General features: G+C 43.3%; 6 protein-coding genes, 1 non-coding gene and 1 pseudogene across 17 annotated transcripts; 5 read left to right on the top strand and 3 right to left on the bottom strand.

Moving 5' to 3' along the window:
• Positions 1-11,111: 11,111 nt before the first annotated feature.
• Positions 11,112-12,134, bottom strand: LOC114208692 (neuroguidin pseudogene; annotated as a pseudogene).
• Positions 12,135-34,975: 22,841 nt separating this feature from the next.
• ZNF346 (zinc finger protein 346) lies at positions 34,976-65,566 on the top strand. Of its 4 annotated transcripts, none has more exons than XM_028102774.1 (7): positions 34,976-35,177; positions 48,160-48,263; positions 48,862-48,954; positions 50,722-50,866; positions 54,963-55,148; positions 61,613-61,706; positions 64,130-65,566. In XM_028102774.1, exons 1-7 carry the CDS (start codon positions 35,003-35,005, stop codon positions 64,215-64,217), a joined length of 885 nt encoding a protein of 294 aa, XP_027958575.1. In that variant the 5' UTR covers positions 34,976-35,002; the 3' UTR covers positions 64,218-65,566. The 4 variants fall into 4 exon arrangements, with proteins under 4 accessions (XP_027958575.1, XP_027958574.1, XP_027958577.1 ...); XM_028102773.1 differs by having other exon boundaries at positions 54,915-55,148; XM_028102776.2 differs by lacking the exon at positions 64,130-65,566 and adding an exon at positions 60,505-60,595 and having other exon boundaries at positions 54,915-55,148; positions 61,613-61,656.
• A 13,285-nt stretch (positions 65,567-78,851) lies between these two features.
• FGFR4 (fibroblast growth factor receptor 4) lies at positions 78,852-89,770 on the top strand. Its single transcript, XM_088023667.1, has 18 exons — positions 78,852-78,919; positions 82,431-82,576; positions 83,250-83,513; positions 83,605-83,685; positions 83,809-83,975; positions 84,517-84,640; positions 85,177-85,367; positions 85,487-85,625; positions 85,956-86,149; positions 86,259-86,404; positions 86,492-86,613; positions 87,804-87,914; positions 88,000-88,190; positions 88,581-88,703; positions 88,794-88,864; positions 89,074-89,211; positions 89,422-89,527; positions 89,624-89,770. Exons 1-18 carry the CDS (start codon positions 78,852-78,854, stop codon positions 89,768-89,770), a joined length of 2,529 nt encoding a protein of 842 aa, XP_087879793.1.
• A 25,869-nt stretch (positions 89,771-115,639) lies between these two features.
• Positions 115,640-262,147, top strand: NSD1 (nuclear receptor binding SET domain protein 1). 4 transcript variants are annotated; one of them, XM_028102646.2, is made up of 23 exons: positions 115,640-115,719; positions 117,649-118,592; positions 177,047-177,182; positions 189,711-189,883; positions 192,077-194,648; positions 208,245-208,369; positions 211,302-211,572; positions 212,774-212,883; positions 214,909-214,984; positions 218,216-218,334; positions 219,246-219,389; positions 222,116-222,239; positions 227,391-227,591; positions 228,802-228,981; positions 236,131-236,287; positions 237,751-237,956; positions 240,987-241,099; positions 245,989-246,258; positions 247,937-248,053; positions 249,115-249,256; positions 251,604-251,710; positions 253,726-253,930; positions 255,731-262,147. In XM_028102646.2, exons 2-23 carry the CDS (start codon positions 117,666-117,668, stop codon positions 257,359-257,361), a joined length of 8,106 nt encoding a protein of 2,701 aa, XP_027958447.1. In that variant the 5' UTR covers positions 115,640-115,719; positions 117,649-117,665; the 3' UTR covers positions 257,362-262,147. The 4 variants fall into 4 exon arrangements, with proteins under 4 accessions (XP_027958447.1, XP_027958446.1, XP_087879589.1 ...); XM_028102645.2 differs by lacking the exon at positions 115,640-115,719 and adding an exon at positions 116,330-116,516; XM_088023463.1 differs by lacking the exon at positions 115,640-115,719 and having other exon boundaries at positions 117,651-117,762; positions 118,503-118,592.
• On the top strand, positions 215,309-215,381 carry TRNAN-GUU (transfer RNA asparagine (anticodon GUU)). Its single transcript has one exon. It is a non-coding gene; the product is annotated as a tRNA-Asn (tRNA).
• Positions 260,549-265,599, bottom strand: RAB24 (RAB24, member RAS oncogene family). 4 transcript variants are annotated; one of them, XR_003609072.2, is made up of 9 exons: positions 265,113-265,599; positions 264,961-265,029; positions 264,670-264,748; positions 264,492-264,559; positions 264,316-264,415; positions 264,046-264,096; positions 263,844-263,906; positions 260,882-261,069; positions 260,549-260,730 (listed from the first exon to the last, which is right to left on the bottom strand). XR_003609072.2 is itself a non-coding variant. In XM_028102655.2 (8 exons), exons 1-8 carry the CDS (start codon positions 265,227-265,229, stop codon positions 260,678-260,680), a joined length of 600 nt encoding a protein of 199 aa, XP_027958456.1. In that variant the 5' UTR covers positions 265,230-265,599; the 3' UTR covers positions 260,549-260,677. The 4 variants fall into 4 exon arrangements, 3 of the variants coding, with proteins under 3 accessions (XP_027958456.1, XP_027958455.1, XP_027958457.1); XM_028102655.2 differs by lacking the exon at positions 260,882-261,069; XM_028102654.2 differs by lacking the exons at positions 260,549-260,730; positions 260,882-261,069 and adding an exon at positions 263,362-263,724.
• A 91-nt stretch (positions 265,600-265,690) lies between these two features.
• On the bottom strand, positions 265,691-273,753 carry MXD3 (MAX dimerization protein 3). 2 transcript variants are annotated; one of them, XM_028102652.2, is made up of 7 exons: positions 273,299-273,753; positions 272,910-273,015; positions 272,247-272,276; positions 272,004-272,118; positions 269,866-270,073; positions 269,561-269,790; positions 265,691-267,845 (listed from the first exon to the last, which is right to left on the bottom strand). In XM_028102652.2, exons 1-6 carry the CDS (start codon positions 273,366-273,368, stop codon positions 269,675-269,677), a joined length of 645 nt encoding a protein of 214 aa, XP_027958453.1. In that variant the 5' UTR covers positions 273,369-273,753; the 3' UTR covers positions 265,691-267,845; positions 269,561-269,674. The 2 variants fall into 2 exon arrangements, with proteins under 2 accessions (XP_027958453.1, XP_027958454.1); XM_028102653.2 differs by having other exon boundaries at positions 269,866-270,031; positions 273,299-273,749.
• On the top strand, positions 265,694-269,046 carry PRELID1 (PRELI domain containing 1). Its single transcript, XM_028102650.2, has 5 exons — positions 265,694-265,967; positions 266,546-266,771; positions 268,000-268,113; positions 268,228-268,306; positions 268,542-269,046. Exons 1-5 carry the CDS (start codon positions 265,876-265,878, stop codon positions 268,688-268,690), a joined length of 660 nt encoding a protein of 219 aa, XP_027958451.1. The 5' UTR covers positions 265,694-265,875; the 3' UTR covers positions 268,691-269,046.
• Positions 273,754-278,716: the final 4,963 nt, after the last annotated feature.

The raw sequence follows: 278,716 nt of genomic DNA, 5'->3' as shown, positions 1-278,716 counted from the left end.
TGTGAGAACGTGGTCCCTCTGGGAGGTAACTAACCAGTAGAGGTGGGAAAGGCTCACCTCACACCATGCAGACCTTGGTCAAACAGGCGGTCCCTAACCAGGGACTAGTAAGAGTGATGGAGATACAATCCTCACACAGTGTAGGCTAATAGCTGGAAGTCTGATAGCCACAGGAAAACTTTGTGGGGTTTTTTTCCTCTTTCTCCTCTCATTCCCTGGTTCCAAGTTGTCTGAATAGAAACCGGTAAGGGATGGGTTGAAAAAACTGACTCCCTTGGCCTGATCACCCCAATGGGCAGTGGACAGAGTGCCTCCCTCCACTGCCCCCTGCTTGATTTCTTTTCCTCTTTTTTCTCCCTCTCCTCTTCCAGCTTCCCCCACTCTGCCCCCTGCCCGCTTTCAACGTGGAGACTCCCTGTTTTGTTACCCTCTTTAAAACTTCTTGGTACTTCTTCCCTCTGTCCCTGTCTGTGGAGGGGATGTGTGGGCTTCTTTATCACTGTGCCAGTTGAATTTGTCACTGGCAGATGGTTAGATCTCATTGTCTTCTGTGAAGATTGCCCACTATACTAACAGACCTGGAGTCTGCAGAGAAAAGGGCATTGCTTGCCATGCATTTTATTATCCAATCTGCTTTAGACATTAGGAGAAAATTACAAAAGTTAGAGGCCAGCCCTCAGACTCCACTGTCAACCTTGGTGGAAGAGGCCTTCAAGGTCTATAATAACGTGGACAAGGCAGAGGAAGCTAATAGAGCTAGGAAATTGGCCAAAAAGATGCAGCTTTTGGCTCCCCTGCTTCATCCACCCACCAGTTCCAGGTGACCTTAAGAGGTCCAGAAGACCAGACAACTGATAGGGAATCGTCAACTTGGGATGAAACCAAGGCAGTTATTGCCAGGAGGGACACTGGAAAAGGGAATGCCCTGAGTGCCCCTGCTATGGGACACCCAAGGGCAGTCCTGGCCAACCCCTGCTTCTTGCTCATCTCTGGAATGAGAACGCACATACCAGTTGAGGAGACCCAAGTCCAAGGTTGCTGTCTCTCAACCCCAGCACAATGCTCCTGCTTGCTTCCTTGGCTGCTGGGACATTTGATCACCCATGGTATACTGGAGTTACTTGCTGTATGTATCTATCTCTTTCATAAGACTCGTGAGCTTTCTGAAGACATGATCCATGTAACCCCAACAAGCAGCAAGGAGCCTGGACAAAAGCGAACATTCAATACGTGTTGACTGAATTGAATTGGGAAGGGGAGATCAAAAATGTCTCAATGCAAGGCCAGAATTCTTACTTCAGAGAAGAATGCTGATTCAGTTGTTGTTGGCAGCCATCTTGTAACCAGCCATTGATAAGCATCTTCTAAAATGGCCCTCAATCATCCCACCTCCTGGCATTCACACTCTTGAGGGTGGGCTGTACTTACTTTTTAAAAAATATAATGAGGCAGAAATGATGGGATGCATTTCCAAGACTAGGTTATAAAAAGACTGTGGTTCCCTGGTTTCCTTCCTGGGCATTCTCACCCTCTACATTTGCTCACTTTGGGGGACTCCAAATGCCATGTGAGGAGGCAGTCATGTGGAGAGACCCATATGTGGGAGAGAATTCCACGTCCACCCCCACCCCCACAAGGTGCCAGTTTAACTACAACCTCATAAGAGACTTTAAGTCAAAGGCAACACCTGGGGGCGCCTGGGTGGCTCAGTCATTAAGCATCTGCCTTCAACTCAGGTCATGGTCCCAGGGTCCTGGGATCAAGCACTGCATCAGGCTCCCTTCTCAGCAGGGAGCCTGCTTCTCCCTCTCCTACTCCCCCTGCTTGTGTTCCCTCTCTCACTGTCTCTCTCTCTCTCTGTCAAATAAATAAATAAATAAATAATCTTTTAAAAATTTTTTAAAAAAAAGGCAACACCTGGCTAAGCCATACCCAAATTCCTGACCCACAAAAATTATGTTTATTATTTAAGATTTGGGATAATTTGTTATATAACAACAGATAACTAACACACCGCTTTCAAGAGGAAAATACAGAAAATAACAGGGTGAGAGCCCTGATCATATAGACCTGGAAACCATTCAACTTCTGGACTTTCTGGGGCACCTGGGTGGCTCAGTTGGTTATGTGTCTAACTTTGGCTCAGGGTCCTGGGATTGAGCTCCATGTTGGGCTCTGCGATCAGCAGGGAGTCAGCTTGTCCCTCTGGCCTTCTCCCTGCTCGTGCTTTCCCTCTCTCTGTCTCAAATAAATAAAATCGTTAAAAATAAAAAAATTTTAAAAAACAACTTCTGGATTTTCTATAATGTGAAATAATAAATGCCCTTAATATTTACATCGGTAATGTTTTGTTACCTGCAGTAAACAACATCCTAATTGGTATAAATCTGAATGTCCATCAGTAAGGGAATGATATATTAAATAGTATTGTATATTCATAGAATAATATAGAACAATTAAAATAAATGAACTAAATCTACATGTGCCATCATGGATACATCTCAAAACATGATATTAACTTTAAAAGGCAAGTTGCAGGATGATGCAAGCTCCATGAGAATATTATTCTCTACATTGCTGTATCCCCAGTACTTAGAAGAATGACTAGCACATAGTAGAGAAGAATGAATGACATGCTCAGCATGATTCTACTTATGTGAACACAAACTCTTATACAAATAATATCACATCTTTTAAAGTAACAGATACATGTAGAAGTATTTTCATAGGCCTGGGTGGATACATGGATACATAATAAGCAGAAAATATAGGATACTTCTGAAAAGGGAGCTAGAGGTCTAAAATTGGGATGAAAGAGAACCTTACTATATTCTTAATGTCCTGATTTTATTTTTAGAACTAGTGTAATTAAAAATGAATTAACTATATATTTTAAAGCAAACAAAGTAATCACCAGAGAACTTTTAGTGATTGCTACATCCAAGTTACCTAATGTTTCTATGCTGATCTCTCTCTCTAAAACTTCTCTTGCCATTTCTGCATAGAATTTCTTGTCATTTTTAAAGTGGGCCATTTATTGGGGCACCTAGGTGGCTCAGTCGTTAAGCATCTGCCTTCAGCTTGGGTTATGATCCCAGAGTCCTGGGATCCAGCCCCGCATCGGGCTCCCTGCTCCGCGGGAAGCCTGCTTCTCCCTTTCTCACTCCCCCTGCTTGTGTTCCCTCTTTCGCTGTGTCTCTGTCAAATAAATAAAATCTTTAAAACATAAATAATAATAAAGTGGGCCATTTACTAATATTGGGAAAATCATTTATTTACAACTCCTCATGTTCCACGTGGAAGCACTAGTGTAATAATCCTGGCCCCTCTTCTCCTCCTCACTTATTCCTCCCAGAACAGGGCTGACTTTTATGTGCGATAGGCTTCAGAGAAGGAACTGCACATTCTCACTCAGCCCTTCCCTCAGTACCTCCCAGATCTGCCCACCTGCATGAAGCACGAAGCACACATTTTCTGCTCTTCTCTACCATAATTTTGGTGGCACTTCACATCACCCCTCACCTCACCCATCTCCTCCAAGAAAAGCCAAGACTAGGAAGCCTGGGTAGCTCAGTTAAGTGTCTGACTCTTGATTTTGGTTCAGGTCATGATCTCAGGGTTGTGAAATTGAAACTTGCATAGGGCTCCTCACTGGGCATAGAGCCTGCTTTAAGAGTCTCTCTCTCCCTTTCCCTCTGCCCCCTCCCTCCTAGAAAAAAAAGCCAAGACTATTTAGATGTGCCTATTATGAGGGAAGTCCATCCAGTTCAGGGTTGAAGTGTAAGCAAGCTTACTTGGCTAACACACTAATCTCTTAACTGGTTCCAATCTTGGGCAGGGGACAGAAGTATTATTTATAAACCTCCTCAAACCACAGTAACTAGGAAGCTTTTTTCACTTTTTTTAAAATGTAGGGCTATATATGTCTACTCATGTAGAACTGTAAAAAAAGAACAGTGCCACAGCACATGTGCACAGCAACCAAGAAAATGCTAGGTGAGTTTCAGGTATATTATCTACATTACTTATGTTAGTCATGGTGTGAGTTTTTTTGTTTGGTTTTGGGGTTTGGTTTTTTTGTTTGTCTTAGCATTTATTATAGGTTTTTTGTGCTTTTTAATCTATATTTGCAAGGAATATACACCATGAGATAGTGGGTCTTGATTCCATTTTGAAATAAAAATTTCCTTCTCTTTTTTAAAAGCTTCAGAATCAGTTTCATTGAACAGCTTGAGACTGCAAGCAACCTATTTTAACCCTGTGATAATTGGGGCACCTGGGTGGCTCAGTTGGTTAACCAGCTGACTCTTCATTTCAGCTCATTCTCTCTTTCTCTCTCTCTCTCTCTCTCTCTCAAAAATAAAATCTTTTTAAAAACTGATAATTAACAAATACTCATCTCTGAATCTGGATTTTTCTAGGTATTATGAATCGAATTAAGAGAGAGATATTCCTTCAATAATACAAAAATATACATACATAAGTTTATTCATTGGTAGGATGCCTGAGTGGCTCAGTCAGTTAAGCATCTGCCTTCAGCTCAGGTCATGATCCCAGGGTCCTAGGATTGAGCCCTGCGTCAGGCTCCCTACTGAGCCTGCTTCTCCCTCTCCCTCTCCAGCTACCCTTGCTTGTGCTCTCTTGCTCACTCTCTCTGTCAAATAAATAAATAAAATAGTAAAAAAAAAAGAAGATTATTCATTGGTGATTTTTTAAAAGTATTTATTTATTTGATAGAGAGATAGCAAGCACAAGCAGAGGGAGAGGGAGTGGGAGAAGCAACCTCCCCACTGAGCAGAGAGCCCAATGTGGGGCTCAGTCCCAGGACCCCAGGATCATGACCTGGGCTGAAGGCAGACACTTAACCAACTGAGCCACCCAGGCACCCCTCATTGGTGATTTAAAAATACTGGAAATAGGGGTGCCTGGCTGGCTCAGTCAGTAGAGTGTGCAACTCTTGATCTCACGGTCATGAGTTCAAGCCCCACATTGGGTGTGGAGCATACTTAAATTTTTTTTTAATTTTTTAATAAATAATAAAATAAAAATACTGGAAATAACCAGATATCCATTCATAGGAAAACAGAACATCCAATTAATGGAATATTATGCAGAGGTGATATGCAGCAGCAAAACAAACAAAAACCACATATACACACACAAGGGGCAACTTTGAAACTATCAACTGGTTATCTACTGGGAGTGGACAGACTCAAAGTGGAAAGAATGATGGACAAGTAGCCATTGGAATGGGATAGAAATGTGAGAAGGGGAGATATCTATGTGTGAAAATAAATAAAGGAAACCTCATCTAAAATGAAGTTGAGAGGCCCTGAGGGGAGAGCTCTCACCCAGGTAACACCATAAGAAGCATACCTTGCATTCCTCAACTGGAAGAAGCTTTCTTTGCATATCCCAGCAGGAAGCAGGCAGAATTTCTCCTTGCCAGCAATAGCCTAACCAATGAGAACTCAGCAAAACACCACTTCCAGCTTCCTCTTTTCTCCTATACAGGCAAGCTCTCTCCTCTGTTCTTACGGCTTGCCTACCGCTCACCATGGTTTGCTTGTGCTGAATTATAATTCCTCTGCTATTCCCAAGTAAACTCATTTTGCTGGTAAAATAACTGGCTCTTCTGTTTTTTTAAGGTCAATATAAGTTAAAGCCTTTATTGTAGTTCTAGTTTTAGAACCTTGTTAACATTTCCTAAAAAAATAAAATCAATAAGGATGGGGGAAAACTCTAAATGGAATAAAAATAGAAATAAATAAACCAAACTGTATTGCAATTGAATAACCTCACCACACTGAAGGGGGGGGGGGGATTCACACTGAAAAAGAGAAAAAAAAACACAAATGCATACAAATGCGTAATACACATCCACACACAGATGTGTGTATGTGTTTATACATATCCTAAGTCTATATACTAAGAGAACCTAGAAGCAATGACACCACAATAGGAATGAGAACATCTAGACCCCAGATCTTGGTTTTTAAAACCATTCCCTCCTATACAAAACTAGGATTCCTCAGAAAAATGGCTGACTCTGGGGAAAGAACAAGAGGAGCCTGGATCATCTGATTGTGAAAGAAAGTAAAAATATGCGCAAAGAGGAATGCCTGCGTGGCTCAGTTAAGCGTCTGCCTTTGGCTCAGGTCATGATCCCAGAGTCCTGGGATCAAGTCCCACATCGGGCTCCTTGCTCCCTGGGGAGCCTGCTTCTCCCTCTGCCAGCCCCTCCTACTGTTTTTGCATGCGCGCGCTCTCTCTCTCTTTCTCTCTCTCTGACAAATAAAATCTTTAAAAAAAAGATATGCTCAAAGAAAACTGAGAACGTGTCAAACATATGGAGCCAATTCGGAGGGGATATATGGGACAATATAAAAATCAAAATAAATAATGATAGTCATGGACTGTAACTCATTAAATAAAATAACTCTTGAATATATATTGATATAAGTACATAAATAACGGAGAAGGGACAGCTCTTCCATTAGGTGGAATGTCAATAAATGTAGAAAGAATGATGAAATTAGAAAACCACCATTTGGCAAGCAACAAGAGTAATAAGAAAGTGTCATCAATGAATACTAAAACTAGTGGATATGAGGTCGATAACTAACGAGATAATTATATACTCTCAATTTCCTTATAAAATCATTATTAATTACAAAGGGAAAAATAGTAACTTTACAGTAGAGAAAACTGGCAGGTACCACCTTGATCAAGTGATCAGAGTTACCATCACTAGTAACGAGACACATCACTATCATGTACAAACTGATATGATGCCTGTGGTTTGCTGCCAAAATGCATAAACTTTAATCATAGAGAAAGAGAAACAAACCCAAACTGAGGGACAATGGCATGAAAGACAAAAACTGAGGAATTCATCCAGATTAAAGGAAACTAAAGAGACATGAAAACTGAATGGAACATATGATCTAGAATTCTCTTTTGCTTTTACAAAAGAAATTATTGGGATCATTAGTGACATCTGAACAAGATATATAGATTAAATAACACCATTGTGTCAATGTGATTTTTTTATATTGATAACTGTACTGTGATTATATATGAAAATGTCCTTGTTTTTAAGAAATGTATATTAAGGGGCACCTGGGTGTCTCAGTCAGTTAAGTGTCTGCCTTGGCTTGGTCAGGATTCCAGGGTCCTGGAATCAAGCCCCACCCATGTCTGGCTCCCTGCTAGGTGGGGAGTCTGCTTCTCCCTCTCCTTCTGACCCTCCCCCTTGCTCATGCTCTCTCGCACTCACTGTCTCTCTCTCAAATAAATAAATAATTTTTTAAAGATTTTATTTATTTATTAGAGAGAGCACAAGTAGGCAGAGCGGTAGACAGAGGGAGAGGGAGAAGCAGGCTCCCCACTGAGCAGAGAGCCCAAAGCAGGGTTTGATCCCAGGACCCTGGGAACATGATCTAAGCCAAAGGCAGACACTTAACCAACTGAGCCCCAATAAAATCTTTAAATTAAAAAAAAAAGAAATGTACAATGAAGTAAAATGGAAAAGTGGCATCATGTCTACAAATGGACCTCAGGTCATTCAAAAAAATATTATCTATAAAGCAAGTGCAGAGAGAATGATGGCATTAAAGTAGTAAATTTTAACATTTGGGAAATCCAGATGAAGGTTATATGGGAATTCTTTGTACTATTCCTTTAACTTTTCTGTAAGTCTGAAATTATGCCAAAATAGAAAGTTAAAAGAACAGGAGTAAATTACATGATGGCTCTGATACAAAGACTTCAATTGCCACCTATAATACGCAAATGCAAAATTTTATCTTTATCTGGACTGCCTCATTGTTCAAATTAATTGATTTTAGAAATAACGTATTTTTAACTTACAAAATAACTATATTAATAAGCTACCACTTTTAATCTCTTCCAAACATTAGGAATCTACATAGAATCATGTTTGGAAAAAAGAGTTATTTTACTAAACAAAGTAAACACTGTTTTAGTTCAGTTTCTAATCCACAGTTTGAGAAACTGAATCACATTGAGGAAAAGTGGCTAATGATTTGCCCAAAGTCACACAGTTATAAACAAAGTTGGGATTGTCAAACACACAGAGTTAACCCACAAGAAAATGTCAGCAATAAACAAGCACTAGAACAAAGGTAGGGGGGGCACCTGGGTGGCTCAGTCGGTTGAACCACTGACTCTTGATTTGAGCTCAAGTCATGATCTCAGGGTTGTGAAATGGAGCCCCTCATCAGGCTCTGTGCTCAGCGGGGAGTCTGCTTGAGGTTCTGTCTGTCCCTTTGCCCCTCCCCCTGCTTGTGCCCTCTCTCTCACTCTCTAAAATAAATAAATCTTTTTTTTAAAGATTTTATTTATTTGACAGAGAGAGAGAGTGAGAGAGGGAACACAAGCAGGGGGAGTGGGAGAGGAGAAGCAGGCTTCCCGCGGAGCAGGGAGCCTGATGCGGGGCTCCATCCCAGAACCTGGGATCATGACTTGAGCCGAAGACAGATGCCCAACCAACTGAGCCACCCAGGTGCCCCAATAAATAAATCTTTAAAAAAAAAAAAAAAAACAGGTGTAGAGCATCATGAACCATTAAAGAAATACAAAATAAAAGTCCCACAGCACGTTTGTTAAATTAGCAAAAACAAAACAGACAAAACTCAATGGTAACAGGACTGTGAGAAAATAAGTATATTTCTTCATTGTGAATGCACTATAAACAAGTGTAATCTTTCCAGAGAGAAATTTGGCAATAGCTGTCAAGAATTATAAAAATGATCATACTCCCAACCTGAGTAATACCACATTGGGGAATACATCTCATGGAGATGATTCAAAAGAGAGAAGAACAGACTTGAACAAAGATGACTGTAACAAAACAGTATATTTGCTAAAAACTAGAAACAATCCAAATGCTCACCCATGGGAGAGAGGCTAACTTGAAACAGGCCATGGTAGAACAATACAATAACAGTCATTACATTACCACAGGGAATATCAACAAGAGGACCTTGTAGGAATGTGGTAAGAACCCTATCAAATAAGGATAAGCTAAAGACAGAATCCCAAGAGACCCATACACAATGCTGACAGCTAACAGATGATGTGTATGTAGGTGTCAAAGAAGAATTTGCAATAAGTAGGTAATCTGAAGTTGGAATCTTTAAAAAAAAAATATGGCTTTTGGGGCATCTGGGTATCTCAGTTGTTGAGTGTCTGCCTTCGGCTCAGGTCATGGTCCCAGGGTCCTGAGATCGAGCCCCACATCAGGCTCCCCGCTCAACGGGGAGCCTGCTTCTCCCTCTCCCAGTCCCCCTGCTTGTGTTCCTTCTCTCGCTGTGTCTTTCTCTGTCAAATAAATAAATAAAATCTTTAAAAAATAAATGACTTTTATTATTTAATGAAATCCATGTAAAAGAGAAATAAATGGGAGGGGTGACCATGGCCAGAAGCCAGGGACTACAACCCCTCAATCCTGAAACACAATGTGACAGCTTCTCTCTCTTTTTTAAAATAACTTCATTGATACCCTACAACCCAGCAACTGTACTAGTAGGTATTTACCCAAAGGATACAAACGTAGTGATCCGAAGGGGCACCTGCACCCCAATGTTTATAGCAGCAATGTCCACAACAGCCAAACTATGGAAAGAGCCCAGATGTCCATTGACAGATGAATGGATAAAGAAGATGTGATAGATAGATCTATAAAATGGAATATATATATAATGGAATATTATTCAGCCATCAAAAAGGATGAAATCTTACATTTGCAATGACATGGATGGAACTGGAGAGTATTACGCTAAGGGAAATAATCAGAGAAAGACAATTACCATATGGTTTCACTCATATGTGGAATTTAAGACACAAGACAGGATCATAGGGGAAGGAGGGAAAAATAAGACAAAATCAGAGAGGGAGACAAACCATAAGAGACTCTTAACTTAGGAAACAAACCGAGGGTTGCTGGAGGTGGTGGGTGGGGGGGTCGGGGTAACTGGGTGATGGCCATTAAGGAGGGCACATGATGTGATAAGCACTGAGTGTTACAAGCAACTGATGAATAACTGAACTCTACATCTGAAACTAATGATACACTATATGTTAATTGAATTTAAATAAGATTAAAAATAAATAACTTCATTGAGATGTAATTAACATACCATAAAATTTACCTACTTAGAGAATCCATTTATAGCATGACAGCATAACTGACCTGTGCCCTCAGTGAAACTGGTGAAAATTATTTTAAAAACAACCATTTCGAGGCTCCTGGGTGGCTTAGTCAGTTAAGCGTCTGACTCTTGATTTCGGTTCAGGTCGTGATCTCAGGGTCCTGGGATAGAGCCCCGAGTCAGGCTGGGCACTCAGCACGGAGTCTTCTTGTCTCCCTCTCCCTTTGCCCCTCCCCCACTCACTGGCACATGTGCGCACGCATTCTCTCCTTCTTGCAATAAATAAATCTCAAAAAAAATTTTTTTTCAAGCCTCTGAAAATAGTCCTAAGAACAAACAGTAAATAAATATCTGCTAAAAACAGAACAAAACACAGAAAAAAACACAAACTATTAAAACTTCAGTGAGAAAAGTGAGACTCTGCAATATCTGAACCAAGACTGCTCCCTCCCCTCCACCTCCCAGCTCAGTGAGGTAGAGATTCCTCTCCAGACCGCTGTAGCCAAGAATACAGGGCGCACTTACCCCCCAGCTCATAGTCACAGGTTTCCTTCCAAGGAAGAGCAGGATATCAGTGTTTCTCATTCTGTCTCCAGTTACCTGTTGCTGAGGCTAAGTCCCAGGCAAACACTACTGAAAAGCTGAGAATCCCTTCACACAGCCCCTGATCATGGAGTGGAGACTCTAAATTAGGTAGGGCACGCTGAGAATACTAGGGCCATGATCATCCTTGCCTGAGCTCAAGAAACACAGTAGTTCTGAAGCCACTGCCTCGGGCCCCTCTGGCCAATTTAGTAGTCTTTAAGTTTTGAGGGTTTTTTTGTTTTGTTTTCATAAGTAAAATCAATTTTATTAATTGATTAGTTAATTTTATTAATAAAGATCTTTCCAAATATCCAGAGCAAAAAATGAATTTCAAAGAAAAAAAAACCTACATACAGTGAAATTAGAAGTATCCCAGGATGACAACAAATATACATATAAATATGTACACCCATAATCACCATCGCCTCCGAAAACCTTTTTTCTTCCGACCTTTCTTCGGTATCTTCTTCCGCTTCTTAACAGTATTTTGATCCTCATCAAGATGAGGGGTTCCTCCTGTCAAAGCACTGATGTCACTGAAGTGTGTGAGGGAATGGAGCTGTGAGCTCATGACATTGGCCCGTTTTCGCCATCCTTTCTCGCGTTTACTGACACTTAACCGCACCATCATGCTCTCCTCATAATTAATCCTGTGTTGATCCTCCTGACTTTGGCGAGTAACATGAGGATGCCAAGCATCACGGATTTCCTCTGGAGCATCTGAGTACTGCTCCTTCGGTTCACGAATGACAGAGCTGCTCAATGCCCGTTTTTTTGCCCATTCTAGGCACTTCTTCTCCCACTCAGCTTCTGTTTCATCATAATGTACCAGAACCAAACATGGTGGAACATATTTCTTAACTGTTCCTTTTGCAGATTTCTTCCCTGAAGCTTCAGACTGGCCTTCTTCTGCTTCATCTTCCTCATCCTCAGAGCTCAATATGATGAGCACATCATATTGCAGGGATGAGGCTTAAAACGGAGTGGGTCGTTCTCACTGAGGCTGCCTGTCGCTGCAGTCTTGACTAGTTTGTCAACTTGATACTTCAGTTTTTGGTCCAAGGGACGAAGCTTTTCCAAAACCGTGCGAATCTCCACCAGTCTCAAAACTGCAGCATGTCCCTGAAGAGACCCTCCTGAGGCTTTGTCCAGGATGAGATGGGTCAAATCCATAAGGTACATGAGCAGTAGCTGGTCTTTTACCTCCAAGAGGCTGAGACCCTTCTCTGTAGGATAGGCTCTAGCTTGAACTTTTTTTGTCAGAGCTTGTATTTGTGCAGTGACAGCCATCACCTGCTCCTGAAGGTTTTTCAAAAGTGTGACGGCACTTGTCAGGTCCGATTCCAGCATCTCAGAACTCCCCGGCGCCGCCATCTTCACAAAGCCCCCTAGTCTTTAAGTTTTAGCAAGCACCTTTTAACCCTGTGTGATTGATTAAGCATTTCTTTTATATCTATAGATCATGCATTGTTTCCTAGAAAGATTCAGAAACAAACCTGCTTGCACAACTTCTAGCACCACAATAACTTCTGTAGCTAGCACCACTGAGTCTGCAAGCAATCAATAAGTGTTACATACTACCATGCTCCCCCTTTACTGATTAAAGTTCCTTAAAAAATCTTTGGGCCAGGCAGAAATTTGGATTTGGTTTTTGGATGAGAGTCCACCTTCATCCCAGGTGGCTGGCCTCCTGAATAAAACTCATATTCCTTTCCAATCAAAACTCATCTCTTCTCAAGGAATCGATCCCATTTACAAATGCACCAAAAATAATAAGATACCTAGGAATAAACCTAACCAAAGAGGTCAAAGATCTGTATTCTGAAAACTATAGAACATGTATGAAAGAAATTGAAGAAGACACAAAGAAATGGAAAAACATTCCATGCTCATGGATTGGAAGAACAAACATTGTTAAAATGTCTATACTACCCAAAGCAATCTACACATTTATCATGCAATCCCTATCAAAGTACCACCAACATTTTTCATAGAACTAGAACAAACAATCCCAAAATTTGTATGGAACCACAAAAGACCCTGAATAGCCAAAGCAATCCTGAAAATGAAAAGCAAAGCTGGGGGTGCCTGGGTGGCTCAGTCATTGGGCGTCTGCCTTCGGCTCAGGTCATGATCCCAGGGTCCTGGGATCAAGCCCCACGTCCGGCTCCCTGCTCTGCCTGCTTCTCCCTCTCCCACTCCCCCTGCTTGTGTTCCCTCTTTTGCTGTGTCTCTCTCTCTAATAAATAGAATCTTCAAAAAAAAAAAAGAAAGAAAGAAAGAAAAGCTGTAGGTATCATAATTCCGGACTTCGAGCTATATTACAAAGCTGTAGTCATCAAGACAGTATCGTACTGGCACAAAAACAAAACACATAGATCAATGGAACAGAAATAGAAAACCCAGAAATGGACCCACAACTATATGGTCAACTAATCTTCGACAAAGCAGGAAAGAACATACAATGGAAAAAAGACAGTCTCTTCAACAAATGTTGAGAAAACTGGACAGCCACATGCAGAAGAATGAAACTGGACCACTTTCTTATACCATACACGAAAATAAACTCAAAATGGGTGAAAGAACTAAATGTGGAACAGGAAACCATCAAAATCCTAGAGAATATAGGCAGCAACGTCTTTGACCTCAGCTACAGCAACTTCCTACTAGACACATTGCCAAAGGCAAGGAAAACGAAAGCAAAAATTAACTATTGATCGGAGCGCCTGGGTGGCTCAGTTGGTTGACTGTCAAGACTCTTGGTTTCTGCTCAGGTCCTGATCTCAGGGTCATGGTATCAAGCTCCGTGTCAGGCTCCATGCCCCGCATGAAGTCTGCTTGTCCCTCTCCCTCTCCTCCTCCAATTGCTCACTCTCTCTCTTTCTCTCAAATAAATAAAAAGAAAGAAAAGAAAAAAGAAAAAACGAACTATTGGGGAAAAAACTTTTTTAATTTTAAAAATGAACTATTTGGACTTCATCAAGATAAAAAATTTCTGCACAGCAAAGGAAACAATCAACAAAACTAAAAGGCAGCCTACAGAATGGGAGAAGATATTTGCAAATGACATATCCGATTAAGGGCTAGTATCCAAAATCTACACAAAGAACTTACCAAATTCAACACCCAAAAACCAAATAATCCAGTTAAGAATGGGCAGAAGGCATGAATAGACATTTTCCAAAGTAAACATCTAGATGGCTAACAGACACATGAAAAGATGCTCAACATCACTCATCATCAGGGAAATACAAATCAAAACCACAATGAGATACCACCTCACACCTATCAGAACGGCTAATATTAACAACACAGGAAACAACAGATGTTGGCAAGGATGCAAACTGGTGGGAATGCAAACTGGTGCAGCCCCTCTGGAAAACAGTATGGAGGTTCCTTAAAAAAGTTAAAAATAGAACTACCCTACGATCCAGCAATTGCACTACTAGGTATTTACCCAAGGGATAGAAAAATACAAATTTGAGGGGGTACGTGCACCCCAGTGTTTACAGCAGCATTATCAACAACAGCCAAACTATGGAGAGAGCCCAAATGTGCATCAACTGATGAAAGATTAGATAGATAGATAGACAGATAGATAGATAGATAGATATTGCAGTATTACTCAGCCATCAAAAAGAATGGAATCTTGCCATTTGCAATGATGTGGTTGGAGCTAGAGCATATTATGCTAAGTGAAATAAGTCAGTCAGATGAAGACAAATACTGTATGCTTTCACTCATATGTGGAATTTAAGAAACAAAACAGGTGAACATAGGGGAAAGGGGAAAAAAAGAGAGAGGGAAGCAAACCGTAAGAGACTCTTAACAAGAGAGAACAATCTGAAAGGTGATGGAGGGAAGTGAGTGGGGGATGGGCTAAATGGGTGATGGGTATGAAGGAGGGCAATTATGATGAGCACTGGGTGTTATATGTAAGTGATGAATCACTAAATTCTATTCCTGAAAACAGTATTACATTATATGTTAACTAACTAGAATTTAAATAAAAACTTGAAAAGGGGGGGGAAACCCTCATTTCTTGAGTATTGGCTTTTTAAGCTACAGGCAGCAGAACTTGGGTTTTTCAGTAACAGTTCCACAGAGGGATAGACAGGCTAACAGGTCCTCAGGTCCCAAAACCAAGTCCTCAGATCCTAGAGTAGGAGGATCACTCAGAGAGAAGCTTGTCATTGGTCCCATTTTCTGCAGCTCCAGAGCCCTGGCTTAGATTTTGCTCCCAGGGAAAAGCAGGAAGGGTGGAGGGAGGGAGGAGGAGAGAACAGGTAGCTCCTAATCTCTTCCCAAAGTAACTGACTTCATTTACAACAAAGCTTGGAGAAGTTCAAGCCTAAGGGTTTTCACAAGAAAAGCAGTGGGTGGGGCGCCTAGGTGGCTCAGTTGGTTAAGCGACTGCCTTCGGCTCAGGTCATGATCCTGGAGTCCCGGGATCGAGTCCCACATCGGGCTCCCTACTCAGCGGGGAGTCTGCTTCTCCCTCTGACCCTCTTCCCTCTCGTGCTCTCTATCTCTCATTCTCTCTCTCTCAAATAAATAAATAAAATCTTTTAAAAAAAAAAAGAAAAGCAGTGGGTGTAGTAAAAGTTAATTGGGAGAAGAATCAAGGTGCAGGATAAATTACAGGCCAGTTGGTCTACAGGAAAAAGCTAGAGAATAATACAGCTGGGAGGAGTACTACTGGAGTCAGAATAAATAAATGCTGACCTCAGAAATGATTATTTCAAAGGACCCAAATTTGATTGTATATATTTACAGAGCAATTTATGCCCCAGGGCATTGTTGAAAACATACAGCAATCAGCTGGCAATTAGAAAAGTTTAACACCTGGGTAGGATCAAGAAAAGAGATGAATAGAGCCCTACCAAAATCACTGTCATCCTAGGGTTACTGTGGACATATCAAAAGCTATGTCACCCTGAGGAACAACATCAGAGGCTTAACACTAATGTGGGGGACTGGAAAACAGATTTCATTAAAATAATCCAGCCAATCACTAAACAAATAAACAAGCAAATAACAGTAAGTCCTGGCGGGTTGAAGGGACCAGTACTCGGAGTTCCTGTATTAGTCAAGATTCTCCAGAGACATAGAACCAATAGGAGATGAAAGAGAGAGAGAGAGTTTTTTTTTTTTAAGATTTTATTTATTTATCTGATAGAGAGAGACACAGCAAGAGAGGGAACACAAGCAGGGAAAGTGGGAGAGGCAGAAGCAGGCTTCCTGCAGAGCAGGGAGCCCGATGTGGGGCTCAGTCCCAGGACCCTGGGATCATGACCCGAGCCGAAGGCAGACGCTTAACGACTGAGCCACCCAGGAGCCCCGAGAGAGAGATTTTAAGGAATTTGTCTGCAAAATTAAGAAGACAGACAACTCCCAAGATCCTAAGGGTGAATTAGCAACCTAGAGACCTAGGAAAGCTAATGGCCTTAGTTCCATTTCAAGACCAAAGGCCTGAGAATGAGGAGAGCCAATGGTGTAGTTCTCATCCAAAGGACAGCAGACTTGAGATCCAGGAAGAGTCAATGTTTCGGTTCAAGTCTGAAGGCAGGGTAAAAGCCAATGTCCCAGTTTGAAGGCAGTCCAGTTGCAAGAATTCTCTCTTACAGAAGAATGGTCAGCCTTTTTGTTCTCTCCAGACCTTCAATTGATTGGATTAATTCAAACCACATTAGGGAGAGCAATCTGCTTTACTCAGTCTACTGCTATAAATGTTAATCTCAAATAAAAAATAAAAAACAGAGGCGCCTGGGTGACTCAGTCGTTAAGCGTCTGCCTTCAGCTCAGGTCATGATTTCAGGTCCTGGGATCGAGCCCCGCATCGGGCTCCCTGCTCCGTGGGAGGCCTGCTTCTCCCTCTCCCACTCTCCCAGCTTGTGTTCCCTCTCTCGCTGTGTCTCTCTCTGTCAAATAAAGAAATAAAATCTTTAAAAAAAAAAAAAACAAATAAATAAAATAAAATAAAATAAAAAAAACAGGGGCACCTGGGTGGCTCAGTCTTTAAGCATCTGCCTTCAGCTCAGGTCATGGTCCCAGGGTCCTGGGATCGAGCCCCGCATCGGGCTCCCTGCTCAACGGGAAGCCTGCTTCTCCCTCTCCCACTCCCCCTGCTTGTGTTCCCTCTCTCACTGTGTCTCTCTCTGTCAAATAAATAAAATCTTTAAAAATAAATAAATAGATAGATAGATAAATAAATAAATAAATGTAAATAAAAGTAAAAAACATAATAAGCCAAAATAATGTTTGACCAAATATCTGGATACCCATAGCCCAGTGAAGTTGACATATAAAATTAACCATAACAGTTGCTATAATAAATTATATTAAAAAATGAAACAAAACTCAGAAGCAGCCTGGTGGCTCAGCTAGTTAAGTGTCTGACTCTTGGTTTTGGCTCAGGTCATGATTTCAGGGTCCTGGGACTAAGCCCCGCACCAGGTTCCCTGCTCAGTGGGAAGTCTGCTTCTCCCTCTCACTCTCCCTCTGTGCTCTCTCTCTCTCTCTCTCTTGCTCTCAAATAAATAAATAAAATCTTTGAAAATAAATAAGTGGAAAATAACAAGTGTTGCCCAGATGTAGAGAAATTGGAAACCTATTACATTGCTGCTGGGAATGTAAAATGGTGTAGCCACTGTGGGAAACAGTTTGGTAATCCCTCCAAAAGAAACACAAAATTAGGGGCGCCTGGGTGGCTCAGATGGTTGGGCGTCTGCCTTCGGCTCAGGTCATGGTCCCGGGGTCCTGGGATCGAGCCCCGCATCAGGCTCCCTGCTCAGCAGGGATTCTGCTTCTCCCTCTGCCTCTGCCTCTCTCCCTCTCCCTGACTCTCATGAATAAATAAATAAAACATTTAAAAAAAAAAAAGAAACACAAAATTACCAGATAATCCAGCAATTCCACTCCTTGGTATATACCCAAAAGAACTGAAAGCATAGACTCATAATATCCAAAGTATATAAGAACTCAATAAAAAATAAATAAATAAAAGCTGGGGCACCTGGGTGGCTCAGTCAGTTAAACGTCCAATTCTTGATTTCGGCTCAGGTCATGATGTCAGGGTTGTGAGATGGAGCCCCACATCAGGCTCCACATTGGGCATGGAGCCTGCTTAAGATTCTCTCTCCCTCTTCCTCTGACCCTCACCCCTCTCTCTTCCTCTCTTAAAGAAAAAAGCATATAATCCTTTTTAAAAATGAGAATATCTGGGGCACCTGGGTGGCTTAGTTTGTTGGGTGTCTGCCTTCGGCTCAGGTCATAGTCTCAGGGTCCTGGGATTGAGCCCCATGTTAGGCTCCCTGCTAAGCCTCTCCTCCCTGCTTGTGCTCTCTCTCACTATCTCTATCTCTCTCTCTCAAATAAAGTTTTAAAAAAATAAAAATAAGAATATCTGAATAGACATTTTTTCCAAAGAAGACATACAAATAGCCAACAGGTTCACAAAAAGATACTCAAAATTACTAATCATCAGGGAAATGCAAATCAAAACCACACTGAGTGTGCCTAGGTGGCTCAGTCGGTTAAATGTCTGGCTTCGGCTCAGGTCATGATCCCAGGGTCCTGGGATTGAGCCCTGTGTTGGGCTCCCTGCTCAGCATGGAGTATGCTTCTCCCTCTATCCCTCCCCCCTGCTGATGCTCTCTCTCTCTCTTGCTCTTGCTCTCAAATGAATAAATAAATATCTAAAAAAAAAAAAAACAACACACTGAGATATCACCTCACACCCCTTAGAAAAGCTATTATCAAAAAGACAAGAAATAACAAGTATTGGCAAGGATGTAGAGAAAATGGAACACTTGTGCATTGTTGGTAAAAATATAAAATGGTATAGCCATTTCAGAAAACATTTTGGAGGTTTCTCAAAAAACTAAAAATAGAATTACCACATGACCCAGCAATTCCACTTTTGGATATACACTCAACTGAAAGCAGAATCTCAAAGAAATATTTGTAAACCCATGTTCATAGCAGCATTACTCACAACAGCTAAAACATGGAAGGAACCCAAGCATTCACTGATGATGGATAAACATAATGTGGTATATACATACAGTGGAATATTACTCAGCCTTAAAAAAGAAGGAAATTCTGCAATATGCTACAACATGGATGATCCTAGGACACTGCTAAATGAAATAAGCCAGGGACACCTGGGTGGCTCAGTCGGTTAAGTGTCAACCTTCAACTCAGGTCATGATGCCAGAGTCCTGGGATCATGTCCTGCATCACGCTCCTTGCTCACCGAGGAGCCTGCTTCTCCCTCTGCCTGCTGCTCCCCCTGCTTGTACACGTTCTCTCTCTCTGACAAATGAATGAATGAAATCTTTAAATAAACAAACAAACAAACAAACAAATAAATAAATAAAATAAGCCAGTATAGAGACAGAAAGTACAATCGTGGTTGCCAGGGGTTAGAGGAAGGGGGGGGAATGGGGAGTTATTGTTTAATGGCTATAGAGTTCCAATTTTACAAGATGAAGAAAGTTCTGGAGATGATGGTTGCACAACAGTATGAATGTACTCAATATCACTGAGCTGGACACTTAAAAATGGTTAAGATAGTAAATTTTATGTTATGTGTATTTTACCACAATAAAAAGAGTACTAGCCATAAAAAAAATAAGTGGACTATATTAAAATTAAGAACTTCTGTTCATCAAAATATGTAATAGATGAGTGAAAAGCAAACCAGAAGACTGGGAACAGGGACACCTGGGTGGCTCAGTTGGTTGAGAGGCTGCCTTCAGCTGAAGTCATGATCCCAGGGTCCCGGGATCGAGTCCTACATTGGGCTCCTTGTTCAGCAGGGAGCATACTTTTCCCTCTCCCATTCCCCCTACTTGTGCTCTCTCTCTCTCTCTGACAAGTAAATAAAATCTTTTTTTTTAAGATTTTATTTATTTATTTGAGAGAGAGAGAGTGAGAGACAGCACGAGAGGGAAGAGGGTCAGAGGGAGAAGCAGACTCCCCGCTGAGCAGGGAGCCCGATGTGGGACTCGATCCCGGGACTCCAGGATCATGACCTGAGCCAAAGGCAGTCGCTTAACCAACTGAGCCACCCAGGTGCCCCCAAATAAATAAAATCTTAAAAAAAAAAAGACTGGAAAAGGATATTTTAGTATATACATATATATACATATATCCACAAAGGATTTGTATCCAGTGTGTTTTTGCTTGGAAGAAGAAGGCAGATAATCCAATAGAAAAATAGACAAAAGAATTAAACATGCACTGCACAAAAGAGGATACCAAATGGCAAATAAATCTATGAAAGGTAGCCAGCTGCATTAGTTATTATGTATGCAATACTCAACCACAGGCAATTTCATTACATCCCCACAACCAATGCTAAATGAAAAAGACAGACAATATCAAGTGTAGGTGAGGATGTAGAATAACTGCTGTGTAATTGGTAGAACTACTTTGAGAAATTGTTTGGTAGTTTCTACTGAAGCTGAACATATGCATACCATATGAGCCAGTGATTCCACTCCTAGGTGAATATGCATCTGAAATGAGTACTAAAGTTCATCAAAAGACATACAAGACGGACACCTGGGTGGCTCAGTCGGTTAAGCGTCTGCCTTCAGCTCAGGTCGTGATCCTGGGGTCCTGGGATCGAGTCCCATATCTGGCTCCCCATTCAGGGGGGGAGCCTGCTTCTCCCTCTGCCTGCCACTCCCCCTGCTTGTGCTCTCTCTCTCTCTCTGGCAAATAAAATCTTTAAAAAAGAAAAGACACATACAAGAATTTTTTTTTTAAGATTTATTTATTTATTTTGAGAGAGTGAGAATGAGAGAGAGAGTACATGAGAGTGGGGAGGGTTAGAGGGAAAAGCAGGCCCCTCGCCGAGCAGGGAGCCCAATGCGGGACTCGATCCTGGGACTCCAGGATCATGATCTGAGCCGAAGGCAGTTGCTTAACCAACTGAGCCACTCAGTCGCCCCCCATACAAGAATATTGATAGCAACAGTTTATATAAAAGCCAAAGGCTAGAAACAAATCAAATATCCATCTGTGGTACAATAGGTAACTTATTTGTGTAATATTACACAATAGAATACTATGTAGTAATAAGAGTGAACAAACTACAACTACATGCAATAATTTTGATTAGTCTCACAAATATTAGGAAAGAAAAAGCACACACACACACAAACATATGGTTCCATTTACATAAAGTTCAAAAACAGGAAAATTTAATTTATGATGTTAGAAGTCAGGATAGTCACTATCCCAGGGTAGATGGTCGTGGTAGTCATGGGAAGGTGGCACAAGAAAGACTATTTTGGTGCTGGTAATGTTCTGATTCTTGATCTTGGTTCCGGTTACACCAGAGCATTCATGGTATGAAAATTAACCAACTCATATATTTATCACTTGTGCACTTTTCTATATGTATATCATACTTCAATAAAAATTGGGATGCCTGGGTGGCTCAGTTGGTTAAGTGCCTGCCTTCCGCTCAGGTCATGATCCCAGGGTCCTGGGATCGAGTCCCGTATCGGGCTCCTTGCTCAGTGGGGAGCCTGCTTCTCCCTCTGCCTGCTGTTCTCCTTGTTTGTGCACTCTCTCTGTCTCTCTGATAAATAAATAAATAGATCTTTTTTTAAAATGTAGTTAAAGAGTAAAAGAGGTTTACATTTTTTTTTAAACTAAGGAAGATCTCTAGAGATATGTATAGGGGTCTCCCATTATATACTGTTAAGTAAAAAAGACCAAATACAAATCAAAAGGGACACAAAATAGATTAGTGGTTACCTAGACCTGGGAATGGGAATGGGAATGGAAATGATGCAAAAGTGCATAAGGTTTCTTTTTTTTTTAAGATTTTTTTTAAAGATTTTATTTATTTATTTGACAGAGAGAGACACAGCGAGAGAGGGAACACAAGCAGGGGGAGTGGGAGAGGGAGAGGCAGGCTTCCCGCGGAGCAGGGAGCCCGATGTGGGGCTCGATGTGGGGCTCAATCCCAGGACCCTGGGATCATGACCTGAGCCTAAGGCAGACGCTTAACGACTGAGCCACCCAGGCGCCCCAGTGCATAAGGTTTCTTTCTGGGGTGATGACAATGTTCCAAATACACTGTGGGTATGGTCATACAACCCTGTAAATAGACTAATAATCACTGAAGTGTACACTTTAAATGCATAAATTTTATGGTATGTAAATTAGGCCTTAATAAAGCTTTTTTAAAAAAAGATAAAATGTATATAGTATATTTTATATATAAGAAACAGTAGGAGGGGGGCACCTGGGTGGCTCAGTCGTTAAGCGTCTGCCTTCAGCTCAGGTCATGATCCCAGGGTCCTGGGATGGAGTCCCGCACCAGGCTCCTTGCTCAGTGGGAAGCCTGCTTCTCCCTCTCCCACTCCCCCTGCTTGTGTTCCCTCTCTCGTCTCTCTCTCTCTGTCAAATAAAATCTTTAAAAAAAAAAAAGAAACAGTAGGAGGGAATTAAGATATATATATATTTGCTTGTATTTGAAAAAAGAAATGATGAAAGGATAAATAAACAAAAATGATTACTTTTACAGAATAAAGGACAAAGGAGTTGGAAGAAGGCAGGAATGGGTAAAAGGCAATTTTGACCTCTGGATTGTGTATATGTTTCACCTAGCCAAAAAAAAAAAAAAATCAAAAAACAAAACCCTAATTTTTAAAAATTCCTTAAGTTGAAAATAAATAGAAATTAGTCAACTAAAGTGAGTATCAAATTGGTAACCACATAAAGAAAAGATTTACTTCAAGGACTTTAGAAAACAGTATTTTGACTGCACATCCTAAGTGGGACACAATCCAAGAACAAAAAGATATATAAAGAAATTTTAAACTTTACCTAGCACTTAAATTATTTGTAGTAATTTCAGATTTAACATTTTAGACTTTGTTTTATATTTTAGGTTAAAGCAAAGAAATAATTATGTTAATGATATTAGGTATCAAACTTTTCTTTTTTTTTAAGATTTTATTTATTTATTTCTCAGAGAGAGGGAAATAGCACAAGCAGGGGGAGCGGCAGGGAGAGAGAGAAGCAGACTCCCCGCTGAGTAAGGAGCATGAGGGACTCGATTCCAGGACCCTGGGATCATGACCTGAGCCAAAGGCAGACGCTTAACCAACTGAGCCACCCAGGCATCCCAGGAATCAAGATTTTCAAAGAAAGACATTTATGTGTATAATTTTGAAATCAAGAAAATGAAATGAAATGAAAATACCCTAATGTTAAACCTGAAAGGAAAATACCAATATGAACTAATTATTTTAATGTGTATCTTTAAATGCTATCCACCAAAATGGACTAGAAGCTATGTCTCCCCATTAACAAAGGGTTTTCAATCATCCACGTTGTAATGTCTAATATTCCCCACTAAAAACGAACAAGCAAACAACACTGGGCTCCTTAGAGGAATGGTTGAATCAAGGTCTGGCACATGGAAAGTACAAGATGAGCCTAGACTATCTCATTTGTGCCAGAAAGCAAATAAGCTTCCAAAGATTTATAGGGTGATATCAAAAGGACCAAAATTAAAAAAAAAAAAAACTATCGGAATGAAAGATCAATCCATAGCCAGAGTCATAAAAAACTGAGGTTCAACTAGAATAATAATTCCTTTCCCCTTCGCCCTCTTCCATTCCCTCCACTTCTTTCCCCCTCTTTTCCTGAACAATTAAGTTCTAAAGCAATAAGGTGGTGTAAAAAAGAAAGGCATTTGTCCCTGGGATGGGAAGAGCTACAGTGGCCCAGAGCATAATGAAGCCCCAGGCGTAAGGAGAACATTCACATGGGAGAGTTGCCAAGAGTGGGGAGTAGAACCCGAGTAGGATAAAAAGAACATCCTGCAGAGCAGCCACCTAGCAAGAGTATCAGAGCCTGGGCAGTGTAAGGAGCTTGTCCACATAGGGGGCCAGCCCAGCTTAAGAAGTGAGAGCCTGAATGGAGTAAGGAAGCTTTCTCCATGGAGGGGTAGCCCTTTTTGGGGTGTCAGAGTCTGAACAGGGTAAGAAAAGGTGATCCAGAATGGGATGCCATAGCTGTGTCTACTGAGAGGGCCAGAGAGCACCACCCCAGTGACAATGAGCACACCTAGAGCCTAGTCTATGGCTTCCAAATACTGTTCTCCACTAAAACGATCCAGGACTCTTTGGGAAAATGACTGATTCTGTTCCATTATATGGCTGGGGTAGGTAAAGTATGAGATGAGCCTGGAGCATCTTGTTCTGCCAGAAAGCAAAGTATATAAGGAATGGTGAGGGGGCACCTGGGTGGTTCAGTTGGTTAAGCATCCAACTCTTGATTTCAGCTCAGATCGTGATCTCAGGGTTATGGGATTGAGCCTGCATTGGGCCTACACTCAGTGGGGAGTCTGCCCCTCTCTCTCTCCCTCTCCCTACCCCCACTCTTGTGCGCGCACATGGGCACACACTCGCACACGTGCTCTCTCTCTCTCTCTCAAACAAATAAATAAATCTTAAAAAAAAAAAAGAAAAGAAATGGTGAGGAACCTGAGAAAAGGAAATGGAAAATAACAAGTGTTGGCAAAGATGTGGAAAAAATGGAACCTTCATGTGTTGCTGGTGGGCATGTAAAATGGTATAGCTGCTATAAAATATAAAACAGTATGGGGCGCCTGAGTGGCTCAGTCGGTTAAGCAGCTGCCTTCGTCTTAGGTCATGATCCCAGGGTCCTAGAATCAAATCCCGAGTTGGGCTCCCTGCTCAGTGGGAAGCCTGCTTCTCCCTGTGCTGCTGCTCTGCCTACCTGTGCTCTCTCTCTATCTCTCTGTCAAATAAATAAGTAAAATCTTAAAAAAAAAAAAACAATTCCTCAAAGAGTTAAACATAGAATTTACATATGATTCAGCAATTCCACTTCTAGGTATATATCCAGGAGTGAAAGCAAGGATTCAAACAGATATTCGAACACCAATGTTCATAACAGCATTATTCACAAAAGCCAAAAGGTGGAAGCAACCAGTATCCACTGAATGATGAATGAATGGGTACACAAAATGTGGTATATATATGTATATGTACGTATATGTATATGTGTGTGTGTATATATATATATACAGACAATGGAATTTTATTCAGAATTAAGAAGGAAGGAAATTCTGATACATAATACACCATGGATGAACCTTAAAAAACATATGCTAAGTTCAATAAGCCAAACACAGAAGGACGAATATGATATGATTCCACTTACATTAAGTACCTAGAATAATCAAATTCATAAAGACAGAAAGTAGAAGAGTAGTTACCAAGGGCTAAGGGGAGTGGGGAATGGAGAGTTACCATTAAATGGGTACAGAGTTTCAATTTGGGATGATGAAAAAGTTCTGGAGATGGATGGTAGTGGTGGTTGCACAATAATGTGAATTACTGAATGCCACTGAACTGTACACTTAAAAATGGTGAAATTGGTAAATTTTATGCTATGTATATCTTACCAGCATTTTATTTTTTTAACAATTTTCTTTATTTGAGAGAGAGAGAGAGAGAGAGAGAGAGCGAGTGCACATGCGCTCGCGCAAGTCGGGGAGGGAGTAGGGAGGGAGGAGCAGAGGGAGAGGGACAAGCAGACTCCCCCTCTGAGCAGGGAGCTCTGACGCTGGGCTGGATCCCTGGACCCTGGGATCATGACCTGAGCAGAAGACAGATGCTTAACGGAATGAGCCACCCTGGTGCCCCACCAGCATTTTTTTTTTTTTAAGATTTTATTTATTTATTTGACAGACACAGCGAGAGCAGGAACACAAGCAGAGGGAGTGGGAGAGGGAGAAGCAGGCTTCCCGCTGAGCAGGGAGCCCGATGCGGGGCTCGATCCACCAGCATTTTAAAAAATATTTTAATGAAGGCAAGTCAGAACATTTTCTGACAACCAAAAGCTGAGAGAATTCACCAGGAGCAGACCAGCACTACAAGATATACTAAATGGAATCTTAAGTGAAGGAAAATGAGCTAGATGGAGACATGGGACTGCAAAACAGAATGAAGAGGGGCGCCTGGGTGGCTCAGTCCTTAAGCGTCTGCCTCAGGTCATGATCCCAGGGTCCTGGGATGGAGCCCCGCATTGGACTCCCTGCTCCGCGGGAAGCCTGCTTCTCCTCTCCCACTCTCCCTGTTTGTATTCCCTCTCTCACTGTGTCTCTGTCAAATAAATAAATAAAATCTTTAAAAAAAAAAAACAGAATGAAGAATACCCAAAATGGTGACTAAGTTGGTAAATATAAATGAATACTGACAATTTAAAGCAGCAAAAATAATGTCTTGTGGAATTTAAAACAATACATTGAAATAAAATATATGACAACAATAACACAGGAAGCAGAAAGTATTAAGAGTTAAACAATTTTAAAGTGCTAGCATTATTCAGGAGGTGTGGAAAATAAGAATTTAGTGTAGACTAAATTCTTATTTCTGTAGTGATGTGGTAAGGATGCATATTATAATCTCTAGAGCAACCACTAAAAGAATAATCAAATAATGATCAAATATCTGAATAGTTAAATAACAATAAAAAATAAAGTATAAAAAACAGGATGAGAAAATATTGTTCAATCCAAGAGAACGCCAAAAAAAAAAAAACCAAGAGAATAAAGGAACAAAGAACAGATGGAGTGAACAGAAAACAGCAAAATGGTAAAAATAAACTCACTATATCAGTAATTAAATTAAATGGAAAGGGGCCAAACATTCTTATAAAAGTAAAAGAAAAAGACCATCAGACTGGATTTTAAAAATTCAACTATATGCTATTTACAGAAATGTATTTTAAATATAACGTCATCAAGGTTAAAAGAACACAAAACAATGGGATGTAAAAATATGTACTATGTAAATACAAAAAAGAACTAGCTCATAAAAAAAATTTAAAAAAAACTAGCTCAGCTAAATTAATATCAGATAAAGTAGACTTTAGATAATACGTATTACTAGAGATAAGGAGGGGCACTTCACACTGATAAAAGTGTCTAACTGAAAAATATGACTTTCCTATTATATATTCAGAAATAAAATGGATGAAGCAAAAAAACAACAGAACCAAAAATTGAAGTAGACAAATCCAGTCACAGTTGGAGATTTGAAGACACACACCCCCACCTCAGTAATCAATAGAACTAAAGAAACATCAGTAAGAATACAGAAGATCTGGATACACTATCAACCACATTGACATAATTGAATATTTATATGATACTATACCCAACAACTGCAAAACACACATTCTTTTCAAATACAAATGGAACGTTCTCCAAATAGACCATATGCTGGGCTATAAAACAAATTCCAAGATTTCAAAAGACTGAAGTCTTACCGAATATGTTCTTTGATCACAATGGATTAAATTAGAAATTAACAATAAGAAATCTAGAAAAGCCCCAAATATTTGGAAATTAGCAACTCATTTATACAATGTTCAAGATTAGACAAAACTAATCTGTAACAATAGTATTCAGGATGATTCCTTTTGGCTGAGAAGCAGCACAGTGAGCATTCTGGGACTTGAAATGTTCTATATCTTAATATAGGTAGTGACTATACAGCTGTATTTATATATAAAAATTTATTCAAGATTTGTACTTGTATACTTTATTCCATGTAAGTTATACCTCAATAAAAAAGTAAATCAGAAAAAAAAGAGACACATTAAATTCTCTTACCTAACAAAATATCTAGTTCATGGAGGATGCTTAATAAATGTTTGATGAATTAAAAAACGAAAGAGATAAAGAATAGAATGAAAAGGCCTACCACACATCTAATACCATTTACACCTGCTAGATTGGCAAAAGATAAAGAAGTCTGACAGTACCAAGTGCTGGAGAGAATGAAAATCAATAGGAACTCTTACACTTTGCTGATGAGAATATAAATTGATACAACCACCTGAGAAAACAATTTGGCATTAGCTTGTAAAGTACAACATTCACATACCCTACCGACTGAGACTCAATTCCTAGGTGTATATCCTAAGAAACTCCTGTCCAAGTGCACCAGGAGTTAAGTATAAGAATGTTGCGGTACCTGGCTGGCTCAGTCAGTAGAGCATGCGACTCTTGATCTCAGGGTTGTGAGTTCGAGCCCCATATTGGGTGCAGAGGTCACTTTAAAAAACTAAAAATATTAATAAAAAAAAACAATGTTAATAGTAACCCTGTTCGGGGCGCCTGGGTGGCTCAGTTGGTTAAGCAACTGCCTTCGGCTCAGGTCATGATCCTGGAGTCCCGGGATCGAGTCCCACATCGGGCTCCCTGCTCGGCGGCGAGTCTGCTTCTCCCTCTGACCCTCTTCCCTCTCATGCTCTCTATCTCTCATTCTCTCTCTCTCAAATAAATAAATAAAATCTTTAAAAAAAAAAATAGTAACCCTGTTCATAATAGCAAAAACTGAAACATCTCAAATGTCCCTCAACACTAGAACAGATAAATCAATTATGGTACATTCACATAACAGAATATTATCACACAGTGAAAGATGAATGAACTAGGGGTGCTGGGTTGGCTCAGTAGGTAGAGCAAATAACTTGATCTCAGGGTTGTGAGTTCAAGCCCTACATTGGGCATGGAACCTACTTAAAAAAAATGAATGAACTATAGTCACTTGCAAGAACATGGATATTAGACACTTAATGCTGAGGGTTGCCTGGGTGGCTCAGTTGATTAAGCATCTGCCTTTGGCTTGGGTTGTGACCCCCCTGGGATCGAGTCCCACCTCAGGCACCCTGCTCAAGTCTGCTTCTCCATCTCCCACTCCCCTTCCCCACTACTCATGCTCTCTCTCTCTCAAATAATTTTTTTTTTTTAAATGTCGAGTGAGGGCACCTGGGTGGCTCAGTTGGTTAAGTGACTGCCTTCGGCTCAGGCCATGATCCCGGAGTCCCGGGATCGAGTCCCGCATTGGGCTCCCTGCTCAGCAGGGAGTCTGCTTCTCCTTCTGACCCTCTTCCCTCTCATGCTGTCCAGCTCTCATTCTCTCTCTCTCAAATAAATAAAATCTTTAAAAAAAAATGTCGAGTGAAAAAGGGGTCACAGAAAAAATACAGACAGTATGATACCATGTTTATGAAGCTCAAATGCAAGCAAAATTAATATGTTGTTTAAGCATATACATAATTTTTTTAAAGATTTTATTTATTTATTCGACAGAGAAAGACACAGCGAGAGCAGGAACACAAGCAGGGGGAGTGGGAGAGGGAGAAGCTGGCTTCCCGCGGAGCAGAGAGCCCAATGCAGGGCTCGATCCCAGAACCTGGGATCATGACCTGAGCCGAAGGCAGACGCCTAATGACTGAGCCACCCAGGCACCCTGATATACATAATTTTTTAAAGCAAGGAAATTAAAAACACAAAATTCAGAATAATGGTTAAGAATAGGTGGGGTGAGGGCCACGCCTGGGGGGCTCAGTTCATTGAGCATCCAACTCTTGATTTCAGCTCAGGTCATGATCTCAGGGTCCTGGGATGGAGCCCCACATTGGGCTCCACACTCAGTGGAGAGTATGCTTGAAGATTCTCTCCCTCTGCCTCTACACTTCCCCCGACTCATGCACACTAAAATAAACAAATCTTTTGAAAAAAGCGGCGGATGGGGGAGGCACCTGGGTGGCTCAGTTGGTCAGGTGTCTGACTCTGTTTCAGCTCAGGTCATGATCTCATGGGTCATGAGATCAAGCTCTCATCAGGCTCTGCACTTGGCGGGGAGTCAGCTTGAACATTCTCTCCCTCTGCCCCACCCCCCTCACTCTCTCACTCTCAAATAAATAAATAAATAAATAAATCTTAGGGGGAAAAAAGAATAGGTGGGGTGATATGGGGCACCTGGGTGGTACAGTTGGTTAAGTGTCCAACTCTCAGTTTTGGCGCAGGTCATGATCTCAGGGTTCCCCCATCCCCTGCTCATGCTCAAGCACACACACTCTTGCTCTCTCTCTCTCTCATATAAGTAAATAAACCTTAAAAAAAAAAGAATAGGTGGGGTAATAATGTTCTAGTTCAGATTGGATGATGAATTCATCGGTACTCATTATATTATTACTCTTTATATAAATATGTAATATTTTATATGCATTAAATGATAAATTAACATTTTTTTAAAGAAGGAAAAGGTGGTAGAAAGTTATAGAAGCATGGAGAAAGGAATTGTTTACTTCTTCCTAGAGGAAGAGGAGAAGTTAAGGAGAATTTCATTTAGTAGATATGTCAGGGGTCCCATGAGCACCCAGGTTCGATGACTGACTCAAGGACTCAGGATTCAGTATACAGTTGCATTCATGGCTATGATGCATTACAGCCAAAGAATACAAAGCAAAATCAACAAAGTACATCAAATGGACAAGACAAGATAGTAGAAGGGCATTAAAGGCAATGGGAACAGTACATGCAAAGGCAAAGAGCTATGAAAGGATGCCCCAGCCAGGAAACAAACCACACTGCTGAAAAGTCCTTTCAGTATGGCCGAGCACAAGGTGCCTGGGAGAGTATCAGAAGGAGGGAATGGAAGGGGCACCTGAGTGGCTCAGTCAATTACTGCCTTCAACTCAGATCATGATCTCAGTGGGGAGTCTGCTTCCCGTCTGTCCCTCCCCCTCTGTCCCTCATCCTCTGTCCCTCCCTCTCTGCCCCCTCTACTCCTCCTCTGCCCCTCCCCCCTCCTGTTGCTCACACTCCCTCTCACTCTCTCTCAAATAAATAAATAAAATCTTTTAAAAAGAAGAAGGGAGTGGAGAGGGAAGGAGAAAGACTTTATAATGGGCCTCTTATACCACAGTAGGACATTTTAACTTTTTAACTTTCTCCTATGAGCAACAGGAAGCCATTAAATATTGTCGGTCAGGGAGTATAGTACAGTGCCTGGCTATAATAGACAGCTTTTTTCCTCCAAAAATTAAGATGTTGAAATCCTAACCCCCAATGTGATACTATTAGGAAGTGGGGCCTTTGGGAACTGATTAGGTGATAAGGGTAGAGCCCTTATGAATCAGATGAGTGCCCTTATGAAAGAGACCCTAGAGAACTCTCTCACCCCTTCTGCCTTGTGAGGACAGAGAGAGAAAAGATGGCTGTCTATAAACCAGGAGGACAGCTTCCACCAGAGACCAGATACCAGATCTGCCAGTACTTTGATCTTGGACCTTCCAGCCTCCAGAACTGTGTGAAATAAACTTGTTGTTTAAGCCATTTGGTCTATGGTATTTTGTTACAGTAGCCCAAATGGACAAAGATACTGACATATAATGTAGTAGGCCCAAAATAAAGCCTGTTGATTCAATGTGATTCAAGTTATTATACCAGTTCAAGATCTATACCGATTTCTTGGCAATCCTTCAGTGAAGATGACAGAGCTTCACTGGATCACTCTAGGGGTGCCTGGGTGGCTCAGTTGGTTAAGCATTTGCCTTTGGCTCAGGATCCCAGGACCCTGGGCTTGAGTCCCACGTCAGGCTCCTTTCTCAGCAAGGAACCTGCTTCTCCCTCTCCCTCTGCCTGCTGTCCCCCTGCTTGTGCTCTCTCTCTCCGTCAAATAAATAAAATCTTTTTTTAAAAAAAGCCACTCTTATTTCCTTGGATACATTAAACTAAACTAAGTCACTTTGATCCATAAGCAAATGCACAATTAATTGAAACTGGTTCTAGAAATTATGGGATCTAAAACTCTAGATCTAGAAAAGTGGGGTTTAGCTTCACCAAGATGGAGACTAGAACCTAATATCAGCTTGTGAAATTATCAGAAAAATATAGCTTTCAGAATAAACTGGTAACAACTACCATTTACTTTGTGCCAGGCAATTTGGTAAGTAGTTTATGGAAATTATTTTGGTTAATCTTCATTTAAAGCAGGCATCATTTACTCATTTTACAGATGAAGAAGCAGACTTACAAATTTTAAATAATTTACCTAATATTGCATAGGTCATGACTGCAGAATGGAGCAGTTGACATCAAGCTGAGTATCTCATGACTTTAACTGACCGCCTGTTTATGTCTGAGATTATTGGAGTTAATCCCAATCCTGCTCGGCTCAGACACTGTTGGGGTGTAAGACATCATGGCCATCCATTGCACTTCACAGGGCTCTGAACATCCAGCCCTCCTGCCCCAAGTGTGGCTCAGTAGGGCCTGGAATAGTTGGGAGTCCCTGGACCACCACTGGGGTGATGAGAAGCTGCCTTATCTGTTTAGTCTAACTTGCCATACTGATATGCTCATTTTTTAAGTGGGCTGTGACATGGAAAAAGTTGGAAAGCTCTACCTGAATCTAATTCTCCTTTGCCTCCTCAAAACCCTCTAGAAATCCCAATCCAGTGATCAGCAAACTCCCCTACACCCTCAACCTGTCCTTGGAAAGTCACTGATTTAAAACCTGGCATGTCCTGAAGACAGTGCTTCCCTGCAGCCCTGAAGACACTTTATAAAATGACCCATCTTGAGCAGTGGACTAGGACTGCAACAAAGATGTGCGGGTGTATGTGTGTGTGTGTGTGTGTGTGTGTGATCATCATCCCTGCCCCCTCTCCCTCGCCAACATAGCTTTGTCACAGTTTTCCTCAAGAGGAAACCCTGCTGTTTTGGACCAATCTCAGATTCTGAGTCAAATAATGCTTGTACAAATCCTATTAGTAAAACCTGATTTACGGTTACTTCTAACAACTAGAGATGTGTTCACAGAGCTGAGAAGTAGAAAATCTCATGATAGCATTCACTGGAGAATAATCTAAATTGTTTTGAGCATCTAATCAGATTGGGAGTGAGTGAAAGAGGACTGTTTTTTGCTTCACTGTGTCAAATATATATGTTTGAATTCTGGGACTTTGACAAAGATGTCCTCTATAACTTTGGATTTCCAGCTGAATAACTCATGCTATGGAAATCTGGGCAACTAGAAACTTTCTTTAAGATAAATAAATAATGTATAGTCATTGGTTTTTAGGCTGGTCATCTGGTATTGGCAAAAGGACATGGATTTACAGTCTGAGGTCTCGTGTTCAAGCATGGGCTCTGACACTGACTAGCTGTGGATCCTGATAAAACCTTCACCTCTCCCAGTTTGTTTCTTTATTGTCAAATAAGAAAGAATCCTTCATAGGAGAACCAACCTAAGGATTAAATGTTGTAATGTATGCTAAAGGTGCTTCATAAACTATAAAACACTGCACAAACATCAATCATCTATTGCATTGTAATAGATGAGTCAGGCATGAGGCCTGACAGAGCTGATGCACAATATTTATAATATTTATACTATAGTATAAATATTTATACTATAGTATAAATATAATATTTATGATATATACTATATGTTATTATACATAATTATATATATAATTTGTATAAATAAGTAAATTCTGCTGGTGAGCTGTGTCATCTCAGGCAAGAAACATCTCTGTCTCTACCTCTCTTTTGCCTCCTCTGATACCACTTCTCGCTATTCACCGGGCTCCAACCATACTGTCCTTTTTCCTGTTCTTCCAACACAGCAAGTTCACTCCTGCTGCAGGGACTTTGGACATGCTGGTCCCTCTTCCTGGAACATTCCTCCCCAGCTCTTTGCATGGTTTTCCACTTCTCATCAATCAGGTCTTAGGTAAAATGTCATTTCTTCAGAGGCTTTCTCTAACCACCCTGACTAATATTCCTTCCACATCATTCACCCAATACCTATTCTTGTTTTATTTTCTCCTTAGCACTTCTTACTATCTGTTAACTTATTATACTCTCCTCCACTAGAATAAAAAACACTATGCTAGAGTTTCCCCGTCTTGTTCACAACTGTATTCCAATGCCCAAAATAACATCTAACTCATAGTAAACTCTCAATACGCATTTGAATAAATGAAGTTGAAATAAAGTATATCAAAAGTTTCATTCATTCAACAAATATTTTATATGTACCTATGAGAGCCCAGGCTCCATTTCAAGGTGCTGGGGATTCAACTGAGAACAAAACAAAAACCTCTGCTTTCTTGGGGCATGCCTACTAGTGGGAAAACAAACAAAAAACAAGGTAAAAAGTAAAAACATACTATATCTGATGATGTTAAGTGTTAAAGAGGGAAAAAAATAAAGCAGGAAAAGAGGACATGAAATGTGTGTGGAGGTGTGAAATTTTAGATAGGGTAGCCAGAGAATGAAATGAGAGGCTAAGCCATGAGGATATATGGGGGAAATGCATTCCAGGAGGTCAGGGTAACTGGGACAGTAATGAAGGTGTTGGAGGCTAACACAATAGGAGATGAGATCAGGGAGGTTAAGGGAAGTCAAACTGTAAAGGGCCCTTTGGCTAAACTAAGGACTTTGGCTTTTATCAAGAGTGAGATGGGAAACCGTTGGGAGAGTAGGAGCATCAGGGTATCATGATATGGTTTGTTATAAGAGGACTGCTGGGGCTGCTGTGCTGAAAATACCTGAAGGGCAAGGAAAAGGACCAGGGAAGCTACAATAACCTTAGCAAGAGATGGTGGCTCAGAAAGACTGGGGGAGGAGCTGTGGGGATGGAGGATGAAATTTCAGATTTGACAGTTTAAGGGGGAGGTCTGGGCTGGGAATTAGAACTTGAAACTCAAATGGTATTTATTATCAGAAGTAACCGAGGGGCGCCTGGGTGGCTCAGTCATTAAGCATCTGCCTTCGGCTCAGGTCATGATCCCAGGGTCCTGAGATCGAGCCCCGCATCGGACTCCTTGCTCAGCAGGAAGCCTGCTTCTCCCTCTACCACTCCCACTCCCACTGCTTGTGTTCCTGCTCTATCTCTCTGTCAAACAAATAAATAAAATCTTTAAAAGAAGAAGAAGAAGTAACCGAATCATGGAGATGGAGTCCTGGCTCTACCACATTCTGGTCGCAAACTGTTGAGTAAACTATTTTAGGTTCTGGGCCTCAATTTCCCTAACAGTAAAATATAGAAAATATTCCCACATAACAGGGCCTTCAAGAGAACGAAATGAGAAGTGTCGAAGGCTGACGGTGAGCAAGGTGAGAACCTTGCACGAACCTGTACCGAAGGGAGGGGGCTGCTGTAAAGCCAGCGACTGACATAATTCCATAGTACTTATTCCGAGGTCCCCCAGCAGCGATCAAAAAGAAGCGCCTGGGCCCGCACCGCAACGCGGTCTGCGGCGCCCAAACCTCGCGAGATTTGTTGGCCGGGCAAAGTCACCCGCCCACCCACATCTCGCGAGACTAAGGTTTATGAGAGGCTATCTGCCGGTTAGGGCTTGCAGGAAAGATGGAGTATCCCGCGTTGGGCACCGTGGAGGCAGCGGACAGTGGAGGGGCCCGGCCATACAACAGCTCCGAGGAGCGAGAAGGACGGGAACCGGACGGGCTGCGCTTCGACCGCGAGAGAGCGCGCCGCCTGTGGGAAGCAGTGTCCGGGGCCCAACCAGTGGGGAGGGAGGAAGGTGAGTCCCGGGACCTCAGAAGCAGCGAGTCTTTCACCCGCCCGCTCGTCTCACAGGGAGTGGCGGAAGCGCGGGGCGGGAACGCGGACCAGCCCCCGGGTCTCCGGTCACACCCCCTGGCGCCCGGCCCGCCCCCTTGCGTGACGCGCCCCGGGACTTCTTGACTCGTGCACCCCGGCCGGGCCTGGCTACCGTGGGCCAGCTCCCTTGAAAATTGAAGCCGCCGCACCACATGAATGAGGTCTCCGCGCTCAAATGGCCAGGGGCCTTCTCATACTCAGGACGCGGGGTTTTTTCCCCTTCCATTCTCACCCACCAGAGCACAGCTGTTCCTAAACTCCTATCCGTGCCTTCTCGGAGACCCACAGAGCCTTCCCCGCCAGACTCCTAGCCCTTGACCATTTCTCCCTGACTCTGCATCGTCCCTGTCTCCAGGTTCTTCCACCCCTTGTGTCGCTTGCCTGCCTTCTCTCATGCCCCACACTGCCAAGGACTCCAAAAGGCCTTCTTACCCTGTTCCTCCTGGCCTTGGTATCTTCAACCTGATTTACCCCTGTTTCTAGGTGTCTGGTCTCTACTACCTGGGTCTCTTTTATGAGGTCAGGGCCAGGAACCTGAGAAACTGGCTAGGGTATATTTTGGCTCCAGCTTCTTTGCATCCCACGCTTGTACAGAAGTTGAGAACAGGGTACACCGGGGGTCACTTCAGGGCTGAAGCTTCCCAGCTTGCTCTGCATTTGACCTGGCACTGGGTAAGATGGAGATAGAGGAGGATAGAAAGCGCTGGCCTGACCTGGTTGTGTGACCCCCTTTGTAGTCCTTAGGAGAGCTAGCTGCTTAACGCTAACCCAGAAGTACAAGAACTGTCTGGCCTTCTTTGCTAATCCTGTCAAGTAATCTGCAGTAAAATCAGATGGTTTGTTTGCTTGGTGAGCAGACTAATCTTGGAAAGTTTAATATGTTGCTTGTGAACTGATTGCCCTGGGATAAAACGGAATTTTAACCATACCCAAGGAAGATATATTTAAATTTGGGGTGGTACACAGCCCTATACCCTTGTGTATACTTCTCCAGTTTTAAAACTAGTCTAGTCTGACTCCTAAATTAATATGGGCTCTCTGTCTGCCTCATAATTTTGAACTTGTTTGGTACAAATCCCCCCAAACGTATCCCAATTTCCTTTCACTAATTTGACAAACAGTCATTGATACCTGCTCAGTTCCCAGGACTGGCTGGGCATCAGAGCTACAGAGATGAGGAAGATACTGTCCTTGCCCTGGAGGGGTTTATAGTCTAGTCCAGGAAGCAGACACCAAAACAGTTTCAGTATAATATAATGGGTGCGGTGAAGAGGAATGTATAAGAGTTGGTTGTGCACAAAGAGGGAGTGACCTTTGTCCTTGAGGGACAGGGAGGGCATCCCCTAGACCTTGAAGCAGAGAACACAGCTGTGCTCTAAAAAGTGAATTGCTTATGTGTGTATGAATGTACAGTGTCACTTAGGACCCAGTTCATTTTCCTACTCTCCTTACCTTCCAATATTTGTATGAGGTTTAGGTAGATACTTGTAACACCAAGTTCTGCTCACCTTGGTTTTCGTTTTGTTTTGTTTTTCTCTTAGCACTTTCATTGAGTTAAAATTTATATACCGTAAAATTCACCCATTGTAACTGTACAGTGCAATGATTTTTTAGTAAAAGTACAGAGTTGTGTTTTAGAATATTTCTATAGCTCCAGTTAGTTCCTTTGTGCTTGTTTACATTAAATCTCCACTCTTACCTCTTGCCCTAGGCAACCACTGTCCTCTATAAATTTACCTTTTCTGAACATTTCGTATAAACAAAATCATACAATAGGTAGTCTTTTGCATTTGGCTTCTTTTGGCATGTTTTTGAGGTCCAGCCAAGTTGTACTGTGTACTAGTACTTCATAACTTTTTGTTGCAAAATAGAATCTCATTGTATAGATCTTGATTTTTTATCCTTTGACAGTCTCTGCCTTTTGAGTGGGCTGTTTAGACGTTCACATTTAATTTCATTATTCGTATGGCTAGATTTACATTTTCCACTTTGCTATTTATCTCCTTTACATTTTGTTCTTTCCTTTCCCCTTTACTGACTTCTTTTGTATTAAGTATTTTTTAGTGGGCCATTTTAATTTCTCTGTTCATATTTTTTATACTTTTTTTTTTACTTTTTTATTTTATTAGTGCCCAAGGGACTACAAGATGCATCTTAACTCATCACAGTCTACTTCAAATTAATACTACCAACTTAATTCTGGTAAAATATAAAAACATTCCTCCCCCTCCTTTGTAGTATTATTGTCATGTATATTATTGTCATATATATTACATCGATTTATGTTATAAACCTAATTATTCAGTGTTGTAATTATTGATTCATACAATATGTCTTTCTTTTAAGATTTATTCAGTGGCTCAGTCGTTAAGCATCTACCTTCGGCTCAGATCATGATCTCAGGGTTCTGGGATCGAGCCCCGCATCGGGATCCCTGCTTGGCGGGAAGCCTGCTTTTCCCTTTCACACTCCCCCTGCTTGTGTTCCCTCTCTCACTGTGTCTCTCTCTCTCAAATAAACTTAAAAAAATCTTTAAAAAAAAAAAAATTTATTGGGCGCCTGGGTGGCTGAGTTGGTTGAGCGACTGCCTTTGGCTCAGGTCATGATCCTGGAGTCCCGGGATCGAGTCCCACATCGGGCTCCCTGCTCAGAAGGGAGTCTGCTTCTCCCTCTGACCCTCTTCCCTCTCATGCTCTCTGTCTCTCATTCTCTCTCTCTCAAATAAATAAATAAAATCTAAAATAAATAAAAATGTTAAAAAAAAAGATTTTTTTTTTTTAAGATTTTATTTATTTATTCATGAGAGACAGAGAGAGAGAGAGAGAGGCAGAGGGAGAAGCAGGCTCCCAAGGAGCAGGGAGCCCGATGTGGGACTCGATCCCAAGACCCTGGGATCATGACCTGAGCTGAAGGCAGACGCTTAACCATCTGAGCCAGCCAGGCGCCCAAGATTTATTTATTTTAGAGAGAGAGAGAGAGGGCGGCACAATGGGGAAGGGCAGAGGGAGAGGAAGAAAGAATCTCAAGCAGACTCTGCTGCTGAGTGCACAGTCAGATGCAGGGCTCCATCTCACAACCTGGAGATCACAACCTAAGCTGAAACCAAGAGTCAGGCGCCCAACTGACTCTGCCACCCAGGCACCCGTATACAATATGTCTTTTATTTATTTTTTTTATAAAGATTTTATTTATTTATTGGACAAAGAGAGAGGGAACAGAAGCAGCGGGAGAAGGAGAGGGAGAAGCAGGCTTCCCGCTGAGCAGGGAGCCCAATGTGGGGCTCGATCCCAGGACCCTGAGATCATGACCTGAGCCGAAGGCAGACGCTTAACGACTGAGCCACCCAGGCGCCCCTACAATATGTCTTTTAAAGAAATTAAGAGAAGAAATTAGGGGAAAAAAATATTTATAATGTCTTTTATATTAACCCACATATTTACCATTTCTGGTGTTCTTTTTTTCTTCCTCTGGATTCAAGTTACCACTTGGTACCACTTCTTTTCGGCTAGAAGGGCTTCCTTTAGTATTTCTTTTTTTTTTTAAGATTTTATTTTTTTATTTGTCAGAGAGAGAGAGAGAGAGAGCACAAGCAGGAGTGGCAGGCAGAGGGAGAAGCAGGCTCCCTGCTGAGCGGGGAGCCCAGTATGGGACTCGATCCCAGGACCCTGGGATCATGACCTGAGCTGAAGGCAGCTGCTTAACCAACTGAGCCACCCAGGCATCCCTCCTTTAGTATTTCTTGCAAAGCAAACCTGCTAGCAGTGAATTCTCTCAGTCTTTATCTGGGAATGTCTTTATTTTGCTTTCAGTCTTAAAGAATAATTTTTTAAAATAACATCTTTATTGGGGCGCCTGCGTGGCTCAGTCGGTTAAGCGACTGCCTTCGGCTCAGGTCATGATCCTGGAGTCCCGGGATCGAGTCCCACATTGGGCTCCCTGCTCAACAGGGAGTCTGCTTCTCCCTCTGACCCTCTTCCCTCTCGTGCTCTCTATCTCTCATTCTCTCTCTCTCAAATAAATAAATAAAATCTTTTAATAAAATAAAATAAAATAAGATCTTTATTGATACATAATTCATATGCCATAAAATTCACCCTTGTAAAATATACAGTTCAGTGGTTTAGTATATTCACAGAATTGTGCAACCATCACCAGTAATTCCAGAACATTTTCATCACCCCAGAAAGAAACCCTGTACCCATTAGCAGTCACCTCTGGCAACTACTCATTCCCTTTCTGTTTCTATAGACTTGCCTATTCTGGATGCTTCATATAAATTGAATTGTATAATATGTAGCCTTTTGTGACTGGCTTCTGTCAGTTAGCATAATGTTTGAAGGATAGTTTTGCTGGACATGGAGTTATTGGTTGACAGTTTTGATCTTCTCACTACTGTTATGTCACTGCCCTCTGGCTTTCATTGTTACAGATGAGAAGTTAATCAAATTATTCCACTATACATTATGAGTCATTTTTCTCTTGCTAATTTAAAGAGTTCCTGTCTTTATCTTTCTTTTTAAAAATTTATTTATGTATTTATTTATTTATTTTAGAGAGAGAGAGAGCACAAGCAGGTGAAGGAGCAGAGGGAGCGAATCCTCAAGCAGACTCCTCACTGAGTGCAGAGCCCAACAAGGGGCTTGATCTCAAGACCCATGAAATCACGACCTGAGCCAAAACCAGGAGTCAGACACTTAACTGACTGAGCCACCCAAGCACCCCATCTTTATCTTTCAGTAGTTTGACTATGATGTATCTGGGTGTAGATCTCTTGGTATTTATCCTGTTTTGAGAGACTTGAGGCTTTTTTTTTTTAAGATTTTATTTATTTATTTGACAGAGCACACAAGCAGGGGGAGCGACAGGCAGAGGGAGAAGGAGAGGCAGGCTTCCCACTGAGCAGGGATCCTGATGCGGGGCTCGATCCCAGGACTCTGGGATCATGACTTGAGCTGAAGGCAGATGGTTAGCTGCTTAAGCCTCCCAGGTGCCGCAAGAGACTTGAGACTTGACTGTATGGATTAATGTTTTTCTTTAATCAGATACGGGGAGTTTTCAAACATTGTTTCTTCAAGTATTTTTTTTCTACTCCTTTCTCTCCTGAGATTTCCCATATATATTTGTTTGGTATGCTTTATGTATCCCACAAGTCTCTGAGGCTCTATTCATTATTCTTCCATTTTTTTTTCCTCTTCAGATTGAATGTTTCTATTGATCTATCTGCAAGTTCACTGATTCTGTCTTCTACTTTGATGTTGATTTTCTCTCGTGGATTTCTCATTTTATTTATTGTACTTTCAGCTCAACTCTGCTTTTTTGTTTTTTTTTGTTTTTTTGTTTTTGAGAGAGAGAGCAGGAAGCAGAGGGGGAGAGGGAAAGAGAGAATCTCAAGCAGGCTCCATGCCCAGCATGGAGCCCAATGAGGGGCTCAATCCCATGACCCTGAGATCACAGCGAGAGCCGAAATCAAGAGTCAGACGCTTAACCTACTGAGCCACCTGGGTGCCCTTCAACTCTGCTTTATACGTGTTCTAAGTAGAATAATTTTAACACCACATCTCGGTACCATTACATTTGCTTTCTTCATGCCTTTTTTCTATGATAAAATTTGAGCTTTTTCAGACCATCAACAGTATGGATTCCCAAAATAGAAGTACTGAGGCTAAGTAATCTTAGTGGGGCTAACTGTTCAATTCATTCTTGTAGACCACCCTGCCCATTAGACTACATTGCCTAACACTTCTGACCCACTGGTAGATGATATCCAGCTTGCTTTTACTAGGATCTTTTGTTGTATGCTGCTTTCTAACTGTAGCTGTACCTAGAAATCCACTACCCCCCAAAAAGCCATAATAAGCAGGCTACTAAATCATTTACATCTCTGAGGACCATCTTCACACAGAAATTGATGAATTTCTGTGGAGCTGAGTTGAAGAGTCTAAGGCCACATATGGGGCCAAGGCAAGTCATTATAGATTAGCAGTGTTCACCATTAATTGGAATATAGGAGGTCATTTAGTCACGCAGTGACCAGCTATTCTGGCCCTAAGTATCCTAAGGCAACTTTAAGCACATTAAGTCACCTGAAGACAGTTGTAACTTATATTGAGGTATCATGATCATTTGTCTCCCAAATACTACTTCTCCTACATTCCTTAAGTTTATGAATTATCTTGCTTCTCTACACTAGTTCTCTCTGTCCATACTTCACTGACCCTGTGAAAATCAGCCCTGTGCTAGATCTCTCAGTCTCTGTCCTGTACATCTTCTGATTGGCTACAATATGGATACAAATCCAATCCTGCCAGTATCATAGGTTTGGAAGACAGAAATGCGGTGAAGATCATATTCCTATGACTTTTGGCTATTGTTACTATCAAGAAAGGTCATGGAACTATGAGATCATCCTCCATCAGTATTCCAGAATCCATTATCAAGCTTCAGAGGCTGAGATGTAGGTTCATTGACAATGGAAGCTTCTTACTTTCAGGAAGGTTGCAATGGAGGCCTCAAACTATAGCTTTCTGTGGAACAGTCATATACTGTTCCTAGAGACATTTATGAAGGCCCAACCAAGTACCTTCAGTGCCTTTCCAATGGTTTTCTAAGCATCTAATTTCTTATATCAAACCTGTCCCATTCTGGGGAGGTAGTTGGTAGTTGGATTAAAGTTGTAGATGGAGGGATTCCTGGGTGGCTCAGTCAGTTAAACGCCTGCCTTCGGCTCAAGTCATAATCCCAGGGTCCTGGGATTGAGTCCCGCATCAGGCTCCTTGCTCGGTGGAGAGCCTGCTTCTCCCTCTGTCTGCCACTCCCCCTGCTTGTGCTCACTTTCCCTCTCTCTGTCACAAATAAATAAAATCTTTTTAAAAATAAATAAATGAATAAAGTTATATGTGCATATCAGGGCAATAGAGACACACATTCAGGCCACCTTCTCAGAATTCTGATAATTTATGGAAGCTCTTTTTCCCAATGTGGACCTTAGCTTTCTCCAAACTTGTAAAACTCTCATGGTTCTTGTGAGTCAGGAATTTAGGAAGGGCTTGGCTGGACAGTTCTGTCTCAGGGCTTGGAGGGCTCCAAGACTCAGTCCCAGGACCTCTTTCCTTTTCCATCTACACTAGGCATTCTCTTCCAGTCCATAGCCTAAAGTATGATTGATATACTTAACGATTCTCAATTTATAATCTCCAGCTCTGACCTCTCCCTTGAGGTCCAGACTTGAATCTCCAACTGACTACTTGATATCTCTACCCATATATCTGATAGACCACTCATGTTTAACATAGCCAAAGAAAAGTCTTAAATTCTCCAAGGCTGTCATCCAGTTTTCATCTCATCTGTTCAGTTGCTCAAGCTCAAAACCTAGGAGCTATTCTTGACTCCTTCCTTCACTCCCCCACATCCAATCTAAGAAATTGCATATCAGATCTACTTCTGGAATGTAATTCCAAAGCCATACACTTTTCTCTATCTCCATTGCCAGCTTTCATTGGCATCCCCATACAGTCTGCTGACACAGTGATCAGAGTGATCTTTTTGAAATATAAGCCAGATCTTTTTGCCTCTCATGGCACTAAAAACAAAATCCATAGTTCAAATCATGGCTTTTGAGGCCATATATTCATTCAGCATGATCTGATAGGCCTCCCACTGCCTCTCCAACTTTTATTTCCTACCACTTTTGTCTCATTCACCGTACTATAGCCACACTGACCTCCTCTCCATTCCTTGAATATGCCAAACTCATCCCTGCCTCAGAGACCTGGTGCTGTCTCAGGCTGGAACACTATTTCCCCCAGACCTCCTTTTTTTTTTTTCTCTTTTAAAGATTTTATTTATTTATTTGACAGAGATAGAGAGAGAGCACAAGTAGGCAGAGAGGCAGGCAGAGGGAGAGGGAGAAGCAGGCTCTCCACCGAGCAGGGAGCCCGATGTGGGACTCGATCCTGGGACTCCAGGATCATGACCTGAGCCGAAGGCAGTCGCTTAACCAACTGAGCCACCCAGGCACCCTCCCCCAGACCTCCTTATGGCTGATGCCTTATAAGATGGTCTTCACTGACTATACTGCCCCTATCATTCTCTACCACTTACTTTGTTGTTGTTGTTTAAAGATTTTTTATTTATTTATTTGGCAGAGAGACAGAGAGAGCACAAGCAGACAGAGCAGCGGGCAGAGGGAGAGGGAGAAGCAGGCTCCCCGCCGAGCAGGGAGCCAGATGCAGGGTTCGATCCCAGGACCCCAGGATCATGACCTGAGCCGAAGGCCGACACTTAACCGACTGAGCCACCCCGGCGCCCCCTCTTTTTTTTTTTTTTTAAGATTATTTATTTATTTATTTTACAGAGAGAGCTACTTACTTTGTTTTCATAGCATTTCTCCCTCTGTCACTATTTTGCTTTTTATTTACTTTGTATTCTGTCTTGCTTGTTGATATGGCCTCAGTGCTGGCACATAGAAAGCATTCCAGGGGCGCCTGGGTGGCTCAGTCGTTAGGCGTCTGCCTTCGGCTCAGGTCATGATCCCAGGATCCTGGGGTCGAGCCCCACATGGGGCTCCCTGCTCCGCAGGAAGCCTGCTTCTCCCTTTCCCACTCCCCCTGCTTGTGTTCCCTCTCTCGCTGTGTCTCTCTCTGTCAAATAAATAAAATCTTAAAAAAAAAAAAAAAGCATTCCAGATACATATTTGTGGACTGTGTGGATATACTCCCTGAGGCTAGAGAGGTGCATTTCATTCATTCAGCAGATACTCACCAAGGCCCTGCTATGGGTCGGGTACTGTACTAGATACTGGTATACAAAGTCATACATGGTCCCTGCCCTGTTTAGCCTTTGAGAGTCAGATTCTGAACATCTTTGAAAAAGAACCTCATCTTCTTTAATTAAAAAAAAGAAAATATCCAACATCTCCAGGTCAGGGGAGGATGACTGGAGTGTGACTCTTAACGGGCTTTGCATTCTGAGGATCTTCTCATCCTCCCTTTAGAATAAAAGCTCTGAGGGCGCCTGGGTGGCTGAGTTGGTTAAAATAAAAGCTCTGGCCCAGATGTGTTCACAGACCCACTTCCCTTGGTTTCTCTGAACCCAGCTGAGGCCAGCAAGGTCTTTCACAAAAATTTACCAAGCACCATAGGAGAAAAATGGGGAAATAAACAGTGACTCTGAGGGGCAGAAATACAGCCAGACAGCAGCCTTTCTGCCCAAAAGGGCTGGCACAGATAAGCTTTAGATCTTGTAAAGTAGGGAAAGTCACCTTAAAAACTTTCCTACCAAAAGGGGCACCTGGGTGGCTCAGTTGGTTAAGCATCAGACTCATGGTTTCAGCTCAGGTGATGATCTCATGGGTAATGGGATCAAGCCCCACATTGCCGCGCCCTGCTCAGCTGGGAGTCTTGCTTGAAGATTCTCTCTCTCTGCCCCTCCCTCTCAAATAAATAAATAAGTCTTTAAAAAAAAAAAAAAGTTTCCTACCAAGAACCTCCCTCCCGGGCATCTTGACCTCGTTTTGGTTCAGAGTGGAAGATAAAAAACATGAGCTTGCTGTCCCCTCAGAGTTTTCTGGACTCTGTCCCTGCCTCAGATTATTGGTGTCATGATAGAACTCATGCCTTGAGTGAAATTTTACTTCCTCCCCAAAGGTAAGGCTTAGTTCCCCACCCAACAATTAAGAATAGTTAATGTCATGGTTTCCTACAGTGTAGAACTTGTATAATATGTTAGGTGAATTGAGTGTTTCAAAGTCTGATCAAGAAAAATTTTAACACTTACCAAGTTCTAGAATAAGAAATATCTTAGGGCACCTGGCTGACTTAGACCATGGAGCATACAACTGTTGATCTTGGGGTTGTGAGTTCAAGCCCCACGTTGGGTATAGAGATTACTTAAAATCTTTAAAATATATATATATATTCACAGGTACAATCTAGAAAATAATTAGTTTTCTCAGAAGCACAGGACCCAAAAAAGAATTTGACATATAACATTCGCCGTTGACAACGAACGTGTACTAACTAAGCCAGGCACGGCACCAAGTGCTTTGTATGGAAAACCACAAGGATAATACATTCTATGAGATACATGTTTCCAGTACAGTAGTCCCCTTTATTCATGGGGAATATATTCTAAGATCCCTGCTGTGAATGCCTAAAACCACAGATGGTATTGAACCCTATATATATTATATTTTTTCCTATACATACATATCTGTGATAAAGTTTTATTTAGAAATTAAGCACAGGGGCGCCTGGGTGGCTCAGTTGTTGGGCATCTACCTTCGGCTCAGGTAATGATCCCCAGGTCTAGGGATCAAGCCCCGCGTCAGGCTCCCTGCTCCGCGGGGAGCCTGCTTCTCCCTCTCCCACTCCCCCTGCTTGTGTTCCCTCTCTTGCTGTGTCTCTCTCTGTCAAATAAATTAATTAATTAATTAATTAATTAAGTACAGTAAGAGATTGACAATAACAACTATTAATAAAACAACAATTATAATAATTTACTGTAGTAAAAGTTATGTGAATGTGGTATCTCTGTTTCTCAAAATATCTTACTGTACTTACCCTTGTGGTAATGTGAAATGATAAAATGTCTACATGATGAGATAAAGTGAAATGAATGATGTAGGCATTGTGACATAACATTAGGCTACTACTGACCTGAAGATGTGTGAGAGGGAAGATCATCTGCCTCCAGAATATGGTTGACCGTAGGTAACTGAAATCACAGAAAGTGAAACTGCCAGATAAGGGAGGGCTTCTGTACTCCCATTATAAACAGAGGAAAACCACAGGATGGAGATTAATTTCTTTTTTTTTAAGATTTTATTAATTTACTTGAGAGAGAGCATGTGCCCGAGAGAGCAAGAGCAGGGGGAGAGGCAGAGAGAGAGGGAGAAGCAGGCTCCCCGCTGAGCAGGGAGCCCAACTTAGGGCTCCATCCCAGGATGGTGGGATCATGACCTGAGCTGAAGACAGACACTTAACAACTGAGGCACCCAGGCGCCCTCAGATTAAGTAATTTCTATAAAATCACAGTCACAGAAACAGCAGCAGGATTTGAACCCAAGTCAGCATGCCTGGGGAGCCCAAGTTCCTAACCAAGATTTGTACCACACACATTTAACTGGTATTAGATAATAGTTTGTGTTTACTATATAATAACAGGATTAATTTACCTTTTCTCATGAAGGTAAAAGATCATCCAGCAGCATCTTCTAATTGATATTTATCCTCCAAAATTGCTTTTCAAATCTTCTGATTTATTCGAAAGAAACCAATTTTTAATGTTTCCTTAATAAACAAACTCACGTTCTTTCCATACAAAAAGAATATTCTAGGGCGCCTGGGTGGCTCAGTCATTAAGCGTCTGCCTTCGGCTCAGGTCGTGACCCCAGAGTCCTAGGATCAAGCCCCGCATCAGGCTCCTTGCTCCGCAGGAAACCTGCTTCTCCCTCTCCCACTCTCCCTGCTTGTGTTTCCTCTCTTGCTGTGTCTTTCTCTGTCAAATAAATAAATAAAATCTTAAAAAAAAAGAATATTCTAGTCTTTCAATAACTAAACCCCAATACAATTTTCTAACCAAAACGCTGTGTACAGTTATACCAATGTAAATTTTTAAAATCAGAAAATGCAGGACACCTGGCTGGCTCTGTCAGTAGAGCGTGCAACTCTTGATCTCAGGGTTATGAGTTTGAGCCCCACAGTGGGTGAAGAGATTACATAAAAATAAAATCTTTTTAAAAATAAAATAAATAATAAAATCAGAAAATGCTATTGATCTTTTAGTGGAATAAATGTTGGTGTTGCTTTATTTTTAATTCCACAGAAAATGTTCACAAATAATAAAAAAGATACAGAATTTATTATTACAGTTTTAAAAAAGTGATAAAAATGATTCTCTTTTCAAGTCTTTCAATCTTTCTGATTCTATCTGGGAAAAATGTCTTAACACCTTTCTTCACAGTTGCTGCTCTCATAGTCTTTATAAGGCGAGCTCCAAGCCTCTGGTACCAGTGTCGGTCTAGAATTACTTCATTTTTATTGGTATCTTTCTTTTTTAATTTTTTATTTTTATGTTAATCACCATACATTACATCATTAGTTTTTGATGTAGTGTTCCATGATTCATTGTGCATAACATCCAGTGCTCCATGCAGAACGTGCCCTCTTTAATACCCATCACCAGGCTAACCCATCCCCCCTACCCCCCTCCCCTCTAGAACCCTCAGTTTGTTTTTCAGAGTCCATCGTCTCTCATGGTTCGTCTCCCCCTCCGATTTCCCCCCCTTCATTCTTCCCCCCCTGCTATCTTCTTTTTTTTTTCTTAACATATATTGCATTATTTGTTTCAGAGGTACAGATCTATGATTCAACAGTCTTGCACAATTCACAGCGCTCAATTGGTACCTATTTAAATTTATGATCTAAAGATTTCTTTTTAAAAGAATTTATATCATGGTGATTATAGTTAATAATGCTGTATTGTATATTTGAAAGTTGCTAAGAGAGTAAATCTGGAAAGTTTTCATCACCAGACAAAGATTTGTAACTATATATGATGACAGATGTTAACTAGATTTATCATGGTGACCATTTTGCAATATATATAAATATCAAATCATTATATTGTACACCTGAAACTGATATAATGTTGTATATCAATTATAACTCAAAAAAATTTACTTAGTAAAGAAAATTGGCTTACACAAAATTGTAAAGTTATTATATAGGTGATATGAGAATATAGCATGAGTCATGAAAGCATAGGGAAGGAGTGACTAAGGTGTGTCGAGATATAACGATATGGCATTCCATTACTCAGTGCCTACATTTGAGACCGGGTTCAAAGACAGTGCTGTTGAGGTAGGTTTTTAACTCAAAGATTTTTTATTTTCCTCTCTGTAGTGGAGCACATGATCCAGAAGAACCAGTGTCTCTTTACCAATACCCAGTGTAAGGTTTGCTGCGCCTTGCTCATTTCTGAGTCCCAGAAGCTGGCACACTACCAGGTATGCCATTGTACCTTTAGAAATACTTTACTTTCCAAAAATAAAAAAAAAAGAAATACTTTATTTTCCACAGTCAGTGCCAAGCCTTCACTTCTCCCTGGCTTGCACAATGAAGTGTATGTGATTCCTTCCTAGCCACCCAGACATTGCCTCCATGCATGTTGACTGTGATTTGAAGGTTGACTTAATTTTTCTTTGTCTCATTTCTCCCATCCAAATCAGGATCATCATACTTATATCTTCCCTCTCAGTGTGGTATAGTAGAAAGTATGCACTTTGGCTTTAAATAGACCTGAGTTAGAATCACAACTCTGCTGCTCATCTTGGGCAAGACACCTCACCATCTTCAGTCTTAGTTTCCTTATCTGTAAGATAGAGATGATGGTAATTTTCTCATAGATTGCTGTGAAGGTTAGACTTGATAGCATGTAAAGTGCCTTGAACAGAGTAGGAGCTCAATAAACTAGGTTTCTTCCCCTACCTTCTCCTCCTCAAAAGTTTTTGTGAGGATGGATCAGATGGAAATCTAGTATTTTTGAGTGCCTTAGATATGAAATGGCATTTGGCTATTTTTGATCTTTTTCCTGGGTTCTTGCAGAGCAAAAAACATGCCAACAAAGTGAAGAGATACCTAGCAATCCATGGAATGGAGACATTAAAAGGGGAAACGAAGAAGCTAGACTCAGATCAGGTAATCCAGCTGCCATGTTGAGACTGCTCACTTTCTGATGAAGCCAACAGGCAGGTTGGTGTGGTGGAAAGAAGGTGGGCTTTGAGTCAGACTGAATTGGCTTCAAATCCTGGCCATGTTGTGTGACTTGGAAAAGTCTTGTTACTTCTCTAAGCCTTGATATTGTCCTCCCTAAAAATGAGAATGCTAATATCAACTATATTTTAGGATTTTTCCAAACTAAAATGAGGGAAGGTTTATAAAAAGCAGCAAACACAGAGCCTGGCACATAGTAGGACTCAGTAAATCAAGCCATTATTATGCATTACCACCCAGTGGTTTATTGGAGCAGGACAAGAAGCTTCCCCTTCACTACTCAAGGAGAAAAAAGGGAAAGAAACCAGGCTGCTTGCTTTCTTGAAATGGGAGGGAAAGAGCTGAGTTCAGCACTTGAATGTTTTGAATAAACAAGTGGAAAAAACACCTTTCCAAATGCCTGTTCTGATTGAGGTGTAAATGCACTTGCTTTTTAGCTTAGAAATACTGTGAGAATTATGCTGAAACAATCCTAGTCCCTCAGGGGTACCATTATTTTTGTTCCATGGGAGGTTGTTCAAATGTCATGGGATGAGAAGTCCACTGATGAGGGCCCAATACCAGCTCTGCAACTTACTGGTTTGGTGACTTTGGGCAAATCACTTCACCTCTCTACTTTACCCATAAAATGGAGATAATAATTCCTACCTTTTAAGGGTATTGTGAGGTATAATTCCAATTCCTAGTGGATGTTCAGTGACTGAAAATTTACAGATTGCTTCCTATTATATATAGAGGTCACAGGTTTGGAAGGGCCTTACTCATCCTTCTCCAAAGTCACTGGACCCATCCCCTAGTGGCCCTTCTGCTTATGATTTAGAATTCAGAAAGACAAGACCAACTGTATGACTCTGGACACGTCACTTCACCTCTTTGTATCTTGATTATTTCAACCCTCGGGGTGGTCCAGTAGTTCAAATGAAGTGACATTCCCCTTCCTCTATAACAAAGAATTATCTAGTCCAAAATGTCAATAGTGCCAAAATTGTAAAATGCTCTTGTAACAAATACTATTCACAGATCAGACCTCAGAGAGCTGGGAACTCTTAACATAGGCTTGAAATACATTGTTTTCTGGCCTAATCACAATCAACAAATAAAACCCAAATATCTGCTTGTTCAGCAAACCCTGAATATCTGCTGTGTGCCAGACTCCAGCAGGGTGCTAAGGATGGGAAACAGATGAGTCCAGTGGTCCATGCCCAAAGTCCTCCTAAGCTGTGACACTGTCAGTTTGGATGACAAGTGGTATGATAAAGGTCTGTTTAATGTACTCTGGGCATGCAGAGATGGAAGACGATTAACTTTTTCTGAATACCCACACAAAGCAGCTCAATAATTGTGTACTGAATGGTTTTCTTGCGTAATAATCTCCCAGAAGTGACATATGTGTGTGTGTATATATATATGGGCCTTGAAGGCTAAGCAGATACACGCCAGGCAGGAAAAGAGGAAGATCATTCTAGGTAGCAGGAATGGCCCAAGCAAAGCAAGGAAGCAACAGAGAATAAAGTGGGGAATGGTGAGTAGAGCCTGAAATGAAGTAGCTGGAGAAAGATCCAGAAAGGTAGGTTGGGGTTAGTATGTGAAGGGGGCCTTGAATTCCCATTCTTCTATGGGCAATGGGGAACCATTGAAGATTTTCTGGCTGGGCAGTGGCGTGATCAGACCTGTGTTCTTTCTCCCAACCAGAAGAGCAGCAGAAGCAAAGACAAGAACCAGTGCTGCCCCATCTGTAACATGACCTTTTCCTCCCCTGTCGTGGCCCAGTCGCACTACCTGGGGAAGACCCACGCAAAGAACTTAAAGCTGAAGCAGCAATCCACTAAGGTGGAAGGTACTGGTTTTCCTGAGTAGTGCTATATCGGTACCCCTCCCATCCTCAGGGCACCAATGCCAGGTGCTACCAGAAATGCTCACTGGGGCCACAGACTTGGAGAGGTTGAACTACTTTTGAGAACCCTTAAAAATATCAAAGTAGACCCAGCTTCAGTGAAATGCAGCCTCAGAGTTGTGCTCACCTACCTTCCCTTTCTTTGGTTACATCAGTTTTTCTCTGTAGAAGCATCTTAGCCCTGAGCTTTTGTCCTGACAAATAATTATAATTAGGGGTGCCAAAGTCCTCCAGGCCGAGCATACCATGAGAGCATTCTATCTCCTACCTCTCCCACTTAGGTTTTTCTCTCCCAGCCTCCACCTGCCCTTATTACCATGTGTTCCAAGTTGAAAGCTAAATCCTTGTCTTTTTCGTGTGCTCAGGTTATGCCCTGCTCACTTTAATCCTCAAAGCTGCCTGTTCTCCTCAAGACAGGGACTTGCTTTTCAAAGCGGGATACTCTAGTGCTGCCACTGGTGCCCAGCAAGCCATGTTTGCAACTGTCATGAATTCATTTCCAGTGCAGTGACTTCTAAAATAGTCCCCTTTATCTTGTCACCACTGGTACTCAACCCCCACTCTCATCTCATTAACTCCTGACTTTCTGGGAATTTTTAACCTGTGCTAACTGCAGTCAGCCAAGAATGAAAGTTCTTTGATTTTTATTTCATTTTTTTCTTGGTAATTTTTGCTTCTTTATTTATTTTGGACCAAGAAGTAAACTGGCTGTACTATTTATAACACTTATTATTCTTTTTTATAATACTGTATTATGGAAACAAGACAACAGTGTTTTGGAAGACTTTGAAGATAAGGTGAAAAATCACTCATAATTATACCCTCTTAAACACACCCAAATCTAGTTCATGCTATGAAACAACAGAATATGGACTTTGAGGTCACAGACATGCAGGTTTAAATCCTGATGCTGCTATTTACCATCTATATGACTTAACTTCTTTGAACCTGAGTTTCCTCACCTATAAAATGTTAATAATACTATCTACTTTATGGGTTATGAGGATGAAATAATGTATATAAGGAACCTAGGACTTAATAGATGCTCAGTAAATGACAGCTGCTGCTGTTAGTATTATCACCATCATTGAGATAGCCAGCATAAGTGGAATCCCCTTATGAAATGTAGTATTTGCTCAGGCATCCACCACCTGGAGCATGTCATTGGCCTCGCTTATGGTTCGTTCATCATTAAGTTATACTAGTACTAATGGCTTTTGTTTAAACTTGGTGTTGGGGGTGCCTGGCTGGCTCAGTCAGTGCAGCATGTGACTCTTGATCTTGGGGTCGTGCGTTCAAGCCCCACGTTATATGTAGAGATTGCTAAAAAAAAAAAAATACGTAAACTTAAAAAAAAATAAAGTCGGTGTTGGAACCATGAATGGTACCAAAGAGATTAAAACATTAGGCCAAGGGAAACTATCTTAAGAACAGAACTTTATTTATAAGGTCATTTATCTTTATATGGATTGATCTTTTCCATAAATGGGAAAATTTCCTGGAATATGCCAGGTCTCAAAGATTCCATACAAAGAGATTATTTTCCATATTCATTTTTAGGCTTTGCCACATACAGATAAGTTTTGATATAGTTGTAATCAAAGTGCATCTACCATTTGTATCCTGCTTTTACTTTTCACAGAATTTTGTAGTTTAAGCACATTTCCATGTTATTATGTGAGTGTAGAACTCTATTTCTGAAATTAAACATTTTTCTAATGTAAAAGTAATAGAAGCATGTTGTAGAAAATATGGAAAATATAGGTATATGAAAAGAAAACGTACCTATAATTTTACCACTCAGAGATAACCACTGTTAACATTTTGTAGAGTACTGTTTCTTCTATAATCTTCTGTTATGTGTATGTGTGTGTATCTGTGTGTATAGTTGTTTTATGTATATCCAGATTAAATCCATATATATATGTCCATATAAACATAGAATACTTTAGCCTTATCGTGTTTATAAAAATGATACTATGCATACTCGCTATGAGTAATTCTAGCACAAATGATGCAAAAAGTACAAAGAAGAAAGTAAAATATCCCCCAAATCCTACCACCAAAAGAGAAACACTATTAAAATATTGGTGACATTTTCAGAATACCAGTAACACATAAAGACTGTGCATATATCTTTTAACAATGATAAGATCATATTGTGTGTAAAATTTTATACGCTTTCTGTTTAATGTAACATTTGTATATCCCCATGTTATTAAAAACTTCTTTATAAACATTTTAATGACTATATAATAGCCCATCATACCATATTTAACCATTCCTTTAATGTTGAACATTTCCCCCTTCCCCCTTTTTGATATTTATAAATAACAGTACAGCAAACACCCCTGTAGAATACTCTTTACGTACTTCCAGCTGTTTCCTGAGAGAAGACCCCCATAGTTGTTACTTTTTGGATGTCCATAAAGCGGTTCCTCCAACTTTACTTAACCATTTACCTCTGATGTTTCTCTTCAGTATCTTTTAAAGAATGACCTTTTTATGTCTTAACAACCATTATTGTCTCTCCTTTCTGATGTGAAAAATCTATATTCATTGTAGAAAAGTTGGAAAATACTGAAACGCACCCTTTTACTCTATGCCTTTGGCCTTTTTTCCATGCATCACCGGTATGTTTTTTCATTTGTTTATTTTACAAAATTGAGGACATAAATAGATTGCTGTATAACCTGCTTTTTCTTTAACATAACACCACATACTGAATAGTTTCTCATATATTAAGTATTCTACAACATGTGCATTACTTTTCAAGTGACTTGCTGAAACAATGGACAGGGAAAGTTAGTGGTCAGGGAAATTGAGATTCCTAGGCTGGAAAATCATTGTGAGAAAAGCCAGCAAGTTTCCTCTGGCTTGCTAAAAATCCTCGAAACTTCCCCCATTGAAGTGGTCCAGGTATGAACAAGCATCTGAGCCATCGATCTGAGTGCTGCTGAGCCCCACTTCTCTTCCACCATTGGTGGGGGTTCTAGGCCACATTTTTAAAGCAGTGGTTACTAGGTTGACACCATTCTAGCCACGTGGACTCATTAGTGAGTCTTGGCATCCACTTCATAAAGCAGCAGTCTGGCCTGCCATCAGTATCAGGATATATGTTGACCCACAGGAGGCTTATGCATATGCCTATAACAGATTCTGACTAACTGAATTCATTGACCAAAGCCAGGGATGTTTTCTGAAGGTGAAAGCATGATCTGTAGCCCTCAGGTTACCCTACCACATTCTGGCAGCCTGGCATAGCAAAGACAGCATAGTCTTTAGGGTCACACAGGTTCACTCGCTAGCAGGGTGATCTTGGATAAGTCACTTTACCCATCTGAACCTTGTTTTTTCTCTATAATGTGGCAAAATGATATCTATCTCATGGGATAGTTCTGAGGACCAAAGGAGGAAATAATATATACAAAGCATGTAACTAAATGTCAGTGTCATCCCCTCTCTCCCCTACTCAGCCTAGAAGGCAGTGTAACCCAAAAGGCCTCCCTAGTGTGGTTGCCTTTTCTAAATGACCCTCCAGGTCCTCAGGCCCTCAGTTGCTACATCTGTGCATTGGCTCCCAGCTCTGTAACTAGGGCACTTTGAGGGTGGGACTAAAACATCCAAATTTCTTGTCCCACTTGCTATGAAGTTCTCAGGAATTCTGAGGGATAAAAAGACTACAAACATGTACGTTTCTAGTCTGTTGTAACTGGGCAACTTGATAGCAGAAGCCTCCTCAGAATATGAGATAATCAGGATTCATGTACCTGAAGTAGTGAAAGCTGCTGATCAAGTAGCTGGTCTTTGAGCTCCCCCAAATCTTCCCAATTTTCCCAATTAGAGAAGGCTTTCCCTGTGTGAGTCATACAGGCAGTGCCACATCTGCAAGTGTGATTAGTGACCCAGCCTTTCTTTCCATTCAGCAGACTAGAAAGCTTGGCACCTTCTGGGTCTTTTCATTGTTTCTGTTTGAACTCTCTCACCGCAGCTCTGTCGAAACGCCTTACAAACCCTTTCCTTGTGGCCTCCACCTTAGCCTTGCACCAGAATAGAGAGATGATAGACCCAGACAAGTTCTGCAGCCTCTGCCATGCGACTTTCAACGACCCTGTCATGGCTCAACAACATTATGTGGGCAAGAAACACAGGAAACAGGAAACCAAGCTCAAACTCATGGCACACTATGGGCGGCTGGCAGACCCTGCTGTCACTGACTCATCAGGTAAGAGGGCCCAGCTCACACCCAGAGCTGGATCAGGGCCTGACCACTGGAGTTCCCCCGACTACCAAAGCTATGCCTTTTCTTCCTTACATCTCCTAAAGCAGGCGTTGCAAACTCAAATGCTTGCAGAAACCAGACAGGAAATTTAAATAAGTGAAAGAGCCAAGAGGGGATTTGATCAGCTGAAGAATATATGCCTCTCCTAGGCAGCTCCAGCTAGTTACTACCATATCTTCCGTTTTTCAAAAGACTCTAGAAAGTCAGATTTCTTTAAGAATTCCCCTCATTTTTAGGGGCACCAGGCTGGCTCAGTCAGTAGACCATACGACTCTTGGTCTTGGGGTTCTGAGTTCAAGCCCCATGTTAGGTGTAGAAATTACTTAAAGATAAAATCTTAAAAAAAAAAAAACCCTCAGTTTTAAATGTACTACCAAATTTTAAAAATGTTAAACCCTGTGTGAGTCAAGCCTGTCTGCAAGCCAGATTTGGGCCAAGGGCCACCAGTTTGCAACCTCTGATTTAAGCTCCCTCTCATCCACATTCCTATGTGAGGACCTCAGTAGCCTCTGTCAGATTTTAGAGTATCCTCAGGGCCCCTCATCTCTCAGCAGCTCAGGCCTGCCTATATCCTTGGGATAGTGTGAAGGACACCACTCTGACTCAGAGAACATTAGTTTTTCCCTGACTTCAAGATGCCAGTCAGCATCACAGGAGTAAGCATTCATGAAGAGTTAAGAGCCCTTCCCAGGGGCGCCTGGGTGGCCCAGTCGTTGGGCGTCTGCCTTCGGCTCGGGTCATGGTCCCAGGGTCCTGGGATCGAGCCCCGCATCGGGCTCCCTGCTCGGCGGGAAGCCTGCTTCTCCCTCTCCCGCTCCCCCTGTTTGTGTTCCCTCTCTCGCTGTGTCTCTCTCTGTCAAATACATAGATAAAATCTTTGAAAAAAAAAAAAAGAGCCCTTCCCAATCACAGTAACTATTTAGGGCTTATAATAAGAGTAGGGGAGGGGAAGATTGTTATTGTCTCTTTCATTCAGTCAGTAAATGTTTATTGAGCACCTACTGTGTTCCCTCATTGAGGGAACAGTCCCTGTCTCCTGGAGCCTACATGAGCATGCAGTGGGTCCTCAGGGTTTCCACCCAGGCCATGGAGATGCAGCACCAGACAGTCAACCCTTGAGGCCCCCATGGCATCCAAGTACAAACAACTTGGCCTCAGGGAACCTGTTGGTCAGAGTCATCTGTGCCTGCCACAGTCCTGGAAAGGTGAACACCCAGATGTTGTAGATGTTCCAAACCACAGATGAACAAGGGGAGAGATCATGCGTCTCTAATAACCCCCAAACCCAAAGCAGCCATAAAACACAGGTCGTCACTGAGCAGTACTGACAAGATGAGATGGGCATGAAACAGTGGCTTCAGCAGGGTGCTAAGGAGTGTTCTTCCAGTGCCACTGAAGGACCTTGCTTTATAAACCTCTTCAAAATTGGGTATTTACAGGGCGCCAGGTGGCTCAGTTGGTTAAGCGTCTGCCTTCGGCTTAGGTCATGATCCCAGGGTCCTGGGATCGAGTCCCACATCAGAAGAGAAGGCGACTTCTCCCTCTGCCTGCCACTCCCCCTGCTTGTGTGCTCGCTCTTTCTCTCTCTCTGTCAAATAAATAAATAAAATCTTTAAAAAAGAAAAAACAGAAAATTGGATATTTACGTAGTGTTCCCACATACAAGTAGTGCCTTCCCCTTTAACAGGATCAGCCCCATATGCTGAGGAATCTGGAAACTTCAGAACCAAGCTCCTCAGAACCCTTCTTCTATGACACCCTCCTATTTTGGCCTGAGACTGATAGAGACAACATAGCATCCAGCCGGCATGACCCAGGGTTCTCTTGCAGCTGACACTTCTTTGCTCCAGCTCCTGGCCCTCCTTTATTTGGCCCTGCCCTGGTCATTTTCTCATTATCTCTGTCCACTGCCGGGACTTAGACACTGCCATATTTTAGGCTGCTTATCTTAACTTGTATCCATTCTATTATCTTAAGCCAAAGTCTCCTTCCTATATCTACTCCTCCATTTGTCTAAGACTAATTACCATACTTAATCCTAGAACTGTATCCTAGGTCCTTTCTTCTTGCTTAAGGCATCTGACTGCTTTACAGACCAGCCAAAATTTTTCATGAAAACCTAGGCAGGGGCAGGGGTATCACACCCCCTTAGATATTAACATATATATTATAATTTAATTCCCTCAGCATTCCTAAAAATAGGTACGATTTTTTCCATTTCACAGATAAAGAAGTTGAGACTCAGAGTGACTTGCCTAAGGTCAAACAGCTGATAGGACCTGATGTTGTTAAGTGACAGTATTAGTATGTGTCTCTGGCTCTGTCTGGCTCCAAAACTTACACTCCTTCCTCCTGCCTCCAGCTCTGAGTATAATTGACAGGAGGCTTTCCAACTACAGGACATCAGTAGAGGCACTGAATGCACTCTGACCCCCTTCTCACCCACAGAGTAGGATGCTGATCTAGGATATGCAAAGCAGTGACTTGAGCTGATAGGGACTCCGCCTTAGTAAAGGTTTTAGGTTTGTTAGCAGCTTGACTTTTCCCTGCTGGCCTCTGCCAAAACTTGTTTGTTCCTTCTATCAGTCAGTCATCCTATACTTACCTGCGGCGGCTGCAGTCCAGGCTTAAGCTAGATGCTCTCACATGTAATTACCTGATTTAATCCTCACAGCAGCTCTGTTGTGCAAGTTTGATTGTCCCCATTTTACAAATGAGGTCATTAGGATCAGAAAGATGAGGTGATTTGTCCTGAGTCCCACACTAGGCAGCAGCAGGCAGAGCCAGCATTGAAACTCAGGTCAAGTTCTATATTGGGTCCAGAGAATAGTTTCCATGGGGCTCTTGTCAAAGTGTCTCCTGACAAGTATGGATCAAATGTGAGATGACCCAGAGTGTCCAGATCTCTCCCCCAAGCAGAAGTTGCAGCATCCACCAAGCAGAGCAAAGACTTGGAGTTTGCTTTGTAATTAAGGCTCATATGTCTCTTGTTCATCCAAGAATACCATAACTAAAGCCTGCATTTCAGGCAGTCAAATCCTTCCAAATGCCAGAGCATTCAACATCCCGAGGTTACCGGGATCCTCCTCTGCTTTACCCCATCACTTTCTCTTCCTACGTAGGGCCTTTCCTCCTACATAGAACAGGTCTGCTTTCTCTGCCCCATACTGATCCCTCTGGTTTCTTCAACTACTACATAAGACAGGTTTTCAGGTCTTGTTAAATTCATATATAGCCAAGAAATATTTGTTAGGTTCTTTCCTAATTTATGCCAGGCATTGTATATATGGTAGTGAACAGGACAGGTATTGCCCATGTTCTTATAGAGCTTAGAGGTTAGCAGAGAAGGTAGGCATTGAGCAAATAACTAAACAAATGGGGCACCTGGCTGGCTTAGTCAGGAGAGTGTGCAACTCTTTTTTTTTTTTTTAAGATTTTATTTATTTATTTGTCAGAGAGAGAGAACACAAGCAGGGGGAGCAGCAGGCAGAGGGAGAAGCAGGCTCCCCTCCGAGCAGGGAGCTCGATGCGGGACTCAGTCCCAGGACACTGGGATCATGACCCGAGCCAAAGGCAGACACTTAACTGACAGCCACCCAGGCATCCCGAGTGTACAGCTATTGATCTCAGGGTTGTAAGTTTGAGCCCCAAGTTGGGTATAGAGATTACTTAAAAATAAAATATTAAAGAGAAAGAAAATGGGGCACCTGGGTGGAGCAGTCGGTTAAGCGTCTGACTCTTGGTTTCGGCTAAGGTCATGATCTCAGGGTTGTGAGATCGAGCCCAGCACTGGGCTCTGCACTCGGCTTGGATTCTGCTTAAGATTCTCTCTACCCCTCCCCCCTGCTCTTGCTCTCTCTCTTTCTCTCAAATAAATAAATAAATCTTTTAAAAAGTAGGGGGGCACCTAGGTAGCTCAATTGGTTGAGCACCCAGCTCTTGATTTTGGCTCAGGTCATGATCTCAGAGTCCTGGGATCGAGCCCCACATCTGGCTCCATGGGGAATCTGCTTGGGATTCTCTCCCTCTGCCCCCCCCCGCCCCCCCGCACATGTGTGCGCTCTCTTTCTTCAAAAAAAAAAAAGGAAACAAAATGGGATAACTTAAGATGGGGGAGCAGGGATCAAGGAAGGCTTCCCAGAGCGTAAGGAGAAAATAGTGTTGGGCAAAACGATCCTGGGAAGATGAGCAAGCATCCAGTCATGGTGGTGGTGATCATGTTAAGGCTTTGGGCCTTTATCCTAAGAGCATTGGGAAGCCACTGACAGTTTAAGCATTATTAGATCATTCTGCTTACAAAGTGGAGAATGTTTTGGAACAGGGAGGAAGGGGAGTATGGAGACCCCAGCAGTGAGGATGTTGTAGTAATTCATACTGAAGAAGATGGGAGCTTGGACTAAGGTGGCAGTGGAGAAGGTAGACAGAAGTAGATGGATTCAAGAGCTATTTGGAAGTAAAACTGCCAGGATTTGGCCGTCAAATGTGGGAGGCAAGGGGCACCTGGCTGGCTCAGTCAGTAGGGCATGCAGTTCTTGATCTTGGAGTTGTGAGTTCAAGCCCCATGTTGGGTGTAAGAGATTACATAAAAATAAAATCTTTACCAAAAAAAATGTGGGAGGCGAAGGAAAGGGAATAGTCAAGAATGGTGACCAGGTTTAGTGTTAAGCTATTAGGTGGATAGCCAGGTTTCATCAGCTTAAGTTTAAGATGCCCATGAGATATCCAAGTAGACAGTTGGATATACAGCTCTAAACCTCAAAGGAAAGGTCTGGGTTAGAGATACTGCCATTTGGTAGGTCAGTAGCTGTTAAATATTGGTAGTTTCATATGTTTTAGGTGGTAATTAAAGTCAGGGGAATGAATCAGACCCCCTAGAGAGTTTAGAGAGAGAAGAGCTGAGGGTTTGAAATAAAGGCTTCTGGAAATTCTGTCCATTAATGTCTAAAAAGGACCTGAATTCTGATTGCAATAATTTTCCCCTTAAATTCTTTTAAGGGATGTGTCTTCCAGGAAATACCTGAAGATACAAAGGAAACAAATGTAGCTGGGAACATTGGCTAGTTTATTGGAGTAGAGGCGATCGTTGGTGTTCACAGTAGCTACAGCTGCCATAGGAAAAGGCTGGTTAAAAGATACGCTCCACCTCTTTACCAGACTGACACGCTGAACCCATAAGAGTAAAATAATACTAGTGATGAAAGCTCACATTTGTTGAGCACTTACTGTGTGTCAAATGCTTTTACTTAAACCATTACAATAACCTTATGAGGTTGATACTAATATTAACCTCATTTTATAGGTAAGGAACCTGAGTCTCAGAGAAGCCCCACTTTTACAAATGAGGAAACCAAATCTCAGAGAGGTTAAGTAACTGGCCTGTGGTCCTACAGGTAAGAAATGATAGAGCTGGGATTTGAGCCTAGGTGATCTCACTCCGGAGTTGTGAAACTTTAGGATGACAGATGATTGGAAAAGCGTCAGAACCAGAGGGCTCTTGAAGTTATGCGTACAGCTAATATCTGGCATGCTAGAATAAGTACAACCTTTGTGGCCAGCCAAGCCTGAGTTTGCCACTTCCTAACTCTGTGTTCTTAGACATGTGACTGTGCCTTATTTTCCTCACTTATAAAATAATGGTAATGATTTTCACAGGATCGTTATGAGGGCCAGACAAAATTATTTAGTGTGCATGGCCTATATCAGGTACTTGGTTAAATGCTGCTTTTTATTTTAAGTATTATGGTTATAAGTTATGGTGTAATTGGCTTATAGTTGAGAAAAGCTGAGGATCAGAAAGTGGAAGGGATTTAGCCAAGATCACATGAAGGCAGAGCCAGGAGTCCAGCTCCGTATCTTGGCTCCTGACCCATGCTCTCTACTGGACCATGTGGACAAAGACCACTTTGTCATTGGATCAACCATGGTAGTGAGACTGGGTGTCTGTGGGCCCCAAGGTAGAAAGACAGATTAATTTTCATAGCAGGCATTCTCATTAATTACTATTATTGCAAGCCCAAGGAGAGTGACAGTTTCCCAGAGATCTCTCAGTGAAGGGCATTATTAATGAGGCCACTTAGCACAGTTAGAAGGTAGAAAAGACAGTTAGACCAAATGTCACCGCTTTGTTCTGTCCGTCTTTTATTTACTCAGCAGACAGCTACTCTGGACCAGGTTCAATGCTGGGGATGCTGCAGGGCATGAGGAGGTTCCCAATCCCAGGAAGTACACAGGCACATAGCCTCTGTCACCATGAGCAATGAGGCCCTCTGGGATTCTCATCAGGACCAACCACCTAACCTCACCCCACCATCTGACATCCTCAGAAGGGCATTTACTGTCAAAAGCAGCAGTCCCCGGGTCCCGTTTTATTGGATAACTAAGCATCTTGATTTTTATGTGTGTTTCAGCTGGGAAGGGCTACCCCTGCAAGACGTGTAAGATAGTACTGAACTCCATAGAACAGTATCAAGCTCATGTCAGCGGCTTCAAACACAAGAACCAGTGAGTAATCGTCCTTTGAAATTCAAGGGTCTGCAACAAGAATTCAGGGCTTCTAAATAAAAACAAAGCCAAGTATTCCTTTGCTAAAATGGAATCCTGGCAGCCTTTTCTCAGTCAACAGAAAATCAATCAGTTAGCAGAAAGAAGTGTCTCCTCTTTAAGCTTTTCTCCCGTCAGCTTCTCTGCAGCCTTTGGACCTGCTGGGCTGAAGGTTTTAGTAGAGAAACATGGTTTCCTTGGTGGTCTCCTAAAAGTACTTAGATTTTCTACCCTTTAACAGTCTGACTAAGCAAGCTTTTTTTGGTCCCCACCACCGGCCTAAAGAATTCTTGTCATCAATTCTATGGCAAGAGCTCCCTCTACAGGTTATTACCAAATATGACCAGGTTTGTTCATTCCTTGACCAAATATTTATTGAACACCCTCTGAGTGGTGGCCAGAGACCCATGCCCTGCTCTCGTGACCTTACATTCTGATGGGAGGAGACAAACAATAAACAAGTAAACAACCAATAATTACAAATTGTGATAAGTGCTTTGAAGGAAAGAGGTAAACAGAATCAGTCATCTGTTCATATAAACCTTGAACATGACTAACATTCTTTGAGCCGCTCTTCTGTTACAGGGCATATGCCAAGCAAATTCTCTCAGGTAATCCTCACAACAGCCCTAGGAAGAAGGAATTATTACAGACAGAGGCAGCCACCATTCCAAGTGATAGTATGAGGCAGAGCCTATAATTCAAACTAAAGCTTGTCTGGCTCACAGCACACCCCTCCAAGGCTTCATGCTTATAAGGGGGTTGTGGCACCGTGCGATATGAGGAGGCTAGGGCCTGGCCAGGGGAGGGCTCATGTGGTTCTGTCCCTTCCTCTCAGAAGGGAACTGGGTAGTGTGGACAGTGTGCCATTATGTAACTTTCTGAGATGGGAATATCCCCATTTTATAGATGAGGGAACTGAGTTTCAGGCAAGCAAGTCTACTAAAATGATTTCTTTGACTTTGGTGGTAGGTTCTGTATTGCTCACAGAGCTGAATGAATTAAAGGTGGTGGAAACACAGAATATTAGAGTCAAAATGTCCTTGGTCCTCTCTGCCTGAAGTTTCCCTTCCCACATTGCAGCAGATCTTCTTATTTATTTGTATATATATCTTAAATTGGGAGGACTCTTGAGGCTTCTGTTAGATATGACCTTGACACAAGCCCCCACAATCCAGCAGGAGAGGCTCACTCCCATTTCAGCATACCCTCCTTGCAGCTTGACTGGTGGCAGTTTCAGTAGACCACCTGGAACCAGCCAGAGCCCTACCCTGGGGCTACCCCGTCTTGAAAATGCTAGCGCTTACTGTTTTCTTCCTACACTTTCAGCTATGGGACTTTGGGTGAGTCAGTAAACCTCTCTGAACCTCCACTTCCTTTTCTGTGAGATTATAGATACAATTTGTTGAACACCTAATTTAGTCTCATTTAATTCGCAATAGCAGCTCTGAATTAAAGACACACAAACCCCCCCTTTTCCAACCCAAGGAAACCTTATATCAGGTAGGTTAAGTGACTTGCCCAAGATTGCACAGTTACTTGGAGTTAGACCCAGAATTCAAATCTTTTGATTCCAAAGTACATTCATTGTGCTCTGCCATTCCAAGTGGAGTTTGACATGAAAGTTAGAGATAATGTATGTGTAGTGCTAGTACCAAAAAGGGGAGCTATTAGAGGTAAGCTTTCATTCATTCAACAAATATTTATTGAATACCTATTATGTGCCAGGCCCTGTTTGGGGCACTAGCGCTACAGTAGGAACCAAGACCAGTAGTGTTCCCTGATCTTTTGGATCCCTATCTAGTGGTAGAAGCAGATCCTAAACAAATCCATAAACAAATAAGACAATATCAGGTGTTGCTAGATGCTCAGAGAGTGGGATGGAGAGTGACAAGAGAGCCACTTTTGACTCAGTGTGCGAGGGAGAATGATCAGTCTGTACTATCCAGGTCATACAGGGTCATATAGGGCCCTGTAGGCAGAATAAATGGCTTGGTATAGTGGAGAGACATGGGCTGCCATCCTGAATCAACCACACTTTCAAAAAGCTTACACGGGGAGGGGGGGATTTTTTAGAATAATGAGAAACAACAATAAAAAGCTTACTGGGGGCAGGTGACTTAAACTTTTCTGAACTTTAGTTTCCTCATATATAAAATGGGGGTACTATCTCCTTCCCCTTGTAGAATTGCCATGAGGATGAAATAGGATGCTGGAAGCAAAGCATTGTGCATAGCATGCAGTGGCCCTCAGTAAAGGAGAGCTGCCCTCCTTATTACTCCAGGGCCCTGGAAGAGCTGTACTATCCTTAGAATAAACTACCTGGAGCACCATCACAACCGCCACAAACTAACCCTGTGCATTTATTCCTTCTCAAATTACAGGTCACCAAAAACAATGGCATCACCCCTGGGCCAGATTCCAGTGCAAAGGCAGCCGATTCAGAAAGACTCAGCCACCTTGGAAGACTAGAGATATTTCTGTCTGGCATCCCAGGGTGAACCAGCCATGAGCCAGCTTCCCATGACCATGGTCAGCCCTTGGCTCCCTCTTCCTCGTTTCTTATACCTGGAGAACACATAGGCCTAAGGCAGGAGTGGGCCACAGGTAGCCTCTGATTGGTCCAAGGAAATTCACCCCTGCTTTTCCCCTTTGGAATGGGCCCTGTAGGTCGGGACAAGGGAAGGGGGTGAATCCTGAGAGGACCTGGGGCCTCGCGGGGTAGCAGTTTGGAGGATGGCCTTTCCCCTTCCCCAGCCTCTTTGGGCCATATGTCATGAGCCCCAGGCCTGTCTTTCCTCTGCAGGTCAGTTCTGAACCAGTGTCTGCAGCTAAAGAACCGAGCTCTCCCTGGGCTCTAGGCAGCTCCAGTGAAACCTGGAGCTTTCACACCGGACCTTGGCCTAGGTGGGAAAGGGTAGATGGAACTGGCTGCTCCACGGAAGCTTGGAGCTAATATGACACTCCCCTTTTCCTCAAAAAGTACAGGCTTTCCTGAGCCTGCGACCAGACGCTGGCCAGTTAGACAGCTTTCTGCCCACTGCGAGGTTTCCTCCTGGAGCAATGACACAGTCCCGGCAGAGCAGTGCTGTCCTTCCTGCCCCTGCTCCACGGTTCCTGAATGGTGCTAAGGATCTGCAGCAGCTGGGGAAAAGCTAGAGCTGGAGGAGGCCTCAGTACCCTATGGCATCATGGAAAGCTCCAAGGGGGGTCTTTCTCCTCCTCTGTCAGAGAGGTGCTCTGACCCAGGGGCATGTGGGCAAGTCCCCATATGCAAATTCCTCTGATGGTTCTGTGCCATTAAAGGCAAACCACCTCATGCCAGCCAGCTCTGAGGTTCATCGCTGCTCCTTGGCCCTCTAGCCCTCTCCTTCTCCTTATGCAGCAGACCACCTGCCCAGGTTGCTGTGGTGCTAGCCCTCTCCCATCATCCACCAGGAGATTCCTGGGTACCAGGGAACAGGATACGACCCCCAGGGAAAGAAAAGAGAGCTGGTACAGGTTTCTGCAATGAGGAAAAAGATGTTTCCCAGGCCCCAAGCTTCGATTTCTCCAACTCTGCTGTGTTTTATAGCTGAGGACTTCAATGGGAGTGGATTTTTCCTTGTAGCTTTCAAGCAGGAATTCCAAGGAGTGTCACCATCATAGGCCCCTCTTCATTGAGTCAGAGAAGCTCCTAGCTGCTCTCATGGCCTTGTCCCCCGATTGCCTGTCCCTTTGCCTGTGAAACGCCTTGCTGTATTGTGTATGGGTGTGTGTGCGTGCGCATATGCTCTGTCTCTTGGTCACTGAAGCATCGAAATAAAGAATTTCTCCCATGAGCCAGACTGCAACTTAACAGACCTGGGATTTGGTGCCAGATTGCCGTTGGATCTAATATGTGTGTCTTGACCGCTTACCCTCGCCCCTCTCAGACTCCCAGAGCTCCAAATACTGATCTTAAGAGGTGGGACAGAGATAAACATCTAAATTGCTTGGCAACCTTGTTGAAGCCTTCCCAGGCGCCCTAAACTTAATACCACCTCGTCCACTCTACTTCCCCCTGTCACTGAGGGCTTTATGGAGGTCTTTAGGGGGGTTAAGCTGAGAATCTACTTTGTTTGAGAGGATCATTCTGGCTGTTCGGTGGAGAAGAGATGCAGGGGAGCAGGGCAGGAGACAGACGGGGAAGCCAAAATGGAGGCTGTGTCCAATACGGCTCTCTCCAGGCTAATCCCTTCAGGGCTGAGACCTAGCCTCTTTCATCTCTACTTCTCTAATGTGGAGTGGTGTGTCATGAAGTGTTTGTTGAATGAATGAATGTATGAATGAATGAGGGTGTATAAGGAAAGATGGCCTTTCCCAACACAGCTCTTACTAGCACTAGGTTTGTTCCATCAACTTATAGGCCTAGAGATTCTTGCAGGAAGCTTTTCTATGACCCAGAAATGAGCTACGGAAGGAGTGAGTGTGATGGCCTCAGGAGCCCTTTGTCCAATGTTTGTCTCAGACAGCCAGATCTGAGGAGGGTACCCAGGCAGCCTCAGCCCCCATTCTTCACTCAGCAAACTGTTCTTGGCACCTGCTGTTGACAAGCTGGGAAGGGCCCTATGCAGCCCCCATGGTGGATTCTCAGCTCTCAGCATTCAAAGCCCAGGACTGTCCCAGCAGTTTCCCTGGAGTCCTTACCTTATCCAGAGTGTCAGAATCAGCCTCATCTATCAGGCAAGGGAATGAAGGGCCGAAGGGTGGGTGGGCTGTCAGATCATGAGCCCTTGGCCCATAAGACCTCTTAGTCTGGATTCAGGAGTCTCTGCTAGCCGTGTGCCCAGCCCTGTTGGCAAGAGGGCACAGGGATGAACATTTTCTTGCCATTGGGGAGCTCACACACTATAAAGATCATTATGGCGATGGTCAGAGGATCATAAAGGGTGCAATGAGAATGCCCAGATGCGGGCACTAACTCACCTAAGGGTATGAAAAAGCTGGAGAAGTTGGGAAACTTGCATTTGATCTACATAACAGCCTTTTGAGCTAGGTAATGATATTCCATTTTATAGAAAGGTATAGTATCTTGCCCAAGGTCCTGCCACTAAGAAGCAACAAAATGGAGAGTGGAATCCAGTTCTCTAGATTGCTAGTCTGGAACCCTTTTCAAACAAGGACCAGAATCCTTCCCACAGGACCCCTGGGTCTGTGCCACCCACCTTCTGGCAGGGCTATGGTCTCACAGAGCAAGCAACCATAAAATAGATTGGACAAGGCTCAGTGGTTATTTTATATTCCAAGCCCCCGCATACTTCTCATAATTTTACCCAAGACTTCCAGTGTATTAGACTCTAGTTATTACTGTAATAAACTGAAGTCAAAATGATTAGCTAAAAAGGAAAATTTATTGATTCACCAAATGAAAAATTTCAGTACAGGAATGGCTAGATCCAGGTTCTGACACACTGTCTTCAGGAAGAATTTAATCTCACTCTGCTTTCCTCTATGTGGCCTCTTTCTCAGGCAGACTCTCCAGAAGGTAGCAAGATGGCCAGTGGCAGCTCCAGGCTTGTATCCTGATAGATAGGCAACTACAGTACAGAAAAAACATCTTTTCTTACTAGTTCCAAGAAAAAATTCTGGATTGATTCATTAGCCAACTTGGCCCTGTTCCGATTCCTAAACCAGTCACTGCAACTAGGGGAAATGGTGCCCTGATTTGGGGCCTGGGAAAGAATGAGCTCCACCTAAAACACATTGACTGGAAGAGAAAAGAAGAAAGTGTGGGGCTCCTTCCAGACTAAGGGAGAAGAGTGGTTGGGGGTGGGCAAAAATAACTGCTTTAAGCCATACCCAGAAATTGTCTTTATTTGAAATACCACTTTTTCCCTAGCTTTCTGAGCTACATTTTGTAATGTGCTCTAATTTTTTAAGTACAATTTGATAATGCTTACATATGTGTGCACATCTGGGCAGTCACCCTCCAGACCAAGATACAGAACACTGCCAGCTCCCCCGAAGTTTCCCTTGTTCCCCTTCCTAGTTATTATCTCCCAGAAGTAAACACTGTATTGACCTCTATCACCATAGATTAGTTTTGCTTGCTCTTGAATTTTATAAAAATGGAATCACATCCTCTTTTGCTTAATATTATGTCTGAGATTCATCCATGTTTTTGTGTGTGTGAGAAGTTCATTTTTTTCATGCTGTGTAGTCGTAGTCCATTATATGAATACACCACAGTTTAGCCATTCTGTTGATGGACGATTGGGTTATTTCCATTTTGAACTATTATAAATAAAGCTCTTATGAAAAATTTTGTATGTGTCATTTGGTGTACATGCACACACATAAACCCAGGAATAGAATTGCTGCATGATAGGATAGGTGTGTGCTTAGCTCGTCTAGATACTACCATATGGTTTTCCACTGTGGTTCTACCAACTTAACAACTTGATAGCACTTGGTATTGTCAGTCTTTCTAATATTGGACATTGTTGTGGCACATGACTTCACATCAGGGCCCCTCTTACTCTGAGCATCCCTGGGATCAGATTTGAATTTCCCTAGCCTGGAATGGTCTCTCATGTCAGTGCCCAGGACCCACAATACCCAATCCAAAAGGCAAACATCAGAGGGAGCTCATGCCCGTGACTCTGGTGGCTAAGAAAGGTCTCATGGAGGGAGAGGTGTCAGCCCTGAAGAGGCGGTCTAGTGTAGCAGCAAAAACTCAAGCTGGAGTCAGGCAGCCGGGGTTCAGGGGTTCATATCATAGCTCTTCAGGGCTGTGTGATCTTGGCAAACTGCCCTGTACCTACTCCTGAAACATTACTATCTACCTTAGAGGGTTGTTTGGGGAATTAAAAGAATAGATGCATATGAAACAATTACAGTACCTGACATGTGATAGATACTATGTAAATGAGGACTATGTAAATGTTCCTTATATTATTGGCCTGAAGTAAGCCCTGGGTCTCCCTGGGGATGTGAGGCCAGAAGGAGATGGCATCTGGCACAGAGTCCTGTATTAAGTGTCAATGATTTATGAAATGCCAGAAACCTAATTCAATCTGATTGGGGGGTGGGGGGGACATGCTGGCCAGAGGTGGCTCTTCCCAGGGCTCCAGCCAGAAGTCACCTTTCACTGCTAAGGACCCTCAGCTTAGCCCAGGCATCTCAGGGGCACCTCAGTTTCCGCAGCCAATGACATCTGAGGAGAACACAATGGAATCATGCATGTAAAGCTCTTAACCCAGAGCTGGATGAAAAGCAAGTTGGGAAAGGGGCGCCTGGGTGGCTCAGTTGGTTAAGCGACTGCCTTCAGCTCAGGTCATGGTCCTGGAGTCCCGGGATCGAGTCCTGCATTGGGCTCCCTGCTCAGCAGTGAGTCTGCTTCTCCCTCGGACCCTCCCCCCTCTCATGCTCTCTCTATCTCATTCTCTCTCTCAAATAAATAAATAAAATCTTAAAAAAAAAAAAAAAGAAAAGCAAGTTGGGATGTAATAACCACTCAGTGCAGACCCGCAGCTATGTATGTGGCCATATAGCAGCCATGAAGCATGTCATGGAGGACACTGGTCTGGGATTCAGTGTCCCTGGGTGTTGGTCTGAGCCCTGCCACCAACTTCATGTGACCTGAAGCCTTGCTATCTTCTGTCAGGTCGAAGTTGTAAGAAGTCACAGTTTGAGCCTGAGTCCTGAAGAGGTGGTGATGGTTGGGCAGTTAGGGGTTCTCCCAAGGAGGTAACAAAGAAAGCCCTTCCCTCACAGCAGCCCCTACCAGATGAGCTGTTCCCATCCCTAACCAGATCTTCCTTCTGTTCAGCTGTGTCAAATAGAGCAGGAAAAAACAATTTCTCCCTCTGGCCGTCTCTCCACCTAAAAACCTCACCTACTCTGCCCTGTGCCAAGCCCACGTTACAGAGAGGGCAGGCATGTCCCTGTTCTGGCACTCCGAGGCTCGCTGTCCACAAATCCTGCTTCATCTGTCCAGGGCCTCCAAAACTCAGAAGAAACCTAGGACGGTTCTGTCAGTGCGTCAACGATACAGCGCAATGACCCTGGTGGCCACTAGGGGGAGAACTTGCCTTTTTTTTTTTTTTTTTTTTTTTTTTGGCTGGACAAAGCAGATCAGTCCCAGGGCCTATTTGAAGACTGAAGAGAATAAGATGAATTTTCCTGAGCCCCTGATTTGATATTTCATTTAGCCCTCAAGAACTTGAAAAGGCTCGATTTTACAGTGGAAACTCAGAGGCAAAATCTTGGAGAGTTTACACAACCAAGAAGTAGACATGGAGGGATCTGACTGCCATGTTTCCAAGTTGTTGTTAGCACACATGCTATTTCTACTTCCAAACGCCCCCTTGCCCTTCCCTTAGGACACTTCCTTCCAGAGGACACTGTTTGAAGGCTGTAATTTAGTCACCTGCCTGGGAGAACACCTGATGGCCGCCCTACTCATTAGCTTTTCTTATACTCTTTTCCCTTGGGTAATATCTCTCCCATTCTTCCACCTGTAGTCCTGTAGTTCTGAGAGACTGACCCCACTCCCTGGCAATCAGAATAAGTCTGGGGCTGTTAGTAGCCATCTTTGCCAACACATAAAGACCATCTGCATGAAAATTAAATCATCACAGAGGAAAACAGCTGAGAGTTGAGAAGTGACTGATTTCTGATGAGCACCTGGATCCAATCAAGCCTGAAACCAATACTCTCAGGACTTTTTAGTTATAAGTCAATACTCTTTATCCCTGAAGGCAATTTAAGGTGGGTTTCTATCACGACCAGGAGTACTGTCTAATACAAGTTCCAGCTTCCCTATCAACCCAGCGATCCTAAGAGGATCATCAACCCCCAAGGCTGAGTTGGCTGTCCTTCTGTGCTCTCTGATGATGCCCTGTGCCCCCTCTAGCATTGCCCTTAATATACTATGTCAATTCCCTGTCTCCTCATTTAAGACTAGAAACTCTTTGAGGACAGTAACTGGATCTTATCATAGTGGGTCTCTGGTGCCCAGCAGAGGACGGTGATTGCTTTAATAACTGCTTAGCGATTGAGTCAATTCATGGATAAGGTAAAAGTCGGTATGAGCTGGTAGGGACTATTTTTTTTTAAGATTTTATTTATTTGACAGAGAGAGAGACAGTGAGAGAGGGAACACAAGCAGGGGGATTGGGAGAGGGAGAGGCAGGCTTCCCGCTGAGCAGGGAGCCCGATGCAGGGCTCAATGCGGGGCTCAATGCGGGGCCCGATCCCAGGACCCTGGGATCACAACCCGAGCCAAAGGCAGACGCTTAATGACTGAGCCACCCAGGCGCCCCGGGCTGGTAGGGACTATTGCTAGGATTTCACAGAAAGACTTCTTGAAGGAGCTGAGCTTCTGGTGGTTATCAAAGTCAAAGGACCCAGGTTGGGAGGAGAGTAAGTGCAAGGACCTAGAAGAGAGGGGCTGTGGAGTACAGTTGATTGTTTCGGTAATGGCCTCTCATGAGGCCATTTGCCTCCCTGCATCTGTGTGCTTTTTGTGACGTGGCTTTGTCACTCAGGCCACCGAGATGGGGAACCTGAGCTGGCCTCGAGACTTGCTCTGATTGGAGGATGCAGTGAGGTGACACTGTGCAACTTCCAAGGCTAGAACGTAAACCTTGCAGCTTCCACTCCTGCCACTATAAAAGGAATCCTGGGCTAGACCAAGTGGACATGTGAGCCCATGTGGAGAGAGGCCAGCAGCCAGCTCCAGGCATGTAAAGGAGGCTATCCTAGACCATCCAGCACAGCACATTCTGCATAAGCAACCTCAGAAGAGACCAGCAGGAGAACTGCCAAGCTGAGCCCACCTAATCCACAGAATTGTTTTATTTATTTATTTTTTAGATTTTATTTATTTATTTGACAGAGAGAGACACAGCAAGAGAGGGAACACAAGCAGGGGGAGAGGGAGAGGGAGAAGCAGGCTTCCCACCGAGCCGGCAGCCCGATGTGGGGCTCGATCCCAGGACCCTGGGATCATGACCTGAGCTGAAGGCAGACGCCTAACCGCTGAGCCACCCAAGCGCCCCAACACAGAATTGTTTTAAATCACCATGTGCAGGAATGGTTTATTGTGCAGAAAGACTTCCAGAATCACCAAGTATAGTAACCATACCTTGTTGGGGCCTCCTGGTATTTATTTACCTTTCTTCTTCTTTGAGGAACCCCACGCTCAGCTGATGTGATCTGGGTGGAGATAACCTCCACCCTCCTGGCTTCTGCTAGAACAGTTGGGAAGGAGTTGCTAAATGGGAAGGTTTTGAGCCCAGAGCCGTTGGTAGCCTTCTTTGTCATCTCTTGGGGAGCACCTGCCAGAGAATGGAACCATAGGGAAGAAAGCAAAAGAGAGAATGAGTCTTGGTCAGGCTGTTCCTGAAGGCTGATCCACCCCTGGACTTTAAAATTACATAAGCCAATACATTCACTATTTTGCTTAAGCCCTTTTGAGTTGGGATATCTGTTCACTTGCACCTGAATGAAAATATTGAGAGTCGGGAAGTCTGATGGAAGCTGAGCAGTGTGTGTCTGAGGGCTGTTAGGGTAAAGACAGAGGTCCCTAGAGAGTGTGGGAAGAGGAATTTATTTTTCCTCAGCCCCTACTATATGCCAGAACCCTGGAATGAGACACAATTTCATGTCCTAGAAGCCCTCATTCAGTTGTGATAAAATACTAAAAGGAAAATGCCAGTGTAGCCAGAGCTTATAATAGGAGGACTGAGCCTAGGCGTGGGGTGGCAGGGGGAGGCAGAGCAGGGAAGGTCTCTCTGAGGAAGTGACACGCAAGCTGAGACTTGAAGGGTGAATAGGAATTAGCCCGTGGGTAAGCAGGAAGAGGTGGGGAGAGGATGTTCCAGGTAGAGGGAAAAGCATGTGCCAAGGTCCTGAGGCAAGATGATGCTTATCACCTTGAAACAGGGAAAGTCTGTCACCAGATAAGGAAAGAGACTGGCAGGACCCAGGTCCCTCAGGGTGTATCAAGATTTTCAGCTGAAAGCGAAAGAAACAAACTCCAGCTAGTTTAAGTTCAGCCACCCAGGCGTCCCTGAGCCACCCAGGCATCCCCAAATGTTTGTTATTTAAAGCCATTAAGTTTGGGGGTAATTTGCTACGTAGTAGTAGGTAACTAATACAGGTCTTTATTCTAAAAGCAGCAGGAAGGGGCGCCTGGGTGGCTCAGTTGTTAAGCGTCTGCCTTCGGCTCAGGTCATGATCCCAGGGTCCTGGGATTGAGTCCCGCATCGGGCTCCCTGCTCAGTGGGGAGCCTTCTTCTCCCTCTGCCTGCCACCCCCCCTGCTTGTGCTCTGCCTCTCTCTCAAATAAATGAATAAAATCTTTAAAAATAAAAAATAAAAGCAACAGGAAGCTGTTGAAAGGTTTTAAAGAAATAGGGCAATGACATGATGAATTCACTGACATGTAAACAGGTGAATACTATGGCCTGAGAGCCAACAGAGGATAGTGGAGACACAAAGGAAGGAGGAGTCATTTCTACTGGGAGGACCTTTATTAGGGGCCTTTTATTTATAAAGAGTTAAAAAAAAAAAGACAAATTAGCTTAAGAAAAAAAATTTGGCTCACATTAATGAAATGTTCAAAGTAGTAATTTCTGCCTTGAGGCATGGCTGAATCCAGGCAGGCTTGGTCTCCTGGCCCTCTTGTTTCCTGTGTTGGCCTCATTCATAAGCAGGCTCTCTCAAGCAGTGCTAGGCTTCCATATTCATGCCTCAGTAACCTCTGAGAGTGTTAGTTTCCCATTAGTTCTAATGAAAGACCCAGACTGGCTCTCATTAGCCCTGCTTGGGTCACATGCTCATCCCTGACCCAATAATAATAGCCTGGGGGATGGAATATTCTCATCAGCCAAGTCCTGGGGCACATGCCCACCACAGCAACCAGGGAGAAGTTGGCTCCCCCCAAATCCCACTGGGCTGGGAGTAGGGGAAGGCCAGGACCTCAAAGAAAATGGAAGAGCTGTTTTCAGAGAGAGGAAACGTGTTCAGATGTCCAGTTCAAGGTGGTCAGGAAGGTTCTCAGAGAAGAGGGAACACTTAAGAGGAGTCCAGAAAGCTGAATGGCAGTCGTCTGGTGTGATGGCTGGAGGGAAGGGAAGAGGAGAGGCAGGACCAAGGAAGGACACACCCAGCAGTAAGAACAGCAAGTATAAAGGCACTAAGGCACGTTCAGGAGGGCTCGCTGGGAGCTTGGGGCAGCGGGCACACAAAGCAGCGGGGACGTGGGGCAGGACAGCGCGGCAGAGACCAGTCTCCAAGGGCCCCCAGTGCCAGGCTGAGGAGCTGGGCATGCCAGCGGGAGGGAGGGAGGGAGGGAAAGGGTAGTTAAAGCTGAGGAGTGAGTTGGTTAAATCTGTGTTTTATTTTTATTTTATTTATTTATTTATTTTAATATTTTATATATTTATTTGAGAGAGAGAGAGAGAGAGAGACAGGTAGCGAGAGAGAGCATGAGTAGGGAGGAGAGGGAGAAGCAGGCTCTCTGCTGATCAGGGAGCCCGAGGTGGGACTCGATCGCAGGACCCCGGGATCACGACCTGCGCCAAAGGCAGACACTTCACCGACTGCGCCACCCAGGTGCCCCTAAATCGGTGTTTTAAGGAAGTCATTTTGGTGGGGCCCCTGGCTGGCTCAGTCAGTGGAGCATGCAAATCTTGATCTCGGAGGAGTCTTGAGTTTGAGTCCCACATTGGGGGTAGAGTTTACTTAAAAAATAATAATAATGAAGAAGTCCTTTTGGCACTGAAGATTGATGATACAGAGCCTGTATCATCAGAGAAGGTTGATGATACAGAGCCTGCCTGATGTTCAGTCACCCCTTCTTTCTAGCAGACCTTCCTGACCTCTGTTGCAGTTAGGGGTGGCAATGTATTACAGTCTCACCAAAGAGATAAAATCAGAAGTAGTTGAATAGAGATTCGACTCTTTGTGGCTTCTTTCTTCCTCCTGCCTGAGCACAAGTGTGATGGCAGGAGCTGAAGCCACCATCTTGCAACCAGTAGGGGAAAGTGTAGAGAACTAAAGGGACCTCAACCCTCATTTCAGACCCACCTTCACCCATGTCCAGACTTGGGAGACCTGGGACTAATGAGGGACGAATTAACCTGTTTTGTTAAAGCCCTTGCCATTTAGGTTTTCTGTTTTTTTGTGCCCAGACAAAATCCTATATGGTCCAGGTGGGCATGAGGCAAGGTAGGGACGGGTGAGGGCCCCTCTGAGGCTTCTTTCCTGATGCAGACTACCAGCCCTATAACCTTTCCTGCCCAGCTTCTGCCACCTCACAGCTGTCCTGGCCCCCTCTCTCCTCCAAAAATATATGCATGCCAAGCCCCAGTAGGTGTGAGGTTTGTAGGCCCAAGTCTAGAGAGAGCTGAGTCTGGCAAACCCTGAAAGTCTCCCAAGACATGGGTCCACAGCGTCTGGGACCAGCAGACAAGAGGGCCAAGGGTGCTGCTGAGACTCTGGGAAGCACCAGGACTCTCCCAAAGAGAACCTTGGATTCCTCCTAGCCCATCCCCCTCTGTCTGGCTTCGTCTTATCCCAGGCTGCCAACATCAGCACCAGGCTCCCTGCCTCCACCATGATGCCCTGGCAGCCGGCAATTCATAGTTTTGTTTTCCCCAGGTAGAAATTGGACTTAAAGGTGCCCAGTGGGTGGGGAATGAGGAGATATAAGGGTTGGGACAGGGGTGACCCTAACAGTCCTCCCTCTTGGTCACAAAAGTGTGTTACTCTTAAAGAGGGCACGTTCTGCGTGGAGCACTGGGTGTTATGCACGAACAATGAATCATGGAACACTACATCAAGAATTAATGATGTAATGTATGGTGATTAACAAACAATAAAAAAATTTTTTAAAAAGTGTGTTACTCATACATTTGGGTAGGTCTCACCTAGACCCACAGCTGCTATTATTAATATTGGCCGCTTTTTCCTGAGCATGGGCTATGTGCCAGGCATTGGCACTGGGCTCCAATACATCATTACACTGAGTCCTCCCAGAAAAGCTATTATTCCCATTTTACAGAAAATGAAACTGAGGCTTAACGTTAAGTGACTTGTCGAAGGTCCCAAGTTTTTAGGATTCAAACCTTTATCTGTCTGGCTCTAACACCCAACATTTCACCACTGACTTGCTATCAGTGTCACCTCCGTGTTGACAAGCCAAACCAGACCTCCTTGGAGTCTGTGAGAGAAGCCAGGGTGAAAGGGGTTAGAAAGGTGAAAAAGTAATAACAATTGTCAATTCTGAGTAGCAAGTATATGATATTACCCTGTGCATTTTTTTATATATATTTTAAAACTTTCTCAAAATAAAAATCATTCTGAAGGAAAGAAGACAAGAAAGCACAGGGCTGGCTCAGAGGCCAGGGCTTGGGCCAGGCCTAGGCTGGAATGGGGCCTGGGCAGGGGCTCAGGGCAGCCGTTCCGCACAAGAGCCCCAGTGTTCCCTGGGCCCGGCTGCCATCCAAGAGCAACATGGTCGGCACCAGGCAACGTCTGCCCCCTCCCCCCAACTCTGCTCTCAGGCAGGTGGGGGGCAGGGCCTGGCCTCAGGAGTCCCTCCTGTCCCAGACTTGCCCTTCGGGAGCCCAGAGCCTGCAACCCTCTGCCTAGGGCCTGCTACTTCATAGGTGCCCCATCAGTACTAGCCAAATGGGCAGGGAGAGCAGTGCCCAGTGCCTCACCTTTGGGTGAGTATGCACCTTCCTGGACTGAAGTTAAGGATGGGGGTAGAAAACAGGCTGATGCAGTAGCATCAAAAATCCCAACTCTGGTGCTCACTTCGGCAGCACATATACTAAAAATCCCAACTCTGTGGAGAGTCACCCTGAGCTCTCCCTCTTTGTCCCAGAAGATCAGGGCTCAAGGCTCAGTCCTGTGACTTTATTTTTTCACTATTTTTTTAAGTAAGCTCTATGCCCAACGTGCGACTTGAACTCATGACCCTGAGATCAAGAGTTACATGTTCTACTGACTAAGCCAGTCAATCGCCCTGCTACATGACTTTAGACAAGTCATTCCATCTGCCTGAGCTCCTGTTTCCTTACCTGCAAAATGGAGCTAAGGATTCTAACCACATTTGGTTTGGGGGGAGGATCAAAGGATATAATGCATATGTAACACCTAGCTTAGCATGTCACTTGGCAGACAGTGGGAGCTCAGCCAAGGCAAGAACTTCCTCCCTGCTTCCTGTTCTGCTGAAACCCTTTCCCATCTCTTAACTCATTCACTTCCTCCAACATCCCTGGGGAAAAGGAAGCAGGAGTGTGCCCATTTTCTGGATAGAGAAACTGAGGCAGAGGCAGGCTAAAGGTAGGATCTTAGGATGGCAGGTTCCTGAGCCCCTGCTAGTGTGTGTGTGTGTGTGTGTGTGTGTGTGTGTGTGTGTGTGTGTGTGTGTGTGTGTGTGTATGTGAAAGAGAGAGAGAGGGAGAGAGTGGAGAGAGGTCATGTTTGAAAGGTTTTGAGAGAGACTGCGAATGTTACTGGTGGAAGATTGTTACCAAGAGAGTGAGACCATGATGGGGAGACAGGCTTGGATGCCTCTTGCAGACTTCCTCAGCATGTCTCCTTCTGTGTTCTGTTTACTTTCCCATCTCTCCCCACTACAATGTCAGCGGCTCCTTGAAGGGGAGGGGCTGGGTCAGATTACTGCTTTATCCCCACTATTTAGAACGGTGCATACCACATAATGAACCGTTAATTGACACCTGGCAAATGAATGTGTATATGAATGAATAACGTGAAAGAGCATCAGATGCCACAGAGGGTCAGTGTGAGAGGTCATGAGTGTGGGATGGGAGGTGGACAAGGGATGTGCAGACTTGGGGGGGTGGGAAGTATATGGTTGCCAGTCTAAGGAATTTGGGCATCTCAGGAGGCAGGGAGGTTGCGCAGCCTGGGCTATGAAAGCCTTTCCTTTGCCTTTGGCTCAGGTAAACCTGAGAAGTGCCTGGAAGTTGAATGAAAGCTGTGTGGGGTCCAGCCCCTGCTGGCAGCTCACCCTACCCCCCAACAACCACCTTCACTAAGAGGAGCCAGCAGACGACCAGAGGTGGGGAGCTGGATCTCTCCAGGAGTCCAGGAGGTCCGGTGAGGCTTCTTTGTGCTGGAGGCTTCCATTTGCTGGGCTCCCCCAGTGCCAGGAGCCTCAACATTTCCAGGTGCTCCAGCAAGGAAGGACCGTGAATACGGGGAATCAGAACCAGCTGGTTTTAAAAGATAGCCAATTATTTTTTGATTTATCTTTGGGAGGAGACCATTATTTTGTTTGAGAAGGAAAAAAAATCACTTTATTGGGCTTTTTAGTTATGCAAAGGAAAAGCCTCTATCCCGTAGGGAGTAAGGGTGGAGAAAGCTAGACTCCTCTGCATAACAATGGGAAAGGAAACTGCTTCCCTTAGGGCAGGGTTTCCACCAGCCAGAGGGGCACGGGGAGATGAGTCTGAGACCCCAGCTTAGGGGTTTCCTTTCTCCTCAAGAAGCCAACCGGAGTGGAGGGCTTAGACTTCAGGTGTGGCTCGGGCAGAGGTCAAAGTTCAGCTGCCCTCCTAGTTCGGCCACTGTCTAGTTGCTCAAGGGGAGAGATGCTTCAAGTGAGGCAGACCTGAGCAAGGTGGAGCAGAACTATTTGGGGGTACCTACTGTGTGCCAGGCACTTGGGATACAATGTTGAAGTCTGTAGGCAGTTCCTGCCTCCTATGTACACAACTGTTTAGTTACAGTTCTGGAATGTTCCATGAAGATGAAGAAATAACAGGTCCTAAATAATCATAGTTAACATTACAAAGCAAGTGTCATATACCCGGCAGTGTTCTACAGGCTTACACGTGTTTACTCTTTGCAAAAACTTCATAAGGAAGATACTATCATTATACTTACTTTACTGATGAGAAAATGAAAACACAGAGATGGACTAACCTGCCAAGGTTACTCCAAGTGTGATGGCGTTGAGATTTGAGTCCTGAAATCTGTGCTTTGAATCACTTCACTTCCTGCTTCTTTCTCCATGCTCACAGGACAGAAGGCATCTAAGAGGAACCTGGCAGGTCCAGAGGGCTTCCCTGAGGAAGTGCTCTGACATCTAAGAATGAGATGGAACCAACCAGACCTGGAGGGGAAAATCATTCCAGGAAGAGGGAATCATATGTGCAAAGGCCCAGAGATAGAGTGGGACCAAGGAAAGAAATGAAGGATTTGTCTGGAGATGTGGCCAGGGGCCAGGTCATGCCAAGAATCATTATGGGAAGCTAGTGGAAAGTTTTAAAGCATCAGATTTGTATTTATTTCCTTTCCTTTTCTTTTCCTTTCTTTTCTTTTCTTTCTTTCTTTCCTTTTTTTTTTTTTTTTGAGATTTTATTTTTAAGAGGCGCCTGAGTGGCTCAGTTGGTTAAGTGTCTGACTTGGCTCAGGTCATGATCTCAGGGTTCCTGGATCCAGCCGGACCTTGGGCTCCCTGCTCAGCGAGGAGTCTGCTTGTCCCTCTCCCTCTGCCCCTCCCCCCTCAAATAAATAAAATCTTTTTTTAAAAAAGATTTTATTTTTAAGTAATCTCTACACCCAACGTGGGGTTCAAACTCACAACCCCAAAATCAAGAGTGGCATGCTCCAACAACTGAGCCAGCCAGGCGCCCCCAGATTTGTATTTCAAATATCACTCTAAAGGTTGTGCTGAGAACGGATGGGTGCGGTTGGAGGCAGAGGGGAATCTCCTAGCCACTGTATGGTGACAGAAGACAGAGTAGCCAGGTTAGGCCAAGGTTTGTGGAGGCTGGCCGGTCAGGACTGTTGGGCATTGCTCCCTAAAAGGGGTGAAGAGCACAGGATAACGCAAATAACTAAAACTTGGAAGCCTGGTCTGGGTGCGGCAAAAGAGGCGGAGTCTGATGGCAGGCCGGGGCGGGGCCCCGGGATTGGGCTGACCCAGTGGGACACTCGGCTCTGTTGGGTCTGGGGACTGGTCCCCAGGTGGGCGGGACGCTGTGCTACTCGCCGCGTCGTGGTTGTCTTGGTAGATCTGGTCCAGGAGGGGCCGGGCCGGGGGTGGGCGGGGCGCTGGGTTGTCCCCAGCCAAGCCGCTGTCAGGATAGAGCTGGTCCAGGAGGGGCGGGGCCCGAGGGGGGCGGGGCGCTGGGCCTCCCGCGGCCACCCCGCTGTCGCGGGTGCATTCCTGGCTCTCTGGCCCGGGGCGGAGGAGCGCCCCGGCTGAGTCTGCGGTCCCCGCTGGGCGCGGGTGTCGGCACTGGCCGGAGCTAGGAGCAGGGCCGCGGAGGACCCAGGTGAGCTGGGACCCTGTGCCTGGAGCGGGACCACAGAGGCTCGAGGTGAGCCGGGATCCCTTGCGGGCCCAGGCTGCGCTCCCCGCCGCCAGAGGGCGAGCGGCAGCTGGGCTCAGGGAGCTGCCCCCTCCCAGCACTGGGGACCTGGGCGTCCTCTCGGAAGGGGGGTGGAGGAGACGGTAAATCAGTAACCCGCAGCGCACACAGGGCCTTTTGTCCCGCTCCGTCCAAAGAGCACCCTGGCCGTGGAGCTGGTTACTCATTGCCCACCCGGACGGGGGCGGGCCGGCTGTCTTTGCAGCTCCCCCTCTGGACTTGCCGACTCGCACCTCCCCCCAGGGTGGCAGGGTAAGGGTGGAGGAAGAAAAGCGCGCTGGTCCCTCGGCTGCTGGACCGTCTGCGCGCCCGGAGTAGAGATGAGGAAGCTGAGGATCCGAGAGGTGCGGTCATTTGCCCAGGGTCCCCCAACGCTTGAGTCCGGGAGGTTGGAGGAGAACCCAGGACTGTCTGATGCCAAAGGCAGGCCCATCAGCCCCTGAGCAAGGCGGTGGGTCGGTCTGTCTGCGGCCGCGTGTGATCCGAGGAAGGGTCCTGAGGTTACGAGGTCGGGGCAGCCTAGGAATGGGAATAAAATCCCCAGGCCTCGGCCCCTCTCCCAACTGGAGCTGTGGACCCAGAGGGCTATTCTCCCTGCAGAGCAGAGCAGGGTAGGGGGATTCTATGGAAGAGGGCCATGGAAACTGGGGGTGAGTGCAGGGACAGTGGCATCTGAGTCGGGTGGAGAAGAGAAATGGGGACACAGAGGTATGTATGTGCAAGAGAGAAGACATGCCCAGTTTTGAAAGCCAATGGCTTTCCTGCTGAAGAGGTTGAAGGAGCAGACTGTGCAGCTAAAGATATTGACAAGGGCAGGGAGGGAGGCCTAGAATGCTGGATGAACTGTGGATTGGACCCTGCTGGACATGGGCAGCCATTAAGGGCTTGAAAGCTGGGGATATGGGGTGGTGACATGGCAGATACTTGTAATTTCTAAAGCCCTGCTGGAGAGTGGAGGCTAGAGAGCCAAGGGAGATGTTTGCAAAGGCCCAAGCTAGAGATGACCATGGCCTGCCTTGGGTCCAAGCAAGGGAGGTGAGATGGACTGGAGAAGGATTGAGGAGGCAGATGGGACTGGAAGTAGAGGAGGGGTGAAGGCAGATGGGAAGAGATGATGCCCCAGCTGCGGGGGCAACCCAGGGAAGGAACAGTTGGATGGGGGAGGTGATGGTTTTGGTCAGGACAAGCTAAGTGCCCCCTGCCTCAGCCAGAGCTGGAAGGGGGCAGTGGCTGAAGAGAGAGGGTGCAGTGAGCTTCCTGGGCAAGATAGATTCATAGACACCAGTGCCTCCTGACTTATGAAGCCCCAGGTAATAGCCAGTAGTCCCCTGGGACTACGTTGGTCTCCTCTTCCCCTGCCCCAGCTGAGGGAGTTTTGAGTGTTCTTTTGGGAGATGGAGACATCCTTGTTGGCATATGGATAGGGTGGGTGTGTACATCATACCTGACAGGAACCGCACCAGAATCAGAGGTAATTGGCCAAAGGCAGACCCAGGGTGAGAGTCACGGGGAGGGAGGGGAAGAACATGCCAACATTCTGTGTTCCCAACCCCTACATATATGGTCTCTTTTATCCTCAAAGCAGCCCTTGGAGGACAGCACCCAGAGAGGGACAGGGACTTGCAAGTTGGTAAGAGTCAGGATTAGAACTTGGCTTTGTTGGACATAGAGCCCGTTGCCTCAGAGTTGTGAGGACACAAAAAGCAGATGTATTCCCAGCATGCCATTCTGGTTCAGAATGAGGAAGAACTTCTGCTCACCATGGAATGTGCTGCTTTGTTAGGAGTGAGTGCCCTGCCACTGAAGGTATTCAAAGCTGGCCATGAAAATGTCAGCAATGCTAGAAGAAGTGTGGGTCAGCTCAGATAACATCCAGATGCTGAAGTTTGGCCTTGTATTAGATTTTTTTTTTGGGTTCTTCAGCAATAAATTCATTTATTCAGCAAAAAATAAATTATGTGTGCTGAGAGCGAGCAGAAGATATGTCTCCGTTCTCTGCTTTCCTCCAAAGAAAGAATCCCCAAACTGCCCTTTCTATGAACTTGTGCCAGGGTCTCAGCAGGACCAGAGGAGAGCAGGAAGCCCGGCCCTGCCCCCCTGCACAACGTACTGTGAAGAAGCTTTGGGCTCTGGCAACGGCAGAGCCTCTTCCAGTCTCTGCCATGCTGCTGTGTGGGCGGGGGGGGGGGTGTTGGACAAGTCCTCTGACCACTTCTGGTCTCAGTTTCTTCATCTGCAAAATAGGGGAATAGCACCACCAAAGGTGCATGCCCAGCAGGAGTTCTTCTCCCTCCTTTGCAGGAAGGCAGTTGGTGGTAAGCCCAGCCTGGGTCCTTGTGAGCAGCAGAGAGGATATGTGGCTGCTGTTGGCCCTGCTGGGGGTCCTGGTGGAGGTGCCTGGGGCTCCAGCTTTGTCCCTTGAAGCCTCTGAGGAAATGGAGCTAGGTATGGCCTTTAAGGTGGGAGAGGGTGGCAGGGGAGGGCAACCTGGAGGGGGCTACTAGCTGAGCAAAACTGGAAAGGACCTGGCCCAGTCCCTGAGGAGGTGACAGCAGGGCAGGGCCCAACCATTGAGACTCAGTGTCTGGCTCCCAGCAAGCGTCCACCTATCTCTATGTCCACAAGAGAGGAATGGCCTTGCAGGGTGAAGGGTCCTGAGCTGGGCTGCAGAGCTGGTGGTGAGCTCCTGGCCGCGTGTGTGTGTGTGTGTGTGTGTGTGTGTGTGTGTGTGTGTGTGTTCTGTGCACCGGGTGTGTGGTTTGGGAGGCCCAGCAGCATGTGTGATATATGCACCGTGAGTGTGCTGTGCCCTGGAGGTGTGGCATGTGCCCTGGATGTGGCACCTATAGCATGTGGTGGGTGTGTGTTTGTGTGTGGCAATGGCATGCCCAGTCCAGCATGTATGCTCTGCACCGTGTGCGTGATGCACACAGAGGCATGGCAATTGCCTCACATACAGTGTCTGTAGCATGTGATGATGTGTGTATGTTGAAGAGCAGCTGTCCAGCATGTGTCGAGGGATGCTTGTGCCCTGTCTGTGCAGCATGTTCTCTGTACGCAGGGGGCTCCCTCAGCTGGGGCTGTGGGGGGCTCACTGACCTCTGCCCTTGGCCCACAGAGCCCTGCCTGGCCCCCAGCCCGGAGCAGCGAGAGCCGGAGCTGACTGTGGCCCTTGGGCAGCCTGTGCGGCTATGCTGTGGCCAGGCTGAGCGTGGTGGCCACTGGTACAAGGAAGGCAGTCGCCTACCGCCTGCTGGCCGGGTACGAGGCTGGAGGGGCCGCTTGGAGATCGCCAGCTCCCTACCGGAGGACGCTGGCTGCTACCTCTGCCTGGCACGAGGCTCCATGCTTGTCCTGCGCAATGTTACCTTGGTTGTAGATGGTAAGGGGGCCTACCAGGGGCTAAAGGGTGCCTGGGGAGAGAGACCCTCCCCATCCTAGACCTCAGACATCTCTCTTTGTCCCTGACATAGACTCCTTGCCCTCCAGCAATGGTAATGAGGACCCTAAAGCCCACGGGGACCCCTTGAATGGGCACATTTACCCCCAGCAAGGTCAGTATGAGTCCTCAGGGACTCAGTTCCCTACCTCCCAGCTGGTCACTGAGAAGAAGAGACCTGTGTGGAAACAGGTGGTTATCCTGGGGGCACTGAGTTCTCCTTTCCCCTCCCCTCCAGCTCCCTACTGGACACACCCTCAGCGCATGGAGAAAAAACTTCATGCAGTGCCTGCCGGGAACACTGTCAAGTTCCGCTGTCCAGCTGCAGGCAACCCCACGCCCACCATCCGCTGGCTCAAGGATGGACAGGACTTCCATGGGGAGCATCGCATTGGAGGCATTCGGGTGAGTCTCTAGGTTCTAAGACCATCCGCTCCTCCATTTTCACTCCCCCAATGGTCTGCTCAGACCTCGAAGTCATTCCTTCTCTAATGAGGAAGGCAGCCTCCGGCCTTAGAAGGAGCACTAGACGGCGGACTGGGACAGCTCTGATTCAGGTCCCCACTCTGCTACCCTCCCGCCAGTGACTTAATCTCTCAGCCTTAGCTTTCCTTGTGAAGTGGGAAGGCTCACTGACTGGCAGGTATGGAGTTTTAGTAGCTAATTCTCCTGGGAAGACCCTGCAGGGTCAGCTCTAGGTTGCAGTGAGGAAGCTGAGACTCCGAGAGGGCAAAAATTGACTCATGGTGGTACAGCCGGGAAGAGGCCATGCTAAAACTCAAAAGCTCAAACCAAGGGTTCAGACACTTCTTGGCCTTGGCCTGGCCTCCCCAGGGCCTGGAGAGCTTGAGAAGAACCCTGTGGGCAGGATCTAGCCTCTTCTTGCCCTGGACTCCTGGGTGGGCACAGGTGGATGGCCACTCATAGATGCTTCCCCTGCCCCCAGCTGCGCCACCAGCACTGGAGCCTGGTGATGGAAAGTGTGGTGCCCTCGGACCGTGGCACATACACTTGCCTCGTGGAGAACTCTATGGGCAGCATCCGCTATAGCTATCTGCTGGATGTGCTGGGTGAGCGGACGGGCAGGCAAGGCGGTCTGGGGGTGGGAGCCCTGGCACTGCCCTCAGGTAGCGCCCAGTCTGGCAGGCAAGACGGACTCAGTCTTAGATGGCTCAAGCTGCCCTAGGTGTCCCCGTGGGTGGGAGGGAAGCATGGGGGGTAATGTTGGCCTGGAGGAACAGGGGTCAGCTGAGAGAAAAAGTGGGAGAGACATCCAGGCAGAGGGCCCGGGCTGAATCAAGGTCCTAGGTGTAATGAATACAATGCATTTGTGAAGAGGTGTATGCCTGGGTTGTGGCATTTAAGCAGGGAGCCATGCGTGTGGAGGGTTTTGAATGCTAGACTATGAAGTCGCCCTTGACTCCAAAGGCAACGGGGAGCTATGGAAGGTTTCAGCAGGGTAAGCAGGGGTGGACAAGGTCTGAGTTGCATATCAGGAAGTTCCCTCCCTTGAGCTGAGGCGGGGGGGGGGGTTGCTGGAGGCGGGTGACCAGGGTGCTTCTGTGGGTGCCACTGGTCAGGGTTGACCGCCTGGCCCGGCCCCCAGAGCGGTCCCCGCACCGGCCCATCCTGCAGGCGGGGCTTCCGGCCAACACCACAGCTGTGGCCGGCAGCAATGTCGAGCTGCTCTGCAAGGTGTACAGCGATGCCCAGCCCCACATCCAGTGGCTGAAGCACATCGTCATCAATGGCAGCAGTTTTGGGGCCGACGGCTTCCCCTACGTGCAAGTCCTGAAGGTCCAGCCCCTACCAGCCCCTGAACCCTACTGTCCTCCCATGGGGCATGGAGGTGGGGGGTGGTGCCCCACTTCCTTCCTGGCCCTGTTGTGACCCCTGAGTATGTCCCCTATCCCCAGACAGCAGACATCAATAGCTCAGAGGTGGAGGTCCTATACCTTCGGAACGTGTCAGCTGAGGATGCGGGCGAGTACACCTGCCTGGCGGGCAATTCCATTGGCCTCTCCTACCAGTCAGCCTGGCTCACGGTGCTGCCAGGTGAGCGCTCGAGGGGGCCAGGAGAGGCTGCAAGAATCCCATTCTGACCTGGCAGCAGGCTGTGTCCCTTGGCCTGTGGGGCTTGGGACGTAGCATGCGGATTTGTGGGCTTGATTCCTCGAGTGGCAGTGCTTCTGTGCATGTCCACATGCGACTGCCATGTGACCCTCTGGGTTAGGGGTGTGCAGGGCGGGATATAACTGCAGCTTTCTTGGTGAGTGTCCCGGTGTGTGTTGGGAGCTGTGAGGCCTGAGTTAGAGGATCTAGGGCTGGCCATCTAACCACTGACCGATCCGTTTTCTGTCTGTATATGTGTCTGTCTGTGGGCAGAGGAGGACCTCACATGGACAGCAGCGGCGCCGGAGGCCAGGTACACGGACATCATTCTGTACGTGTCAGGCTCTCTGGCTCTGGTTGTCTTCCTGCTGCTGGCCGGGCTGTATCGAGGGCAGGTACTCATCAGCCGGCACCCCAGGCAGCCCGCCACCGTGCAGAAGCTGTCCCGCTTCCCTCTGGCCCGACAGGTACCATGCTGTTCCCCACCCACTATCGTGTCCCCATAGTGAAGCTCTTGGCCTGCCTTCCCCAGCCCAGCTCAGCTCTAGCAGGCTGACCGAGTCACCCGCCTTACAGTTCTCCCTGGAGTCGGGTTCTTCGGCCAAGTCAAGCTCCTCCTTGGTGCGGGGTGTCCGTCTCTCCTCCAGTGGCCCTCCCTTGCTCGCTGGCCTTGTGAGTCTAGACCTACCTCTCGACCCACTGTGGGAGTTCCCCCGGGACAGGTACGCTGCATGGAGAGAGGATGGGCGTGCAGGCTCCAGGTAGGAAGGACGTTCCCATGGCTGAGGCCCCGGCATTCTCATTTCCAGGCTAGTGCTCGGGAAGCCGCTGGGTGAGGGCTGCTTTGGGCAGGTGGTGCGGGCAGAGGCCTTCGGCATGGACCCCACCCGGCCTGACCAAGCCAGCACCGTGGCTGTCAAGATGCTCAAGGGTGAGTGGTGTCCCCGGGGGACGTGCTGTGGCCTTGGGACTAACAGAAGAGGCTCATGGTGCTACCAGTTGAACACTGGTGGCCAGAAAGGCTATAGGATCCCACCCTTGGGCCTAGGGCCCAACTCTGCTACCAGCCCTCGCAAGCCATTTCAAAGCTGATTCGCTCACCTGTCACCTGGGAGTAAATAATAGTCCCTACCTCCTGGCCTGAGGTTCGTGAAAAGTGCCTGATACGTAAAATCTTAACCACTGGAATGATGATGACTAAGGATTTGGGGTGACTGGGGTCAGACACCCCCACCTCAGCCCTAGCCCCATGTCAGCCTTGGCCTTGAATAACCTTGTCAGCCTCATAGGCTTCCACCTCATTCCTTCTGAGTACCCCCAAGTCACACCTTCAGCCCCCCAACCCTGGGCCCTTCCCAGATCTGTCCTCCTGTGTCCACCAGTCTAGGAGAACAGTCCAAGCACCAGCCCCAAAGTGCATAGGACATACCTGGGACCTACCATCGGAGCCTCTCACTGCTGTCCCCCACCCCCTCTACAAGAGCAGCCCAAACCACTGTTCTCCTCCCCCATCCCCTCCCCTCTGCACAGCTGGGGCCACCTGGTACTTTCTGGGAGGCAGGGATTGAGAAATGTGCATTGTAAGGTCTGGCAGGGAGGGTATGTCATTGGCCCAGGGCCACAGGTCAGCCCCTGGTCCTCAGCCTTCTCAAGAGAATCTGGAGCAGCTTCTTCCCAGCCTTCCCTAGCTGCACCCCACTGGACGCTCCCTGAATTCTCAGGCCAGATGCACACCAGGCCCCAGTCCCATCTCAGGGCGCCAGGCAGCTTCCCGCCCCCAGGAGCTCTCACCCCATCCGGGAACTAATGCCAAACCTCCAGATAGAGCTTCTTCCTATTCAGAGTTCTCCTGTTTCCTGGTCCCACTCACAGAGAGGCCGACCTCTTGTAGACCCTTGATCTTGTTGTTTCCTTGCAACTGTTGTGAGAGGTAGGGCATGATCCATTGTCCCCTTTGATACAAGAGGATCCTGAGGTTCAGAGAAGTTAGAAGACTTTTTTAAAGGCCACACAGCCTAGCGGGGATTCGGGTCCAGACCTTTGTGACTCCAGGTCCAGCACTCCATGTCCTGTCCGTGACCCTGCAGCTCCATGTGTATACCCTGGCTGTCATCCCTGCAGACAACGCCTCCGACAAGGACTTGGCAGACCTGGTCTCTGAGATGGAGGTGATGAAGCTGATTGGCCGACACAAGAACATTATCAATCTGCTGGGCGTCTGTACTCAGGAAGGTGGGTTGGAAGGGGGCTAAGGGCAGGGACGGTGGGGTATGGAGCCGTAGCCTCAGCAGCCTCCCTGTCCCCTTCACCTCTACAGGGCCCCTGTATGTGATTGTGGAGTGTGCCGCCAAGGGAAACCTGCGGGAGTTCCTGAGGGCCCGGCGGCCCCCAGGCCCCGACCTCAGCCCTGACGGGCCGAGGAGCAGTGAGGGGCCGCTTTCCTTCCCTGCCCTGGTTTCCTGCGCCTACCAGGTGGCCCGAGGCATGCACTATCTAGAGTCCAGGAAGGTATGGGTGGTGGGCAGCATCCTCACTGCTCCATCTGTACACTGTCCTGCCCCCAGCATTGAATGTCCTCATCTTGTCCCTCTCTCCCCTTTTCCATTGCCCTGTCTCAATGTCCCCAAGCCTTTCTGTACCCCCCATCCGTACACAGTTGACACTGCGTGTCCGCAGTCCTTCCTCTCGCAGGCCCTAACTCACGGGGCAAGGGAAGAGGCCATGTGGGCGGGAGGGTGTGGGCCCTGAACTTAGCTTTAGTCTCTCATCTCTGAATCTTGACCTCTTCATCTGTGAAACGAGTGGATGATGCCTCCCCCCAGGGTTACTGTGAAGTACAGTGTGCCCAGCATCCAGCCACGTGTCCTAATAAACCTAAGTCCCCTGCCCTACCCCCAGTGCATCCACCGGGACCTGGCTGCCCGGAACGTACTGGTGACAGAGGACAATGTGATGAAGATTGCCGACTTTGGGCTGGCCCGTGGTGTCCACCACATTGACTACTACAAGAAAACCAGCAATGTGAGGGAGGCGGGGCAGAGTTGGAAAGGGGGTTGGGGGGTACCAGGACCTGTGGGACTTCGCGCCAATGCCCCTGCCTCTCCCATCCAGGGCCGCCTGCCTGTCAAGTGGATGGCACCTGAGGCCTTATTTGACCGAGTCTACACACACCAGAGTGACGTGTGAGTCCTGGAGGCTGGGGGTCCGGAATATCTGCCAGCGATCATTGTCCTACCCCACAAAAAGGGCAGCGCAATTGCCCAAGGTCGCACAACCCTGGGACCTGAGTGGGGCCAGATTCCGTGGTGGATCAGGCCTGCGAGGTCCCCCATCCCAGCCCCAGGAGTAGGGAGCAAAGCTGCGCCCTGCTGAGCCCTGGTCCTGCCTCTAGGTGGTCGTTTGGGATCCTGCTGTGGGAGATCTTCACCCTTGGGGGCTCCCCGTACCCCGGCATTCCCGTGGAGGAGCTGTTCTCACTGCTGCGGGAGGGCCATCGGATGGACCGGCCCCCGAACTGCCCCCCAGAGCTGTGAGGCCTCACACCCCTCTCCCCAACCTTACAGTCCTTATCCTCGGCCTTTGGCCTTGGCCTTAAGGTCCAGCCTCCTAATTCACTGTCACCATCCCCTCCTCAGCCCTAAGGGGAGGTCCTAGCCTTGTGTCTGGGCCCTTCCGCTGAGTGGCCCTACCTGCCCCCCATGAAACCCTGCCCCTGACACAGAGCCTCCGCCCCCGCCAGGTACGGGCTGATGCGAGAGTGCTGGCACGCAGCGCCCTCTCAGAGGCCTACTTTCAAGCAGCTGGTGGAGGCACTGGACAAGGTCCTGCTGGCCGTCTCCGAGGAGGTACTGCTCCCCTCGGGCCCTCATCCCCCTCTGCCCGCTCCCCTTGGGCCCTCATCCCAGCTGACCACCCGGACTGACCGGCGCTGTTCCCCGTAGTACCTAGACCTCCGCCTGACCTTTGGACCCTACGCCCCCACCGGTGGGGATGCCAGCAGCATCTGCTCCTCCATCGACTCTGTCTTCTGCCACGACCCCCTGCCCCTGGGGCCCCGCGCCTTCTCCTTCCATGCGGCGCAGACATGAGCTGGGGCACAAGGTTGGGTAGCCAGGCAGGCCGGTGGCCTTCAACCTCCCCGGCTTAGCTGCAACCTGGCAGCGCTTGACTTCGGCAGCCTCAGGCCCCAACTTCAGGGTACTGTCCCAGACCTCTAGTTCTGCTTTGGGGAGGTCCGTTCTTGTTCCTGGGGTCCCTAGATGAGGCTTCCTGCTCTGGCCTCGGATTCCCAGGCCAGGCTGCACGCCCAGTCTTAAGGCCCTGCCCCTGCCTTTGCAGTCATGGCCCCAGTGTTCTGATGGCCTGATTGTTAGGGTTCTGCCTGGCCTCCTCGGCCTTGGCACTCAGTCCTTGATCCAGGGGTTTGGCTGGACCTAGCTGTAGAACTGTCCTAAACCTCCTTGCTTCCTTGTACCCAGGGAAGTCTTGGGCCTCTGAACCCCATTTCCCCTGGTCTCCCCTGCCTCCCCTTTGCTGTTTGTCCTGGCATCTTGGTGGAAAGAGCATCTGTCCCTGTGCTCCTAGCTGAGCAGCTGGAAGCCTGCCGAAAACACAGAAGCAAATGGCCTTTTATAAATTATTTTTTGAAATAAACCTCTGTGTTCCTGGTGTGTTCCCTGCAGTGGATGGAGGGGAAATAGGGTGGAGGGATCCCCAAGCTGGAAGTTTTGCTTGAGTGATACAAACAGAGGGCTCTGTGCCGGGCCTCGGGCTTGCGTCCACCTACAGCTACCCCAGGGTGCCCCCAGGAACCTGTGTGCACCTCTGTCTTGGTCTGTCTTACCAGCACCATCTTGTGTACGTGATGGTCTGAATGAGCGCTAATGGCAGAGGAGTCCACACGGCACCCCTATCCGCTGGGTGGAACTCTTGTACCCTCTGCACATGCATGTGCATGTGCCTGCCCTGGGACTGTCCCCAAGGGAGCTGGCAGCACCCCTCCCCCATCTGCTCAGCATTAACCAAGCTGACCGTTAACACAGCGTGAAAGCCTGAAACCCAGCTTCGAGGCTGCTGCCCGCTCCCACGCTCTGCTGCTCAGACTGGGGGCTTGTGGGGGCTGTGCCCGCCCCGCCCCACCCTGGCCAGTCTCCCGGGCAGCAGCTGGTTGCCGCCCAGCTAGGCTGCAGCTGTCCCTGCCTGCCTGGTCCTCTGTTGGAGAGGCCGCCATGGCCTTGTTCTCAAACACCCTCTGGGGGGAGCAGGGAGATCAGCTTCCCAGGGCTCTGAGCCTGGAACCTTCCCTGGGGGCCATCCAGCCAGTTACTGCTGCTCTCCAGCTCCTGAACCATAGGGTGGAGGTACCTGACCCAGCGCCTGGTGCCCGCTCCTGGCCTGTCCTCTCCTGGGACAGGACAGACCCTTTGTGAGGGCCACCTGGATTGTCCCATGGCCTCCCAGAGGGTGGCAGCTGAAAATACATATAGGGTCAGAAGGGCCCGGATCTAAGAGGGTGTGGGCTGTCCTGGCAGACTGAGCAGCAGCTCATGGCCACGCTTCTCTTCTTGCTCTGGGTCTCTTCACACCCCCACCTATGCACTCTCCTTCTGACTGAGCCCCCCTCCCAAACCTAGTCTCCCATTGGAGGTCACTGTGCCCAGCCCAGTCAATCACAGGACAGGCAGGTCCCAGAATCCACCTGGGGGAGGAAAGGGTTGGGAGGCTAGAGTAGTGTATAAGGACAGGGGATGACGAATGAGAACTCCCATTTCTCCACTTTCCCATTGTGAGCCCACTGTTGAGCTAGGCTCAGCCACCCACTACTGTGTCTCACCACAGCCTCACCAGACAAAGATCAGTCTCCCCAGTTTAATGACGGAGAAATGGAATGTGACAGGCCCAAGGTCACAAGGATGGGGGACTAAGGAAGGAGCTGAGTTGACCCCCTCCCAGTTCCCCCAAGTCCAGGTTCCCGGCAGGTCCTATGCACATTGGAGACCAGAGTCAGGTCACTCAGAGTGACAGGGGCAGATGGTGCCTGGTTGGTCTCAGGGGCCAGGAGGAGCTGTTACCCACCCTGTGCCCCCTCCCTGCCAGCATCCCTGGCAGGCACACGCTTGCCACATTCCTGACATCCCAAGTCAGAATGAGACAGATGCTGCTAATTCCCCATGCAAGCTTTCCTGCTCCATCTCCCCTCCCCCAAGCCTCTCTGAACAGCATGGCAGCATCTGGAGCCTTGTCCCCTCAGTCTGCTAGAGTTCTGAGTGGCCTCCTAGCCAGTGATACTGGCCTTGGGAGCTTGCAGAAAAAGCCCTGGGTCACTTCTAGACTCGTCCACTCACTGGCTGTGTGTGTGTATTAGTCAGGGCTCTGGTGGGAGCAACAGATAGCGGCCCCAATCTGGAAAGTGCAAGCCAGGGAACAGGAGGATGCTGGGAGGGAATCAGCACCTGGGAGGGAAGATCAGGTTGTCCACAATGTGTGTGTGTGTGTGTGTGTGTGGCGGGGGGGGGGGGGCGCAGTCGGGGGAGATGCTATGACCGAAGCTACCCTCTCTGAGCCTGAAACACAGGAATGATGACATGTCTCAGAGAATGGCTGGAAGTGCTCAGTCCACAATGGCTGTTGTTGCTCAGGGATTAGGAGGGAATGGCCCCCAGGGCCGGGTTGCCATGATCTCATTCCCTCCTCATGGCAGCCCTTCCTGGAAAGCACTTTTGTTCCTGTTGCCCAGATGAGGACACCGAGGCTCAGAAGAAAGAAGTGACTGGCCCGCGGTTACATGGGGGCAAGTGGGAGACTGGGTGCTCTGGACCAAGTGCTCTGTCCTAGTGCAGAACTCATTCCCACAGCCCCGACTGCCCAGTATTCCGAGAACCAGGAAAGCTTCCGGATTTGCATGAAGCAGGAGACATCTGCTGATAGAATGTCCATGTACCAGGGTGGATGGACATTCACAACGCCCTAGCACAGAACTCCAGCCCTATGGCCTTCAACCCTGCTACCTCACATGGGCGGCTCCCCCAGGGGAACATGCTTCTTGTGGCACACTCTTCCCCACTGTCATCTAGCCAAACCCTACTCACCCTGTAGATCTCACTCAAACCTCATTTCTCCAAGAGGCCTCCTCTCCCTGCTGAGCCCCCCTGTTCAGAGGCTAAAGAGGAGATGCTCTCAATAGTCTCCTTCCCCAAAACTGAACACCAGGAAGCAAGCACTGCTTTGATAGTTTTTCAATCAGTAGTTCTGAAACTTGAACATATATCAGAATCACCTAGAAAGCTTGGATTGTGAGGCTCCACCCCAGAAGTTTGTATTGAGTAGGTTTGAGGTGAAGCCTGGAAATTTGCATTTCTAACAAAGTTCTCAGGGGATGCAGATGCTGCTGGTCTGGAGCAGCACACTTTGGAAACCACGGTTTTATTTATTACTATTTATTTAATTTTTTTGTTTAAGATTTTATTTGTTTATTTATTTGAGAGAGAGTGCGAGCGTGCGCGTGACCGGGGAGAGGGGCACAGGGGAAAGGAGGGAGGGAGAATCTCAAGTAGACTCCACCTTGAGCGTGGAGCCCCATGACCCAGAGATCACAACCTGAGCCGAAACCAAGAGTTGGACAACAAACTGACTGAGCCACCCAGGAGCCCCTATTTTACTTATTTATTTTTTTAAGTAGGCTCCACACCCAGCGTGGAGCCCAACACAGGGCTTGAACTCACAATCCTGAGATCAAGACCTGAGCTGAGATCAAGAGTTGGACGCTTAACTGAGTGAGCCATCCAGGCGCCCCTTTCTTTAATTTTTTTTTTTTAAGATTTTTATTGGGGCACCTGGGGGTCTCAGTTGGTTGGGCGTCTGCCTTCAGCTCGAGTCGTGATCCTGGGGTCCTGGGATCGAGCCCCACGTTGGGCTCCCTGTCCACGGGGAGCCTGCTTCTCCCTCTTCCTCTACCTGCTGCTCCCCCTGCTTATGCTCTCTTTCTCTCTCTCTATCAAATGGATAGAGTAAAATCTTTTAAAAAAAATTTTTTTTAGATTTTTTTTAAATTTTTCATTTATTTGACAGAGAGACAGCGAGAGCAGGAACACAAGCAGGGGGAGTGGGAGAGGGAGAAGCAGGCTTCCTGCGGAGCAGGGAGCCCGATGCGGGGCTCGATCCCAGGACCCTGGGATCTTGACCTGAGCCCAAGGCAGAAGCTTAACGACTGAGCCACCCAGGCGCCCCTAGAGTAAAATCTTAAAAAAATAAAAATCGGGGCACCTGGGTGGCTCAGTGAGTTAAGCGGCTGCCTTCGGCTCAGGTCATGATCCCAGAATCCTGGGATCGAGCCTCGCATCCGGCTCCCTGCTCCGTGGGGAGCCTGCTTCTCCCTCTGCCTGCCTCTCTGCCTACTAGTGCTTCTATCTTTCTGTCAAATAAATAAATAAAAAATCTTTAAAAAAAATAAAAAAATAAAAATAAAGATTTTTATATTTTTGAGTAATCTCTACATCCAACATGGGCTCGAATTCACAACCCCGAGATCAAGAGTCACATGTTCTACCAACTAAGCCAGCCAGATGCCCCTGGAAAACCCCGGTTTTAAAGAGGCATTCACAGTTTAAACACATTTTTTTTTTTTAAGATTTTATTTATTTATCTGACAGAGAGAGGGAACACAAGCAGGGGGAGTGGGAGAGGGAAAAGCAGGCTTCCTGCCAAGCAGGGAGCCCGATGAGGGGCTCAATCCCAGGACCCTGGGATCATGACCTGAGCCAAAGGCAGATGCTTAACAACTGAGCCACCCAGGTACCCCCACAGTTTAAACAATTTAAACCAAAATTCCAATGGCACAAAAGATTTTCGGCTCAGGTCATGATCCCAGGGTCCTGGGATCGAGCCCTGCATCTGGCTCCCTGCTCGGCGGGAAGCCTGCTTCTCCCTCTCCCACTCCCCCTGCTTGTGTTCCCTCTCTCACTGTGTCTCTCTCTGTCAGATGAATAAATAAAATCTTTAAAAAAAGAAAGATTTTCAATAAAAAACAACCCCTTGTACCCATTCTCTCTGCTCCCCAGGGGAAACTGCCCCCATTTTTCTGAGTCTTCTTGCATGCTCCCTCCCCTCTTTCTGCTTGTATAGCCCTTGATCTAATTTATCAGTTACTGTTCCTGCCCCCAAAATCCAGAGCCTCGCCTGGCCGAACTAAGGCACAGTATGGCCTTGAAGGACAATAAAGGGACCCATTCCCAGATACAGACACACTCAGGTGCGCACCCGGGCTGGCCACTGCCCACCCCTTCCCACACTCCAGCTCCCTAACTGGGAGTCTCTCCTCCCACTTCTCCACCTGCTATAGGATTTAGCCTAATCCCGGAGTATGTGTTTGAGGCAGCTGCAGTTCTCTCTGAGGGGAGAGGGCTCTCCTCTGGAGGAAATCTCCTTGTATTCTCTTGCTATAGAAATCTGACCTTTGTCGGCACCTGGGCCCCACGGCTGGGGCCTGTCCCCAAGAAATGGCTGAGGAGGGGGCGTGAAATTGCCAACAGCTGAACACACCCAGCCTTTCTCCACATCCTCTCCAACCCGGTGGCGGCTCACATTCCATAAGGCCAGCTCCTTCCGGGCCCCCCAGTGCCAGGCTCATGTTCTTGTGTGGGTACTTGGGCCCAGCCTGACAGGGCCCTACTCATCTCACCAACTGGCCCTACATAGTATGGCTGTGGGCTCCTCACAGCTCTCGAACTCCAGGTCACCCTTGTACCCTTCAGGACTCAGCTCAGTTATCCCCTCCTCCAGAAAGCCCACGGTGACCTCGCAGCGCAGCCGAGGCATTCTGCCTCTATGTACGACTAGTATGACCCATTTATGTCTCCTTCTGTCCCACTCAGAGCAGGGGTCTCTCAGCCTCCACCTCTGGGAACTCAGGCCCAGTGCAGAGCAGGCCACCCTAAGGCTTGTCAAATAACTAAATGACTTGGAATGGTGACGATGTGGTTCCCAGCAAGACAGGCCCTTTCCTTCAACAACTGAAGCCCAGAAGAGGTGGGTTGGCTGGCAGGGCTGAGACAGTGTGACCCATATCAGGAGCACAGCTCTAGAATCTTTAAAACGAAACGGCTCTTGGATCCTGGAGGACCAAGATTATTATTATTGCTGGGGGACCCACGGCATATGCCGAGGACAGCTTCACAAACACAGCAGAGCTTCTGCCCCTATGGGTGTGGGCCCCTTCCAAGCAACCCCTGAAGACAGGTTAAAAATAAACGATGGATAGAATGGAATTCCCTAGAGCAGCAGTGTCCGACAGAACTTTCTGCAATGATGGAAATGTTCTAGATCTGTGCTGTCCAAGACAGTAGCCACTAGCCAAATGTGGCTCCTGTGACTGGGGAACTGATTGGCTTATTTTAGTTCATTTATTATTTTTTTAAAGATCTATCCATTTTGAGAGAGAGAGAGAACGTGCACACGAGCAGGGGGAGGGGCAGGGAGAGAGGGCGAGAGCCCAATGCAGGGTCCATCCCACGACCCCGAGACCACAACCCGAGCCAAAACCAAGAGTTGCTCGCTCAACTGACTGAGCCACCCAGGCGCCCCTATTTTAGTTCATTTAAAGAGCCGTGTCTTGACAGGACAGCTCTAGAGCCTTCACAAAGGGGCTGCTCTAAGTGCACGGATGAGGAATTCTCCCCAACTTACACTAGTGAGAGGAAAATCTGAGGTACAAGCAGTGTGCACAGTGTGTTCACACCCATGTGAAATATGTGCCTGAGGTTGTAGGGATGCATTTGCTCAGGAACAGTGGGCAAGTGGTCACAATGGCTGCTTCTGGGGAGGGAAACTAGGTGGCTGAGATGGGCGAGGTAGGACCTTTGTTTCTTTTTATTTTTGTATCTGGTACGTTTACAAAAATTAAAAATAGAAAATTTTCTTATAAAGTAAAGAAAAAATACCAGAGAAGAAAGGTATCCCCTCTGCATACAGGACAGCTTCCAAGGCTGCCTGGCCCAAACCTCAGGCTGCCCCAGAGTGGGTTGCAGAGCTTCTAGGGCCCAGCACTCTCCTAAACAGCTACACTGTCCTCCTCCCTGCTTCACACACCAGCCCAGGCTGGAATCAAGGCCCACTAGACACAGCCCAAACTGACCCCCCCACACTCCCCAAACCCCTCACTTACCCCTCCTCCATCTAGTCTCTGGCCCCAGTGAGCCTCTTTCTCTTTTTGCATCACCAAGTTCACATGAACCTCAGGGCCTTTGCACTTGCAGGTCTGTGCCTGGAAACCTAGTCCCCTGGTTCTTCTAGCTGGCTCTCAGAACAAAGGTCACCTCTTAAGAGTGGCCTCTCCTGACCACCCTGGCTAAAGTCCTCCCTCTGTTATTCCATATTTTAGCCCTTTGTTTGTTTTCTTCTGCAATGATCTTATTTGTTCATTCTTTAGTGGTTGCTACCTCATTAGAAGGTGAGCTCTGAGAAGCTAGGGGGCTGTCCTGTCCTCAGCCATACCTCAAATGTCTACAATGGGGTGTTTCACATAAGTGCTCCATAAATGTTCATGGAATGAGTACATATTGAATGAATTTCCCAAACTCAAAATTCAAATCCCAGACTAGCAAGCTGATCTCAGAGAGGCCTCCCAAGTCCTTTGGGAGCTGAGACAATGCCCCTGCAATGTACACATAGCCTCCCCTCAGGATGAGCCCCCACAGTATCCACAGAGGAATGGTCAACCCATCCTCTGACCTAAGGCCCAGTCCTGTGGAAACCCAGGGAGGCCTCAGGACTGTCACTGCCCTTAAAGGACAGGCTCAGGGGGGTCACCTAGGGGGCACAGTTGGTTGAGCATCCTACTCTTGATTTCAGCTCAGGTCATGATCTCAGGGTCATAAGATTGAGCCCCACATGTGGTTTCTCGCTGGACATGGAGTTTGCTTAAGATTCTCTCTCCCTTGCGACGCCTGGGTGGCTCAGTCGGTTAAGCGTATGTCTTAGTCTGCTTCTCCCTCTCCCTCTGCCTCTCCCCACGCTGCTTGTACTCTCTCACTCTCTCTTTCAAATAAATAAATAAAATCTTTTAAAAACGGGGGGAGAGGGGCACCTGGGTGGCTCAGTCGTTGGGCATCTGTCTTTGGCTCAGGTCATGATCCCAGAGTCCTGGGATCGAGCCCCGCATCGGGCTCCCTGCTAGGCGGGAAGCCTGCTTCTCCCTCTCCCACTCCCCCTGCTTGTGTTCTCTCTCTCGCTGTGTGTCTCTCTGTCAAATAAATAAATAAAATCTTAAAAAAAAAAACACAAAAAAAAACGGGGGGAGGGACTGGGTGGCTCAGTCGGTTGAGTGTCTGCCTTCAGCTCGGGTCATTATCCTGGAGTCCCGAGACCGAGCCCCATGTTGGGTTCCCTGCTTGGTGGAGAGCCTGCTTCTCCCTCTGCCCCTCACCCCACTCATACGCTCTCTCTCTCAAATAAATAAATAAATAAAAATAAAGATTCTCTCTCTCCCTCTGCCCTCCCCCCCTACTTGCTCACTCTCACATTCTCTCTCTCTCTCAAAAAAAAAAAAAAGACAATCTCAGGGTATCTGCTTATAAACCAGCATTCCCCCACACTATGTTGAGGATAGCATGGTAGACAAGGGACCAATAACTAAGAAAGGACTGCCAACCTACAAGAAAAAGACGTACCTCAAAATACAAATACAGAGAGCATATGACAAGGTAATTGACTGACAAGGATACACAGAGGTTAACAAGCATGTGAGAATCCTAACATTCAAGAAGAGTCAGTCCAAGAGATGCTCTCATTTTGCACCTATTAGACTGACAAAAGTTAGGAAGCTAGAGAATGCCAGGTGTTGGCAGGAATACGGGGGGCCCTTCTGGACTGGAGGACAGAGCTGTCTGGGAGCTTTCAGCTAATTATATACACACATACCCTGTGATCTAGCCATTTTGCCCTGATTGTACACACCCCACTCTCAATCCTCAAAAATGACTACACGGGAAGGCTGGGGGTAGGGTTGTAGATCATCTGAAGTCCATCACTGGGAGATGGATCTGTAACATGTCCGGAGGACCCCATGGACATAGCCACATGGAAGGACCTCAGAAACCTAGTGCTGAGGGGAAAGGGTAAGAAGTGGAATGAGCTCTAACGCACAAAGCGATTTGCGCGAAAGAAATGACACAGAAAACACACATTATGAGAACACACACAAAATCATTAGCACAACTGCCTAAGGGGCAGGGTGATAAGAGTGGGGAATGAGGATCAAAGGGAATTAAAAAAACAGACAAAGGAATGAAGCCCAGGAGCAGCAGTCTCCCCAGTGAAGTTCAGTGATACTTCCAGAGGAGGTGACCTGGGTGCTCAGGTTGAGAAGAATGAAGAGCTAACCAGGCAGAAGGTCTGAGTGTGTGTGTGCACCCATTGTTGGCCAGAAGGCACAGTAAATCAACTTAACGTTTATTGTGCACCTACTACAGGCCAGGTGCCATTCTACTCATTGGATATACCCTGTGATGAAGACAGGCTCCTGTCCTGAGGTAAAATCTAGAGGTGGAGAGAGACATTAAACCAACTCCCAGGAAAGTGCTGACTAAACACAGACTCCCCAGGCCAATTTTCTGCAGCTCTGAGCATCTACAATGGTAACTGATCCTGACTCCACTCAGAGAAGGGCTCCATGAGGAAGTGGTATTTGTGGTGAAGGAGGGGAGCACTTGGCCTTGGGATTAGTAGGATGAAAGCATCCCAGGCGGAGGGAACAGTCTCTGCAAAGGTCTGGAAAGCAGGCAGGAGTAGGGAAAATTTGAGGCATCCTAATTTCGCCACTTGGGCAGAACATACACAGAGTAAGAGAAAACATTGTACGAGATGAGGCCACACTATAGAGAGCCTTGCAGGCTGTGGATTTCATCCCTAGGGGAGTGAAGAGACCAGGAAGCAAGGGACTGCTGATGCAGATGTGGGAGATGGGTGAGGGGACTGTTGCAGTCTAGAGACAGAGCTGGGAACTGGGACAGCACTCCCAAAATACACATGTGGTCTCCCAAGGGGACAGAAATAATGAGGCCATAGAGGGACTGTCCACTTCCCCTCTTATTATCTGACCTGGGACCAGCATTATCCTGGACAGTTGCATTGCAGTCCCCCAGGCTTGGACCAGGGGGTGGCCAAGGGATGGAGAGAAGTGGAAATTGATCTAAGACGTAGAATAAGAGGATTTGCTAATGGGGGCAGGAAGGTGTTCAAGAACTTGCAGATGCAAAAGGGCGAAGAATTGGGGACCAGGTGGAGTCCACGTGAGTGTTTCAGGGGCCTGAAGAAGGGTGGCAAGGAGGCGGGCAGGGCAGATAATGGTGAAAATCTAAGTCAGACCAATGTGCTGTGCTTGACTCTGAAAAAAAGCAACAGGGAAACACCACCACCCTAACTCTCCCATCCTCATGCCTTGCATCCCAACCTCCCCCAGCCTCATCCCTTGGCTTTCCTTTCCTCATCCATCTCTTCCGTTCTCTGAGGTCTCTGCCTTATAATTGCGCCCTGGGAGGGGTCTCCAGCACAGGGACTAGAGTGGAGGGGGACACACTGGGGTGATGGTGCCACCTGCTGGAAGCGACAAGAAGTGCAGCATCCCACTTCATCCTCATGTAGAGTGGGGATGGGGGGGCCTTGGGATATCCCTACAGAGGTTCCACCCAGGGATCCTGGGAAGAGATGTATTCCCCTGCTGGTGGTGATCAGGTCATTCCTGGAGGACCATTCAGTTCTGGGTGCTGTATTTTTCAGAATAGTGCTGGTAAGCCCCTTGCTACTGTACCCAGGTGGGCAAAACTACTATAATTATCCCTGCTCAAAAACCTTCCACTGCCCTCAGAATTGGGTCCAAGCTCTTTTTTAAAAAAATTTTTAAAGATTTCATTTATTTATTTGAGAGAAGAGAGCGAGCACGAGTCGGGGGGAGGGGGAGAGGGAGAGGGAGAAGCAGAGGAGGGAGCAGGGAGACTGATACAGGGCTCTATCTCAGGACCCCAAGATCATAATCTGGGCTGAAGGCAGACGCTTAACCAACTGAGCCATCCAGGGGCCCCATTTTTTTTTAAGTTTATTTATTTATTTTTTAGTAATCTCTATACCCAACGTGGGGGCTCAAACTCACAACCCTGAGGCCAAGAGTTGCATGCTCTTCCTACAGAACCAGCCAGGGGCCCCTGGGTCCAGGCTCTTTAACAAAGCATTTGAGGATTTGGCCCTGGCCTTAGGCACACTTCATTCCTATTAGTCTCTTTCTTTCTTTCTTTCTTTCTTTCAGATTTTATTTATTTATTTGTCAGAGAGAGAGATAGGGAGAGAGCACAAGCAGGTAGAGTGGCAGGCAGAGCAGGCAGAGGGAGAAGCAGGCTCCCCAGTGAGCAGGGAGTCCGATGCGGACTCAATCCCAGGACCCTGGGATCATGACCCGAGGCAAAGTCAGCTGCCCGACGAACCGAGCCACCCAGGCGCCCCTCATTCCTGTTAGTTTCAATCCCAACTTTCTCCCTCTGCTCTTCCTCCTTCCCCCACCCCTCTTGGACCCCTGCATCTCCATCCCTTTTCACAGGTTTCCTCTTCCTAGAACACTCTTCTGCTCCCTACTGGTTTTCCAAATTCCTACTCCTCTTTCAGGTCTCAAATTCCCCATCAGCCTGGAGGAGATCTTCCAGCACCCCGACATTAACCAGGCAAAGAGGAGAGGGAAGGAGTGTTTCAGGCAGTGGAAACAGCATGTGCAAAGGCCTACAATGTTTTCAAGGAAATGGCATGGGGCTAGAGACCAGAGAGAATTACAGAGCTGACAGAGCTGGTAGGGCTGCAGCCACAGACCCCCACGTGGCTCACGGGCCGGGATGAGGGGTTGATTCCCTGGTGAATGACAAAATTTTCTGCAGCAAAGAACATGATCAGATGTGTGTTTGGAAAGACCCACACGAGGCTGCCAAGAGAGAAAGGCACTGAAGAGGCTAAAGTGGGTGTGGGGAGAATAAGTAGGGGTTGCATAGATGGGAGATGATGTGGGCTTGGACCCTTGAGCCCCTATTTCTTGCTGCCTGGGGCTGTGGCCTCCCAGACAGGACCCCTACTTAGCCCAGTGTGCTCCACACCAGCTCGGGCTGCCTACTGCAGCCCCCTGCCCCCAACTTCTCATCTTCTGGCATTAGGTTTCCATTGCTGCCTGCCCCTCAGAGCCAGAACCAGTGTACTGTGGGAGCTGCCATCCCATTTTATTTTATTATTTGGGGGGAGGGAGGAGGAGTCAGCGAGGAGCGTGACTGGGGGCCTGATCTCACCACCCTGAGATCATGACCTCAGCCAAAATCCAGAGTCAGACACAACCAACTGAGCCACCCAGGCGCCCCTGCCATCCCATTTTAGAGCTGGACAGGACAGTGGTCTCAAAGTTGGGAAGTCAGTAGAGAGTGGCAGAGATGAGATTTGAGCCAGAGTCTGTCTGCCTCCTTCAGCACACTAGCTGGGCTGGCAGTTACAGGCAGGGCTCTGTCACCTGATGGCTGGCTTTACCTTTACCTTTCTCTGCCTCAGCACCCTCTTCTACAAAATCGGAATTATCATAGTAAACTGCTCTATGCGGTTTGTGAAGAATATATGGAATAAATGCCCATAAGGGGCCCAGCACAGCACCAGGCATATAGTAGGTGCTCAATAAAGATTGCTGTTCACAATAATACTGTCCCAGGAACTGAACATGCTCACTGGGGAGGTGTGTTCAGGCTCCTGAATCAGGGGAAGGACAAACAAAGCCTGCAGGGGGGCAGGGGGGAGGATTGGTTGGCTGGGAAGGGAGGAGAAAGCAGAGATAGCATCTCTGGGCAGGTCCAGAACAGGTCACCCTGAGTTCCAAGCACAGAGCAGGTGTCAAGGGCACCAGCTCTTCAGGGTCTTAAATGCCACACTGAGAAGCCCCCAAAAGTTTTGGAGTCAGAGAAGCACAGATAGTTCCTAAACCTAGGGGTGAGATGCTTCCTCCTCCACAGGTGACAGCACTGGCTTTGGAGGCCCGCGGGAGCCAGGACAGCAGAGGAAGACACTGGCAGCCGGGGACACATTCTCAGTGCTCAGAGAACCTGTGTTCAGGTAGCCCTTCCCAGGCTGGAGAACCACCCCTCTGTATGTAATTCCCCAGCTAGTCACACGGTGGCAATGGTGTAACACGAAAGTCCTCTTCACCCCCCTTTCCGCCAAAACCAGAGCCAAGTTCCAATGTCTTCTACGTTCCTCTAAGAGCTCCTGCTCCCATCACTAGGGCAGTGCTGCCTTTGCTGAGTCTACAGATCAGACTACCGTGGGAGTGAAATGTTAGACAGAACAAGGAGAACTTTGACTCTGGCTTTCTCTCTCTGAAGTTTAGCTCAATTATGTGGCTTTTGCACCGGAGGTGAGGTGATGGGACTGTTTCCATCCCAGGATAGAGAGGAACCAGGACGAGGGATGAAGCAACTTTGAGCACCTCCTCTGTGCCAGGCTCTAGGCCGGACATTCATTCCTACACGAAATCACCACACAGGGGCGCCTGGGTGGCTCAGTCGTTAAGCGTCTGCCTTTGGTTGGGGTCATGATCCCAGGATCCCGGGATCCAGCCCCACATCGGGCTCCCTGCTCTGCAGGAAGCCTGCTTCTCCCTCTCCCACTCCCCCTGCTTGTGTTCCCTCTCTCGCTGTGTCTCTCTCTGTCAAATAAATAAATAAAATATTAAAAAAAAAGAAAGAAATCACTACACAGTAATGAGGCATCTACTGTGTGCTGGTCACAGGAGACAATTTTTGGCACACAGCGACAAATATTTATATATTTATATTATAAATGAGCACATCGCTTAATAAATATTGAGTGAATGACCTACCTTGAGCCTGAGGTACCTAAGATGTGCAGGGAATGAGTTTGGAGCTCTGAGACAAATCTAGAGATTGAGACTCAGGCATTGCCAGCATTTAGGGAATGCCAGTGATGAGTAGATGAGATCCCTCAGGGAGACTGGTAAATGATCAGCAAAGTGGGCTTGTTTGCTGGACAGGGAAATTGGGAGGCATCCCCGCAATGTGAATGCATAGAGAAAGGCTTGATAGAAGGGGTAACAGACAAAAGTGGGAGTCCCTGGAAACCTTGTCAGTTCCAAAAGGTCAACAGTCAAATGCTCCCAGAAGTGCAGCAAAAGTTATGAAATGCCACCAGATTTGGTCAAAGTGGGGCTGTTGGTGACCTGAAGACAGACTGCAGGAAGATGAGGGAGGATTTGAAGAAGGGAGGCCAGAGGCAGTGGAGGGGAAAAGAGGCAGAGTCTGGCTAGAGGGGCATTGAGGTTTTTCTCCTAAGAGAGAGACTACAGTTTGTGGGCTGCCAGGAAGGAGCAAGAAGACCGGAAAGTTGGAGCTCCAGAGGAGCAAGAGGAGCAAGATGAACAAAAGCCGGAGGAATCAGGAGGGCGGGATCCAGATCCCCAGAGGAGGGCTGGCACAGTGGACTTCCGTCTTCTGGGAGCGCTGGGGAAAGGCTGGTGACGTGGAGGGCCAGCGGACTACCCGGTCTGAGGTCTGGCACGCCGGACATCACCGGGTATTGGCCGCCTTTTCCGGGTACATCCCAACAAAGACCACCTTTTCCTATACTCCACACCAGCAGCGAGGATCTGGCAGCCCCAAGGCCTGGCCGCCGCTGATTGGTCCGCGGGACTCACCTGACGGAGCCGGCCAATCAGAGGCGCTCTCCTAGGGATGCGGTGTCCCAAACTGCACGGGACCTGGGGGCCCGGAGGGCCACGTGCCTATATGCCCTCCGGCCCTCGCGGAACCTGAGGCTGTGCCCCGCCTCCTCCCACCACGCCCCGTTTCCGCCCGCCCAGAAGCCAAGAACCCAAGCCCTTTTGCTAAATCCTCTTTCCACTCTCTGACGGGGTTCTAATGCCTGGCCCACGGGTCCAAAGCGGTGATTTGTTATTTTTAAAGATTCTATTGACTTATTGAATGGGGAGAGGGAGAGAGAGAGAATCCCAAGCCGACTCTGCCAGCCCGGAACCCTATGCAGGCCTCGCTAACACCACGGGAGACCATGACCTGGGTGGAAATCAAGAGTCACGGGCGCCTAACCCACTGAGCCACCCAGGCGCTCCCAAAGTGGTGATCTGAAGGAAGACAGAATCAAGTTCAAGTCACTCAATCACCATGTGACCTAGGACAGGTGTTTAATATTGTTGAGCCTTAGGTTCCTCATCTATAAAATGGGACTGCTAATACCTAGGTATTTTTGTGAGGACTGTAAAGTCCCGATCCCGGGACTCGATCCGGGGACTCCAGGACCATGACCCCAGCTGAAGGCAGATGCCCAACCGACTGAGCCACCCAGGTGCTATATTTTTTATGATTGTTGATACTGCTCTCCTCAAGGAACTCGCCATCCTTGTCACGCTCAGACTTGTGTTAAAGCTACTTTTTTTTTTTTTTTTTTGACAGAGAGAGACACAATGAGAGAGGGAACAAAGCAGGGGGAGTGGGAAAGGGAGAAGCAAGCTTCCCGCAGAGCAGGGAGCCTGATGTGGGGCTGGGTCCCAGGACCCTGGGGATCATGACCTGAGCGGAAGGCAGACGCTTACGACTGAGCCACCCAGGTGCCCCAAGGCTACTTTTTACTCCTATTACATTAGTAGAATGTAAACTGCTTGTCAACAAGGATGTGCCAATATGCCTTTTCAGTCTTCTAACCCCACAATCCCTTCATTTGGTCTCACAAGGGTAAATTTAACCTACAGAAACAGTAGTAGTAGAACAGAGTACACAAAATCATGGGATTTATAATGCAGAAAACTTCAGTCGTTAGATGGGGATATTTTATGACACAACAGGGTATACTGGAAGAACATCTTTGAAGGCCAGCTCTGAGAGATTGGGCAGACCTTGATCTCTTTGAGCCTCACTAGAACAATATGATAATCATGACTATAACCACTGCAGAACTCTACAGGTGCTAGGCACTATTTAAAGCTCATATTAACTCTCAACAATCCCACTTTGCAGGGAGGATACACAGGCACAGAGAGGTTCATAGTTATTAAGTGGCAGAGCTGGGGGTTCAAACCAGGCCTTCTGGGCCACAGTCTGTGTTCATAACTTCAGAGCATGATGCCTCTCAAACACCGGCTGGCACACTAGAGACCCACCACATGGAACCGTGGAGAAGGCTAGGACTAACAGGGCAAGGCCTTCTGCATCCAGGAACTAAAGGAGGTCAGTATGGTTGAAGGGTGGAGAAGGAGGCGAATAAAGTAGATGATGAGCCTGGACTTGCAGGCAGGACCACATCTTGGAAGGAGTCCTAGGCCACAGTGAGGAGCTGGTGTCGGCACACGGGAAGCATGTAACAGGGTGTTCCAAGGGTGTTTCTGACCCCTAACTGTCACAGGCCTGGGATGTAAAAGGCAGCAGGGGCCTCTGTCACTGTGGTTTAGCTTCAGTCCCTGCCAGGCCTGGAGACCCAGGCTCATCCTGGCCCTAAATCCCCTGGCAGCCCCCTGGGATCCCTCCCTGGGCAGGGCTGGAGATGCCACTCGAAGACCCCCAAGTCCTCCTCTCTGATCTTATTTTTTGCTGTAGGCTCATTAATAAACTAATTAGACCTTCTGAAACCAACTGCACCTTCCCATTGACTATCCAAGCCTGTGCTTCCAGTTTTGATCTTGGAGATGCCCTATCATTTAAGGCCTCTGAAAGTCTCCCCAAGGTGCTTATTATCAACTCTAGACCCATAAATTGACTCTCCACATGAGGGACCCAGGACTTTTTTGGGAGGTGGGGGCCTTTTTTTTAATATTTTATTTATTTGAAAGAGAGAAAGAGATAGAGAGACCATGAACGGGGGGAGGGTCAGAGGGAGAACCAGACTCCATGCCGAGCAGGGACCCCGATGCGGGACTCGATCCCGGGACTCCAGGATCATGACCTGAGCCGAAGGCAGACGCTTAACCAACTGAGCCACCCAGGAACCCAGGAGGTGGGGGGCCTTTTTGATTGTCAGGCCTCAGGTGGTCTTACCACTGACTTCTCTGGAAACTCCCTGGAATTCTCCTTAGATTTCCTGTGTTTTCCCACTGCCTCTCCCATGCCCGCCAAATCAGGCTATGAAGACTGTGTAGTACTGGCATAAAGATAGGTTTATCAGTCAATGGAACAGATTGAGAATTCAAAAATAAATCCATGCTTCTATGGTCAATTGATTTTTCAACAAGGGTGCCAAGACCATTCAATGGGGAAAGACAGACTTCAACAAATGGTACTGGGACAACTGGATAGCCACATGCAAAAGAATACAGCTAGATCCCCATCTCACATTATAAAGTAATTCAAAATGGAGCAAAGCCTTAAATGTAAGAGCTAAAACTATAAAACTCTTAGGAGTTAACATAGGGTAAAATTTCATGAACTGGGATCAGGAAATGGTTTCTTAGATATTACCAGAAACACAGCAACAAAAGAAAAAATAGACAAGTCGGACTGCACAGACATGAAAAACTTCTGTATGTTGAAGGATACCATCAAGAAAGAGAGGGGCGCCTGGGTGGCTCAGTCGGTTAAACGGCTGCCTTCGGCTCAGGTCATGATCCTGGAGTCCCGGGATCGAGTCCTGCATCGGGCTCCCTGCTCGGCAGGGAGTCTGCTTCTGCCTCTGACCCTCTTCCCTCTCGTGCTCTCTATCTCTCATTCTCTCTCTCTCAAATAAATAAATAAAATCTTTAAAAAAAAATAAAAAAAAAGAAAGAGAAAAGGCAATCCACAGAATGGGAGAAAATATTTATAAATCTTATATCCAATAAAGGACTTGTATCCAGAATATGTGAAGAACTCTTTTAACTCAACAACAACAACAAAAAAGGACAAATTACCCAATTTTTAAAAAAGAATTTATTTTTTTACTTGACAGAGGGAGAGAGAGAGAGAGAACACAAGCAGGGGAGTGGCAGGCAGAGGGAGAGGGAGAAGCAGGCTCACCACTGAGCAGGGAGCCTGATGTGGGGCTGGATCCCAGGACCCTGAGATCATGACCTGAGCCAAAGGCAGATGCTTAACCAGCTGAGCCATCCAGGCGTCCCAGACAAATTACCCAATTTTAAAAATGCACAAATAATCTGATAAAGACATACAAATGGCCAATAAACACACTAAAATGTGCTCAGTCATCATTAGGGAGATGCATCATTAAGGAAATGCAAATGAAAATCACAATGAGATACTATTTTATACCTACTGGGATGGCTGTACTCAAAAAAGTAGATAACAAGTGTTAGTAAAGATGTGATGAAACTGGAACACTTATACATCACTAGTGGGAATGTAAAATGTTGCAGTCATTTTGGTAACATCTTCAGAAAATTCCTCAGAGTTAAACATGGAGTTACCATCTGGCACAGCAATTCCACTCCTAGGTATATACCCAAGAGAAATAAAGACATATGTCCACCCAAAAATTTGTACACAAATGTTAAAAGTAACATTGTTCATAATAGCCCCAAAGTGGAAGCAAGCCAAATATCCATGAACTGACGGACATCAGTTGATAAATAGATGTGGTCTATCTGTACAATAGACTATTATTTGGCCATAAAAAGGAGTGCAGTATTGATACATGCTACAAGATGAATGAACCTGGAAAACATTATACTCAGTAAAAGACCACGTACTAAGGGCACCAAGCTGGCCCGTCAAGCCCATGTGGCTCTTGATCTCTGGGTCGTGAGTTCAAGCCCCACATTGGGCACAGAGATTACATAATAAAAAATGTTTTAAATAAATAAAAGGCCACATATTATATAATTTAATTTATATGAAATGTCCAAAATAGGCAAATCCATAGAGAAAAAGAGTAGATTAGTGGTTGCCGCGGCCTAGGAGAAGGGAGGGAAGGGGAGTGACTGCTACTGGGCACAGAGTTTCTCCTTAGAGTAATGAAAATGCTCTGGAATTACATAATGATGATGATTGCATAACTTTGTGAGTATATTAAAAACCACTGGATTGTACACTTAAAAGGTGTGTGTGAATTATATCTCAGTAAAAAGAAAACAGAAATAAGGAGTGAAAAAAAAATCAGATAATTTTGGAGAATAGTAATTCGTATAAGTCACTTCAAAAGAAAGATGTGATAGAGTGACCTGGGGTGGAGAGGGGCTCCTCAAGGTGAGGGAGGAGCCAGGAAACCCTGTCTGAAGACGGACGGACTCTTGAATTGATTGACAGAATCCTGGGAGACGTGGGAGGGCGGTCTTCCAGGCAGAGTAAACAACAAACACAGGCCCTGATGTGGAACAGTTTACACAAGACCAAGTCTCTATTGCCTTCAGAAAAATCCCTCTCTCTCTGGCCCCTCTCCAACAGTTGCTGCCACTCATGCATTTTCCAAACATAGTTTTTGCCTAAGGTCTTCACCTTGGGGATGTGAAGATTTTCCAGAGTATTCTGAGCATGGTTGTTTTCCCAATCACATTTTTTGCCTGAAGTCTGTACCTGATGGGTGCAAAAGATTTTCTGGATTGTTCTGACATGGTTGAAGTTTATGAAACAAGTTCTCATACTTACATACCTTTCATATAAAATCCTTGGTCTACCTGAGAAATGCCTCTCTCCATGTTTCCTTTCAGATGGTTTTAATGAGAAAAGCCACATTTCATCCAAATAAATCTCCCTAGCAGAGCTCCTCAGGAAAGTGGGTGCTGGGAGACCCCTCAGAGCTTCCCAAGGACCTCACTACAAACTCACGGCAAGGCTCTAGGCTGTTTGTCCTAGGACTAGAACCCAGCAGGGGATGGTTGTCATGGGGATGAATAATAGCATAATGGCTTTCATTGAGAAGTGCAGTCATCTTTTTGGACTGATAGTCAATCAGTTGGCTGAGGGAGTTGATGATGGGACCTGGCTTTGCCATTTTAGAAATATGGGGGCTGTTTTCTCTAGATCAATAGAGCTGAATCTATAGGCCCAAGGTTTTGATGAAGAAATAATTTCAAGTGCACATACAGGGCGCCTGGGTGGCTCAGTCAGTTAAGCATCTGCCTTTGGCTCAGGTCATGATCCCGGCGTCCTAGGATGGAGCCCCATGTCGGGCTCCCTGCTCAGCGGAGAGCCTGCTTCTCCCTCTCCCTCTCCCCCCAACCCCGCTCGTGCTCACTCTTTCTCTCTCAAATAAATAAAATCTCAAAAAAAGTGCACATATAATACACCAAAAATTATATTACTTGTAATATATGACTTCAAAAAAAGTCAAATTAGGGGCACCTGGGTGGCTCAGTTATTAAGTGTCTGCCTTCGGCTCAGGTCATGATCCCAGGGTCCTGGGATTGAGCCCCAATCGGGCTCCCTGCTCCGCGGGAAGCCTGCTTCTCCCTCTCCCACTCCCCCTGCTTGTGTTCCCTCTCTTGTTCCCTCTCTCGCTGTCTCTCTCTCTGTCAAATAAATAAATTAAAAAAAAATCTAAAAAAAAGTCAAATTAGATGTCACCTTTCAACTGTGAGCAGGTTAATATACATACTCTCTGGAAATTCTTTAAAGGAGCACTTGATCAAAAATGTGGAAGACCATTTACTTCGCTAAGCCCTTACCTCAGAGTCTCATCTCTGTTTTTATCTTACCTGACCTCCTTCTAGTACTTCTGGAATGACACTGGGTATGAACTCTGTGCCATCTCACCACTTGCCAGAGCAGGGTCTTTCACAAGCCACTCCTTTCTCAGCCTCTATTTTCTTTGCTTTTCTTTCTTTCTTTTTTTTTTTAAGATTTTTTATTTATTTGAGAGAGTGAGAGAGCAAGCACGAGTGGGGGGAGGGGCAGAGGGAGAGGGAGAAGCAGACTCCCCGCTGAGCAGGGAGCCCCACGCGGGGCTCGATTCCAGGACCCTGAGATCAGGACCTGAGCCGAAGGCAGATGCTTAACTGACTGAGCCACCCAGGTGCCCCTGCCTCTATTTCCAACTGTACGATAGGATAATATGCTCTGCATGCAGGAAGATAATTAGGGGGTGAATGTAAAATGGTAATCCTTAGCAGGTAGAAGGTGCAACCACTCTGCTGGCTGCAGGCTGTATCCCCCCAGTCCACTTCCTACTCCTCCCCTTGGAATCAGTACGTTCAGAAGTGCCAGGCTGGGGGCTGAGGGTGCAACTTAACAGGCTCTCTTACTCCAGATCCTATAGGCTCTCTTACTCTTTTGACCCCATATCTATCTGACTCCAGCTCCTATAGATTGTCTTACAGTTTCTGAAAGCATTGTCTGGCACAGAGGAATGTGTGTTTCCCAAACATCTGAGAATCCATTTAGGGAGGGTTGAAGTTTTACCCATTTGGTCCATAATTCAAACCATAATTCTTTTGTCTAATGGAGACACAAGCTTGGAGAAGAGGGGAGGGGACAGATCAGGCATCAGGAAATGTTTCTCTGGTAATTACTCTGAGCCTCACAGTCCTGGGCTTGGTCATTGGAGATCAGAGAAGTGCACGCCCTGAGCCTGTTGTCCCTGGCTGGGACCATATTTGGAAGCCAATAGTTACTGCAGTGGCTCATGCTGGGGTGGGATCAGGGAAGGGTTCCAGGAGGCAGAGTCTTCTAAACTGGGCCCCGGAGGTTGAGCAGGAGTTTTCCGAACAGGAGAAAAGGCAAAGGGAGGAGCATGGGCACAGGCTGGATGAAATGTGGCCTGTCCTGGCACAGGGAGTCCACTGGGCAGCCAAGGAAGTGATGAGGGCAAAAGGGCAGGGGTTAGTGGCCAGCACACACAGGGCTTTCAAAGGAGAATGTCTGAGAAAAAGAACACTTGAAGGTGGAAACTTGAGTCCTTGGGGCTGGGCTACAGGGTCAGGTTAGCAGACAGAAACCTGGTATTTGGGGTAGAAAGGAAACACTGCTGGAAAGCTGTATGGCTTCAGATGTGACCAAGCCTTCCTTGATCTTAAGTAGAAGCCTGATCCAGTTCTGGGGAAACCACTGAGTGGGAAGAGAAAGGAATTCTCAAGTCCTAGACCCATAAGAAGGGATGGTTGTGGTGTTCACCAGCAGCATTTGGGATTAATTACCAAACTTGGCTGTTTAGTCAGAAAGCAGATGACGCCCATGTCCAGGAGGGATGAAGAGCTTGAACTGGGAGATGTGTTAGGAGTTTGGCTCTGACAAAGTCATGCTTCCTCTCTGGAAGATGGAGATAACAACAGTGCCCCACTCAGGACTAAATGAGAGGGTGTCTTGGAGAACATCTGGCACGAAGGAGGAGAAGCCACAACTGTTACTGGAACAAGGCAGTTCTAGCATATCCCAGAGGCAAGGCCCTGGCCAAGGATGTGTTTCTAGGGGAAGTATCAATCTCTTCTGGACACTGCTGGCAGAGTGAGCTTTGTACTGCATAGATGTGATCTAGAATCTGCTCCTTAACCTTCTATGGTTCCCTACAGCCCTCTAGAGAAAGCCTAAATTCTTTAACTTGAACAATAAGGCCCTGCATGATCAGGCACCCATGGCCTTTCCCATCCTCACCTGAGACCTGTTACTGCTTCCCTGACTGTCCCTGAGAACCACCCCGCCCCGAACTCCCAGCACCTTTAGCTTCTCTCTTAGTGCTCAGCTCTCTAACTTGTTTTCACTTATCTGCCTTCCTCACAAGGCTATGAGTGGAGAACTCAATAAATATCTGCTGAATGAATGAATGAATGAATGAAGGGGGCAGTTCCAAGAAAAAAGGGGTCACTGTACACTGGCCAAATGCCTTGACAAGTATCTATCTCAGCAGGGTAGGAATTATCAGTAACCATAATTCATGGATGAGGAAACTGAGGCTAAGGTAATCTCACTGCCTGACACTTAAATTCCTGAGCACCTGTGGGTGAGGCAGGCACTGTGCTGGGCACTCACAGATGGTATCTGTGTGCCAGCTAAGAGCAACAGATACAAGGCCAAGCACACCAGGTGACAGTTAAGGCCCTGAGACCTTGCAGAAGAGCTTAAACTTTTGGACTTCTTCACAGGGCTGCTGAAGGGTTAAAGGAACTAACGTGTGCCAAGTACCCAGCATGGTGTCCAGTCCAGTATACAGCATAGACTTAGCAAGTATTTGATTCTAATCTTTGTCTTATTGATGGGAGACTCAGGCCCAGAAAAGTTCCCTGAGCTAAGATGAGGAGGGTAGGACAGAGCCCTGTCCCTTCTTCCCTGACTTCAAGAGCCAGTGTCCTTGTGAGAATATGGGGTCCTGTGGGTCCCCTCAACCCAGAACTGACCCACAGGAGGTGCTTGGCCAGGACATGCTGGATGCGGAGGCCCCAGAGGGAGGCTGTTGTAGTTGAGACCACTGCAGTCAAGTTCTACTTAAGAGGCAGGAAGGGCCCCCTGATGTCACCCCAGGGAAGTCCAGGAGGTTTTACCTGGGGTTCCAGCCTCCCCAAGGCCCAACAGGTTCATCCCAGCTGCCTGTCTCCCTTTGGCCCCTACTTCTTTCTCTTGGGGGCTGGGACGTTGGAAAGAGGGTTTCCTGTAGGGCAGTGATGTCCAGAGGTCAGCTCTGGGAGTAACCATGGTCCCAGCACGTCTTCATACCTTAGCACCTTTATTTAACTGTCTTTTCTGGAGGCCTGGGGCTTCCTGAGGCAGGCATCTCACCCTTGTTTTCCCAGCACCCAGCATATTGCCCAGAATGCAGGAAATGGTTGCCGAATGAAGCAATGAATTAATTTCAGGATTCATCAGGTGCTTAGTCTGTACAGGCCCCTGAAACTGACCTTTACCTTAGAGAAACCTCACGCCACCCTGTGCATTGGAAGCCACAGATGAGGAAACTGAGGCTTGGGGCTATTAAGTGACTGGCTCAAGGCCAAACAGGGGCAGTTCTGAGGCCCTCAGGATGGTCTGTGGGAAAGTAAAAGGTTGAGAGGAGCGTTGATGAATTGGGGCAATTGGCAGGGTGTAATTGTCAGTCAGAAATGCTTAGCTCAAATTATTAGGTGTGAAGAAGGAAACAGTCAAAGCTTCCCCACTGAATTGCCCAGAAGGGGTTGGCAGGAGTTTCTCCTTAGCAGAACAAGGGCTGGTCCCTGTAGGGCGGGACCCTGGGGTGTAGACCCAGCTCTTCTCTGGCTGGTCCTAGTGCACAGAACACTGCCAACCTTACTTTGCACTTGGGAACCTTCAGAGTATCTCAGAGGCCCCCTGGGACCCCTATGGGGTCATAGTTGGAGGGGGGGCATTACTCTGGTTCCAGGGGGTAATCTACCCTGCCAGAAAGTCTGCTTGTTGTCTTGGCAGGGCCTGCATCCCAGCACTTACGGTGTGCTAAGCCTGTGTTTACTTGTGTGCCTCCATGGCTGGTCTGTGGGCCTTGGAGAGTAGGAGGTTAGGGGCATCCTGAGCTCCTAGCCTACCGGGACCAATCTCGGGGTGAAGGACGGGAAAGGCTGAAGGGTGGAGTTTAGGGATCCCCGTGCCGATACCGTACAGGGCAAGACCAAAAGTGGCCTTTCTCCCAAGTGGGTTCACGGCTAACAGATAGAAGGGCTGCGGGTAAACACTCCACTGGGGCAATAATTATGCACATTTACTAAGCCCAGGGAGGAATGGTAGTCACGTGGCTCTCGAGGGCGGTGCCCTCAGCTTTGAGATGGAGTTAACTCTAATCACAGAAGGCTTTCTGGAGGAGGCGGGATTTTTATGGCGGTAGATCGTGGTTTTCTCTGGGAACAACGAGGATGCCCTTAGCATTTTTGGTAACAGCTAGCTGCCGCGGTGAGCTTTTTGCCGGGGTACAGGCCCAGGGGGCGACGGAGTCAGACCGAATTGGGGGAAGGGCCTAGGGGGCCGGAGTCCCGGGGTGAGGCTGGGTTTGGGTTCCTTGACCTGTCCTTGCACCGCCTTTGATGATTGGACGCATCGCGGCCGCTCTAGGCCAGGGCTGCGGGGCCCGGGGCGCTGGGTGCAGGCCTCGAGGTCCAAGGCGCCCTGGGAGCAGACAGCACCGGGCTGAAGATTAGGCCATTAGACCTTGCTGGGCCAGCCCGGCGGTCCGCCCTCCCAACGCAGTTCCGCCGGGGTCCCGAAGCCCGGCTCGCAGGGGCGAGGCGCGCGCTCCCGGGGGATCAGGGCTGCAGAGCCGGCGGCCTGCGCTGGGCGGCTGTGGCACGAGAGGGCCATCTGCCTGGGTGCGGAGAACTGCAGCGTCCGCGGTGCGAGGCGCGGCCCCTCCGGGCCCCCAGCCCGCGTCCCCTGCCCCGCGCGCACACACCTACTGACGCCCGCCCGCGCCCGCGGCCCGAGTCCCCAGTCCCCGTGCCAGGCCCAGACCCAGACTAGGCGCGGGAGGCGGTGCAGGGATTAGTGGACCCCTCCCCCCAGCGCGCCCCTTGCCCCGCCCGAGGCAGCGAAGACCCCTGGGCCCGGGGGTGGTGAGGGAGCTTCGTCCCGGCGGTGCCCGGGCAGGGGACACGGCCTCACAGGGCGGGGGCCGCACGGCGGCAGGCCGAGGTGCGGGCGCGCTGTCAGGCTGCTGCCCGGCTCCGGTGCGGGGGGTGGGCTCAGCGCGGGGGTCGCCTGGCCTCATTCCCCGGCCGAACCCACGGCCGGGCAAGCAGTGCCCGGGCGGGTAACCCGACCCGACCCGGCTCCCGGTCGCTGCTCACCCCGCAAGGCCGGGCAGGGGGAGGGAGAGAAATGAGGGGGAGGGGGAAGGGAAAGGGTGGTGGGTGAGGGGCTGTGAGGACCGAAGGGCCGAGTCCCCGGCCTGTCTGCGCTGCTCTAGGGCGGCTGCCTGTGTTGCCCGGGACGAGCCAGCCCCCTGCCTCGCGGGCGTCGGGCCTGCGGCAGGAGGGAGCCCTGAGGCTGCACAAGCTTGGCTCGGGGAGGCAGACCCGAGCTGCTGCCTCCATTTTGTTTCCTGCTCAGCTTGGTCTGTGGTGATGGTGGTGTGGGTTTGGGGTGCGGCCGGGCAGGGGGTTCACCTGCGGCCGCGCCTGCTCGGGGCCTGAGGCCTCGAAGACCCCAGCCCAAGCCCCCAGGTGAGCCCCGCGGTAGGAGGGGGGGTTGCCTTGGCCTCGGGCCGAGCCGAGCGGGCTGAGGGCAGGTGCCCAGTGGATGGGGAGCCGGGCTGTAACCTAAGATGGAGGTCGGGACTGACGCGGGCCCGAGCGGGGCTGGCGGGGCGGTCGGACAGGCCTCAGCCCGGCCAGGTGCCGCCGGGGTTGGGGCTCGAGTTGGGTAGGGTGCAGGAGCCGTGTGCAGCTCGGGGCCGGCGCAGCGCCCCGAGGTAAGTGAGGGGATCTGAGTGCCACCCACGACGCCCGCAGGCCCAGACACTCCGGGGAGGCGCGCGAGGCCCCTGGGGAGCCTGCCTCAGGCCCCGCCCGGGCAGCCGGGCCGGCCCGTAGGCCCGGGCCGCGAGCGGGCGCGCAAGGGGAGGGGAGGGGGCGGCAGCGGCGGCTCCGCTGATTGGGCGGCGCGCTCGCGAGCCCGACTTCACCCGCCCTGAACCCCGAAGAGTGAGGCGAGGGAGCGCGCGCGCGGTGGGGGAAGGGGTGCGCGCGCACTCGGTGCCCCAGCCGCACGCGGGCCGGCGCGAGGCGCTGGGTCGCACGCGCCGCCGCGGGGGCGCGCGCGGTGGGGGTGTGAGGAGGAGGAGGCGGCGGCGGAATAGGCCGGGGCAGGTCGCGCTCGCTGCCTTCTCCCCTGAAGAGAGACGCGGGGGGAGGGGGGTGCGGCGAGCGGCTCCGCTCTCTCCCCAAGGCTCCGCTCGCGCCCCAGTGTAATGAGGGTCACCCCCTCCCCCCAGCCGGCCCGGGAGGGGGCGCGGGGCACGGTAACTAGTGCGCTGGGGTGGGTGGCGGGCAGGCGCGAGGAGGAGGGAGGAGGTGGCCGGGCGGGGAAGATGGTGGTGGCCGTGAGGTGAGGGGCGCGGGGGAGGGCCGGGCGCGGCGCGGTGTTGGTGGCCCGCGGCGTTGTAGCCGCGGGCCCCCTCCCCCTCCATCACTACCAGCCGGGCTCAGGCCTAGCCGGCCCGGCCGCCGCGAACTTCCTCCCGGCGCGGCCCTTGCCCTGCCGGCCTCCCGCGCGCACCTCGGCCTCCGCCTCCCCTCGGGTAGCCGGCTGGTGGGCGCGGGGCCGGCTGCCCTCCTGCGGCAAACTTTGCTTGCTGCTTAATATTGATGAGTGCGATCGGCTCGGCCAGGAGGTGCTGCCGCGGCTGCGGGAAGGAGCGCGGCCCGGGCAGGCGGCGGCGGCGTCGGCAGCAGCCATGTTTGTCAAGCTGTAGCAGCTGCTGCTGCCCTGACTCGGCTTCACCGGCTGCCTCCGTTTCTCTCCCCCTGCCCGTCCCGGCCTCTGGGCCCTGCAGCCGTGGACTGAGCAGTCCTGCAGTCTGGAAGGCGAGGTTCGGGGTGCACCCGCTTCGGCCGACTCGCCTGCGGCCTGGGCACGGCCGCTGCAAGGGCTTCAGCGCCGGCTGGGCGCAGGGTGCAGCGCTATTGTGACCGCTGCGCCCGAGCGAGCCAGGAAGGGGGGGGTAACCTTTTTGTGCAGCGTCCGGGAGCCCCCCTGGAGCCCTACAGCCCCCTCCCTTTTGGAGATCCGGCCGCTGGACACCCCCCCTCCCCCCGGCGGGGGATGGGGAGGGCGATTCCTGTTTGAGATTTAGGAATTTCTACTGCCAAAGGGATTTTAATTTTAGTTCAGCCCAACTGTCCACCAGTCTGCAGTGCAGGAAAAAGGGACGGGCTGTTTGCATGTGGCAAGATCTGCCCAGCTCCGGGAAGATGGAGTTTGCGGAGGCTCACCGAGGCCATTTTTCCATCGTCAGCTGGGGAACTTTTTCCGCCCATGGAAGTGCAGCAAAAAGGCATCGAGGCCACTAGGCCTTGAGAATTGGCTGCCATTTTGAAGATAAGAGTCAAATGGCCTATAAACTCCGATTAATTGCTGTTTTTGGATTCCAGGTTGATGCTGGCCCAGGATGGATCAGACCTGTGAACTATCTAGAAGAAATTGTCTGCTGCCCTTTTCCAATCCAGTGAATTTAGATGCCCCTGAAGACAAGGACAGCCCTTTCGGTAATGGTCAATCCAATTTTTCTGAGCCATTTAATGGGTGTACTATGCAGTTATCGACTGCCAGTGGAACATCCCAAAATGCTTATGGACAAGATTCTCCATCTTGTTACATTCCACTGCGGAGACTACAGGATTTGGCCTCCATGATCAATGTAGAGTATTTAAATGGGTCTGCTGATGGATCAGAATCCTTTCAAGACCCTGAAAAAAGTGATTCAAGAGCTCAGTCGCCAGTTGTTTGCACTTCTTTGAGTCCTGGTGGTCCAACAGCACTTGCTATGAAACAGGAACCCTCTTGTAATAACTCCCCTGAACTCCAGGTAAAAGTAACAAAGACTATCAAGAATGGCTTTCTGCACTTTGAGAATTTTACTTGTGTGGACGATGCAGATGTAGATTCTGAAATGGACCCAGAACAGCCAGTCACAGAGGATGAGAGTATAGAGGAGATCTTTGAGGAAACTCAGACCAATGCCACCTGCAATTATGAGCCTAAATCAGAGAATGGTGTAGACGTGGCCATGGGAAATGAACAAGACAGCACACCAGAGAGTAGACACGGTGTAGTCAAATCGCCATTCTTGCCATTAGCTCCTCAAACTGAAACACAGAAAAATAAGCAAAGAAATGAAGTGGACGGCAGCAATGAAAAAGCAGCCCTTCTCCCAGCCCCCTTTTCACTAGGAGATACAAACGTTACCATAGAAGAGCAATTAAACTCAATAAATTTATCTTTTCAGGATGATCCAGACTCCAGTACCAGTACATTAGGAAACATGCTAGAATTACCTGGAACTTCATCATCATCTACTTCACAGGAATTGCCATTTGTAAGCAGTTTTTGGTACAACTTAAATATATACATAAATGTACATATACAGGCAAATTAAAGGGAAACATAACTTACTGGTTTTTGGTTGCTTATCAGTTGATGGCTGAGAGCCTATTGCTAATGATAGGCTTTTTGGGGAAATTTTACTTTGATTTTTAAATTTATCTCTGTTGTATGAGTTTGGTTCTTTTCAGATTTTTTCCAATTAACTTTCCATTGAGGACTGGCTAAGAGAACTTTAAGGGCATTTGATTGAGTTCAGATTTTATTTTTCAAATGGAGGTATACATTTGTTTAGGTGTTTTTTTTTTTTTTCTTTTTTAAATGCTTTGGCTTGCTGGTATCATGAGTACAGGTGAACCAATTTCCTGGAGTCCTTTTTTTACACAAGACATGGCTTATTTTTTTAGTTGATGGGTTGACTCTTGCTTCAGTTTGGAGTGCATTTTGGGTACAAATTGAAAGTAGCTAAGATGAGAAGACCTTGGACATCAGTCAAAATTTAAATTAGGCCAGTTTTTCTGAACTACCTGTTCTGAAGGTATAGCATCCTATGTTTTAGATAAATGCCACCATCAGAGTAGGCTCTTGAGCCTTTTCTAGTTTTTAGTTTTAAAATTTATGTATGTATATGTGTGTGGTATGTGTACGTGTATAGAAATAGAAAATCTAATTTGAGTTGTTCAGTAGTGGTGTGTGCTGTTGTTAAAGAGTTGTAAATGATAAAGTTCCTTTTTATTTGATCTTTTGCAGAATTTCTTGATCAGTTAGCATAATGATCAGTTTGACTTCTTTTAGTCTCAGTTTCATCACCTTTAAAATCAAACTTCTTGGTTGTTAAAAAATACCCCTCAGCTTTAAATACTTGATTCTAATTTTGTTTCTGTTCAGATGTATCGTTAGGTCATCTTAGTGTCACCACAGAAGATCTCCCTACCCCATGATGACTCTGAATCTTTAAGGATTTAATCAGAAAAAATTTTATGTGGTGATCGTTTTGAGTGCATTAAACATTCAAGGCTATCAGATAGCCTTGATGTTCTTTAAAGTCACAGAGAATGTGGGTGTGTCACTTTTGTTTGTTGATATATATAAAATATTCTTTAGTACTCCTTGGTTTCTTAACTGGCAGTTGCAGATTTTGAAAAATTTGTTTTGGTGGTTATCTTGAGTCTGTAGTGTCCTAAATATTTTTTAGGGTGGCTAGGCTGTGTTGGCAGCCTATTGGCAGCTTAGACAAACCCTTTTTCTTGGGTTCACATTGAAATTATTTTACGTGTATAGTTTTTTGCCTTTGTATTTACATAAAACCCTAGGTCTAACAGTGGAGATAGAGAATCCTCTAGAAGCATATATATAGAAATACAAATCTGTTTATCATCCAAAGAGATGTCAGTGGAGTATTGGCTCTGTTATAAAGAATTGAAAATATTGGAGCCTCTGGACAGTATGTTAGGTATCTAAACTGGGATTTAGAAAACTTGTATAAATAGAATTTTTTTTTTTCTGGCAGAAAGTCTAAATTTGCTTAAAGACTTTATGGGCTTGAAGAGGCAAGTAACCTGTTTATTTTAGGCCTTTGGTTTTAGATTGTGGATGCAATCTATAGCTTTGATTTTTGCCTTTGATATTTTTTAACTGAAGATTTGAAAAAGTCAAATTCTGAGAATGCAAATTCAGCTGAACGACATAGCTTGGGAAAGGTGTAATTAAAAGTAATTCTATATGATCACACGCTATTAATACAGACCATTCACAGTTGATACATCAGGTATAGAGCACTTACTGTGCATTAGATTCTATGCTCAGGGCGGGATATTTTACTTTTTTGAGATTTATTTTATTTTTTTGAGAGAGAGAGAGCATGAGCGAGCAGGAGTGAGCACGAGTGAGTGCACGAGCAGAGGGCCAGAGGCAGAGGGAGAGGGAGAGAAATCTCAAGCAGACTCAGCACCGAGCATGGAGCCCAACGTGCGGCTTGATCTCAGGACCTGAGATCATGACCTGAGCCGAAACCAAGAGTTGGTTGCTCAACTGACGAGCCACCCAGGCTCCTCAGGGCTGGAAATTTTAGAAAATCATTAGCAAATGCTCTTTGTTTTTTTGTTCTGTGATATTATGGTAGAATAAGATTCTTTTATTATGTGACAGAGTAGTTATTAGGATTATATATTCCCTGTCTAGAATTAGAGAAAGACACATGATTCAAGATCATATTGTCTGTTGTTTTGTATATCTAGCTATAAGCAGACTGTTTGCCTCCTGTCATAAATAAGCAGCCTCATCAGTTTATCCTTATGTGCTTTTTTTTTTTAAGATTTTATTTATTTATTTGAGAGAGAGAGCACAAGGAGGAGGGGAGGGACAGAGGGAGAAGCCGACTGCCCGCTGACCAGGAACCCTGACGCTGGTCTCTGTGCCAGGACTCCAGGCACCCCAAGATTTTATACTGAAAAGTAAATTAAGAATTATGAAATAGGGGACGCCTGGGTGGCTCAGTCGCTAACCGTCTGCCTTCGGCTCAGGTCATGGTCCCAGGGTCCTGGGATCGAGCCCCACATCGGGCTCCCTGCTCGGCGGGAAGCCTGCTTCTCCCTCTCCTGCTCCGCCTGCTTGTGTTCCCTCTCTCCCTGTGTCTCTCTCTATCAAATAAATAAAATCTTAAAAAAAAAATTTATGAAAATAAATTTTTTAAACCTCTATCAAAACTTTGGTTATGATGGCAGCTGTTTATCATAATAAGGCAAGAATCAAATAGATGAAAAGAAATTTTGTCCAGTGAAATTCTTTTTTTTTCTAAGATTTTATTTATTTATTTGAGAGAGAGAATGAGAGATAGAGAGCACGAGAGGGAAGAGGGTCAGAGGGAGAAGCAGGCCCCCTGCTGAGCAGGGAGCCCGATGTGGGACTCGATCCCGGGACTCCAGGATCATGACCTGAGCCGAAGGCAGTCGCTTAACCAACTGAGCCACCCAGGCGCCCTTGTCCAGTGAAATTCTACAATAGGGAGATGACATACTTTATTTTGGTTCACTCTCATTGTGATCGTGAAGAGGATAAATTTTTGTAAAATAGTTAAGGACTTAATCAGTTTTAGTAAGGTTCTCTTTCAGAAATGTAGGCTCTGGAAAATTTCAAGCATGTTCCAAAGAAGAGAGAACAGTAGAAATTCCCATATACGTATCCAGTTGAAAAAATAACTGCTATTTTACCCATCTTGTTTTATCTTCCCTCCATTGTGTCGTTCACTTACATTTCTTAATCCTTTGATGTTTATCATGTTATTCTTTGAAGCTCCTGTCGTATTATTGTCAGTTGTCATTTGTTTACTGGTTGACCTAGATCATCCTTTCCTTGCCTGTAATCAGAGTGGTTTTTCTTTATTTACATTGACTTTAAGAGACAGCATCTTGGGGCGCCTGGGTGACTCAGTGGTTAAGCATCTGCCTTCGGCTCAGGTTGTGGTCCCGGGGTCCTGGGATCGAGCCCCGCATCGGACTCCCTGATCAGTGGGGAGCCTGCTTCTCCCTCTCCCCCTGCCTGCTGCTCCCCCTGCTTGTGTTGCTATCTCTCTCTCTCATATATAAATAAAATCTTAAAAAAAAAGAAACAGCATCTTTTCACCAGATTTGTTTGCGGTTTTAATTGTAATTGGCAGTATAATATTAACTTTTTTCATTAGGTGGAGTTAGACACTGTATTGTCCATAGGAAGATGTTTCAATGGAGACTTTTTTTATTTTTTACTTTTTAAAAGATTTTATTTATTTGAGAGAGCGAGAGCACAAGCAGGGGGCAAAGGGAGAGAGAGAAGCAGGCTCCCTGCTGAGCGGGGAGCCCGAGTCAGGGCTCGATTCCAGGACCCCGGGGATCATGACCTGAGCCGAAGGCAGACACTTAACCGACTTAGCCACCCAGGCTCCCCTGGAGACTTTTTAAAAAAAGATTTATTTATTATAGAGAGATCACACACCTGCTGGGGTGGCAGGTGGGGGGAGGGACAGAGGGAGAGAGAGAATCTCGAGTAGACTCCCCGCTATGCTTGGAGGAGCCTGACTCAGGGCTGGATCTCATGACCCTGAGATCATGACCTGAGCTGATACCAAGAGTGGGATGCTTAACTGAGTGGGCCACCCAGGCGCCTCTGAATGGAGACTTTTTTGCCATTTAAAAATAGATATTTTGGGGGTGCCTGCGTACCTCAGTCGGTTAAGGGTCTGCCTTTAGCTCAGGTCCTGGGATCGAGCCCTGCTGTGGGCTCCCTGCTCAGGGGAGAGCCTGCTTCTTCCTCTCCTCCCCACTCATGCTCTCTCTCACTACCTCTGTCTCTTTCTCAGATGAATAAATAAAATCTTTAAAAATATATGAAAATAGGTATTTTGGTGTTGTAACAATCCCATACAATCTTGGGGATTCATAAAGTACTCAAAGGGGCGCCTGGGTGGCTCAGTCGTTAAGCATCTGCCTTCGGCTCAGGTCATGATCCCAGGGTCCTGGGATCGAGCCCCGCATCGGGCTCTCTGCTCCGCGGGAAGCCTGCTTCTCTCTCTCCCTTTCCCACTCTCCCTGCTTATGTTCCCTCTCTTGCTGTGTCTCTCTCTCTCATGAAGTATCAAAAAATCACCCCCTATACTGAGTTCTGTGCTGTGGATGATTAAGTGGTTAGAGAGTTAAGTGGAGAGATGAGTGAAACCTAGAGTACTCAAGCTTCAAGGAAGTATTGGAACTTGAATTGGTCTTGGTTGGGTTTGGCTAGGTTTAGAAAGGTACTTTGGATGTGGAGAATTAAGTGAACGTAGTATTGGGGCGCCTGGGTGGCTCAGTTGGTTAAGCGACTGCCTTCGGCTTGGATCATGACCCTGGAGTCCCAGGATCAAGTCCTACATCTGGATTCCTGCTCAGCAGGGAGTCTGCTTCTCCCTCTGACCCTCCCCCCTCTCATGCTCTCTCTCTCTCTCTCAAATAAATAAATCTTTAAAAAAATGAATATAGTATTTTCAGGGGGTATTTGTTGGGGATTGGTTGAGTAGCATGGGTGTAGTCAGGTAATAGGGCCTAGAAATCTGGACTGTGGCATTTGGTGTTGAAAGGATAAGATTGGGAGCCAGCAAGAGATTTTAGCTGAGAAATGATATAAAATTTGTGTTTGGAAAACTTAGACTGGGGAAGAATAGAAGCAACAGGATGTAGGAATCTGTTGCAATAGTAATTAAAACTTGGACTTGGGCTGAGTCAGTAGTAGAAAGAAAGAGGGGGATAGTCCAAAAGATTATTTCAGAGGAGGGAATTGGGCAGTCCTTCTGGGCTGCCTGGTTTGGAGGCAAAATTGGAATCTGGATTTGAGGAAAAGAGGGTGAGTGCAGATGATACGTAAGGCTTTTGTTGGTTCCCGAGATAATGATTCCTCAGGGATTCTCTTCTCTGCTCTCATTGCAGCAATTCTCTGCTCTCTCCTTTCCTGTCTCAGAAGAAAATAGATCCTATCTCCATGCCTCTCAGGTTCTACTCTTTGACTCCCTCCTTGGTGAGGACCTTATGTTATTCATTATTCTTTCCTCTTTTCCTCTGGAGTCTTTATTCTCTACTTTTCTAACATATCGCTTTTTCTGCCTAAAAATGGGATGACGTCTTCCTATTCTAAAGGAATCTTTGTGTATCCTATAATCTCTCCAGGGATATTTCCCCTTTATGGAGAATTTCTTTGAAGAGTTATTTACTTCGTTTACCTCTCCTTAATGCTCTGTGGATTGGCTTTTTTATATCCTCCCATCTGCTGCAACTGTTCTTTTATAAGTCACAGATGATATTTCAGTACTATATTAGATTTGCGGCATTTGACTACCACTCCTTTTTTTTTAAAATTTTTTTATTATTATTTATTAGAGAGAGAGATTGAGCATGAGAGAGGGGAGAGTCAGAGGGAGAAGCAGGCTCCCCAGTGAGCAGGGAGCCCGATGCGGGACTCGATCCCGGGACTCCAGGATCATGACCTGAGCCAAAGGCAGCCCCTTAACCTACTGAGCCACCCAGGCGCCCCTGACTACCACTCCTTTTAAACAGTCCTTTGACTTCTTGCTCTCTTTTCTTGCTCTTTCATTTTCTGCAGTCTCATCCACTTTCATGGATTCACTTTACTGCTACTCTGCTGTGTGAAAATGCACTTGACCTGACTTCTGAGCTTCAAACCAAGAAATTCTAGTTACTAACCCACCTTCTCCTACCAAGTCATTCACTTTTGAACCTATCCCTTGTATTGCCAAACGTGCATTTTCTTCTGTGTTAATGATGGCATCATCCTCCTGTTCATTTCAAGGGTGGAAACCTTGGAGTAACTTACTCATTTATGTGATCAAACCACATATGAGTCCTTCCTCTGTGCCAGGCACTGCTAGTATTAAAAAAAAAAAAAGTTAAGACATAGTGTTTGTTTTTAGGGAACTTTATTGTTTAAGGAAGACAAATGTAGACAATGACAGTAGAGAATACTAAGTGGTCTAATAGCAGAGTAGCAATAAAGTGAATCCATGAAAGTGGATGAGACTGCGGAAAATGAAAGAGGAAGAAAAGAGAGCAAGCAGTCGAAGGACTGTTTAAAAGAGTGGTAGTCAGGCGCCTGGGTGGATTGGTCAGTTAAGCGGCTGCCTTTGGCTCAGGTCATGATCCTGGAGTCCCGGGATCGAGTCCCTCATTGGGCTCCCTGCTCATTGGGGAGCCTGCTTCTCCCTCTGACTGTCCCCCCTCTCATGCTCAATCTCTCTCTCATTCTTTCTCTCAAATAAATAAATAATAATAAAAAAAGTGGTAGTCAAATGCTGCAAATCTAATATAGTGTTGAAGTGTCATCTGTGACTTATAAAAAGAACAGTTGTAGCAGACGGGAGGATATACAGTACTGTGGCATGTCTGGAGTAATCAGGAAGAACTTCACAGAGGGGTTATGTATAATTGAGCAGACATATGCCAGTAAGTAAGAAGGAATAGCATATATGAGTGCCAAGAAATTATTTGATAGAAATCTGGGGAGGAGTGGGCTTGTCAGGAGGCAAAGTATAGAGATAGGCCTTGTATGCCATCCTTAAAGTCCTTTTTTTTTAAGTTTTTTTAAAGGTTTATTTATTTGAGAGAGAGAGCATGTGCATGTGTGTGGGGAGGGGCAGAGGGAGAGGGACAAGCAGACTCCCTGCTGAACAGGGAGCCTGACCCGGGGCTTGATCCCAGAACTCTGAGATCATGACCTGAGCCGAAGTCAGGCACTTGACTGACTGAGGCACCCAGGTGCCCCTTTTTTAAAATTAAATTTAAATTTAAGTGGTCTCTACACCCAACGTGGGACTTGAACTCATGACTGCAAGATCTAGGGTCGTTTGCTCTTCCGACTAAGCCTGCCAGGAGCCTGTAGAGATTATGCGATTTCTAATTTATACAAATTTTCCAGTCTTTTTCATTTCTTCATTTCCATTCTGCTACGAGGCTTTTATCACTTGTCTTCATATAGTTTTTCTTTCCAGTCTCTCTTACCCAAAATTACCTCTGACTTCCAAAATGAGAAATAGTAGGTCCCTGGTTAAAGCTTTACCTTCAATGAATGCCTCACTTTTTTCCCTATTTGCCTAACAAATAAAGCCCATACTTAGTGCCTCTTTTGATAGGACCCTTTCCTGACTTTTTGAAATATCATATGCTATACCCAAGGTGTTCTGGGTTCAGACAGACTGCCCTATTAGTGATGGTTTGCTTCACACTCAGCCCTGGCTCATGCCTTTATCCTCCTGGTCTGATTCATCTTTGCCTATTAACAGTATGTAACATGGTACCTTCTCTGTAGTGACTGAGTCAAAGAGTGCATGGTACAGTGGTACAAGTTGGGAGAGGAGTAAATTTCAGGTAGGAAGGTGAATGAGTGGACTGTCAGCTCTCATCCTCCATGTACCAAATTTCAAAACTTCAGAGGTTTTTTTGTTTTTGTTTTTTTTTTTTTTTACTTTATCTCCTTATGCACTCAATTTCTAAGGCCTTTCAATTTGAGCTCCCTAATATCTGAAGCATTTATTTTTCCTCACCATTCTTACTTTCAGTTTTTTAATTGTGGATATTAAATCATAATGGTTTTAAATTGAACAGATATCTGAGTGTGTATTGTGCTTCCTGTTTAGTTGGAGAAGTCCCTTTAGTCTCTCTGAGGCCCAGTTCCTAATCTCCAAATTGAGGCTAGTACCTTATAGGGTTGTTTGAGAATGTGCAACAAGATACTTTATGTGAAGCAGCTTGATGGTGTTAGTTCTGAAGTAGGTGCTCAGTAAATGATGCCTATTATTTTATGCCACAAACCTAACACGTATTTGGAAGATTTGGTCATGAATTTTGAGAACTATATCTCTGCATTTTTGCTTTTTTTTTCTATTGTTCCAAACACTTGTGCTTCAACTTGCTAAATTAAGGAGATTAACTACCATTGACAGTTTCTGTTTCTGTTTAATAATCAGGAGAATTTTATCCATTTTTGCTTGGTCATCAGAATTTAATTTGCAGTAGGATCAGGATCTTTCTGTACTCTACCTATTAAGTGGTATAACTTTATTATGTTGTTGCATTTTGCTCGTTGTCTTTTGTCATTGCTGTGTATATAAATGTTCCATCTCTATCCCCTGGTTTTCATGGGAACCCATTGAAAGAAGATCCCATCTCTTTTGCGGTGGTGGGTTTGATTTTCATTGAATGATTGTTTCTTAAACTTTTTTTAACAATCTCAAGTGTAGCCTTTTGAAGAAAGGGCTATAATTCTTTTGGTTAGAAAAGTAACAAATAGGGACGTGGGTGGCTTAGTTAAACGTCTGACTTTTTTTTTTTTTAAGATTTTATTTAATTGACAGAGAGAGACACAGCGAGAGAGGGAACAGGAGCAGGGGGAGTGGGAGAGGGAAAAGTAGGCTTCCCGCGGAGTAGGGAGCCCGATGTGGGGCTCGATCCCAGGACCCTGGGACCATGACCTGAGCTGAAGGCAGACGCTTAACCACTGAACCACCCAGGCGTCCCTAAACGTCTGACTCTTGATCTTAGTTCAGGTCTTGATCTCAGGGTCCTGAATTCAGGCCCCCTGTTGGACTCCTCGTTGGGTGCGGAGCCTACTTAAAAAAAAAGGAAAAGAGAGGTAATAAGGTATCATGGTAAAAAAAATCAAACTTAAAAATGGAATGTAAACGTCTCTTTGTTTCACCCCTCATATTTCATTTGCACTCTTGATATTTTGTTAGAATTTTCTTTATATATGTATCTTTTTTTTTATATTTTGGTAATGTAAGTGGTCTGAATATTATTCAATACTTCTGTTAATATGTTAAGGTTATATTTCATATGAGCATGTAGATAAATCTCCACTCTCTTTTATTATTGAAATTTTTACTGAGATAAATGTAGTTTTAGAATTTAAGAAATACAGAGCAATCTCATATACATTTTGCCTGGTTTTGCAACGCTGATGTTTTGTGAAGATGTCTAATATTAAAACCAGGATATTGATGTTGATGTAATCCACCAATCTTGTTCAGGTTTCCCCAGCTTTTGTTTTTCATGTTGTTTTTTTTTCCCCAAAAGAAAATTCTGTATTTCTAAAAAGATATGTTCCAGATATCTTCAGTTTTACCTGTACTCATTTTGTGTAGTGCATAGTGTATACAGCATATATATTAAGTTTCCTACATTTTTCTCACCTGTATAGGTTCGTATATGTACCACCACAGTCAAAATACTGAATAGTTTCAACACCACAGGAGTCCTGTGGCCCTTTTATGTCATATCCATCTTCTTTCTTGAAACTCCTTTTCCAGCCTTTGCTAACTACTAAATCTGTCCTTTGTAAAATTTTGTTATTTCAAAAATGTTACATAAATGGTATCATACAGTATATAGGTTTTTTTTTTTTAAGATTTTATTATTTATTCATGAGAGACAGAGAGATTGAGAAAGAGAGAGGCAGAGGGAGAAGCAGGCTCCCAAGGAGCAGGGAGCCCGATGGCGGGACTCGATCCCAGGACTCTGGGATCATGACCTGAACCAACGGCAGACGCTTAACCATCTGAGCCACCCAGGCGCCCCAGTATATAGTTTTTTGGGATTGGGTTTTTTCACTTACAGATGTAAGTCCCTGGAGGTTCATATAGTTTATTAAGTGTATCAATATTTTATTCCTTTTTATTACTAAGTAGGATTCCATAGAATGTATATACCACAGTTTAACCATGCACCTGTTAGACATCTGGCCTTATTCTAGCTTTTGGCTATTAGAAGTAAAAGTGCTATGAACATTTGTATATAGGTTTTTGTGTAAACATAAGTTGTCATTTCTCTGGGATAATTGCTGAATCGTATGGTAGTGACATGTTTAGTTTTATAAGAAGCTGCCAAGCTGATTTCTAGAGTGACTGTATCATTTACATTCTCACCAGCACTGTCTGCATCATTGCTATCATTTGGTGTTGTCATTATTTTTTTTCTTTCTGTATTTTAAGATTTAAAAAAAATTTTTTTTACTTTATTTTTTTTAATATATTTTTTCTATTTATTTATTTATTTATTTATTTGATGTAGTGTTCCATGATTCATTGTTTGAGTATAACACCCAGTGTTTTTTAAGATTTTTATTTTTAAGTAATCTCTATGTCCCCTGAGGGGCTTGAACTTAAAACCACAGATCAAGAGTCACATGTTCTACCAACTGAGCCAACCAGGCACCCCTTTTTTCTTTTTCTTTTTCTCATTCATTCATTCATTTCCATTGTAATTAATGTACTGTATTGTATAGTTTCAGGCGTACAATATAATTTAGCAATTTTTTTTTTAAGATTTTACTTACTTCAAGAGAGAGAGTGTGCACATGAGTGGGGGGGCGGGGGAGAGGGGCAGAAGGAGAAGGAGAGAGAATCTCAGGCAGACTCCATACTGAGTGCAGAGCCCTAGGCAGGCTCAATCCAGGCATCATGAGATCATGACTGGAGCTGAAATCAAGAGTCTGACTATTAACCGATTGAGCCACCCAGGTGCCCCTAGTGATTCAACAGTTCTGTACATTAGTGCTCATCATAATAAGTGTACTCTTAATCTCCTTAATCCATTTCACCCCCCCCCCCCAATATCCCTTCTGGTAACCATCAGTTGTATTTAAGAGTCTAGTCTTTTGTCTCTTTCCTTTGTTGTGTTGTTTCTTAAATTCCAGGGATGCCTGAGTTGCTCAGTTAAGCATCTGAGTCTTGATTTTGTTGTTTTTTTTTTTTAAAGATTTTATTTATTTGACAGAGAGAGAGCAGGAGAGCACAAGCAGGGGGAGCGGCAGAGGGAGAGGGAGAAGCAGGCTCGCCGCTGAGCAGAGAGAGCCCGATGTGGGGCTCGATCCCAGGACCCTGGGATCATGACCTGAGCCGAAGGCAGAAGCTTAACCGATTGAGGCACCCAGGTGCCCCTGAGTCTTGATGTTGGCTCAGGTCATGATCTTGGGGTTGTGAGATCAAGCCCTGCATTGGGCTCGAGGTGGGAGTGGAGCCTGCTTAAGATTTTCTCCCTCTCTGTCTGCCCCTCCCCACCTCCTGCTTGCTTGTGCAAGCATGTGTGCTCTCTCTCTCTCTAAAAAAACAACACACACACAAACCCATGATTAGAAATCATAGGGTATTTGTCTTTCTTTGACTTATTTCACTTAGCATTATACCCTCTAGATCCATCCATGTTGTTGCAAATGGCAAAGTCTCATTCTTTTTTTAAGACTGATATTCCATTGTATATATCTACACCACACCTTTTTTATCCATTCATAAGTCAGTGGACATTTGGGTTGCTTCCATATCTTGGCTATTGCAGATAATGTTGCAGTAAACATAGGGGTGCATATATCTTTTTGAATTAGTGTTTTCATATTCTTTGGGTAAATACCCAGTAGTAGAAGTACTGGATCATCTGGTAATTCTATTTTTAATTTTTTTTTTAAATTTTATTTATTAGAGCACATGAGAGGGGGGAGGGTCAGAGGGAGAAGCAGACTCCCCGCCCAGCAGGGAGCCCGATGCGGGCCGCGATCCTGGGACTCCAGTATCATGACCCGAGCCGAAGGCAGTCGCTCAACCAACTGAGCCACCCAAGTGCCCTATTTTTAATTTTTTTGAAGAACCTCCATACTGTTTTCCACAGTGGCTGTACCAGTTTACATTCCACCAACAATGTATGGGGGTTACTTTTTCAACACATCTTTGCCAACACTTTTTCTTGTGTTTTTGATTTTAGCCATCTGACAGGTGTGAGGTGATGTCTCATTGTGGTTTTGATTTGCATTTGTGTCATCACTATTTTTATTTCAGCCATTTTGATAGTTATGTAATATGTCATTATGGTTTTAATTGGCATTTTCCTGATAGCTACTGATGTTGAACATCTTTTTGTGTGCTTATTTGCCATCTATATATCCTCTGGTGAAATACGTTCATCTCTTTTGCCCATTTTCTAATTGGATTGTTTGATTTTTTTTTTTTTTTTACTTGAGTTTTAAGAGTTTCTTGCTAGATGATCTACATTCTTTGTAATGGTTACATACAAACCATAATTTTTAAGCATTGCTTCCACTTTTAGATAATTTATTAGAGAACCAGCAAAGCCATACATACTCGTGGTTTCCCTTTTATAAATTGAAACAGATTTTAGGGTTGCTTTTGTTAGGCAACATTACTTTATTAAGGTTTCTGAAGTTCTTTTCACATATCCAGTAATGTTGTATAAAATACCATAATACTCTGGTAAAGATTGCTGGAAGGATAAAGTCCATTTTAGAGTATGAACAATTGTATTTGCATGTTAAATTAAAAATAATTACTGGTTATATGGTATCCCCTTACATACCAGGAAGAGTCTGAAGGTAGTCTTTCTTTGTAAATTATGAGGGTATATTCCCCTTGTCATCTCTACTTTCTCTTCATGGTGTAATTGGAGCTGTTGGGGATCCCTAGTGCAAGTAGGTGATGTACAAGTTACCTTTGCACTCAGTAAAAATAATAGACGTTAATGCCATGCTAATTGTCATTGGAATTTTACCTCCAAAGGCATTTCTCTAACATTGCATTTGGTTCAATTGACAATGTATTGAATTTATTTTTATAATTATATCAAGGAATAAGCACAGTGCTGTCATCTGTAAAGAATTGCAGAGCAGTTGTTGAGAGGTAATAAAAATCTACATTTAAAGTGTTCTTTAACATAGTAGAGCTTTGGGGCAGAAGTATTACAGTACAGGTAATAAAACCACTGAGATCGGTTCTTTGGTGGAGTAGATGTTAGAATTGTAAGTAAAGTCTTGATAGTTAATATCTGTGGAATTACTTTCTAGTAATAATTTCATAATAATGTTTGTGGACTTATTTCCTAAGGATAAACTGCTGATAGTGGAATTATCTGGGCAATGGGTTAGATTTTTTTGTGTCTTGATGTATCTACTTCTGTATGGCTTTCCAAAAGGATTGCACCATTTTAAGTTTTTATTTATTTATATTTATTTGTTTTAAAAAAGATTTTATTGAGACAGAGCATGAGGGGTGGGGAGGGGCAGAGGGAGAGGGAGAAGCAGACTCCCTGCTGAGCAATGGAGCCTGATTGGGGCTCTAAGACCCCAAGATGATGACCCCAGCTGAAGGCAGACGCTCAACTGACTGAGCCACCCAGGGGCTCCAGTTTTGTGTTTTTGTTTTTGTTTTTTTTTAAGATTTTATCTATTTATTTGAGGTAAAGAGAGAGTGTGGGAGAGAGGGAGAGGGAGAAGCAGACTTCTTGCTGAGCACAGAGCCTGAGATGGGGCTCGATCTCAAGACCCCAGGATCAGGACCTAAGCCGAAGACAGAGGCTTAACCGACTGAACGACCAAGGTGTCCCTTGAAAACATAAATTCTTAGAGCTGTGGAGGGAATGTTTCCCTCTCTATTAGTTATTTATTTTGCCTCACAAATTACTTTCAGATTTAGCAGCCTAAAAAAATAAACATTTATATCACAGAGGGTTAGGAATCCTGGAGTGGTTTAGTTGGGTGGTTCTGGGTCAGTCTCTCATGAGATGACAAGTAAGATGTCAGCCAGAGCTGCAGTCATCTGAAGGCTGTAGCTAGGATCCCTGTCCGAGATGGTTCATATGGCTGCTGGTTGACTGTTTGTATGAGGCCTCAGTTCCTTGCCAGGTGAGGCTCTCCATAGGAGTGCAAGTGATCACAATATGTACTGGCTTCCTCCAGGGTCAGTGATCTGAGAGAGACCAAGCAGGAAGATGTAAGGGGATATAATGTGGGAGGGGAATACCATGGGTTGAATACCAAGAATACCAAAAGGTGGGAACCATTGGGGACCATCTAGGAGGCTGGTTACCACACCTACCCAACAAGAAATGAATAGTTTTAGTTAGAGAAAGCTCTTAAGTATACAAAATCGGCTGTGATTACTTTTTACTTTTAAACTGAATTGAATTTTTTTTTTAAGATTTTATTTATTTACTTGACAGAGACACAGCGAGAGCGGGAACACAAGGAGGGGGAGTGGGAGAGGGAGAAGCAGGCCCCCTGCCGAGCAGGGAGCCCGATGTGGGGCTCGATCCCAAGACCCTGGGATCATGACCTGAGCCGAAGGCAGACGCTTAACGACTGAGCTACCCAGGCGCCCCCTGAATTGAATTTTTGAATAGATATGTGGCGCGAAAGCATAATATAAAAAGGTAACCAGTGAAGTACCCTTGTACCTTGTCTGCTGATTTAGTACCTTCAGTTCATGTGGTACCTCCCACCTTTTTTATGACAAAGGTAGCAGATTATATACACTTAACCTTTTTCACTTAGATAATTGTTGGAATCTTTCCATTTTTTTTTTTAAGATTTTATTTTTAGGGGTGCCTGGGTGTCTTAGTCGATTAAGCATCTGCCTTCAGCTCAGGATATGATCCCAGGGTCCTGGGATCGAGCCCTGCATCGGGCTCCCTGCCCAGTGAGGAGCCTGCTTCTCCCTCTCCCTCTACTACTCCCCCTGTTTGTGCTCTCTTGTGCTCCTGCGCTCTCTCCCAAATAAATAAGTTCTTAAGAAAAGTTTTATTTTTTTTTATTTTTTTATTTTTATTTTTTTTAAGATTTTATTTATTTGAGAGAGAGAGAATGAGAGATAGCACGAGAGGGAAGAGGGTCAGAGGGAGAAGCAGACTCCCTGCTGAGCAGGGAGCCCGATGCGGGACTTGATCCCGGGACTCCAGGATCATGACCTGAGCCAAAGGCAGTCACTTAACCAACTGAGCCACCCAGGCGCCCGAAAAGTTTTATTTTTAAGTAATTTCTGTATCCAGAGTGGAGCTTGTACTTAAAACTCCAAGATCAAGAGTCACATACTCTACTGACTGAGCAAGCCACGTGCCTCGAAAATCTTTCCATTTTATGACATAGTTCTCTTACTCTTTTTTTACACCTGGATACTATGCTATTGTATGAATATGGGCATTTTCTTTTTTTTTAAGATTTTATTTTAGAGTGAGACAGCATGAGTGGGGGGAGGGCAGAGGGGGAGGGAGAGGGACAAGCCGACTCTTCGCTGAGCTCAGAGCCCTAAGTGGGGCTTGATCCTGCGACCCTGAGATTATGACCTGAGCTGAAACCAAGAGTCGATGCTCAGCCAACTGTGCCACCCAGGTATCCCTGAATCTGGGCATTTTCAATTCATACATTCTTTTGCTGAAAGTGAACAACTATGCAAATAAGCAATACATGTGTAGAATAAATCTCTACTCAAGAATTGGACTTGTGGGCCAAAGTTAAATACATATATAACTTTGAAAGATACTGCCACACTCCCCACTAAAAGAGTAAGTATATATATTTACAGTCCCAATCACCATTATATCAATGTGCCTGTTTCAGTGAGAATTCTTTAGTTTTTTTGTGTGGTAAAATACACATAGCATAACACTTATCATCCTAACCATTTTTAAATTTATTGTTGGGGAGGGGCAGAGGAAGAAAGAGAATGTTTTTGTTTTTTTTAAGATTTTATTTATTTATTTGACAGAGAGACCGCGAGAGAGGGAACACAAGTGGAGAAATGGGAGAGGGAGAAGCAGGCTTCCCGCTGATCAGGGAGCCCACCGCAGGGCTCAGTCCCAGGACCCTGGGATCATGGCCTGAGCCTGCGCCGAAGGCAGACACTTAACGACTGAGCCACCCAGGCTCCCCAAGAGAGAGAATCTTAAGCAGGCTCCACTCCTCCATAATGCAAAGGCTGATGTGGGTCTTGATCTCACAACCCTGAGATCATGACCTGAACTGAAATCAAGAGTCAGATGCTTAACTGAGCAACACAGGTGCCTCTTGCACTCTTTTTTAAACATTTATTCCTAAGCTTATTTTTGTGCTTTTTTTTTTTTTTTTAATGTGGGGTGTGAACTCATGACCCTGAGATCAAAACCTGAGTTGGGGCAACTGTGTGGCTCATTCAGTTGAGCGTCCAACTCTTGGTTTTGGCTCAGGTCATGATCTCAGGGCCCTGAGATCAAACCATGTCAGGTTCTGTGCTCAGTGGGGAGTCTGCTTGAGATTCTCTCCCTCTCCCTTTGCCCCTCCCCCTGCTTGCATGCGTGTGCATGTTCTCTCACTCTTTCAAATAACTCTTAAAAAAAAAAAAGCCTGAGATCAAGAGTTGGAGGCTTACCTGACTGACAGCCACCCAGGTTCCCCTTTTTGATGCTGTTTTTCAAGTTAATTTATTTATTTTTAGAAAGATTTTGTTTATCTGGCAGAGAGAGAACAGGAGAGCACAAGAAGTGGGAGCGGCAGAGGGAGAGGGAGAAGTAGGCCCCCTGCCAAGCAGGGAGCCCGATGCCGGGCTCAATGCTAGGACCCTGGGATCATGACCTGAGCCGAAGGCAGTCGGTTAACCAACTGAGCCACCCAGGCGCCCCTTTGATGCTGTTTTAAATGGAATTGTTAATTTGGTTTGGATGGCTAATTGTTAGTACGTAGAAATACAGTGGGGTTTTGTATATTGTTCTTGCAATCTTGCTGAACTAAGTTTTAATAGTTTTTTAATTTTGTATGATTTTCTTTATACAAGATCATGTCTGTAAATAGATACAGTTTTACTTTTTTTTCCTCTTTCTAATCCTAATGCATTATTTCTGTTTCTTACCTAATTATCTTGGCAGGAACCTCCAGTTTGATGTTGAATAGAAATGGTGAGAGTGGACATCCTTCTCTTACTACTGGTCCTAGGGGGAATGCCTTCATTTGTTTACCATTAAGCATGATTTTGTCTGAAAGTTTCTCATAAATGCTCTTTTATCAGATCAAGAAAGGTCCTTTCTATTCCTACTTTGTTTTTTCTTTTTTTGGTTTTTAGGTTTTATTATTAAGTAAACTCTACACCCAGCATGGCGCTCAAACTGTAACCCAGAGGTCAAGAGTCGCATGCTCCACCAACTGAGCCAGCCAGATGCCCCATCTATTCCTAGTTTCTTGAATGTTTTTATAGTGAAAGGGTATTAGGTTTTGTCAAATGTTTTTTCATCTACTGAGTTGATCATATTTTTTTTCCATTCTTTTTTTGTTTGTTGAAGTATAATTAGCATACAGTATTATTAGTTTCAAGTGTACAGTATAATGATTCTGCAGTTCTTAGCAGACTCCCCGACTCCCCGCTGAGTGCGGAGCCCAACAAGGGCTCAGTCTCATCACCCATGAGATCATGACCTGAGCCAAAATTAAGAGTTGAACGCTTAAGGGTGCCTGGGTGGCTCGGTCGTTAAGCGTCTGCCTTCGGCTCAGATCATGATCCCAGGGTCCTGGGATCGAGTCCCGCATCGGGCTCCCTGCTTAGAGGGAAGCCTACTTCTCCCTCTCCCACTTCCCCTGCTTGTGTTCCCTCTCTGGCTGTGTCTCTCTCTGTCAAATAAATAAATAAATTCTTTAAAAAAAAAAAAAAAGAGTTGAACGCTTAACCCACTGAACCACCCAGGAGCCCCCGATTCTGCAGTTCTATTCATTACTCAGTGCTCATCACAAGTGTACTCTTAATTTTCTTTATCTGTTTTGCTCAACCCCCCACGTCCCCTCTGGCAACCACTAGTTTGTTCTCCGTATTTAAGAGTCTGTTTCTTGGTTTCTCTTTTTTTTCTGTTTTGTTTCTTAAATCCCACACATGACTGGTTTTTGTTTTTCTCTGACTTATTTCACTTAGCATTATACCCTCCAGGTCCATCTGTGTTGTTGCAAATGGCAAAATCTCATTATTTTTTAAGAGCTGAATAATACTCCAGTGTGTGTATCACATCTTTATCCATTCATCTATTGATGGACACTGGGGTTGCTTCTGTATTTTGGCCATTATAAATAATGCTGCATAAACATAGGTGTCTTTGAATTAGTGTTTTTGTTTTCATTGGGTAAATAGTAGTGGAATTACTGGATAATGTAGTGTTTGTTTTTAATTATTTGAGGAACCTCCATATTGTTTTCCTCAGTGGCTGCACCAATTTGCATTACCACAATAGTGCATGAAGGTTATTTTTTCTCACCAACACTTGTTATTTCTTACGTTTTTGATTTTAGCCATTCTCATGTGTGTGATGTGGTAACTTGTGGTTTTGATTTGTATTTCCCTGATGGTTAGTGATACTGAACATCTTTTCATATCTGTTGGCTATCTGTATGTCTTCTCTGGGACAATGTCTATTCACGTCCTCTGCCCCTTTTTTAATGAGATTGTTTCTTTTTTTGGTGTTGATTTGTATAAGTTCTTTATATATTTTGGATATTAATTCCTTATCAGATATGTCATTTGCAAATATTTTCTCCCATTTAGTAGGTTGCGTTGTCATTTTGTTGATTGTTTCCTTCACTGTACGAAAGCTTTTTATTTGGTGTAGTCCCATCCCGTTCTGGACAGAACTCTGATTTTTGAATCTAGTATTAATCTTCTTCTGTTTCTTACTTTTGGCTGCTACTCATCAGGAAAAAGCATAGATTAAATCACATTTAGGGGCACCTGGGCGGCTCAGTTGTTCAGCATCTACCTTCGGCTCAGGTCATGATCCCAGAGTCCTGGGATCGAGCCCCGCATCGGGCTCCCTGCTCGGCGGGAAGCCTGCTTTTCCCTCTTCCACTCCCCCTGCTTGTGTTCCCTCTCTCGCTGTGTCTCTCTCTGTCAAATAAATAAATAAAATCTTTAAAAAAAAAAAAACCCATTTAAAAAAATCATGAGTCTTTCTCTACTGTTATTAAGGATTTGTTAAAATTGACCAAACTGGGCGCCTGGGTGGCTCAGATGGTTAAGCGTCTGCCTTCGGCTCAGGTCATGATCCCAGGGTCCTGGGATCGAGTCCCACATCGGGCTCCCTGCTCCTTGGGAGCCTGCTTCTCCCTCTGCCTCTCTCTCTCTCTCATGAATAAATAAATAAAATCTTTAAAAATAAATAAATAAAATTGACCAAACTAGGGGCGTCTGGGTGGCTCAGTTGGTTAAGCATCTGCCTTGGCTCAGGTCATGATCCCAGAGTCCCAGAATGAAGCCCTGAGTCGGGCTCCCTGCTTGGCAGAGAGCCTGCTTCTCCCTCTCCCTCTGCCCCTCCCCCAACTTGTGCTCTCTCTCTCTCTCTTGCTCACTCTGAAATAAATAAAATCTTTTTTTTTTTTTTTTTTACAATTTTTAAAAATTTATTCATTTGAGAGACAGAGAGAGCGGGGGGGGGGGAGGAACAGAGGGAGAAGGAGAAGCAGACTACCTGCTGAGGCAGGGCCTGATTCCAGGACCTTGAGATCGTGACCCAATTAGAAGGCCAGATGCTTAACCACCTGAGCCACTCAGGTGCCCCTAAATAAAATCTTTTAAAAATAAACAAAACCAATCTAGAAATCATCACAGTATGTGTGTGTGTGTGTATATATATATGTATTTTTAAAGATTTTTAATTTTTTTTTTATATTTAAGTAATCTCTGCATTGAAATTTACAAACCTCAAGATCAAGAGTCACATGCTCGGGGAACCTGTGGCTCAGTCAGTTAAGCATCTATCTACCTTATGCTCAGGACATGATCCCGGGGTCCTGGGATTGAGCCCCTGCATCGGGATTCCAGCTCAGCGGGGGTCTGCTTCTCCCTCTTCCTCGGTGCTCGCACTGTCTCTCCAGTAAATAAATAAAATCTTTTTTTTTTTTTTAAAGCTTTTATTTGAGAGAGAGAGAGAGAAAGGAAGCACGAGTGGGGGGAGGGGCAGAGGGAGAAGCAGATTCCCTGCTGAGCAGGGAGCCCAACATGGGACACTATCCCAGGACCCTGGGATCATGACCTGAGCTGAAGGCAGTCTGCTTAACCAGCTGAGCCACCCAGGCTCCCTAAATAAATAAAATCTTAAAAAAAAAAAAGACTCACACGCTCTAATGACTGAGTCAGCGAGGCACCCCTACCTACAGATTTTTAAATAGTATTTATTAATAGTGTATTTAATCATTTTATGTTTTTACTTTTCTGTAGTAAATGTGAAGTAATTTAACTTCTCCTTCAGTTGACAACTAATGACAAAGTGATAAAGATGAATGTCTTAGATAGAAAGGCAGTTTGGGATTATAGAAAGAATGTGGGCTTTGGAATTGGACAGATCTCCTTTTGAGACCAGACTTCTGTGTTTAGTTTCTTAATGCATAAAATATTTTGAAAATTAACTCCTAGCACAGTTCATGGCATATGGTGGATATTTGCTCCTATTGTTAATTATAATACCTAACATATATTGAGTACCATATGCCAGGTAGTCAGGCTCTCTACTAAGCACTTAAGTATTATCTCATTTAATCCTCAGAACAACCCCATGAGTTGCTAGGCACAGTCATTATTTTAGGTTTACACATTAGGAAGTGGAAGGTTAGACAGATTGAGTGGTTTCCCAAGTGATGGGGCTGGTATTCCAGTCAGGGCCATCTGGCTTCATAGCATTTTCTCTCTGCTATGCTGCCTCCTCTGTTACAAAGAACTAAGGGCACTGCTCATTACTAATGTATTTTTAGTGGATTCTTGTTTTGTTATAAATGGAAGATTAAAGTGAGATAGAAATTTGTTAGTTTTTCTCATGTCTCCATGTCAATTTGGCCTAAAAACATGATTAGAAAGACAAATGTTACCTGAAAATCTGTCCTGTATTTCAGAGCTACATGTTAACTTCTCTATAGTATGAGAGTTTATTTCTGTCTGATTTGAATTTATATTTGTTCACTAATAAATAACCACGATGTAAGTGTAACTATGAAGCAATGAAATGTTTTTCCAGTTTATCATACCAGATATAAAATGTTGGAAGCTAGACACTTTTTAAGAAAATGAGATAAAATTTATTTATTTATTTATTTATTTATTTATTTTTTAAAGATTTTATTTGTTTGACAGAGAGCACAAGCAGAGGGAGCAAGAGGGAGAAGCAGGCTCCCTGCTGAGCAAGGAGCCCGATGCGGGACTTGATCCCAGGACCCCGGGATCATGACCCGGGCCGAAGGCAGCCACCTAACTGACTGAGCTACCCAGGCGTCCCGAGATAAAATTTAAATAACAAAATTTACCATTTTGGGGCGCCTGGGTGGCTCAGTTGGTTAAACATCTGCCTTCGGCTCAGGTTATGGTCTCGGGATCCTGGGATCGAACCCCAAGTAGGGCTCCCTGCTCAGTGGGGAGTCTGCTTTTCCTTCTCCCTCTCCCTCTGTGCATGCACTCTCAAATAAATAAATAAAATCTTTTTAAAAAAGTTACCATTTTAATGATTTTAAAGTATACAATTCATTGGCATTTCTTTTATTTATAGTGTTGTGTAGCTACTACCACTATCTAATTGCAGAACATTTTTATCACATAAAGAAACTCCTTATCCCTTAAGCAGTTAATCCCCCCATTGTCCCTCTCCTCTCCCTTTTTTTTTTAAAGATTTTATTTTTAAGTAATCTCTACCCAACCTGGGGCTTGAACTTAACGTTCCCTGATATCAAGAGTCACGTGCTCCTTTGAGCCAGCCAGGCACCCCTTCCTTTTTCTGTGGGAACCACTATTCTTCTTTAGTCCTTTTTTTTTTTTTTTTAAAGATTTTATTTATTTGACAGAGAGTGACACAGTGAGACAGGGAACACAAGCAGGGGGAGTGGGAGAGGAGGAAGCAGGCTTCCTGCGGAGCAGATAGCCTGATGTGGGGCTTAATCCCAGGACCCTGGGATCATGACCTGAGCTGAAGGCAGACGCTTAACGACTGAGTCACCCAGATGCCTCTCTTCTTTTGTCTTAATGGATATCCAAAACTAGACATTTCATATAAACAGAATTAAAGTATGTGGCTTCCTATTCTTGGCTTCTTTTATGTAGGTAGTATCATGTCTTCAAGTTTTATCCGTGTTACAGCATCTATCAGTACTTTATTCCTTTTTATGGCTGAATGATAGTCCATTTTGTAGATATGCTACATTTTTAAAAAAAATATTTATTTGTCAGAGCACAAGCAGGGGGAGTGGGAGACAGAGGGAGGAGCAGGCTCCCCGCTGAGCAAGGAGTCCCATTGTGGGACTCGATCCCAGGACTCTGGGATCATGACCTGAGCTGAAGGCAGACGCTTAACCGACTGAGCTACTCAGGTGCCCCGATGTATTACATTTTGTTTATCTAGTCATCAGTTCATAGACATCGGTTTGTTTCCACTTTTTGTATTTTACTTATTTAGCTGTCTGTTTATTTTAAAGATTTATTTATTTTATTTGAGACAGAAAGTGAGCAGAGGGAGAGGGAGACTAGCAGACTCCCTGCTGAGTGGGGAGCCTGACTCGGGGCTCTATCCTCTGACCCTGGAACATGACCTGAGCTGAAATCAAGTCGGATGCTTAACCAGCTGAGCCCAGACCCAGCCCCCGCCCCCCACCAAAGCTTACTTTAAAAAAAAAAAAAAGGCTGAATAATATTTCATTGTATGTATATACCACATTTTCCTTTCTTTCTTTCTTTCTTTTTTTTTAAAGATTTTATTTATTTATTTGACAGAGAGACACAGCGGGAGGGAATACAAGCAGGGGGAGTGGGAGAGGGAGAAGCAGGCTTCCCGCAGAGCAGAGAGCCCGATGCGGGGCTGGATCCCAGGCCCTGGAATCATGACCTGAGCCGAAGGCAGACGCTTAATGACTGAGCCACCCAGGCACCCCTATACCACATTTTCTTTATCCTTCTACGGATGGATATTTAGGTAGTTACCGTGTCTTTGCTACTGTAAATAATGCTATAGTGAAGATGGGAATGCAGATATTTCTTTGAGATCCTGATTTCAATTCTTTTGGGTGTATGTCCAGATACAGGATTGCTGGATCTTATGGTAGTTCTATTTTAATTTTTTTTCCTAGTTTTAATTTTTTGGGGAACCTCCATACTGATTTTCGTAGTACCAGTTCCATTCCCACAACAGTGTACAGGGGTTCCTTTTTCCTCCATGTTTTCACCTTTTTTTTTTTTTTTTTTTTGCTGTTGGCCGTCTTAATAGGTGTGAGGTGATACTATTTTGTGGTTTTGACTTGCATTTCCCTGGTGATTACTGATATTGAGCACCTTTCCCATACCTGTTAACCATTTTATGTTGTCTTTTGAGAAATGTCTATTCAGATCCTTTGCCATTTATTAATTATTTTTTATTTTATTTTTAATTTAATTTTTTTAAGATTTTATTTATTTATTTGAGAGAATGGGTTGGGGGAGAGCGGGAGAGCACAGAGGGAGAGTGTGAGAGAGAAGCAGTTTCCCTGCTGAGCAGAGAGCCTGACGTGGAAGATCTTGACCTTAGTGAAGGGAGATACTTAACTGACTGAGCCACCCGGGTGCCCCTATTTATTATTTTTTGTGTAAGCTCTCTACCCAGTGTGGGGGCTTGAACTCACAACCCCAAGATCAAGAGTCCCATGCTACTGACAGCCAGCCAGGTAGGTGACCCTCTTTTGCCCATCCTTAAATTGGATATTTTTGCTGTTGGGTTGCAAGAGTTCCTTATATATATTGGATGTTTCCTTTTTATCAGATATTTTCTCTTGTTCTGTATGTTGCCTTACCACTTTGCTGATCATTTCCTTTGCTGTGCAGAAGCCTATATATTTTTCTTTTCGTTTCCTGTGCCTTTGGTGTCATGTAAGAAATCATGTCCAAGGCTAATGTCAAGAAGCTTTTCCCCTATATTTTCTTCTAGGAATTTTAGGTCTTAAGCTGCAGGCTTTAACTCATTTTGAATAGATTTTTGTGTATGGTATAAATTAAGGGTCCACTGTCATTCTTTTGCAAGTGGATATTCACTTTCCACATAACATTTGTTGAAGACACTGTCCTTTCCCCATTGTATGTTCTTGCCCCCGTTGTTGAAGATCAGTTTACTTTAAATGTGTGGGTTTGTTTCTGCACTCTATATTCTATTCTGTTGGTCAGTATGTTTGTTCTGATTACTGTAGCTTTGTAATACATTCTGAAATCAGAAAGTGTGATGCTTCCTGCTTTGTTCTTGTTGCTCATGATTGCTTTGACTATTTTCGTTTTTTTTCCCTTTTTTTTAAAGAATGGGAGGCAGTTTCTTTTTTTTTTTTTTGTAAGATTTTATTTATTTGTCAGAGCACATGAGCACAAGTTGGGGGACAGCAGGCAGAGGGAGAAGCAGGCCCCCCACTGATCAAGGAGCCCGATGTGGTACTCGATCCCAGGACCCTGGAATCATGACTTGGTCATGATCCGAACGCAGACACTTAAGGACTGAGCCATCCAGGCACCCCTAAGATTTTATTTTTAAATAATCTCCAGGCTCAGTGTGGGGCTTGGACTCACAACCCCATGATGAAGAGTCATATGCCCTACCAACTGAGCCAGCCAGGTGCCCTAAGTCCTTCGCTCATTTTATTTTACTTTATTTTATTTATTTATTTTTTTAAAGATTTTATTTATTTATTTGAGAGAGAGAGAATGAGAGATAAGAGAGCACGAGAGGGAAGAGGGCCAGAGGGAGCAGCAGACTCCCCGCTGAGCAGGGAGCCTGATGCGGGACTCGATCCCGGGACTCCAGGATCATGACCTGAGCCGAAGGCAGTCGCTTAACCAACTGAACCACCCAGGCGCCCTTTTTTACTTTATTTTAATTAATTAATTTATCTTTAAAGATTTTATTTACTTGACAGAGAGAGAGACAGTGAGAGAGGGAACACAAGCAGGGGGAGTGGGAGAGGGTGAAGCAGGCTTCCCAGTGAGCAGGGAGCCCGATGCGGAGCTTGATCCCAGCACCCTGGGATCATGACCTGAGCTGAAGGCACACACTTAACGGCTGAGCCACCCAGGCACCCCAAAATTTCGTCTTTCACCATTGAGTAGGATTTCAGCTGTAAGTTTTTCATAAATATTGTTTATTATGTTAAGGAAATTCCCTTCTATTTCTAGTTTGTTGAGTGTTTTTATCATGAAAGGGTGTTTTAAATATTTATCCTGCACCTATTGAGGTGGTCAAGCATTCTTTTGTTTTATTAGTGTAGTGTATTGTGTTAATTTTTTTGGATGAGTACCCTTTGTTGTTATTGTGAAGTACACATGTATCCTTTATCCATATGTAAGTATTCGATTCAGTCGCATTAATTGCACCCACAATGTTGTGTATAACCATTATCATATCTATATTGAGAACTTTTCCATCATCATCAAGATAAACTTACCTGTCAGTATCTCCATGTTGTTCCCTTTTCTAGCCCCTGGTAACTTCTAATAGATTATAGAGATCTCTCTTTGAATTTGCCTCTTTTAGGTAAGATAACTCATAAGTGCAATTGTATATTTGTCTCTTTGTGTTTGGCTTATTTCACTTAGCATAATACTTTCAGTGTTTATCTGTGTTGTAGCATGAATCAGAACTTTGTTCCTTTTTATAGCCAATTAATCTTCCATTGTGGATATACCATATTCTATTTATCCAGTCATCAGTGGTGGACATATGAGTTATTTCCACCTTTTTAATATATTTTTTTAAGATTTTATTTATTTGAGAGAGAGAGAGAATGAGAGATAGAGAGCACGAGAGGGAAGAGGGTCAGAGGGAGAAGCAGACTCCCCGCTGAGCAGGGAGCCCGATGTGGGACTCGATCCCGGGACTCCAGGATCATGACCTGAGCCGAAGGCAGTCGCTTAACCAACTGAGCCACCCAGGCGCCCTCCACCTTTTTAATATTTTTCATACTGCTGCTATGAACATGGGTTTGCAAATATCTGGTTGAGTGCCTGCTTTCAGTTCTTTTGGTTATATAGGAGTGGAATTGCTGGATCATAGGCTGATTTTTTTGTTTACCTTTTAGAGGTTTTCTTCCTTTTTTTTTTTAAGGATTTATTTATTTTAGAGAGAGCTAGCACGGGCTGCGGGGAGGGGAAGAGAGAATCTCAGGGCAGACTCCCCCACTGAGCGCAGAGTCCCACACTAGAAGGGGGCTCATCCCAGGACCCTGAGATCATGACCTGACCCAAAATCAAGAGTTGGCCATTCAACTGACAAAGCCACCCAGGCGCCCCTATTTTCTTTTTTTGATTAGATATTTGCTTGGTTACCCAGGGGTTTAGTAGTTTACCCAGTTCTCATAGTTGCTTGTGATAGTTTTTCCTGTTTATTTGCTAATTTTGTGGTGAGATTGACCCTCGAAGTTCCCTACCTATTTCCTTGTTTCTTGTGTTGTTGGTAGACACTTTGGCAGTCTTTGCTCAAATTACTTTTGGAACTTATTTTTTGTAATTGTTTTCAGATCTTGCTGCTTTTATCAGGGAAAATCAAGTAAGGATTGAATCTGGTGAAGAAGTTGAGCTAGTAGATAACAGTTTGGTTCCAAATGTGACTTGAAATTAACATGAATGGTTTTTATCATGTGATAGGTAGAGTTCAATTCCTAGGGGTAGTGCTTGGCAAACTTTGGCCACATCTGGCCACCACCTGTGTTTGTAACAGTCCATGAACCAAGAATAGCTTTTATATTTTTGAATGGGTAAGAGAAAAACAAAAGGAAAATACTTTGTAACATGTTGGAATCATATCAGATTCCAGTAATGATATATAAAGTTCTGTTGGAACATGGCTCTTTTATGTGTTATTTATGGCTCCTTTTGTGCTTTGATGAGAGTTGAGTAGTTTGGAAAAAGACTGTATGTTTTACAGAGTCTAAAATACTTGCTCTCCACCCTTAATCGAAAAAGTTTATCAGCTTCTTGTATAGGTCATCCCAAGAGTTATTAAACTCTTATTGTCTTGTAAGGACAATACCTGTTTGTCAAGTTCTGTTGTGTATTTCAATATATTATTTGTTCTTAAGCACATCTAATATTTTAAGTTTTAATGACTAGAAACGGTAATTTGGTAGTTAAATTGACTATAATGACAACTTTTCTAATTAATGGGAAGGATGTTTATAGGTAACGTGATATTCATCCATGACGTTTTGGTCAGCATTTCTTCTTGGTTTTCAGAGAAGAGGGTAAAAAGTTCTTGTGTTCCCATAATACTGTTACAGCATTTTTCATAATACATTTTGATAATTTTTGTGCCTTGTATTCTCCACTAAATTTAGAACTCAAGTTTGGGATTTGTTTTTGGCAAACTGTCTTTATTTTGTATCCTTGAAGCCTGGCACAGTTCCTGGTAAGTAGGTAAGCAATAATCTTTTCCAGGGGAGTGAATAAGTATTCTGTAAATATAATTTACAGATATACAAATTTTATAAATTGTATTCTTATGCACAAGTATATTTTACAACTATAATGAGTATTCTATAAATACCTGAGTCATTTCTCATCTTGGCCCTCCCGGAGAGAGGAAAGCTAGATTTGTACTTTAGAGATGTAAAAAGAAAATAAGTTGGGACCTGTGAGAGCCTGAATCAGTTGGATAAAATTATTACACAGGGCACTGTTTCCCAAAATAGTTATCTTCCTTTTAACTCTGAATCAAGTGTATACTTGTATATATTTATTTCATTGACTTTGGGTTGTGTCATCACAAATGTCACAAAAGGTATGGGGGTTAATTTTCTGTAATTAATTTCTGTGGTGAGTAGAAAGATAATTTGAATGCATACATTAGTTATATAGAAAGTAATGGCATTTTGAAAATTGCATTTAGAGTTTTCTTGGAAGGGCAAATAATGTTAATGCTTTGACTATAATAGTGGTCCATCATTTAAACCATACGGAAAAAGGATACTTTGTGTGTCATTTAAAATAACATGCAGGCTAAAGTCTTAAAAAAATTAATCTTTAGAATAGCAAGGGATATATTCTGTCTGCATTTTATAACAAGGTTTATTGGTGATGTAGAATTTTCTCATTTGAATGTTCACCTTTTCTTCATTTCAGTGACTTCAAACTCAGTGTTTTGAATTGAGGAAATTGAGGAAATAATCTACTATTAGATTATTCTGTTAGTTTTTATGATTGTATAGCCAGTACATTTCTTGTCTGCATTTAACCAAAATATATTTTTTTAAGTTTTATTTAAGGGGCACCTGGGTGGCTCAGTCGTTAAGTGTCTGCCTTCGGCTCAGGTCATGATCCCAGGGTGCTGGGATCGAGCCCCACATCGGACTCCCTGCTCGGCAGGAAGCCTTCTCCCTCTCCCACTCCCCCTACTTGTGTTCCCTCTCTTGCTGTCTCTCTGTCAAAAAAAAAAAAAAAAAAAAGATTTGTTTTATTTATGTAATCTGTACACCCTATGTGGGTCTTGAAGTCACAACCCTGAGATCAAAAGTTGCACATTCTTGGGCCCCTGGGTGGCTCAGTTGGTTAAGCAACTGCCCTCGGCTCAGGTCATGATCCTGGAGTCCCGGGATCAAGTCCCGCATCGGGCTCCCTGCTGGGCGAGGAGCCTGCTTCTCCCTCCATCCCTCCCCCCGCCATGTACTCTCTTTCTCATTCTCACTCTCTCAAAATAAATAAATAAATCTTTAAAAAAATAAAAAAGATGAACATTCTTCCGACTGAGCCAGTCAGGCACCCTTAATTAACCAAAAACCAAAATAATTTATATTGGCATTGGTCATTACTTTTCCTGAATAGCACAGTAAAAATCTGGAAGTACTCATTTTTGTAAGGTATGTGTCCTGTTGGTATAGCTTATGACAATTTTTGTGGGTATTTTTTTTAAGATTTTATTTATTTATTTGAGAGAATGAGTGGGGGTAGGGGCAGAGGGAGAAGCAGACTCCCCGCAGAGTAGGAGGCTGTCGAGGGACTCGATCCCAGGACCCTGGGATCATTACCTGAGCCGAAGGGAGACACTTAACCGACTGAGCCACCCAGGTGCCCTTGTTTTGTTTTAAAGATCTATTTATTTATTTTAGAGAGAGAGTGCCCTGGAGGGGGGGGCAGGGGGAGGGAGAATCTCAGGCAGACTCCCTGCCAGTCGCCAAGCCCCAAGGCCCAGCCTGGGGCTTGATCTTATGACCCTGAGATCATGACCTGCGGGAAAATCCAGAGTCGGACCCTTAACCGACTAAGCAACCCAGGCGCCCCCTCTTTTTTGTAGTTTATCAAAAAAGCCTTAGGTGGTGACCCTAGGATTCTTTTAACTCCAGAACTTAGTCCAGAGCCCAGGTCCAACCTTTTGGAGAGAGTAAGATGGTAGATACCCAGACTCTGGGGATCACTCAGGGTTGAACTTGGCAATTAATGATGTCCTAGTGGAAACTTTGTTTGGGGTTTCTCAATAGTAAATGCAGATAATACCCACCTACTAGAATTTTTCTGATTCTGTTTTATTACATGTGGAAAAAGGGCTTGGCACATAGTAGAAAGTTCTCAGAAATGTTATTTTTGGGGCGCCTGGGTGACTCAGTTGGTTAAGTAACTGCCTTCGGCTCAGGTCATGATCCTAGAGTCCTGGGATCAAGTCCCACATTGGGCTCTCTGCTCAGTGGGGCATTTTGCTTCTCCCTCTGCCCCTATCCCCACTCATTCTTCTCTCTCAAATAAATAAAATCTTTTTTTTAAGATTTTATTTATTTGAGAGAGAAGAATGAGAGATAGAGAGCACGAGAGGGAAGAGGGTCAGAGGGAGAAGCAGACTCCCTGCCGAGCAGGAAGCCCGATGTGGGACTCGATCCTGGGACTCCAGGACCATGACCTGAGCCAAAGGCAGTCGCTTAACCAACTGAGCCACCGAGGCGCCCAATAAAATCTTTAAAAAAAAAAAAGAAAAAGTTATTTTCTTCTCAGCCTGAGATTCAACTTGATCTTGGTTTTTATTTTTATTTTTTTAAAGAGTTACTTATTTTAGAGAGAGAAAGAATGTGTGACGGTGGAGGAGGAGCAGAGGTGGGAAGAGAGAGAGAGAAGAGAGAGAAGGAGGCTCCCCGCTGAGCACAGAGTCCTTCTCAAGACCCATGAGATCACAACCTGAGCTGAAACCAATAGACACTCAACTAACTGGGCCACCCAGGTGCCCCAAGATTTTTCTTTAATATTCAAATACTGGGCCCCAAACATGAGGTTTTTAAATGACGCATGTCACTGATCAATTCAATATTTACTGACTCAGTGGACTTGCTAAGTTGGGTCTTTGATCTTTCATTAAGATGGTACTTGATCCTACTTATTTACCAGAAACTTTAGATACAGAATTTCCAGAAAAATAGTAGGTTTAGCTTTGAGAATCTAAGCAATGTGGATTAAGTATGGAATACACTGCTTTTTCTAGTCCCTTCGTATTTGTATCAGGAGTCTTTTAGCACTAGCTTTCTTTTCTCAACTGTTTTTTGTAGTTGTCTCATCCCTACCTCTGTGTGAGAATCAAACTTACCTCTCCCGAGGAAACTAGTTAAATTTCTGGAATATTTCTAGTAGATTACTGGCAACTGGAGGACAGAGTTGCCTATTGGCTATGGTGTTTAATGTGTGTGACACCACTTCCAACAGCTGCTTTTCAACTTGGTCATTTAAGCTTTCCCTTTGCAATCCATGCTGTGTCTTCTCACCTGCATGTTTAAAGTTGCCTTATGTTCCAAGGACAAGTGAAAGATAAAAACTTTCACATTTACAATATTCCATTATTTTTTTGCTCTTTCATTTTTTTTTTCTGTTGAACGAATAACAAGCATTAACAGTGTTAATGTCTGGGAATACAGTGATGAGCAAAACATACATGGTTAGCCCTCGTGGATCTTCAGTCCAGGTGGGGAGAAACCATTAAATAAGTCATCCCACAATGGTTGTATAATAAAATTGCAGTTAAATGTAGGCTAGGAAGAGAGGTGTTAAGGAACTTTGACAATGCATTCCCCAGGAGGCCTGATGTAGTTTAGTGCTCTGGGAGGCTTCCCTAAGAAAGTGACATAGAGACTGGGATCCAAAGATTGAATAAGAGTTAACTTGGGCATAAAAGGGCCTGGGAAGGTAGGGGTGGGAGAAAGGAATTGAAAGCATTTTAGGCAGACCAGCTTGAGTAGAGGCCAAAGGGAGCTAGAGTAGTTTTGGTAACTTTGTGAAGGCTGTGAGCTTATGGTTGAATCCTGGACATCCTGGGGTTTGCCATTTAGGTTTCTTTTCTTTTTTAAAAAGTTCAGCATTAGATATGGGTTAAGTAGAAACTCTTCATACCACCCAGTGCCCAGATTTTCCTTTCTGTTCTAATTAGACTGTCTCAAGATGCTTTTTAAAGGAATACTTTTATTTCAGGTAAGATTTTAATGGCATTCTTTTTTGTTTCCTCCTTGAAAATGGCATTATTTGGGGGCGCCTGGGTGGCTCAGTCGTTAAGCGTCTGCCTTTGGCTCAGGTCATGATCTTAGGATCCTGGGATCGAGCCCCACATTGGGCTCCCTGCTCGGCGGGAAGCCTGCTTCTCCCTTTCCCACTCCCGCTGCTTGTGTTCCCTCTCTCGCTGTGTCTTTCTCTGTCAAATAAATAAAATCTTAAAAAAAAAAAAGGCATTATTTAATTTGTAAAATTTTAAATTTAAAAGGATTTATAGTAAAAAAAGTCTTATAATCACCCAGTTTCTTTCCCTGGCAGTCAATCAGTTTCTTGTATGTTGTCCTTTTAGATATTTTATGCATATGGAAGCAGATGCATATAATCTCTACCCCAGGTTTTTTTTTTAATACTCCTTTCACACCTTCCTTTTTTCCATCTATTATATTTTTATTTTTATCTTATATATCTTATAAGATATATCTTATATAAATATATTTGCATATATAAAATATAATATTTATATATAAGTATGTTATATATTTATATTTTATTCTATATCTGTACATAAAGAACTGCCTCAATAATTTTTATGATTTCAGAATAGATCATTGTATGGATATACCCTAATTTTTAGTCCCTTAGGGATGGATGTTTAGTTTTTTCCCCTGATTTTTTACTATTATAAATAGTACTGTAATGACTATGTACCTCATTCCATAATCCAGCACATATATGTTTATAGGGTAAATTATTATTTTTAAAATTTATTATTGAAGTAGTTGATGTACAGTGTTATATTAGTTTTGGGTATACAACATAGAGATTTGACAATTCTGTACTACTCAGTGCTCACCATGATAAGAAGTATAGTCACTATATGTCACAATACAACATTACAGTATTCCTGACTGTATTCCCTATGCTGTACTTTTTATCTCCATGACTTACTTATTTTATAACTGGAAGTTTGTACCTCTTAATCCCCCACCCACCTGTAGGATAAATTATTTATTTAACAAAGAAGTATTGAGTACCTGCATTGTCTATGTTTTGTTGATGATAGTGTTTGAGCAGACTTTGAGTTACCAAGTAAGTCCTAGAATTTAAAAAATGAGTAAGACATAAAATGAATAAAAATAAGGTACTGTCTCTTGTCTTAGAGACTGTTAGAATCTGGGATTAATATCAATGTAATGTGTGAAGTGCAGTAATAAGAGATATGCACAGAGGAATTCAGAGCCTTAATTAAACTTATTGTGGATCCATAGAGAGGCTTCTTGAGTCTAATCTTGAAGTGTAAGGAGATACTAGTCAGAAGGGGAAAGGAAGCATGTCTTAGGTGGAAAAGTAGGATCGAGGACCTAGAGGTATAACAGCATGAGATGTATGTGTAACTTCAAAGTGTAAAGCATGTGATGCAGGTGGTGGTGGGACCTAAATTTAGATGGTTGAATAGGGGTCACTTCAGGAAGCCTTTTATTTGTTAGCCTAAGAACTTGGACTTGGTTTTGTGTTTTTTACTTTTTAGCATTGAATAAGATTTCATACAGAACATAAACCAGTACAAGACAGAAAAAAGATGAAGCTGCTTTGATTTGGGGTAGAAAAAAGGCAGGCTTTTTTTTTTTTTAAGATTTTATTTATTTATTTTAGAGAGAGAGCGTGCTTGTGCGCACAGACAGAGGGAGGGGTAGAGGGAGAAGCAGACTCCCTGCTGAGCAGGGAGCCCAACTGGGCTGGATCCCAGGACCCCGGGATCATGACCTGAGTCAAAGGCAGACGCTTAACTGATTGAGCCACCCCAGGTGTCCCCCCTTTACGGACAATATTTTTAGACTAAGTGGAAGATTACCTTTTTTACTAATTGGTAATTATTCAGAAAAGAAGTATTAATGCTTAGGCTGAGATATGTATTTTTAAATGTGCTTAAAAATTAATTTAAAACTGGGGCACCTTGGTGGCTCAATCGGTTAAGCATCTGACTCTTGATTTCAGCTTGGGTCAGGATCTCAGAGTTCTGAGATTGAGCCCATGCTGGGTGTAGAGCCTGTTTAAGAATCTCTCTGCACCACCCCCCCAAATAATTTCAAACTATGTGAAAATGCTGTATCATTTCTAGTACTTTTCTTGGAAAGAAACTTATTTCAGTTATTTAAATATCCAAGTATAGTGTTACAACTAATTATACTTTTAAATTAAGCCATTATTTATGAGTAATTATGAGTATAAGGACATAAGTAATTATGATTTTTTATATCTTCAGGTGATTAACAAGTTAATTTCTGTTGTCAGTTATAAGCTGTATTAGTAGTCAAGGGTAAACAGGTTAATTTATTTAAGTTTGTGTTGCCTTGGAATTGGTTTTAACTTATTAGGAAGCTTTGTTCTCATACTGGCTTAATGTGCCTGGCATTTTGATTAAAGTGCTACTACCTATATATATTTGAGTACTTGTAGCAATTCTGGCAGTACTTAACCAGGAACTGAGGGGCGCCTGGGTGGCTCAGTCAGTTGGGTGGCTGCCTTCGGCTCAGGTCATGATCCCAGGATGCTGGGATCGAGTCCCGCATTGGGCTCCCTGCTCAGTGGAGAGCCTGCTTCTCCTTCCCCCACTCCCCCTGCTTGTGTTCCCTCTCTCACTGTCTCTCTCTCTGTCAAATAAATAAATAAAATCTTTTAAAAAAAGGAACTAATAGCAGGTTGGTATTATATCCATTTTAGAGATGAGCCCAAAGGGATTTTAACTGCACAAGATTATACATCTCTGGTTCTAGGGAGTGAACACTCTTTGTAGAGCCTTCAGAAGACCTGAATTATCATCACTGTTTATTCGAAAGTCAGGCTCTATAATTGAGTATCTCATTCAAATTAAGGCTGGCATATTCCTGTGTAGTTGGAGAACAGATTTAAACCTTGAACTAGACTTAGTTGTTTGAGGGAGATAGTATGTCTTTTTTTTTTTTTTTTTTTAAGTTGGGCTCGGGGGTGGGAGATACTATGTCTTAATCATCTCTGTAGCCCCAAGGCCTAGTTTTGCCTGGTGGTCAGTAAATATTTGTTGAGTGGATGAATGAGTCAGTGAACAAAAGTGATATTTTACAGGTTTTTTTTTTTAAGATTTTATTTATTTATTTGTCAGAGAGAGCACAAGCAGGGGGAGTGGCAGGCAGAGGCAGAGGGAGAAGAAGCAGGGTCCCCACTGAGCAAGGAGCCTGATGGGGGTCTCGATCCCAGGACCCTGGGATCATGACCTGAGCTGAAGGCAGATGCTTAACTGACTGAGCCACCAAGGTGTCCCATTTTACAAGTTTGTTATAGTTTAGTTTTGTAAATGGACTCCCTCAAATTAAAAAAAAAAATAGTACACAAAATAAACTCGCTCACTTGTTCTTGTGAGTTATCTCCTTCTCTTGTATTCTCCTTGCTGAGGCAATAACTGATGTAGAGCAGCCCTGGAGGGACTTTAGAGGCCTGGCACAGGTGGGTCACAGAAACCCCAGAGCAGAGTAACTAAGTGACCAAAGCTTATCTTTGATTTAAGATTATCAGTTAATTTGAATCATGAGTTGTGGGTGAATTTTAAAAGTAATATATGTCAATTATTTATAGATTGCCTATTTTGTACTCGAACTGTGCTAGATGCTCTGTAGATATTTATTTCTAAATACATTATCTCCATTTTACAAGTGAAGGACTTGAAGTTCAGAGAAGTTAACTTGTCTGAATTTGCAGTCGGCAAGTGTTATAGTCAGGATTGCTTCATACTTTGTTTTGTGGAGTACCACAGCCTCTGCCAAAATTCTTGTGTCCTGGGGGTGCCGGGCTGGCTCAGTTGGTAGAGCATGCAACCAACTCTTTTTTTTTTTTTTTTAAGATTTTATTTATTTATTAGAGAGAGCATGAGTAGGGGGGAGGGGCAGAGGGAGAAGCAGACTCCCCATGAGCAGGGAGCCCAATGTGGGGCTGGATATCATGACCTGAGCTAAAGGCAGACACTTTACTAACTGAGCCACCCAGGCACCCCAGCATGCAACTCTTGATCTTGGGGTTGTGAGTTCAAGCCCCACATTGAACCTAGAGCCTACTTAAAAAAAAATTCTTGTGACCTAGACTTTTCTATTGTGGGAGAAGGCTAGGGGATATGTGATATTAAGACTGGAAATAGGCGTTCTTGGGTGGCTCACTTGGTTAGGTGTCTAGCTCTTGCTTTTGAGGTGCCCAGGTGGCTCAGTCATTTAAGCGTCTGCCTTTGGCTCAGGTCATGATCTCAGGGTTCTGGGATCGAGCCCCGCATCAGACTCCCTGCTCAGCAGGGAGTCTGTTTCTCCCTTTCCCTTTGCCCCACCACCTGCCTGTACTCACTCTCACTCTGTCTCTCTCTCAAATAAGTACTTAAAAAGAAAAGACTGGAAAGACAACATGGTTTTAGGGAAAAGGCATTAGAATAGAAGGCTAGATGTTCTAGTCTTTGTTGTCCTGAGGAAATCACTTAGGAGTGTCAGAGAGCATCATTGTCCTTTTTTTAAATTAGTATTTTACTTTTTTTTTTTTAAAGATTGTATTTGAAAGAGAGAGTGTACGCACAAGGGGGGGGCAGAGAGAGAGGGAAAAGCAGACTCCCCACTGAGCAGGGAGCCTGATGGGAGGCTCGATCTCAGGACCCTGGGATCATGACCTGAGCTGAAGGCAGACACTCAACCTACTGAGCCACCCAGGCAGCCCTATTTTATTATTATTTTTTATAAAGATTTATTAATTTAAAAAAAAAATTTACTTAAATGCGATTAAGGTAACATTGTCTTATTAGTTTCAGGGGTAGAATTTAGTGAATCATCAGTTGCATGTAACATCCAGTGCAAGTGCCCTCCTTAATGCCCATCCCCCACCTACCTCCTCTCCAGCAGTCCGGTTTGTTTCTTATAGTTGAGTCTCTTATGTTTTCATCTTATTTTATTTTAAAGATTTATTTATTTGAGAGCAAAAGAGAGGGAGGGAGGGAGAGCACGAATGGGCGGGGAGGGGCAGAGGAGAGGAAGAGAGAATCTGGAGCAGACTCCCCACTGCGCCCAAAGCAGGGCTCCATCCTGCAGCCCATAAGATTATGACCTGAGCTGAAACCAAGAGCCAGATGCTTATCCGACTGAACCCCCCCCACCAAGGCGCCCCTATGATGTATCTGATTTGAAGAGACCAGGGACATCTGCTGTTAGTTGAATTATAGTATAGGGGTGTTGTGAGAAAAATTTGCTTGGTGAGAATTTGTAAACAGAATCCCTTCATTGAATGGGATAGTATGGTCACAATTGTGCCAAGGTTAAGTGTAGTTACAGGTACTGAAGGCTTGAAACAGACTAATGTTTCAAAATGTTTCCTTTTCTGTATCGAATGGAAAGAGCACAGACATAGAACAGACCACCCACACAGCTCTGTTTGGCATTCGGCCAGCTGACTTCCCATTCTTGAGTCTCAGATTCTATACTTATAACAAGGACATGGTAATTAATACCTGTCTCATTCAAAGGTTTGAATGAGAACAAGGTTTCTGAGGTTCAAAGAGAACAAAATATATGAATGTTCATAGCAGTTTCTGGTACTTGGGTATCTAATAAATGCTTCCTTTCTCAAGGTTGGGCTTGGGTCACTGGTCTTCGGTGTACCAGTTTCCACAATCAACCTAGCAGTTCTGCTTTCCAGCATTCATTGGGATAATTCTCTGCTTTTCCTCTGTTCTTTTCCAAGACCTCAGTGATTCCCTTTGGTCTGTTGTCCAGGCTTTCTATTTGATCTATTGTTCCTGGGATCTAGCCAGTAAGCAAGGGTCATTTCTTACTCAGTAACAATGAACTTTTTTACGATAATCTGTAGTCTTTTGCCTTAGTTTGCCACAGTCTAAAATTATAATGCTGCCAGAGATCATTTATCTAACTACTCCTTGCCTAGATTTGCTTACTTTACAGATCCCTTTTCTTCTCAGCAAAAGTTAACAGACTTGAGTTCTGACTCCCTGTGCCAGATAGAGAGGATTGGTGGGAGGAGACTTCAGGTACTCTAGTTCACTCCTTTCTTCTGTGGTTGGTGTGGTGGAGTAGGGGTCAGAAGATGCTGGCCTCTGATCCCTGCTTTTTCCTAAAGGGCTCTCAACCCTCTGGTAAGGTTGCTCTGAGCCTCTGTTTTCTTGTCTGTAATTATAAGAAAAACTGTGCTGCCTACATTACTTGGTTATTTTTGAGATTCAGGTGATACAAAACATGATAAAAGGGCTTTGACAACTAGAATACACACATGCGTTTATTAGGTTGTGTGGCAGTGAGTGTATAAATGTATACATTTATGTATACATTATACACAATATACATTATGTATACATGTAATGTATAAATGTATACATTTATAGTCGTATTTTACTTCACCATACCATTGTAGAATTGAACATTTCCTTTGTAGTTTTGAATTAAGACTGGGAAGTCAATTCTTGTAGAAGAATTGTTGCCCACTAAAAATAGCTATTATATTATTGATGACCTGTACTGCATTAAGAATTATCTTAGAGTACATTTAACATTTGTTCAGTTGATACAACCTCCTACAAATAGGAGGCAGTATTATCCCACTTTTACAGTTAAAGAAGCAAGGTCAGAGAGGTAAAATAACTTTCGAAAATCTCATAGTGGTTAGTGGTAGAACAGAAAACAATTAAGTCCCATGCATTTCTTGCATATACACAGAGCTTCTCTACACAGAACACAGCATAAAGTATAGAAAAGTTGAATTACTGAGTTGTACACCTGAAACTAATGTAATAATTGTGTGTCAACTATATTAAAAAAAGAAAAAACAAAACCCAACACACAGCCTTTCTGTTAGGCTGGAATGGAGTATGATTTGGTGTGTATAATTTCACATTTGACTATAAGCAAATGTAATGTATGTAAGGATTAAAATTTCAAAGACTTACTGATTTACAAATGCCCAGAGTAGTGTGGCTATTTATCTTCTTACCTTGCTTCTCCTGTAGTCTTGGACAAGTCATTTGTTCCCTCTGCCCCTCACATTCTTTACTTGGGGAGTATTCTGTCCCTCAGAGAGGACATTGATTTTAGTAAGTTATAATGTAAATCTTGTTATTAGATTTAAGCTAGCCAAAAAGAAAAAAATGATTTGTAAGCATATTTTGGGTTTGATAATGTTGTGACATTGTGGTCTGCGTATTCCTATCATGTGTTACAGTTTCCTTAATAAGAATGATCCAAGACAGTTGCTTAATAGCAGGGGCAATAGCTGCATCTCTAAAGTGATTAACTTGAAAGATAGTAAATAAGTGCTGCGAAAAGGGCAAGATGCTGTGGGAGTAGGTTATTTGATGAGGGAAGGGTTTGTTCAACCTGGGTCTTGAGGGAAGCATGGGACATATTTAAACAAGGCACAGTGAAGGTGTAGGGCACCCTGAGGCAGGGGGAATGCAATATGGGGAAATAGGTAGTACAAATTACACTTTGGTTAGATTTTAAGGTATAGCAAAAAGATTATGTAGGAAATAAGGTAGAGTGAACAGATTGGGGTCAGTTGATGGTGGGTCTTGAATTTTATTTGGGTATGTGGTATGTACTTTAGAGTAATAGGCATCAGAGGTTTTTTAGAAAAGTAGTAACAGCATTGGAATTGTGCTAAATTGTGTGTGTGTGTGTGTGTGTTTTAAGATTTATTTATTTTAGAGAGCGTGCATGTGAGAGGTCGGGGGAGGGGCAGAGGGAAAGCATCTCAAGCCGACTCCCTGCTGATAGATCTCATGACCCTGAGATCATGACCTGAGCCGAAATCAAGAGTTGGATGCTTAACAGACTGAGCCACTCAGGTGCCCCCTAAATTGTGTTTCTATTTAAACATTATTTTTAGGTCATTTATTTGGTATTTGAAATATTTTTTCATAAACATAGTGCTAAATGGAGGTTGAGTACCTATACTGTTATTAATTATGTAACTGAGGAAAAGTAATTGAAATCATGTAACTTTTCAAAGAAGTAACAGTGAATAATATTATAGCAACTGCTTTTTGAATTGTTACTGTGAGCCAGGCTCTTTACAACAACTTTAAGAAGACTCCAGAGAGCATATGCTTGTAACCATTACACTGTACTCTCTCTCCAAAAAATGTTGTCATACTAATAATTAAGATAAAAAAGAGAACCTTTGAATGTTGTTACTTAGGATAGAGTCAGACTTGAATAGAGGAAGGATAACAGGCTTCTAATGTCAAGGTTTTGAAATAATGCACTAGTCTCCATTCCCTGCTGTTCATGGGGAATATGTTCCAAGGCCCCCAGTGATGCCTAAAACTATGGAACCAAACCCTATATATATTTTTAATTTAAATTTTTTAAGAACCAAACTGTATATTTACAATGTTTTTCCCTGTACATACATACTTAATGATGAAGTTTAATTTAGAAATTAGGAACATTAAGATATTAACAATAATAATAAAATAGAAACTTTATAACAATATACTATAGTAAAAGTTATGTGAATGCGATCTTTAACACCTTAGTGTACCCTATTCATTTTTATTTTTTGAGTGTAGTTGATACACAATGTTATATCAGTTTCGGGTATACAACATGGTGATTCAGCAACTCATACACTATGTTACTATAAGTATAGCTACTGTTTGTCACCCTGCAACTCGATTACAGTACCATTGACTATATTCCCTATGTTAGGCCTTTTATTCCTGTGACTTAATCATTCCATAACTGGAAGCCTGAATCTCCCTCTCCCCTTCATGCATTTTGTCCATCCCACCCACTCCCTCCCTTCTGGCAGTCATCAGTTGTGTGTATTTATAGGTCGAATTGTACTTTTTTGTGTTTTATATTTTAGATTCCACGTATAAGTGAAATCGTATGATATTTGTCTTTTCTGACTTACTTCACTTAGCATAATACCTTCTAGGTCCATCCGTGTTGTTGCATATGGCAAGATCTCAGCCTGTTTTTTTATGGCTGAGTAATATTCCAGTGTGTGTGTTGGTGGGTGTGTAGAGAGATAGGTACAGATATAGATACAGATATAGATATTCCATTGTGTGTGTGAAGTTCATCAAAGATAAACTTCTTTATCGTTCATCTGTCAGTGATGTATTTATCCTTCTTCCTGTGATGATATGAGCTGATAAAATGCCTACATGATGAGGTGAAGGAAGTGATTGATAATAGGTATTGTGATGAAACAGGCTACTATTGACCTTCTGGCGATAATGTCAGGAGGAGGATTATCTGCTTCTGGCCTGAGGTTGACCAAGGGTAACTGAAACTGTGGAACGTAAAACCGTGGATAAGGGGAGACTTGTTATCAGCTAACACCTACAGTGCTTATACATTGCCACTATTGGCACTTTATATATTAATGTGTTTACATATTATCTTATTTGGTATTTTTTTATTTTTGCGAGAAAGTGCACACGTGTGCAAGCGCACAAGTCCACGAGTGTACAAGTGGGGGGAGGGGCAGAGGAAGAAGTGGACTCCCTGCTGAGCAGGGAGCCAGATGTGAGATGGAGTCCATCCCGGGACCTTGGAATTATGATCTGAGCCAGAGACAGACGCTTAACCTACCAAGCCGTCCAGGTACTCTTCTTTAGTATTTTTTTTTAAAGATTTTATTTATTTATTTGACAGAGAGATATAGCGAGAGAGGGAACACAAGCAGGGGGAGTGGGAGAGGAGAAGCAGGCCTCCTGCTGAGCAGGGAGCCCGATGCGGGGCTGGATCCCAGGACCCTGGGATCATGACCTGAGCCGAGGGCAGATGCTTAACGGCTGAGCCACCCAGGTGCCCCTTATTTAGTCTTTCTAATAGCCCTATGAAAGTAGGTACTATTGTTCCCATTTTACACATGATGCAGGTGAGGCACGGAAACAGGGCACTTTCAGATTCTTTCAAAACAATTCAGGGGATGATAATGCTGATTAAAGATTTATTTATTTATTTTAGAGAGCAGACGAGTGGGAGGGGCAGAGGGAGAGGGAGAGAGAATCTCAACTAGGCTCTGCACTGAGCGCGGTGCCCAACGCAGGGCTCCATCTCAAGACCCTGAGATCATGACCTGAGCTGAAACCAAGAATCCGACACTTAACTGACTGCACCACCCAGGTGCTCCTGAAAATGTGTATCTTTATAAAATTGTATTCATTGTATACGTGCCTTTTTATAACCTTTTTACCCACTGTACATGAGTGTATAAAATTTCTGTATAGCATTCCAATATATTGATGTTCTGTAATTTGAGCCAAGTTCCTGTCCAACATTTAGATTATATCCATTTCTTGGCTGTTTAAAAAGTAATGAGACTAAGGTACATTTAGAAGTATTACTTTTTTAGGGATGCCTGGGTGACTCAGTTGGTTAAATGTTCGACTCTTGATCTTAGCTCAGGTTTCAATCACAGGGTTGTAAGCCAAGCCCTATGTTGAGCCTACTTAAAAAAAAAATAGTATTACTCTGAACTATGCCATGTTCTCTCATCGTGTCTGAGATTTTAGTCAGTGCCCTCCTTGGATGAAGAAACGGCTATTAGCAAACTAGAAAATATTTCAACAGCTGCAGAAGAACAGCTTCAATGGCTTTGCTTATGTGATAGACTTTTAAGTTTTTCTTTCCTTTTTTTTTTTAAGATTTTATTTGTTTATTTTTGTAAGCGAGAGCGTGCCTGAGAGTGAGCATGAACAGAGGGGAGGGCAGAGGGAGAAGCAGACTCTCCACTGATCTCCACTGAGCAGGGAGCCTGATGTGGGGCTCGATCCCAGGATCCTGCGATCATGACCTGAGCTGAAGGCCAACGCTTAACTGACTGAGCCACCCAGGCAACCCAGACTTTAAGTTTTTCTTGATTGAGGAATATCGGGACTTCCCAAATGTTGGAAGAACATGAGTTATATTTAAATATTGTGGAAAATTCATTTATATAGGATCCTTTCTAAGAAAATTCTGGTTTATCTTCTGGGAATTAGGCTGGTGCAATGTAAAAGTCATTTTTACAGAGTCAGTTTGAATCCTCTCCTGCATTGCTATTTTTGGTACTAGTTTTGTGAACAGAAGCAGATGACTTAATTTCTACCTCAGTTTTTTCCTCCATACTATGGAGAAAAATACTCTTCTAGCCTATCCTTAGAAGCTGCTGTGAGTTTATGAGATTATTAAGTATTAAGTGTTCAGCACAGTGTTTGATTTTTATTGTGCACAATGTAGCTAGTTAAATCACTATACTTAGTACAGTTATTTTATTTAGCAATTCCTCAGTGTGTGATGTGGTTGAAATGCACTTTTACTTCTTTTCAATTCTGAGTTGAGGGAAATACTCTTGTGAGACTGGGCTGAAGGGTTTTTTGTTTGTTTTTTTGGTCTGTCTTTGAAGAGGGCTAGGGAACTTAGAATGATTTTGAGTACTTACATATGATTATGAATGTTTAGATTGGAAATAGCTGGGGATGTTTCTAAATTAAAGTAATAAAATATTAGAAGTGGGCTTCCATTTTTCACTTGTGCATATAGAAAGGTTGATGTTGGAGCTGAGAGAGGCTTTAGAGAAGGTTTATCTGTGACCCTTCCCAGAATTTCTAGGATTACTCGGTAGCTTTACAGAAAACCAAACTTGTTAGTGTATCCAGTGTCTAAATAGACTTATTGCAGTTCATGCCCCCATGATGAATAAATGTTGGGGAAAGAGATAATTCCATTGTACTGGAATATTTGTTTTGAATAGCCAGAGTACCCTCTTTCCAAAATCTAGATATTTGGGAGACTAATTGGTAATCTGAAGGTTGCTTAGAGAACTATAGTTTCAAAATTTAATAGTCTGTGACTAAATTATAATGTGCTGTTGCTGTCCCAAATTTAGTGGTATTACTCATTTCCAAACCAGGGAATTCTGGGGTAGACACTGATTGCTGGTCATCTTTGAAGTAAAGACCTGTAATATAGATATATATAAATATGTCATTTATTTATTTATTTTAGTATCATTTTTTTAAGACAAATGAAGGTTTTGTGGATTAAGGACCCATTAAGTTTTGACAGGTGCCTATGTGGACAAAATAAGGCATCTAATTTTGCTGCTAAGGAAATGGCCCATTGCAGCCTATTTAGGTTCAATTTAAAATGTTTTTATTGAACATGTATTTTGTCCCAGGTAATGGAGATACATGAATGGATGACACCTTGTCTTCCTCAAGTTTAGAGACTGGTGGAATAAATTATAAACTCAGTATAATGATAAGCTAAGAGATAGGCATAGGATATAGTAGAGTGGCACTTGGCTCAGCCAAGAGATAGGAGGTGATGGAAGTAAGGTGTCCTGAGGAGACCTAGGGGAAAGGAATTCCAGGCAGAAATGAGATGGAGGGATAAAGAGCATGATCTCAGAGGGGAACTGTGGACAGCTTGGTGTAAGTTTTGAGGTACGAAATGGTGAAATAGGAGATTGGAAACAAATATTATCTAGATACTAGCCTTATTTTACAGGAAGGAGTCAGCTCTTCTTACCTTTACTGTTGTTATTTCTTGGAGTTTGTTTTGAGAAATTTGTTACTAATAAATAAATTTATAAATAAAATAAATAAAAATAATTTGTTACAAAAAATTTGTTACTAATAATCTTCCTTCCCCAAGACCCCTCCACTTCTCACCCCAATCCCACCTTAGCAGCTGTATTATTTTACTTTGTTCATTTGTCTCTTCCAGAGAGACTGAGCTCTCAGAGGCCTTGTTTGTTCCATCTCTAAATTCAGTTATATGTCACTCAGAATTTTTTTTTTTTCCTCTAGTAATGACCAATAGAAATAATCCCTGAGAAACGCCTGTGTGTCTCAGTCAGTTAAGTGTCTGCCTTCAGCTCGGGTCATGATCCCAGAGTCCTGGGATCGAGTCCCGAGTCTGGCTCCTTGCTCAGTGGGGAGCCTGCTTCTCCCTCTGCTTGCTTCTCACCCTGCTTGTGTTCTCTCTCTCTCTGACAAATAAATAAAATCTTAAAAAAAAAAAAAATCCCTGAAAGTAGTCGTGCACTCAGAATATTTATAAAATGCTTAAATAGGGCCTGGTGGCTCAGTTGGTTAAGCGACTGCCTTCGGCTCAGGTCATGATCCTGGAGTCCCGGGATCGAGTCCCGCCTCGGGCTCCCTGCTCAGCAGGGAGTCTGCTTCTCCCTCTGACCCTCCCTGTCTCATGCTCTCTCTCTCTCTCTCATTCTCTCTCTCAAATAAATAAATAAAATCTTAAAAAAAATAAAATGCTTAAATATAAAGAAAAATAATTTCCTTGAAAATAAATGTTTACTGTAGAAAAATAAAGATAAGTGAGTCTTCCATAATTTTCATCTTCTAGAAATAATCACTGTTTTACCACTTTCCAAACTTAGTATAATATTTGAATGAGTGATCCAACATGAATTACTTAAACTAAATTGAATCAACTCAGCAAACATTATCTGGGCATCTATTATGTAACATGCTAGGGAGACAGAGATCTCTACTATCAAGTAACCTAAGTTTTTATAGTATTATTAAACAGTATATCCTAAAATGAGGAATAGTGGGAGAAATTAAATGACTTGTTTGGCCAGTTTTACTTGTTATATCTTTTTAACTGAATTGTGTAAAACAATTATACGATTAAAGAAAGTTTAAAAGGAAAAAAAAAACCAGAGTTCTGTATCTAACAAAGAAGATTTGTGTTTATAATACAAATTTTGTTCCCACGGTGGTAGTAACATCTTTTTTTTTTTTTTAAGATTTTATTTATTTGAGAGAGAGAGCACAAGCAGAGGGAGGGAGAGGGAGAAGCAGACTCCCCTGCTGAGTGGGGATCTCCATGCGGGACCCATCCCAGGACCCCAGGTTCATGACCTGAGCCGAAGGCAGATGCTCAACCGACTGAGCCACTCAGGCACCCCTATTTTTATTTTATTTTTTTAAAGATTTTATTTATTTATTTGAGAGAGAGAGTGTGAGCAAGCCAGAGTGCTTGCAGCGGGGAGGAGCATGGGGAGAGGGAGAGAGAGAATCCCAAGCACACTCCATGCCCAGCACAGAGCTCAACAGGGCTTGATTCGTCCACCCTGAGATCATGGCCTGAACTGAAACCAAGAGTTGGTTGCTTAACCTGTTGAGCCACATAGGTACCCCGGTGGTAGTAAGATCTTTAATAACATCTTTTTGTATTTTTTCTTCTTGATAGCATACTTTTCCTGGCTTCCCATAGTAAATTTTTAGAAGTTTTTATTTAAATTCCAGTTATTTAACATACAGTGTAATATTAGTTTCAGACATACAATATAGTGATTGAATGCTTGCATACATTATCGGGTGCTCATCACAAGTGCACTTCTTAATCTCCATCACCTATTGAAAACATCCCTCCACCCACCTCCCTTCTCGTAACCATCAGTTTGTTGGTTTGCCTCTCCTGGCTTCCCATAGTAATTTTTTTTTTTTTTGAAGATTTTATTTATTTATTTGACAAAGAGAGACACAGTGAGAGAAGGAACACAAGCAGGGGGAGTGGGAGAGGGAGAAGCAGGCTTCCCACTGAGCAGGGAGTCTGACGTGGGGGTTGATCCCAGAACCCTGGGATCATGACCTGAGCTGAAGGCAGACACTTAACGACTGAGCCACCCAGGCACCCCTTCCCATAGTAATTTTTAATGACTGTTTAATAGACCAGCAAATTGTTCTAAATTTGCTTAGCCATCTTGTAGTTTTCATTTTTGTTATTATAGTTAACAGTGAAGTGAAAATGTGTTTATAGCCCTTAGTCTTTTACCTTCTTTTTGGATTATTTCTTAGGATGTAGTCCCAGGAATGTGAGTATTGCTTCAAAGGGTATTACGATGTTGCTCTCCAGGAGACCATACTAAAATTAAATAATAGTGGTAAGTGGGACACCTGGGTGGCTCAGTCATTTAAGCATTTGACTCTTGGTTTCGACTCAGGCCGTGATATCAAGCTCCACGTCAGGCTCTGCATTCAGTGCCAGGCGTGCTTGAGAGTCTATCCCTCCCCTCCCCACCTTTGTGTGCTCACAGCCTTGCACCTACTCTCTAAGATAAATAAATAAAATATTTAGAAAAAAGATAATAGTGATGTTATTTCTAAGAGCTTGACTGTTTCATTTTTTTTTCTTCTTTTCTTCCCCTCAAGAGAGAATATGAATAGAATTGGGGAGTCTGTTGGTCAAGCAATTCCATTAGAGATTAAGAAGAATCCTTACCTATTTCTGTGCCTCAGACCTTAGTCTCAGATACCTTTCTCTGTCTGTTCTCACTTTGTTGATCTTTTATCTGGACCCACGTTTATATCCCTAGCTTGGATCTTTTCTTGGGACTCCTGAATCATATATACAGTGGCTTTTTTTTTTTTTTTAAGATTTATTTATTTTTTAGAGAAAGAGCCCAGGAATACATGGGTATGGAGAGCGGCAGAGGGAGAGAATCTTCAAGCGGACTCCCTGTTGAGCAAGGAGCCTAATGTGGGGCTCAGTCTCAGGACCCATGAGATCATGATCTGAGCTGAAACCAAGAGTCAGATACTTGACCGACTGAGCCACCCAGGTGCCCCTACAGTGGCTTTTTGGGGCATTTTTCACTAGGTTGTGAAATGGAGTTTTGCACTTGTTCAAAACCAAATTTCAGCTGCTTCTACTCCAAACCTGCTTCTCCTGTAGTTTTCTCAATTTTAGTAAGTGGCAATTCCATCTTTCCTGTATTTAAGACCTAAGCTCTCAGACTGATCCTTATTCTCTCTTTTTGTAACATCCATGTCCAGTCCATTAGCAAATTTCATTGGCTTTGTCTACTTCTTGCCCCCTTCACCATCCTAGATTGGTTCACATAACTGTTTTATCTCATCTGAATTATTATTGCAATAACTGAAGGTCACTCTGATTCTACCCTGACCCCCTAAGGCTGTTTTCAGTTTGGCCCTCAGAGTGATCCTATTAAAACATGAATTCTTCAAAGACTTTTATCTCACTCATAGTAAAAGAGCATAATAAGACCTATGTCATCTCTCCCTGAATCATTTCTTTGACCTCATTCCTTCCTCTTCTCTCTTTCTTACTGTGTTCCAGCCACATGGTTTTTCTTGCTATTCTTTGAAAAATGCCAGCATATGTTCCTTCCTCTTGATCGTTGATGGGGTATTTTATCATTTAGTTCAAAATATTTTCTGATTTTCATTATGATTTGTCCTTTGACCTAAATGATTATTTAAAAGTATACTTGTTAATTTCCAAACAAATATTCTCAGTATATTTTTGTAATTAATTGCTAACTTAATTACATTGTGGACAGGAAATATGTTCCATATGATTCCAGTCCTTTCAAAATGGTTGAGATACATTTCATTTGCTCAGGACATGGTGAATATTTATAAATGGTCCCAATGCTTGAAAAAAGGTATATTTCACAATTAGAGTGAAGTAGTTTACATATATCCATTAGGTCAGTTTTATTATTTGTATATTGAAATTTTTTCTGAACCCTCAGTGACTTTTTCTTTATGTAAATTACTGAGAGAGCTTTATTTGCACTATGACTGTAATGTTATTTTTTCTTGTAGTTCTGCCAGTTTTTGTGTATTTTGAGGCTCTGTTATTAGAGGCATAAAATTTTATTTTTTATTTTTAAAAAATTTTTTTAAAGATTTTATTAATTTTTTTGACAGAGAGAGACAAAGTGGGAGAAGGAACACAAGTAGAGGGAGTGGGAAAGGGGGAAGCAGGCTTCCCGCCGAGCAGGGAGCCTGATACGGGGCTCGATCCCAGGACCCTGGGATCATGACCCGAGCCAAAGGCAGACGCTTAACAATTGAGCCACCCAGGAGCCCCTAGAGGCATACAATTTTAAATATTATCTTTTTGGTCAAATGAACAGCAACATTTATTCCACTTTAATTAGCCATATATTTGTGTTTAAATTTGCTGTGTTATTTGCTCTTTGGTTTATTTTTCTTTTTCCCCTTTGCTGCCTTTTTTTGGTTTTAAATTATTTTTTTATTGTTCCTTTTATGCTCCTTCCACCCTAATGCAAGTTTGGAAATTACATATTTGGTTTCTTTTCATCTATAGGTTACTCTAGAAATTACAAGCCTCCCTAACTCATCAGTAATTAAAATTCCCATTACCTTCCTCCCTGACAATACAAAGAATTTAAAACGCTTTATTTCTTAAAAAAAAAAAATAATGCTTTATTTCTTCCTAATTGTATACAAACCCTAAGAACACTTAAACACTTTAACCCTACTCCACTTATAGAGGAGTTCCAGTTGTGGAATGAATAAATCGTGGGAATAAAAGGCACAGCATAGAGAATACAGTCAGTGATACTGTAATAGCTCTTCATGGTGACATATGGTAGCTACACTTGCAGTGAGCATAGCATAGCAAATAGACTTGTCCAATCACTATGTTGAAACTAATGTAATATTGTGTGTCAACCATATTCAAAAAACACAAAAGAACACTTTAGGGGCGCCTGGGTGGCTCAGTTGTTAGGCGTCTGCCTTCGGCTCAGGTCATGATCCCAGGGTCCTGGGATCGAGCCCCACATGGGGCTCCCTGCTCAGCTGGAAGCCTGCTTCTCCCTCTCCCACTCCCCCTGCTTGTGTTCCCTCTCTCGCTGTCTCTTTAAAAAAGAAAAAGAAGGGCGCCTGGGTGGCTCAGTTGGTTAAGCGACTGCCTTCAGCTCAGGTCATGATCCTGGAGTCCCGGGATCGAGTCTCACATCAGGCTCCCTGCTTAGCAGGGAGTCTGCTTCTCCCTCTGACCCTCTTCCCTCTTGTGCTCTCTCTCATTCTCTCCCTCTCAAATAAATAAAATCTTTTTAAAAAAAGAAAAAGAAATACTGTATATTTTGCGGTTTAGTAGAATATTTTTCAGATGCTGTTAGGTCTAGTTGGTTTATAGAGCCATTTAAGGCTTTTGTGTCTTTATGGATTGTCTAGTTCTCTCCGTTACGGCAAGTGGGTTTTGAAATCTGTTATTGTTTCTCTTTTTTACATTTATTTCTGTCAGTTATTGCTTCATGAATTTGGGAGTCTGGTTTCATGCATGGTGTTTGTAATTGTTATACCTTCCTCTTTGATGTTTTTATCATTATAAAATTTTGATCTTTTTCTCTAGTAACATTTTTCCTTTAAGTATATTTTATGTGTTGTTAATGTAGAGGAGAAGCCACCCCACTCTGTTACTGTTTGCATAGTACTTCTTTTCCAGTATTTTGCTTTCAACTTCTTTTTTTAAAAAAATTTATTATTTATTTATTTGAGAGAAAGAGCGTGAGAGTGCTAGCACCTGCATGAGCAGGGGGAGAGGTGGAGAGGGAGGAGGAGAGAATCTGAAGCAGACTCCTCACTGAGCAGGGACCTGAGTCGAAATTCCTGATCAGATGCTCAACTGACTGAGCCACCCAGGCACCCCTCTTTCAGCTCCTTTCCTGACTGATACAAAGTGTCTTCTTGTAGACATCATATAGTTGAATCATATTTTTTATCCATTCTGCCAATTTCTGTCTTTGAATTGTAGTTTTAAATACATATACATTTTATCTAAGTAGTGATAAGGTAGGATTGCTGTCTGCCATTTTACTATTTTTTATGTTTCTATTCCTCTGATCCCGTTACTACCTTCTTTTATATTAAATAGATATTTCCTAGTGTAATATTTTAATTTCCTTGTTATCTGTATGATAGCATCCCTCCCCAACCCCAAATACACAGAGTATTTTCTTAGTGGTTGCTCTGGTTAAATAGTCAAGATTGCAACTAAAATCTTAATTTATTATGTGGATTGTATTAATATCAAGTTAATTTTAATAGTAGTAATAAAACTTGGCTCCTTTATTGGTCTTTCACATCTCCATTGTCATTTTATTGTCATACAGATATATTTTTATATATGATGTGTGCCCATCCACACACTTAGAATTCTTGTTTTACACAGTTGTCTTTTAAGTCAGATGTGAGAAAAGTGTTGTAAACAAAAATATATTTTACTGTCTTTTGTATTTATCTCTTTTTTACCTTTACCATGTTCTTTATTCATGTAGATTTGAGCTATGTCCATTGTCCTTTAGCTAAAGCCGAAGAACTCTATAATATTTCTTGTAGGGCAGATTGGCAAAGGACTCCCCTTGAAATTAACTTGAAATACATGCTTAAATTTTTTTTTTTAAGTAATAAAGCATAGCATATTAATCAGTTTGACTAATTGGATCAAGATAGACAATAATTATTGAACATATACTCTTTGCCAGGTACTGGGCTAAGTGTTGCGCATGGAGGTAGTATGGGAAGTCTCTTTTCTCTGTTTAGGTGATTATAGTCTCTGAGGTCCTACTGTGGGCTTGGTGCTGTGTAGACTTTTAGAGAAGCTTTGAAATTATCAAATGATAATGAAATCATTAGTGCTTTTGTAAAGTGCTTTTGTAAACAGGAATGTAAGATTATCTGTATTTTTATTTTATTCATTCAGTATATTATTTTTTCATTTTTTAAAGATTTTATGTATTTGAGAGCGCGAGAGAGAGCATGAGCAGTGGGGAGGGTCAGAGGGAGAAGCCGACTCCCCATGGAGCAGGGAGCCCGATGCAGGGCTCTATCCCAGGACCCTGGGATCATGATCCAAGCCAAAGGCAGATGCTTAACTGACTGAGCCACCTAGGTGCCCCCACTCAATATATTATTAAAGGAACATCACTGTGAGTTTTATGTAATCTCTTACCTTTGGTGTCCTATTTGTAAAATAGTGGAAATACCTGTTTTTATCATCAGAATAAGGGAGTCACTTTTGACTGGGTAGAAAAGGTGAAATTCCAAAGTAAAATTCAGATAGCTCTGTACATTGTAGTTGTTAGTATAACCTTTAAAACTTGGTATGTTAAATCAGGTTATTAAAAATATTCATGAGGAACTTGAGTGGCTCAGTTGGCTAAGCATCCAACTCTTGATTTTGGCTCCTATCATGATCTCAGAGTCTTGATATGGAGCCCTGAGTTGGGCTAAGCACTGGGCATGGAGCCTGCTTAAGAATCTCTCTCTCCCTCTCCATCTACTGCCCCCACTTACCCCCCTCTTGCACACATTGTGTGCTTTCCTCTCTCTCTCTCTCTCTCTCTCTCTCTCTCTCTCTCAGAAAAAAAAAAAGGAAAACAAGAACTGAGTCCTAGAGTTGGCAGTAAGTTCTGTGATAACATCCCTAGGTCTTTACCTCAAGTTCTGTATCACTGTATATTCTTTAAAAAGTTGTTTTAGGGGAACCTGGGTCGCTCAGTCGGTTAAGTAGCTGCTTTTGGCTTGGGTTGTGATCTCAGGGTCCTGATCTCAGGGTCCTGGGATCGTGTCCCGTGTCGGACTCCCTGCTGGGTGGGGGAGGAACCTGCTGCTCCCTCTCCCTCTCTGCCTGCCTCTCTGCCTTCTTGTTCTCTCTCTGTGAAAAAAATAAAATCTTAAAAAAACTTTTAAAAGTTGTTTTAGAAGATAGTTTGTCGTACCTGTACTCATCCATGTATTGTACACTTAAAATTTGTTAAGAGGATAGATCTCTGTTATATATTCTTACCAGAATAAAATTAAAAAGAAAAAAAAAGATACTGTTGTTCTGTGAGTTAGCTGACTTTAAATACTTTACTCAACTCTTAAATTTTGGATATGCATGTAAAGATATTGGTGACCAAGGACATCTGTGGTAATGCTCAATTAACATTAAAATAGCAATTTAAGTTTTATCCCATACAGCCCAAGAACATACCTGGACCACCTGAGCTTATTTTATCTTAGAAATGCAGTCTGGTTTATACCTTTGATTAAAATTTCATTAGTGGAAGTCCTTAAAGATAATATCTAAGGTGTCTTCTAACCATAACTTTTGGCTAAAGAGCCACTTCTTGATTGTTACTGAAGTAGAAGTATCAGTCCTTTAAAAATAGTAGTGACAAGCTTATACAGGAAAGTTTACTGTTGAAATGATAAGTTACTGTCAATAAAAGAATGGAAATGGAGATTTTGAACCGAATTGGTTTTTAGATTTGCTTTAAACACTTTGAAAACAAATTCTGGTTATATTTATTCAGTTAAAATTGGAGGAAAAAGTGTTAGTTAAAAAAAACATGGTCTTTGGGCGCCTGGGTGGCTCAGTTGGTTAAGCGACTGCCTTCGGCTCAGGTCATAATCCTGGAGTCCCAGGATCGAGTCCCGCATCGGGCTCCCTGCTCATCGGGGAGTCTGCATCGCCCTCTGACCCTCCCCCCTCTCATGTGCTCTCTCCCTCAAATAAATAAATAAAATCTTTAATTAAAAAAAAGTGGTCTTTAAAATTAATCAGGTTTATAAGACTTTATTTATTTGACAGAGAGGGAATACAAGCTGGGGGAGAGGGAGAGGGAGAGCAGGCTTCCCACTGAACAGGGAGCCCAATGTGGGGCTTGATCCCAGGATCCTGGGACCATGACCCGAACCGAAGGCAGACATAAACGACTGAGCCACCTAGGTGCCTCAGAATTAATCAGGCTTAATCTTAGTCTTTCTTACTGTGATTTAACCTTTTTGATCCTCAGTTTATCTGCAAATTGGAGATAATGCCATTTCATAATGTGAAGATTAAGCAAGATAATCTATGTATATTGGTTTTCTAGGGCTGCCATAATAAAGTGCCCAAAGTGGGTAGCTTAAACAACAGAGATTTAATAGTATCACGGTTTGCGGACTAGAAATGCAATGTCAAGTTATTTTTTCCTGAGGGCTTATGAGAATATGTTCCATACCTCTCCTAATGTATAGTTGCCTCAGGAGTTCCTTGGTTTTTAGAAGGTGTCTTCCTTGTGTCTTCATCATCTTCCCTGTATGCATGTCTGTCTCTCTGCTTCCAAATTTTTCCTTTTTATAAGGACACATTTATTTTGGATTAGGAACCCACCCTAATTGATTTCATCTTGATTATTTCAAAGACCCTATTTCCAAATGAGGTCTCATTTACAGATATTGTGGGACATACTTTTGGGTGAGCACAGTTCAGCTCAATAGTTACATAAAAAGGCTTAGCACCAGTATATTTCTTCCAGCTGGACATATAGAGATATTAGGAAGAACCATTCTGAAATATGCGTATCCTGCCAGTCTAAGCTCAGATGACATTTCTTCACTTGAGTCTTCCCTGATATCTTCAAGTGTCTTGGGATCAGGAATTCATCATTGTGTCTCTTATTGAGCTTTCTATTGTGGTTGTTTAGTGAGTTTGTATGTAGTTGAATTATGGGTTTAACAATTTGGTGTATTTGGGTGTCTTTCTTTCCAAGGTGAAGTATTTAAGCTCTTCTGAAGACAAGAGTCATATTTAAAAAGAGTATCTTTTCCTTATTCTTATTTTCTTTACTTCATAATTGGAGGCCTCGCTTTGGTCTGGAATTCTTGCCTGTGTCTAATTTTTTATGTGTTAAAGTCCGTTGGATTTGGTTATTGTTGTCCATTAATAATAGTATTGACAATATGTATTTGTATAGACATTATTTTCCAATGGGTTTGCATATAGTGTAGTATTTGGTCAACATGGTAAATCAGTCAAGACAATCTGGAGAGGGTACCTGCCTGGCTCAGTCAGTAGAGCACGGGACTCTTGATCTTGGGGTTGTTTGAGCCCCATGTTGGGTGTAGAGATTACATTTAAAAATCTTAAAGAAACAACAACATGGAGATAATAAATGTTTCAGGTTTGTGAAAATCTTTATCCATGATACCATTAATTTAATGAAACTATTTTTTATTCATGTTTCTCTTTGATGTTATATATATATGTATTATTTTTTGTTTGTTTTTTGTTTTGTTTTTTAAAGATTTTATTTGTCAAGAGAAAGCATGAGAGTACAAGGGGGAGCGGCAGGCAGAGGGAGAAGCAGGCTACCCACTGAGCAAGGAGCCTGATGCAGGACTTGATCCCAGGACCCCAGGATCATGACCTGAGCCGAAGGCATATGCTTAACTGACTGAGCCACCCAGGCGTCCAATATATATATATATATTTTTTAATTTTTTTTATTTGAGAGAGTGTGTGAACAGGGGGAGGGACAAGGGGAGAGGGAGAGACTCTCAAGCAAACTTCTTTCTGAGCATGGTGCCCACCTTGGGGCTCGACTCGGGGCTCAATTCCACAGCCCTGAGGTCATGACCTGAGCCAGAATCAAGAGTTGGATGCTTAACTGAATGAGCCACCCAGGCGTGTCCCGACTTTATCTTTTTAAATCATTTCATTTTGAGCATGATTTCTAAATGGTTGGTATATTGTATGTGTGGGTGTGTATTACATTTTCAGTATTCCATAATTTCATCTGCACTTTGCATATTTCCTTGAGTTGTCAGCATAATTCGTTTAACAGGTCTCTTGTTGGATGTTAAGTTTTTGTTGTCATAAGTAACTGCTTGAAATATTTTTCTGTAATTCTGCTTGGTTGGATTATTTTCTTCTGGTTACAATATTAGGAATAGAATTATTGTTTTCATTTTGATGGTTCATAGTAGAGAGCAGATGTTCCTTTCCTGATTCTATGGCTTAGGAAACTGAGGCTGCATTAAGTGACTCATTTAAGATGATGTAATTTGTGTTGGAGTTAGAAGACAGAATTCATTGATGCTTTGTCTGGTTGTGTGATTCAGCTTCTGGCTTTACCTGATAATACTCATGTTCCTTCCTTGCTGTCTACTGAAAGTATGTTTTTTAAAAAAATTATTGAGGGGCGCCTGGGTGGCTCAGTCGTTAAGTGTCTGCCTTCGGCTCAGGTCATGATTCCAGGTCCTGGGATTGAGCCCCGCATCGGGCTCCCTGCTCGGCAGGAAGCCTGCTTCTCCCTCTCCCACTCCCACTGCTGGTATTCCCTCTCTCGCTGTGTCTCTCTCTGTCAAATAAATAAATAAAATTTTTTTAAAAAAATTATTGAAATATAGTTGACTTTGAAGGCATGTGTTTTATGGCTATACTTTCTGATAATATAATCATTTTGTTGGAGTAATATGAGGGGAAGAGTGAACCAGTATCATGTCATAGATTATGACTTAATTTGTCATAAAGAATTAACAATCATGGGGTTTTTGTTTTAAATATTTCATTCATTTATTTGACAGAGAGAGATATAGCGAGAGAGAGGGAACACAAGAGGGGAGTGGGAGAGGGAGAGGCAGGCTCCCCGCTGAGCAGTGAGCCCAATGTGGGGCTTGATCCCAGGACCCCGGGATCATGACCTGAGCTGAAGGCAGATGCTCAACGACTGAGCCACCCAGGTGCCTCCAGTCATGGGGTTTTATTATTACTGGATTAGTCAGTGGTTGAGAGTTTGCCCAGGTTTGAATTAAGGCTCTGCCAACTTATTAAATACCATATGACCTTAGACACACAGTAAAATAAATAGTAATACAGTATCTACCTTAAGAAGATTAAAAAAGGAACAGCATCTAGCACATAGCAAACATCAAGTAAATGTTAGTTAATATGTTTAGAGTAATTTAGGACTTGAATAAATAAGCCAATACCAGTGATTGCCAAATAAATTAAATGATCATAAATTGTGTCAGAAATTTATGGGAACCTACTCAAATTGTAGTTTTCAGTACAGGCAAATAAAAAAATTGTTTTCAGGCATCTGGGTGGCCCAGTTGGTTAAGTGTCTGCCTTTGGCTCATGACCCCAGAGTTCCTGGGACGAGTCCCTCATCAGGCTACTTGCTCAGTGGGGAGTCTGCTTCTCCTTCTGCCTGCAGCTCCCCTTGCTTGTGCTCTCTCTCTCTGACAAATAAAAATCTTAAAAAAAAAAAAAATTGTTTTCCCATCCTGTCTTTGTATCTTGGTTTTAAAGTTTCAAAGCCAACTAACTAGTTTTGAAGTCCTATTTTTTTCCTGATGACTTAACAAACTGGTAACAGGCAAAAATAGTCTTTTTTTTTTTTTCTTTAAAAGAATAAAATGTAGGGTGCCTGGGTGGCTCAGATGGTTAAACGTCTGCCTTCAGCTCAGGTCATGATCCTGGGGTCCTGGGATCGAGTCCCACATTGGGCTCCCTGCTCGGCGGGGAGCCTGCTTCTCCCTCTGCCTGCCGTTCCCCCTGCTTGTACTCTCTCTCTCTCTAATAAAAAATAAAAAATCTTAAAAAAGAGAAAATGTAGTTTGTCTCATTTCCTAGTAACGCTATACTTACAGAACTAATCACAATATTTTCAATGTGATTCATAGGCATTCTATAAAATTTAATTTCTGTCTGAAAACAGTCTTAAAGTTTAATGGGTAACTTATAAATCATTGAATTGAGCCCAATCCTTTGATATCCCTGCAGTGGGGCAATATTCATCATTCATTTGAATGATTTCAGTCAGTTCATCTAGCATATACTTTATTGAATGCTTAATCCGTTTTAGTATTAACAAGGGAAGATTGAGTCTGACGGAGGATCACCAAGCCTTTTTCAATACATAGCGCTTAGAGAAAACCATAGTTATTTGTATGTCTCCTTCAAGTAAATGGAAGAGGTTGATCTTTGTTTAAGTACCCTGGGTGTTTCTTTTGGCTACTACCCAGGAACATCTCAGTACACTTGCAACTCCTTTGTGTGGTGCATACCATGTGGGAAGCTCAGTCCTACTAAATACAGAGCTGTGTTCATTTTAAGGCAGGAGGTCTGCTTATGGTGTGTTAAAGGCATGGCCATGGATTTAGAGTGGAGATGGAGGATGTTGTATTGCAGATCAATTAGGGATATTGATTTTGGGGAAGAGATGCAGCCAAAGTCTCTGCATTAGACAATTCCAAGGAGCTTGATTCGTATTGAACTTATTCTGCATGAATGGTGTTCCTTGGAGTTGTGCAGTATACTGTTCTGTAGGTCCTGGAAAAAGTCCAAGTCAGTTGCATTGATATTACTAGGGTCTAGCCTGTAGCTTTCAGGATTATTTCATTAGAGCTATTATTGTTAATTAATAGGAATGTCTGTGTTTGAGAAGGATGTAGAATATCACCTGTAGAAGAGACCACAGTCTCCCTGCACCCCCACCCCCCATTTTATTGAGATATAATTGACACATTGTATTGGGAACATAGACTCTTTTTTTTTTTTTTAAGATTTTATTTATTTATTTGACAGAGAGAGAGACTGAGAGAGGGAACACAAGCAGGCAGAGTGAAAGAGGGAGAAGCAGGCTTCCCGCCGAGCAGGGAGGCCGATGCGGGGCTCGATCCCAGGAAGCTGGGATCATGACCTGAGCTGAAAGCAGACGCCCAACGACTGAGCCACCCAGGCGCCCTGGGAACGTAGACTCTTGACATTGTTCATAAATTCTTTTTATAATCCACCCCCTCCCCCTGACGCCATGTTGTGTTGTAATCTAAGGACTAGGGCAAAGATATCTTTTCCTGGGGATGATTGTTTCTTTTTTCAGTTTTTAGCTATTTTATTAATGAAAATAATTTATTTTCTCCATGAACGTAGGTAGATTGCTTATATAAAACAAATATAAATATAGAGCTACTACTTTATAAAGGGCTGTATTATAAACATTAAGACAAAATGATTCAGTTGTACTTGCTTTGTACTTGTTAAGTGGAATGTTTTTATATAGATTTCTGTAGAATTCTGCTTTCTCAGAAGGCTAATAAAAAAATGGTACACTGTTTCAAAAGGTTTTGATTCTTATTGATGCCCCGTTTTGTCTGTCTAAAGTGTCAACCCAAGAAAAAGTCTACGCCACTGAAGTATGAAGTTGGAGATCTCATCTGGGCAAAATTCAAGAGACGCCCATGGTGGCCCTGCAGGATTTGTTCTGATCCGTTGATTAACACACATTCAAAAATGAAAGGTAATACTAGTAGTTGATTATACATGGTAAATAACTTGTAGTTGCCTTTAGTGTAGCCTAATTTTTGTTGCCTTAAGTAGTAATACATTTTTACTTTTGAGCATTTGGTGAATAAATTGTTATTAATGTATTTTTACCATTTTGAATTTTTTTAGTTTTATGATTTATGATTTTATTTTATGATTGTCACTCTATAGATGCCAGGAAAATGTTAGCTTTATTACCTAAAATTTACATTGTCTAGAATCACTTTTCAGTATATTTAGGTTTTTCTACCTCAGTCTTCAGGTTTGTATCATTGCTCTTAAGTTTTAAAGCTGAAATAATTATAAAGAATCCTTTGAATTTTGAACTGTAAAATCTTGATTTAGTGCATTCCCTTTAATAACTGTAGTATGTTTCTTACTTGGTTCTATTTGAATCTCAGGTATCCTTAAAATGCTGTAAGCTAGGGACTAAAACTTGATCTTTTTTTTTTTAAGATTTTATTTATTTATCTGAGAGAATGAGAGAGAGAGCATGAGAGGGGGGAGGGTCAGAGGGAGAAGCAGACTTCCCCGCTGAGCAGGGAGCCCGATGTGGGACTCAATCCCGGGACTCCAGGATCATGACCTGAGCTAAAGGCAGTTGCTTAACCAACTGAGCCACCCAGGCGCCCTAAAACTTGATCTTGAGCTGCCTTTTTTCTATTAAGATGTTTTGTGATTTAATATGTGTATTTTAGTTTTTGACTAGGTCATATATTCATAATATTCTAAAAATCAACTCCCTCCTTTTCTCTGACATGCCCCATTCTTTACCCTTCTTTTCAAAGAGTAAGCAGTTGTTTTTAATGTTTGTTTCTAAAGTATTTTTATGTACATCCAAGTATATATTCTCATCTTTTTATTTTAACACAAAAGTAGCATATTTTTTGGATGTTCTACATTTGAGAGGTTTTTCCATGTTAGTGCATTGAAGACTTTCTCTTTTTTATTACAGCGGCATAGTTTTCCACTTTTTGATTATGTTATATATAACCATTTTCCTGTTGATGGATATTTAGGTTGTTTTTGATTTTGTGTTGTGAAGTCTCTATATACATATTTATATACATACGTATATAACATAAATATGTTTCTGTGTACACAACAGTGGTGTAAAGAATAACTTTCACATATACATGTATCAAAAGTGGGATTGCTAGATTTGATTTCATATTTCAAATATTGAATATTGAGGTACCTGTCTGCCCTGTTTCTCATGAGTCAAGAATGTGATCACACCAAAGAGCAAGTGCCATTGCTGACTGGAAAATACCATGTTTTGTTTTCAGGCTATAAAAAGGTTAAAACTCTTCTTCCCAGAAAGGGTGAATTTATATAGCTTCCTACTGAAGAAATGACAAAATATGGTAAAATGGATCTATTTAACCTTACAGCTAGTTATTTCATAATACCTTTTCCATTTTCTTTTTAGCATTTTTCACTTTTGTTTTCATTTCCCTATAGTTTATGGCAAGCTATAGTCAGCCAAGTTCTGGAAAGCCTAATAGTAGTTACCTCTCCATTTTTCTTTGAATGTGCTCCTTTTCCTCCTTATCTCCTTCATAGCACATAACCTGGTGGAATTACTGGTCTTGCAATTACTGGTCTTGCCATTGACACGTGCCAATAGTAGGAATTTTCATATAGACTGCTGTCAAAGTAATCCTGCTCCCCCTCACGCTGAAACTATGACCAGTATTAATGTTTGACTCTTTCTGTGGCATTGTAATTTTCCCCTCCAGCTTTTTATTTTGAAAGTTTCAAACCTATAGACAAATTGAAGAGTAACACAATGAACACCCATATGTACTTTACGTAGGCGCAGCAATTACTACTTTGTACTAATTATTAGTTGATATCAGTGAAAAATTAAAAATTACAGTGCAGTGTTCGTATCATTGTGATTATCCATGTTTGTTTTCTTAGCAAAGCCAAATATTTCAAATGGTGTTAGAAAACCCAAGTTTTTATAAAATCACTTTTTAAAGTCATTATTTACTTTTATTATACAAGGTGCATATAATTTAAAAAAGTCAACTGGTTAATGCTACAGGCTTTGCTTGGAAAACAGTCTGCTGTGGCTATATCCCTCTTTCTCAGAACCTTTAACTCTGTCAGCTGGATCTTTTGATATTTACCTCTGTATCTCAAAATTCCATCCTTCTAAATTACTTTTTACTTTTCACTATAGAAGTTGTGGATTAGTCATTTCCATCCTTGCGTTGGGCCTAACCTCCCACCTACCTCCGACATCCTGCTAGCTTACCTGTTATAATTTTGGTTAGGAATTCAGTGTGTATGTTATCATGTTAACAGTGTACACAACTTAGCCATGTGGTATCTAGTACTTTCTATGCCCTCAGAACCTTTTGATTTTTCTGCAGTTATCTGTGTGTGTGTGTGTTGGTGAAGGAGAGGGTTCTTAGTATTTTATGATTCATAGTAAAACTCTCCCAGTTTTAATTTTTTCCACATGATCTGATAGGTTGGTAATTTGTCATTTTCTGTTTTGTTTTTGTTTTTGTTTTAAGAGTGGGAGAGGGCGGGTAGAGTGGCAGAGGGAGAGAGAGAATCTTAAGCAGCCTCCATGCCCAGTTTGGAGACTGATGCAGGACTCAGATCTCACAGCCCTGAGGTCATGACCTGAGTTGAAATCAAGAATGGGACGTTTAACTGACCGAGCCACCCAGGTGCTCCGGTAATTTGTCATTTTCATCATCTTGAGGAAATCTCACCTGGAGCCTTGTGCTGTTGACCCTTGAACAACACAGGTTTGAATTGTGCGGTCCTTATATAATCTATACACAGATTTTTTTCAGTAAATATACTACAGTATTGTAAATGTATTATCTCTCCTTATGATTTTCTTTTTTTTTTTTATTTATTTTTTTGACAGAGACAGCGAGAGAGGGAACACAAGCAGGGGGAATGGGAGAGGAAGAAGCAGGCTTCCCACAGAGCGGGGGAGCCTGATGCGGGGCTCAATCCCAGGACCCTGGGATCATGACCTGAGCCGAAGGCAGATGCTTAATGACTGAGCCACCCAGGCGCTCCTCTCCTTACTTTTTTCTTAATAACAATAATAATGTGTTTTCCTTATGATTTTCTTAGTAACATTTTCTTTTGGGCACCTGGGTGGCTCAGATGGTTAAGCATCTGCCTTTGGCTCAGGTCATGATCTCCAGGTCCTGGGATTGAGCCCCGCATCAGGCTCCCTGCTCAGCGGGGAGTCTGCTTCTCCCTCCCCCTTTGTCTCTCCCCCTTCTTGTGCTCTCTCAAATGAATAAATAAAATCTTTAAAAACAAAACAAGTCCATCATCACAAAAATACCACTATAAAAAAATAACATTTTCTTTTCTCTAGCTTACTTTATTTTAAAAATACAGTATATAATACACAAAACGTACAAAATATGTGTTAATAGACTGTTTATGTTATTGGTAAGGCTTCTGGTCAGCAATAAGCTATTAGTAGTTAAATTTTTGGGAACTCAAAAGTTATATGCAGATTTCAACTGCACAGAGAGTTGGGACCCCTAACCAACCCTCTGCCCCCTGCTGCCACTGGATTGTTCAAGGGTCAACTGTATATTCCTTCAATTTATACTAGTCACATTCTCTGTCTGAATAGCTGTTATCTTGGAGATTCCCTTCAGCTTTCTCTCTCTCTTTTTAAGATTTTATTTATTTATTTGACAAAGAGAGCACAAGTAGGCAGAGCGGCAGGCAGAGGGAGAGGGAGAAGCAGGCTTTCCACTCAGCAGGGAGCCCTGCGTGGGGCTTGATCCCAGGGCCCTGGGATCATGACCTGAGCCGAAGGCAGATGCTTAAGCAACTGAGCACCCAGGCACCCCCCCCTTCAGGTTTCTCTTGATAAATTCTGTCTTCCTTGATTTTGGTTTACTCACTCATTTTGAATATACAGCAAGTCCTTCAATAGTTTCGTGAGAAAGGGCATATGGAACCAAATTTTTTGAGACCTTGCATTATCTGAATACATTTTTATTCTCTTCGTACACTTGTTTGATAGTTTGGCTGGTATAAAACACTAGCCTGGAAATCATTTTTGCTCAATTTTATTTTATTTATTTATTTTTTTAAAGATTTTATTTATTTATTTGAGAGAGAGAGAGAGAGAAACAGCATGAGAGGGGAGAAGGTGAGGGAGAAGCAGGCTCCCCGCTGAGCCGGGAGCCCGATGCGGGACTCGATCCCGGGACTCCGGGATCATGACCTGAGCCGAAGGCAGTCGCCTAACCAACTGAGCCACCCAGGCGCCCCTATTTTTGCTCAATTTTAAAGGCATTGCTCCATCTTCTACTTCCAGAGTTGCTGTTAAATCATTTTGATTCTGGTATTTTTTCTGTGGCTTTTGTTCCTCTCTGATAGCTCACAGACTCTTCTGTTTGTTCCTGTAGTTCACAAGACTATACCTTGCTGTGAGTCATCCATTGTGGTAGGTACTTGGTGGACCCTTTTGATATGCAAATTTAGTTTATTTCTAGGGCATTTTCTTGAATTATTTCATTGATTATTTTCTTCCCTTTGTTTATTCTTTCCTGTAACTCTTACTCAGATACTGACTTTCCTGCACTGGACATCATAATTTTTTCTTTTTTGGGGGGGGGTACAGTTTTGTTTTGCTACTTGATAGTGAGTTCCTCAACTTCTGTCTTCAAACCCTTTTTTGAGTTTTACATTTCTGCTCTTATGTTCTTAATTTTTAAGGATTCCTTCTTTGTTCCTTTCATCTTATTTCATGAGTGCAATATCTTTTTCTTTTCTGAAGCTATTAATGATAGTTTCTGTGAAATTTTCTTCTGTACATAGTATGTTTCAAGTTCTTTTTTTTTTTTTTTTTTTCTCCTTTACTCTTTGTACCTTCTCTATTTTTTATGTTTGAGGCTTTCCTCAGATCTCTGTTCTGGATGAAAGAGCATATGGATACTTCTGAATGTGTGGAACTTGTTAACCTTTAATTTTCTTGTAGAGTGATTCCTTTCCCCCTCCCAATCCCTTGTCAGTAATATCTTCTCCATTTCTTTCTTGGCTTGGTAAGATTCCTCAGAGAAGAGTCTAGTCTTTTACCCGAAAAATAAGAATCTGGCTTCTCATATTCTGGGTGCTCAGTCAGGGAACTCAACTAGGTAGTTGTAGCATTCGGTGCATTCACTCATTTTTTGGTATTGCTATACTCCTGAGCTATGTTTGGTGTTGCTAGTCTAGAGTCTTTCTGTTTTACTCCCAACTAGTGGAAAAACCTCTAGTCTTCTACTGGGGGGGAGGGGAGAGGCAATGACAATGTGGTTTGGAATAGAGAAGGCTGCTTAACAGCTTTCAACCAGTTCTCTCTGTCTTTTTTTTTTTTTTAAGATTTTATTTATTTATTTGACAGAGAGACACAGCGAGAGAGGGAATACAAGCAGGGGGAGTAGGAGAGGGAGAAGCAGGCTTCCTGCCGAGCAGGGAGCCCGATGCGGGGCTCGATCCCAGGACCCTGGGATCATGACCTGAGCCAAAAGCAGACGCTTAACGACTGAGCCACCCAGGCGCCCCCAGTTCTCCGTGTCTTATCCTCTCAAACTCCAGACTTGTACCAGGTGTTGCCAGTTCCTGGGCCTTTTGATGGTATGTGGTATAGATAACAGCTGATTCTTGGTTTTACTCACTGAAAACTTAAAATTTGGCATTCTTAAATCTATTAAGATAGTTACCATTATACTAATCCATTTGCTTCCCAGCTTCCAGAACTATACATACCTGCACAGCTATGTAATTTACACTCAGTTATCCTTGTTCTCCCTGTCATTAATGGGCTTATTACTTGAAAATCTTTTTATTGTAGCTTTAGTGGAAATTAGGAGGGAAAGGAATTTAGAAATGTTTATTCAGTTCTTCATCTTGACCTGGAAATACTTTTTTTTTTTTTAAAGATTTTTATTTATTTATTTGACAGAGAGAGACACAGTGACAGAGGGGAACACAAGCAGGGGGAGTGGGAGAGGGAAAAGCAGGCTCCCCGCGGAGCAGGGAGCCTGATGGCGGGGCCCGATCCCAGGGCCCTGGGATCATGACATGAGACAAAGGCAGACGCTTAACGACTGAGCCACCCAGGCGCCCCTGACCTGGCAATACTCTTAACTTCATCTTGAACAGACTTTCAGCCAGTCTTGTTTTCAGATCTTTCTATACTATACTTTCTATACTTCTATTTCTAGGATACCCTTTGCAAAGCAATTGGGTAATCAGGTTGCTTCTTAGTTTTTCTCAGAGCTGGCCTGTTACTCAATTTTCTTTTAACTCTAATCACTATCTGACTTTGAACTTTGCCAGATTTTTATTGTTGTTTCTTTTCCAGTGCTTTGTCCTTTGTGTTTATTCTTTTTAAAATGTTTTTTTTTTTTAATTTATTTATTCATGAGAGAGAGAGGCAGAGGCAGAGGGAGAAGCAGGTTCCCTACTGAGCAGGGAGCCCGATGCGGGACTCGATCTCAGGACCCTGGGATCATGACCTGAGCCGAAGGCAGACGCTTAACCATCTGAGCCACCCAGGTGCCCCATTTTGTGTTTATTCTTTTTAAAAACTGCTTTTTCTGTGTTTTTTGGGGGCAGTTAGGGGGGAGCAAAACTAAACTAGAGTATTACTCTCATTCTTTAAAGATTTCTACTTTAACATTAATAATAGTTTTTAAAAAGATTCTTGATTTACTAGAGCAATGAATTACTGTGGCTCTTTGACTGAAGAGAACTAACATTTGAATAAACCTTTTGTTCAAAAAGCTGTACCTATGACTCTATCTGTGGCAGCTGTCATCTTCCCTTCATAACCATGATTGCAGGAACCATCAACTTTCTCCACTCTGGATGTGCTACTCACTTCTGAAAGCACTGAAATCACCCATTCTCTCCTTTTATTATACTAACCTTGCTCTATGCAGGGCCATTAGTTACCTGGTAATACAGTAGATAATAGTTTTTAATTTTATGGGCATTTGGTGCAGGGAAACACTCCCTTTCCTCCTAATATTTATCTCTCATCCTTGACTTTTGTGTTCTCTTGTTACAATAATCACTATTTTCACTAATTTTTTAAAAATTCCTTTTATTATCCTTTGCTGGATCCTCTTCTACATTGCTGTTGAATGTGGGTGATTCTTTTTTTTTTTTTTTTTAACTTTTCTCTCTCTTTAAATTTATTTCTTTAGTAACTCCGCACCCAATGTGGGGCTCAAACTCACGACCCCTAGATCAGTAGTTGCACGCTCTTTCAACTGAGCCAACCAGGAGCCCTCTTTTCTATTCTTTTTTGAATAGCAGTCTTATTAACTATGAGTTTTAACTGTTTTCGGTAAACTTAATTTATATACACAGTACTAGTGTTTCCCCAGGCTTCAAATCTGCTAGTCCAGCTGTGTACTTGAAACTTTCACTGGGATGTCCTTTAGGCACCTGAGCTTAGCTTATTTAAAACTGACATAATTATTTTCTTCCTCAGGCCAGTACTTTATTCATTTCCTGCTTTAGTGAATAGATGCCTGCCACCTAGTTATGTACCCCAAATAATGAGAAGTCACCCTTTTCTTCCTTCTTTGTGCCCTTATACCATCAGATCCTTTATTATGTATAGAACTTTTTTGAGATATAATTTACAGAGCATAAAATTCACCCCTTTAAAGTATACGATTCAATGAGTGGTTTTTCGTATATTCAGAGTTGAGTAACTACCATCTATAGTCAATTTTAGAACATATTCATCATCCCAAAAAGAAGCCTCATACCCTTTATCTACCCTCTCCCCAGTCTTCTCACCCCTTACACCTCTTTGCCCTAAGTAACAAGTAATATATTTTCTATCTCTACAGCTTTGCATATTCTGGACGTTTCATATAAATGGAATTATATACTGTGTGGTCCTTTATGACTACTTTCACTTAGCATAATGCTTTCAAAATCTATTCATGTATCAGTATTTCATTCTGTTTCATGGTAAATGTATTCCATTATATGGATAGACCACACTTTATTTATGAATTCATCAGTCAATGGACATTTGGACTGTTTCTACCTTATAGGTATTCAGAATAGTGCTACTGTGAATATTTGTTTATAAGTTTTAGTGTGGACATAATGTTTTCAAATCTTTTGAGTATATACCCAGGAGTAGAATTGCTGGCTCACATGTTAACTCTCTCTAGCTTTTTGAGGTACTGCCAGACTGTTTTGAAAAGCTGCTACACCAGTTCAGATGTCCACCCGCGTGAGGGTTCTAATTTCTCTACGTCCTCACTAATACTTGTTAATCTGACCTTTTTTCTGTTGTGCTAAAATATACGTAACAAATTTACCATTTTATTTTTTAAAAGATTTTATTTATATTTATTTGAGAGAGGAGGTGGTGGGGAGGGGAGGAGCAGAGGGAGAGAGACAAGCAGACTCGATGCAGAGCATGGAGCCTGACCTGGGGCTTAGTCCCACAACCCCAAGATCATGACCTGAGCCGATACCAGGAGCTGGATGTTTAACCAGCTAAGCCACCCAGGCACCCCACAAATTTACCATTTTAAACCATTAAAAAAAAAAAGATTTATTTATTGGAGGGGGGCAGAAGGAGAGGGAGAGAGTCTCAAGTGGACTCTGTGCTGAGTGTAGAGCCCGACATGGGCTCCCATCTCAAGACCCTGAGATCATGACCTGAGCCGAAACCAAGAGTTGGACCCTCAACCAGCTGTGCTACCCAGGCACCCCATTTTAACCATTTTTAAGTGTACAGTTTAGTGGCATTAAATACATACACATGATTGTGCAATTATTACCATTACACATATCCAGAACCTTCTCATATTTTTACACTGAAAATCCGTACCCATTTGATAAGAACTTTTAGCCCCTGATCAATACTATTCCACTTCTTTCTCTAAGAATTTTACTATTCTAGGTACCCCATATAAGTAGAATTATACAATATTTGTTAATTTGTGTCTGGCTTATTTCACTTAGCATAATGTCTTTATTAAAGTTCATCCATGTGTCAGTATTTCATACATTTTCAAGGCTGGTAATATTCCAATGTATGTATATACCACATTTTGTTCATCCTTCAGTGGGCATTTGGGTTCTTTCCGTGTTTTGGCTGATGTGAATAACACTGCTATGAACATGGTGTTCAAATATCTGTTCTGACTTCTTTTTTTTTAAGTTTTATGTTTATTTAAGTAATCTCTATACCCAACATGAGGCTTGAACTCACAACCCCAGCCAAGATGAAGAGCTCATGCTCTTCCACCTGAGCCAGGCAGGCACCCTTCTGACTTTTTATTACTTGTCAAATCCTTTTGTTTTGTCTTTAAATTTTTTTTTAAGATTTTATTTATTTATTTGGCAGTATATAAGCAGGAGGAGCAGTAGGGAGAGGGAGAAGCAGGCTCCCCCTGAGCAGAGAGCTGGACATGGGGCTTGATCCCAGGACCCTGGGATCACGACCCAAGCTGAAGGCAGATGCTTAACCAACTGAGCCATCCAGGCGCCCCTAAAAAAAATTTTTTTTTTTTTCAAATTTTGTTTTTTTGATTCCCAGTGTTAGTACCTTAGTTTAGGTTCTAGTCATCTCGCTTATACAGTATTTTGGTAATCTCTGGTCTACTGAGTCTTCTGTCTGTTTCCTCTTGAATGTGTTATTCCAAGGTCAAGGAGATTTATATTTCTAAGACCCAAAACTGAGCCTGTGGTCCCACAGTTTAAATGAGGGTCCTCAATGCCAAGAGCTTACACAATGGTCAGGCTCTTAACATGGCATCAAGCTCTTTCAGGTGTAGCCACTGCTTACCTAAGTTTTTGTGATTTAGTGTTCTGAACTACTTTTAGTTCTCAGCTGTTTGTTTATTCATTCATGCCTTTGAAAGTTCTGGGCTTTCATACTGTAATTCTCTCCTTAACAAATTATTTACCTTTAGAAATTCTGCTCAGGTGTCCCATTTGTCCTCCAGTTAATGATCTGCACTTTTTTTTTGGTTCCATTTATTTATTTGAGAGAGCTAGAAAGCATGCACGTGGGTGAGGGGAGGGGCAGAGGGGAGGGAATTTTCAAACTGACTCCCCGCTGAGCATGGGGGCGGGGGGGCCTTGATCCCAGGATTTGAGATCATGACCTGAACTGAAATCAAGAGTCGGCTGCTTACACGACTGAGCCATCCAGGTGCCAGAATGATCTCCACTTTTTAATGTTATTTTTAAAAAGTGAATGTTTGGTTAAGGGGTCTACTCCTGATTTTGGCTCACATCATGAGATCAAGACCCATGTTGGGGCTCCATGGTCAGCATGGAGTCTGCTTAAAAAATGCTTTCTCCCTCTCTCTGCTCCTCCCTCCATTCTTGCTCTGCTCTCTCTCTCTCTCTCATAAATAAATAAATCTTTAAAAAAATAAAGATAATAAAATGTTTATGCTACTGTAATTACCATATTCTTTTTACCATAATCTATTTGTATATGTCTTACCCACCAGGCAGTTAAGTTTCTTTTTTGTCCTCTTTAGTGCTGGCACATCATAAGTGTTCAGGCTGTGTTGATTGAATTTACTTAATTATGGGAGAATTATGTACTTCTCAAATTGACCTTCTGAACTACTATATAGGTACATATATATCTCATCAATTTTAATCCCCCTTTATAGGTGGTTTCTACGGAAGGATTTAATTTAATAGGTTGAGACTAAGCCTGACTAAGGAGTTTAGTGTTTTCATAGAACTTACTTTTGAAATGGATTAAAAATCAAAATTCAACCAGGTTGTAATTTTATTATTAAGCACTATTTTTGTAGAAAAATAGCCATTTCAACTAAAGTTTATGAAAGCTTATAGGTACTCTTCTTTCTCTGGTTGTATAGTTTTGAAATTAGCATTTGTAAAGAAGCTGCCTTTGAAATTTACTTGATATTTTGGCTACTCTTCCAATTACTGTGGATACCTGAGTTTTGACAGTATTTACAGCTCTTTATACTTGTTCTAATATTGAGTTTATACATCTCCCCTCCCCTTTCTTTTCTTTTTCTTTTCCTTTCTTTTCCTATTCTGAAGGAAGTAGATTTTTCCTGTTTTTTATTCAAAGAGATGTTTGGATTCTTTTTTTGTTTTTTTAAAAAATGGTTAAGAGGATTAGATGTGAGTTCCTATGTAAGTGAATTTTTATATTAGATGATTTCCTTTTCTAAATAAAGGCCAATTATTACACATTGTAAAAAAGAAAACATTATTACACATTGTGTAGTCCTGATATATTTCTTTTGTGACCCATTTTTTACTGGTATGAAAAATGCCGAAATGTAAATTTGATTATAATCTTTTCTAGACAAGATCTGTATTTTATTTTTGTTAGTTGTATGTTTAGAACTTTGGACAACTAAGAAACTATAGGATAACTGGATTTCTTGTTTTTTATTGCTCTCGGGATTTCCTTTTTTGCTTTAAATTTCTGTGTTTTGAAATATCAGGTTCTGCTTTTTCTGCAAAGCCAATGTTTCATTCTGAATTTGCCCTCTCTGAAGTTATTCTATTTACCATGTGTATAAAAGGGGTATTATACTACTTATTTCATAGAGTTGGTTGTTGTGAAGGCTAAGAATCCATGCAAAACACCTAGTGTAAGTGAGTGCCTAGTCCATAGTTGCCATTCTGTAAATGTTAGCACATCATACATGGCAAGGCGTTGAAGCATTTTTTTCCTCCCTTATGTTTTAGCATAGTGTTTTAAAATTTGTTTGGTGGGGCGCCTGGGTGGCTCAGCCATTAAGCGTCTGCCTTCAGCTCGGGTCATGATCTCAGGGTCCTGGGATTGAGCCCCACATCGGGCTCCCTGCTCCATGGGAAGCCTGCTTTTCCCTCTCCCACTCCACTTGCTTGTGTTCCCTCTCTCGCTATGTCTCTCTCTGTCAAATAAATAAAATGTTAAAAAAAAAATTTGGTGGTTCTAATTGAATATTATATTTGTGGTGTTGTAGCTTATTAAATGCCCTTTGTATTTTCTGGTAACAATGGTATAAGACTTTATAGACTGAGGATAAAAGGAACTTAGTTGATTGATTAGTCAATCATAGAACAAATTGATATATCAATCGCATATCACCAAACCAAACCACTGAAGTTGTTTCATAATCTCTTACGCATTTTCTTGCCACATGGATTGAATATTTAAAATTCCCCCCTCTGACCTCTTCTTTTTTTAAATAAGATTTTATTTATTTATTTGACAGAGAGACAGCGAGAGAGGGAACACAAGCAGGGGGAGTGGGAGAGGGAGAAGCAGGGATCCCGATGCGGGGCTTGATCCCAGGACCCCAGGATCATGACCTGAGCCGAAGGCAGACACTTAATGACTGAGCCACCCAGGCGCCCCTCTCTCTCTTTTTGTTTTTTAAGTAGAGATTTCTTTGGCAGTGGTGGTATGGCTGTTCTCTTGAAGATGAACAGTCATCGTTTAAAAGTAATGACACTGGTTCTTATTTTTATCTAGTTTCAAACCGGAGGCCCTATCGACAGTACTACGTGGAGGCTTTTGGGGACCCTTCAGAGAGAGCCTGGGTGGCTGGAAAAGCAATCGTCATGTTCGAAGGCAGACATCAATTTGAAGAGCTACCTGTTCTTAGGAGAAGAGGGAAGCAAAAAGAAAAAGGATATAGGCACAAGGTAAAGAAATAAAGCCTCTCTAATTATTTTCTTTGGGCAGGGAAGAGGCAAAGAAGAAGTCTTATATTATTTAAATATAAGTTATTTCCTTTGGTAGTAGGATATTTGTGAGAAAGTAAATGAAAGCAATGTTTTTCCTGGGGTGAAATTGGGCTAGCCTTTCATATATTTACACTCAGTTTTTTGAGAAATAATTTCAGATAACTTTTGCCATGTCACTGAGATATGACAGTATAAAATGACACGACCAGTCTTCTTTGTTCATATCTTTTGTAAGAAGAAAATGATCCTTGAAATGAAATATTCTACTTCTCACTCTCTGGATTAATTATTTCTCTTAAAAATGAGAGAGATAAAACTAAACATTTTTGTTTGTTGTCTTGGGTTTTTGTTTGTTTTTATTTTCATCTGGTGCTCATCATAGACAAATGCAGTCCTTAATCCCTATCACCTACTTCACCCATCCTCCTCCAGGTAACCATCAGTTTTTCTCTGTAGTTTAAAGAGTCTGTTTATTTGTTTGTCTTTCTGTCTCTTTTTGCCCCTTTGCTCTTTTGTTTCTTAAATTACACATATGAATAAAATAATACGGATCTGTCTCTCTCTGACTGACTTATTTCACTTAGCACTGTACTCTGTAGCCCTATCCAAGTTGTCGCAAATGGTGTTGTTTTGGTTTTTGTTTGTGGTTGTTAATACTTAAAGTTGCAGTTTCAGCCCAGTTATGTTTTAATAAAGAATATTGTGTTTTTGTTCTATTTGATGTTTTGTGTTAAAGTTGGGTGAATAAAATTTTGGTTTATTTCTTTTAATATTCCTTTGTAGTTAATTCTGGAAGGTGAAATAGTTCCTGTTAGGTTGGTGTTTCAGGCTTTTCTGTGTATAAATACTTAATAATCGTTATTAGGATAAGTTAGAGTCATTATGCAGTCCCGTCTGTTTCTTAGTTGAATTCTCTGAGGATTAGTGTCTTCATCTTTAAAACTAGTGTAATAATATGTGCACTAGAACTGTTGGAAGAATTAGAAATAATGATGAATATTTAATATGTCATAAGTTTGATGCCCTAAAACAACTAGTATATGTTATTGTTATGATGAAGGAGGCTTACTGCATCAGTTCCAATACTTTGGGTGGTTGGTGGTAGGGAGGTGTTAAGAGTTTTTGTGTCAAGCCTTTAATGTAGCTTAACCAACCCCCTTTTCAAAGGAGTTCAGTAGGGCTTTCAGATTCTGGAAAGTTGTTTTACTCTTGTCACAGTTATGAGAATTAATGAATGTGTGTTTGTGTGTAAAATAAATTAAATGGTCAGCTCATTGCTTTATAAGAGGAGGTTACCTTTCCAGTGACCTGAATTTTTACATGCTCAGTGGAACATCCCTTTTATAAGTATTAAAGTATAGTTGGCTAATAGTTAGACCCTTGACTAATAATGATTGTATGAAGCCAAGGAGGGAACTAAGAGTTTGAAAAATTAGTTATATTTCACAGAGCATCAGTGTCTCCATCTGTGAGGAATCAAGAAAGGCACATATGTAATACCCAAGGTGTTTTGGTGTCTCTGGACAACATGACTCAGCCCAGGAGACTGCTTGGTTATAATCCAGATTTTATGTAACATGTATAGAATAATCAGATACATCACCAGAAATAAAGGGGCCTAGGGAGAACCAGAGGTTCAAATTTAGGGTCTCCTAGGGTAGATCTGACCTCATTTCTCCTATCCTCATTTTTCCATGTTCATCTTTTTTAGCCTTTTGCTTTCTCATACAACTGAGCAAGTGCTTGGCCTTCGTAAGTCAGGAAGAAAATAAATCCTTATTTTAAAGTGTGGAGGGGTAAATAGGAAGGGTCTGATTATTCCTTGATTTAGTAATGTAATGTTGATTAGTAATGCAGTCCTAGTTATGGTCCCCTCTTTTGTAGAGGAGGGAGAGCAGAGGATGTGTGGGATTAATCTTTCTTCTAATGACAGATCTTAGTGGTAGAAGTAGATTCAAAGAATCCCCCATTGTTTACTTAGGCTCTGGATGAAAAATGGGTGCTAACCACCTGGCTGGTACCATAAAAGTACCTTGAAGAAGTTACAAGGCTTGGAAAGGCTTCTTATTTAAGAGGTCTTTACTGATCATCTCTCTATTCCCTTTTGTATTTATTTGATAAGTGATAATCTTTTTTTCCTTTAAATTTAAGGTTCCTCAGAAAATTTTGAGTAAATGGGAAGCCAGTGTTGGTCTTGCTGAACAGTATGATGTTCCCAAAGGGTCAAAGAACCGAAGATGTGTCACCAGTTCAATCAAGTTGGACAGTGAGGAGGACATGCCATTTGAGGACTGTACAAATGATCCTGAATCAGAACATGACCTGTTACTTAATGGCTGCTTGAAATCTCTGGCTTTTGACTCTGAACATTCTGCAGATGAGAAGGAAAAGCCTTGTGCTAAGTCTCGAGCCAGAAAGAGTTCTGATAATCCAAAAAGGACTAGTATGAAAAAGGGCCACATGCAATTTGAAGCACATAAGGAAGAACGAAGGGGAAAGATTCCAGAGAACCTTGGCCTAAACTTTATTTCTGGGGATGTATCTGATAAGCAGGCCTCTAATGAACTTTCCAGGATAGCAAACAGCCTCACAGGGTCCAACACTGCCCCAGGAAGTTTCCTGTTTTCTTCTTGTGCGAAAAACACAGCAAAGAAAGAATTTGAGACTTCAAATTGTGACTCTTTACTGGGCTTGTCTGAGGGTGCCTTGATCTCTAAACGTTCTGGGGAGAAGAAGAAACTCCAACGAGGTTTGGTGTGTAGTTCAAAAGTGCAGCTCTGTTACATTGGAGCAGGTGATGAAGAAAAGCGAAGTGATTCCATTAGTATCTGTACCACTTCTGATGATGGAAGCAGTGATCTGGATCCCATAGATCACAGTTCAGAGTCTGATAACAGTGTCCTTGAAATTACAGATGCTTTTGATAGAACAGAGAATATGTTATCTGTGCAGAAAAATGAAAAGGTAAAGTATACTAGGTATCCTGCCACAAACACTAAGATAAAAGCAAAGCAGAAGTCCCTCATTACTAACTCACATACAGACCACTTAATGGATTGTACTAAGACAGCAGAGCCTGGAACTGAGACATCTCAGGTTAATCTCTCTGATCTTAAAGTATCTACTATTGTCCGCAAACCCCAATCGGATTTTAGAAATGATGGTTTCTCTCCAAAATTCAACACACCATCAAGCATTTCCAGTGAGAACTCACTAATAAAAGGTGGGTCTACAAATCAAGCTCTATTACATTCAAAAAGCAAACAGCCCAAGATCCGAAGTATAAAGTGCAAACATAAAGAAAATCCAGTTGTAGTGGAACCTCCAGTTACAAATGAGGACTGCAGTTTGAAATGCTGTTCTTCTGATACCAAAGGCTCTCCTTTGGCCAGCATTTCCAAAAGTGGGAAAGTGGATGGGCTAAAACTACTGAGCAACATGCATGAGAAAACCAGGGATTCAAATGACATAGAAACAGCAGTGGTGAAACATGTTCTGTCAGAGTTGAAGGAACTCTCTTATAGATCCTTAAGTGAAGATATGAGTGACTCTGGAACATCAAAGCCATCAAAACCATTACTTTTTTCTCCTGCCTCTGGTCAGAATCATATACCTATTGAACCAGACTACAAATTCAGTACATTGTTAATGATGTTAAAAGATATGCATGATAGTAAGACCAAGGAGCAACGGTTAATGACTGCTCAGAACTTGGTCTCTTATCGGAGTCCTGGTCTTGGGGACTGTTCTACGAGTAGTCCTGTAGGTGCATCTAAGGTCTTGGTTTCAGGAAGCTCCACTCACAGTTCAGAAAAAAATGGAGATGGCACTCAGAACCCAGTCCGTCCTAGCTCTAGTGGGGGTGACTCTGCAGTGTCTGGAGAGTTGTCTGTATCTGTACCTGGCTTAGTGTCTGACAGAAGAGACGTCTCTGCTTCTGGTAAAAGTCGTTCAAACTGCGTTACTAGGCGCAACTGTGGGCGATCAAAACCATCATCTAAATTGCGAGATAGTTTTTCAGCCCAGTTGGGAAAGAACACATTGAACCGTAAAGCCTTAAAGACAGAGCGCAAAAGAAAACTCAACCGACTTCCAGCTGTAACTCTTGAGGCTGCACTGCAGGGAGACAGAGCAAGTGGAGGTTCAGAGAATGGTTCCTCAAGAGGTGGGCTAGAAGACCCTGGTAAAGAGGAACCCCTTCAGTTAATGGGCCATTTAACAAGTGAAGACAGTGCCCATTTTTCCAGTGTTCATTTTGATAACAAAGTCAACCAGTCTGACTCTGATAAAATTCCTGAGAAAGCCCCCTCTTTTGAAAACAGAAAAGGCCCAGAGGTGGATACTGAAATGAACAGTGAGAATGATGAACCCACTAGTGTAAATCAAGCGGTGCCTAAAAAGCGGTGGCAGCGTTTAAACCAAAGGCGCACTAAACCTCGGAAGCGCACTAACAGATTTAGGGAGAAAGAAAACTCTGAGGGTGCCTTTGGGGTTTTGCTTCCAGCTGACCCCGTAAAGAAGGGGGATGAGTTTCCAGAGCATAGACCCCCTACTTCAACAAACATACTAGAGGATACACTGGCAGATCCCAATCATGCCAGCCGCTTAGATTCAGTTGGACCACAGTTGAATGTTTGTGATAAATCCAGTGCCAGCATTGAAGAGATGGAAAAAGAGCCGGGAATTCCCAGTTTGACACCCCAGCCTGAACTCCCTGAACCAGGTAAGGACTCCTGACAATGATAAGGATTAGAGAAGTAGTGGTGATAATGTTACCCTTCTGAAGTTGGCCTATTTTGATGGAAGGGCTAAGTGTAAATTGGGAGGAAAGTACTATCACTTGAAGAAAGAGCTTTATGTACAAGATCTGAATTTTGAGGGCCAGGTTTCCATATACTTTCAGAAATTATGTTTACCAGAAGCTCTCTCTCTCTCTTTTTTTAAATTTTATTTATTGAGTTAGAGTGAGAGAGCGAGCACAGGAAGGGGAGCAACAGGCAGAGGGAGAAGTAGACTCCCCACTGAGCAGAGAGCACAGAGAGCAAGCCCCGATATGGGGCTTGATCCCAGTACCCTGGGATCATGACCTGAGCCGAAGGCAGACGCTTAACCAACTGAGCTACCCCCAGGTGTCCCAAACCCACGACCTTTTTAAATCTATGAAACTTTTTGGGACTCAGTCTGGCATTGCAGGTAATTGAGAGGCTCTGAGCCCAAAATTTAAGTATAGTTATTAGTTTACAGAAAGTGAATAGATTTTATTGAATGTTAGGCTTCCTTTACCACAGTTTAAGGAAGGTTCATTGATGATGTAGACAAAAGGGACGTTTGCTTTTGGGAAAAAGAAAGTGTTCTGTAGTACTTATTTGAAGGCTTTAGATGTCTTAACTTCCCTTCTGTAACAAGGTTTGAGAACAACAAAAAACTGAAGTACCAGGGTATCTTACCTAAGCAGCAGAAGAAAAACAGCAGAAGTCTTTCAAGATATTAATATTACATACAATATAATTGTTGAGGGTAAAACTGACTATCCTTAAACATAAGATTCTCAAAATTGTTTACCATAGTAGATTTTGTTTTCTAACAGCTTTATTGAGATATAACTCATGTACCATGAAATATCCATCAGTTTAAAGTTTATACTTCAGTGGTTTTTTTCATAGAATTGTACAATCATCAACACAAACAATTTTGGAATATTTCCTCACCCAGGAAAGAAACATAGTACCCTTTATTAACCTCCCTTCATTTCTCCCCAATCTGTAGATTTTCCTGTCCTGTACATTTCATGTTAATGGAATCATACAATATGTGGTACTTTAGTGTTTGGTTCTTTTAAGTTAGCATGTAGCAATGCTTTATTTTTATTGTGGTAAAAAATATATAAATTTACCTTCTGAACAAGTTTATACAGTATTACTGTATATACATTGTTGTACAGTAGATCTCTAGAACTTTTTCATCTTGTATGTCTGAAACTATACTCAACTGAACAATTCTGTTTCCTTTTCCCCCACCCCCTGGCAACCACCATTCTCTTTCTGTTTTTATGAGTTGGATCACTTGAGATATCTCATGTAAATGGAATCATGTACTATTCATCTTTTTGAGATTGGATTATTTCACTTAGCCTAATGTCCTCAAGTTTCATCCATGTTTTAGCATATGACACAATTTCTTTCTTTCTTGAAGCTGAATAATAGTCTGTTGTATGTACATACCATATTTTTTTTATTCATCTATCAGCAGATATTTAGGATTAGACATTTAAGTTGCCTCTATCTTGGCTATTATGAATAAGACTGCTTTGAACATGGGTGTGCAAATATCTCTTTGAGGTCACATTTTAAGTTCTTTTAGACGTATTCCAGAAATTGGAGTGGATCATATAATTCTATTTTTAGTATTTTGAGGAAACTCCATACTGTTTTCCATAGTGGCTACACCATTTTAAAATCCTACCAACAGTGCGCTTAGTGTTTCACTTTCCTCACATCCTCACCAGCACTTGTTATTTATTTTTTTTATAGTGGCCATCCTAACAGGTGTAAGGTGATAGCTCATTATGGTTTTTGATTTGCATTTCCCTAATGATTAGTGATGTTGAGGATCTTTTCATATGCTTGTTGGCCATTGGTATACCTTCTTTGAAAAAAATGTCTCTCCAGGTCCTTTGACCATTTTTGAATTGGGTTGTTTTGTTACTGAGTTGTAGGATTTCTTTGTTTCTTTCTTTCTACCTGCCTTCCTTTCTTTTTTCTTCTTTATTCCCCCTTATTTGATATATGGTTTGCAGACATTTTCTTTCATTTTGTAGGTTGTCTTTTCACTATGTTAATTGTTTCTTTGCTATGCAGAAGATTTTAAGTTTGATGCAGTCCAATTCATCTATTTTTGCTTTTGTTATCTCTGCTTTTGGTATCCTATCAAATAAATCATTGCTCATTCCAGTCATGAATCAAATCTTTTCCCTTGTTTTCTTCTGGAGTGTTATAGTTTCAGATCTTAGATTTAGGTTTTTGATCCATTTTGAGTTAATTTTTGTAAATGGTGTAAGATAAGGATCCATCTTTCTTTTGCATGTGGATATCCACTTTTCCCAGCACCATTATTGATGAGACCATCCTTTCCCCATTGTGTAGTCTTAGCGTACTGGTCAAAGATAATTTGACCATACACTTAGTGTTTATTTCTGTGTTCTCCATTTTGTTGACCTATATGTCTGTCATTATGGCAATATCATATTAGAATGTAGCTTTATAATATATTTTGAAGAAATGATGTATTCTTTGCCAAGATTGTTTTTGGCTGTTTGGTGTACATTAAGATTCCATGTGAATTTAGGATTTTTTTCCTGTTTTGGCAAAAAATGCCATTGGGATTTTGGTAGGAAGTGCCTGGCTGTCTCAGTCGGTGGAACATGTGACTTTTGATCTCAGGGTCGTGTGTTCAAGCCACATATTGGGCCTACAGCTTACTTTAAAAAAAATGTTGAGGGACACCTGAGTGGTTCAATGGGTTAAGCATCCCAACTCTTGGTTTTGGCTCAGGTTATGATCTCATGGGTTGTGAGATGGAGCACTGTCATTGTGCTTTGCACATAGCTGGGAGTCTGCTTGAAGATTATCTCCTTCTGGCCCTTCCCCCCACTCATATGCGCATGTGTTGTCTTGCTCTCTCTAAAATAAATCTTTAAAAAAAAGTGTTGAATTTCTGCATCAGTTGAGATAGTCATGTGATTTTCTTCATTTTGGTAACATTTGTATTACATTCATTTTTTTATATGTTGAATCATCTTTCCATCCCAGGGGTGAATCTCACTTGGTCATGGTGTATTGAATTCAGTTTGCTAATATTTGTTGAGGATTTTTGCAGCAATGTTCATAAGGAATATTGGTTTACAATTTTTTTTTTTTTTAAGTGTATTTGTCTTTGGTATCAGAGTAATGCTCACCTCTTAAAATGAGTTTGGAAATGTTCTCTCCTTCTCAGTTTTTTGGAAGAGTTTGAAAAGGTTTGGCATTAATTCTTTTTTAGATGCTTGGTAGATTTCTCCAGTGAAGCCATCTCATCCTAGGCTTTTCTCACTTGGGAGGTTTTTGATGACTGATTTAATCTCCTTACTAATTCCTAATTCAAATTTTCTATTTGTTCATGATTCAGTCTTGGTTATGTTTCTAGAAATTTATCCATTTCTTCTAGATTACCCAGTTTGTTGGCATGCAGTTGTTCATAGTAGTCTCTTGTAATTCTTTTGCTTCTATGGTATCAGTTGAAATGACTCTTCTTTATTTATTTATTTTTTTAATGACTCTTCTTTAATTTCTGGTTTTAGTTGTCTTTTTTTCCTTAATGTAGCTAAGGACTTTCTAATTTTATTGATCATTAAAAAAATCAGTGCTTAGTCTTGATATTTTTAATTTTCTGTTTTATTTCTGCTCTAATATTTATTATTTCCTTCCTTCTGCTAACTGTGGGTTTATTCTTATTCCTTGAAGTGTAAAACTTAGGTTGTTGATTTGAGATCTTTTTTATTTTTTTCTTAAAGATTTTATTTATAAGAGAGAGCAAGCAGGGGGGAGAGGGAGAGGGATAAGCAGACTCCACACTGAGAAAGAACCCAATGCGGGACTCGATCCCAGAACCCTGGGATCATGACCTGAGCTGAAGGTAGATGCTTAACTGACTGAGCCACCCAGGCGCCCTGGAATCTTTTTTCTTAATGTAGGTGCTTCCTGCTATACACTTCTCTGTTAGTACTTACTTTACTGGATCCCATAAGTTTAGGTATATTGTATTTTCATATTTGTTTGAAGATATATTCTAATTTTTCTTGGGACTTCTCCAACACACTGGTTGTGCAGGAGTTTGTTGATTTCCATGTATTTGTGAATTTTCTAGTTTTCCAACTGCTAGAGTTCCAGCCTATTGTGATTGGAAAAGATAACATGGTATGATTTCAGTCTTAAATTTGTAAGACTTGATTTGTGGTCTGTCGTGATTTCACGGAAAACAGTTCATGTGTGCTTAAGAAGAATGTGTATTTTGCTGCTATAAGGTGGAATGAGTGTTCCGTATATTAGGTTCATTTGATAAATAGTGATATTCAGATTCTCTGATCTTTTATTGATCTTCTGTCTGGTTGTTATATCCATTATTGAAAGCCAGATATTGTACTCCACTGTTATTTCCCCTGTCAATTCTGTCAGTGTTTGCTTCATATATTTGGGTGCTCTGCACATATATTTATATTTGTTATCTTCCAAAGTATGTGGGGTTTTTTTTGTTTGTTTGTCTTCAGAGAGGGTGCTGGGTGGGGGTGCCGAGGGAGAGGGAGAGAAGATTCTTAAGCAGTCTCCATGCCCAGCATGGAGCCAGATAGGGGCTTGATCTCACAACCCTGAGAACACGACCTGAGCTGAAATCTAAAGCCGCATGCTTAACCACCCGAGACACCCAAGGCCCTTCTGGAGATTTATTTCAACCCTTTGATTAGGGCCAAGTTTCCCTGTTTTCTTTTTGTGCTTGGTGATCCCCCCCGCCCCGAGTTTTATGCATTTGAATAACAACCACTTCAAGTCTTTTTTTTTTTAATATTTATTTATTTATTTGACAGAGAGTGACACAGGGAGAGAGGGAACACAAGCAGGGGGACTGGGAGAGGGAGAAGCAGGCTTCCCTCCAAGCAGCAGCCCGATGCGGGGCTCGATCCCAGGACTCTGGGATCATGACCTGAGCTGAAGGCAGACGCTTACCGACTGAGCCACCCAGGCACCCCAACCACTCCTAGTCTTTAGGGATTGGCTTCAGACATGGAAAGGCTTTCACCAATCACCTCAGCTGGATATTCTAGGGACCTCGATCCTTTTTTTGGAGGGTGGGCTTCTCTGGGCTTGTATTTGTAATTTCCTAATTAGGGAATTCTGCCATTTCTTTTTCAGGGGCTTGTAATCTTGCTCCCTCTAGGGTTTTTTTTTTTTGCAGTACTGGAGGTTTGCTTGTGTTACTGCAACAGTCTTCCCACTGTTTTCTTTCTCAGTGGCTCCCAGGTATACAAAGAGTACTGGCTCCCCATTTGCTCTCAAAAGCAGGCAAGGCATATACTAGTCCCTTGGCCAGTTCTCCAGAAATCCAGATTGCCAAATGCTGGCTCTGCTCTTTAACCTTTTTTTGTAGAAAGAAGAATAAAGTTTAGGACCTTCTCCTGATTTCATCAAACTGTGCTGGCCTTTGACTACCTCACTGCAAGCCATCTGGTTCCTCAGCAAGTTGCCCATTCTCTGCCTTGTTTTCAGCAGCCTTCAGGAATCCAAACCGTGTGGGTTCTGTTAGTGGTCCCAGTCATGTTAGACAGTCTGATCTCTTGGGCAGCCCTGTGAAAATCTGGTATGTTGGCCACAATCTCCCCATCCCCAAATCCCACTCCCCATCCATGAGGGGAGCTCATCTGTGCCTGCATTGGGAGTGGAAGTCTCATATAACGTAAATTTGCTCTTTTTTTAAGCCATTTCGATCTTATAGTTCTTGACTTTGAACTTGCCTGGGGGTACTGCAACTTCCTAACTGGTTTCTAGAGTACTCAAAGCTATTTTGATGTGTCCATTGTTACTCTGGTGTCCCTGTGAGGGCAATTGTGTACGGGCTCCAGTTCTGCCATCTTGCTGTTGTCACTCTTTCTTCATGTCTTTTTTTTTTTTTTTTAAGATTTATTTATTTTGAGAGTGCGTGCGCATGCGTGCAGAAGCAGGAGGGGCAGAGAGAGAGAGAGAAACTCCAAGGAGACTTGGGCTGAGTGCAGAGCCCAGTGCAGGGCTCCATCCCATAACCCTGAGATCACAACCTGAGCCGAAACTAAGAGTCGGATGCTTAACTGACTATGCCACCCAAGCCATCCCTGTTTCATGTCTTTTTTTTTTTTTTTTAAGATTTTTATTTATTTATTTAACAGAGAGAGAGAGAGAGAGAGAGAGAGCACAAGTAGGCAGAGCAGCAGACAGAGGAAGAGGGAGAAGCAGGCTCTCCGCCAAGCAGGGAGCCTGATGCAGGGCTCCGTCCTGGGACCCTGGGATCATGACCTGAGTCGAAGGCAGCCGCTTAACCGACTGAGCCACCCAGGCACCCCTTTCGTGTCTTTTTAATGCCAAATATTACTCCATTGTATGAACAAACCATATTTTATTCTTTCATCAACTTAGACATTTGGATTGTTTCTACTTTTTGGCCTTTATGAATGAATAATGGTATCATTTGAACATTTGTGTGCAGTGTTTTGTGTGGCTATATTTTCATTTATACTGTTTATATATTTAGAAGCAGAATTACTGGGTCATTTGGTAATTATATATATAAAACTTTTGAAGAACTGCCAGAATGTTTTGCCAAAGCTGTTTTGACATTTTACGTTCATATTAGCAATATATAAGGGATCCAGTTTCTCTGCCTCTCTACTCACACCTATTTGAAATAGCTGCCCTAGTCAGTGTCATGTGGTATTTCATTATTTTGCTATGATTTGCATTTCCCTGAGGGCTATTGATATTAAGCATCTCTTCACGTATTTAGTGGTCTCCTGTAAATCTTTTGCAGAAACATCTGTCTAGATCCTTTGCCTATTTTTTAATCGGGCTATTTGTCTTTTTATTTAATTGTAAGAATTCTTGGTGTAGATCTCAGTATTATTGGATATGATTCACAAGTATTTTCTTACATTTAGTGGGTTTACCATTTACATTTTTGATTTCTATATTTTGAAGCACAAGTGTTTTTAATTAGGATGAAGTCTAGTGTTTTCCTTGGTTGCTTGTGCTTTTGGTGTCATGTCTGAGTAACCATTGCCTAATCCAGTTTTCTCAGCACCATTTATGTTAAAAAGGATATTATTTTCCCATTGAATCGTCTTGGCATCTTAGCTGAAAATCATTTGACCATAATGTGAGGATTTATTTCTGGGCCCTCAACTCCTTTCTTTTGATATATATTTCTTGTCTTTATGTCAGTACCACAAAGTCTTAATTACCCTATTTTTACAGTAATTAATTATTGTAGTTTTGAAATTGGAAATTATGAGTCCTCCAACTTTGTTTTCAAGATTGTTTGGCTTTTCTGGATCTTCACATTTCCATTTTAATTTTAGGACCAGTGTGTTAATTGCTGCAAAAAACCAGCTGGGATTTTGATAAGGGTTGTACTAGATTGTATGTCATTTTGGGCAGTGTTGCTATTGTTAATATTAAGTTTTCTAAACTCTACACAAGGGATGGCTTTCCATTAATTTAGTTGTGTTTCATTTATTTCAATGATGTTTTGTAGTTTTCTGTGTATAAGTCTTGTGCTTTTATTCAGTTTATTCTTAAGTATTTTATTGTTGTTAAAAATTTTATTCATTTTTGATGCTCCTTAGAAATAGTTTCCTTAATTTCATTCTTAGGTTGCTCATTGCAAGTATACAGAAATATAGTTGATATTTGTATATTGATTTTGCATGTTGCAACCTTGCTGAACCCATTTTTTTTTTTAGTTCTGATTGTTTTCTTGTGAATTGCTTAGGATTTTTTTTGTACACGATCATGTCATCGACTAATAGAGAAAGTCTTACTTCATCCTTTCTAATCTGGATGTCTTTTATTTATTTTTTTTCTTGCCTAATTCCTCAGCTAAAGCCTCCGGAACAGTGTTAAGCTTAAGTGGAGTAAACAGGCATTCTTGTCTTGTTCCCGATCTTAGGGAGAAAGCATCCAGTCTTTTAGCATTAACTGTGATGTTGGCTATGACTTTGAAAGATGGCCTTTCAGGTTGAGAAAGTTCCCTTATATACTTCATTTGTTAGATGGTTTTTCTGTGTCTGTTGAGATGATCATTCCTTTTTTACTCCCTTTTTTCTGTTAACATGATGTATTAATTACATTGATTGATTTTCTTATGGGAACTGCAAATACACAGGAGGACCAATCACAGCTTCTCAAGGACTTATTCTCTCTCTTGCTCCCCTTCTGCTTTGTGCCAAAGTGCCTTTCCCTGTGGTCTTCTGGAGATTTGGACATGGTGTACTTTTGCTTTGTTGTGACTCTGATGATAGAGTCCTTTGGGGCACTAGTTTATTCTCTTTTAAACTGCTCCCCCTTACTCTTTAGCAGGATCACAAAAAAGCCCTCAGGACAAAATCCATATCTCTGGGTTATTACTTTTGTTAGTTTTTGGTTTGTAGTTCTTCACAGTCTTGTCAGTGCTTTGCTGACAAATTTTTAAAACACTTTATACAGCATTTCATTTGTTTTCAACAGAGGTTGGACTCAGTAACTTAACTATTATTATGAAGAAATGTTTGGATTTTTGCCCTTTTACCCCCTTCCTTTAACTTTTTGCTTTTGAGATTTCAGATCTAGGAAAGTAGAGGTATGACAAGGGCTAATAATGTGTTAGGAGTGATATTGCTGTTAGTACTGTAGTCCTTTAGGAAAATTCACCATTTTGATGAAAAAAAAAAGAAAACTTTGTAATTTAGTCTTAAAAAAACTTTATTCAGTATAGTTGAATATAGTTAACTGTATATACCGTAAGGTTCACACATTTTAAGTGCATAAGGAAGTGATTTTTAGTAAATTTGTTGAGTTGTGCAACCATTCCCATAAATCAGTTTTAGAACATTTCTTCTACCTAGTAAGATTTTTCTATCCCATTTATAGTTAGTCTGTTTGTACTCCCAGCCCAGCAACCACTAATCCACCACTACCTATCCCCACTCCCATTTGCCTTTTCTGGATATTTCATATTAATGGAATCATAAAATATGTAACTCTTTGTGCCTTGCTCTTTTCATTTAGCATGATGTTTCTGGTTTTGTGATTTATACATGTTTAGCATATATCATTATTTGGTTTTTATTGCTGGATAGTATTCCAGGGCACAGATATACCACATTTTATGTATCTGTTCTTCAGTTGGTGTACATTTGGGGTTGATTTAACTTTTTGGATATTTTATTATTTTAGCTGGTTTATGTACACACTCTGTACTCTAAAAAGATACTGCTAAACTTCCTGTATGAGCAATTTATATCCATTCTTTACAACAGGTTCTGGCCCTGTGCTAGGGCCAACCTTCCTTGATGTGTATTTGCCAAGAAATTTAATGATGGTCATACTTTGGCTCCTGCTCTGTTTCTTATTTGCTCTGTGCCATGTTTTGAGGTTTGCATGATTTACTCATCTCTCCATTAACTTTTGTAATTTTCTACCTTTTAATATTTCCCTTTAGTATCCAAAAGGTCATATTCCTCTTTTGTTCTTGATATTCTTTATGTTAATTTGGCAAGCCACTTCCTTTTGGCCATTTATAGAGTAGTTGGGTATGGTGAGTTAGTTCTCTAGTTTCTTTCAACTCAAAAGTGGTTTTACCGGATGAGCAATCTAGTTTAGGTGAGAACATAGGTGGGAGTAGGGGGTTTTGGTAGCAGGTGTGGTTGAAGAGGGCAAGAAACAGAAGCTCAGGAACAGCCAGGAGACCTTTTGGGTTTTAAGTCATTCAATTGTGGCCAGGCTGTTTTCATTTACAGTGTGTTACCCTGTTGTACATTTAAGAGGGTTAATTGGTAATCTTTTTCTTAAAAGGACAAATAGTAAATATTTTAGGCTTTGCAAGCCATACTGTCTCCTGTCACTCTTAACTCTTTGTGACACAAAAGCAGTCATAAGCCATTGGTAAACAAATGAGCATGGCTATATTACAGTAAAATTTATTAACTAAAACAGTCACATTGGTAGTTTGCCAAACCCTAAACCTTTAAAGGATTGTTTCATATAATGTTGGTGAGGAGCAATGTATGTACTTGAGGTTTTTTGTTTGTGGGGGGTTTCTTTGGGGGGGGCAGCAAAACAAGGTTTATTGAGCATAGCAAAGTGATAGTACAAAGCTCCCGAGGAGGGAGGGGACCCAAGAGGGTTGCCTGCAATGTATGTACTTGTGCAGGAACCTGTAGTATGTCAGATACAGTTTTTACATTAATTTCCAGCCTTTTGTGCTCTTTGCCAGTTTTCTTGTGGATCTTAAGGAAATAAAGAACTGAAGGACTAAAACTTAGTCTGGGAACTTATTCTGTGAGACAAGTGAACCCAAAGACAGAATGGGGGACAGCAGCTTCAGGAGGAAAGAGGGGATGGATTAGCCCATGGAACCTTCTAAGAAGACAGAATATAACCTGTCTAGGACTGAGATCTAATTAATGTGGGGAGGTAGTAATGGATGGGGGCTGTGGGGATGGGATAGGATAAGGGATATGATGATGTGATAGCATAGGTATCTGTTTTAGTAAAAAGAACCCAGTGGTTTTGGAGCATGGAGAGATTTTGATTGGAATCATGGACTTGCCCTGTAAGTGATGGACTAACTTGAGTGGGCTTAGGCAAGGCACTTTCCTCTTTGAGCCTCAGTTATTATTATTATTTTTTTTAAGTAATCTCTACACCCAATGTGGGGATTAGACTTAGAACCCTGAGATCCAGAGTAGCGCTCTACTGACTGAACCAGCCAGACACCTCTCAGTTACATTTTTTATGAAATGGTGATGTCATAACTTACCTTGAAGTGAAGATTAGAAATTCATGAATGTTAAATGGCTGAACCGTGACTTGCATGCACATAGTAAACCCATGTTATTCCCTATCATTTCTTTGGTCTTATTTGTGTTTAAAAATGTCATTGGTGTTTGAAAATTTGGATGCTATCTAATGGGAATATATTAAAGACATAATCTATTTGCCTCAGAGCGTAAAGTTATTACCCATTAATTGTCACAGGTACAGATGCATATACTTATTTCAAGATGTATTTTGGCTTATTTCTTTTCTCTAAGAGAGAGTTTTTAAACATTATTATTTGAGGGGAACATTTGAAGTAATTGTTTGGCTGATGATTTTAACTTCTTTTGAAATGCTTGGGAAATCTCGCCGGTTTGGGTCACTTACAGGTTTATTGTCTAAAACTGAGAAGTTAGGAAAATTGCATTGGTTGAAAGGTTTAACAAGCCCTATAATTACATTGGGAGCTCTGTAGGTACATAATTTTGATAACTGTTTCAGCCTCTATCATTTTAACTTTTTATTTTTTATTAATACTTTATTTTTTTAGAGCAGTTTTAGGTTTGTAGCAAAATTGAGAAGGCACAGAGATTTCCTATAGTCGGTGTCCACTCACATGCACAACCTTCCCTATTATCAACACCCCCACTGGAGTGGTACATTTGTTACAATTGATGAATCTACATTGACACATTATAATCACCCGAAGTCCACAGTTTACCTTAGGGTTCATTCTGGGTGTTGTACATTCTTTGGGTTTGGATGAATATATAATGACTTGTATTCATGATTATGGTATCATACAGAGTATCTTCACTGCTGTAAAAATCCTCTGTGTTCTGCTTATCTATTCTATTCCTCCCTCCCATGTGCATGCCCCCCCCCAACCCATCCCCTGGTAACCACTTTTTATTGTCTTCATAGTTTTGCCTTTTCCAGAATGTATGTATGTAATCATATATATAGCCTTTTCACATTGACTTTTTTCACTTGGTATATGCATTTTAGTGTCCTCCATGTCTTTTCATGGCTTGATACCTCATCTCTTTAGTGCTGAATAATACTCTATTATCTGTACATACCACAGTTGATTTATCCATTCACCTACATCTTGGTGGCTTCCAAGTTTTGATAATTATGAATAAAGCTGCTTTAAAAATCCATGTGAAGGTTTTTGGGTGAATATAAGTTTTCATCTCCTTTTATATTAGATTTAAATAGTTAAACTAGGTGGTATATTACTACTATTTATTGCTATGAAATTACAGTAATTAGAATTAGAAAAAAATTATTTTTCATATCTCATCCTAACAAAGTTTTATGGCTTTTTTCCATATGTGCTATCTAAGGAGTAAAAGCCTTTGCCAAGTTTACTGTGCCTATGATTTGACCTTTTCCTTTTGGTCTCAACTTTTGCATTTCTTTGATTGAAAGAACACCAGTGTTCCTCATTCAACTGAGGCAGAAGTAGTTTCTTCTGAGGTTATTGTGTCATGAAATACCTCTTGCCTCTTGAGTAGACTATATCCTACATTCTGTATGCATTAGCTTTTGCTCCCAAAGACCTTATAAAATGACTATAACATGTTAAACTGGGACACAGTCTTATTGGGAAATTATAATAGATATTTGTTTTACCATTAATTCAAAGAAAAGTGGTATGATATTTTGAATTTTTTTTTAAGATTTTATTTATTTGAGAGAGAGAATGAGAGATAGAGAGCGAGCATGAGAGGGGGGAGGGTCAGAGGGAGAAGCAGACTCTCTGCTGAGCAGGGAGCCCGATGCGGGGACTCTATCCCGGGACTCCAGGATCATGACCTGAGCCGAAGGCAGTCGCCTAACCAACTGAGCCACCCAGGCGCCCGATATTTTGAAATTTTGACCATAAAACATAACATTTTTTTTTTCTTAAAAGGTACCCCGAACTCTGTATTTTTATCTTATTTTCTGTCTTTGGCATACGTGCCATATGCTTTTTATGTCATTGAGGTAATGGTATACATATAATTAATTATATTTTTTAATGATTCTATTTAGAAATATTCCTCAGTTTTCTAATGTGAAACTCACATCACAACTATGGTATGAAGTGTGTGTAAAGTGCTTTTGAAATTCACATGGTAGTACTGATTAGATAAATATTCTATCTGAAATATCTGTCTTGTATTCTGTGTAATCCGGAGAGGTGTTATTAAAATAATTTATGGTATATTTTATGAATTTGCTTGATTTAGACTTTTATTTAAGATTTTTATTTATTTATTAGAGAGAGAACATGAGGGCGGGGGTAGGCAGAGGGGGAGGGAGAAGCAGACTTCCCCCTGAGCAGGGCCCACCCCCGACGCGGGGCTTGATCCCAGGAGCCTGGGATTATGACCTGGGCCGAAGGCAGACACTTAACCAACTGAGTCACCCAGGTGCCTCTAGATTATATTTTAACGTTAGCTGTATCTGTCACTATGGGACACTAGTTAGTTTCAGATTAATCTTTTTTTTATCTTTCCCTTAACTTCAGATGGGCTGTGTATATTTGTATAGAGCAACAAAAGTTGCTCTCAATCTCCTCCCTCAACTTCCATATGTGATAAACCATAGGAAATCACTTTTAGCCTCTTAGAGCTTAAGCAGATTGTTTTTGAGAGTTTCCCATCTCTGTACCTTTGAGAGTACAGGGATGGTTGCATGAAAGCAGTGGGCTTTCCTCTAACATTTTGGTTAATATGAACTTGTTTCTCCTCTTTTAGCTGTGCGGTCAGAGAAGAAACGCCTTAGGAAGCCAAGCAAGTGGCTTCTGGAATATACAGAAGAATATGATCAGATATTTGCTCCTAAGAAAAAACAAAAGAAGGTGCAGGAACAGGTGCACAAGGTATATTCCACCATTTTAATAGTCTTTTCATCAGTACTTTTAGGATATTGCAGTTTTGCCTTCAATATCATGTTTTGTCTGCATGGGATAATAATTTCCTTAACTGGCATCTTGCTTTTTCCATTTTTTACCGCCAGCTTTTGGCACTACTTAGAATATACATGAAAGGTATAAATGGCTTTATGCACTGTGAGTAGTATATATATATATAAATTTTTTTCTCCCTTTGCTTTCAGAGAGTAATGATTTAGGAATATTATTATGACAAAATATTAAAATTGTAGAATATAAAATATGGTAGGATCATAATTTTTTATTTTTATTTATTTTTTTTAAGATTTATTTATTTGAGAGGGAGAGCATGTAGAGGAGGGCCAGAGGAAGAGGGAAAGAATCTGAAGCCGACTCTGTGCTGAACATGGACCCCATGTGGGGCTCAATCTCATGACTCTGAGATCATGAGCTGAGCCAAAGCCAAGAATCAGGCTCAACTGACTGCGCCACCGAAACCCCCAGGATTATAATTTTTTAAACAAATGCTATTGATACCTTATTTGCTTTATTTTTTAATTCAATTTTTTAAAAAATTTTTAAGTAATCTCTACACCCAATGTGGGGCTCAGACTCATGACCCTGAGATCAAGAGTTGCAGACACTTCCAACTGAGCCAGCCAGGCACCCCTTAATTCAATTTTTTTTTTTTAAGATTTTATTTATTCATCTGAGAGATAGCGAGACAGAGGAGAGCACAAGCAAGGGGAGAGGTAGAGAGAGGGAGAAGCAGACTCCCTGCTGAGCTGGGAGCCAGACGTGGGGTTCAATCCCAGGACCTGGAGATCATGACCTGAGCTGAAGACACATGCTTAACCATCTGAGCCACCCAGGCGCCCCGCTTAATTCAATTTTTTTAAGCTCAGTTACTTTACGGTGAATTAGAGACATTTTACCTTCTATCCCTAAATAATATGCACCTCTAAAAAATAGAACATTTTCCTTCATAAATGATTTAATTTTACTGCATCTTATAAGATCAGTTTATCTAATAACAACAAATCCATATTCAGATTCCCTCACTTGTCCTCTAACCTTTACATTTGGTTTATTCATTCTAGGACTACACATTATATCTGGTTGTTAGATTTCTTAAATTTCTTTAAATCCAGAACAGTCCCCCTTTTTTCATGACCCTAAGTAATGAGAAACCTTTACAGTATCCCCCTTCTAGATTTGTATGATTGCTTCTTCATATGTTTCACTAAACTCTTCTCTATCTCTCTTGTTATGTGGAAATTATAACTAATAATTTGATGGATTCAAGTTAAACAATTTTAGCTAGATTAAATTATAGGTGCTATTGTGTCATATATCGCATGACATTAGAAGTTGTCCAGAGTCCTGACTGATTTCCTTTCTTTTAAGTCATTTTGCTCCCTTTGACCAAGAAGGAATATATGGGGGTGCCTGGGTGGCTCAGTTGGTTGAGCGTCTGTCTCTTGATTTCAGTTCAGGTCATGATCTCAGGATCCTGGGATCAAGCCCTGCATTGGGCTCCGCACTCAGCAGGAAGTCTACTTCTCTGCCTGTCTTCTTCTGCCCTGCTCGCAGGCTCTCTCTGTCTCTAAAATAAACAAATCAAATCAAATAAAAAAAAAATCTTTAAAAAAATGAAGCAGCATGTCTGTAATTACTTTGGCTTCAAAAGAATGTCCTCTTCTCTATCCACCATTTCCCTGATGGCTTTTAAAAATTTCAATCGAGGGGTGCCTGGGTGGCTCAGTCATTAAGCGTCTGCCTTCGGCTCGGGTCATGGTCCCAGGTTCCTGGGATCGAGCCCCGCATCGGGCTCCCTGCTCGGCAGGAAGCCTGTTCTCCCACTCCCACTCCCCCTGCTTGTGTTCCCTCTCTCGCTGTGTCTGTCAAATAAATAAATAAAATCTTTCAAAAAAAATAAAAATTTCAGTCGAAGAATCCTTGTCTGTATCAATAATTTCATTAGGGGTTATAAAATGAAAACTTACAGATTTTATTATTTCTTCTACTTTTACTAGCTGGCGAACTGTCTCATTAACTGAACACTTTATTTTCTTGATATACATGAAAGGAAGCATAAATGCTTATTTCTTTCCTATTAATTTACTAACTTAACATTGGGAATTCATTATTAGCTGCTTTATTGGTGACATATTAGGAAATCTTTTTGTGGGTAGGGAGCGTTATCACTGGCATTAATGAATTTTTATATAGCTTTAGTGTATTTCAACTGCATTTTTTCCCTTTTAAAAAATTATATATAACAAAGTTTGTAATTTAAACTTTTAGGTATACAGTTGTGTGTCATTAAGTACATTCACATTGTTGTGAACCATCACCACCATCCATCATCTCTAGAATTTTTTCATGTTTCCAAACTAAATTTCTGTACCTATTAAAAAAAATAACTTCCCACTTTCCTCTCAGCTCCTGGCAACCACCATTCTATTTTCTTTTCCTTCTTCTTCTTCCTCTTTTTTTTTTTTGAGAGAGAGAGCGCACACACATATGCATGTTGGGGAGAGGTAGGACAGAGGGCCGAGAGAGAATCTTAGGCTCCATGCCTAGCACAGAGCCCAGTGTGGGGCTCGATCTCATGACCCTGAGATCATGACCAGAGCCAAAATCAAGAGTCTGTTAGATGCTTAACTGACTGAGCCACCCATCCTCCCCCAATCTATTTTCTGTCTTGATGAATTTTACTGTTCTAGGTAAACCTCATCTACGTAGAATCATACAATATTTGTCTTTTTGTGTATGGCTTATTTCACTTAGCATAATATCTTCAGGGTTCATCCATGTTGTAGCATGTGTCAGAATTTCATTAAGTGTATTACTCTTTTTGACACTGAAATTATAGCAACTTTGGTCTATGGATTCTACTTTTATTTTTTGCTCTTAGGTAAGTTCCCGCTGTGAAGAGGAAAACCTTTTAGCCCGATGTCGATCTAGTGCTCAGAACAAGCAGGTGGATGAGAATTCTTTGATTTCAACCAAAGAAGAGCCTCCAGTTCTTGAAAGGGAGGCTCCATTTTTGGAAGGGCCCTTGGCTCAGTCAGAACTTGGAGGTGGACATGCTGAGTTGCCACAGCTGACCTTGTCTGTGCCTGTGGCTCCGGAAGTCTCTCCACGGCCTGCCCTTGAGTCTGAGGAATTGCTAGTTAAAACACCAGGTAAGATGGGGATGGGGTCTCAGAATGTAAGTAGATATGATTTTAGCATGTTGTGATGAAAAGCCAATAGTGAATCTCTGTATAGCAAGCTACCCATGTTTGTCCTGGGAAATCCTGAAAGTGCCGCCTAATTTGATATAATTAATAACCATGAATTGGTGGTACACTGTCCAGAAGACATGTTTTAAAAACAACTCTCCTTACTCCACTGTTACTCTTCATGTTGTTGATCAAACAGGTGTGAGTCAACACTCAGGATAGCAGGGTTTGGGAGAGGGGCTCTACACACTAATAAACACATGAAACTTATGCTTTAGATACTAGCTCTGTCAGTTCTTGTGTTACTTAGGAAGTTGTTTAACCTCTGAACTCGTTTCTTTTATGAAATGGACATCATAATGTAATTTACCCGATACATTGTAAGTAGCTAAGTGTAAATATTCCCTTTAAGTTAATTACCAATTGTTTTTCACTTTATCATTCTTTATATACATGTCACCTGGTGTGAGTTGAATCTAAACATACTATCTCTAATTTACCTTCTGATTTTTGAATATTGTAGTCACTCAAGGAAAATTTTGGATGTAACTTTTTTATATTCCCAGCAATAGCTTGGGATGATAGTCCTTTATTAAAAAAAAAATATCCCAATTGTGCTTATTAATCAAGTAAGACAGAATCAAAAAGAATTTAAAAATAGTAAAGATACTGTTTCATAATTTAGCATGTACCAAACTGTTATTAGGCTCTTGTATATGATTCTTAAGAACAGTCCTACAAAGTAAATGTGTTTTTTGTTTGTTCAGGAGCAGAATAAAATTTCTAATCTTGGTCCTATTCCCAGAATTCAGGCTCTACTCCACCTCACTTCTCTTTTTGTCTTTACTATCAATTAATTAAGATAGTTCTGCCCTTTTGATTTCTCCCTTAGTCCTTTGATGATACACAGACACACAGACAGACGTAAGAACATTTTCAGATTAGTTTGTGTTTGTATTGAGAATTGTTTTCCTGTTTTTTTATGTTAACTAATATTTTAGAATAAATAAATACATTCCTATCCTGCCCCTCCCCAGAAGATGAGGAGGAAAACATAAAAAAATATGGTGACTCATTTTTCTGTGGCATAATAGATTTTTTTTTTTTAATTAGTTTGTGCCTAGTTTCTAAATCATCTAATGAAAAGATACATGCATTTCAGGAAATTATGAAAGTAAACGTCAGAGAAAACCAACTAAGAAACTTCTTGAATCCAATGATTTAGACCCTGGATTTATGCCCAAGAAAGGGGATCTTGGCCTTTCTAAAAAGGTATGTTATTTTAGTCAATTCTAAAATATGATTAAACCATATGTAAATACGGGATTTTAAAAACAAATCTTTTAGGAATACTTAGCAACATTGATGCACACATACATAGACATTACAGAATGTCAGAGTATACTCGTTTGGTCTAAGAGATCCTATATTGAGAAGCTGTTTTGCATTTTTGTGGACATGAGTATCAGGTGGTTTTAGATGTTCTTTTCAAGTGAAAATGAAAAGAGCTTTTAAAATTGAGTATAGTGTGTGTGTGTTGTTATTTCTTTTCTGGGATTAAAACCTCACCTGCTTTCTACTTCACCTCTGTCTCTGTGAGCCACTAACCTACTCTTATCCCATTGCCTTATCTGCATAACACCTCAGAAAAGACTCCGCTCATTTATATACCAGGCAGAAACATTTGAACCTAAGTTTTTGAGTTTGCAAACATGGTTTTTATTGGCCAAGAAGGCATCATTAAATGGTAGGTGGAAATAGAAGGTTATTTTCCTGGATATTAATTTTTAGGGAACATCCTGTTGCTCATATGTGTGAGGAGTAAATCAGTGTGTTAGAAATTCAGTTGTTAGGGTGCACAGATTTCCTATTAAAATTTTCTTTCTTTAAAGGAAAAATGCAGATTGTAAGCAAATCAAATATAGAGTTTTTAGACTTTTATCAGCTATAACAGGCTTCTATCATTTAATCCTGTATTGAGGATCCTAGTTTTTGTTTTTGTGAGTTATTCACCCATCTGGATTAGCATGTAATTATAAAACTCAATTTATTCGTGTGTTTGTACCTCATTTTAAAGTCTGCATTATATCCTTTAAGTCTTTTACTCTTCTCAAAGTCCATTTCCTAAGACATGTCCTAGTAAGGCTGTGATAGTTTCCTTCTGCAGTGCTTTCTCTCTTGACTTTGTCTTATTCAAATCTTAGCCACTTGCAAGATTGTTGGAAGAGGTAGGTGGTAAGGGACAAGGAAACTATGATTCATTTGAATATTTTGAGCATGGAAGTAACATTTGCTAACAGGTGATAAATTTAGTAGTATTATACAAGGTGAATTATGTAAGGCTGTTGCATTACTGCTACAAGTGAGGTAATGACAAATTTTAAAGAAAATCAGAATTTGGGCCAGCTTAGTGAATGATACTTTACCTGTTTTATTGAGATATAATTAATATACATAAGTTAATGATTTGATTAATGTATATAGTGAGCATTTGGAAATTCACTGCCGTATTTTAGCTTGTTTTGACCTCAAAATTTAGGAACTTTATAGCAAGAATAGCATCTGTTATGTTGACTTTTTGTGGCCGCTAAATTTTGTTTTACAGTCCTGCTGAAGAATATTTTTATTGTAGAAGACACTTGCTTGGACTGGAACTGATTCATACAAGCATTAGTAGTAGGGGAATAAAATGTGTAGGAAATTACTCTTGATGCCTGAGTGTTTTGTTTTGAGTTTTAATGTTGCTTTCATTTATATTAATCTGCAGCCAATTAAATCAGAAAGACATTCCATGATTCAGAACTTTCTGGTGTATGTGCTGCTGAAGTGAGCACTGATTCAAAGCTTTTTAATAGTTAGAATTCATCAAATAAGTTTTTGTAAAATCTAATGGCTATAAATGCAGTCTTAAGAAGATAGATTTTAAATGCAGGGTGGTATGGAATAGAACTGAGATGGTGGGTCTCTGGAAATACACCCTTTCTCTTTGTCTACCACTTCAATCAGAGCACCATTCTGTATCTGCTTGATATATTGGGAATCTCTGATTAACCCCCACACCCTAAAGGAGTATGTGTTTGTATGAGTCTTTTGGAGCTGTTTTTTGTGTGTGTGTTTTTTTGATGTCTTTTTTTCCCCATGTAGTTTCTGTTCAACCCATTATTAATATTTTGTTTATTTAATTGTCAGAAACAGCCAGGATTTCTGTATCTGTGATAATAGTTCATATTTGGCATATAATATAAAGGGTTTATTTTCTGTTCCTCTGTAAATCTGTTGCATTTTGTTTATTTGTAGTGTTATGAAGCTGGTCACTTGGAGAATGACATTAATGAATCACGTGCTGCATCTCATTCTAAAGAGTATGGTGGAGGTGCGTATTTTTGAGATTTAAAAAAATGTAATGCATGGGGCACCTGGGTGGCTCAGTTGTTGGGTGTCTGCCTTCGGCTCGGGTCATGATCCCAGGGTCCGAGCCCTGCTCCATAGGAAGCCTGCTTCTTCCTCTCCCATTCCCCCTGCTTGTGTTCCCTCTCTCACTGTGTGCGTCTTTGTCAGGTAAATAAATAAAATCTTAAAAAAAAAAAAGTAATGCAAAATAACTATGAAGCACCTCCTCAGCTAACTAGAAAAGTTGTTACATATGTAAGCAAGACCAGTGAGGTTGCAACTTCCAAGACTTATTTGCCCATCGGGCACCTGGCTGGCTCAGTTGGAAGAGCATGAGACTGTTGATCTCAGGGCCATGAGTTTGAGCCCCATATTGGGTGTAGAGATTACTTAAAAATAAATAAAATAAAATCTAAAAAAAAAAACCCCAATCTTGTTTGCCTGAATATGCTTCCTAACATGATGCATGACACTAGAGGATGATCATTTTCAGCTTTATGTTGAAATTAGTTACATGGAGTAAGGAAAAGTTAGGAACAATAAAGAAAATCTGCTACTTAATGTTCTTATTAGATGATTCTCTAACTGTAATCATTACTTTCTTGGCTTTGATTCAGTTTTTATTCTATAGGACAGAAAATGTGGAATCTGAGTTGAGAGGAAAATTACAAGGCTTCTAAGCCTATTTTTCACAAATAGTCTTAGTTTCTTTTGTCACATCTATGATTTTTGGTGAGTGAGCATATGCTTGAAAAAGCTTATATTTTGAGTGTGGTCCATGTAGTTGCTTCTTTTAAGGGCTTGGAAATCTTTTATATTTTATATATATTTTTTGAAGTTTATTTTATTTTTTTAGGGAGAGTATGAGCAGGGAGGGGCAGAGGGAGAAGGAGAGAGAATATCCTAAGCAGGCTCTGCCTTCAGCCCAGAGCCCAACGCAGGGCTCGATTCCACGATCCTGAGATCATGACCTGAGCTGAAATCAAGAGTCAGATGCTTAACTGACTGAGCCACCCAGGCACCAGGCTTGGAAATCTTTTAGATTGCATTTGAATCTGACTCCTGAAAGTTATACATGGTGATCTTGGTTCTGCCTACTGAATGAAATTCAGTAACAGATAGAATATTGTAGTTTGAGCATTTCCTCTACCAGATCTTTTGTTTGCTCAGTCCATTGCTTTAAGACTGTTAACTTCTTTTTTTTTTCTTTTTTTTAAAGATTTTATTTATTTATTTGACAGAGACACAGCGAGAGAGGGAACATAAGTAGGGGGAGTGGGAGAGGGAGAAGCAGGGAGCCCGATGCAGGGCTCAATCCCAGGATCCTGGGATCATGACTTGAGCCAAAGGCAGACGCTTAACGACTGAGCCACCCAGGCACCCCAGGACTGTTAACTTCTAATCCATCTAAAGCATTACAGAGATTTAGGATATTATCCATATTATCCTTGTTTTATAGAAAAACATGAAGGTGAAAGAGGTGGCAGGGTTGGGGGACTAAATCCAGAACTGACCAAATTCATGGCCACACTACCATCTTGTTATTCACTCCAGATTTTTTCCAGGCCTATTCTTTGTACCACTTTGATCATTCATCTGCCAGTGCTATTTATTGATTAGTGTCATTTCTGAGACATTAGCCCAGATTTTAGCACATGGCATCAGATGTGGTCTGCCAGCCAAGGGTATCATGGGAAGGTTATATTACTTGTGATCTTTTTAAAAAAAAGATTACTTACTTGAGAGAGAGAGAGAGAGAGAGAGCAAGTACACAAGCAGGGGGAGGGGCAGAGGGGAAGAGAGAAGCAGACTCCCTGCTGAGCGGGAGCCTGACATAGGGCTCCATCCCAGGACCCTGGGACTGTGACCTGAGCTGAAGGCAGACACTTAACCGTCTGAGCCACCCAGGCAGCACTACATGTGATCTCAAATGAGCACTTTTTTAAAAAAAGATTTTATTTATTTTTGTTTTTTGAGAGAGAGCGAGCACAAGGGGTGGAGGGGGCAGAGGAAGAGGGAGAAGCAGACTACCCACTGAGCAGGGAGCCTGATGCAGTGGTCAGTCCTGGGACCCCAGGATCATGACCTGAACCAAGCCAAAGGCAGATGATTAATAAACTGAGCCACTCAGGCACCCCTTAAATGAGCACATCTTTAAATATGACCCATGTTTTCTAGTAAGTAAACCTAGTAGTATGTTAGCTTATGTTAAGCTTGTGTTCATATAAAATTTCATAGATTCACCGATTGGCTTGCTTGCTTTAAAACAAAAAACCTTTCAAAATATCAGCTCTTACATTTTTGTAGTCCAGCTTTTATAAAATGTACAACCTGTAGTTTATCTTGTATAAATTTCATCAGCTGTTTCAGTTCCTGAGAATTTTGAACCTTTATTCTGCTATCATATTAATTTTTTAGTCATAGGTGATTGGTAGCTTTGATAGCAGAGCTTCTCCATCTCCATCAGGCAATCCCAAGAAAGAGAATACTAAGCCAGTTTTCCAAAGTCTAGCCTTCATGTTGATACCTAGCCTAATTATCCTGGAATATTTTATGAAATACCATTTGAGATTCCTCTTGATATTTCTATAACAAAAAGTTGAAATATATGTAATAGACAATGAGGGAGAGACTGGAATTTCATTTTATAAATATGCCAGGTTAGATCATACATTTTGTTGGATGTTCAAGATTTTAGTACTATTGCATGAATATCCTTTAAGCCACTAAATGTTTTGGGGGAGGTCTCCCCTTTCCCCAAGCCAGATGTTTGTATTTCTGCTTTTTATCTTAATCCTTAAATCATATAGTGATATAATTTACTATCTTTAATTGTGGAGGTCGGGTTTTAGTATCTTTTCCTGACTACTAAATGTATTTCCTCCCCATCTATAGGATATTGAAGTCCTTTGAGGAACTGTGAAGTCTTTCACTTCAGTCATGTAAAATGAAACTGCTTTAACCTACTTATTCATTTACCATTTAATCTGTATGAGACAATTCATATATGTGTAGCTATTTCCCCAACTAGTTACATAGTCATGGGTAAATGTGCCCTTTTTCCTCATCTGCTAAGTTGGGGAATTAAATGGACTTTAAGACTGGTTTTTTACTCTAACATTCCATAATTCTATGAGGTCCTTTTAGTTGAAGGTAGGATTTCTTGGACTTGTGAGTGAATAGCCAGCAGGTAACGCATGTTTTCCTGTCATAGGCACTACCAAGATATTTGATAAACCAAGGAAGCGAAAACGACAGAGGCATGCTACAGCCAAGGTGCACTGTAAAAAAATGAAAAATGACGACTCATCAAAAGAAACTCCAACCTCAGAGGTATTACTCAGTTCCTCATCTTTTGACCTTCCAAAGAAAATCTACTTTTCACAGTAGAGGCCACACCCCTCTTTCCCTTGAGTTTACTTAAGAATAATGTTTTACTGAAACTAGCTAATAATAGCTGTAAGAAGACATATATGGCAACTATGGGTATGATCTTTTTAAAAGATCGGATCCTATGCTCTAGGTATCTGATAAATTTTGTAACTTTCATCACGATGTAAGCTTTTTCTAAAACCAAAGTACAATACCAAGTAACCATATGATCCGAATGAACTTGGGTATTGCCCTTTAAAAGTTGAGACTGCTACAATTAGAAGGGAAACTCATTTGCTTATTTCTTGAGACCATCAACTGCTTAATTTTAGACTAATGTTTGTAAACATTGGCTTTTAAGGAAACAAAAAACAAAGGTAGATTTAAAACCATTTCCTTGTAGAGCATCAGTGCAGTCATTGATGCTATCTCTGGCTTTTCAACTCAGGTTAAAGAAGAATTAGAACAAGTGAGGTCAGCTTTACACATTATGATACAGAGTGTTTCTTTCCAGGATAAATTGAATAGAATGCCCAAGGGGGGCATTATTTAGGAAACACTGATCTTGGAAGGACAAATAAGTAATCAAATAAACTTAAGAATGTTTTCTCTCCCTTAGTGAAACCTTAAAATGGAACAGCTCAAAAAGTTCCAGTGGAACAGCCTCAGAGCAGTTAGTGGCAGGGCATGAGGCGCCCACTACCCGCCCAATCACAGCAGGGTTAGAACTAACATTGCATGCAGTCCGCCCGCGTGATTGGCTGAACATCTGTAAGTGCTTAATGGCTAGACAAATAGCAGCCCAGAGGGAGGGGGTCAGATGGAGGAGACATCAATAATACAGATGTGGGACATTATTTTTTCTCTGCAAGGGAGAACTGATGACACACAGAACGGCTGCAAGCCCTAAGGAGACTGTTGAGGAGGGTGTAGAAAATGATCATGGGATGCCGGCATCTAAAAAGCTGCAGGGCGAACGAGGCGGAGGAGCTGCACTCAAGGAGAATGTTTGTCAGGTAGAGGATGTTGCCCACTTGGATTTTGATTGCATGTCTTTTAAGAGAAGCCCTCTCCATCTCTTGATAACCCAGTCATGGTTAGAATAAACATTTTCCTGGATGATTCCAGTAGAGTCACTTCCCTTTAAGGATTTAAGTCTTACCCCTTTTTACAAAAAGAGAAAGGAAAAGAAATATTTAGTGTTGGTCAATCACTTGCCCTTGTTACCCATGAGTAGATTCCATGAAGCCGGTCTGAGATGGGAGAAGGTGAATCTGGTGATTGCTTAAAGATCATTTTCCTGTATGTTTCATGGTGTGAGAATCTCTGGGTTTCTAAGGAATGCTGCAAGGGAAATTTTCACTTTAAGATTTCTTTTCCTTTAAAGTAGTGACTTCAGAGAATCTACCACCTGCCTTTTTATATTTATTTAGTAAGTATTTATACAGTGTTTACTGTGTGTCAAGAGTTTCCATCACTTTATAAATATTCCGGGGGCGCCTGGGTTAGGCAGCCGACTCTTGATTTCAGCCCAGGTCATGATCTCAGAGTTGTGAGATCGAGGCCCACATCAGGCTTAAGATTCTCTGTCCCTCCCCACTTCCAGGAAAATAAATAAATTTAAAATATAAATAAAAATAAAACTTATAAATATTAAGTCATTTAGTCATAACAGTCTTGTAAAGTAGATTACCATTATTGTCCTCATTTTTATAGATGAGGAAACTGAGGCATAGAGATGTTACATAACTTGCTTATAGTCACACAGCAAAGCCAGGATTCAAACTCAAGCAGTCTGAGTTTAGAGCTAATCACTATGTTGTGTTGCCGCTCTGTAAAAAGCCTTTATCAGACTTGGGAGTAGAGTCAATTAAATGGATGCTTTGGTTATGTTCTCTTTTTTATGGGCTTGATTTACCTTTGTAAATTCTTAAAAGCTGGCCTATAAAAAGTTGAAGATAATTAGTTTTTTTTTCTTTTTTTTATTGAAACGGCTAAAAAACAAAAGTTAACCCAAGCCCAGAATATGTTATGATAAACAATAGAATTTCAACTCAGTTTTTTTGTTTTTTCATTTTCACTATTATATAAAGAAGGTTGATCATATTCAGATCAGCACCCACACACAGTGTTTGTCCTTAAAGACTATATGGCCACAAAGATTATCAACAAAAAATGGTTAAAGAGATAGTTGCATTATGGTCCTGGATTGTTTGGATCACTCTTTGTTTATCTGTTGTCCTTGTTTAATTTATTAATATCGTGTCCTTTCACTCACATGGTTACCGTTTTGAAAGATGAAATTACATGGTCATCCCTGTTAAAGGGTTAGTCCGTAACATTTGCTTAACTTGAAAACATTCTTTGATATATACTGTAATTGAAGTTTTCCTGTTTAAATGGTGATGGCGAATTTGTTTATTGTACATGAAAGCTGGTATCACTGGCACTGTGAATATACAAAAGAAAGTAGGTAATATTTATGGCATTTGTCAATTTTTATCTGTGAATAGGGGATAATGGAAGAGCCAAAGTGTAAGATTAATTTACACTATAGGTTAAGACTTTGGGGTCTGTCTGTTCTTTATCCCTGGCTGCCTCTGGCATTTTTTCCCAAAGCTCTCCTACTCATTTGTTCATTTAAGGTTTGATGTTAAGTGGCCAAGACCTGTTGTTTCTTTGGGTTCTTGAAGATATTAGACTTACCTAGTTGCCTTCCCTCTTTCTTGTCTTCCACAATAAGACTCTTTTTCATTTTTAGTATTTTCCTGCTAATCACTATGGGGAAACGTCAGGCTGTTAGAGGGATGAAAGTAACAAATGTTGGGAATTTGCAGAATTTTCATAAATCTTATGTTTTGAAAGCAGCAGACCCAGATCTTCATTTCCTAACGCCCTATTATAAATGACACCCTGTCTTAGATGAGATCATCTCAAAGGTGACCTCTCTGAGATGGTTGTAGATGTAACTCAAACATTGTTCAAACCTTGATTGGAGCCCTTTTGAGACTGTTAACAACCCAAGTCTAGCTAACCAGTATCTCTTGCTTGAACTATTACAGTAGCCTTCTTGATTGTCTCTTTGCTACTATTTTCATCTGTCTCATTCTTGAACTCATTTTCCATGTAGTAATCAGAGGAATCTGTTTTTAAATATCTCACTTTAGCCCTCCTTTGTTAAAGACTTCTAATGGCACACCTCTGTAATTAGAATAAAATCTGAAACTGTAGCATAATGTGTAAGGCCACACAATCAGGCTGTTGCCTTTTTCTTATCTCATCTTCTACCACTTCTGACTTTTGTTCATTTTAGTCCACTGACTTTCCTTATGATTCTCAGACATGACATAGTTTTTCCTATCTGTGGACTTTCTGTATTTGTCTTCCTGGTCTTTCTGTCAGATCATGTGACTGACTTGGAGTTCGGAACTCCATCTGAGAGGCCATTTCCAATCACCCAATCCAAAGTAGCTGTTTGAATTCTCTACTTAATGCTTATCATTATCTGATATCTTTCTTGTTTGTTTACTTGTATTTTCAGTTCTTAGAATATATGAATCATGAGAGCCAGGGACTTTGTGGAACCTGGCATAGACGAGTTAATCATTAAATATTGGCTGAATAAATGGTGAGCTTTCTTTCTGGAAAGCTGCTGCTTAATCTTTTCCTTCATGAAGGCCTTCTGCTTGGGACTTTAAAAATCCTTTCTCTATAGACATACCTGTTTTCTTTCTCTTAACAGAACTGTGAGAAACTGGGTGAGCTGCTGTTATGTGAGGCTCAGTGCTGTGGGGCTTTCCACCTGGAGTGCCTTGGATTAACTGAGATGCCAAGAGGAAAATTTATCTGCAATGAATGTCGCACAGGTGAAGTAGATATAGATGGGGTTTTCTTCCAAAGATGTTTTGAGTTTTAAGATTTTCGGGAAAAATTCCCAACATTTATTGCAGACACTTTTTATGGCAATACTGGGCTAGTTGCTACAGACACAGATAGGTGCTGTGTGATCTTTGCCTGTAGAAAAGAATACCAAGTGAATAATGAATGGATAGTATAATATAGTGCAGAAGGATTGTAGTAGAGATAGATTTATAGTGATAAGTGAACAAAGATGAGCCAGTTCCACAGAGGAAGATAACTGAATTTGTCTTTAAAAGAGGCGTGGAAATTGGTGTGGGGAGGCTTAGGACAAGAAGGTCCAGTAATGAAAGTATTGGATATTGGGGAAATAGGAGGCATAGGTTAATGTGTTTAGAGTTTAAGATGCTTTAGGGAAGAGACATTGGTAGTGACAGGGAGGGTTTCTGGATTACTGGTGATGTTTTATATTTCTTGAGTGGTGATTACATAAGCGTGTTTTCTTTGATTATTTGTGAACTGTACACTTAGGATGCTGTACTTTTCTGTGTGTATATCATACGTGAACAAAACTGTTTACCAAAAAAGGAAAGCCATATTTTGAGAGTTATATAGATTGGCTCAGAAACTAAGAATGGTCAGATGTAACCACCTGTAAAGTACTTCACAGGCTATGCTAAGGAGATTGTTCTTTCTTCAGCATTATATGTGAATGTTACAGCATTGAAATAGTAAGAAAAAATGGGGGCTAAAAGCTGTTACACTCCTAAATCATTAAAACCGCAGGTGTGAATGAACCTGCCCAAGGAGAAAGCATCTGGAGAGGGAGAAAAGGACCAACAAAAGTACTCAGGGGGTGCCCACATAAAAAAAAAACACTGGAGGGTGAGGAGGAGCTAGTCAAAGAATATCTGTGAAGCCAGGGAGAGTGGGGTGTCATGAGCAGGGGCATATGTGGCAAAGAGACCAAGGAGGTTCTGGGGTGATAAGAGGCTGTGATATTTAGCAGTGAGAAAAGGCTTGACTTTTTGCCAGAGGGTGCCACACTAAACCTGGTTGAAGGGCAATGGATAGCAGTATACACTACGTCTTAAAAAAGCTTGCTATCCATGGAAAAAGAGGGCAGTAGCTGAAGGGAGGATATTATAGGGTCAAGAGGAAGAACATCTTGAGTGTTTGTAGGATGAATGTTAAGAACCACATAGGGAAATAAATTCCTGCAACAGGAGAGGGAATAATTAGTAGAGTATAGCTACAAAGTGAGAGGAGAGAATAATCTTGGAGATAGGAAAAGATAAAAGAGGAATATACCTTGGAGTTGGGAGGCAGAATAAAGAAGCCAATGTTTTTTCTTAGTTTGATGAGAATGATGGGGGAAAGGTGGTTTCTAACTTGAAGGTAGAGTATAGGTTTAGAGTAGCCCCTGTGGGAACAAGAGACAGAATTAACTTGTGTCTGTAAATCAGTGGCTGTGTCATATTGAGTTATCTCCTCTTTCTGCCACTACTTTTAGCAATGTGGGAATAAAAGCTGGAAGACAAGATTGTTGGGTTATTTTGCCTCCTGCACAGTGGGCTTTTGATCATTATGGGAAATAGTGCCATCCAGCCCTATAAATGAAATTTAGGAAAAAAAATTTTAGGTACGTGCATATCTCTTATCCTAACCTTAGAAAGATCTTGCCTTTTGTACAGATAATCCAGTTTTGCTAGTCTTATCTTTATTATAATGTGATATTCTCTGAACAAGTTAAGGCAAAGGTATTTTTTAAAGAATTAACCTTACTGAAGTATAATTTACCTACTATAAAATGCACTAGTTTTAATGTATGTTTTGAGAGGTTTTGATAAAATTTATAAACACCTATGTAACCACAAACATAATGAAGATTCAGAACATTTCCATCACTCCAGAAAGTTCCCTTGTACTTAGTCCCAGTTGATCCTTATGCCCCCTCATTTCCCCCTCCCCCAGTCCTATTTCAGGCAAACAATGATCTGCTTTCTGTAACTACACATTAGATTTATCTTTTTTAAGAGTTTCATATAAGTGGAACAAAATGTATGTAGTTTTTTGTGTCTAGCTCGGTGGAATGTTTTTGACACTCATCTGTGTTAATGTGTGTGTCAGTAGTTCATTCTCTTTCTTAAAACAGCTTTATTGAGGTATAGTTGATGTGCAGTAAACTGCACCAAGTATAGTTTGGTAAGTTCTGACATACATATATGTGTGTACATACTACCTGTGAAACCATCCATCAGCATAGTTAATTTGAGATTCAACAACATTGTTGTAGGTATTAAGAGTTCATTCCTTTTTATTGCTGGGTAGTATTCCCTTGTATGGATGTATCACAGTTGGTGATACATATTCATTCATCTATTGATGTACATTTGGGTTGTTCTTAGGTTGGGGTATTACTGATAAAGCTGCTGTGACCATTCATGTCTTTGTATGGATACATTTTCTTTTTACTTCTGTAAATACCTAAGGGCAGAATGGCATGGTAGCTATATGTTTAACTTTTTAAGAAACTTCCGAAGTGTTTGTACACATTTTACATTTTCATCAGTAATGTATGAAGAGTTTCAGTTCTTCCGCATCTTCATCAACACTTGGTATTGTCAGTCTTTTTAATTTTAGTCATTTGGACAGATGTGTAGTTGTATCTCATTGTGGTTTTAATGTGCATTTTCCTAATGACAAATGATGTTGTGCATCTTTTTAATGTGCTTTTTTGCCGTGTTCCTTGATGAAGTATCTGTTCAAACCTTTTTTATTTTCTTACTGTTGAGTTTTAAGAGTTCATTATATATATTCTGGATACAAGTTATTTATCAGATACATACTTTTAAAATTATTCTACCAAACTGTGGGTTGGTTTTTCATTTTCTTGAGTCTTTTGAAGAGCAGTTTTTTTAGTTGTAATGATGTTGTTTATCAGTTTGTTCTCTTTAGAGATTTTGCTTTGGTGTCATATTGAAGAAATCTTGTATAACTCAATGTCACAAAACTTTGTTTTCTAATGAAAATTTTATAGTTTTTGGTTTCAGCTTTATGTCTAAGGCCTATTTTGAATTGATTTTTATATATGACGTGAAGTAGAGTTCTTATTTTTGAGGGTAGGAAATTTTACCCTAGTTTTAGTCAAGATGAATAGAGTAAGAATAAAGGAATCATTTCTTTTTTCTTGTGGCTCACCCTATTTTCCTAATGTGGAGTGACCACACCATAATTTAGGTTATTCCAGTTTAGTATTGGCATCAGGCAGTAAATAGTTTGCTTATTTCCAAATGCATAATTAAAATTTTTTCTTAAAATCATTATTAGCTGGGTGATCTTACGGTTCATAGGTGTGGTGGGTTATTTTAATGAATTCCTGTTTCCAGCAAGTGTTGGGGGCAAGATTCATGTTCGGGTCTGTCTCTCAAGCCTGGGCTCTTTCCCTTATTTTGTATTGCTTCTCAGAGGTAGTTTCTTTTTTTTCTTTTTTAATTTCCCTTTTCTTAAACTTTGTATTACAGAAATCCTCAGACATTTACAAAAGTAGAACAGTATAAAATAACCCTATGTATTCATCGTTTAGCTTCAGTAGTTACCAGTTTTCTGCCTCTGTTTACCCATATATTTCTTTTTATTTTTTATTTGTTCCAGGGGTACAGGTCTGTGATTCATCAGTCTTATATAATACCCAGTGCTTTACCCATATATTTCAAAAGGTCTAACACAACTTAAAAAAATATATCTAATGTGTAGCAAAATTATACAGTAACTTCTGTGTGTCACCTACTGCCCAGTCCCATTTTCAGATTTTCCCATATGTCTCAAAGATGTCTTCTTACAGTATTTTAATCAAGATCCAAATAAGACTGCCTTTATTGTATTTTTTGATATGTCTCTTAAATTTCTTTTAATCTACAACAGTACACCCTCATCCTATTTTTTAATGTCATTTATTTGTTAAGACAATGGTCATTTGTCCTGCTAAATTTTCCGCATTGCATATTTGGTTGATTGCATCTTTCAGGTGTCCTTAACTTGTTCCTCTATCTTCCATATTTCCTGGAAACATGTAGTTAGATCTAGAGGCTGGATTAATTTCAGGTCAGTTTTCTTTTGGCAGTAATGCTTTGTAGGTAGTGTGTACTTTCTATTGCATCACATCAGCAAGCATATATTATCAGGAGTTTCTCACTTAATGATCTTAAGATTGTTCAGTAGGTTCATGTTATCAGCCTGATAAGTCTATTACAAAGTTCTTTACTGTGATATTGTGATATATAATAAAACATACATATTTTGGTCTTTTAGCTTGTGGCACAGAGCTCCCAAAACCTTGGCCTCTCCTAAGTGGTGAGAGTGATAAAGATGTCCTTTGTGTGTGTTTTATTATGTTAATAAAAGACGCACCTGAGGATGGGGGCTTGATTGCCAGGAGAACCAACCTTATGATTAGAGGGCTAGAACTCTCACTCCTATCCCCCCTAATCTCTAGGGAGGGGAGGGGGCTGGAGGTTAGGTCAATCCCCAGTGGCCAATGGTTTAATCAGCCTATGCAATGAAGTCTCCATCAAAACCCAAAAGGATGGGTTTCGGAAGCTTCTGGATTGGTAGGTATGTGGAGATTCAGAATAAAGTGGTGCTCTTGAAGAGGGCATGGAAGCTCTACACCCTTTCCTCATACCTTGCCCTATGCATCTCTTCCATGTAGCTATTCATGAGTATTATCTTTCCATGATAAACTGGTGATTCAGTAAATAAAATGTTTCTCTGAGTTCTATGAGCCATTATAGCAAATTAAACCCAAGGAAGTGGGGGTTGTAGGAACCTCTGATTTATAGCCAGTCAGAAGTATAGGTGACAACCTGGACTTGAGACTGTCATCTGAAGTTGGGGGCAAGGACCGTCTTGTAGAATTGAGTCCTTAACCTGTGGGATATGATGTTACCTCCATGTAGATAGTTTCAGAATTGAGTTGAATTGTAAGACACCCAGCTGGTGTTGGAGAATTGCTTGGTGGTACGGAGCACCGCCCCTCCCCCCCCCCAGTATTGGAACTTGGTACAGAATTGTGTACTTAATAAACTTTTCATTAATGGTTTAGCATTGGATGATTTCTTGAATTGGTGTTAATTTATTACTTTCCTTTTGTTTACCAGGAATCCATACCTGTTTTGTTTGTAAGCAGAGTGGAGAAGATGTTAAAAGGTGCCTTTTGCCCTTGTGTGGAAAGTTTTACCATGAAGAATGTGTCCAGAAGTATCCACCCACTGTCATGCAGAACAAGGGCTTCCGGTGCTCCCTCCACATCTGTATAACCTGCCATGCTGCTAATCCAGCCAGTGTTTCTGCATCTAAAGGTATGGGTTTCTCACATGGACTGGTCTAATTGTAGAACCTTGGTGTCATTGGTGTATTTCCAGATGCGATGTGGTGTATCTCTTCATGGCCTCTCTAGCTTTTGTCAGAGTACCAGCATTTTATGTGAGAGAGAAGAAAATAATGGACTAGTCCAACAGTTCCCACATTGTATTCTATGGAGCCCTGTTGTTACGTGGTGGCTTCAGATATTTGGATTTCACGTGATATTTAGTTTGAGAAAGTGTTCTGCTGTAGGTCTTCCTCTCCCTACTCCATTAGACCAAAATACATTCTTTTCCTGTGGACCCTTTATCTCTGTGGTTGTCAGATGTGGTATTATTCAGGTACAAATTTAGGGCAGAATTTAGGTTTTTGTTTTGTGTTGATTTGTTTTGTTTTTTAAATTGGAAACTTCTATCCTGACACCTCTTTCCTGCTTTATAGAGAGCTGAGGTTTCCAAAAGTATGCCCAGAGAGTCCCTACTTCTCCCATAAGGGATTGAGCAGGAAACATTTACCAGATACTACTTAAGACATTTGTGCACATACCCAGTGTTTTGTCTTTTCTTCTAATTAGACTGGCAGTACCTTTTGTAATATGATTTCCTGAGCCTATAGATCTCATCGGTCTTAAGTACAGTAATTTCACTTGCTTGATCAGAATTATAGTTTAACTATCAGCTTATCTTCCCCTTTTCAGTTGCTGTTGTAGATTGCATTTAGGTGGTTTGGTAATGGTTTTTAGTAGGTGATGTATATTAGAGGACATATTTTATCTGGAAGGGGTGGGAAGTTTCATTCACCTAAAAATTCAGGCTTTAAGAATCAGTACCAGGCAATGAAAGCAAGCATTAGTCTTTCTCCTAGCTGCCTTTTTATTCTGATTGTGAACATCCCCCCTATTTAGTTTGGGGCTGATGCCAGGTTTCCTAGAAGTCAGGGCAGTGGATTGAATAGGGCTTTCCTGGGTGAGGCAGGCTCACTTAACAGTTGTGGGATCTGACTCCTTTATGGCAGCTTATCACATAGCTCCCATCTGAGCTTTTCATAGTGAATTGTGTGTTTTGTGATCCCTTGTCTACCTAGTAGTGCTTCCTTCTATTAGTGACATTTTCTCAGTGCTGACAAAGAGATTTCAAAACTCATGTTGCTTTTATGTTTTCTTTGTTTTTCTTTTACTACTGGTTTTCCTGCTTCTTGTAATTTTAGGTCGTCTGATGCGTTGTGTCCGCTGCCCTGTGGCATACCATGCCAATGACTTTTGCCTGGCTGCTGGGTCCAAGATTCTTGCATCTAATAGTATCATCTGCCCTAATCACTTTACACCTAGGCGGGGCTGCCGAAATCATGAGCACGTTAATGTTAGCTGGTGTTTTGTATGCTCAGAAGGTAAGACATGACTGCTTAATATATGAATAGTCTAAAAAGAGATTAATACAATATTCTAATTGCAACAAAAATTATTTTCTTCACATTGTTACTAGAGAAATATTAGGAAGTAATGTCCTGAATTAATGATAACATAGCAAACGTTTAAACTTGTTTTTTTCCCCCAATAGGGAGAGGTTTTATTTTATTATTTTGAATAATGACCTTATTTTTATTAAAACGATGAACAAATGAAGGGCACCTGAGTGGCACAGTCATTTGAGCATCTGACTATTGGTTTTGGCTCAGGTCGTGATCTTAGGGTAGTGGGATCGAGCCCTGCCTTGGGCTCAGCGCTTATCACGGAGTCTGCTTGAGCTTCTCTCTCCCTCTGCCCATTCCCCTATCCCCTACTTCTCGCGTGCATGCATGTGTACACACACACTCTCTTAAATAAATAAACAGATGTTTAAAAAAATAAATAATAAACAAATGAAACAATAAAGAAAAGGACATGGGAAAGGAAACAAAATCACCCTTGGAAAATGGGAGAATATGATCAAAAAAGAATACAAACTTCCAGTTAGAAGATGAGTAAGTTTGGGGGACTTAATGTACAGCATGGGAACTGTAGTTAACAATACTGTATTGTATATTTGCAAGCTGCTAAAGAGAGTAGATCTTAAAAATTCTCACTACCACCCAGAAAAAAAAAAAAATTGTAACTATGTGAGGTGTTGCATGTGTTACCGAAACTTATTTCAGCAATCATTTCACAATATATACATATATCTAGTCATTCTGTTGTACACTTTAACCTTACACAATGTTATAGTTATATCTTAATAAAGCTGGGGGGGGAGGAAAGATAAACTGGAGGGAGGAAATCAATCTAAATTGGAGGGAGGGTGGGAGGAAATAAATAAATAATCCTAAATTGTCCCAAGTCCCACCATCAGAAAAAACCATTGGTTAAATTTAAGTGATACTACTTAAGACATTTGTGCATACACCCAGATAGCAGGGGTAGATACCTAGATAGAAACAGTTCTAGAAGATGGTATTAATATTGTGCAATTGTGTATCTTTTTTGTTAAATCGTTTATTCATGAATTTAAAGGGTGAAACAAAGGGAAAGTGAAGGAATTTATGAATGTCTAGAAAATGTTTCCTCACTGTTAAGGATATTAATTCCTAGAAGTTCTTCTAAAGTGGAGGAAAAATAAATTTTATATCTTTTTTTTCCTTCAACTTAAAACATCTCCTTTAGAATAGTCAGTGTTGTGCTTCTTACATACTTTTTCTTTCCATTTTTCACAGCCTCATTTTTGCTAGTTATTATAAGTGGATGATTTAGTAATCATCACTAGTCTGTTTACTGTGGTGCTTTTATAGTTCTCATTTCCTTATTTTAATTTTTTCTGTGGTGGGCTTAACTTCCAGGAAGCACCCACAGGTGCTATAATCCTCTGCTTGAGGCTATTTGACATTTGCCCTCTATACCATAAGCCTGTGTTGGTTTGCTATAAAACTTGTAAGCTACATGTTCTATTTCTAAGACTGTTGTGGACATTGCTTCACTATTTTTTTCTGATGTTATTAAGGGTGGCACCAGTTCTCTTACCTAGTTTCTTCATTACTTTTCAAATTGACGAAATTTTGTTGATTAGTCATTTGGGGGGAAAAATTTCTCTCACTTTTCTGTTTTTGAATACTGGTAATGCAATTTCATGAAAACTTGGCTGGTTATGAACATTTTGAGGGACTGATATTTGTTTATTTGAGAGAGAGCATGTGTGCGATTGGAGGAGAGGGAGAAGCTTAAGCAAGCTCCACACCCAGCTTGAGCCCAGTGTGGGGCTCAGTCTTACAACCCTGGGAGCATGAGCTGAGCTGAAATTGAGTCAGATGCTTAACCAACTGAGCCACCCAAGTGCCCTCTGAGGAACTCAATTGAAAAGTCAAAATGTGTAATTGAATGAGCATCCCTTTTGAGAAATTTGGACATACTAAATAGTGCTAAAGCCAAAAAAAGAAGTTTTTTTGACTGCTTTATGTGATTGAAAATGGTCAATTTGGAGTGTGTGTTCTTAGAAGATTTATGTAACATGACAATTTAAGGAAAAGTTAAACTTAACTGACTAGAGCTTTACACCAGGACATGGTTTGTATCCTCAAACTATGCTGCTAATACAGAATAAATAAAAAGAATGTTAAGTGCAGTTCTGTGGATAGAAAGGGAACCTTTGGTGTAGAGATGTTTTAATTCACAAAGTGGACATTTTTCTTTGTTCTTATAATACCTGCTTCTTATAACACGGTCTTGTGGTAGGTACTGCTGCCTCTTTATCGTAGCACCCTTCTTTTGTTTAGAAGAAAGTTAGAGATAAGAGTTTTGGTATTCAATAACATTTAAATATAACTTTCTATAATTCTGGTCTTAGACTAAAAACAGGTTTCTGGGAGGCTGAAGTGTAAGCTCCAAAAGTTTTCTACATTTCTTGGAGATGGGACGATGAGACAGTTTCAGCATTAGACCTTTCTTTTTATTTTTTAAGGAGAGAGAGAGAGAATTTTATGGAGGCTCCCGAGGGGCTTGATCTCATAACCCTGAGATTATGACCTGAGTCGAATTCCAGTCAGATGCTTAACTGACTGAGCCACCCAGGCGCCCCAGCATTAGACCATAATTCCAGAGTGGGATGAAATGAATGAGATGGTTTAGAGTGAGGGTGCCCATAGCATTCCTGACATGGAGCATCCTAACTGAAAAGCTATCGAATCCAATAATGGATACTCATAATGATAACTTAGTCACCTAGGAAACTTAGTAGCTGCAGCAGCAGCCCTCAAAAGTGTGATCCAAGATCCTTCGGAAGGGGTGAGGACCCAGAGGCCCTTTTAGGGGCTTCCATGAAATCATAACTCTTTTCATAATAATAATAAGATATCACGTGCCTTTTATAGTTTGTTGACATTTGCACTGATGGTTCAAAAACCAGTGGTGGGTAAAACTGCTGGCACCTAATACAAATCAAGGCATTGGCTCTAAAACATACAAGTAGAATCAGTCATTATATTCTGTATTACCACATGCTCTCAGTAAAAAAAAAAAAAAAAAGTTTCACATAAGACTGTTCTTGAATAACATTTATTAATTTTATTAAATCTCAACCCTCAGGTGAACATTGTTTTAATATTCTGTTATAATAAAATAGAAGTACACTAAAGTAGATCTGTTGCATACTGAAGGTTATCTTAAGTTAAAGCACTCATGTAGTTGAGTGGCACCTGGGTGGTGCAGTTGGTTGAGTGTCCGATTCTTGGTTTCAGCTCAGATCATCATTTAGGGTTCATGAGATTGAGCCCTTGTGTTGAGCTCCCCGCTTTGGTGGGGAGTCCGCTTGGGATTCTCTCTCCCTGTCCCCTCCCCCTGCTGTGTCACACTTTTTCTCTTCACCCCACAAGTAAATAAATCCTTAAAAAAATATTTGTGGGCGCCTGGGTGGTTCAGTTGGTTAAGCGACTGCCTTTGGCTCAGGTCATGATCCTGGAGTCCCGGGATCGAGTCCCACATCGGGCTCCCTGCTCAGCAGGGAGTCTGTTTCTCCCTCTGACCCTCTTCCCTCTCGTGCTTTCTATCTCTCATTCTCTCTCTCTCTGAAATAAATAAATAAAATCTTTAAAAAAATATTTGCAAAAATGTAAAACTTGTTAGCTCACTAACAATTTTTTATTTTGGAAAATATAGTTTTTTTTTTACAAAAATGTTATTTTTATTAACATAATAGATTTATTGTTATTTTTAAGTGAATTAACAAATGTTTTATTAGATTTATTATTAATTTTATGACCTGAGCCGAAATCCAGTCAGATGCTTAACTGGATGCTCTAAATATTTATTAGATTTATTAATTATTTTATTAGATTTAATTTATTATTTTTAAGTGAATTAATAAATATTTTAAAAATTTCTTAGTTTTGGTTCCAGTTTAGTAAGTTTTAATATTTTTAGCCTACATAAACAAAACTTCTTTGGAACTCTCCATCATTGTTCAAGAGTATAAAGTTATCCTGAGTCCAGAAAGCCTGAGAACTGCTGGTCCTACTCTCTAAGATTATCCTGCTATTAGACAACAGAGACAGAGTAGAGCCTTAGGACATTTTTGCCCGTGTAGGGAGAAAGCTGAAGGTGATCATTCAGAGTATTAGGATAATAATATGGTAAACTGCTAAATTGAAAGGAACAAGTTCCTGGAATTCAGCAATGTGCTTAAAATTTATTTTCTCTTACCTCTTCCACAGAATGTCACTTTTTTCTCTTTTGCTTTCTTTTGATGGTTCATGTAGTTTTCCCTCTTCTGTCTTACTGTCTTTCTCCTATACATCTCCCTTACTGCCACCAGATAAACTCTCCTGCCTACCTCCCATCCATTTACCCAGATTAATTCTATTGATTTCTTTTGTCATATTCTCTCTCAGCTCATATCATGTCCTTCCCTGCAAAACTGTTTGCCACTATTTCCCCTCAGCTCTGTCCTTAGCCTTTCTTCAGTGGGTATTCTTATATGCAGATTTCTTTTCATGCTATATAACCTCCTTTTAAGGCCTAGTGCAAAGGCCTTGTTGTACAGGAAATATTTCTAGTGTGTTATGAAAGCCAGCTTACTAAAAGGAAGATTTTTCTACCAAGTCCATGTAGTTGGCAAACTACACGGTTAATCAGATTGTGACTTAGCAGATAACTAAACATAAATAGGAAATGTTCTAGAAGGTGTATTATTGGGGCAGGTAAATTATGTCACTCTACATCACTCTTATGTCCCATGCTAAGATTGTTCGACTCATCCTACGAAATGCACAAGAATAGCTAAATATGAGTTTCAGAGCAGAGAGTACAGGCTATATGTATTGAGTAAACAAGTTCTTCAAACTTGTTGTAGCAACAGACTTTTTTCCAAATGAAATATCACTGAATCAAGCTTCAGTATACAACAGAGATAAAAGGAGAGCTTCTTTAATTGAAAAGGAGTTGGGTCTTAAGCACACAGTCCTGGCCCCAAGAAAATAAACACCCCAGAGCTTAACACCCCAGAGCTTATTTTAAGAGCTTGCTGCAGATGATTGAGAAAAGGAAAAAGTCAGCCTGGATAGGATGGTGTCACAGAATCTAAGTTTTTTATAGGATATTACGAGGCAAAAGGGGCACAGTAAAACTCAGATGATGTGGACATATACTTTGCTAAGGCTTTATGCCCCACTAACTTCAGGATGAGATTTGGAGTTACATGCTTGAGTCTAGCATGTTTGAAACATGCTCGTTTCTGGCATAAGATAATAGGGTATTTTTGATGGCTGCATAATATTCCTGTGTGTGTGTGTGCGCGCGCGCGCGCGCGCACACACACACACACACACACACACACACACACACACACACACACACACACACACACCACATCTTTTTTTATCCATTCATCTGTTGATGGACATCTTGGCTCTTTCCATAGTTTGGCTATTGTGGACATTGCTGCTATAAACATTGGGTGCATGTACCTCTTTGGATCGCTACATTTGTATCTTTGGGGTAAATATCCAGTAGTGCAATTGCTGGGGCGTAGGGTAGCTCTATTTTCAACTGTTTGAGGAACCTCCATACTGTTTTCCAGAAATCTTGCCATTTGCGACGACATGGATGGAACTAGAGGGTATTGTGCTAAGTGAAATAAGTCAATCAGAGAAAGACATGTATCATATGATCTCACTGATATGAGGAATTCTTAATCTCAGGAAACAAACTGAGGGTTGCTAGAGTGGTGGGGGATGGGCGGGAGGGGGGAGGCTGGGTGATAGACATTGGGGAGGGTATGTGCTATGGTGAGCGCTGTGAATTGTGTAAGACTGATGAGTCACAGACCTGTACCTCTGAAAGAAATAATACATAATATGTTTAAAAAAAAAAAAAGATGGTAGGAAGGGAAAAGTGAAGGGGGCGAAATCGGAGGGAGAGATGAGCCATGAGAGACGATGGACTCTGAGAAACAAACTGAGGGTTCTAGAGGGGAGGATGGTGGGGGGATGGGTTAGCCTGGTGATGGGTATTAAAGAGGGCATGTATTGAATGGGGCACTCGGTGTTATACGCAAACAATGAATCATGGAACAGTACATCAAAAACTAATGATGTATGGTGATTAACATAATAAAATAAAATTTAGAAAAGATAATAGGGTATTTATTATATTCCTTAAATATGAATCCTCTATCTGAAATTTTTTATAGTCTGAAACTATGAAGATTTCATCCTCAGATACATAAACTGAATTCCTCTGAAAATCTTTAGGAAGTGAAAATTCATTGTCATTGCAGTATATGTAATTATCCTGGTGTCTGAAAACCTCAGTGGAGAAGGGGAGAACATTTATTTAACTAAGTTTAGGCAATAAACCACATTAGTACCTATGATTTTGGTCACCAGTAAAAATCACAGATATTTCAGTTATAGATATCTTAAAATATTTTGCAATCATTGTTACTGCTAGATCTTATGTATTACAAAGAAACATATGTAACTCTAATCTCTTATTTTAACATTTTGATAATTATACCTTAATGTAACAGTGTCCTTTTAATTTATGTGTTAGGTTAATGTTTATAAATGTTATTCTGAAAAGAGCCCATAGGTGTCAGAGTGCCAAACATAAAAAAGATAAAAGAGTAATTTTAAAAGGGGAAAGGAACTGACCATATGGGGACTACTTATGTGTTAAACATTACTGTGCCATTTATTCACTGTTTAGTCTTCAAATAGATGTGATTATTTACTGTTCGGTGTGGAAAATTTAGTGTATTGTCTTTTAGTGAAGAGAAAGAAATGTGTATATGCCCATAACTTGACTTTGAGCGGTTGACTTCTGACCTCACTGCCCTAACCTAATTTTGCCAATGGGACCTTATGTTTATTTGCTGTGAATATAACAAACCCTCAAGGTTGTGGTTCACAGGGAATATTGGAGAGGGAATAAGTGCTCTTGTAGAAGTCTTTCTGAATAACTAAATTACTAAGCCCTTCGCTGGGAGTTAAATAATTGGTTAGGAGCAAAAGCTGTTTCAGCTGGGTTATTATATGCAGTCTTGTGATTCTGAGTGCCAGATTTTTTGATTCCCACAGGAGGCAGCCTTCTGTGCTGTGATTCTTGCCCTGCTGCTTTTCATCGTGAATGCCTGAACATTGATATCCCTGAAGGAAACTGGTATTGCAATGATTGTAAGGCAGGCAAAAAGCCACATTACAGGGAAATTGTCTGGGTAAAAGTTGGACGATACAGGTGAGTGAGCATGAAGGAAATTGGCACTGACTTCTTTTACCATCCCATCCTCTGTTTCTTGGGATCTCAGATACAGTGCTTAACTCTTTTCTTTTTTCTTTTCCTTCCTTCCTTCCTTCATAATTTTTCTGATTAAGCAAGGTCCACCCTTCTCCCCATTAATTTTCCATTACAAAAGAAAAAAACTAATTTTTATGTTTTGTGATTATAGGAATAATACATATTCCCTGTAGAGAATTCATTAATGAAAATAAAATCCATAACAAACAAGGAAGATACATTGCTAGCAGTTTGGAGTATTTTCTTAGAGACACACCAATGCATGTACCCTCAAAATAATTGGCCTTATATTTTATACTCAGTTTTGTGTCTTTTCCTTTTTAAAATTATTTTTATTGAACATGGAACATACAAAAGAATATCATAACATGCATGATTTAAAAGAATCAGAAAGGAATATCTGTGTATGTACCTCTCATTTAAAGAAAATAGCATATTGCTAGTACTTTTGAGGGTCCCTCCATGACCCTTTCTGAATCCACTCTCTTCCCACCCCGAGAGGTAAGCACTATACTACATTTTGTGTTTTTTATTCCTTTGCCTTGCTGTAATGGTTTACCACACGTATAATGTTTTGTTCTGCATGTTTTAGACCTTTTCATAAAGAAATTGTTGCTATATTTTCCTGCAGCTTGCTTTTTTCATTTACTGTTACGCTCCTGAGATTTAATAGTAGTTAGTGCAGTGCTCTAGTTCATACTTTGCTGTTCTACATTTCTTCTTGATATAGTCTTAACAAAACAGTGCAGTTCGTTTATCCATTCTCCTTTTTGGACTATGAGCATTTTGTTAGTGTTCCTTAGTGTACATGCACAGTTTTTCTAGGAATAGGGGTTTCCAGCTGAAATAGCTAATGCCAAATTGTCTTCCTAAAGTGGACGAAAAGCATTAATTTACATGCTTTTTATTTTCGGAGGCATTTCTTGGTGTCATTGTTCTATGCCCCTCACAATTTTTGAAACTTTTCCTTTTTAAAGGCTAAATTATATTTCATTGTATCATATACTATAGGTACTTTAACATCCCCTAAATGTTGGGCATTTCGATTGTTTCTAGGTTTTCATTCTTATAGATAATACTTTAGTGAACATTATAGTCAAAGCTTTGTTTATATCTTCTATGAGATAATTATTTAGTGTTAAATTATTTCCTTTATAGATTCCTTAAAGTAAAATAACTGAGTCTAAAAAGTATATATGTGAGCACATCTGTGAGAATGGCCATTTTCAGGTTTTCAGCACATACTGCTTATTTGTTCTCTAGTTAGATTGTAAAAATTGACTAGGTTGGACTTTCATGTAGATAGACATCACTATTCCTTATTCCTGTCCTAAAAGGTAGGTCATTTTCTTAGTGTCTTGCAGTCTTCTAAAGGTTTCCTTCCTTGTTTTCACCTTTCCCAGGTGGTGGCCAGCTGAGATCTGCCATCCTCGAGCTGTACCTTCCAATATCGATAAGATGAGACATGATGTGGGCGAGTTCCCTGTGCTCTTCTTTGGGTCTAATGACTATCTGTGGACACATCAGGCCCGAGTCTTTCCCTATATGGAGGGGGATGTGAGCAGCAAGGATAAGATGGGCAAAGGCGTGGATGGGACATATAAAAAAGGTAACTTTATATTTTTGTTTCTCAGGCCAACACAGACCTCTGTTGCCCAAGTATCTATTCTGTTACGTGTTAGAATTCACATATGTTCCGTTAGCGGCTGTGTTCTGCTCTCTGGGGCAGCTACAGGATTTTACAGGAAAGTTGATCCACATAATTCGTTACTTTTGAGCCTCGCCTTTATGTAACAGGAATTTCCTTGAGGGAGGTTTTTGTCTTACCAGTTCTGTTTTCTCAGCATCTTATCAAAAGTACTGGAGCTTTGGAACTATTTTATAGCCTAAACCCTGTGGTTTGCTAGACAAGAGTCAGATTCTCTAATAGAGTTGTGTTTGTTCCAAGGAAGTTACAGAGAAGTTATAGAGCAAAATAAAATAGTGAAAGTCAAAGCATAAATGTTCTGAATCAAAAGGGATTTTTTTAAGCTGGCCTAGCAGTGAAGGAGTGGGGACATTTGGGTTAGAAGGAGTTGAGTCAACTATGAGCCTCAGTTTTCTCTTACTATATAATGAGTAAAGGTTGCACTGGGAATTCAGTGAGGTAATAAAAACAACCAGCAGAGCGCATAGTTGGTATCCGATCAATGATAATTATCTTCTTCCTTTAGCTGTCCTTTGAAAGGCAGTATAGGTATCTCGTATTATTCGAAGATACTTGGACATTGAAGTATATAGATTTTGTATGGTGAGGTGGAGATTCTAAGCAGGTAAAACTTTCTCATAAGGTGAAGATTCAAAGAAAATTCTAAGCAGGTGAAACTTCCTGGATGGGGAGTGAGAATCATGTCCATAGGGAACAAGTTTCACAAAGGTTCCGTTTGCCTCCTGTCATTTCAGTGGGTCCTCACTTACCTGTTGGCCATGTGGTTTCTGTGTGGATATGGGTTATTAGTATTAACACTATAGGAGCTTGGCTCTTGAGTCTTGTAGTCTTGGATGGTCAGGGACCACTTGATCAACATCTTTGCCTGTGTAGAGCTGGCCACCACAGAGGCTGGGGGAGAAGGTAGAGTTGTAGGGACTACCACAAGTCTGATTCTGCTGAAGCTCTGGGATTCTACTCTCCTATGCCTCAACCCTGGGCTGGCGGGGTGCCTCTGCCTTCAAAGAATACATGTTTTTATGGGGGAATTGGACACAGATACAAGCAGTCAAAATGTTATTCATTGCGTGTTGTGGCAGAACTGTGCATGGTATGCTATGGGAACAGACCAAGAGGAAGCATAACTGTGCTGGGGATCAAAGTTGGAAGTCATGGATTGGTTTTTTCCAAGTGATTTTTGAGGAGTGAACCTTAATAATAATCGTTATCATTTGTTGTTTGCCAGGCCCTGTTCAGTTTGTTTTCTGCTTTAACTCCTTGTGGTAATAGTATTAGTTAGGTGTCACTATCCTTATCTTACAGATGAGGAAAGTGAGGCACATAAAAGTTAAATTACTTGCCCTAGGTGCCAGTGCCAGTAAGTAGAGGAAGATTTCAAACTCTAGCATTCAGGCTCCAGAATCTACACTCTTCACCCCTACATTGATGGTGAAGAAGTTAACAAATGAAAATCTTAACAAGAAGATAGCGCATGTGAAAGCATATGTTAAATCTAACATGTTGAGTGAATGACCTCTAGTTATGTGGTATAGTTTAATATGGGGTTGGGGGAACACAGGGCTGTTAGCCAGAAAAGGTGGTAGGTAAGTTTACATGGTCAGAGCAGAATTTTTAGGGATCTTTGAGTTTTGGGACTATAGAAGGTGAGAGGCTGTGGCCAGTGATGTCTGTGATGTGGCTGTTTTGGTAGTTCCAGGCAGAGATGACAAGATTGTGAAGTGAGGTGTCCCTGGGGTGGTAAGGATGATGGGTACTTGAATAGACATTAAGTAAACAGACTAGTCAGGACATGCTGAATAATAGAATCAAGAAAGGAGTGATTATTTAAAACACACACACACACACACACACACACACACACACACACAACAAAAGCTCTGTTAAATGTTTAACAGGGAAATGGGGAAAAGGGGATGGACCCTTTTCTTTAAAGAATTGACAGAATATGGGGAAAGCTACAGAGAGGAAAGAGGGGCAAGAATTGGAGTTCTTTTCAGAATTTTTAATCTAGGTTACAAAGAACGAATTTTGAAAAAGAATGAAAAGCTTGTTTTAAGTGGAAAAGAATGAGAATCTTAAGATTTTGTTGGACTTCTAAGATACTACAGTCTTTTAAGCACATGAAAGTACAGGACTTGAATAAAATCAGCTCTGAAGGTCTACGTATCATTACAGCTAATAATGGACGTTTACAGAGTGAATCTTAGGAGAGACTAGGACGGGTGCTCTTTAGAGAATCAGGCAAGAAGGAGAGGAAAACTTCAACTTCGAATTTCTTCCAGAGGAATGCAGCATGTTATTTGGCACCTAGGAGACAGAATGTTTCTGGAGGCAGGAGGTTCGGAACTGAGGAAAGAATTAGGCTTAATTAAGCACAGTGACTTTGCTGAACAGATACAGTCTTGTTGTTGTTGTTAGGAGATGTTATTTGGTGGCTTTTTCAAATCATTTAGCTGGATTTGTTTTGGTTTTGTTTTAAATTTTCCTCTGAAGGTGGTAGTCTATATTGTGCCATGTAGTGGTAGGTTATGTTTTGTCTTAATGCTATATCTGAATACCCTGGGGACTATAAAGTAACTTGAAAATAGCAGTAATATGTAATTCTTAGTTTTCTATATAGTGCTGGCTGATTTTTTTTTTTTAAGATTTTATTTATTTATTTGAGAGAGAGAGCACGAGTTGGGGTGAGGGGGGAGAGGGAGAAGCAGGCTCCCCGCTGAGTAGGGAGCCCGATATGGGGCTTGATCCCAAGACCCCGAGATCATGACCTAAGCTGGAGGCAGACACTTAAATGACTGAGCCACCCAGGCGCCCCAGTTGCTGGCTGATTGTTGTCTAAAACATGGATTTTCTCCAACTTTAAAGGGGAAAAAACGGCAAAATAAACAACTCCACCCAAGATTAAGTGACTTGTGCTGTGTGTTTTCTTAGCTCTTCAGGAAGCTGCAGCAAGGTTTGAGGAGTTAAAGGCCCAAAAAGAGCTAAGACAGCTGCAGGAAGACCGAAAGAATGACAAGAAGCCGCCACCTTACAAACATATAAAGGTGAGAAAAAAACGCAGGAGACTTATCTCCAGGAGAGACCCTGTTATAGAGTACTGTTTTCCTGCTGTGTTCATGAAGAGGTTTGGAAGCAGAAGCAGAGTTGCTTTTGGGTAGAGGTGTGAACTTGAAGGAAGATAAGAAAAAGTTCCAGAGCACCATTCCTAGCACATTGTCTACAGCTTCTATAAAGTCAGTTGTGTGTTGATAACTGTTTCTGTTGCCTTGGAAAGTCTTCTTATAGAAGTGGAGTGGATTAGAGTCTGTGCACAGGCAACATCTTGCAGTTTGAAGGCGACTCAAGCATGATAAAAAATGATAAATAGCCCTTAGATAGTATGAATAATACACATGGTAAGTCTTCTTGGTAATGGCTGATACTAAAGATATTTTAGGTAACCAGTATGATTAGGTTTCCCAAGGTCAGGAGAATTCATGTTATGTGTACCTAACCCCTAATGTGCCTAGTAAAAGAGTCTTCACCATTTATCATCTGGGTGCAACGGACCCTTTGTATTTTTCAATGTTTTAAATCATTTTTATGAATAATTTATAGAAGTAAAAATACAGGAATAATGAACAAATTTTTTTAGACATTTTAGTAAGTATTTATTAAAACCTCTCTTTAAAAACCCAATTTTTATTGTTAATTGCAATGTTCAAACATCAGAAAACATGAAAGAATACCATTAGCTCTATTAACAGAATGAGACTGCCCAGGTTCTTGTTGTAAAATATTTGTGGTGATGTCATGCCTGAATAAGAATACCATATTTCTTTTTTGTCAATAGAAATTCATTGTTAGTATAGCCATTGATATTTGAGTTTCTGAAGTCTTGGAGTCTGAGGTTTCGTGTAGAGATCAATTTCATCACTATCTTTAGAGTCTAATGTGGTCAAGTATATCCCAAGTATTCCATGGGACATACTGAAACTAAAAAAACTATTTAAAAAAAAAATCTGAAATTCAGATTTAATCAGGTGTCCTGGATTTTTAAAGCAACCCTACTAAAAGCAGACTACAAAGATGTTATCTCTAACCTTTCATACTTTCTGGAAAGATGACTTAATACTTTGGGCAATGCAACAGAGAAACTAAAGCGTCACTATTTCGCTGTTACATGCATAAGGTTTTGTAATTCCATCGTTTTTCTGTTTTGTTAGTTTAGTCTCTTTTGGTAAAGGTGGGAATGACTGATGAGTAACTATGAATAACGGTGAAACAGTAAAATGTTATGAGATACAGGAAATTAAGAACACTAAAATTCCATAATATAGCTTAGATTTTTTAAGGTTTTTTTTTTTTTTTAAGATTTTATTTATTTATTCATGAGAGAGAGAGAGGCAGAGGGAGAAGCAGGCTCCGAAGATTCAGGGAGCCTGATGCGGGACTCGATCCCAGGACCCTGGGATCATGACCCGAGCCGAAGGCAGACGCTTAACCATCTGAGCCACCCAGGCGCCCTTTTTAAGGGGTTTTAATGGATGTACATAGTAGTTGCAGGATAGAATGAGGGGTTTTTTTTCTTCTTTTTTTTTTTAAGTGAATTTTCTTTTTGATCTTTAGAAGACCTCTAAGAAAATAAAATTCATAAAATATCAATCCTTACAAATAAAACTGCTGAAGAAAATACACTCAAAACCTAAAATTGGGTCTAAATGGACGCTGGTGGTGGTGTACTGAGAGTTCAAATGGAGTTATTGTGCGTGGAGTTCTAAGTGTAGTTAGGCCTCAAAAGGGGGAAAAGAATCTGGTTCCCACAGTCTTAGGTGTCAGACAACAGCAAGGGAGGCATTTCAGAGTTGTACATCAAGCATAATGAGCTCTTGAGAGAGCAGCTTCCTGGGGAGTGATCTAAATCAGAGAATTTAGAAGCCAACTTCTTTCCTCCATACCCCCTCCCCACCTTTTTAAAAACAAATACATTTCCAGGAAAAATGTTAGAACAAGGGTTGGCAAACTATAGTCCATGGGCCAAATCTGGCCTACTATGGTTGGGAAAAAAATTAAAATGAGAAGAATAATTCTAGGGACATGAAGATTACATGAAATTCAAATATCAGTGCCCATAAATGACGATTTGACACTCATCCACGCTTAGGTAGAAATTGTCTTTTGCTTCTTTTATGCCACAGTGACAGAATTGAGCTACATCTGTAGCCTGTAGAGCCCAAAGTATTTACTGTCTAGCCTTTTACAGGAGAGGTTTGTTAATCCCTGATATAGAGTGAGCATTAAACTGTACTTATGTATCTATATTGTTCTTAATCATGTGGGGGTATTTTTGTTAGTTTGTTTTTGCTTGTATGTTATGTTAGGCAAGAAACTTACTTGGGATTAATAAGTTAGATCGGATGTTAAGAAAGAATGGTTGAAACATATCTTTATAGAGAGAAAAGGAGTAGGGTGAAACTTTTATGGGAGGGAGGTCAGGTAAACATACCTTGAAACAGACAGGTATGTTCTGATGCCCTATGTGTAGGACCTGCGATCGGAGGTGAGTGAGTCAGTCCTTACTGTCTGTCCCCTTAGAGTTTGCTTTCCTCAGGGTTGTGACTTCCATTTACATGTGGTAGTAGTATTCCTCCATTAACAAAAAGTTTACAGGTTTGTTTTGTTTTGTTTTTTAAGATTTTATTTATTTATTATGAGGAGAGACAGAGCACACAAGCAGGGGAAGCAACAGAAGCAGTCTCCCTGCTGAGCTGGGAGCCCGACAGGAGGCTTGATCCCAGAACTCTGGGTTCATGACCTGAACCAAGCACAGACCCTTAACCATCTGAGCCACCCAGGTGCCCCAAGAAGTGTACAGCCTTTGCCAGTATTTTGAAGTATCTGGGAAGAGATCTGGCAGAGTTACATCCTTGTAAGGTGTTATCAAGAACTGGTTTGAGGACAGTTTATTTCTATAAACAGATTGGAGATTTTATAATATTGTTCAAGAAGAGGCAAAAACTAAAATGTTAGAAATGGAACCTTTTGGGAATTTATTTATTTATTTTAAAAGATTGTATTTATTTATTTAACAGAGAGAGACACAGTGAGAGAGGGAACACAAGCAGGGGGAGTGGGAGAGGGAGAAGCAGGTGATGCGGGGCTCAATCCTGGGACCCCGGGATTATGACCTGTGCCAAAGGCAGACGCTTAATGACTGAGCCACCCAGGCGCCCCCCCCTTTTGGGAATTTAGAGGATGGAAATAACTGTTTTGCTAATCATAGTGATTTCATTTTATTTTATATATATATATATATATATATATTTTTTTTTTTTTTTTTTTTTTTTTTTTTTTAAGTAGGCTCCACGCTGGGAGCCCAATGCAGGGCTCAAATTCACGACCCTGAGATCAAGAGCCGGATGCTTAACTGACTGAGCCACCCAGGTGTCCCAGTCATAGTGATTTTAGATTGAATGGATGTGATAATCTAGAATATTTGATGTGACAAATAATTAAAAGAACATTAAAAGAAAAAATAATCATAGTATCTACCATGTTTAAGAGGCTGATAGACTCTGTACTAGACTTTTTACATATATTTCTTAATCTCACAATAATCTTGCAAGTGAAGTGATTTATCAGAATCATAAAACTCCTGAAAAGCCAATTTTTATGTATGGGATGGGTTTTTGAAGACTCACAGTTTGACTATTCCAAGTGAAATAATAACAGGTAGGGGGGAACTCATGTGCACAAATCCATCTGTTATGGAATGTCTATTTTTTTCTCAGAAAATGCTCACGGCTTCAGTGTTACAGCAGCTGTTTGATCTCTGTTTTATTCACTGTAGTTTTTAGTACTAGCACCACTACTAAATAAATACATGAGTGACATTGCTGTAGTCTATTAAAAAGATTTCAAACTATGATAATAAATATTAAAATTATTTCTTCACATACAGAAAGAATCCCAGTTACCCAGAGACATTTTCATGCCAACCATTTACCACTTAAGAATTTTTTTTTATGAAGAATTTTTTTTTTTTTTAGGGGCGCCTGCATGGCTTAGTCATTAAGTGTCTGCCTTCGGCTCAGGTCATGATCCCAGGGTCCTGGGATCGAGCCCCACATCGGGCTCCCTGCTCGGCGGGAAGCCTGCTTCTCCCTCTCCCACTCCCCCTGCTTGTGTTCCCTCTCTCTCTGTGTCTCTATCAAATAAATAAAAAATCTTTATAAAACAAAAATGTAGCAGCTAACATGGCGCCACCATGTGGTAATAGCAGAAACCCAGTTTATACTTAACTTGGCCTACCAGCTTTGAAATTATGATTTTCATAAAATGATTTTTTAAAAATTTTTGTGGGATCCCTAATGTGTATATTAAGTGAGGCTTTATGTCAGATTGCCTTAATCTTTTTTTCCTCCTATTTTTTATTGTAAAATATAGATAATGTAAAATTTATTAGTTTAATCATTTTTATATAGTTCAGTGATATTAAATGCATTCATAATGTTTGCATCCATTACCACCATCCATCTCTAGAACTCTTTTCATCTGGTTAAACTGAAACTCTGTACCCATTAAACATTAACTCCCCATTCTCCCCTCCTTGTTGCTTGGCAACTACCATTATACTTTTTCCTCTATGATTTTCACTACTCTGAGTACCTTATATACATACAATATTTGTTTTTTTTTAATCATTGGCTTATTTCACATAACATAATGTCTTCCAGGTTCATCCATATTGTAACGTGTCAGGATTTCCTTTCTTTTTAAGCTGAATAATATTCCATTATTTGTACCCCATTTAGCTGTTGTGAATAATGCCCTAAGTTCAAAATCATGTAAAATGTGGCATGCAACTTCAAAGAAAAGAAGTCTACCTTCTATAGGTCCTGAGTTGTCTTGTGTTGACTTGCCTGATGTTCTGTAGTATGTGTTTCTTCTGCAGGTGAACCGTCCTATTGGCAGGGTACAGATCTTCACTGCAGATTTGTCCGAAATTCCCCGTTGCAACTGTAAAGCTACTGATGATAACCCCTGTGGGATAGACTCTGAGTGCATCAATCGCATGCTGCTCTATGAGTGCCACCCCACAGTATGTCCTGCCGGAGGACGCTGCCAAAACCAGTGCTTCACTAAGCGCCAGTATCCAGAGGTTGAAATTTTCCGAACATTACAGAGGGGCTGGGGTCTCAGGACAAAAACAGATATTAAAAAGGTGAAGAAAATTTTTCATAATTTCCAGATTTTTTTTCTTCTTTGCAATTACTTAATATGAGTAATTATTCTTGATGAATATGAGAAAATGATCATCAGAGGAAAGATAACATAGTGTGAAGGATTAACCTTACTGTTGGGTCTTGCTGTGTCCTTCTAGAGTGTTTTTTTTTTCCTTCTAGAGATTAGGTGCTTGAGAATAGTCTCCTTTACCTCTAAAGTCCTTAGTATTGCTCATGTTCATGGTGTGTGAGGATGAAAAAATGAAGGAAATTCATAGAGATACTATGGCCTTACTTTCTCTTTTGTGACAATTCTGGAACTTGTAGTTAAGAGGAAGGGGATAGTATGTGATACAGAGGTGTTAATCACCTAATAAAATAAAAACTTTTTACTAAGGGAAAATCGGTTTTGGTTCATGGAAAATGAAGAAGAGGATTAGGCCTCTAATAAAAGTGCAGTAACATCTTCAACTTCAAACTTAGAAGGACCTGCAAGTTTCTTTTCTTTAATTTTTATTGTGTTATGTTAGTCACCATACATTACATCATTAGTTTTTGATGTAGTGTTCCATGATTCATTGTTTGCATATACGTGCCCTCCTTAATACCCATCACCGGGCTAACCCATCCCACACCCCCCTCCCCTCTAAAACCCTCAGTTTGTTTCTCAGAGTCCATAGTCTCTCATGGACCTGCAAGTTTCTAATAGAGAATATTATATAGTCTTTGTGTAGAATCAATCTTATTTGACATTTTAATAAAATAAACCTTACTCTATTTATGCTTTCTAAAGAATTTTATTGAAGTTTGTTTCTAGAAAAGGAAATGAATATTGGCTGGTCTGTTTCGTTATTTGCTAAGTAGCTATTATGTGTCTGCTGTGTGCCAGGCATTGTGCTGCAAATGCAGTGTTAAGTAAGAGAGGCATAGGCCGTGCTTTCATAAAGTTTACATTCTAAGGGGGCAAGACATTGATCAAGTAGTCACCCAGTGTGGAAGCACAATGGGTTCTGGAGGCATATGGTAAATGGTAAGGGCCTGAAACTAGCTTTGACTCTGAGAATCTTTTAAGTTGAGAATTGAAATATAAGTAGTTGTTGGCTTAGGCTAGGTGAGTGTTAAAGCATTGCTGTCAAATTGGACAGCATGAGGGAAAGCCAGTATGACTGTAGCAGAGTGAGTCAGGAGGACAGTATTATAAATGTGGAAGGGCAGCAGGCAGGGTATATTCCAAGGAAAAGGAACATAGTTTATGGAAATTGACTTTCAGGTTTTGGGGCAGTTCAAGGGATTTATATTTATATCATTTGAGATGAGAGAGTGTTTGTATCATATAAGACTATAATATTACTAAATTCTATACATGTAAAATTATTTTTTCAACCCCTTGACTATTTTAATGGAGCCCTAGTTTACTTACTTCCATGTTGGTTGATCTTTAATGTCCATTCCCAGTCTTTCTCCTGGTGACAGTGATAGGAGTGAGGAGGTGTTTTTCATTGTCAAATAGTTGAAGCATCATATTTATGTTTCTTGAATAAACCTTTGTTAAATTGATTAGGTACATGTACATGAACTGCTTTGGAGATTGTTATTTTCATTAATTTTTTTTTAAAATAAGGTGTACCTGGGAATACAGTTGTGCTTTTTGCCATTAAGAACTATTTCTTGTTCTAGGGTGAATTTGTGAATGAGTATGTGGGTGAGCTAATAGATGAAGAAGAGTGCAGAGCTCGAATCCGTTATGCCCAAGAACATGATATCACTAATTTCTATATGCTTACTCTAGACAAAGTAAGTGTTATTTCCATTGTTATAAGATTGTGAAATTGATATTGTCCCAGCCATAGTGTTTGTAGGCATGTAATTCACTGCCCAAAACAGCATCTTTCCCTTATATTTGTAGGGTTTGCTTTGTCGAGGTTCTGGAGTAGCTAAATTTGCTCATTTCTGGCCACACATCCCTTGCCAGAGTCAGCAGAGCTACTGTTTGCATTCTTTTTGAACTGTCCTATACAAGTTGGGTATTACGTCTTTTAGTGTTTTTCCTATTAGATTAAAACCTGAAGCCAGCCAAGTAAATAATCATTCTTTCATCCTTTTATTTTACAGATTCAGAAACTGATTTGTTAATATTTAGTTCATTGACAAGGTCATATAAATTGTAGAACTCCGCTTCTGAACCCAAGTCATCTTTCCAATCATAGGAATTTGCTGATGAGTTTAATTTCATTGGTGCCTAGAATTATATTTGGGACTCATTCCTAATTCCAGCATTCTAATATGTTTATTTTCTGTGTATTTGACATTCTTCCTTGCACCTGAATACTAAGGTCTGCTAGCAATCCCCGACCCCTTCCATTGGCTATTATAACAATTCTTTCCTGGTGTAAAACTTCATGAACATTTATTAAGTTGAACCCTTTGGTTTGTGAGATCATCACCTCCAGATATTCAGATCTTCATTTGGGATGGGGTCTCAACATCAGTATTAAAAACTCCTTAGCTGATTTCTAATGTGTAGCCCCAGGGTTCAGGACCACCAAATTGAGAGGATGGGGCAAGCTGCTGCTTCTAGGGCAGTGGTCCTCAAACTTCAGCATAAATCAAAATTACCTACTGGGCTTGTTATAACACGGATTGCTGGGCCCTCCCTCAGAGTTTCTGCTTTTAGTATATCTGAAGTGCAGCCCAAGAATTTGTATTTCCAACAAATAATTGATATGGTGCTAGTGATAGATTAGTGACTACACTTTGAGAACCACTCCTGGGAGAATCAAATTATACAAATAGGAACTCTAGCTTGTTAGAATATATAGGAAGTATCTAATGAGCATCATCTCTTGGAATTCTAGGACCGGATCATTGACGCTGGTCCCAAAGGAAACTATGCTCGGTTCATGAATCATTGCTGCCAGCCCAACTGTGAAACACAGAAATGGTCTGTGAATGGAGATACCCGTGTTGGCCTTTTTGCCCTGAGTGACATTAAAGCAGGTAAGAATCAGTTAAGGATTCTGGAGCTAAGAAAGGAATTTCAGGTTTTATCATCTAAACATCCCATATGTCCTGTAATCCAAAATGAGGTCTGCAAACTCTTGGGAATACAGAAAAGACTTTCCAGGTGGTACTTGGCATGGAATATTTTTGGTGGTGATGGTGGTATGGCAAAATATACATAACATAAAGTTTATCATTTAACCATTTTTTAATTGTACAGTTTTGTGGCAGTAGGTCCATTCACCTTGTTGTTCAGCTATCACCTCCATCCATCTCTTTAACCCTTTCATCTTCCCCAAGTGAAGCTCTGTATCCATTAAATGCTAATTCCCCATTTTCTCTCCCCTCAGCCCCTGGCACCACTGCCAGACACTACTCCAAGCATATTCTCATATTTACTCCTTGTAAAAATGTTGTGAAGTATATGGTATTATATACCTGTGTTACTTGGATTCTTGGGTCTGGCACCTCTAACCACCCTGGGGTCGTGTCCTATGTATTAATTACTCAAATACTATCCAGGCCCATAACTTCAGTCCTTCTATCTCTTCTCGCTGCTTTCAGTACATCTGTACTTGTAACTTAAGTCTTTGTCCATGGTGATAGATTCCTCTACCATTTCTAGCCACAAATTTTTCTTCTCTCTTTTCCCATATTCACTTAGCTCAAGTAGCATGGTATGGGAATTCACAGACCTTGTTCTTGTTCTCACTTGATTTCCAGTCTGCATGGGTGGAATGAGAGGAACAAGACAGAAAGCTCAGTACTATGCAGAGTTCCTGTGGAGCTGCAGCCTTGACAGATGGAATCAGAACTTTTCAGCTTGCTCTCTTTCCTCATTCAGCTTCATGTAGTCTTCAATACCTGTTATACTTTCTACCAAATGTGTCATACTCCTTGTTTTTCTTTTCTCCAATGCCTTTCATCCCCATAAGTGCAGACCTCAAGGATTGTTGTATATTGGGCTCTTTTTTAGAATGGTATGAATCTTTCCTTTATGCACACCACTGCCTTCTGATTTATCCCTTGTGCGGTTATGTTTACATAGTGGATGGTGAGTAAGCAGTAGGTTATGTCAACTATCCTGCTATCTTATATTTGTGTATATGGTTGAGTTGTATTATTTGCACATTAAATTAATGAAAATTCAGTTATATACTCATAAATTGTTTGATAAGGAATAAAGTGAGTAGAATTATCTATCATTCAGTGCAGTATTTTGCCATAAATGTGAGAGGGGAGACAGAACCCTGCTCTTATCTTGGTCAGTCTTGGTTCCTGCAAGTTCCTTGCAGTGTGAACTTCTCACCAGGCCATGAGTGATTCTAGTTTTTGTACCATTTGGACCCCTAAATGTAAGGTAGCTGATTTATAATTTGCTTAGCTGAATAAACAAATAATGATCTATATTAATCCAATATTAGATGAAAAACTATATCAGTTAATCTTATTGATGGAAGATAGGTCAGTCTGCAGTAGGAAATCTTACAAGATTTGGTCATCTTGACCAAATGATTATCACTTTACACGTTAATGGTGAACCATTACCCCAACCCAGAGTTAATCTCTTTTTATACATATATAAAATTCTTGTATTTGTTAGGCCTTCCCTAATGTGCTTTAAATTTGAATGGTTGTGTGTTTTATTTCCTCTCTTAGTTTTGATAAGATGCACTTTTGACAGAAAGGGGACAATTTGTACTTTAAATCTGTACATCTCTTTTTAAAGTTTACAAATTACTGCTGTGTGCATTATGTCCTATTCTCTAAATAAGCTTGTGCAGTTGTTGTTTCTCCATTTAATAAATGTACTCAGGGCTCAAATCACCCAGCTAGACTGTGGTAACAGGGATATAAAGCCAGGGCCCAAGTTTGTGGTATAGAGTTCTCTAGTATTACTCTGTATTGAGATGTCTCTCCCTTAAGTTCTGCTAGATTTGGCACAGATCAACAGGTTTTCTTCATACTTGCATTCCCAGTGCCTAGCACATCAGTGTGTACAGGTGAGTTGTTGTTTGTTTTTGGTAATGAATTAATATATTTTGAATCTGATTAGGAAACACAAAACAACTTGGGATAATTAACATCTCTACAGTAAAGGTTATTTTAAATATTACTTGTTAACCTGTATAAGTTTTTCTGTTACTAAGTTGTATTTGCTGATTAATAATATTATAGGATTCGAATGTATTAGTATTTCATTAATATAGTGGGATTAGAGTTAATAAATCCCTTCTATCCTCTGAAAAATCTGTTCTCTTGCAAGTCCGTATCCTTTGTGATTAATACAGAAGTAATGTAATTAAAACCATAGATGTTAATATTTTCATGGTCTTTTATGCAGGCACTGAACTTACCTTCAACTACAACCTAGAATGTCTTGGGAATGGAAAGACTGTTTGCAAATGTGGAGCCCCAAACTGCAGTGGCTTTTTGGGTGTAAGGCCAAAGGTACCTTCCAAATGTTTCCATCGGGAATAATGGTGTGGTCCTCCCTCCCTAACCAGTGGCATAGCTGACTTTTTAAGATGTCTCTTTGGAATAATGACATTGGATAGTTGTCGGTAGGGCTACTGGCACTTAACTAAGCATTGTGATGGTCAGTTTGGTTATTCAAGAGCAGATCTATGGGTGTTGTTGAATTTCTTTTGAGCAGTCTGACTTCTAATTGGTGATACCTTTCTAGCTAAAAAAGCTGTAAGATAGGAATCCATAAAGTAGGTTACTTCCCATGTCTTTATTGGTCTCAGCTCATCTCACTCACATTTCCTAATAAGCTTCTTAGATTCTTGGTATCTGTGTCTCCCTCTCTTCTCTCTCTGTCTTTTTAAAGATCTCAAAGAATCCAATATTGAATTTAAGATTCTAAGTGTAGTATAACACTTGTAGATAAACATAGGACCCTTAATATTATCTTAAAGTATAAGCATTTTTGTGTCTTACTCTCTGGGTTTTTATGTGCATTTTAACTGGCTTATAATTCTGTAAAGAATTACTTACAAGTCTGTATCCTGCATTTCTTAAATATTATAAAATCTTTTTCCTTGCTGTCACATAGTCTTTTTAACCATCGTCTCTCTAGTGACTTAATTTTTTAATATAATGGATGGACCATAATATATGAACATGCATCCAGATTTTTCTATCCTAAGTTACAGCACACTAAAAATTGAAGTTTAATTTTGATGAAAAATACAGTGACTCCACTTGGGTATTTCCTATTATGCTTTTTTGATTTGGAAGTCAGTGTTAAGAACTGAAAAATGCAAATTAGCACAGAAACCAATAACTAAAGAAAGGGGGCGTGATCTTTTTTATTTTTTTTCTTAAAGATTTTATTTATTTATTTGACAGAGAGGGAGAAGGCGTAAGCAGGGAGAGTGGCAGGCACGGGGAGAGGAGAGAAGCAGGCTCCCCATGGAGCCGGGAGCCCGATGTGGGGCTCGATCCCAGGACCCCGGGTCATGACCTGAGCCAAAGGCAGTTGCTTAACTGACTGAGCCACTCAAGCACCCCAGGAGTAATCATTTTGTGCAAAAACACACAGAGATGTTGAACACCCCCAATTATTCTTTTATTAAATGAGGAAAATTATGTTTATATTTTATTGAGTTTTTTTTCTTTAGTCAGTTGGTTAAATGGTCTTGTTCCTTAAGGTGTCCAGTTTATTACCTATAAATCAAAATAGTAACTGAGTTTAACCTAAGTTTAATGGTGTTATATTCACTGGGGATGTCAGTTTTTGCATCCTTAACATCTATGTACTATTTCACACATGGATCAGTGAAAGAGAAATTTGAGGGCAGAAGTTTAGAAATGGGAGATCACTGAGGGATAGTAATAATCAGATTGGTCCTGGATGTTTCTAGTCCAAGATAAATGATGTGATGAAACGCATGGGGTTTGGTAACCAAGTGTGGGCTGCAGGGATCATGGAGGAGACCTGCTTGGCTGCACCAGGATCTGTCTTGGGGAATAGTGGATATGAACCTAATTTGATATAGATAAAGGGCACATAGCTTATTGAGGGCAAGGACCATGAATTAGTTTTCTGTGCCTTCCTAGCATGTGACTCTTAAGTGTCCAGTGAAGGTTTATTGAATAAAGAAGTGTGTGTGCACACACAAACATACACCCCTAGACAAACACAAAAATAAAACGTAATGAAAGGGTAATGTTACCTTTAACGCTAGCCTTGTGTGTTAACAAAAATAAGTTTATTTTTCTTTTATTTCATTCAGGTGGCAGGAGTAGTTGATAGAAAAGTTAGAATTAATGCAACCATTTATTGGGTACCTATGATGTGCGAGGTGCCTTTCCTGCATTTTTTCTTATCTTTACAATAGTCTGTGAGGACTGTCTCTTCCCAGAGGAGAGACTGAGGCTCAGAGAGGATAGTTAATCTGGTCAAGATCACACAACTAATATATCAACAGAATGCTTACTGCTCAATATCTGACCTCTAGAATCAACCCATTGCCACAGAAGAAAAGTCAAAGAAATTCAAGAAGAAGCAACAGGGGAAGCGCAGGACCCAGGGTGAAATCACAAAGGAGAGAGAGGATGAATGTTTCAGCTGTGGGGATGCTGGCCAGCTCGTCTCCTGTAAGAAGCCAGGCTGCCCAAAAGTTTACCACGCTGACTGTCTAAATCTAACCAAGCGACCAGCAGGTTGGTGTCAAAATCCATGTAGAGTGCTCTTTGTTCTCTGCCAGAATTGTCAGAGCCCTTGGTCTTCCCATGCATAATGTTGAAGGGGGTATGGTTCATGTTCTCATTCTGGAAATAAAGGCTTTGGAATCCTAGGTTATAGAGAAGGGAACAGAAACTTACTCATTATATGTCAAGCACTTTATTTACATTTATGTTATGTTATTTTATCCTCCCAGCAACCCATAAAGATGAGACCTTTTCACCTTCCCATGATGCAGATGAGGAAACTGAGAGTCCAGTTTGGTGAGATGACTTGTCACAATAGAGCATGTAGATGGAGAAGTTGGATTGAAAGCCAGGTTTTCTGACTTCAAGGCCACTAAATCATGTTTCCTTTCTAAAGAAAGAGAGGTTGAGACAGTATGGAGTTTGGGGTTATTCCGGTCAGTGAGGTGTGGACTAGATACCCTGGAGTAGACACCCTTGAGCTCCCTTCACCCACTCCCTTATGAAGGAGATTTAGCTCCATCTGCTGACACATGAGAGAGCTGCTTGGGCAGATAGAGTGTCAGGAATTTGTGGCTGGAGAAGGTGCTTTTTTTTTTTTTTTTTAAGATTTTATTTATTCAAGAGAGAATGAGAGAGTGAGAGAGCATGAGAGGGGGAGGGTCAAAAGGAGAAGCAGACTCCCTGCTGAGCAGGGAGCCCGATGCAGGACTCGATCCTGGGACTCCAGGATCATGACCTGAGCCGAAGGCAGTTGTTTAACCAACTGAGCCACCCAGGCGCCCAAGCTGCTAACTTTTGAGTGGGATTTGGAGTTAGAAGAGTTTGGGGGGACTTGGATAGGTGGTCTGTTTGTTGACAGAGGCAAGAAAGCAGTAGGGAGCCACTTCAGCTGAGGAGATTAAACATCACCAGTGGCCTGCTCTCAGGAATTGCAGAGAGAAAACTTTGGGGTGGGAATGAGAGGAGTTTGTCCCTGAACTAGCTTTCCTTCAATGTATGGTTGCCAGAGAAATAAAATAATAGAAACGGAGGTAGTGTGAGGGCAAGGCCACAGCATGACTTGTCAGTGCCAGGAAGTGGAGAAGGAGAATTGTTTCAGAATCAATAGCTCAGGATTGTAGCTGGCACAGGCTGCAATGGAACTCGTCTTGACTAGGAGCCAGGAGTCAGGACTAGCATAGTTTATTTGGAAACTATGAGCCAGGGCGAAAACACCATCCATGGCAGAGACTCTCAGGTGTCATGAAATGGGAGCAAATAGACAGTAGGTCAGGGTCTTTTCCACTGGTTCTGTGTGGACTGTACAGGTAAAATTTGTGCTAGTTGCAAGATTTGAAACTGAGCAAAGGAAAATCTCAATTTTTCACATTTGTATATCTGCTCCCTGTTCCTAAATATAACCAAATAAGCAGAAGTTTAAATAGCCGAGATTATCCCTTTAGAGTTGAATATTGAAAGGCTATATTAGACAAATGGAGTTTGCAAAACTGTGGAAGTAGTATCTTCACATTCCAGCTAAGGGGAGCTTTGGGTTTTTTCCCCCTTGCTAGAAATAGTCCTAGAAATAAGAAATTACTCCTGCCTGTATATTTAGTTGATACGCAGTTGCTGCTTGTACTTGGCTTTTATTTTTATGTGTTGTAGAGGATACTCAGATTCTGGGGCAGGGGAGGTGTCAGGTGAGTGGCATGAGCTCTCTGCAGAAGGTGGCAGTTTGAAATCACTCCTTTGACCCAGGCTCAGGGCCATGACTCATTTCATGCACCTTGCTTGTTTTCCTAAGCGTGTGTTTCATATCTGTGTTTTTAGGGAAATGGGAGTGTCCTTGGCATCAGTGTGACATCTGTGGGAAGGAAGCAGCCTCCTTCTGTGAGATGTGTCCCAGCTCCTTTTGTAAGCAGCATCGGGAAGGGATGCTCTTCATCTCCAAATTGGATGGGCGTTTGTCTTGTACTGAGCATGACCCCTGTGGGCCCAACCCTCTGGAACCTGGGGAGATCCGTGAGTATGTGCCTCCACCAGTACCGCTGCCTCCAGGCCCAGGCACTCACCTGGCAGAGCATTCATCAGGAGTGGCTGCTCAGGGGCCCAAAATGTTGGATAAGCTGCCTGCTGACACCAACCAGACACTGTCACTGTCCAAAAAAGCTCTGACAGGGACTTGTCAGAGGCCACCGCTTCCTGAAAGACCTTCTGACAGAACTGACTCCAGGCCCCAGCCTGTAGATAGGGTCAGGGACCTTGCTGGGTCGGGGACCAAACCCCAATCCTTGGTATCCAGCCAGAAGCCATTGGACAGGCCACCTGCAGTGGCAGGACCAAGACCCCAACTATCTGACAAACCCTCTTCAGTGACTGGCATAAGCTCCTCACCCTCAGTCAGGTCCCAACCACTGGAAAGACCTCTGGGGACAGCTGACCCAAGGCTGGATAAATCCATAGGTGCTGCCAGCCCAAGGCCCCAGTCACTGGAGAAAACCCCAGTCCCTTCTGGCCTGAGACTTCCACCGCCAGACAGACTGCTAGTCACCAGCAGTCCCAAACCCCAGACTTCAGACAGGCCCCCAGACAAATCCCATGCTTCTTTGTCCCAGAGACTCCCACCTCCTGAAAAAGTACTATCAGCTGTGGTCCAGACCCTGGTAGCTAAAGAAAAAGCACTGAGGCCCGTGGACCAGAATACTCAATCAAAAAATAGAGCTGCTTTGGTGATGGATCTCATAGACCTAACTCCTCACCAGAAAGAACGGGCTGTTTCACCTCATGAGGTCACACCACAGGTTGATGAGAAGATGCCAGTGTTGGAGTCAAGCTCGTGGACTGCCAGCAAAGGTCTGGGGCAGATGCCGCGAGCCGTAGAGAGAGGCAGTGTGTCAGATCCTGTCCTTCAGCCACCGGGTAAAGCAGCAGTCCCTTCGGAGCACTCCTGGCAAGCAGTTAAATCACTCACCCAGGCCAGACTTCTCTCTCAGCCCCCTGCCAAGGCTTTTTTATATGAGCCAACAACTCAGGCCTCAGGAAGAGCACCTGCAGGGCTGGAGCAGACACCAGGGCTTCCCAGCCAAGCACCAGGCCTGGTGAAGCAGGTGAAGCAGATGGCCGGAGGCCAGCAACTACCTGGACTTGCTGCCAAGAGTGGGCAGTCCTTCAGGCCTCTTGGGAAGGCCCCATCCTCCCTCTGTACTGAAGAGAAGAAGTTGGCAACTGCAGAGCAGAGTCCCTGGGCCCTGGGAAAGGCTGCACCAGGGCCAGGGCTCTGGCCCATGGTGGCTGGACAGACAATATCGCCATCTTGCTGGTCCTCCGGGAGCACACAGACATTGGCACAGACTTGCTGGTCTCTTGGAAGAGGGCAAGACCCTAAACCAGAGCAAAATACACTTCCAGCTCTTAACCAGGCTCCTTCCAGTCACAAGTGTGCAGAGTCAGAACAGAAGTAATATGAGTAAATGTCACATGACCAGACCAGCTGCCCCCAGGGTTCTTGGGGAAGGGAAATCATCTTTCTTTTCCCCTCTTAAAAAACAGACCCCACCACTTTTCCACTGTTACTCTTTCCTTATATCCCAACACTCAGAACTCTTGTGACATTAGCCAGTGGGGGCATGTGGTTGTGTAAACCATGTATGGAAATCCAAGTGGGCCCCAGCCAAGGAGACAGACAGACTTGGGTCTTTTTCCTCCAACCTTTACACATGGTAACTTGAAATAAAAAGTCCACTCTGGAGTCAAGCATGGGATTCAATTCCACTGATCAGGTTGGAAGGTAGAGGGGCTCTCGAAGTTATTTCTCTAGCCCTACAGAGCCCCACTGAGGGCATCTGATGAACACTTGGGAAGAACTGATATCAGTGGTGGTTTCTTGAGCATTCATATGTGCTAGGCCAGGTGCTAGTCACTGACAGGAGATACAGAGATAAGACCTGATCCCTGTGAGCCTAACATGCCTGCCTGGGTTCTCAGGCTGTTTTCATGAACCTTTGACCAGGAAATAACAGGAAGTTGAGGGGCCCTGGGGCTCCAGACTCATTTTGTAATGTCCTTTATGGCCCCAGAAGTGGTTGTGTTGAGTAAGTGTCCCCTGGTTGGGTGTGCGTGTGATGCACGCACGCTCATGTGGAGGTCTCTGTTGGTGGGATTGGGGGGGTGGGGGGGTTGCATCAAGGCCAAGTGGAGCCGTTGGCTGGGCAGCCACTACTGCTTCTGTCTGGGCTGTGCAGAGTCTGAAAAATCTGTCCTTGGCAGAGCAGCTGGTTGTGGGGGCTGGGCTCTACAAGGACATAGCTTTCCCGAAGTATAAGAAGGCAATTGGCAAGCTTACCTTTCTTTTCTACCAGTTTTCCACCTTTTACATCAGCCTACCCCATGCCCACCCCCCAAACACTCAGGTGCTTTCAGATTTCAGAGTCGGGCAGTGGACATAGGGAATCTCTGGCAAGCTCTGGGCTAGATCTACCACCAGCTCAGGGAGAGTGCCAGATTGTGATGGAAAATTCCTTCTCTTTTGATCCTTTGCCCTCTTACCTGAATGGAGGGAGTCCTCTCCTTCACTGGTGGATTCTACCACCCTATCCCTGAGAATTGCTGTGTTCTGTACTGAGAGCACCTGCCTGCTGACTTTGTTCAAAGGCAGGCCAGAGCCCTTCCCCTGTGACTGGCAAGATGTGGTGTTTAGAGCAATGTCCAGTCTGAGAGATGATTCCTCATAACTGCTGATTATCTGTTACTGCTGCCCTGAGCTGGGGCCCAAGGGCTGGGAAATCTGTTGGTGCTACCCTGCCCTACCATTCACCCAGCTCACCAACTGCCAACAGGAAGTGCTGTTTGGCCAGTTCCTTCCCATTCACTCACCCCTCCTTTGTCCCTAGACCAAACGTGTTTACCTCTCTGCTTTGCCAACTTAGCCAGCAGCTTTAGCCAACAGGCCATCTCCTGGCCCAGATGTCTCCTGGCCATTCTGTTTCAGTTATGGCTTTTACACCCTCAACAAGATTCTGTATTTTGTCCCAATTTCCTCCTCCTGAGTTCCTACTGAGGTTATCCACATCACTTCTAAGGAGGGAACAATAGTTATAGAAGCATTTGCGCTTTATATAAAGATTAAAAGAAGAATTTGCTTTTATTTCCCAAAGTCTGTCTCGGGTTGAGACACTTGAACTCAGGCAGAGGTACGAGGCTGGGCAGGGCTGTCCCGAGTCTTAGGGGCCTATCTCTGCATCCCACTTAGACCTCGAAATCTCCTCTGTAAATTCCACCTGCCTAGTTCTCCCCTCTTCATCCTATCTCTCTTCCCACATCATGAGAGAGGAAAAGCTCTTTGTTCAAAAGGAAAAAACAAAGCATCTTATTTTCTTTTTTAAAAAATTTTAAACCATGGAAAAGATATTTTTAAAGAAATCCACCCAGAACATTAAAGTTCATTATATTAAGTATTTATCATGTGTGAGAATAATAAGTATATAACTGCAGCTAGTAGGTCCCTTTCCCTAATCTCTTAGGCTGTATGAGTAGGGTTTGCTTGGTGCCAGTCCTGTGCCCTTTTCTCTCCTGTCATCTGTAGTTGTGATCAGAAAAAGATATTCGCACTGCACTGTCAGAATCTCCTTTCACTATGTTGTGTGTTAAATTACCGTAGCTCTTTGTTTCATGAAATAAACTGTGAATTTGGGGGGGGGGGTGTGCAGGCTATGTAAAAAAATTTAAGTGGAGAAGTTTGATCCTGAAATAGCTTCTCTGAAGTAGGCTTTGGTAGGTAATTGACTTGACAGCCGCTCTGGATATGTCTCACAGGACAAGGAGTGAGGGAAAGGTGGGCCATGAGTGGTTTTGTTTTGGTTCTTTCCATTCTACACCATTTACTGGAAACGTCCTTCCAGACCTGCCTGGGAAAACAACTTTGGAGCTGTGCTTAGTTTGGGGGAGAGGGTGGGGGGTGGTGGCAGTTCTTTATCTAGATGGACATCCAGGCTTTTGTGAGGGTTACTGAAAGACTCTCAGGTAGAATGGAAACTAGAAATTCAGCTGTCAGGCCCACTGATAGCAGCATCTGATACCAGATTGTTAATATCAAGAAAGCATTACCATACAATTAGAAGCAGAGTTAGAAGGACTACTGGGAAATTGAAACTCTTGCATGAGGGACAATGGGGAGACAGTTACCCTGCCAGCTCTTGGGGGCTCTCCTGGAGCCTTGTACTGAGACCTTTTCTCCAGAAGGTGTGAATTGGCAGTTAAAAGGAAAGCTTTTCTCTTAGAAACTCCTGATCTTTGTGCAGGATGGTATTTGACCAAGTGCCTGGAAATCAGGATCTCAAGAGAGAGTGCCTCTAAGCCAGTCCCCAGGAAACGTTTCCAAGGGGGAAGTTATAGCTTTCATAGGTAGCTAAAGAACCAATATCTCCTAGCCCTGTTCAGTCAGAAGAACTTGATAGAAACTCTTGAAATTTGAATTCAAAGCCTCATTTGCTTCTCCTGCTGGAGTAAACGCATTCTAATAGCAAAATAACTGTCATTGCTACAGAAGGATCCCAGTTTTTAAATGTCTGCTTCCCCCAAAAGTTACTGAGTTTGAGGTGATTTAAGTCACTGTGTTGATCCTCTTAATTGAACAACTACCAAACCTGCATCTTTAGCATTGATGGAAATAATTATTTTATCTTCACATTCTCTACCCCACACTACAGTCAGGGCACGAAGTGCATCAGCGATCCTTTCCCAGGCTCAGCAGCATCTCCTCACTGGAGCTGGACTCCCAGGTCACATCATGAGAACAGAATGGCAGGAAGGAAGTCTGGTCCTGGCAGATTCCCCTGTGGAAAGGAATCAGGAAAGCACTAAACGTGGATGGATTTTGCCCTCAGCTCCTATAAAGTGGGTTTTCTCCTAAGGCTTTTTCGGAGGATATTGTCATCCTCTTGCGGTTTTGTCAACCAGGAGGTCAGAGTGGCCCAGTCTCCTCACCTGAGATCATGGCAAGAAAGGAGCTGCCACAAGCCCCTTTCCCTGCTAAATAATGCTTGGGCTGCTTCATGTGTTAGCCATTCCAGGTCACTTAGAGCTAGGCAGCTGCTGCATGGGACTTTCGTTGGCTGTGGCCAGTTAGCTCTCAGCTGAGCTTCCTAGGGCCAGTGCAGCAGGGCCAGCAGTTGCTGTAGTACAAATTGAAATAAGAATAGATCATTGCTTTGAACACAAAAAAATGTAATGATGGTGCTAATTTTCTGGTATAAATAAGCACTGCCAAGGGTTGAGGGACTGGCGACTTGAGAAACCCAGGTTCCTGTTTGGGAGGAAGAAATTTTGTGTAGAATGGTTTCTTTGAGGCTCAATTAGAGAGGGAGAAGGCAGAGCCTCAGTGAAGCCTGCACCCGACCCTAGAGTGGGTCAGCATAATCCTAGGTGGAAGAGATGCTATATCCAGACAAGGGTGGCCATTGAGTTTCTCAGGGCTGGTGTCACCTTGTCACCTGGTGTAGCCTCCGTCCACACTGCCTGGAACCCGTTGGTAGAGCGCTCCAGCTGTGGGGTTCTCCTTCTGCCCCTCTCTACCTCTTCCACTCTCATGGGAGCACCTCAATTGCTTATGAAGATTAAGGGTAATATTTCTTAAGGAAGTGGAAAGAGTTTATTTTAATTAGAAATCCACAGCCTGAGAAATGTTTCCTACCAGCATAAGCAAAATCATGTTAAACTCTTACATGGTCCCTTCTCTAGAGCTGCTTTCCCATGACTTTCAAACCATCAGGCTATTGAGGGGCTTCAGGTCTAACACCCTGGAAGTCAAGCAAAGCTTTGTGGACAGGAGATAAGCCCAAGGAGTAGGAGCAGAGATGAATGGTTGTGGTGCTTTAGACTTCCAGGGTAGGGGCAGAGAACAGGCGGTCTCCAGGTCCAAGGTGGGTGCTGCCTGTGTGTGCGTGTAGAGGCGTGTGTTGGAGATGGGTGAGTGCAGCACACAGGAGCTCATGGAAGAGCAGCTTTCTAAGTCTTGGCAAAGAAACAAGCTGACAATAGAGATCTATATATTTTTAAGAAAGGGGCGGGGGGGGTTGTCAGCTGAGGTCCATCACTGGTCTTTTGCCCCCTCCTCCCCCCATAGATTGTCAGCTGTAAGTGAAACTCTTAGTGAAAAAGAGGGGAGCCCTGTAGGAGTCCCCATAAACATGTACTGTAATTCTTTGTATATAGAAAAAAATTACTGTAAAGTAAAGTTTAACTTTACTCTTATGGCCCTTGCCCTGTGTGTTGTTTGTTGTCCGTGGGGAGATGTAGCTTAACAGGAGGGAGGATGGGTTTGGGGTGAGAGCAGAAACTAGCCCCTGAGATAGTTCCCAGGCTGGGGACATGGTGGAGGTGAGCCCCTCCTCTAAGCATCTCCAGGAGTGGTGTGGGTTTCCTCCTAGCAGCCACCAGCTGCCAGAATGTCTTTCACTTCTTTTGGGAGTAGCTGGTGTCAGTTTCAGCCCCTATACAGGAAGCTTCCATTACCCATGAAGGAAGGGTATTTTGAGGAATTGGTTTTAAAAAAGGAAGTGGAACCAAAGCATTTTCTGTGAGTCTGACCGTTCTGGCCACGTTTTTAGTTCTTCAAAGATAGGTGCTAGGTACTGCAGAAGACCTGGCCCAGGCCTAAGGCAGGAAAAGCAGAGGCAAAGCAGCCAGGCCTCCAGTACTGGAAAGGGGCTGCCATATGCTTTTTAGCTGAACAGGAGGTACCAGCCCTATCCACCCTAACACTTGATACTTCTAAGACCCAAAAATGTACTTTGGGGGGAGTCTTGGAGTCTGTCTTTCCTTCTGACCTAGTCCTAAACTTCATGCCCTTCAGCAGAAAGCCCTCTGGGGAATAGTGTGGGAAGACAAACATTCAGTCCTAGAGTTACTTTTTGCTCAGGATCTTCGCCACCCTGAACTGGGTAGTGGTCACCTGATTTTACAGATGGGAAACTCAGGCCAAGTTTAGGTCCCTTTTCTGTTGATAGCTGAATTGGATCCCAATCTGGATCTATAAGACCTTTCTGTCTTGCAAAACTTAAAATTTTTCTTCCATTAAGCCACCTTGTAGTAGGTTGCTGGGAAACTTAGGATCTGAGCCACAGACATGACTCATGAACCTAGATGTGACAGAAGTAGTGGTAGAACCAGCCAGTCTGAGGTAGGAGTGCTTGACCCTTTGATCTCTGGACACCATTTAAGTGCCTGCCTTGCGTGAGCTTTGCATTGCCCCCAGCCCCTCACCTATCTTTGTCCCCCCCTAAAGAACAGGAAAAGGCCTTTTTGTTTCTACATTATCTCAGATGCAACCCTGGAGTGAAGTTCCTTGGCTTCCAAAAGAATAAGAGCTGAGAGGAGCCTTAACATAGGAAGTGAGGCCAGCTGGTAGCCCCAGAAAGAACTAGGTGTCTTGGCACCTAATCCACACAGCAGGGAGAGGGGCTGAGTGTGATTCACAGTGCATTGATTTTATTTACAAATCAAAAGCCACTTAAATAATCTGCAGACACAAGTGCTGTCCAGGGCAGGAGCCTGGGGTCCAAATAAGCCTTTACCCTCCTCATGCCCATCAGTCAGCCCAATGCTGCCTCCGTTCCATGGGCCAGCACAGGCAGGTGCCACCTCTGCTGCCCTGGGGACCGGGGGTAGCTCAGACGTCCAGCCACTCAAGCCCAGACAGGAGCTAGGTCTAGCCCTTCTGGGGGGATTCCTTTAATTCCCCTAGGCCAGGTGAGTGGTGGTGACTCAGTGATGACAACAGCTGTAGAAGTAGGGGTTTGCCTTCTGGCCCAGGTCCACGCCCTTGTCCTCTGTCAAAGAGAGGTGGCAGCTCAGCACCATTCTGTTTGGGAATCAGGTAACTCGTGAAGGGGGCCAGATGCTGTGGGCCTAGAGGAAGTCTCCAGAGAAGCTGGGGAAGCACACACACCTGTCATCACCTGGAAGGCAGCCACACTGACGTAGTCCTCTGCCACTTTCTGGAAGAGCTCGTCTGGCAAGAAAAAGGGCAAGTCAGTGAGGGCTCAAAGCCAGTAACCCTGGAATCACCCAGTAACCCAGCCCTCTAGGCTCTTCTCTGCCTCCTCTGGCACCCCTGCCTGTTCTGCTGTGAGGCCCCGGACAGCACTCACCCACACTCTGGCCTGTCTTGCTGGATGTTTCAAAGAGCTGAGCTTTGATATCTGTAAAGAGAAGTGACTAAAACCTCCTACCTGAGAATCGGGGTGGATACAAAGGGGAAGGCTAGCAGTTCAGGGAAAAAATGGACCCCACACCTTCAGGGAGGCCAGAAGACCTTCCCAAGGGATCTTGCCATGGCAGCTAAGGTGGTCCCTATTTTCTTTGCTCCACCCAGGCAGCCACCTCCCTCCCCCACCCCCAGGGAACTGAGCAACAGCTACTGTCTGCATAGTCCTGAACGTCATGGAAGTCCACACGGCGGCGGCGCCTGTCCTCTTCCAGCAGGTCACTCTTGGTGCCACACAGGTAGATCTGACAGCCCTGGGGCAAAAGACAAGGTCAGGGTCACTCCCATGGACCACCAGCCCCTGGTCGTCTGGTGAGGTCTGGCACTTACCTCCTCTAGGTTGCGCAGTTCCTTCACCCAGAACTTTGCCCGCTCAAAACTGCTGCTGTCCGTCAGGTCTTGACACGGGACACGCAGAAAACACAACCATGGATCAGGGGCCGTTCTCTAAGGCCAGCCTGACACCCATCCCCTCTTCTTTGAGGAACGGGCCAGAACCCCCTCTTACCATAGCAGACGATGGCAGCCTTGGCGCCCCGATAGTAGATTCGGCTCATGGCCTCGTAGCGCTCAGAGCCTGCTGTATCCTGAAGGGCAGGGGGCGGCTCAGCCCTGAGTTACCGAGCTACTCCCCAAGATTGCAAACTAAATACCACGTCTTCCAGACCCCTATTTTTAAACTGGGGTCTAGAATAGAAAAATGGCCTCTAGGAGACCCCAAGTCAGCCAGTAATAGGCAGGAGAACCTAAGCCTCCTCATGAATGGGTTTTCTCAGGACTGCTTGCCCAGGGGACTTACCCAAATACCTAAAGTCACCGTCCGGTCTCCAACGGACATCACCTTGGCCACGAAGGCGGCCCCAATGGTCTGCAATCAGGGGGAAGTGATCAGGGCCGCGGGTACGGGCCAGCTCCCTCCCACCCGTACCGGGCCCCGCGCGGCGCACTCACATTCTGATAGGGCCCCACCAGGAAGCGGTCGTGCACGTATCGTTCCACCAGGCTCGTTTTGCCCACGTACTCCTTGCCCAGCATCACCACCTTGACGTCCACGCGCTGCCCGCTCATGCTCCCGGGGCCGCCTCACCCGCGTCAGGGTCCTGAGCGGGGGCGGGAGGCAAACCCGGATCTCCGCTTGGGCAGGCAGCGCCCAAGCTTCAGTCCCCGACCCCAAAGCGCCAACCTACGACCGGAGACGCCGCGTCGGCTGGAGCTCCGGCAGCGTCCGCGTCTGCCCCGCTCCTCGGCCCCAGGCGCTGCTCCTCCTTCGAATAGCTCAGGACTCAGGGCGGCCTGGGACCGCGCGCGGCAGCACCCTCAGCGGCGCCGCATGCCGCCGCCCAGTTCGCTCGCAGGCCTCAGGCGTCGCTCCGGCACTGACTCCCCACGGAACCTAGGGGCCCCTTCAACCTGGGTCCAACCCGCAGCGCCGCGACTCCCGGGGGGGGGGGGGGGGTGGTAAAGGGCGAGGGGCGGGGCCGCGGGGTCACGTGCGCGGGCGCCGGAAGTGGTGGGTACGGCGCCGCTGCGCCGGAAGTTGCGCGCGCGGCCCGACAACTCCTCATGGCGGCGGCGGCTCCTTGGGTGCGGCGCGGTGGTGAGTGAGCTGCGAGTCTGGCGGGCGTGCGCCGAGCCCCGGTCCGGCCTCCGTGTGCCCCCACGAGCATCGCACCCCTGATGCTGCGCGGGTGTTGAGTCCGCCCCTGCCGGGACGATGGTGAAGTATTTCCTGGGCCAGAGCGTGCTCCGGAGTTCCTGGGACCAAGTGTTCGCTGCCTTCTGGCAGCGGTACCCGAATCCCTATAGGTATGTGGCCCTGGAAAGAGCAATCCTCCTCCCTCGCTGTTTGGAGATCGAAGTGTGGGGCCGGGAGAGACTCGACATCGAGTCCGAGGTAGGGCATCGTCGGAACCGTTGTGGCCTTCTTTAGGGTAAGAAGACCCTATCCGAAAAGCGGCCAGGCCAGGCCTGCAAGGTAGTGGAAGGAGGCTGGGCCTGGGCGGTGGTTTACTTGAGGCTCTAGTCCAAGGTTCTCTCATTTCGGGGTGGTGAGACAGGAAGAGGCGGCGGCACAGCAGTTGGGAGGGATCTTGGGGTTGGAAGTCCCGGCGCTGGCCTACTCCTCTGCCTGTGGTGTTCTCCACTGGTGTAATAAATCATGAGGTCCAGCCCCCGCTGGAATCCGGTCAGCAAGAGGCCGGGAGTTGGAGTCTGCCCTCGGATAGTCGCAAGGGACTCTAGTTGAGGTGTGAGCCACACTACTTACCGGTGCAAGTTTAGGGAAGGCATGGGCATTCTGGGCCGGGAGGCTCCGTAGGGGAACCCCAACAGGCAGTCTTTCAGCGGCATGCCCCCGAGGGTCACCTTCATTCTGATACTTGCAGCAAACATGTCTTGACGGAAGACATAGTGCACCGGGAGGTGACCCCTGACCAGAAACTCCTGTCCCGGCGTCTCCTGACCAAGACCAACAGGATGCCCCGCTGGGCCGAGCGACTGTTTCCTGCCAATGTTGCTCACTCGGTGTACATCCTGGAGGATTCTATTGTGGACCCGCAAAACCAGACCATGACCACCTTCACTTGGAACATCAACCACGCCCGGCTGATGGTGAGACTACTCTCCCCGTTGGTCCCCCAAAAGTAGCTCCAGGTACATGTGGCTAGGAAGCCATGAAGGAACTTCTGTTGTCTGAGGCAGATTTGGGTTACTGGGGAGTGCTAGATCTAGAGTAAACTCAGATGATTTTTTTCAGCCAGTTAGTCTTTTAACTGATTCATACTGTGGGGGAGGGGTACTTGTTTTACAGATTTGTCCCAAGCACTAAATACAGAGCACCCTCACTGTGCCTGCCACCCATAGAGTGTGGGCCCAAAGAAGTGATGCTGAGGGAAGGAGGCAGTGATATTTCAAACAGGAGTCTATCAAGCCATAAGCAGTTTCTTTGTGCCTCAGAGGGGAGAGGATCTGGGCCCCTTGCCCCATGATGATTAAAGGAGTTCCACTTTATCTGTCTTACATAATGGGTTTTTGCCTGAGATTTTGGGGGGAGAAGTTCATATACCTTTTGATTTCTTGCCTATAAGAGAGCTGTAAAACCCTTGGTTAAAGGAACATCCTACAGTATCTTCTCACGTGTGAATACTCTAAAAGTTTTCAGGGAGCTGTCATTCTTTTTCTCAGCTAACTTCTTCACAGTGGCTCTGGGAGCTAGGTATTACTCTCTATTGTGCAAAGAGGGAAGTGAGGTTCCGAGAGAGGAAGTGCCCTGCAAGGTCACAGAGTGAGCAGGCACCTTGATGTTCTGCCCCAGAGTTTTCCGAAGGCTTCACAGCTGACTACCCTGAGGGCATAATCTGTTTTTATAAATTACGAAGATAGTGATCCAGCTGTGAGACATGTCTTTTAAGTGTTGCTCTTGGAAGTACTGGTTCACTCGTCAGATAATGAGAGCTGTGACACTGGCCAGATTTCCATTTTCATTTCGCCTGCCAGGGAGCTTAGGCACTGCAGTAGGTGGAAGGCAGGCTAAAAGCACTGCACAGAAAACTTCCAAACAAAGTCCAGGGCCAGGTTGGAGCTGGCATACACTCTACTGATCTCGAGTCTATATGCCTTAGTTGAAAGGGTCGGAGGAGAGGTTTGAGAGAGCAGAATGGCCTTTTTTATGTTCTTGCTCTCTTCCTGAAATGAAGGTTGGGAATACAGTAAGGGAAGGAAGTGGATTTTCACTTGATTGCCCTACCCTGTGAAAAAGAGGCAGGGGATCCAATTTATGTGCAAATGGATAAAGTGAAAGACTCCCACACGATTGTGGTTGGCCTGACTCCCTGCACAGGTGGTGGAGGAACGATGTGTTTACTGTGTGAACTCTGATAACAGCGGCTGGACCGAAATCCGCCGGGAAGCCTGGGTCTCCTCTAGCTTATTTGGTGTTTCCAGAGCTGTCCAGGTGAGCAGCATTGTGGGGGTGCTGGGGTTTTGGGACCCTAGGTATCTGGTATGGAGGCTGGGCTAGGGGTCACTAGGAAGCTCAGAATCTTTCCCCCTTTTCTTCTTTTGCCAGGAATTTGGTCTTGCCCGGTTCAAAAGCAACGTGACCAAGACTATGAAGGGCTTTGAGTACATCTTGGCCAAGCTTCAAGGTGAGGAGCTCTGGGCACAAAAAGAGGCTGGGGTCCAGGCCTAGTGGCCCTGCCAGGTGTGGAGTCCACAGCTGTCACCACCCCACTCTAAGCCTGGGACCCCTCATCTGTACCCTGGGGCAAATGCCACCCTTTGGACGGGGCCTGGCCCAAAGAGGGGGAGTGTCGGGGAGGAGGGGTGTTGAGGTGGGTCATCTTGGTGTCTTCTGAAGCCAACCCCTGCCATTTGCTGCAGGGGAGTCCCCTTCCAAAACCCTCGTTGAGACAGCCAAGGAAGCCAAGGAGAAGGCCAAGGAGACGGCACTGGCAGCTACAGAGAAGGCCAAGGACCTGGCCAGCAAGGCGGCCGGCAAGCAGCAGCAACAGCGGCAGCACTTCGTGTAGCCAGCCCAGGCCCCGGGGCGGTGGGACACCTGACCGCCTGGCTCTAGTCCCTCTGCCCTTCCTCCTCGTACTTTACTAGTAAAACTCAACTTCCAGCCCTTTCTGCTCTCTGGGAGGTGGGGGCTGGGGGGGTGGGGTGGCGGTTGGGGCTGGGTGTCCCTTTTGGCGCGGAGCCATGGACAGGCCCAGGGAGGGGCGGTGGCTCGCTCGGGGGCACAGCGTGCAGGGGGAGGAAGCCTAGACTGTAAGCTCCGCGAGGGCAGGGGCCTTTGTTGCATTCTCTGATGTGTCTCAGGTACCTGGAACAGCATCTGGCACATAACAGGCACTCAATAAATAGTTCTTAGAGTCAGAAAGCTTTAGTTAGAATCTTGACTGCATGCTTTCCTGGCTTTGGGCCTCAGGCAAGTCTCGTACTCAGCCTCGGTGCCACCTGTGAAGCGGGGCCAGACAGCCCCCAGCTGTGAGGCGTAGAGGGACACTGCCTGGTACGGTGAACGATCCGTGTCGGTCACGGCTATGATCTCATTTCCTCTTTTCCAGTTTGTCCGTGCCTGAGAGTTCCCCATTTTCATCAGGCAAGACCACGGACAGGAAGTTAGCAAAGAGGCTTAAATTTAATGCGAATACTGTCCAGTATCTGGGGGCCTTCTCTAGGAAGGAACGTGAGGGCCCAAGAGGCTTCCTGCCCCCTGTGGGGACAGCAGAGCCAAGTGCTACAAGAAAGGCCTGGAAGGGTGGCCCGGGTGCAAGCTGCCTGCCCTGCAGGACGCGGGGGAAGCACGGGCAAGCCCTCCCCTAGGAGGGCCGGCCGGCACCCAGCGGCGGGGTGGGGGGGGGGGGGGACGGGGGGTCGGGGGAGGCCCGCACCTGTTCCCACGGAAGGGTCCTTTCAGTCCGTTGCAGGCAGCCCCTGAGGCTTGCGGCAGGCTCCGACCTCCGAGCCGAGGGCGGCGGGCGGGCGGGTGGCCGGCGCCGCGCAGGTCACAGCCAGCTGCTGCAGCCGTGGGAGTAGCTGTGCTCCCGGCCCGCGCCGAAGCCCCACGGCAGCTCGGCCTCGGCCCCGGACGCCAGGCTCTCCACGTCCACGTCTGCCTCCTCTGCACAGGGAGGCCGCTGGTCAGGGGCCGCAGCCCGCTCAGCCCACGCGACCCCTTGGCTTTCGGGGCACTCACCTCGGTCCGAGTCCGAGCGCTCGGAGGAGAGGCCCGAAGAGTCCAGGCTGTGTGCCCGCGGCCCCGCCGGCCCCCGGAGCCGCTCCAGCTGCCGCCGCAGGCTCTGCCGCTTGCTGCGCAGCTTCTCCTTCAGCCGCCGCGCCTGTCGCTCCTGCGCCTCCAGCTTCTGCGGGTCCCAAGGGGGCGAGGGCCCGGGCTCAGCACAGCACTGCCAGCGACGGCCCGGGCATTGGTCACTGCCTGCTGGAGTCCGCATCTGGGCCCCAGGGGCTTGCTCCCACATCCTTGGGGAAGCCAGCCTCCCTGCCCTCCGGCTCACGTAAATGCCCGGGGAGCATGCTGTGTTGGGCTGGGGATGGCGCCACAATCTCAAAAGGCCGTCAGGGCCTAGTCAAGGGACGTGGGTCTGTCTGCCGCAAGCAGCAGGGACGGGGGAGGCCTGTGGCATGGCAGTGAGCGCGCACTACAGCTCAAGGGGGCGGCCACATGCAGACGAGCCTGGTGCTGCCACGTGGCCCAACTTCTTTAAGAAAAGCTGGAAGTCAGACTTTTTAATGTCAAATGTCCTTTTATGTGCTGCCAGCTAATTTTAAATTTTTAGAAAACTACAGACCAAACAAAGCCTACCAGTTTGTAACTCCTGGTCAAGACCCTCCCAGGAACCCTGGAGCTTTTAGCATTAATCCCCCTCCAGCTCTGCCAGCCTGCGGTCCAGGGACTGGAGGGCCAAGGGTTCTCCCACCAGAGCCCTCGCAGGCAGAAGCCTGCATTCAGTCAACAAGAAAGGGAGACCTGAGCAAGGGGACATTTGTACTGGGTGTAGAAGGATGAGTAAGAGCTGCCTACACAAAGATGGGGCAAGCAGCAGCATCCAAGCAGAGGGAAACTGGGAAGATCATGGAGAATTCAGCTTTTCTGGTAGGGCTTGGGCATGGGAAGATAGACCAAAATCAGACCAGTGGCAAGGCCTGGGCTGTGAAGGGCCTACAGTTTTACAGGAAGGAAGGAACTGAGACTGTCTTGTCAGGAGCCATGGAAGGTTTCCAGCAGGAAACAGACCTGGACAGATCTATGTGCCCTAAATTATATTCCAGGGCAAGTTGGACGAGAGCTCACAGGAGCCCAGGGAGTCCAGGAGAGGGGTGGTGATAGGCTTAGGAAGGAGCAATCCCCAGGTCCTGCCCATGGGCCAGCCAGCACCCAAGGGGCACACATCATCCCTCCAAGAACCAGGCCAGGCAAGCTCCATGTGAGAAACGGGCCTGCTACCAGGCCAGGGTGTTCTTCAGCACGATGAGGGGATGCGGGCACCATGGGGCAGAGCTCACAGTCCCTGCACTGTGATTTATTTGCTGCATAACACATGGACTGTCTACCACAACGCCTGGTGCCTAGAAGAGGTGCTCAATAAACACTTGTCAAAGGAAACAGCAAGTCAGGGGACTTGGGCCTGGGTTATGACTCTGCCTCTCATTAGCTGTGCTGCTCAGTCCTTGGCCTGGCTGTGCCCCCATTTCTTCCTCTGCAAAAAGGACCAGGAGGGCAGGAAAAGGCCTCTATTGTTTCTGAGGCCACTTCTAGGGCTGCTGCCCCCCTCCCCCCAATCTGAGTCAGCTACCTCACTCCTGTCCACCAGGAGGCACTGAGCTTAGCCCAGGTAGCAGAAGGGTGCTGGGAGGAGGGGTGACTGGCTTCCCTCTCCTGGCCTCTGGAACTGCCTCCCCAAATGGCATCAGAATAGATAGCTCAGAACAGGAGGCCTTGGGGGGATGGGAGAGTGGAAACCTCTGCAGTCCTAGGGACCCCGACACATGACACATCAGAATGTTTTCAACAGCCATGCCCCTCTGTACAGAGGGGGAAACCAAGTCCAGAAAGGCTGACTTGCCAGTTAGGACTGAATTGATAATAGCTATAATAACCATGAATGTTTACTGGGCAAACTCACTCAAGCCTCAGAACAGTCCTCTTGAGTTGTCTTCTGCTTTTCTTCCTACTTAGCACAAATGGAAGCTAAAAGCATAGAGAACTCCTGGGCGGTGACCTTGGGCCTCTCCCCGCAGTTCCACTCAGCCCCTCTACTATACCTCTCACAGGTTTGGGCAGGCTGGCCACAGGGCGCAGTGGTAGCTCCTTACCTGGATGTGCATCCTGGCCCAGCGCAGAAGGCTCAATGTGGTGTAGCGGGCGCAGTCAGCCCCCAGGGGCATCTGCTGTTTTAGCTGCTCTAGGCACCGCTTCAGCTGGGCCCTCCTGCGGGGGAAGGAGTCTGGAGGGCAGTGCCAGCCCAGCCTTGCTGGCCGGAGGGACGGCAAGGGAGGGAAGGCCAGAGGGAGATGGTTCCTGGGGCCCAGTGCTGTCAGGGCAAAGCTGGGACTCACCTGCGTTTCTCCAGCTCGTTGTGCACAGACCTGCCAATGCCAGGGAGGATGAGGGGGCGTCAGCTACTACCCACACCCTCAGTCCCAGGGGCTTAAAATCCACTATAGATGTGGGCCCCAAACTAGCCTAATGCGGGAAACTTGTGCCAGCCTTGAGCACTGGAGTCCGCAGGAAGAGGCAGAGAAACTGGGCCAAATGCTGAGAGGCCTGCCCAGGTGGTTGTGGGGTCCAAACGAGGCCCCCTACCAGCAGTCAGGAAGGGCTTCCTGGACAGAGGTGACAGTTGAGCTGGGCCAGAAACATGCTACCCAAAGTGGGGTAGTGGAGGGGGAGGCATTAAAAGTGGAGGGATTAGCATGTGCAAAGGGTTGAGAAAAAGAGAAAAGTCTGTGAGGGAAATCGAGTTGAGACGCGGACTGCAGGAGTGTGAATGGAAGGAGGACTCTAAAGTCTCGTTTATAATTTCTGACACATCAGGGGTGCTCAAGAAACAGTCCCTGAATGAACAGAGGGGAGTGAGGAGATGGCAGGAGAGGTCTGAATTGCCTCCAGAGTAGGGGATCTGGCCCAGAAGATACAAGCAACAAGGAGGAAGTGGGCAAAGGTGAGGCCCCATGAGGGATGGCACCCATCCCGCCCCCACCATCCTCAGCCCTCCTCACCGCCCACTGTCCAGCGCGCCAGAAGCTTGGGGGGATCGCTTCCTCCTCCTGTAGACTGGGCCTGGACTGCGGTGCGGGCACAGGGACGCGTAGCCATGCTCGGCTTCTGCCAGAGAGAGCCCCAGCCCACTTCAGGCTGGGGCTGGTCCCAGCAGGCGCCCCTGGCAAGGCACAGTCAGGGAAGGGCTTTTGGCGCCAGGGCCATTTCCCCAACCCCTCCCAGTCCGACAGCCCGGGGATCCCTCCCCCGCACACACAAGTTGAGGGCGGGGTGCCCCGGGGCTACTGCCTAAAGCCATGCATGCATCCTTCTTGTTGGGAGCCAAGTCCAGCCTAGGCCTGTGTCAGCGAGGTTGCCGTCTGGAGTCTGGCCAAGAGTTCTTCCTCACCTCTCTCCCGGCGCTCTAGGAACTCCGCCGCCTGCAGCAGGACCTGGATATTGCTGGCCACGGGTTCCATGTCGGCGACAGCTGGCAGCCGGCGGGCCTAGGGTGCTGGCCCGAAGAGCGGCTGCACCACTTTTGTTACAATGTAACTGACACGGTGCAACAAACACAGGGGCCCGGCCCCGCCCCTGGGACACCCCGCCCCCGGTACGGCCCAGCCCTTGGCCCCGCCCCCTCGAAAGGGGGCCAGGGAACAGCAGACCACCTCCACGAGCCTGCCCCCACTCAGACTCCCGGAGCTGCTACGGGCGCCGATTCCAGGCCCAGCCTTTGAGTGAATCCCCAGGCTGAAGGGGGCCACGTCTCGCCCTTTTCACTCAACGACCCCGGGCCGACTGCTTAGTATATCAGGGCCCCAGTTTCCAGCCCCAAGCTGATAGCGAAGGCTCTGCACCTAAAATGGTACTCTGGGGGCCCTGGGTGTCCGGGAGGCCCCAGCTCGGTCGCTGCACGTGGGCGCTGCAGAGGCGGGGCCGGCGGGCACCCTCACCTATTCGCCCGCTGCCTCCTGCGGCTCGCTGCCGTCACCTTCGGGGCGGGGCCGGGGAGCTTCTGAAGCACTATTGGCGGTGTGCAGCCCCGCCCTCTCCCTCCGCTGGTCAACATGTTCAGGCGGGAAAAGGAGCAGGTTTCAAATTTGAAAACCCGGGCAATAGGGGCGGGGCGGGGCGGCGTTGGGCGGGGAACGGAGCTGCAGTGCGCAGGCGCCGGGGGAGGGGGCGCAGATCCAGCTCCTATGCTTGAGGGTCCGTGCTCTCGCTCTCCTGCCATCTGCACCCCTACGCCCCCGCTGGGCCGCAGCTTCCTGTTGTGGCGAAGGGGAATAGTCTCCTGGCTCCTCCTCCTCCTCGTCTGCAGGGAAGCTACTGTTGCTACGAAACTGTCAGTAGGGTACCGATTTCCCAAGCCTAGCCATACTCCGGAAGCAGGCGAACTAGCTTGCTAGTTCTGGAGGCCACGGAGCTGGGTTCCTCTCCTGTGCCCGCTTCTTCTCAACTGTGTGACTCGGGAAGTGACCTCCCTCCTCTATGTTCAGGAAGCCCTGTGACGACAGCACTGTCGCAGGATCAGAGCCCTTGCCCACCTGTGCCCAGTACGTTGCAGCTCCTGACTTCTGAGGCCAGCGCAACCAGAGGCAGGTTTCTTCCTCCCACAGAACCCCTGGCTGCCTGAGTCCAGGAGCACTTCTTTAACATGACTTTTTAGCCTCCCAAAGGAGTATATGCAGTGCCTTCTAAGGGCAGCACCAGTAGGTGTAGCCACACCTGCGGGAACAGTGAGTCTAAGGGTGGAGACAGGAAGATGAAAGCAGCTGTTACAGGGTGGAGCATTACAGCCAGGCTGGGGCTGAGTGTGAAGTGGCTAAGAGGGACTAGATTCTGTATGAAGAAACAGTCCTGGGAAACACATGATATATGGCAGTCAGAGAAACCCAAAGGTCTTTTTCCCCTGAGGACTAAGAGTCACTCCCGGAGGAACCACTGACATGCTCCGCCAACTGCTGCCTGGAACTGTCCACCCATTCACCCATCCATTCGCTCAAAAGGTATTAGCAGAGTAGGTCCTGGACCACAGGCTCTGTGCCTAGGACTGAAGAATACAAAATGGGAACAACCAGATAGGGTTCCTGCCTTCGCAGAGCTCACGGGGGGGGGGGGGGGGGGCGGGCGAGTGACAAAATAATCGCACAACAGTCACAGTTTTGCCAGGTCCTCATAGGAAAAGACACAACATGAAGGCAAGTCCTAAGGAGCATCTGTCCGAATCAGGGAGGTGTGGGAAGGTTTTGCTGGGGAAGTGGATGGACAGGTATCTTTGTATAGGAGGTCTGTAGAACTGCAGACTGAACAACAGGCACCAAGGCCTGAGGCTGAAAAGAATGGAGGCGGACCAAAAGGAGGCTGACGTGGCTGGCAACACAGAGAGCAAAAAGCACAGTGCAGGCTGATGCTAGAGAGACGGACGAGGCCCACAACAGGCTGATTGGTCCTCCAAACCTCCACCCACAATCAGTTACGTTTGAAGAAAGGACGGCACAAAGCTTGTGAATGAATTCCCAAGTGTATTTCACCAAAGTCAGCACCCACACAGTGCAGGCGCAAACCTACTCTTCAGACACCTGCGACCCAGGGCGCCCGGCAGAGAGGGATTCTGAAGGAGGAGAGCTCCCAGCAGCAGAAGGGAGCAAGGCACACTTGAAGAGCTACAGACGATCTGACTGGAAGTTGTGGAAGTGAGAGTGCAGCTGCAAGAGCACCAGAGGGGCCACACCGAGAAGTGGACTTCATCGTGGGAGCTGCTGCGGGCAGGCCTGGGGCTGAGACTAGCATGGAGAAGGGTCACCTGGGCCTCAAGGCCTTCTGTGGAATGGTCAGGGCCACCAGCCAGTGGGACAGGAAGCACCACCTCCCAGGAAGCAGGCAGGTGGGGAGGATGGACGAAGATGTGTCTTTTTCCTCTATCTACTTGTAAGTTTTCTCTTTATCTTTGGTTTTCAGCTGTTGCCTTGCTTTGTGTTTGCCTTGTTTAGAATGTGAGTTTCTGTAAAGTTTTTCAGTCTTTATTTCTTCAAATATTTTTCCTGCCCTATTTTCTTCCTCTTCTTACTCTGATCCCAATTTCAAGTATCCTTCCCAGTCTGAGAATACATCAATGGTAGGCGATGTTGTTCATGTTTTCAGGTGGTGGTTTTTTTTTTTTAATCTCTCTGCTTCAGTGTGGGTAAGTTCTATTTACTTGTCTTCAAGTTCGCTTATTCTTTCTTCTGTGAAGTCCAACTTGGTGTTTAGCCCATCCATTGTGGTTTTTATTTTAGCCACTGTGTTTTTCAGATCTAGAATTTCCATTTGGTCTTTTTAAAAAAGTTTTCTATCCATATCCCAGACTATCTCATGGCCTCATGTATTAATTTCCTAGGCTCATAACAAAGTACTATAAAATGAATGGCTTAAAAAAACAGAAACGTAGTCCACAACAATGCTGGAGGCCAGAAGTCCAAACTCGAGGCTGAGCAGGGTTAGTCCATCCAGCAGTTCTGTGGGACAGTCCATTCCAGGCCTCTCTCCTCTTGCTGGTGGCTGCCAGTAACCCTTGCCAGTCCTCAGCTTGTACATGTATCACTTCAATCTCTGCCTCTGGCTTCACAAGGCGTTCTCCCCTGTGTCTCTCTGGGTCCAAATTTCCCTTTCTTATAAGGATACCAGTCAATGGATTAGGGCCCAATATTGGGACCTCATGTTAACTTACCTAATTACATCCTTGAAAGACTATTTCCAAATTAGGTCATATTCAGAAGTTCTGGATAAATACTCTTCAACTCATTATACCCTTCTCTCTCCCAGTTATTATTCTTTTCCCATTAATTATTTTATATATTTATAATAGTTGATGTCCTTATCTGCTAATTCCAGTAACTTGGGTTTTTGTTTTTTTTTTGGTGGAACGTCTATTGTTTTAAAAATATTTATTTATTGGGGCGCCTGGGTGGCTCAGCTGGTTAAGCGTCTGCCTTTGGCTCAGGTCATAATCCCAAGGTCCTGGGATCAAGCCCCACATCGGACTCCCTGCTCGGCAGGAAGCCTGCTTTTCCCCCTCCCACTCCCCCTGCTTGTGTTCCCTCTCTTGCTGTGTCTCTCTCTGTCAAATAAATAAAAATCTTTAAAGAGATTTATTTGAGAGACAGCATGTGCACATGAGCAGGGGGAAGGGCAGAGGGAGAGAATCGCAAGCAGACTCCCTGCTGAGTGTGGAGCCTGGCACGGGGCTCCGTTCTACAACCCATGAGATCATGACCTGAGCTGAAACCAAGAGCTGGATGCTTAAGTGAGCCCCCCGGGTGCCCTTAGGACTTCTACCGACTGTGTTTTCTCTTGATTGTAAGACATGAAAGAAAGAAAACGTGCTTTATAATTTTTTATTCTAGAACATAAAAGGGAGTAAAAAGTGTGTGTGTGCATGTGTGTGTATTTGTTTCATTTATTTTCCTGAGAGACTAAGCAAGTCCTTACCTATCTGGCAGTTAGAACAAAGGGCTTATGATTTGGATTCCTCTTGAGTACAGTTTCATGAGGAATTCAGCCAAATGTACAGTAAGAGTGAACACAGTCACTTCTTAAACCAACTGCAAGTTCAGGGGATTCCTAAAACAATGGCTGGGGATGATTTGCTAGGACTCACAGAACCCACTCAAAGCTAAAATACATACTGCATACACTGTATTATACAGCTTCTTACAGGGAAGGGATACAGATTAAGACTGGCCAAGGAAAGCAGCTCATGAGTCTGGAGGACTAGGAGATGCAGACTGCCACTATTCTCTCTCCCCGTGCTTAGGACATGTTACTTTCCCGGTATCGATGTGTGGCAATTACACAGAGCACCAAGTACTAGGGAGGCCATTCCAAGACTCAGTACTCAGTTTTCAGAGCTTCGTTACATGGGCACGATTGAGTGCCCATGTGGTTGATCTTAAGTCTCCACTGGACTGAGTCATGTGACCTAAAGCCCACCTTAAATCACACTCATTCACTGGCTAACCCAAGGCCTCTGGGCAAACAAAGATCATCTTCCAAGAGCTGAGGGTAGAAGACAGAGGCCTCTTTTGTGAAGTTAAATGCCACCACTACCTTTGGTCTAGACTCTTACCACAAAATAATCATATTCCCTAACATTTGGAGGGGCTAGTGTGGAAGTAGGGATAGATTTAAAGAAACAACTAATGTAAAGCCTATAAAGTGAGTACATACATTTTCTTATTTTTGTCCTAATTATTTATTTCCCCCTTTGTACTTTATGATAAGCTGGTGCAGAGCTATTCAGCTTAGAAATTAGCTGACACTGGGGCACCTGGGTAGTTGGTTAAGTTGGTTGGTTAAGCATCCGACTCTTGATTTCATCTCAGATCATAATCTCAGGGTTGTGGGATCAAGCCCCACGTCAGACTCCGTGTTCAGTGGGGAGTCTGCTAGAGATTGTCTCTCTGCCTCTCCCTCTGCCTGGCTCCCCGTCTCGCTTCACACACTCTATCTCAAATTAGTTAATTAATTTAAAAAAGAAATTAGCTGACGGTGAGGTGAGGTAAATCCAGTGCTTTCTCAGGATAGTCATTTTCCATCTGTGTTACTTCCTGAGGAGGCTTAAAAAATATATATTTTATTTATTTATGGGAGAGAGAGAAACAGAGCAAGCCGGGGAAGGAGCAGAGGGAGAGGGACAAGCAGACTCCCCACCTAGCGTGGAGCCTGACGCAGGGCTTGATCTCAGGACCCTGAGGTCATAACCTGAGCCGAAACCAAGAGTCCAATGCTTAACCAACTGCGCCATCCAGGTGCTCCCTGAGGGGGCTCTGATTCAACCCCCCAG

Source organism: Eumetopias jubatus, unplaced genomic scaffold (assembly GCF_037043125.1).
Source record: "Eumetopias jubatus isolate StellerSeaLion01/CBP00866 unplaced genomic scaffold, mEumJub1_p1.0 scaffold_5, whole genome shotgun sequence".
Classification (NCBI taxonomy): Eukaryota; Metazoa; Chordata; class Mammalia; order Carnivora; family Otariidae; genus Eumetopias; species Eumetopias jubatus.
This window is presented reverse-complemented; position numbering and strand designations above follow the sequence as displayed.

Bases quoted from the DNA above. Each gene is read 5' to 3' on its own strand.
- PRELID1 (XM_028102650.2), top strand. From the start codon at position 265,876: ATGGTGAAGTATTTCCTGGGCCAGAGCGTGCTCCGGAGTTCCTGGGAC. The intron at 266,772-267,999 runs GTGAGACTACTC...CTCCCTGCACAG, and splicing joins TCAACCACGCCCGGCTGATG to GTGGTGGAGGAACGATGTGT. The intron at 268,307-268,541 runs GTGAGGAGCTCT...CATTTGCTGCAG, and splicing joins CATCTTGGCCAAGCTTCAAG to GGGAGTCCCCTTCCAAAACC.
- MXD3 (XM_028102652.2), bottom strand. From the start codon at position 273,368: ATGGAACCCGTGGCCAGCAATATCCAGGTCCTGCTGCAGGCGGCGGAG. The intron at 272,119-272,246 runs GTGAGTCCCAGC...CTTCCCCCGCAG, and splicing joins AACGAGCTGGAGAAACGCAG to GAGGGCCCAGCTGAAGCGGT. The intron at 269,791-269,865 runs GTGAGTGCCCCG...CTCCCTGTGCAG, and splicing joins GCGCTCGGACTCGGACCGAG to AGGAGGCAGACGTGGACGTG.
- ZNF346 (XM_028102773.1), top strand. From the start codon at position 35,003: ATGGAGTATCCCGCGTTGGGCACCGTGGAGGCAGCGGACAGTGGAGGG. The intron at 35,178-48,159 runs GTGAGTCCCGGG...TCCTCTCTGTAG, and splicing joins ACCAGTGGGGAGGGAGGAAG to TGGAGCACATGATCCAGAAG. The intron at 61,707-64,129 runs GTGAGTAATCGT...CTCAAATTACAG, and splicing joins GGCTTCAAACACAAGAACCA to GTCACCAAAAACAATGGCAT.
- FGFR4 (XM_088023667.1), top strand. From the start codon at position 78,852: ATGGAACCAACCAGACCTGGAGGGGAAAATCATTCCAGGAAGAGGGAA. The intron at 86,405-86,491 runs GTACGCTGCATG...TCTCATTTCCAG, and splicing joins TGGGAGTTCCCCCGGGACAG to GCTAGTGCTCGGGAAGCCGC. The intron at 89,528-89,623 runs GTACTGCTCCCC...TGTTCCCCGTAG, and splicing joins TGCTGGCCGTCTCCGAGGAG to TACCTAGACCTCCGCCTGAC.
- NSD1 (XM_028102646.2), top strand. From the start codon at position 117,666: ATGGATCAGACCTGTGAACTATCTAGAAGAAATTGTCTGCTGCCCTTT. The intron at 189,884-192,076 runs GTAAAGAAATAA...TTTAAATTTAAG, and splicing joins AAAAAGGATATAGGCACAAG to GTTCCTCAGAAAATTTTGAG. The intron at 212,884-214,908 runs GTATGTTATTTT...GTTTATTTGTAG, and splicing joins ATCTTGGCCTTTCTAAAAAG to TGTTATGAAGCTGGTCACTT.
- RAB24 (XM_028102654.2), bottom strand. From the start codon at position 265,229: ATGAGCGGGCAGCGCGTGGACGTCAAGGTGGTGATGCTGGGCAAGGAG. The intron at 265,030-265,112 runs GTGAGTGCGCCG...CCCTGATTGCAG, and splicing joins TGGTGGGGCCCTATCAGAAT to ACCATTGGGGCCGCCTTCGT. The intron at 264,560-264,669 runs GTAAGAGGGGGT...TCCCGTGTCAAG, and splicing joins GGCTGCCATCGTCTGCTATG to ACCTGACGGACAGCAGCAGT.